This window comes from Melopsittacus undulatus, chromosome 1 (genome assembly GCF_012275295.1).
Source record: "Melopsittacus undulatus isolate bMelUnd1 chromosome 1, bMelUnd1.mat.Z, whole genome shotgun sequence".
Classification (NCBI taxonomy): Eukaryota; Metazoa; Chordata; class Aves; order Psittaciformes; family Psittaculidae; genus Melopsittacus; species Melopsittacus undulatus.
In genome coordinates this window covers 6,111,891-6,400,248 of record NC_047527.1, presented here as the reverse complement: position 1 = coordinate 6,400,248, position 288,358 = coordinate 6,111,891, and the positions used below count along the sequence as shown (strand labels likewise).

General features: G+C 38.6%; 1 protein-coding gene across 1 annotated transcript; it reads right to left on the bottom strand.

Moving 5' to 3' along the window:
- Positions 1 to 132,991: 132,991 nt before the first annotated feature.
- FAM135B (family with sequence similarity 135 member B) lies at positions 132,992 to 264,289 on the bottom strand. The gene is made up of 19 exons (XM_005145497.4): positions 264,199 to 264,289; positions 238,201 to 238,280; positions 206,202 to 206,341; positions 198,522 to 198,592; positions 197,723 to 197,896; positions 186,422 to 186,548; positions 161,765 to 161,918; positions 159,075 to 159,124; positions 155,370 to 155,525; positions 153,235 to 153,308; positions 148,947 to 149,101; positions 145,829 to 147,896; positions 143,955 to 144,121; positions 142,364 to 142,455; positions 140,173 to 140,270; positions 139,721 to 139,872; positions 138,285 to 138,395; positions 135,705 to 135,818; positions 132,992 to 134,371 (listed from the first exon to the last, which is right to left on the bottom strand). Exons 1-19 carry the CDS (start codon positions 264,273 to 264,275, stop codon positions 134,166 to 134,168), a joined length of 4,266 nt encoding a protein of 1,421 aa, XP_005145554.2. The 5' UTR covers positions 264,276 to 264,289; the 3' UTR covers positions 132,992 to 134,165.
- Positions 264,290 to 288,358: the final 24,069 nt, after the last annotated feature.

Genomic DNA, 288,358 nt, shown 5'->3' with positions numbered 1-288,358 from the left:
ATATTAAATGTTGCAGTCTTGTAACTTCTACAAGTATTACTACTTTTGGTTAGAGGAATACGGGAACCATTAGACTCTACCAAGAGGATTTTGATCCACCTAGCAGTCCATAGGTTTCAAGGAGGAAATGCAAGTTGTGCAGATTTATTTCAATGTACATGTTAATTGTTTTCAAAAGTGTGTAAAATCTGTTGGTTTATTGGTAAAGACTTGTAAAAAATACTCTGTATCTGATCCTAAATAAAGTTCTAAGATGAAGACATTGATTTGTTCAGAAGTGATCTTTTTTCTTTGCAGGTCTTTTCAGCAGGACAAGAAAACACATATTCATTGCTATACAAAAGTGTATCACACCCAAATTCTGCCTCTTCTTGACCTTCCAAGCCAGTGGAAAAGAAATGCCTCATTCAGCCTGACATCTCTGGGGTACGAGTGTTGCTGCTCTGCTGTAGTCAGCTACATTTTTATCACAGGCTTATCAAGTAGGTCATTCTAATTTTGCACGTGAAATGCTTTCACCTTCATGAATAGTTATGAGTCAAACAGGCTTAAAAAGACTCTGAATAGTTTGACTGGGAATGCTTCAACCTATGGATCAAAGATAAATTTGACCAGCAACTGAAACTGCCATTCTCAAGTCTGCTTGGTGTTAGAACTCGCTCAGTTGTAACTCTTGCTATTGTCACAGTGGTTTCTCCTGTTAAAAAATGATGGAAAAAAAAATACAACAAATTCATTTCAATCTACCCATTTTTCCTGGTAAGGTTTTACTTCGCTAACCTACCGAAAGGCTAGAGAGAGATAATCTATGGCTTATACAGCATCTTGCAATATGGAATCATTCCCTTGATTGAAGTCTTCGAATACAGCCATATGTTGAATATTCATAACATGTTTATTAAATGTATAATTCAAGTGGTCTACTGATAACAATAGATTGCTTGATAATAGGAAACACAACAACAAAAGAGTGGATTGCATCAGTAATGCACAAATCATTTTAGAAAAGATTGCATGTATTAAAAAACCCAGAAGGTTGATTTTCCACTTTAAAAGGTGGAAAATTAGAGACCTGGAGAAATGAAATAACACTTCCAAAGTTATGATGAGACTATGGCTTATCCCAAAAAGCAAATAGGGGCATGGAGTTTTGGCATATCTACACTGCTTCTTGGTTACAACATTGCACTGCTCTGCCAAAGGCATCTCTATAGCAGCACACCCCAAACCAACCCGAAGTAATGACACCCGTATGGAGTTACTACCTTCTGCTTCCTGATTCCCAGACTTACACAGTGAATTAATGAGCACTCTTTAAGGAACAGTTAGCTACAGGGGTTAGAGAGCACTGTGTTTCATGCCCCCAGTCCTTGTACATTCCCTTCTAAGCTATTGGAAAATAGACATTAGGAAGTATTTGATTAAGCTTTTTGTTCTCCTTACTGTCAAACCCTGATACAAAACAAAATGCCCTTGGCAGGGGTTGGAACTAGATGATCTTTCAGGTCCTTTCCAACCCAAACAGTTCTGTGATTCTATGATTTTTCATGTAGGGCCTGATTTTAAAAAATACATATAAACAGTTGTTAACTTTGATCAACTTCAAATGTAACTGGGCAATTAAAAATGCCTTTGACAATATTTCCTGCTTCAAACCCATGAAAGTTAATTTTGTCTGAGGCTCAAGACTAACTAGTCCCTGTACTTCATAGAAGAGAAGGCTCAAGGGAGACCTTAAAACAGTCTCCCAGTACCTAGAAGGGGGCTACAAGAAATCTGGGGAGGGACTTTTTGTAATGGCATGTAGTGACAGGACAAGGCAGAATGGCTTTAAACTGACAGAGGGGAGATTTAGATTAGACATTAGGAAGAAGTTCTTCCCTGTGAGGGTGCTGAGGCGCTGGCACAGGTTGCCAAGAGAAGCTGTGGCTGCCCCATTCCTGGCAGTTTTCAAGGCCAGGTTTGATGGAGTTTGGAGCAACCTGGTCTAGTGGAAGGTGTCCCTGCCTGTGGCAGGGGGTCTAAGCAGATGATCTTTAAGGTCCCTACCAATTCAAACCATTCTGTGATTCTGTGACACTTTAACTTGCAAATAACCACTGTTTGATAACATTTTTTTTCTGCTTTCTGCAACTGGACATGTGACTCCAGCTCTGTTTTCAAGCTATGTCTTTCCTGTTGAAATAAATAGTGCCAAGTGATGTCCCTGAGAATAGTGATACTCTCTAGCATAGCCTGTGCACAGGCCATCTTGTATATTCCCATGCAATTCCTATTCATGGCACAAGAGGTAACACCATCTCAGACCCATTCCCAACCTGGTCTGTGTGTGGTCACCTTTCCATAGGGGAAATGAACATAATGCTATTGATTGAGGCCATCCTCTATCATTTAGGCCTTATGGCTGTGAAACAATCCTAGGCATATATGCCTTACCGAAGTTGCTGTGTATGTCAGCCTCGAGAAATGCTAGTCCTGTGCAATGCAGAATGAGCTCTACCCTGCTACAGATAAACCAGGTCAGCATTAACTCAAAAGGAACTTTCAAAGTTGCATTCCCTGTCTGCTTTGCATCTAAAATAGCTATTTCTTCACATGGTGCTTGCTTGTCATGAATTCTGCCCGTTAATTTTAAGTATAATGAGCTACAGCAACAAAACCCTACAGAAACAAGACCTAAGAGTGCCTGCACTTCTCTGTGTGTGTTCTGTGACAGCAAAATCTCTGTCCTGGAAGCATGTTATTCATAGGACAATCCCAGCAGCACCGGAAGCCATCTGCTTGCTGCTTTTTACAGAGACCATGATCCAGTCGTGCCTTACTGCTGCGAGGCACTTCTGCCCTGCTTGATGCTTTCTTTAGAGCCGACCTCACCTCTCAGTGATACCTTCTGTCGTGGTTAACGTGAACACAAACTACTTTCATTTCAAACCCCACTGCAAGGAAGTAACAATCTGCTGAAGACCTCAAAATTTCTGCTGGCAGTTGATCCCCAGGTAACATGCAGGTTGGTTTAATAAGTGACTGGTGATTTAGGAGGATAACAAGAATATCCCAAATTTTCATGGTGACAGTAACAAAGAAGTAATTAAATGAGATCTCAGCCAGGGCTCAGTGAATATTGAGTGAATATTCATATCTTCCCCAGCAATTTAAAGCATCATTTTCCTTTTTCTTCATCAAGAAAGTCTGTATCCATGTCGATGGCAGAGGGGTTGGAATTAGATGATCTTAAGGTCCTTTCCAACCCTAACTATTCTATGATTCTATGATTTGTGCCATCTTCCAAGAAAAGCCCAACCATTTTGGTGTAGGTCATTGCACACAGGTTGAAGGCACCACCCCTACCCATCCCTTAGCAGATCTGCACTGTATACAAAACCATTCAAGATTTGTACCATGGTCCAGTGCCCTGGGAGTCAAAGTCTGGTACTTTATACTGCTCATGTACTTTAGAGAACTCCTTTCCCATCACAAAATAAGAGAGAAAAAATAAAAGCACCCACCCAGTCCCAAGCCTACAGAGCTCTATATTGTCCTAACTTCTCTCTCCCTGCCCTGCCCCTAGGAATAAGTCATCTTCATCTGGCATAATTTCAAAGGAGGAAACAGAGAGCAACCTTCCTTTCTCTGCAGCCCTGTTCCTAAGAAAGAGTTTGACATGAGTTTTGTGCTCCTTTGAGGATAGTAATGACCATGGGCAGAATTCCTGCTTCTTGGAAGACAGCATGGTAAGCAGCCTATTATACACAATATTCATTAGTCTGCAGTATGTTCCTGAGAGTTTGAGGGTACTCACTAGAACATGAGACTGTCTGGTTTATGAAATCTGATGAGGCTTCATATGACCTGAATTCCATCAGTTAATTTATTTTCCAAACAATAGAATCATAGAATAGTTAAGGTTGGAAAGGACCTTAAGATCATTTAGTTCCAACCCCCCTGCCATGGGCAGGGACACCTCACACTAAACCATATCACCCAAGGCTTCATCCAACCTGGCCTTGAACACTGCCAGGGATAAATTGCCTTAAGTCCAAGTAAAAGAATTTTCTCTATTACTCCTATTGGATTCAGGTGCTGTAATTCTACTCAGGTCCCATCTTTAAAGTCTATATCCACTCTTAGAGCTGGGTCCAAATCAGGAATGAGCAGGATGAAGCAAAGTCTCTGAATTCTGGTTTGCTGAGCCAGTGCTTATTCCTCATTCACTGGGCAGTGAGGAATTTTATTGAAGCATTTTGTCTTTGTGAAGCAAGTGATACATGCTCTGTGGTGATATATCCTTTCCAGACTGTGAAATGCTAATTAATACTGATTCTCCCCCAAAATATTTTGTCTCTTCATATTTAATTATTAATTTAGATATATTATTGAGAGGGAAATGAAAGCTGTTTTATTTCTTCTACTTTTTCTATAACAACATTCACATTTATACAAATGAAGGCACAATTAAGCAGCCTGAAATTTAATTACAATCTGCATTTCATGTAAGCAAACATATTAAAGCTGAGAATGCTAATCCTGAATGCATAATTTGCCATAAGGTAGCATAAAAAGTATACAATTGCAAGCAGCATAAAGTATGCTTTTCCCACTCCTTGTTTGCACATGGTGTTGCTCACAAGGCTCTGCAGAACTGCGAAATGGGAGACACTGTTTGTCATGATGCTTCTTAGCAAGAGGATATTGATAGAATATGGGCCATATTGTTAGCTGGTTTAAATCATCACAAATCTGTTGAATTCTATGAGATTAGTAATTTTGCACACAAACAAAACGTGTTTCGTATGGGTTAACCAGTGCTCTTCAATGAAACTATGCTTATTTACACTGGCTTTAAATCAGATTTTATAGAATAAGAATGCAGTGGAGTTTCTTTGCCAAATTAAAAGAAAATAGTCAGTATATTCCTTTAAATTCTAAATTTCCTACTAAAGTTTACTGCAGCAGCTCCAAATCCATTTTTGCAATTAATATCTACAGTGCAAACAGTCTTCATACTGATCTGCTACAGAACAAGCAAATGAGATGGACAAGGGGGTGTTTAGTTCTTATAATTTGTATTATTGTGATTTTTATAAGTTATTCCACCATCATCACTGTAATATTTAGATGCCTGCCAGCAGTGCATTAAATCATGTGCAATTCATTCTCTCACCTTCTTTGCAGAGAGAAAAGTGGGTTTGTTTGCCTGTGTTTCATGTGCACACAGCTTTGTGTTACTATTAAAGACAAAAGTTTCAAAAATAACTGAAAAGCCCACACTGAAGGTGGGGAATCAGCTGCAAAGGTTTGCAATGATCTTTTGCTCTATGAGGTTTCATTCTGGAGACCCTTGAGTTAAAGAATCTCACTTTTCTGAGGAGAAAAAATGTCAGCTGAAGTATTCAGGCCAGTGATATTGGTGACCTTCTTAATGTTGATGCAACACTAGTGCTGCATTGTCCCAGGAATACAGGGCAGTCCTCACTGTATTTTTATTTTTGATTAAAGAATCATAGAATGGTTTGGGTTGGAAAAGATCTTAAAATAATCCAGTTCCAACCCCTTGCTATGGGCAGAGACTCCTCACACTAAACTGTGTCACCTAAGGCTCTGTCCAATCTGGCTTTGAACTCTTCCAGTGGTGAAGCATTTACCACTTCTTTGGGCAACCTGTTCCTGTGCCTCACCACCCTCACAGTAAAGAACTTCTTCCTTCTATGATTCTTAAGGCAAACCTTCAGGTCCATGCAAAACAGAGGAGACTCCCTGTCTGTCTCTTCACTGAAAGTATCTTCCAAGCCAAAATGTCAACTCAGCGTATTCCATGATACTTAGAGATCTTTGAAATGACCTCAAGAAGCATTTCCAGAAGAGGAACCCTCGGATAAAGCCTTGTCTTAGAAGCACCTTCAGAACACATTCAGCTGCCAGACAGATATGATGCACTGTATGGCAGCTCCAGCTATGTTACTTTAGGTGATGGCATAGTGCAAAAATATTGGAAGAACTCAGAAAGGCTGGAATCAAGTTTTGTGCAGGCCACTCTCAGCCTGAGCTGATTTTAGCCTACTTTAGCTGAAATAGCTGTTCCCTAGGTGTCAGGTGACTATTGCCTAAAACATTGTAGCTTAGCTCTGTCAATGCCATGTATGGAAATGTCTTGTCAACCTGGGTAGCCATTGCGTACAAAACCATTAGGCCTTTGTGTTAATTGAAGAGCTTCTGACTTCAGCTGAAGAGCTTCTGACTTTAGCTGTGAAACGATGATAAAGCACAGGAAGCTCCCCAAACTGTGGACTAGGAAGTTCCTCATTATGAGCAGCATGTGAAGATGAGTGAAGAACCTGAGTCGTTGGCAACTCATCATAATCCCTTCTTCCTTGGGAAATAACAGGCAACATTGACCTTAGCAGTCAGGAGACACTGGAAGGCTTAGCATAATAGGAAAGGGGACAAATAATAGAGTTTGTCTAAATCATTCTTAAGTGCATTATTAACAATAATTGTATTGCAGTATGCCTGACCTAACAAGAACAGTAGCATTTCTCTTTACAAAGTCAATGCATTAATTATACTAAAAAGAAATTCATAGTTCTGCTAATTGGATGCCCATAACAAGATTTTTCTTGTAAAAACAGACAGGATTTGTAAACTGCTTGATCTCAGACAGAATGAAGACCACATACTATAGACTTGTAGAGATAAAGGGAAGGATTCAGTCACCTAAACACAGTCACTTAATGCCCTTTGAGACATCCTGTTTTGTTTCCAGCTGCTGTAATTTATGGCTTTCCCATAAATTCTGTGTCATATCTGCCAGCTTATATGCAAATGAACCCCTGACTACACAGACCATAGGTTTGATTACTGAAAAGACCCAAGCATCCAGAGTGACCAAAGACAGCGTTGAACATCTTAGGATGAAGCCTTGCACTGTTCTATATGCTGATTGCTTAGGAAATCTATCACAACCATCCTTTTGTCAAATAATATTGCCTTTCTTGGTTTGACTGGAAATCGTGGTTTTTTTTGTACATCTCCTTTATGTCTGACAGAATTAAAAACATCCGGGGACGTAATGTGCAGAAGGTGTCAGTTTATTGAAAGGCTTTTATCTTTGTATTTTGGAGTTGGTAATTACCTCTTATGAGTGAAACAAAAGGCTAGTCTCTGCTCTGGCTGCCTTTCATTTCCCTTCAAACTAAATGTGACTCCAAACTGCTGTGTTTTCTTGGCAATGATTTAACCAATATAGCAGGTTGTTACAAACCAAGTTATTTGCATGATACAAAATTAGTTAGACAAGTCTGTTGCAATTTATAAATATGCAATTATGGTTAAACAAATAAGAAGTTCAGACTTTGCAAGGTTTCCAGTGGGTTGTTATTTGCACAGTTATAGTGTATCCAGAAGAAAGATCTGACCTTTGATATAAAAATGCAGTTTACCTTATTCAATTGGGAATTGCAAATGTATTAAAACATATTCCTGGAGTTTATTCAAATTAATGATTATAAAAACAAATGAATATGTGAAACAGTTATTACAAAAAAACACAACTACCAAAATACCCTAACTACTTCCAAAGACCAAGTAAGCTTTTTCCAAATAAGCAAAAGGAGGATATAAACTTCATATTCCTTTATATGATAGCCCAGGTATTAATTTCAACCTATTTATCTTCAGAGAAAGTTAATAGGGCCTCTTGCTTTATGTCCTAATCTGCTCATCATGGAAAGCTTATGTTTCCTCTCTTTTACAGGCTCTTCCGTGACTCTCTGATCTATCAGCCTGACTTCTTATGTACTAAAAGCCACAGAACTTCCCTCCATGTCTCTGATATTGAATATAATTCATCCTGCCTATGTTCTCCAAGCTGCCTATCCTTGACCCTTTATATGTGATATATATCTTTCTATAAATGAAAACTCATTATCCCAAATTTATAATTGCCCTTATCCAGGTCCTTTTTTTATTCTGACTGATGACAACAAGCTGTCATAGGACTCAAAATAAAGCAGTTTTCTCCTGTATAAAAGTCAGCCAGGTTATTATATGGCCATTGTCTTTAACTGTTGGTTTTCATCTACAATGAACGTTCCTTCACAGAAGAATAGTGCTGCTCAAGTTTGTTAGATTAGCTCATAGGGGACAGAAACCCAGGCCACACATTTTAACAACTCCTACCAGGAGCATCCTATAGACTAAATACAGGAAAGAATCATCAGTCCTCAACTTCCTTCTTACAGCTTCTTAGAGATGCCCAGACAAGAAGTTCTTCTATCAGATTTCATAAAACAGCTTGTACTGAAAACTGAGGCAGAGTTAAGAATACGCTTCAGTAAATGGAACAATAGGAAGGGTAAAAGAACATCACAGTGGCCCTCCTCACTCATGTCAGACTGACTTGAATACAGATATTTTCAGTTGATACGTCATTAAAGACATGCCTATTAAATCTATGAATGACAACTGATCCACTAAATTAGATGATAATTTCCCATTGATTTCAGTGGGTCTAAAATTTCATTCTGCATGTGTCCTGGTTTGAGCAGTAGCAGTCATTTTTTCTCCTCCTTGGTAGCTGGTGCAGTGCTGTGTTTTGACTTTTGGGCTGAGAACAGTTGCTGATAGCAAGTATGTTTTGAGTTACTGCTCAAATGTTTGGTTTGTCCAAGGACTTTCTGAGCATCATGCTCTGCCAGGGAGGAGGGGAGGCCGGGAGGAAGGAGAGACAGGACACCTGACCCAGGCTAGCCAAAGAGGTATTCCATACCATAGCACATCATGCCCAGGATGTAACCGAGAGTTACCCAGAAGGGCTGGGACTCTGGGGGTTGGAGGAGGTATCGGTCGGTGCTCGGTTGGGCAGGGTGGGGTGAGTTATGGGTTAGTGGCTGGTGAGGTGTTGTATTCTCTTCACTTATTTCCTTTATCATTATTAGTAGTAGTAGCAGTAGCAGTAGTGATTTGTGTTATACCTTAGCTATTAAACTGTTCTTATCCCAACCCGTGGTAGCTACATTCTTTGGATTCTCCTCCCCAGCTCTCCAGGATTTGAGGGAGTAAGGTGGGGGAGTGAATCAATGAGCTGTGCGATTTGGGTTTAAACCATGACAGCATGTCTGTAGGTTTAATTAGTCCTATTCATCTCAGTTCACTGGTGTAAGCTTGGAGTAGTTCCAGAGACCTGAAAAGAGCTGAAGAGCCCTGGAACCATCATTTGATTTGAAGGATCAGAGGAATGAATTCAAAGAAGAGCAGATTTGTAGCTGCCTGACTGATTGTAAGGTGCTGTAAGCTCACACTCTTCTGTTCTTTGAGGTGTTTGCATTAAAATAAATAGTCTCTAAAGGATTCCGGATGCACAGATACATAATAGAGAAGCATAGTCATTCCAGCATCCCAGAACTAACATATCTAGACTGTGTCTGCAGAAGGTGAAACAGCCTGACAAAGTTCTGAATTACTCTGGATGTTTGTCAGTTGAATAGGAATGTGCACTGATTCAATTCTGATAACCACTTCTCATTTGGGCATCTGAAATTAGGTGAAATTAACCTGGCTCTTACAGTCTACTAATCATATAAATTCCTTATTGGATCTAATTTTCCTACACCCTTTCTTGCCTTAGCCTTAAGGGAAAGAAAAGATCAAGACCAGGTTGGATGAAGCCTTGGGTGATATGGTTTAGTGTGAGGTGTCCCTGCCCATGGCAGGGGGATTGGAAATAGATGATCTTGAGGTCCTTTCCAATCCTAACTATTCTATGATTCTATGAAAAGCAAAACATGAAACTGTGGATGAATGGATCCCTACAGGACTGATAACAAGCTCTGATTCTGAACACATTAAGGAGAGTTTGCTTCTCACTCAAGAGGTGGTGGAGTTCATTGTAAGCAGCAACAAATTCAGAGCCCTAACATAGTCCAAATTATGCGTCTGATGTACATAACCACCTTTGGCAGCTGGGAGTGATCAGGTTCAGCAACTTAACTCACATTCCTGCCTCCCCTTCACTCAAGACTCTCTAGGGGGAAAAACAACCAACTAACCAACCAAACAAAAGGAAACAACAAAAAATTGCATCTTAGAAAGAAGGAGGAAATTCTGAATCCTTTCAGATGCATGTTGCCAAGGAAACCCCACCTCGCTATCCTTTTCATCCTGCTTGACTGCCTCTCTCTTTGGAAACAAGGGACATTGGGAATCTGTTATTATATGGAATGATTTGAGCCAGTTATTGATAGATATATTTTATTCAATTCCAAATGTCACTCTTGCTTTTTTTTGTAGATTGTGGCAAGGTTTAAGGGAAAGAGTTTAAAAGTGAAATTAATGCAACTATTGACAAGTTATGTGGAAAGGAAGTGTGTGAATTTGTTGTTTAGAACACCACAAACTCCAGTACTTGAAACAAATGAGAGGTGTCCTTGATATTATGACTTTTGTTATTCTGTGCTGTTGTGGCAGCTCCACACAGTACATGTATAATGTGATAAACAATAGGGAAAATGTACTATTTGGTTCTAGTCTGTGTCTTAAACATACTGTGCAGCACATTCCCTCCTAGTGGTCGGTAACCATGCAGCAAAGGTTGGTGACTTAAAAGCACCATAAGGTAAAAATGTTGTTTCCCTATTTTAAGTTCAGAGAAATGACAAAGAGAGGTGAAGGCTGAACAATTCATTTGCTTTCATAAAATCAATATTCTTATTTCTGCTTCACATGACTATGGCATGCACACTCTAGCTCATAGATCCCTGTAGAGGGATGGAATAAAGTCCAGACCAATCAGAAAAGGGAAGACATGATGAACAACATCAAGTTAATAAAAATAAAGGAGAAAGAGTAAGAAAGGGAAAGAAAGAAATATTGCAAAATCAAGTGATGTGTTTATTATTTGTCTCTAGAATACAAAAGTAATTCTAGGCTAGTCAAAAGCAACATGAAGCCAACCAAATGCAAGTTGAACAGAAGTGGTGTAATGTTAGAAAGAAAAGAATGAGTCATGTGCATTCCATGTGCATTTCACACCAGGACCTCAGTCAATAAATCAACACATGGGTTTAATTGCTGTGACAAATTAATATAGTGAAGGGAGTTAGATTCTGCTGGGTAATGCAGTCATCCAGCAAAACCCTGGGCAGCAGAGATATGTAGGTCAGTCATTATGGACCAGTGAGCAGAGGGAGTCCCTAGTGTGAAAGCGTAGATGGAAATCTCACAATGTTATCTCTGTCTAATAAAGTAGCAGCTTGAAAGTGTGTCTGGCTTCAACATCCTTCTTAATAACCTTTAGCAGAAGAGGAAGGTATTAAATAAAGTGGCAATTAACAAGACTGACAGAGCAAGAGAGTGGGATTTATTGCTGGATTTGTCAATTTGCTTAATTATTTGGGTTTTTTTTGCTGTAACTGCTCCTGTTTTTAAAGCCAGCTTCAAAAAGGAAAGCACTGAGCAGCTCAGATTTTAAAGTCAGAAAAAAAGATTTAAGGGCTTGATAAAACTAATATCCCAAATAAAGGATGTAGGATACGGTTGCAGCCCACTTTCCCCATTACCTCTTTCATAACCCATCATGTGCAGAGGTGAGCACTCAAAGGGAGTGGTAAGGCAACCAGGATCTGGGGCATGCAGGACTATTGATGTATGATGCCCACTCCTATGCAAAGGTCTCGGCAGAGCTGTAATATTCAGTACAGTGCTATATGGTCAAAATGATACTTATGAGGACAAATTTCTGCACAATGGATTACAGATAGGAAAAACAAACTCTGCATCCTCATAATATTGGCTTGCTAGAGCAAAACTGATGCCAGTTTCTGCTCTGAGGCAGGAAGAGCTGCAGGTATTTCACCACATTGATTGGTTACCCACTCTGTGCTCAGTGCAAGCAGCGAGGATGGTGTTGGACCAGCTTTCCATATCACACTGATTCAGTTCCTCTGGTAGAAACAACACTTTCATCCAGCTACAAGTAAGTCCTCCGTCAGGATGTGCTGGTGGAAGAACACAACTGGACAAGAAGATAAGGTGTATTTTCTACTGTTGAAGTCAGTTAAGTACATTGTAACTGATAAACTTTATAAATAAATAGAAAATTTCACTTATAAGAGCTGTGAATTTCATAGCAATGCAACGGCCTTTGGATTGCTTTTGGGTTTTGGATTGCTTTTCTCTGGTTTTATCATAGTTTCAGGAATGGTACCACCAAAAAAAAATGCAGCACATAACAAACTTGTATAAAGCATGTTTAAATAACACAAAAAAGTAGAAAGATTACTGGGCATCTTCCTTGCTGCATTGTCAGGAATTTCTCTGTCTCATCCTGCAATTGTATCACAGCATTTCCCCAAGAAAACCCCACACATTTTATAGGAAACTCTGTAGGAGTTCCATAGGAACTTCTTTATAGGAAGCTCAAATATCAATACACAATTCTCACTGACTGAAATTAAGGCACCTTAGTTTATTATCCTCTAATATTTTTTTCTCTGATTCTGTAATGATCATCTGCAGGATGATCGTTAGAGCAGATAAGATTACAAAACAGCAGCGTAGTCAGCTCTGTTCTCTGCATATTCATCTTTAGGTGCCTCTGTAGTTAACTTAATGAATCCTTTCTATTAGCCTTCAGGGATGGAATATTGAATGAACATATTTTGTTTCATGAAATATATCTAGGTCAAATTCATCTTTGCAAGCAACTTATTAGTTTTATGGATTTGCCCATGGTATTGTTTTTCTTTAACCTTGTGACTTACACACTTACCCACAAAAGGGCTTTTGCTTTTCCCATCCTTCCCAAGTCTTTCTTTTTCTTCTCCAACAGCACTTTTTGTGGTAAAAGTCATTCAGCAAAACCAAACGTATATTCATTGTACGTTCCTATTTCAACTGCGCTTTCAGTCAGGAATCCTACTGTTTATGGTTTGGCAGCTATTAGTCGCAAAAGACAGAGGTAAAATGGTTAAAGATATGAGAAGGGACTTAGGCTAACTGTAAAGTGCAAAAAAATCAAACCTGCTCCTCCAAAACATAAGAGATGCAATTTGAAATATGTATTATAACCACAGAAAAAGGGCAATTTGTTGTTTTTTCTTAATGGATATACCTGAATTAATTATAGTGGTAAAGTCTCAGCTTTCTAGATTCAGGTGGCTCACACCTGAATTTGGTTACTTTCAGCTTAAATACTAGGAAGTGTTATCAAAACAGTATATGTGGTGTGTTGTTAACAGGAAGATATCCTCTTGCCACTTCAAGTATCTCAGAGATATTTTATAACTATGCAATCATAGATGGCAAATGACAGCCTACTCCCCACTGGATTTGGGGCAGCCTCCAGGCAGAGAGAAATAATCCACCAAATGGACCCAGTAGATAGGCTGCTGCTATTTACTACCTTCCAGCAAGTGCTCCATTGCCAGCAATGGCTTTCTTTTTTTTATTTATTGAGTTAGTTATGTTACAAAGCTTAATTCTGATGATTCATTCAGGCCTCACAAGGCTTATAGTAAGCTGAATCATTTAGTCAGGAAGGGAACACAAGAAGACACTAAAATAAACCTGAGTCCAGGACACAAGAGGTACATAAATATTCTGTCTCAAAATATGTGAGATACAGAGCCACCATCTTTTGCAAATGAGAACACTAATCTGTAGCCTTGAGTCTGAGATGAATTTCCAAGTCACATTAGGTAAACTATCATTTATATTCTGAGGCTGTTATATGTTTGAAGTTGGATTGAAAGTGGTACTGGGAAATCTTGTATGAGACAAGCTTATTAAAATCTTCACTGAAAATACACTCTCTGAGGGAAATAAATTATGTTGTATTGTCTGGTAAATTAATTTATTTTCCTGTCCTTGTAGTATATTCCCCTTTGGGGCTAACATCTGCATCTTCTGTTTATAGTCATCTTGGAAGACTCAGGTCATATAACCCAACAGACCAGTGTTATGTAGAACAAAACATGGTACAGTGACTCAAGCATTCTGTAAGAACAGAATTAATGCTTTTATGCTGCATTTTTATTTCATGTTCAAGGATAAAAATAAATTCCTTTTACAATATTATCTTCACAGAAACTAGACTCATAACATTAGAAAAAGAGTGTGATGTGAAAAAAATACTAATGCCTGGAAAAGCTATTAGACATACATGCTCAAAGTCAATGGGTGACCTTGGAAGAACATTGAGATTAATCTCTTCTTTTTCTATCCAAGTAAGTCAGAGCTTACTCAGAGGAAAACAGAACATAATCAGACCCATTTTTCAGTGTAGTACCATACAGAGGCACATATATAATAATCAGTGTTCACCCTATCACATCTCAGATCTATATGTGTCTACATTTCTTAGACAGCTAGTTGGGCCTTTTGTTTTGTTGAGGTTTTTTCCCTGAAAAGTGGCCAACCACAAGGGCTTCTGGACATCTCACAGCCTTTGGTATGTTTACCCTGGTAACTTTATTAAGAATTACTATTAGCTTGTTTTTACAAAGTTCTGAGATATCGATGCTGTTTTCAGATAAAGGCAGAGCTAAACCCCAAGGTTTTTCAACACTGAAGTAGATTTCCCAATACGTGTTTTCAAAGTCACATTTCCCTCAGTCAACCCTATTCCTTTCATTCTTCAATCCGAACTTCTGATCCAATTGACTCATGCAAAGCGTAACTGTAGCAGTAGGGATTGAGTGAGGCTTACACAGAATATCCTAGTTTGGTGATTATAGTATCCACATAGGAGATCTGCTTTCAAATCCACTCAAGAAAAGAAGAGGAAAGAAAGAAAAGGAGAAAAGAAGAAAATAAGAAGGAAAAATCCATCAGGTAGATATTAAACATAACAAAAATAATAAAAATGGTGGGGAATTACTTTGTGTTTTCTCAGCTATAAGAGATGCAGAAATTATAGCTGCAGGTGCATCTCATGATGCCTGACTATGGGCTCTGCTGAGAAGTTGCTTGGCATAATATCCAGGTCCTCAAAACTCTCAGACCCTACCTGTCCCTCTAAAATGCCAGGACCATAGGCAATTCTGAGAATACCTGGTAGTGATTTGCTTTTAGGCTACATTGAAGAAACCTAAAGCCAGAAATCTTTCTGTAGTAACTAAGGGTCTCTGAGAATCTAAATGCTGGCTTTAGGAACATCCAGATGGATTTAGCAGCCTAAACTTATCTTCTAAAAATCAAGTTTCTTTGAGGATCAGTGTCAAGATCTTTGAGGATCAGAATATTAGATATTAAGGGAAAAGTTTCCTAAACTCCAGTTCAGCCTCCTAATCAAAAAAATTAGCATATGCTAACTGAGGAGTTTTTCAAGCATAATTAGCTGCTCAATTACCTACTCTCTTCTTTTTGGTTTTCCTATTTTCTAGTTTATGTAATGTTTGATTTACAAAGGTGACACACTGTTATTGTGTGGGCTACATTTATGTGCAAGTTATTTCAGATGTTAGTAGAAACACAGGTGGGGAAAACCACCTATCTCTGATACAAACATCAATAGCTTTATCATGTTTACAAGGATGCTGAGTTCCCATTAAATCTAGGATAGAAGCCTTTCTACCACACAAATTGCAGTAAGCTTCCTTTACTGTTCCCTATTTCAGGCTTTTTTACAAATTAGCCTTTATCTGCACTGTCCCCTGGGAAACCTGTGCACAGACATACAACACTGAAAAAACCCTTAAAACCAAACTGCCTTGTTCTCAACACACACACATTTGCCTAATGGATGAATGCTGTTTACTTCATTGTATGAGTACAGGCATGAAGTATTCAAGATAGGGGGAGGAGAGGAAATATATTGTTGACACTAATGCCTACAGGTGTGGAAACCGAGGTGGCTATAAATTTCCATTGGATTTGGTACCTAATGGGGTGGTATTTTTTCAATAATTCTTGTGTACTTGTCACAGAAATTTTGCTAAATAACCCATATATTTTATATATATATGGGTTATTTTATTATAAATAACCCACAGAAATTTTGCTAAATAACCCATATTGCATGTCATAAATACAGTAATTTATGGTGCATTGCTGTCTTGCAATCTACTGCGTGGTACTAAACTTGGAAACTTTGTCAGTTCGGAAGCATAATCAGTGGTAACATATCTGTATATTTAAAGATCCTTTTCTCTTCTTCTCCCAGTACCCAAATGACTAATGACTCTATTAATGGACAGAAAGAACAAAATAGTAAGTCAGATGATGAAAAGCAAAAGACAAAGAGGGTGGTGAGGCACTGGAATGGGTTGCCCAAGGAAGTTGTGAATGCTCCATCCCTGGCAGTGTTCAAGGCCAGGTTAGACAGTCTTGGGTTGCATGGTTTAGTATGAGGTGTCTCTGCCCATGGCAGGGGGGTTGGAACTAAATGATCTTAAGGTCCTTTCCAACCCTAACTATTTTATAATTCTATGATTTTATGATTCTATTTTCACCAAGAGGCACGACTTACATGAAGGAGACTTAGGTGACTTGAATGGTTGGATGGTCACATCCAGAGTGTATTGGTCATCAATGGATGAATGTCCAAATGGAGACCAGTGAGGTCTGTATCTTCATCAGTGACATAGTGGGATTGAGTACACTCTCAGCAAGTTTGCAGATGACACCAAACTGAGTGGGGTAATTTTCACACCTGAGGGACAGGATGACGTTCAGAGGGACCTGGGCAAGCTTGAGAAGTGGGTCCATATGAACCCCATGAGGTTCAATAAGTCAAAGAGCAAGGTCCTGCACTTGGGTTGGAGCAATCCCCAGTATCAAAGCAGGCTGGGAAATGAATTAGATGTAAGAAAGACATTTTTTACAGTGAGGGTGGTGAAACACTGGGACAATTTGCCAAAGAGGTTGTAGTCGCCTCATCACTGGAAACATTCAAGGCCAGGTTGGATGGGACTGAGCAACCTCATGTAGTGGAAGGTGTCTCTGTTTATTGCAGGGGAATTGGACTTAAAGTCTCTTCTAACTCAAAATATTCTACAATTCTATGACTTAAGGGAGTGGCAATGCACTCTAGAGCTTCTCTTTCAGAGAATGTGTCTAGTTGAAAGCTAGCTCATATCGTTGATATGGTCACCACTTAGTAGTCTAAAGGCTAAATTATTTCAAAGAGCACTTTCCCTTGTAAGAACAGATATATCTGGATCACAGAAACCATTGAGATTATAATCTCCTAGGTAAATTTAGGAGTGAAAGCTCAAGCACCAAAGGACTTCAGACATGTTTATCTTTTTTTTTAACTGAGCATTTGTAAAGGTCTCTGCAGAGATACTCTACCCAGTCTGGGAACTCAAGATTAGCATAGCTCACTTAATGAAAGATAATCAATAATAATGATACTCCACGAATAGCTGAACAGGATCTGTCACCCTGCCTGACTGCTTAGCCTTTTCCTTAAATAAAACTGAATCTTCATAAAATGCAGGGATAAAGAGAAACAGTTCAACAATGTGTCAATTTTTGATATTTAATTTTTAGCTAACAACCTTATTCTCTAGGCAGGAAATAATTCCTGCAGGAGTGTTGTTGGGGGGAGGGGAATGATTGTGGATTCATTTACTAAAGAAAAAGAAGGGAAGAAGTTCTTCTCCTAGTTATTAAATAATGAAAGTAGGTCATCTCTGCTTGGATCCCAAGTTCTTCAAAATAACTCATCATTTTCTTTTCCTTCTTCCCTTACCCTAGTTTCTGATTTTTGAGATTTTTTCTTTTTTCCCTTTTTTGTTTTTGCTTTTCCTTTTAAGAAATTCAAATAAAAATCATGCTTCTAAAAAGCTCTTAGGACTCCGGTAAATTCCACATCAGGGCTTCCAAGTTTGTTGCTAAGCCGCAACAAAAGGATAGTAGAGTATCAGTGTTCTCATGTTCAGCTAAACAGTTATAGGTCTTTCATAACAGAAGGAAGAATTTAGTCTTTTACTTGAGTAAACATAGTAAAACATTCTTTTCCACTGCAGGCTATAGCATAACTAGATTTGTCCCAAATGTTGTAAAAAGTCATTGGTGATATATTTATGGTATGCAAAGACTTAGGTACTGAACAGGTGGCCAAACAAGTGAGAATCTGAAATTCCATGGTTGCTAACAATTTGGTTTTATTAGAGATCAGGGGTGAGATTCATCTCATCCAGCTTTAGAGATCTTCAATGTAGATGCCTCCAGCTGTGCTAGTCACCCTTGATTTCTTTGTAGTCAGCTGAGAGAATAAGCATGAATGAGTAAGTACAATTTCCATGACCTACTTTGGAAGCCTAAATTCAGACCCTACAAGGATTATTATATCTCTTCAGAGACTAGAAAAAGGTCCTAGATAGAAACGTCAAAATTTGTTCAGATGAACTACACTGTAGTTGACATGAGAAAGTGATATGAAAACAGGTATTGTGAGATGCAGTGTAGTACCATTTGTAACATCCTACTCAGGAAATAAATTTCTACTAATCTTACTGAGAGTCTGGTTCTAAAGAAGTTTCCCACACTAGTGTAGGAGAAATGTATTATTACAGGAAAATAAAAAGAAGAGCTTAATACACAGAAAAAAACACACCCAAAGTGTTTCTAATTATATATAGTGCTAGGTATCCAATTGGCCTGAAAGAGTGAAGTGTTAAATGAATTTCAGTTAATGTATCCTTGAGTCTTGAGTAACCTCTGCATAAGACAATTAAAAAAATCCACAAATTCAAAGTGAATCTCTTCCAAACTTAAACTATTTTATTTCTACTTTCAGTAAAGCCCCATGCAAACACATCTGTTTTCAAATATTTGCATAGGAAATTGAAATGTGCCACTTTTAATGCTTCTGACTATGTCTTTGTACAGTGACAACAATGAGGGTCACCTTTGAAGAGTCAGCTCCAGGTTAGTGGCTGAAGACTTGTACTAGGTATATTTATTGTGGGTTCGGTATCAGTAATTTCAAAGGGATACATGATTCTTCCTTCAACAGTGTTATCTGCAGGGCTTAAGCCAAAAATTGCAATGAAAATTGGGCTAAAAGTGATACTGAGCCTCTATAGTATGTATGGTCATGCACTGTTCCCTCTTGTTATTGCTAATGTTGAATAAAATCCTATCCTGGCTCAAAGCTTCCCCTTCCAGGCAATGACCCTTACTGTGCCTTGAGTGATGCTGCTTGGGGACTCCAAACCCTCAGTCCTTGACATCTCTTTACTTTCAAAGCAGCATATTGCATTTGCTGACAGCACTTTCTGGCATTGCCCTGTTCACATCTCAGCTGTCTCTTGTGTCCTTCAGACCCTTGTAAGGAAAAGTATTGCTTTCAGCATACCTCACTATGGCTCTGTCTACTATAAAATGTGATAAAGCAGTTCTGAGTCAAAAAATGGGGTCAAATTCTGGTCTCATGACGGAAGAGCTCTTTCTTTTCATGTGAGTGGGTCTTGTACTCATTCAGTTCATTTCATGGAGCCACAGAGTTTAATAGGGCTAATGGTATAAAAACTATGGAGTTTCCTAGAATATAGCTGCAAGAAAGGAGCTGAAAGACTAAAAATCCATTTCAGCAGGTATCTATGAAGGGTTGATGAGTTTTGTTGTCTATATAATTATTAATGATATGCAATTGTTTCCATTTTCATTATTTACTAATGCATTGCATGGATCTTGGGTGCCACAAAGAAATGGATTACACAATAAAAATGGTCATCAGATTCTGGTCGTGTCTAAAAGTATATAATGATGGTTTTTGAAATTGTCACTGATCCATAAACCCATTCATATGTTATTTCCAGAACGAAATTACCAAGTACACTAATGTTTGATTAAACTGCAAAATCAGCAAGGTAGTTATTCTGAAAGTTGCTGGAACAGGAAGCTAGGAAAGTACCTTATTTTGCCATGTGGACTGTGACAAGTGGGACCTCAGCAGAGACAGTGACAAAGCTTCTAGAGCCTGGAAATAGGAGAACATCAACAGTTTGTCAGAGCCACATTTCACAGACATATCTGATGTTTTTTCATATATTCTCACCTGCAACAACAGCAGCAAAGACCTGACAAGCAGGAGATGACAAATGCTCTCTAATAACATGCACTGTTGTACTAGCTGATCGCCACTTCTCAATGGACAAAGCATCTTTTCTGCTGTCACCATTAATTCATTGAACTATGTAACAGATGGTTACTTGTCTAGTGTCCAAGCCAATCCTATCTTGACACTTGGAACAAAACATGAAGCAAGACACTCTAAGTAATTTTTATGTCTATGTTGACTTATAAGATATAAGAAGTTGAAGTATAAGATATAAAAAAGATATAATATAAAAACGAATAATTATAGAACTAAGTTTGATCCTTTCAGATGTACTTGGGAAAGAGCAGTTTGAAAACCTCTTTCTTAGGCTTACTTTAGCGACACTATCTTAACATAAGACCACAAGAGAAAGCTGAGATGGAGCTGTCCAGGTATGGGAAATATAGGAATGATTTATGTGTAAACTGCCACTGACTGCAGAAGTTGGGTGCCCACATGCATGCAAGAATCCAGCTCTTACTGAAATGTTCAGACCAAAATGCAATCTGCAGAAATGAGGCAAAATATCTCAGAGAAACACTTTCATTCTGATTTATGATTCTTTTCTGCTTCTGAGGAACCTTCACAGTTTTTTTTCCGCAATGTTTCTGATGATGTTTCACATTTTTTACTTCATTATCAGGGATTATCTAAAAAAAGAACCACTGAATCTCATCTAATGGGTAATTCTATGAAACTTTAAGAGAGATAGTCTTTGTTTCTATGTAAAATGAAGGAAAGATTGAACTTACTTCTCTCAAATCTCTAAAACAAATCTATTAAATTTGCTTACTAGATGACTGTATTCACTTAACAATAGTCCCTTAGCTCTGTAACTCTGGGCAATAACCGGTGCATTATCATAGCAGAAGAGAAAGATGTACCAAACAGGCATAACTATTTTAAAGAGTAAAATCTCAGAGGAATGCTGTTATACAAACAAATCTGATATAGCCATACAAGCTGGCACAAACCGTATCCTAGCATAAATCATCCTAGTGTTATTATGAATCTAGAAGCTGGTTTTAGACCCACAGAGGATACGACCTCTTGCTCTTGCAGTGGACAGCTAGGAAAGCCTGTTACATTAATTGCATCTTCAACCATGCATGTGTTGGGCTAAAGCACGTTTCTCTGATCAGCTCGTGGGAGCTGAGCCACATAGTTCACACAGAAGTGGAAAGACATAAGTTATATACACTGTGAAGGAGCTGCCAAGGTCACTGAACCAGTGGGCTTTGTATCATTACAGAAAATGAAATTCTGTGGGAAAGACAAATTTTTACAAGGAAGGAAACAGACAGAGTGAGTGTTTTGCAAATGACTCTGGGAAAAAGCAGTGCAGAAATATTGTTCCCATTATGAGTACTAGCACATGAGATAATTGTGTTTGACGTTGGTAATTACCATATTTGCATGTTTAGGTTGTATCTGTTCCTTCCGTGTTATTAAGCGACTGAAGCATTATTTCATCAGGATGGCACACTGTCATCACAGGGGCTGAAATATCTTCTGTGTGTCAAAGCACACAGCTGTATAGCCCTTCATTTTTAAACTTCCTCAAATTTGCAAATACATTCCAAGAAAAGAACAGCAAAGCTAATGGAGCTGTGGCAGAGGGAGGTGGCTTTGGAAGGCTGAGGCTCTGTAATTTATAGTAGCTGTGCTAAGCTGCTCTGCTGATGCTCCCACACACAGTGAGATACAGGATTAATAATTACTGTGTTTTGTTCTGTGCACTTACAGACCTTTAGTCTGACTAGTGCAAAATGCTTTATTGATATTAATTAATCAAACTTTAAAAGCCACACTCAGGGCACTTAATTCACTGCTACTTATGCCAGGCTTCAATTTATCCGTAAACCTTATAAAAGTCCGGAGAACTATGTAGCTCTGTACAAACCCAAAGATACACCCTGATCATTTGCTTAGGACATTTATGAGTTGCCTGCTGAGACATTTCTGGAATTTTCTGGGCAATCAATATCAAACATATGAAAACATCTCCTACTTAAAGAGAGATCTAAGAAGAAATAAAGGAAACAACTGAAGACTAATAGAAAACTTTGCAACAAATAGGATAATAGACATAGACAAATTGCCCATCTGTGGAGAGTCCATTCCGCAGCACCCATCTCTCTCTTCATATGCATTCTAACATCTCTATTCCATTCAGCAACAGAGGGTCACTGCCAAAACTGAGCAATTAACCAGTGAAAGTCAGGAAAATGAGAAAATGTTGCATTGTTTGGAACCAGATTTTTAATATTGGCCTTCAGTCCTTGGGTATTATTGTTGATAAAAAATAAGCAAAAAAAGCAGAAGTACATGGTTGTAGTTAGACATGTACATCAAAGGAAGAAATATTATGCCAAAATTAGATCAGTAATTTCCTAAAGTCCTGACATTTTCAGTCCTATCCTCCCGTTAAGCCACGTACTGAATATTTCGATCAAGCAAATGACCAACTGGTCATCTTCAAAAACCCTTACCTGGTTTCAGATGTTATTGCTTCCCTTTCAGTTCCATTTACAGAGGTCTGAAACTGAGAAGTTAATGCAGAGGTAAAGAAAATTATAAACCATTTTGAGAAATCAGAATTAGTATTCTATTTGTCTTGGGAGCAACGATACATACAAATGATTTATTTTGCTGAAAGTTAAGCTCCTATGCACACCCAGTATGATTCTTTGACAAAGAGACCTTGAGGGTTTTTTTGTCTTTTCTCTGAGAAATGATAGGTGAAGCACATGGTAGAAAATAAAGACCATTATTAAAGCAGAAGACAAGACAAAGTTCAAAGGAAAGTGAAGAGTTCTTGAAATGAAATGGGGAGCTGAAAGTGAAAGGTACAGGAAGACTCAGTGGAACAATAAAGATTAAAGTTCATGTTAGAAGGATAAAAATAGCTGAAAGTGAATAGGAAGTGGGCATAACACTTTGTTGTGTTACAGCCCAATCAGTTGCTGATTGCATATTCAGGACAAAATTTAGAAAAGACAAGTGGAAAAACTAAAACCAGAAGATGCCTCTGGAGGCAGAACAAATCACTGCTCATATATAATTTTGTATAATGTTATATGAAGTGTTTTAAGTAGAAGTAAAGGCATTATAGGACAGTACCTTTAACAAGAGTAGTAAGTAGTAATTTATTGATGTCCTCTTTTGATTGTCACACAGCCACCTGTTTTAACTATTTTTTGTGAAACTTTTAAATATGACTTGTAGCTGTTCTTGCTTAGTCCATGGGCCCACAGAGGCCTTCACCACACATTCCAGGTTATTCTAGTAGAGATGTAGTCACTGTGCATTTCAGCTGAACTGAAGACTAATCTATTCTGAAGGCATCTTTTGTCCATCGAGTTTAAGCATTTTCTCTCCTTTGAAAATAGCTCACTTAAGCAAAATAAAAGTGGTGCTATCAACAGCCATCATTGATATCACAATTGTAACTTTGTAGGGTTTTTTTTTCCAGAGTTTGAGCAAATTTATGAAATATTTTAATGCATTTTTGTTAGTTTGTTTTTACAATGTTGTCTGTCTTATCCTCTAATCAACTCAAATATTGAAATGTATAATTGCCACATACACAGCAATTGAGTACTTAATTAAGGTTCCTTAAAAACCCTTTTCCAAGATGAACTCCTGAGGTCAAGATAGTTTATATTAAAGTTGTTTTATGCCATGCTTCATGAAAGACTTCTCTGTCAGTCTAAGAATGTCAGTAAACTGCTGTATGAGGAACCATGCTTGCATGAGAAGGATGTTAACTTATAGAGATAAATGACTGTAACAGAAGATTAACATTACTCTTGGGCAGATAAATCTGTGTGTTCTCCTTGTTCCAAACATTCAAGCCCAGAATGTTCTAGCAGAGTTTTCATGTATAAAAACCAAGAGAATGTGCTGGGCTCTAGGTTTTCCAGGGGCGCAACCACCTACTTGAGGCACGTTTGTCAACATATGCTTTTCAGTCCATTAACAGCTATGTTGCTACTTTAAAGTTCTACTCAGCATCCCAGTCTGAAGGACCAAGAGGAAAGACTGAAGCTTTCACTATAGTGAAAGATGTGAGAGCAACATTTTTATTTTTAGAGTCAAAAGAGCAAGTGGCTTATGTCATCTTTATATTACTCAGTAATCTAGACAGAGAGGGACCTCTCCTTAGGTTTAGTAACACAGAATCATCCATAAGAGTTTTTATCTGACAGTTTGGTTTTGCCTCTGTGTTGCCATATTTCCACCTCAATAGCTGCTTTCATTTTCTTCTGCCCTGGAGGCACAATGACATCCCTCACTGCCATCAGAGCAGTTCAAGGCAGATGTTTACAAGGACCATGATTCTTCATGTCAGGAGCAGCATGGTGACAGTGATTCCCAAGGCATCTTACAGCCTCCTGGAGGGATGTCTTTCTCAAAGTAGAGGAGAGATGTTTGTTAGGCCCTACGTTTGGACATAAAATGGAGATGGCAATATCATGACTTCTTGTGGTCCATGGTATAGGAAAACTATTGCTGCTTGAATTCACCTCTCTAACCTCTCTACATTTTGGAGGTGAAACAGAAATACCTTGGCCTGAGAAATTCAGAGACAAGCTGGCCCAACAAAGAGTGTATGTAGAAATATTTTGTCATTTATCCATGATTCTGTGCAGCTCACCCAGCAGTTTCTATCTCCACTCTGTATTTGTCTGGTCTTTTGATCATTAGTGAATCAGAACTGTTTGCCAAAGGCATTTCTTTTGTAACTAATGTTGCATTTTTCACACTACATTTCTATTTTCCAAGTATCTAAGAAAATATTCTACCAAAGATATTAAGTAAAGAATACTCTCTCAAGAGTCACCCTGGGCATTTCCCCTGCTGGTAGGGCATTAGGCTGCTTGTCTCTAAAGGAGGCATAAGGACTTCAGTTAGCAATGGGTCACTTTTTGATTTCCTGTTTCATGCTTTCTGTGAGATAAAGAAAGCTGACTTGCACACATGCTCTTTATGTCACATTTGACCAGTGAGGTTTTGTGAGAGAGCAGACTTTGGTTCAATGAAAAAGATTTCCATAGATTCCACAAATATGGTTCAGACATTCTTGTAGTGAAGATGGTGTGACACCTCCTCAGCAAGTGATTCTTTAGAGCATATCTAGTTTTAGCACTGATGTGTATTATGCCATTGACAAGGAAAAATGTGTTCATATTTAATCACTTGGGGCTTACACAGGGTCATGGCTTTTTGAACAAATATGTTTCTAATTTATTTTAAGACTTACTGGTTTGGGTTTTTTTTTTTATTTTCAAAAATGCTTTTAATAAACTTAACTTTATTAAAGGAATAGAAAGGATATGTTTGTTTCTTGAAAAAAAAAAAACCAAATGTTTTCTGAAATTCCTGGCACCTTCTTAATTTTTAATTAGACACTTTCCACTGCAAATATATGAGATACTTTTGGAAAGACCTGTGCAGGCTTTTCCAGAAATTGCAGAGATGTATGTGTTTTATTCTAGTATTCAGTATTTGCCTGGGTCAGGAGTCTTCCAACACTTATTTGTATTCTCCAGGCTCTGTCGGTGCAACTTAAATAGCTAAAAAATTGCAACGTACTGTAACTAATCTGCAGCAGTACAAGTCAGCATGATTCATACTTCCATTAAAATTCCTCAGCTTCGTAAATCTTCCTATTTTCAAATTTCTGTGGAAAGAAAACATATCTAGGAGACTATGAATGAGGCCATTCAGAGCCACCTTCAGTAGAAAACACTGAGATATTTCATAATTGCCAATTACACTAGAAGACTCAGTTTAGTGCCCAACCTGATACACTTTCCTGCTTGCTAGGACACCCAGAGTGTGAATATGATGGAAAAGCAACCAAAATCATTGACTACCTTTCCAGGTTCTTTTAGGGGGGCCAGGATGCTTCACTGTTATAGAGCCATGTTATAAGCTACTGACCTGTTAGGAGATGTATATATGTAAACCCCAGATGCTCAGCCATCAAAGACAGGCAGACTGAATGATACTCTGCATTAATACTCTGGATATATGTTCCTTGTTGCATTCACACAGGCATTCCTCTGTGTGCTTTCTTGTTTTCCTATCATTTTGGGTTATCTAATTAACATGTCAACTCATATTTTTCCTATGCTTCAAGAATCTTGCTTTTACTCCCTTTATTTCACCCAGTTTTGCTTTTTGTAATGGCTTTTTTCATAATTTATCATTCATTTACATTTCAATTAACACTAGCTGTTTGTAAAAGCTACCCTCATGGGAAGTATGAAATAAATTATTGAAGTTGGTATAATCTGCACTTTCCATTAGCGCCTCATTTACCTTAATGGCACTAAAAAGACTGTCACTTTCCATGCAGTTCATGCTTCTAATACGAATTCCTCTGGGAGCCAACCTCATGCGAATTACATATTTGCATATGGTATAGTTTGGGTTAGGTGATTATAGACTGAGCTTTAGAGTGCTATTCTTTATGGATGACAGCTACCTAGAAAGCTACTAGAGTCAAAAGATGACACTGCTTGATTCAAATAGCTAACATCTCTAGGAGGAGTCCCCATGAGCATTGTCAACTTATGGGCACTGAAAATCTATCTGCCAATTTTCAAAACAAATGAAGAACTGAATCATTTATTATTAAAACTGGGCAGAGATAGATTCCTCATTTTGCACAGAAGCCTTTGTTTTGTGGGAAGAAATGTGAATAAAAAAATTCCCGGAACTGAATTCCTTGTGAACAAAGGAATTCTTTTGTTTTGTTTGTGTAAACCGAAACTTGTGGGTTTGGGGTTTTCTGTTTTCTTTTTCTTTTTCATTTCTTTAGCTTCCTATTGTTTAAATCTAAAATGTTTTAAAACTTTTTAAAATCTATATTTAAAAATATTTTTTACTTTAAATCAACACCTTCCAGGCAAATCAGGTACCTTTTAGTTAGAGTTTTGTCATGAGCATTTCCATCAGGAGGCTGTCAACCAACGATCTTTATTTCTATTTTCGATACGATAACACCCAGGCACTCACCAGGACTCAGATGTAGATGCCACACAGGTGTGTAGTAAGAAACAGGTCCATTCCCAAAGGATTTTTATAATGTAAACAGATAAGACGGTAAAAATATCAATATGTGAGAGACAGAAGAGAGATGTGTATGGTGATTTGTTCACTAGATATACAAATTAATCAGGGTAATCTAATTATTAAACGATCCACGTCTTCTTGTTTTGAATTTCAATAAAAGGTATGCAGTTACATAGTAATTTGAAACGTGCTATATCAGTTTCAAGAAACCAAAAGATCAAGATGTCCATCAAAATAACTAGCTACAAAACTCAGCAAACTGAGTCCTGGAGAGCAGATTTTGCTTGTTTGCTGCTCAGATATCAGGAAAGATGTGGCTTGACTTAGTGCCTGCCAGGAGATTGCCTGTATGGCTACATCTATACTTTGAAACAGCAGCATCCAATTTTCATGAACTAAGTGTCAGTATCACATAAAAGTTGGCCTTGCCCTCCCCCAACTCTCTTACATCTTTCAACTGTGACTGCATTGAGTTTAATCTTCATTTTGTGGCTCTGTTTCAGTCAAGAGACTTTCAGCCAACAGAACAAAATGCAGTCTTTGAACAGTTCACTGCCTTTTAAAGTTGCTTCAACCATTTCCAAGCCAAATCTAGCACATACAGTCACATTCCCAGGTTCTTTGAAAGCATTGTTCCCATTACCTCAGTTTAATCCTAGTAATTTCAGCTGTAGTGTTAGGATATTTTTTTTCTACATCTAAACTGTAATAGAAATACGCAATATAATAAACTCTATAAATAAGATAAAAAAGGAAGAAAATATTCACTTTCACAATTAAAAATTTAAGGGCCGCTGCAGGAGTTTATTAGACAACAGGATTAAAGCAGATAAGATGGAAGTATTTCACATAATATATCCTTACATTGGGCAGCTCACTGCTGCAAAATGTTAGTGGGGCCAAACACAGAAACAAGCTGTAAAAGAATTAACAAAATCATGGAGACAATCCACCTGCAGCTCTTAAATAAAGTTATCTAGATGGAACCATCTTCTCAGGGATACCTGATTCGATTATGACTCAGAGGGTGTACTGAGGATCACACAATATTTACTATGTCTTTGATTACATAAGCATTCACTAGAAACCAGGTGACAACAGGATACTGGACTAAAAAGACTCTTTTATCTAAGTAGTCACATTAGGAGAAAAAATGCAGTAGCAAGGAACTTCCCAATAAACTTCATCTGCTCAATTTCACATCTGTCTACCTAGCCTTTTATTAAAGTTTCTTCTTCTTCAGGTTTTACAACTGTCTATTGTTTTCACACTGAATTTCTTTTGACCTAGTAAAGGACACAGTGTCCCTTTGTTTGAATGAATATAAAGGAAAAAGATACGGAAGAAATATCTACATTTTTTCTCCCCTTAGGAAAGAAAACAATATCATTTCATAAATAACTAAGTCCCTATGGGCAGGTACCTGCTCCACACCATCCAAGTCTATCATGTCAAGTTAGAACAGCTCTAAATTTAGTACAGGGTGAAAACTTTACAGTTATAATTTTGTCATTTACTGTAACAGGAATCTCCGTGAAAAGCTATTTCACTTCCTGGAGTCAATCCAAGTAAACAAGGTTGTAAGGGACAAAAGAAATCCTAACCCTTTTTGTAAGAAATAGAGGGGGAAAAAAAACAACAAAACCCAAACCAAAACAAACAACAGGAAAATAATGTTGGAAATTTCAGACTAAGGTCATAAGCCCTTACAAAGTACAGGAAGTCAAAAGTTAATGATCTAGCAGAGCTGACAAACTGTTAACCTGATCTATCTTCTACAAACCAGAAATGTGTCAGTATAGTCAACAGTGATTTTCCCTTCATTCAGCTTTCAACTGCAAACCCTTTTTCTTAATGGTAGCAAATGTCACCTTACACAATGACAATCCACACTGTGAGGGTGCTGAGGCGCTGGCACAGGTTGCCCAGAGAAGCTGTGGCTTCCCCACCCCTGGCAGTGTTCAAGGTCAGGTTGGACAGGGCTTGGAGCAACCTTGTCTAGTGGAAGCTGTCCCTGACCATGGCAGGGGTTTGGAACTGGATGAATTTTAAGGTCCCTTCTAACCTAAACCATTCCAGGATTCTATGGGTATCGTTCCCAGTTTTTCACAGCCTTAGTCAGGTGGAAGGTGAGCACTAGTTATTGTTCAGTCTCTTTCTTAATGCTTCTGAAACAGAGCACAGCAACTCAGTGACAAGAGCTTTCTGCAAGGGGAGTTTGTTTCTACTTTTCAGAGACTCTTCCTTCCACAATAGGCATGTATTATCTCCCATCGAAGCTGGAACCAACACATCAGTCAAAACAATTCAGTGATTAATTTTAAACAAAAAGCCTGTTTACATGAATAATCATTACTCAGTATGCCTAAATAAGAAAAGACTGCTCACAATAGCCACCTATTGTTAGAAGTCAATGCATTATGCATTGTTTGAATTAAATCAGGATCTATATTGCTGTGGATTAATCTGGCTGGTGTCCTGTGGATTTATTTTTTCCTTCATTTTTTTTGCAACCCATCTGCCAACTACAATAGGTTGTAATTTTGTTGAGCTTTTTATGCTGAAAAGTTATTAAAACCAGATGTTCATTTCTTGGAGTACCCTAAGCACAAAACATTTCATAATGAAGAACAAAATGTTAACAATTACATGTCCTAACTTGGTGGATTAAAGATGCTATTAAAATTCCAGGGTATGTCCTATGTTTAATGCATTAACTCCTTTTTCCATTAAGGGAGGCCTGAGGCAGACTAAGTTTCGTTTTGCTTGAGGGAAAAAGGAAATGTATTCACATCTCTAGCATTGTTCTTCCACTGTGTTTTGTCAAAAATACCATGAATATAATTGAGTTTTGGGGAGGACAATGAAAATACACAGGTCAGGGGTTTTTAGCTGGGATTCTGGAGATAAGGATTGATGTGCAGGGCTTTCTATGACTTTTCAGCTGAGGTCAACTCTGCGTTCCAGTGAACAAATAACCCATTGATGGAAAAATAGAAATGATAATGAAAAAGAGACAACTTTATCAGAAAGGAAGATAAGTAAAAGACTGGATCTTCAGCTGCTCTAAATTGGTGCAGCTGCATTATTAATTCTAGAGACACAACTCTTCGTAGAATATCTCCTACCATAAGTTTTGCTGAAAGCCACTGTTAATTTTCTGCAGCCTGTTTCGGAGGGAGTATAGCCTGGTTTGTTAACATCAGGTGAACTCCTTCCGTCCACACTATTTAAGACATTGTAGATATTCCCAATGGATTTCTAAGGCCAAGAAAAAGGAGGGAAGTAATCACTGCAGACTGGGCAGGCCAGAAAAGCTATTGGGTATTTTTTCATGTTCCCTTTTCTATGTTATACAAGTCCCTGTGTTACAGCCTGCCTCCTTGAACTGCTCTCAATATGTATCTCTGCTCCACAAGTCAAGAAGCAAGAGGACAGAGCAGGAAGTAACGGAGCTTCGAATCAAAAGAAAGGGCTGTGTTTGCTCTTGTTTGGTGCCTTGAAGGGTTACAAGGCAAGCCAGTGGTAGAACATCCAGACAATTTTCCTAGCAGGACTGTTTAAAACATACCAGTTTTCATGTAATTTTCTAAACATATGCTGGTGGGTAATCCATGTTGGTTTTGTATGAACAAGAAATGAAACAATTTAATGCTATATAGTCTGGAAAACACTGCTGGGATAGACAGTGTTATTGTGGCTTGCTAAGACTGAATTGAAATCAAGAGGAAAAATAGTTTTAACTGCTGCACTTCAGAGAAGTATATAAAACATGCAAAATTTGCTTTTAGTGATTAAAATTTCTTTCTGTCTTTTGGATCTTACAACACATGTACATGGAAGCATCTTGGAAGCCGAACTCTATACTGAAAGCAAAAGCTTACTTTCAGGTCGTAATTTGATCAATTTAGTTTTATATGGTAATTTTGTTATTTTAAAAAGCAAATTACCTGGCATGCCACAAGAACAAATTTTCTGGCACTGTTGAGTCTTTCAATTCATACACCGTTAAGTTTTCTTTTGTGTGGATATCAGTTGGATAATCTCCTCTCATTCAGTGCACAGAGCTCCCATTAACATCAGTGAAAATTTCTGCTTGGAACAACTGCAGAATTAAGTGATATGTGCACTTCAATGGCTTCCCTTCACTTTGGATAAGCTTTGCAAAGGTCAGATGTTTATCTGGAGCTTATCTGACTCACACAAGCCTCTGGAGGTTACTAAATATCATAAATTGAACTTTTCTTTAAAAACTGATGGAACTTCCTAATCTGAACCTGACCAGAAATACCACAGGTAAAGGTTTTCCAGCAGGATTTTTCTCTTTTTGCCAGGTTCAAAAGCACATAATAATGAAGCAGCCACTTATTTCATACCCACAGAAAATTCTTTATGAAGTTTAGTTGTAAGCATGGGTAAAGAAATCGGAGTCGTAAAGGAAGATATGAGATGTTTTCTTTCTACCTGAACTAATTTAGCTGTCCTTACATAGGGTCTGAATTGAAATATGTAATGACACTTCAGAGTTCTCCCCAGAGTAATATCAGTTAGGTCTCTGTCTTTCTAATTGATATAAATCCTCTTCCTTAAATCAGATATTTCTGTTCTTTATCATCTGCTTCCTGCCATCTATGCATGTGTAACTGTACACACACACATATATATATTTACATACATATGTATGTACGACCATTGTTCTCAATAAAATATAAAAGGTATATAGGCAGCAGTTCACTAGGTCTTCCAAACTTAAAGACAGGCTGTGGGAAAGTGTTTGCCTCTAGCAAGATTGTTTCTTACAGTTCACAACTTTCTCTCCTACCAAAATAGAATTCTTTCTTTTCCAACAAATGAAAAAGAATAAAACAAAGATTAAGATTAAAAGGATGCAACTTGCAAAATTTGATAAGCAGGTGTGGTAATTCAGTGTGTACTTGTAGAGCTGCTTTTCTAAGGTGGGAGGCAAAAAGAAATAAGAAAAATCCTTTCCCTGAATTCTTTTTCACCCACAAGTCTATCAAACTGCTGCTTTCTCTGTATGTAATCCACTAAATGACTCTGTAAGTGCACCTACTTACACATGCTTGCCCTCCCATGTTCTTCTTCCACGTTAAATTCATCAGTCTTGTATCAGAATGCTATGCAATGCAGAACTGTATTCAGATTCCTTTCAGTAGACATTTTTATTGGTTTTTGTTTTGTTCATTTTTTAACAACTGTTTGACTTCTTGTTGCATATAAATTTTGAGTATACAAAACTGTATACCCAAAATATTTGGGTATATTTTAGATATACAAACACTCTCACACTGCACCCACATGGCGAGAGGAACAAAGGCCACTTGGCTTACAAGGTCCATCCACTGTTAACCCAGATTTTCTATATCCTTTAATCCTGAAGGTGATTTTGCACTAATATCTCAAATTCCAGAGATTTCTAAGAGCACTCAACACGAACACTAAATTCATGCTGGAATTTGTTTTGTTAAAATTTGGAGACACCTTAGAAGTGCAGTCACAAAGTATGGATGGAAAGGAAAACAAAGCTAGGTAATGCTTTAATGTTCATATACACATAGAGCCTGCAATGCTTTGGAAGCTGAAAGAAATGGTGATCCGTCCTGTTATAAAAGGCTACTTGTCTTGTTTCTGCCTAATTCACACAAGATGAGTGCTTGGTCCCACATCTCATCTCTAGGGAAGTAGGATCTGCAGCACTGCCTCTAAGGCTTCTTGTCTTCATTTCAAAGTATTTCAGTTTAGTCTTTGCTCTGAGGTCAGCTGAAAGCCTTCAAGGCCTGGGGATGATCTGGCAGAGCTGTCTCTCTAAGACCCACATATGAATGCTTTGGACCCTATTTTAGCAGGAAGATGTACCTGTGATATACAGTTTGCCACTGGACATACGTAGCCTATTGGCCTACTGAGTACTTACTGGAAGACAAAGATGATATTTCATACATTTGAAGATAAAATATAAAGGTAATTGATTAGAATTTTTTTATCCCAGTGTTTAGAGATCTTAAATACCCATTTGTAATTTAAAAGTATCTGAAATTGTTTAATGCATCCCATTTTCTCTTGAGATTTTAATGTCTATTTTTAAAGTATTCTAAAAAAGAAATCTTGCAAAACAGACACAGAAGTCACATCTGAGAATGATGATCCATAGCAGGAATCTTATTAGGAAGAAATTATTGGAAAGCCATATTCATTACCAATACTATTTAACAACTTATTGACCAGTTTGTCAGAGATGGAAGGATAATGTTATACTTCATTTTTACAGGACTATAGTTACTGCTCCCAAGATATTAAGATGTAGCCATGTAAGTAAGTAAATATTTTGGATTTATTTTAATTCCCAATACAATATTATAAAATGCATCTGAGAAATGGATTTCTGACAAGTGTTCACAGAACCCAGAATTCTTAGAGAAGCACATTGTTTTGTAATTATACCCATTTACGAAATGTTATGGCAAACATCTGGTATTTTACAGAAGGTTCCTTTTTGTTCTGTTTGTGGGTTTTTTTCCTATGACATTCCTGCAACATACTCCAGATAACTTTAGTAAAAAATCTTTACTCACATTTCTTGCCTGTAGCACTGCTATGCAGACATCAGAAGGAAAATTTCTGCATCTTATATTAAGACTATTACTTTCCAGACCAAGATACTTACCCCGAGTGGCTGTGCCAAATGTATATTTACCATGTAGGACTGACATTTTTTTTGGGATTAGCTAAATATGTTTTGCTTCAGTTAGGGCTCTTTTTACTGAGCAATCTTTGCTTTTTAGTAGAAGAAATGTAGCAGTAGAAGAAATGATGCACTCAGAGAGCAAGGCCCTCTAAGGTAAGTTATTGCCTTGTATTAAACCAAACTATATTTAGTTGACTAAACTCAAACAAATAAAGACAGTTCACAATAGGTGGAAGTCCAGTCAGGTGATCCAGGAGGGATACAGATGTAATCCAAATCTCTTTGTCACGTAAGAAAACCCCATCCTTACTGTGAAAGTGGTCAAATAGGTTGTCCAGAGTATTTGTGTAGTCTCCATCCTTGGGGATACTAAAAATCCAACTGGATATGAACCTGAGAAACATGCTCTAGCTAACACTTCTTTGAATAAGGAGTTAGACAAGACAATCTGCAAAAGTGGACATTGAACTCATCAGTATTGTAATTCTTTATCCTTAACAAAGCAAATGTATGGGCTCAGACATTTGAAAGAACTCAAAAAGATCTCATGTGCTTGAAAACCTGTCCTTTTTTTTCCAAGAAGATGTTCTAATAAAAAGCAGTTCTTTGCCCAGGTTTGCAGCTCAGAGCTGAATATTTCTACTTCAGCAAGTCACTTTCTTACTTATTATTGGTGTACATGGGCTTTCTTATTCAGACTAACACAGCAAAAGCACCAGTTCCTAGTAGCTTGCTTTAAGCATGCCACTGAAAAGGCTATACAGAAGCTACTTGAGTGTGATGTGATGGATTGTGTCTAGAATTCCCCTCCTTAGCACAGCTAGCTCTGAAGAGAACAGTTTAGTCCCTTCAGTATACAAAGGACATTGATAAGCTATTGAAAAAGTCAGTGAAGCACAACTGAAATGATACAGGTATTACACAACACCGTGTGTGAGGAGCTATTACAGCGCCTAAAAATGAAGAGTTTTAAGAAGAGAAAGAAGAATTCAGAGAGAGCACTTTGTGGTCTCTGCATTAATACATAATAAATAAAAGCAGTGCACGGTGACATCATATCATCAGTATTTTTCCTTGTTCCTGCAGAAGAAGGCAGTGAGGAATCTAATTCATGTTAATTGCTCATACTTTGGTGGGAAAGTACTTTAGCACTTAATTGTGACTTAATCAATGAGGTTGTCCAGAAATTACTCTAAAAATCTAAGTCACTTAATAGAGAAAAAGTTTATTTTCTGTAGAATGTTTGAGTCATCCTGTGGAATTCAATAGTAGGGATCTAATTCTTTATTCAATGCTGTATAATTGTTGCAAGCAAACAACAAACTACTGATTGCTTGAAATTTTCTGTCAAGTTCTACACAATTTTACTTAAAGCAAATGCCTTAAAGCATGAAACAGGAAGGCAGGATGGTCTACATTTTTTAAAAGACATTATCAATGTATTTTAGCCAATATTTTCTAAAACTAGAATACAGACAAGACTGGTTAAATTGGAGTTTACATTCACCTCAGTAAAATTCTGATGATCTAGATATAATTGCTATTTATTTGCCTAATTAAAAAAAAATAAAAAGGACTGGAAGTTTAATTTTTCCTATTCCATTTTTTATTTCTGGTGCTTTTGAGGAGTGTTTGATTATTGCTTTTCTATTTTGGCTTTTTGCTTGGTTTGAGGGTTTTTTAAGCAATACCAAGCTCTGAATTTTTGTCTTATTCTATGATTCTAATTGTAAAAATATTTTTTAAATGTTATTCTAATGTTTATTTTCTATAATCTATTTTTTCTTATTTTAATTTTAATTCTTTCTACAGTTTCATTTCCATATTTCTTTGCAAATTTGCTAGCCACAGGAATGGTAACCAATCCAAGCATAAGAACATGTGGATGTGATTACTTAGCACAAATCTTCCTCTGAAATGGCCTGCTGCTTACAGAAAAATGGATTCTACCCTTCTACAACCAAAAATGTTTAGAGCTGTGACTTCAGTCTTTCATACTGCATGCTGTTGTTCAGAGCAGCATCTGGATGTTGTCTGTTTGGATGAGGGACAAGGCTCTATCCCACAATAAATACCAATAAATTAATTGTTAGCATGTTACCAGCCCAGTTTTGTCCTGCATTAAACATCACTCTCCAAATAATTTCTAGACATTTCCAGGCACTGAGGCTTCCACGGGACAGGAATTGTTCACAAAAGCAGTTTGGATGAAGCCAACCTGTCCTGAAAGGCAAGAGATACTAACATGTAAATGCAAGTGGCTGTTTAAAGGATCAGTTAACAGGACCTAGCACTTGATTTATTTTTTTTATTTTTCCTCACTTTTTTTGATTTATTGCTTTTTTTTTAATTAGAAAAAAAATAAGAAAGGGAAAGTAGCATGATTTAAAGGTGGGTGGTTTTTATATGACAAAGCCACCAGCACTAGCCAGGATCAAACCAGATGTTTGCCTAGAAGTTCATCTACAGATCTGCTCTTCCTACAAGCCTAGAGCTTGTGTGCTCAAAGTGGAAAGGCAGCACCTTTTGGTCAAACCAAATGAAGGAATGAAAAAAATTAACCAGATCATTTATTTCTTACTGCTTTTTCATTCCTGAGTTCCAGGAAGGCTGTTTTTTTGCATTTTCTAACATTGTAACAGACAGATGAGACAAACTGGAGACTTGATATACATACAGGATCAGTCTGAATCATTAGTAAGGACACAGTAAAATACGTGGGTTTCAGCTTGGCATTTGAGATAAAGGATGCCGTATTTCAGAAGGAGAAAGGGGAAGGAGTTCTAGAGAGGTAGGTATCAGGTTATCACAGTGCTGTGGGATCCCCCAGGGCTGCATTGCAAAGCCCCTGAGCAATTCCACCTCTCCCATGCTGAGCATGCACAAGACAATCCTATGGAGTGATGTTCGGAAGGAACCAGTACCACCCTTGGCAAAATTAAGTAATCCTTTGAGAAGATTGCGGGGGTCAAAATAAAGGAAGAAAGAAAGCACAATTCAATTCCCTTCATAGTTCCTAAATTCCTCCCAACCACTGATTTTCATCAACAGAACAAAAACAGGATGATCCATTGCACTACTGAGTTACTGTCACACACTGAGCATTGCTGTATAAACTGATGGAAAGCCCAGCGCCAACGTCAAGAACAACTGGATTGAATCTAGTCCATGCAGTTTGTGCCAAAAAACAGTCCTTCATATTAATTAGTGTTGCACATGTAGAAACAGATGCTTCCTCTCAGTGTCTTTCTCATGACAGGCAGGATGAGTAGCTATTGAATAACACTAAAATCCTATGATAACAGTTCGTTTCAGGATCTTCTCTAGCGACCCTGTTTCTTTTCTTTCTTATGTAGTGAGATGCTTTTGCAGTCAATGTTTGACTTCCAGACGGGTGCTTAATTCTGTAATAGTGAAAGTCAAACATTCCCTGCCTGCTTATTTGTTATGTTTTAACAATTTAAATTTGTAGACTAAATTGCATTACAGAGTCATTGTGAATGGTTCAGAGTGCAAAATTTTTGTTGCTTTTCTTGGTCTCACACACTTCTCTCTCCACAATATATGTCCTATTGAGTAGAGGCTTGCAACCATGTAGTGAGATGTATACACTAACTTAATTTACTGTACTGAACACCTCAGAGCCATGGATGCAGTAAAATAAACAACATCAATTAAATTATTCCCTCTTATGTCACACTGTAAACTTCATAAACATGTAAATTCAAAAATCTCTATAAACACTTCAGTATTATGAATCACTGCAGGGTATCACAGCTGGTTACCTGCAGAAATTGTGTCTGGAACCTAGTTCATCATTTACAGGCAGGCAGCAGATGTTAAAGGGAAAGTGTTTCATATAATCATCCCAAACACAAAATAAAGCAAAAGAAGCAGAAACACACATAGCCAACACTAGACTTCTTCTGCACCTGTTTGATATAATATCAGGGATCTGAATTTTGTTAGCAAATGTATATAGATGGTTGGTTGAGACCATTCTGAAATGCTTTTGTTCTGAGCAGCATTGCACTTAGGTTGGGTTCTCTCTGTGATGCAGAAATGAGACTTTCACATGTGCCACGATGGTAAAAAAGCTGCTACCTACAATTTTGCCTAGAACTAACACTGGGTTGAATTAATATTCTATGGTCATTATGATCATATGTGTCTATTTTTATCTTGGTTTGTCAAAGGACCTTATGACAGCTGGGTGCCTAAATCCTTCTGTGAAGCAGTTGTGTTTTCCTGTTTCCCAGGCTCTATTTAGTATCCACCTCCTCTGCCTAAAAGAACTACCCCATAAGGTGATTTAGAGTGTTATTTGATAAACACCTGACTCTTTGACCCAGCAATGGCAAGACTTGTGCCTGTCTATGATGGATTGCAATCCATCTGTTTGCCTGCTCTTAGACCAGGTTAGAGTATTTTATACAACAGCCCTGTTAGCCAGGCTCAGGCTGTGGGAGTTGTGACCTGCCAAACAGTGCCTCACATGCTATTTATATTTACTCAGGAGGTGGTGGAAGGGCTTTAACTCTGCAGCTCAAGGGCTTCTTTTAGTGCTCCCTAAAAGAAACCCCCCTGGAGACTATATAAAGCCCTCATGGACTGTAGCACTGGTGTACCTCTGGCTCCAGGGAAACAAGGGAATTCATTTTCTTGGCTTTGGGACCTGCTTTTATTATTCCATCTGTATTTCCCTTCTTCCCAGTATTTCCCACTAGGCAACTCATTCATTTGTTAAGTACTTTTTGACCACTAAAATGATGATTTTCCTTCAGTAAGAAGAATCCTGAGGAATGAAAATATCGATAAAGATGGGCCATAGAACAGTTGTAAAACTATACATAAGACAATAGATAATAGTATATTTTATGTAGTAAAATCTTATTCTGTGGATTAGTTTTGTAGCACAATACTCAGGCATTCTGTGACAGGACAACCCCTCCTCCCTCCAAAAACAACGTTGAATAAAATGAAAATATAACCAATAGAAATCCAATCATTTAAAAGAGAGATTTTAGGAAAAAATATATCTAGTAGGAGCAAGTAGATACCAAGGGCAACAAGAGACCCAGAAACGTGAAAGCTTCATGTAACTGCTCTATATCAGTAAAAATGTCAGCCAGAGCAATTGCATTTTAACCTGACCTACTTTTTACCACTATAAGCCAGAGGGGAATACAAAAAACCCAAAAATAGGTCAGGTATTTGTGACTTGAAACAATAAACTGTGTGAGGGGGGAGAAATATCCACTCATTCTATAATAAGAAGCTCCGATTATATTCTTCATTAAAAAACATTATATACTGTGATAAATAAACCATGCTCAACGAGTATGATGGATAGCAGGTATTTATTGATTCGCATATTTTCTGATTTTGGATGGTGAAATCCCAGGCCCAATGTTTATGGAGTAAAATAGTGAATTTTTCCATTTATCAGCTAGTAGTTTACTTTGGCATTTCTCCAACGTGCCAGCAGTAACATTTTCTTTCACTCTGTTAAGGTTTGTCTGCAGGAGAGATGATTCCCATTTGCTGATTCCCAGAACAAGGAGATTTGCAATTTGAAGACAAAATAGAAGCATCACCATGTAAACTATACTAAGGCTTGCAGCTTCAGCTCTGGCACAATGGGAAGTCTCAGTTAAGGACCACTGTGTACAATGCTGAAATGAGTCAATGCTGAAATGAGTCTTTGGAGACTAATTCATAGAACCAGAGGCCAATCCCTACCTCCCCTATAGGTAGGAAAGGCTGAAGAAATCTGAGTGCAACCCTGAAAACATTACCCACAAACTATGGGCCAGGCCTTCAGCATCTGTAAATCAAACTGTTCCACTGAGAGTGGACTAGGTTGATTACACTTGCTTGTAGCACCTTTCCCTGACCTTAACCAGCCCATTCACTCCTCATATTTCTGCCTAATATATCTCTGTATATATAAAATAGGCATCAAATGAAGATTGTTTTAGGCCATTGATATTTACTGTGTTGTTCTAGGCTGCTCTTTTCCCTCCCCCTCCTACTACTGTTTACAGAAGGAAAGGGAAAGGGAAAGGGAAAGGGAAAGGGAAAAAAAGGAAGGGAAAAGGAAGGGGGGGGGGAGGGGAGGGGAGAGGTAAGGAGAGAGGAAGGGAAAGGAAATAGAAAGATAAACATCTCACAGACAGTATAAGCATGTGAAGCCTGCTCTGGTACCTTTTCACTTCTGCTTTTCTATTAGAGAGAAACAGCATTATGTGTCTTTTATTCCTAATCTCCTAACAATTTCTGCTTTTATGGAAGTTAACCTAATAGAAGAAATTCATTTTCGTTCACTAGTCATGCCTTGTTTACAGAATTCCTGACAGTGCTTGAGCTGCTGCTTTCTGTCAGTATGTGCTATCATGTGGATTTCACCTAAACATTTTGTATCATTTGTTACACTTCCTGATTTTTGGATCTGTGACCCACCTCTGTCTATTGACATGTAATTGCACAGATCTCATTCTGCTCAATGTATAAAGCCTTACTTAGGTCATGCTTCATAAATGTGTATTATATGTGTTTTAGGTGGAATAATAATAATAATAATAAATAACAATAATAATAATAATAATTGTAATAATGGAGTGCACTCATTTTCCCTTTCATCACTTATTAAATAGCAAGTTTTGTGAACTAGGACTTGTTCTTCCCTCCTGAAGAAAAATCATAATCATTCATTCTCCTTAGGACCTTTGTTGTTCTCAAAAAGTAATGAAAACACTTAAGTCTTTTTCTGTAAATGGATAAATAAAACTTCCTGCCATGTTATAAAGTACCAAAAATGGACCTGAAAACACGGGCCACAGGATTTGTTCCTAGAAAGGCAGGGACCTCAAACCTGCTTGTGTCTTTTATTCTAATTTTGATCTTTGGCTTGTCATGTTATGTCCCCATTATTCACCCTTCATTCTCTTACTCATCCATTAGAATTCCCATTTTCTTCCTGATGTTTTCTGGGGTCCATTACACTTCTCCACAGAGCTCCCTTACACATGACTATCTCACACACAGAGCTGACAACTTAAAAAAAAACAGCTTTTCATTTGTGATATCTCCCTTTTCCCTGGATATTTTCTTTTCCTTCTGTTCTGCAGAAAGATCACCTTTTTGTTGATATTTTATGTGTAACCTTTCGTTTTTTTTCCACATCATTACCTTACTGGCTTGCTGTACTATCTAATGCAGTCCACACAGTGGCAAAGCACCAAGCCTCTTCCTACTGTAACTGCCTTTGCCATCTGGTGTGCTCACTGCATATCATCTTGCCTTTCTGGCCACAGGTACTGGACAGCAGAATGATCCTAGCCTAGAAATGCTTCCCAGAAATTTGTTTTCTGAATAGTTTGCCAACTCCAGTGTAAGGACTGAGATATGAGTTCTGCACATTGGCTTTAAAAACAGAATTTAATTTGGTGAAAGAAACCCCAAACAACCCAAACTCAACAGATTTTAAAGTAAATTTATATTTGGTTGTAAAATATATACATATATACTGTATATATGTGTGTCTATGTAATATATAGATACAAATGAATAGATAGTCAGTTAGGTGGGTGGCCCCAGTGCTGGCATGATGGGCAGTGAAAAGCTCCAGTGTGGTGTACAGGGGGAGGTTCTAAAAGGGGGAAACATCTGGAGGAACCGAGGGAGGTGCCAGGAGCCTGCAGCTTGTGCCATAGAGGCTGATTATTCTTTGCCCATATCTCAGAAGTAGCCAGAGACTGGCTAAACCAGTCTAAGAAGTCAAGGATATCTTGAGTAATCCCATCTATTCTTCACTGTAGTCTTGTTAAGGTTGTATCTTCTGCAAGCACATAATTTAATAGCTGGGTCATTTTTCTTTTAGTTATGAATAACCTATAAACTGTTGGTCATGCAGATACCTTAAACTTGGGTATGCAAATAATTATACAATGGAGGTTTACATTTAGAACCATAGAATGCTAGAATCATAGAATCAGCTAGGTTGGAAAATCAAGTCCAGCCTTTATTCCAGGATGGCCAAGTCCATCACTAAACTGTGTCACTAAAGGCCTCATCTACATGTTCTTTAACACTTCCAAGGACAGTGATTCCACCACTTTCATGGCAAGATTTTTCCAATGCTTGATAACACTTTTGGTGAAGAAATAGTTCCTAATATCCAATCAAAACCTCCCCAGCACAGCTTGAGGATGTCTCCTCTTGTCCTATAGCTTGTTACTTAGCCCAGCCACCTCCTCACTCTGTCCTCTGCTGAGGCAGGTGTAGAGAGCAATAAGGTCTCCCTGAGCCTTCTCTTCTCCAGATTAACCCCCCAGGTCCCTCAGCCATTCCCCATCACACTGTGCTCCAGGCCCTGCTCCAGCTCTGCTGCCATTCTCTGGTCCTGCTCCAGCACCTCTTTGTCTCTCTTGTAGTGAGGAGCCCAGAACTGAACACATGATTCGAGGTGCAGCCTCATCAGTGCCCAGTAAAGGGGGATGATCATTGTCCTGGCTCTGCTGCCACACTTCTCCTGATACATAATTTTATGATACTTGCTTGACATTTCTTTCGAACATATATGTGCCAATTAGCTGATATTTGTTTTCTTTTCTGTTTTTTTTTTTTTTGCATTTTCTCTCCTTAACAGCAGATTAATGGATGCTAGATCTCCCAACTATCTCCAGTCACAGAGGATATGATTGCTTGGCACTAGGTCAGTGCTTGCATAATATGAGTGGAAAGGGACCTTTAATGAAGTCAGTATTCCCCTCTCTCTGCACAGTTCAGGAGGAAAGTGAGCTACTCTGCCAGCCCAAGCACTCTGTGATCAAGGCCAGTAGCATCATAATGCCTCCATCCTCACAATTCAGCTAAACTTCTGGGCTGACCTAGTGGTCCCTTGGAGGTTTGCTCTATCCCAGAGATGGAATAAATTGAGAACTGTACGTTTAAAATGTCTACTGCAGCAGCTTGTGCCAGAGCTAAGATACTGTGACAGTGTTTACCCAGAAAATATGGGAGAAAGAAGTTAGAAATCAAAGAAAAGATAAAGCAGAACTGTACTGTACTCTGGTTCTGAAGATCAAAACATAACCAACAAGATTTCTTTTCCTATATAGAATTGCATTCAGTTCCTGTAATTGTTTCTAAACCTGAAGAGTCTGGAACAGGATATAGGGACTGTAGTGATAGGACAAGGGGTAAAGGGTTGAAACTTAAACAGCAGAGGTTTAGACTGGATATAAGGAAGAAATTCTTTACTGTTAGGGTGGTGAGGCACTGGAATGGGTTGCCCAGAGAGGTTGTGAATGCTCCATCCCCAGCAGTGTCCATACCCAGCAGTGTTTAAGGCCAGGTTGGATGAAGCCTTGGGTGATATGGTTTAGTGTGAGGTGTCCCTGCCCATGGCAGGGGGGTTAGAACTGGATGATCATAAGGTCCTTTCCAACCCTAACTATTCTATGATTCTATGATATGAGGGTTCAAAAGGTGTACTTTCAGCTGATAGTTTTTCCCACTGAATCTAAATGAAAAATGAAAATACCCAAGGATACTCCCTTATTCCTTTTACTTTTGCTTTCCTCAGCCTTTTGAATTTCAAGAAGTTCTGTAGATTGGCAGTCCTGTAGTGAGGTGTGCACATCCTTCCCTGTTCTCTCTGCTCTTCAAAATGATGTAATTCTCTAAATCACTGTCTCCTATTGCCACCAAAGAGGTGGCTGCATCAGCAGTTTTTTGCACATATAGTTCCCTCTATGAACATAGAAGTCCTCACATTGTCACTGTGAGGTAATCTTCAGTTTGCATTCCAAGACCTGATAGAAGAAACCATGCATCATGTCTTGCTGAGGCCATGCTAGGGCATTCTGGAGTGTGAGTAGTGCTCATAAGGGATTTGTGCAAGATCTGGTGAAAAAATAAAGCTGCTGTTAAAGTGAGTTAGGCTCACTGAACAGCATCTGTGCTGTGCATACTTGTGTGCAGCCATGTCTCATTGCTTATTACACTGCTTTCTACAGCTTCGGGCTATTTTATGTCGTCCACTCTGAGACTGAAATTGCTCCTCACCATAGCCCTCATTCTCTAGTCAGCATGTTTTGTCTATTTCCACAGCTTTCATGAGATTCAGAAACTCCTTTTCAGAGCTACAACACATTTTATGCCATATTTTAGGGTCTGTGGCCTGACTTGCAGGGATCCCCCCTGGGTTGCTGTCTGACTAATGTAATTTCTGCAGCCTAAAGACAGTTTTTACAACAGCCATCCAGGCTTTCTTTGTGTTGACGTTAGTTATCCTGCTGGTGTTGCATGCAGTAAATAGGAGCCTTTCAAAGTTTATATTCTTTATTTTTACACAATTTGTTGTTACATCAGTACATCTGAGAGACATGATTTATCTTACCAACAAAGCTAGATACCTTCTCAAAGCTACCTTACCTGTGTATTCATCTCAATAGGGTTGGTACCATCTCTGTTAAAGGAAATTTGTTGTCCATGCTAATACTTTACCTTTGTTTAAGGGTGCTCAAGACTGGTTTTAGAACTACCAAGTAGCATGAAACTTCCTGTGTGCCCAGCACTCCCAAACTTAGTATATATGCCAACAGGAGGCAGGTGATAAAAATAACTCCTGGGTTATGGCCAGCCTGGTTAGCTTTGCAACTGAAAAATACATATCTCATTTGTATGATGTTACTGTTCTCTGAAATACTGAATGAATTATTCCAAACACAAGAAGAAGTTAGGATTTTAGAATGATCTAAATTTCAGCAGAATCTTTGTGTACAATGACAGTAACATCCATAGGTTATAAATTGCTTAAATTGTTGGTTTCAAAAATACATTTCAGCAGAAGGTCCAAAATGGGTTTATTGTGTAAAACAATAAAGTTATTGATTTTAGATACTTCCTGCTCTACCAAGTAAGCATATAAGAAATCTGTCATGCAGAAGGCAGGATCTTCTTGTTTTCACCTTCAGAAGGGCAAGGAAACTTTTTGTGCTGGTTTGTCGTTCAGTCTGATGCCTGAATAGTTATTGACAACAGCAGTGAGATTAGATACACAGATGGAGCAGTGTCAAGAAAATAGATCATTAGGAGAGCTGTCATAGGCTAACCTTGTCCAAAGACCAAATGCCCACCCAGCTGCTATCTCACTTCCCCTCCCCAAAAGGACAGGGTGGAAAATCTGATGGTTGAAATAAAGACAAAAGAGATCATTTACCAATTATGGGCAAAACAGACTTGACATGTTTGGTGCTAGCTTTGCACCAATAAGTGTGTCATGAAGCAATTGCCTTTGTGGGAGGAGACTGAAAAATCTTACAATGCTACTGGAGGTATGTCACAGGTAAATCATTACAACAGGGATAGTCAATTTGATTACAATAAGGTTAAATGATTTCAGGTAAAATATGATTTTTGTAGATTTCCCCTCCTTCTAAAAATGTACGTATAACTGAAAAGTTAAACTTGCTGCTGTTCAGCCTATACTGTATAGGTAGTGTTAGCCAAGTGTTATTTCTTTCAGCACCTAATGAATCTGCATGTTTGTTTGGTTGGACAGCACGTGTTCCATCATGAACCATGGTCATAAATTGATGCAGAAGGAGAATAAACTGAAGTCTATTGAGAGAATTTGATGGAAAGCAATACAGCAAATGATTTACAAACAAATGAGGAACTTTTCAGCTGTCTCCAACTAAATTGTTTGACTCTGATTAAATAACTTTAATGCAGTAATTTTTCACTTAGAGTTACCAATCACAAAAATCGGAATTTCTTATCTGTTCAACAATATATGGTCATGTATCTTGATAAGCTAATATTGTCAAAGACCCTGTGCCTCCATATTAATATATATTATCATGCACTCAGCTATTTCTTGTTTGTAGAATGACATTTATTCTGTCACAAGTTGACAATAAGCAGTGTGCTAAAAATGAGCTGAATTTATTTTTTTGCTTGTGATGGAACGAGGATATTTATTTATTCAAAGATTTGGTCTGTAAAAGCTTAATCTCATTTTTGGATGTTATTACATAATTTTCTCTGTTAACCAGTTTGCTTGTAAACCACTTCATGTTTATTTAATTTTATTAACCCTTATTTGGAATTTACAGCCATTCAGTTTGATTTCTAACTTCTTTTAAAAATCTGTAACCAAAACCACTAATAACTGATTCATGTGAACAGGAGTGAAAACATGGAAGGGAAAATCAGTGGGTAGGTTAATTTAGTAGGTAGTAAAAATTCGAATAGACAGATTCCTGAATTTAGTTTAAACTTACTGAATAATTCTGGATAAATGAAAAAGACAATATTTGTGGAAATGCTGAAAACCATTGAATTAGAAATTTTTAAGGCTATTGACAGTCCTGAAATAGACACTTGCAAAAAAAAAACCCAAAAAATTCAACTAGATTCCCAAAATGGTGGCTACCAAAGTATCTTCATTTATGCCTAGTGGTTAGCATGCTTAGCAAGCATATGAAACAGAAAGGCAGCAAGTCAGTAATAGAAGGAATGACTGTGTATCCTGGCCAAAAGCACACCCAAAGGGCATATTTATGTTGCAGTACTTGATCTAGTGAATATTTAATAGAGTTGAATATGGAATAAAGTCAGAAGGAGACACTGAGAATACCACATAAGATTATAGCGCACTCTAGGGAACTGGTTAATGTGTGTTCAAAGTCTTCCAGAAATAAGCAAGTTTTTAACATGGATCTCTCAATTTTGTGGGTTTTGGTTTTGTTTTTCTGAAATACCTCTTCTGGGCAGTTCTGAAAATTGTCTTTTTCTAGACATAAAATATTTTGAGAAATATCAGAACAACTTAAGAAAATTCTTTCCAAAATATTTTTGTGCTTGGGATAAGAACACGTTATTTACTTTTGCCTGCTATGAAAAGTGATAGAAAGGACAAGTGATATATGGGGATAAGGTGGTGCTTAGCAGCAATAATATTTTGGTGCATATTAAGGAGTTTGTGAAGGACCTTGGTTGTTGTCTCTTGAGAAACGTGTTCTGATTTTAATCCTACATAGCAAAAAAGGATTTTTGTCTTCTACTAATTAAGAGTATCTTTCTTCAATAGAATCCAGTCCCTGGCATTTGTTACATCTTAATTGTAATATAAACAATCTGCTTTGTGATGAAGAAAAATATATGAAATTTTAAGGTTATCAGAAATAGAAAAAATTATTTTAAAAACTAGAGAAACAAAATATTAAGTAAAGTAAAAAAGATACACAACCTTACATGTGAGAAGTAATTAACAATTTCAGATCAGTTATATTCAGTTTAGTGGAAAACTAGCTTGGACTACAAGGGTAGAAATACAAATTACATTTATATATATAGAAATATGAATATAGGGAGAAATAAATTGGTAGAAAAATGTATTTTTTATAAGTGTTTTGGATTTTGCTTTATAATCTCAGTCTTTTGTACTGTAAGTCAGAAATCCATTTCCCACAAAATAACCATTCCTTATTAAGAAACAGTTGCTTCCAAAGTTAAATGGATGTTGGGATTCCCAGCATTATGACAGATACTTTTTTCTTTTTCTGTTTCTTGAGTGCTGTTGGTCTGAAGACTATGGGTTGCATTGATCCATTTTTCAAAGCTTATACTTCTTAGCTTTGAAATAAGGCATGAATAAGATAATAAAATAAAGTAAAGCAAAAATAAATAAACCAAACCAAAACAAATTTGTTGAAGTGTGACATATTCAAAACGTGGTGTCTTTCTTTGAGTGCTTGTCTATACCATGGTATGAAACAGCATGGTATGAAAAAGCAGGTGACTGAGACCACTCAGTAGTTCAATTCAAATGCATTTGAATTTCTTGCTAGTTTCATTTATTTAAAATAGCTACACAACAAAGAAGTTGCAAACTCATTCTGTAATAATCAACCGAGTTTCATTTACACTTCAAAAACATGGAAGATAGGCGAACAGGTATCTGCTGTAACCATAAGAAAAGCTAACAAAGGTATCTTTCTCAAAGTTAATTCAAGGAAACTTTAAAATAAGTGATATACAGTCACTGAAATTTGGCACAGATCTTACATTTTAGAAAAGCCTGTCACTGTTTGCCCATCACTGTTCCTATTTCCACGTGGGTGTCAGGAAGAAACCAGCCAGGTGGAATAATGACCTCCACAGTGGTTTGAAATCAGTAATTTCTGTGGATACTTTTAAAGTTGAGTCATTGGTGAGACGGTTCTCAGAGCTGAGATGAGAGATGTTAAATGATTTCTTTGCTGGCTTCTACAGAAGTCAACAAAAATGTGCAGTAAAGATGTAGCCAGAGCAGTCACCTTTTTGCCTCCCTTTAAGTGTGAGTGTTAAAAAGGGCTTCTTTAATTTATGAAGTAAAAATGTTAGCATTGTATAGGTTTAAAAATAGTATTAATTTTGGAGGCAATTTTTCTGGCCTAGGGATCCCAGACCTGGTGGGACAATGTTTCTTCAAGTCCAAGTTACTTCAAAAACATGTTTCCATATTCAGGCTATTTAAAAAAGAGATCACAGCTATTTCACATTCAGTACAAATCCTTCCCTGGAGGTCTGCGGTGAGCTCACAATTATAATTGTAAATTTCCAAATGGAAAGTTTGATGTGCTAAGTTATACTTTGCATTTAGGGAGAGAGATCCAGAAATCAAGATTTAATTGTTTTATACCTAAAGAGGAATGGGATGAAAATACCAAACCACAACCACAACAAAATACCCTTTACTAAGAAAGCTCAAGACTAGAGAAAGCAAACAATCCGACATAAATGTAGGCTCCTAAAAACCTACTTTGTTTTAAAATGTAAATGAAATGTGCTTCCTTTCACTGTTCAATACTGCTGTGTAAATTTGCATATTATCTCCTTCTCCCTTTTCAGTATCCTCGACCAACAGCTGTGACTTGTCAAAACTTGCCAGCACAAGGGAAAAAGAAAATGAAGGGGCATATTGGAAGCTGTGTCAGCTTATCTATTGCTTTCAGTAAAATGTAATTGCTGAAGATGCCATTAAGAGGTGTCTGAGAAAATGTGTTAAGGCTGCTTAAATTGTTTTGTTTTTTTTTTCTTCTCTCCCTTTAATAGCAGTGGTGTGATACCTGGGAAGAGCAGAAGCAAGAGAAAGAGCATCTTGTGAGCTCTTCTCACAAGTTCCCTCCCTGTGATAAAGGGCCTCTGAAGCTGATACTTCTGCAGTGGTTTTGACAGTCCTTCATCACAGGTGTTTTGCAGTGTCCTTTATATTCCTTCTTGTGCTCTGAAGACCTTCATCAGCCCTGCTCCTTTCTGAAGCTCAGTTTCACTCTTGTGGCATGATATATTTACAATAAAGAGCTCTAAGTTTCTGTGTTACCATGCAGTGAGTGGAAGGGAGCCTCTATGTGCAAGAAAACACCTATAAAGTGGACCACCAAGCATTGTCCTTTGTACTGGAGAGAGAGATCAAGCTTGTGTCATTGATACTGAGAGCATACTATAAAAAGAGGTAACATCTAGCTGGAGAAGTGACCTGTCTAAGAAGATGGGCTGAATTCTAAACTTCAGCTTGATAATAACACTTTGACATTGCTCTGGCTGCTAGGCAGGAAATTAAGGTGGCCATAGAGCAGTGCAACATCTGCTGTCCCCAGTGCTTCATCCATTGCTTTGTAAGATTCATACTAAGATTCAGAGATTGCAGTATGATGTGAGCCATGTAGGACCTCAGTCTCTCTCAGATGCCTTGTCTGGCCCCAGAGATCAGTCTCTGCTCGTAAGCATACACTGTAACACTGGTCTTCTGGTGCATTACTATTATGTGGTGTTGCAGTGAGGGTAAGTAGGTGAGGCACTCTAAGAGCTCAGATTGTTCACTGAGCTTACTACACAGAGGTGAGAGCATGTGCTTTTATCACTGTGGTTTTGTGTTTAAAATGCAAGGGTCCTTAACATCTGGCAAGACTCAGATACAAGTGGGAATGCTCTTGTGTCAGAAACTTAGTTTGTTGCTTTCAAAGGAAAGAAAGAGGGAAGGAAAGGGAAAATGGGATGGGAAAGGGAAGAAGGAAAAGGAATGGGAAGGGAAAGGGAAGGAGGGAAAGGGAAAGGGAAGGGGAAGGGAAAGATGATAGAAAAAATATGGAGGGAATGATGGAAGTCGCTTTCACCCTGCAGGTGACAACTCTGAAGCTGACATCAGGATGTCAGCAGTTACAAATGAGATCTCTGGGCTGCCATAGGGTGATTTATGGAATGTGGGGTTATCAGGTTTCAGTCCAGGGAAGGACTGAGCTGCACTGAATTATCTGTGCTTTCCTGACCAGTGGATCAGGATTCTTTGTGTTTCCTGGCTGGCCTCATTAAATTTCTATAATTATCTTTTTATTGATAAAGTGCCTGCCCTTGGTGAGACTCAAGGGATGCTGCACAATTAAAGTAACAGATTATGTGAATGTAAGATAATATACTAACTGTTGGAACAAAACTTGTCTTACAGAAAAGAAGGGTTAGTAGTTGGGATTCTTCCCTAATATTAGAACTAAGAAGGGAGTGCTTTCTTGGCAGTGAAAAACTCATCAATTCAATTGGGATATTTTCTAAAAACTAGCCTATTTCTCATTGGAACTGCTGACATTTAGTTTTCAACCAACTTATTCATGTCTCTCCTGTATGTCTCCATGGTTTTGTGACAAGTGATTTTCTAAATTCTAACTAACTTCTAGCTGGCTTCTAGCTCTGGAGTTTGATCCCTAAAAATATGGAAAATTAGTCTAGGTCATCAAGATACGATATTCAGTTAAAAAATCTGAAATTCCAAGCTGGGTTCTAGCTCAAATAGGAATGTGGGAATATAGGGCAAAGACAGAGAACCATAGAGTAATTTAGGCACACAGCTGCCAAAGACAATCAGGAGATTGAAGAGGATTGAAGAGGCTTGAAGGGACTCGTTGTGACTGTGGCACTCAGTGATGCAAAGTATGAGATGGAAGTGCTTAATTTGACAGGAATACATGAAAATGGTGTAAGGGTGTGTGCTACCTTTGCCATTTTCCAAATTAATCCTGTACTATTTATGCATTTATTATCTAACTAAATAATATCTAGTTCTTTTCCCTCTTAGCTGTATACCCTAAGCAAGATTCTGTAAACTCAGGATTCATTCTTTTTGCCTTCCTTTTCAGCACCCAGATCTTGCCTTTTTGGCTATCTAGGCAACCACTCTACCAAGACAGTAAGAAAATAATTTCAAGCCAACTGACTAGCTACCAGGAAAAGATAGTGATGGTCTCAGGAAGGACCTATAGATGAGGTTTTGTGTGTGTCTTTACAATGTTATGCAAAGGATATACCTTTCCTTTACAGCAGGCTAAGCAAAGTAGGTATAGTAATAATTAATCTATCAAATGGAGCATCTTTAGGGCAGGGGTCAGGGAGTCTGTTTTTGTTTTCCTGTTTCTAGGCAGTCTGAAGTAGAAAATAAATGCTAAACCAGGATCTTGGCAAGATAAAGACACCTGGTAGCATCATTTACATGACTGCACCTTGAAGGTGATGCAGACTCCTGAATGCTTTGTGCTTAGGATCCCAGTACCCTCCACAAAGTGAATATAGGGTCAATAACTAGAAGTTTAAAGTAGAAAAAGGCCTTTAAGTAGCCCAGACTTGAAGGCAGAAGGAGATTCTCATTAATTTTGATGTTGTTTGTGTCCATATAATTATGCTAAATCTTTCTGCTTCTGTGAGATTAAGTGCACTGTGCAAAATAAATATTTAGTTAGACTTTCACCTTGTGGGCAATGCTATCATTCTTCTTTTAATTACCATACGGTTTTTTAATAATGATGGGTAGCACTTGCCTTACTGCTTCCATATGCAAAGCACTTTGCAAATATGAAAGGTGATTATGTCACCAGCTTTCTATAATGAAATGATACTAGAGGAAATACTGGGAACTGTTTGTTCTCTGCAATTTCTGATGATTAAAATAATATTTATATAAATAATTTAACTCCCTCAACTTCTTATATATATATGGCTGAAAGCAGGTTTCTGAATCCTTTATTTATACAGGAAGCCAAAATGAGTTCCATAGGCAACAAACTTTAATTTCAGGGTATACAGATGTTCAAAATTTCAATCAGTGTCTAAGCAACCATTACAGCCTGTACAAATCTAGCCAATTCAGACAGCAGGATTTCAATTCAACAAGCCATATGCAAATGCTTGTTTTGGACTAAGTTGCATTTCTGCTCAGCCACTTCAGCCCCCTGACTCCCAGCATTGCTACACACTCTGCCAACAGCAAAGGTAACCGGGGGTAAGAAGCTCAGGGAAGGATAGCTGTGAGCATGGCAAAATGAAATATTGATTCACTTGCATACCCTTTATAAAACTTCTGTGTGTAGGGTCCAAGTCTGATGGATGACAAAGGCATTGCAAATCAATGCCATTAAACATGGCAATCCAAAAAAGCAATACGCGCAAATTTTGTGGCCCCATTGTAGAAGGCCACCAGATTTGTCTGTGGGTATTGTTGCATTTATACTTCTCTAAGATGATGAAAATCTGATTCATAAAATTATAAAATCATAGAATGGTTTGGGTTGGAAGGGACCTTAGGGTTCATTCAGTTCCAGCCCCCTGCCATGGGCAGGGACAACTTCCACTAGGGTAGTTTTCTTCAAGTCCTGTCCAACCTGGCCTTGAACACTGCCAGGGATGTTTCACGGGTGACTCCTCTTCCACAAGTCCACAGGTCACAGGTTCACAATGTCAAAATCTGGTCTGACAAAACATCCCCAGTTCTTACAGTAGCTAATTAACAGAGTGAATGCAACTCCATCCGATCTGTGTGTGCTCACATAAATGTAGACTGAATCATGCCACAGATTTCACTGACAGTATTGAGCAAACTTTCATGGACTACTAAGCAGGAAAAAAACCTATGCCTACCATAAGTGTAGACATCTACACTGCAGACCTCTATGTTTAGTCAGGAAGCTCTTAGCCTTTATGATTGAAGTTGTATGCAGAGATTATGCTTTATGCACTCTATTATGGGTTACATACATATAATATAACCATTTTCATTACTATAAATCATCTTAAAATAGTTGCAACATCAACTTAGTATACTGTTGTGAAGTAACTGCTGCTTTCTAGCCTCTACTACCCTTTCAACAAAATAACAACTGTTCATTGACTTTGACAAAGTTCAGTGGATTGACGTTTACACAGGAAGCCTTCATTAGAGGAAGGGGTGGCAAAAAGTAAAAATCTTACACAGATATTATCAGCTATCATTAAGTTTTTAAGCATGGGACTGGTTCATTATAGTTATTTTTCTGTTGGTCAGTAAGTGAAGACCATGTAAAGACTTCAGTTAAGTGATTGTTTAGTGTATCTGTTGTTGCTTGGCAGTCCACGAAGAAATAAGTGACTATTAGTATTTGAAAACAAGACTATTGGAAAAAGGACAGTGTGGGTTTAACCTATTGGAATTATATATATAATATTGCTAATATTATACATATAATCACACTAATATATTGCTAAGCCTAGCAGGGGAAAGGAACTTTTCAAATCAAACCTCAAAAATCAAAAGACTGACTTCAGTACTTTATCTAAAAATGTCTCAGAGACTAAAATTTAAGTTCAAATTATGTGTTTGGTATTTAAACATCTTTGATCCACATGCACGTGGGGAACCACAATATTTGTACTAGTACAAGGAAGGAAAATGTCACCAGAACATTGCAGCAGCAGGATGGATCCAAGTTTCTTTTCATATTTCTTTAATTTATTTGTGAGTTTCAAATGTAAATGTGCATTCTCTTATGTTTTGGTTTTTTCCTTCTGCTATATTCATACAGTGTTTGGAAAGGTCTTCATTAATGTTCCTCTGCATTTTGTAGGTATCTTATTATAATATCAAATTATCACATTCTGGTTGGTGTTAAGGCAAAATAGAACAGAACAATCTGATTTCAACATTTTGTTCGCCATCATTCAGCACCTGTTGAGAAAGATAAGAAGCTCTCATGAGTAACTGGAAAAACTCCCTGTGTCTTTACACTCAGAAGCCAGTCCTATCTATCCCTCATGGTCCTCCAGAGGTACAGCTTGCTCTGGGCAACTGCTAAATGCATTAGCAGCATTGCTTTCCTTTTAGGGATAATGCCTTGAAAGCAGAATTGTCATTATTGTGAAATTGCTTCAGCCAGCACTTAATAGGACAATATTTAAAACATTAACTACAGACTTCCAGATGAGCTCTTCAGCTCTTCTTTTCTGTCACATTACACAATACAACTGCTTTATGCTGACTATTTGCCCTTTCTTACTCTTTTGTAGGCTTATCTCAATAAGGCCTGTCTCAGAGTCACTGGAAGGAAGAAAAGAGAAGCTGAATATATCTGACAGCACTTTCTATCTGATAAACTAAAGTTCAAACGAGTGGAACTCTTTTGCCTTTCAAAGACCTTCAGTCCCCTGACGTTTTCTCATGCAATATAGCCCTTTCTGAAAAGCAGGGACTGCTGTCACTTTCTTTGTGCAATGAGGTGGGACCGATCCACCTTTGATTTGTTAACTTTGCTGAAGGGTAAATATTTCTGCTGTGGGAAAGGGGAACATGGCATCACTCAAAGGAAAGTATAATGTTATTGGCTTTTTTCTAACTGACCATCAAAGTAAGTTTTAGGGTTATTTAGAGAGATCACACTCCAGTCCTTTCTAGGCCAGGTTGTTCTCTGTTCTTATAGTGCCAAATAAATGACCACACGCAAGGTGTTCTATTTGACAGCATTCACTTCAATGATCTCTCAGATCAAGGTGAGTATATTGATTAGAGCTGGGTGGGATAAAAGTTACCCTTCAATAGAAATATTTTCTAGGCTATTCAGCCAACAAGAAAGCAACAGAACAAGGCAATGTGATATTTTCATCAATAATTGGCTTGGCTGTTGCAAACAGAGAAGGTCTTTGAACTGACCTTCAGGAGGTCCATGGTGTCACAGACCAAGGGATGCACCCTGGATATGTTCAAACCTCTCCCTTTCCCTGGAGATGAAGTTTTCTGTGAGCATCTAAATTGAATGGCAGGATCAGACCTAGCTGCACTGTTTTTGTTGTTTGAGAATGGGTGGCCCTGAGTCTTTTTCTGTTAAATTCCATTAAAGCAAAGCTAGTCCCCATTAAAGAGTAAGTGTTCTTTGAGTCTGATGCAACCTCAAGAACAAAAGTTAAATGACTCTAGCTACTACAGTGAATAGTTATAAACTTTACTACTGTGATTCTGACTTTATTAAAGTCACATTAACTTTTTAATGTGCCGGGGGTTGCCACTGCAATGTCTGATAGATTAAGCTGAAGGCTCATTCACTGCTCTTTATAATTCACCAATAGACTTTTACAAAACAATTTATATCTGCTCTGTAATTAGTGAACTCCAGAATGGAAGCATCATCAATACTGACAATAGGCAATATTCCTATTTTACTAGCTTCTCTACTTGTCTTAAAATGTATTGTCTCACTTTTGTCTTTTGATTTGTAATTCAAGATGTAGGGTGTCAGTTTGGGGTAGAATGAAGGCTTCTGAGCAAGCTGATTTACAGAGTGAAGAGGCAAACCTTTCAAGAGGTGAAAGCTTAAGTCCTGGTATAGTATGGGCTCAGAATCAGAAGACTCCATAAAGTATTCATACATTTACTCCATGGTCCAGTGACAATATTTGATATAGGAGAAAACAGGCACATTGCTGGTGAGAATCTGAAAAACTTGTGCTTATTACAAAAAAAAACCCCACTCTGCTCTAGTTACAATAGCATCTCATCTGCTGTGATTAGGTATAGGAAATCCCTTCTACAACCTACAGATTACCACAATGACCTTCTCTTTCCTCCATGACAAAATCACAATGCATCACTGATTTTTCATGAGATTTTGAACTGGCTATTCTGAAAGGAGTCTCAAAGTGGTCTTCAGGCCAGAGAGTTATCAGCTCTTCTTAGGAGACATCTGACCATTGTACAAGTATTAGTCTTATTGTAAATTTTAACAGCAAATTATAAAATGTTTTTGAACATTAGGAAATGATATGAAGAGACCTGTTCAAAAACTTCAGTGTTTAAGTACCAGATCCAGTTGAGTCATGGCCATCAGTAGAAGCATTCATTCATTTTTCATCAGGTGCAAATTGCCAGTGTGATAAGCAAAACAGTTCACAAAAAAATGGTAATTTTAAATGTTTGCCATATTAAGGACAATTTTAGAACGACTGAAATGTAATTTTGCAAACAAACATTCCTGGGTTTCAGCCTTTTTTGGAACTTCGAATTTTATTTTGCTAGTAGAAAAAGTTACACATGAAATGAAACTATAAAGTAAGAAGTGCTAAATTATAAGATTACATCAATTCATATTCATATTTTATACAGAAATATGTGGGTTTGCCCTGTTATGTGTAGGATCCTTTTATTTGTACTTTAGCCAAGCATTTTTCGTAGGTCACAAATCTATTTCCGCAGTCTTTTCAATGCATGTTCAATGGGGAGAAAATACTGTTCTCTTCTTTTTACAAGCATGGATTTGAGAGATTTTGTCAGTAGAGGCAAAGTTAATGTCTTCTGAAAGTAAGAAAGAAATGAAAGATGACTTGTTCTTTTTCAGGAAACTATATTATTCTTTGTAGACTTCTGCAATTTCATGAAATACTTATATTTTAAAATTTATCTACTATCTATATATTAACTCTTTTGTTGTTGTTGTTGTTGTTTCTTTTTTTCCTGAGGGTGTTAGCAGGGAATGGATTAATTTTTAATGAGGTCAAGTTTATCAATGCACAGAGGCAGTATTCTGAGAAAAAAAGTTTGGCTCTACAGCTGGAAAATGGAGATTACAAGAAAAGGTCTTGGTCAAGACCAAAAAGATATAAGTTTTAGGCCTGCATTACCCCATTTGATTAAAATCAAAGCAAAGCAAATTTTGTGTTTCTCTAAAAACAGATTGAATCATGGAATACAGTTCTTAAAAAAAATGTATCATAAAAAATATAATTTTTGTGAGAGCATTTCTTAATTTGGATCTTGTTATTTTTATACTGAAGTAGAACAAGGTGGCTGAAACCAAAATAAAAACCCTGATTTCCAGTCCCCATCAGATTTATCCACAGCATCTGAAGCGGTCACCTTCCAAGTTGTCTGCCAAGCCATTCCTACTGTGCTTGAAACCCCAGAATAGTAAATATGTAGAGACCAGGTGTAGGGATTAAAATATGCAAATTGGGAAAACCCAGAAATGTTCTGACTCTTGTTTGTTTTATTCTTTGGTGGAAAGGACAATCACAAGTGCAAGAGATCTTATTTCCTTTAATTTCAGTCTTCTTCATCTTCATTCTTCTTTCCTTCTTCTTATTCATCTTATTCCTTTCCTACTTTTAAAGGGAAATCTCAGAACCCATTAAAAACCAGATTTAGCTATGTAGAAATGTAGAATGTTCATTCTGGCAAATTGCTCCATTTCTCTGCTGTTCAGCTATGTTAGCTGCTGTTAGATATAATTGTCCGACATCAGATCCTACTCCAGAATTACAGAAATATGTTAAATATATCAAAAGAACCAATTAGCATTTCAATTTTTGCTTAGATTCTTTTATTGATTTTTCTTGGGTTTAACACTATAGGCTTGAAAATCAACTTTTTCCTGATTCAACTGAATGAGTTTTGGAATTGCCAGGCAATCAGATCGTAAGTTTATTGGGAAAAAGACCAATTCTACTTCTGCACATATATTGGAATCAGGAAGCCAGTTACAAAGCTGTTAGCCTGAATCAGGGTAGTCCTTAGAATTTTCTTCTGAGTTAGAGTTTCAAACACATATAGAAAAAAGATGGGAAAAAAATAAATATAAGTGCTAACGTGTAAGCAGGTTATTAAAAATCGAAGGGCTAAATATTTTTAATAATAAATGAAAGAAATCCTGAGTAATACCAATTTGAGGTAAAAAAAAAATTCAATAAATAGTTTTTCAATTAGAAATGTTCTTCCATTTTATATTTTAAAGAGGAAAAAATATCCCCCATAATCTATTTCCTTCTTTACCTCCTAGAACCCCAACCAAATATTTATTGGAAGAAATGATGCATTTTAAAAACTGAACAAACAAAAAACTACACCAAACAAATCAAACAAAGAAAAAATAAAATCTCTGAAGCACCCAGGGCATGAACATACTTATGTCTTTACATGTACCTGCAGTTCTTACCTTGACACTACCTATGAAGTTTTAATTCCCGTCATATTTTCTCCCACAGTTATGACTTCAGGTCATGCATTAAGGATGATCTGAATAATGTCATATTCAGCAGGAAAGATGAGCCTTGCACTGCACATTTCTAGGTGCCATCACACCTCCTAGAACATCTGAGGGATGCAGGTATCAAGCAATTGTATCTGAAGATATCCACCCTGATTCTGTTATGCTCCATCCCAATTGCCTGATCCAGCAAAAAAAACATTATGTTGCCCAATGCTTCTTTCTAAACCATCCTTAGACTCAACAGGCCAGCAAGTAAATCGTAACTTTTTCACAGGAGCTTTGTCCATAACAAAGAAGCACTATGTTTTCATAAGGAGAAGGATTAAAGGAAGAAAAGGAAATGTATACTTTATGTATACTAACAGCAATAGAAAATCCTCATCAGAGAACTCAAAAAAACAAGCCAACCAACTCTTTTTACTTAGCATATCTTGCATCTTATTATTAAGTATGTGGCAAGCAGAAACAGTAGGAAAATATGCTGTAAACAGGTCATCTGCTTCAACAGTTGCAGCAGCAGATTCTTATGCAAAGTCTGAGTGTATATGCTGGGTTATCATTTAAACCCTTATTGGGTGTGCAGGTTTGTTTTTTTTCTATCTTATATTGAAGATAATGTGGTTTGCTTCTCTTAGGATTCACACCTTATTAAAAGGATTTGTTCCAATCTCTGTTTTTAATCAGAATTATTGTAATTATTATACAGTATGCTTGGAAAATAAATGAATAAAAAGTAAAGCTCATGTGCTCTTAAATAATCTTTTTTTCTCTTTCTTTTCTCCTTATTAGCTCTTACAGATTGGCACAGGGAACTTTTAAATCTTAAGTGCTTAGATATGGTTCAGTAGTTCAATAAATCCCAGCATTTGTTATGCTGAGATTTAAAAAGAATCATTCTAATTGTTTTCTTCTTTGTTTCAGTTCCTCTTCAGTATTCTGAAGGTGTGAGGTAGACACTGTTGGGTTGGGGCTTTTCTTTTTTTGAACTCCTGCATCTCTCCTCCAAAATTTATTTCTGTTGCTGCCTTGAATATCTAAGAGGTTGGTGTTTTCCATTTGTAAAACATATGTCTGGTTGGTTCAGAAACAGATCTCTGGTGGGGAATAGGCTGCATAGTGTATATGGCCATTTTGAGCAGACTGGACTTGTGGAACCTAGCATGAGAGGGCAAGGAGATCACAACAGGAAAGAGTAGAGGTTTTAGTAGAGACATGTTGAAATTAGATTGTGAAGAGCCAGCCTAATGCAATACCATGGGCCTTCTTGATAACACACTGAAGGGTGTTATACTAATCTTTCTCTGTGGTTTGACACTTAGTAACTAAGGCCTTGTGACTTAGTGAGTTAAACAGGCTAAAGCAATGGTGGAGTCCTGCCATGTACAGTTTGCTCCATGCATTGCTTTGCTAGAAGCAATCAGAAAACAACATTGAGCACCCCATGAGGATCCCCTAAAAATCTCTGTTGCTGAGTGTCACATGAACAGAAGAAAAAAATAGTGGGAAAAAATAAATATGGAAATGTTTATAAACTCGACCATGTCTTGCTGCCAGTTTAACCTGTAACTGCAGTGCAGTGAGTGCTGCCAGATTCTGATTTCCCTGAACAAGTAAGATACAGTGTAAATCTGGATAAAAAAAGAAAGTATGAACAAACTACAAAGTCTCATCCCACTTGTGGTAATAACGGTAAAAAAAGGGAATTGCAATCAGGTATTTAGACTGTAATCTATTCAATTTTGTACACATTAGTAAAATTAAGGATGAGACCCAAGCCGTATAACCTGAGGTATGAAAAACTGAAGTTGATGAGCAGTGAGTTGAGGATAGGGCAGCATGGGACTGGTGGGTAACAGAAGAAAAGGAACAATGGAGGTTAATTATGCTGCCTGACTTTAGACTTCTAGTTTAACTCCTAAGAACCTCATGGGTGCTTCAAAGCTTACTTTCTACACTTGCTGTATTAAAAGCTTAGCATACAAACTTGGATAAAAAACCTATCTACATAAAACAAACATACCCAATTCCATCATGCTATTCTGTCTCCATGATCAGAATAACTAGCAATTGAAATAACCATAAAGCTTTTTCTTCTATCATATTTGTGTCTATAGCACAATTACCACCTACTTCTTTTTTTTAACTGATGGACTCTATGGGCAAATGATATTTGCATTTCTGCAGAGCAGATTTCTTTGAGGTATTACATATGCACAGATAAAAGATACACTTTGCATCTCTATGCATAAATCTAGATGTTTATGCTGAATAGCACTGTCTAGCCACAAAACTCTTAAGAGTCATTAGCATGGAGATAATGTGTATTGAAACATAATTTTAAAACACCTGTCATTTTTTGTAAAGCTAACATTGCTTTGGTTAAAGAATATATGAAATGATAAGCAATAGCTGATGACTGTGATCTGTGCAGTGAAAAAGAGCTACAAAATCTAGGAAATTCTTTGTAAGCACCTAGGAAATAGCAATGAGCGACTGTTAGCCATGAAGAAAGCATGTCAAATCAACCTTTTTTTCCTTCTTCTATAAAATGGTTTGTTACTTGAGCAGAAGCTGGCAGCATATTTTGAATTTGGTAAGACTTCTGACACACACTTAGGGGTTATTTCCCCGAATAAACCAGAGCAATCTGGACTAGATTAAACTATCACACAGTAGGTGCAAAAACAATTAGAAAGCTGCACTCGGGGATTATTTTTCAACAGTTCATAGTCAAAACAGAGGAAAGTGCTGGGCAGGTTCCAACAGGCGTCTGCCTTTGTTTTGGAGCTATTCAATACTTTAGTTAATGATCCAGATGATGGAATGGTAAGTGTACTTATTAAATCTGCAGGTGACAACAAGCCTCAAGAAGCTGAAGTACAAGACTGGAATTCAAAATGATGCTGAGATACAGGAGGTATGGTTGGAAAAATATGATGAAATTCATTAGGGACTAAGGCAAAGTATAACACTTCACAAGCATAATCAGCTGTAAAAAATCAGAATGGGGACCAGCTGCTTGAGCCGCAGCTATACAGAAAAGTATTTAGAAGTTGTAGTGGGTCAGAAGTGAACACTGCTATCTTCCTCCAACCTCTCCCTCCATCATGACTGTAAAACCAGTAGAATAACCTTCAAAACTGTATGCTGTTATCATTCCAATTCATTCAGTACTGGGGAGGCCTATTCTTGAACATCATATTCAAAAGAACTATGGACAGGACAGGAATGAGAGTGATCACATACCTGAAAAGCTCCTTGTAAAAATGGAGTCTCCATCTTCTTTATTGTCACCCTTCAAATATTAAAACATGATGATAAGGTCATTTCTGAGTCCTTGGATCATCTTTGTGGCCATTCTGTGGACGCTCTTCTGCCTGTCCACAACTTTTTTGTATAGCAGGGACTGAAACTGTAAGTAATATTCCAGGTGTGGCCTGAAAAGCCCTGAGTAGAATGGGATGATGACTTCTTTATCTCTCTTGTGATGCCCTCATTAATGTAACCTAGCATCCTGTTGGTTTTCTTTACTGCAGCTGCACACTTTTCACTCATTGAGCTTGTTGTCCCCTAGGACCCCTGGATCCCTTTCCATACAGTTAATGTGATGCTGAAAACAAGAAAGAAATATCCATGGAGGACAGGACTTTTTGTCATTTTCTGCGCCCCCTTCTGTACCAACTGCTGCATCCGAGAGCTGTACTCTAAGGCTGGCAGCTATACAGGCCTCTTTCTAGCACTTTTTAAAAGGTGTTTGACATACCTTATGAGAAATTAGTTGTAGAAAAAATGTCCAAAGCTCTCTCAGGCCAAGAATAATTGGCAGAGACCATTAGGAGTTACTAGAGCTTATTGAAAACCACAGCCTCCTACAGCCATCCTTTCCTGGGAACCTGTTTAATACTCAGTCATTTTTAGGTGTTTGGTAATATCAATCAGAGACTTGTGGTTTGAGTAAAGTCCAGAACCAGCTCTTTCACCACTGGAAACCAAAGAAATTTGTGTGAGCAGACGTTATTTAACTACCAGAATCTAGTGCTACAAAATGTTATGGTACACACTATTATTGTTAAATCAGGACTATACATGTTCATTGTGTGCTCAGAGTATTGACAGGAGATCACACTTGGACAATACGCATCAGAGTGAAAAAGAATCAAATATTCTGTTTTATCCTGTAACAGATTTTACATGCAATAGTATTGTTGGAGGAGTAAATTAGGTCTCCAGGGGGTCCTAATCACTAGGCTATAGATTTATGCTCCCACTTGTCCTCTGCTGGCTTTTATGAATCTCAAATTATTTTGCTATCCAGTAGATTACTTTCCTCAGGAGGGAGTGAAGAATGACAAATATGCACAGATTCCCTCATTCTCCTACTCTGTTCTGCATCTCGACAGTGAAAGCAGCTTACTCACAAAATTAAAGTAGCCCTGAATCTCTACAGGTAGAGGTAGATATCAGCCTGCACTCTCCAGCTCATGGGAGAGTCATTACAGAAGAAAAACTTAAGGCAGAGAGAAGAAATCAAAGGTTTTCCAAACTTTTGATTTGTGTGAGGCTTTCTGTGGGAATCTTTAATGGACCACAGTCCTCCAGGCAGAATCCTGATGAAGCAGAATGAGCTGGATATTAAATATTACAGCCCTACCACGACAGAAATACACTGTGGTGTTGAAGACACTACCAAAAAAGACAAACAACCAACTCTTGTTTGCTTTAAACCTGACAGATGTTACTTTTGGTGATTTGGTTTTCTGCTGAGAAGATAGAGATAACCATTCCCTGCTCATCTTCCCCAGATCACCCATGACTTTGTAGACCTACAGCATCCCCATAGTACCTATCTGCTGATCACCAAAGCCAGGCGTGAACACTGGAGGTTTTAGACATAGAGGACCAGGTTAAATTCACTGAAATCTTGTTACCTGACAAGATTAAATTAGTGCTGTAATTACTATAGATTTTCCCTGTAGTCAATGCAGTGAACAAGTTTTCATGCATGAGTTTGGTTCTCCTGCAGTCTAAATGCATTTCTGAGATGCTGTCACCCTATTTCCTCTGATGACAGAGGAATCTGGGCCAGATAAGCAGAGGACTTTGACCTTGTGTGCTCTGCATGTGCATGGTGAGGTCCTTCACTCAGTACCTACCACACTGTCAATCACACAGCATTCAAAGGCTCAGGAAGTTTTAGATTGTTAAAGTGCTTGTTTTTCCATTTAGTGTTGACAATAGTTCATTCTACACTCAAATGCATGTGAAACTGATTAATTTGAAGAGGCAACAAATTTGTGTACTAATCGAACCTAATATCCTCCTATTTTTGCATATGTAGTTTAAGCTTGCTCAAAAGAAAATAAACCCTGTTGATTTCATCCCTTTCTTCATGTCTAGAAACTTTCCTCCCAGTGTTTCTGCACCTTTTTTAACACTTCATGTTTCCAAAATACACCTCAGGGACTGTAAGCCAAACATAAAGTCATACAATACGTGTGATAATGCAGGGGACTCTAGCTAAATAAATAACTTTTTGATTTTGAATCCTGGCATGATGAACTGGTGACATTGCTACTTTAGGGCCTAAATTCAAAAGCCTTCATCATTCAAGTCTTCTTTATGAGATATTTTTTCTACAGCATTCACATCCTCTAATGAACACATGAGCTTAGACTTTCTAAGGATTACTGAGAGAAGAAGTGGGCACTTTCTGCAAAACGGCAATGGATTTTCTTTGGAGGATAAGAGAGAAACATGTAAGTAAGGCTGAGCACTGCTTTGAGGAATTGACCCCCAAGGCAAATCAAACACAGGGAAAAAATGGCATCACAAGATGAACATCATTAATTTGAATAAGCAACACTAAGGAAATCTAAGATAAAATTTTCACAGAGTTTGTGCAATGTTACCCATTGTGACAACACAGAAATTGAAGTATTTTTGACAAACTAAAATAAATATGTCCATATATTTTTTGTTGATTTTGTAGATTAAAATTAAAGCTTTTCAATTTTCTCATATGGATGAATTTGATTGAAGAATCCTAATGTTAAATTAGCATTAAGAAGAAGGAAGGAATCTCCTCTTCTGTGCAGACATAGCAACTACAGTAGTGGGGATGTGGTCTGCAATGCAAACTCTGAGCTGCTAATGAAGCATATAAAGTGAAAGATAAATGCCAACCCATTCCTTCAGGATTCACCGACTAAACTCTTCGAACACATACTAATCAATTTCCATGTAATGGACATTCACTGCCCACTCTAACACTGAATTCTCATACTTTTAGGAGCAAATATTTTTGAAAGGATTTGAAGCAGAAGATGCAGTTTGTCAGTCACTATAGATAGCAGTTGATTCCTTCAGGAGGTGCATGTGTATGGCTGAAACTGAAGTCTCAACAACAGCTACATCACGGGCATTTTAGAAGTACTGTATTATAACCTCAGCTGGCATAAAATGCTATGCCCAGTGCAGCTACAGTGATTTACACCTGCAGAAAATCTGGATAGCTTTAAAGGTTTGTTTATGAAGATAAAAAAACAAATAAAATCCCAAAATCACTTTTCTGTCTGTTTTCCTTTCTTTCTTCTTTGCTACTTTTTTATGATATCTCAAAAGCCAAGGAAGAAAAGTGAGAGCAAGCTGCTGTGACTGAAACAAAGCCTGGGATAGCAAATAATTACTAGCGAAGAGCATAAGCAAATTAAAATGGAAAGGAAATGCTACAGACTACTACTGTGCTATATTCTTTGGAGAATCAACCTCCGATGGATTAGCAAAAATGTGCCTTGATCCATTATCATGTTCTCCAGTTCAGCAGGCGAGAACTGATCCTTTGAATGGAGGTAGCGTGAAGTAAATGCTGTAATTTGTGACTGTGTGACAGCAAATGAAACTCGGCAAGTGGGCCAAGCTATCTGAAGCAAAACAATAATAGCTTGGTGGGCATATTAGGCAACCCTGGAGGAGAAGAGATGAAAGATGCAGGCAATAAGGAGAATGTATGTATTTTAGGTGTTAGACAGCCCTATTCTCAAGGCATTACAAGCAATAAGAACATCTGAAAAGTGCATGTGGGTTAGGCAGAAACATATTTGCCCCTGGTAAACACATTTCCCAATAATACCTTGGTGAGAAGAAGAACTAAAAAAATATATTATCACTCTAGCTAGTAGATTCTGTTCAGATGGCATCTGGCTAGAGGTAAATTGTATTATGAGACCTTTGTCTAGTTTTTATGATTTGTGGGTTCAGTTTCATCAGATATAGGATATAGTGTTCATTGGGTACTACACACTCTGAGGATTTATGTTGCATAGCTAAACATCATGTCTGTATATCTTTTCTCAGTAATCTCTGATAATACTCAAATGGACTTTTTATTTTAAACATCTGGACAGCCGTATGGTTTGTAAGAATTAAGGTGCTAAGTGAAGAAAACAGCACAACCATAAAACCTTTCGAATAAACAAAGCTTTCTTTGGAACATTAACTCCTTTACAGAGAAATCTTCTCTCTTCCTAAAAATGCACTTAGTACTTTATGTCTTAATCTCAAGGTAACACTTTTCTCTTACAAATAATCTCAAGGCGTTTAATGGTACCATTACTGTAGAAAACGATGAGATATTTGCATAAAAAGCACATCACCAGAAAGATATACAAAAAAACCTCATTTTTTTCTCCTTCAGCTTTTGTCTTTGTTTCATACTAAAAGCAGCAAAATACTGTTCAGCGGGGTGTTATCTTCTACTCAGTAATAACGCTGTCAGCATTGTCATAAAAATGGCTAAAGGTGTAATTCAGGGAAATTTGTCTGCATACTAATAATTGAGTTTCTATTTGTTGACATTGAAATCCAGAAGAGAGGGAGAGATAATGCAATGAATTCAGTTCTTTGGTGGAGTCTGTTTTTATGTGTGTGCATGTCTGTGTCAGTGCATGTCTGCATCTGTATAGCTCAAAATCATATGTAAAATTATTCTTCCATGTGTAAATAATAGAAAAATGCTGAGAATCACTACTCTCAAGTCATATAAAGAAACAAAAGCATTGCACATTGCTTTCCTTCCAAACTATTTTAGAGATGCCAATATACTTCTGTTTTATATCTTAGAAATATAAAAATACATTTTTATATATATGTATGTACACACATGTATGAGACAACAGCCTTCAGTAATATGAGAAAACAAAATATGAAGAACTGGATATATTGCTAGCCTGCCTTTTTTTTTTCAATGCACTTTTTTCATGAATGATTTTATTTCTATTATAAAATATAAAATTGTAAAATAATATTGTTTGATTTTACTGAGGAATTCCAGTCTTAACTGAAGCTTGAGTATCACAACCTGTATTCCTGCATTGACTTATTCACATGCATTTTAAGTCTGTTAAATGCAGTGGAACAGGATGGATAAGTAAAGCTGATTTGGATAACCATGATTTTCAAAATTGGAACCTGGATTTTAAGGAGTTAGCTAGGTCACACCTGACCTATATCGCATCATCTGTTGTATGGAGGTTTTCTCTGAATTCCTTTAGAGGAAATTAGAAAATTCTTGTGCAGATGTAGGGATTTTTTCTGGTTGTTTATCTTTTACATTCTTAATACTGAGAGTTTGGTTGTACTGATATACCTACAGTGAAAAATTAGATTAGATATGCATAAGGGTTTTATGCAAAAGGCATTGTTTAGAGTTCTCCAGCTTTGTTTTGTTTTGAAGACCTTCTTAAAGCAACTTATCTAGTTTTTAGTTGGATTTTATTTTATTTTTGGCAAGAATGATTTTGGAAATTTTAAGGTATTATTTTGCTGGAGAATAAAATAAATGGTCTTGGTAAGACTGAACTGGTGTTGTTCTGAAAAACAGTAATTTCCACAGAATATGATCAGTACTGAGGCATAGCTTAGCAATGTAAGAATCCTAGTTTCCCTGTGTATAACTGAACTTGCCTGAATATATGATAGTCGCTGAATAGTGCTGATACCTTTGGAGTGATCCCATGCTACTAATTGTCATTACTTTTGTGAACAAGCCAGTGACAATGCAGTGAAGGCCCACTAAGATGATCAGGATCTATAGTACATGCCATATAAAGACAGGCTGAAGGAAACAGATTTACTCAGCCTAGAGACAAAATGGGTAAAAGTAGCTGTAAGGGCACCCATAAAGGAGTTTCCAAAGAAGGAAGATCCAAGCTTTTCTTAGAGGTATTAAGGAGGATGGGTAAAAAACTTCAAGAAAGGAAATTTGGTTTGGACATGAGGAAAAGTTTTCCCCCAAGAAGCATAATGAAGTATGGCAAGGCTGTGGTATCTCCATCTTTGGAGATTTTTGGAACCAGAGTGGACAACATAGTCTGCAACCTGAATTAACTTTGGCATTAGACTTACTTTGATGTAGGATTTGGGCTAGAGACCTCCAGAGGTTCTTTCCAATCTACTTTCTATTGTTTTTTTACTTAACTGAAGAACATAAATACAGAGTCTAATCATTCCAGGTTCTTTTTACAGTCAAAGGAAAGAATACCCTTCTGGAGGAATTAGTCCTCCACTGGTTATAGAAGGAGCCAAGCTTAGCTCATCTTCTAACTTAGGTTCTACTATTAGATATTCAAAGCTTTGTGTCCTGGGTTCAGCCACTTAAACCACGACACTGTCAAAACCAGATGCTAGTCTGCTGGTCTGAAGAAATACAGGCTTGGAGGGAACCATGAGTAATTACTTAACCCTAATTGAGCACAGCAAGTTCTGCCCCTTTGTTCATCTTCTGAGGAAGAGTTGTGACTGGGTGGAGAAGAAGAAAAGAAAGCAGCCAGGCACACAGTGCCAGCAGTGCACTGTACTGACATGCAGTCTATGACCCAATCTGAGCCCTGCTGGTGATGAAGAAAATGTAAAGTAGCATTAGCAATCAACCCAAACCCAATCCTCAATGCAAAGGCTCTTTTTTTTCCTCAGGTTAACACTCTACGTTTGCTTCTACAAAAGCAAGAAAAGTATTTGTCCAGAGATTAGAAACTGCTCTAGTGTATAGGGATTTACAGAAAATAAGGTCTTTGTGTTGAAGGTTTTGAACCTTGCCAAGTATTTATTAATGAAAAAGGGAGCAAAATGAACCATCTGGATTACCAATTTTATATATATAATATACATTTTTATGAGAGAGAATGGCTCTTCAAACATAAATATTACTTTGCTTCCTACAGCAAACCAAATCTCTATTGTAGAGACAGTTCATCATTGTATGGAAAGCTGGGGCTGAAAGCCTCCTTCTAGGTTGTAAGGTCTAAGTCTTTGCTGACTGGTGCAAAGGAAGGCAAGAGACTACACATCTGTGTACACATTTTCAGGCCTGACCTTTAAATCCTGAATACAGCCTTTTGTGTTTTCCCCGAGGAGGTAGTTAAGGCCATAACAAGCAAAAGAAATCTGGATGCATTTTCCTGTATTTTCTGCCATGCATTAAAGGCTTGTGCTGCCCTCCGTATGTGCTTGTAAGAAATGGGCTCTTTGAGCACAGTGCTTCTCTCATTTCAAGTAGCCCCACAATAAACTAAATTGGTTGACTTTGCTGAGGTTTACCTCAACGGCTGACCCACAGCTTGAGGTGCAGTATCAGTATTGCTTCTTTGGAAAGCTAAGTGGAAAATAAAGGAGGCTGTACAGTATAAACTGCAAAAGTCCTTGTAAAACCAGATGAACAATGTGGACATGTTATAAGTGTAGACACACTCTGAGGAGCTTTTTGAAGGCAAAGGCAGATGACTTGTGTGTAGTGACAGAGAAAGCAGCAGCCAGAGGAAGGGGTACATGGTCATTAGACACATCCAGGGCAAGAGGCACTAGTTTACAGTGCAACTGGAGGGAGTGTCCATGCCCAGGCGCTGGCCATGCCGGGGGGAACACAGGTTCCAGGTGCTGCCAAAGGTGGCACAGGCAGAGGAGGAGGAAGCCAAGGAGGGAGCAGCAGCAGTAGCAGCAGGACCCTGAGGGAGGGCAGAGGAGGAGGTGGGAACCAGGGCTGTTTCTCTGACTCCCAGCACAAATGAACTACCTCTTTTAACATGACCCTACTGCTGACTACTTGTTGGCTGTTGCTTGCAACGACTGTCAGACCTTGACTATTGCACACAGGAACACTGGGAAAACATGGTGCCAAAAATGCACCCAGAAAATGGACATACACTGTTAACGAGGATTACTAGCACTGACCTTGTCAGACTTTCTCTTTGCTTTTCTTCTCCTGTCTGTTGCAAATGAAAAATGCAAACAAAATCTGGAGGGGTTGAAATCTGAGAGGTGGAAATCTCCTGTTTACTTTGGGGGCATTTTATTTTGTTTAGTTTTTGCTTGAGTTTTTTGTTTGATTTTGCTTTTTTATTCTCCTGAGGGGGCATTTTGATAAGGTTTCAGTTTGGAAGTTGTAATGTTTGTTGAAGTCTAGCACAGAACTGCCTCTGTTTATCACAGTAGTGTCTTCTATGGCACAAATCTAATATGACAGGAAGGACACACCTTTTCCCTTTTGGGGTTTGGATTTTACGTATAATAGCATGGTAACAGCAGTGTTCTATCAAAAACCTTTGGTCTCAGAAACATAAAGTGTTGTTGAGTAAGGACTGGAGAGAAGAAAACAGTGCAGTGTTCTCTCTATTCCACCTCAAGTGTTTTCAGAGATGAGACAACTCCAACCTTATTGTCACTTTTATAACAAAGAAAGGAGAGAAGGTGAATCATCCCTCTGTTCTCCTCTTTGATAGTTCTTGTATCCTAATAAATTGGCTGCTTCTCGTTTTGAATGGCTCCAGTCCTCACTGTTGTTTATTATTGGTAGGGTGATAGCTCTAGGAAATATTTCAGTAATGAGATAAGCATGTAGTAGCTTTTCACTTTCTTTTTGGTGTGGGTCTTTTAGATCACATACACTCTGGAGATTCCTGTCAATGTCTGAAGCATATTTTCTGAATGATTTTTAATGTTTTTGGAACAATATGTTTTTATAAGGAACATTAACACTACAAAATCCCTAACATTCAACCTGGTGTCTACCACAACCCCAAGGTCCTTTTCTGACAAGGTTTTTTCCAGCTCGGTGGGGCCTGGCACATAGTGGTGAGTGGAGCTGCCCTTCCTCAGGTGCAGGACAGTGCACTTCTTGTTGAACCATATAACATTCCTGTCAGATCATTTCTCAAGCCTGCTGAGGTTCTTCTGGATGGCAGCACGACCTCCTGGTGTATCAGCCACTCCACCCAGCTCGGTGTCATCAGAAAACATACCAACAGCACACTCTGCCCCCTTATCTGTATCTTTATGAGATGTACTCAAACACAGTATAGATAGACCATCAAAAGAGGTGATTATCCCACTGTATTCATCATTTGTGTGTCCTCACCTTGAGTACTGGGTGCAGTTCTGAGCTCCAAAATTTAAGAAGGATGTGAAGGTCCTCGAATGTGTCCCACAGAAGGCAATAAAACTGGTGAAAGGGCTTAAAGGAATGTCCTATGAGGAGCAGCTAAGGACTTTGCACTTGTCTAATTTGAGGAAAAGGCAGCTGAGGGGTGTTCTCCACAAGTTTTCCCACCTGAATGTGTTTGTGGTTTGTTTATTATAATTAACATTATCTAATGTTATCATTATCTAATATTATCATTATCTAATATATAACTATTGTTATTATTATTTATTAATCAAAACATATTATGTTGAGGTCTAGATATTACAAGCTTAAGATTTAAAATATTTTGGCTACATATATAATTGATTGGCTCTTCTTATTCTAAGATGCTGTTGAAAGTGAACTAGTCCCTGTGGGAAGTGGTTAGGAAAGGAAAATGCTCTATTTATTCCAGGCTGTTTTGAAGAGATCTGTCCTGGTGTCCTTGTCCCAGAGCTACCTCTCCAGCTGCCGTGCTGTTGCTGCCTGTTGTCTGTTGCTCTTCATCCCAGAAGTGGTTGCATTAAATGGATGAGCAATGCCACAGGAATCCTCAGAAGGAAAACTGCTATATTTGAGGACAATATTTTGGTTAGAGATATTTAAAGAAAAGACAAAATCACCACTGTTTTCAAGGAATATTTGGTTCAGCTCCTTCACATGACACAAAACATCATGCTTTGTCTCTCCTGCTGCAATACGGTGAGTGACATCCCTAATAAAAAGTGACTGTACTAAAGCAAACCAATGGGATGCTGCCAGCACAGTTGTGTTGATGGCTTCAAAGTTGCTCCTGGGACTGTCAAGCAGTTAAGCTGCAAATGGGCTATTTGCTATGCTGTGCTCCTTGACATAAAATGTTCTTTACATTGCTAGACAAAGAAGGAGAGTGGGATAACATTATTTGCCTTTTTACTAAGATTTCTTTCCTGCACAAAAGCATATGATTTAGGCTCTGTTTTTGTTTTGGTTTAAATTATTTTCCAAATAACTCCATGACTCAGGAAACACAATAAATGGTGGGAATAATGTACACCTCCAGAATGCTGTGTATGAGAACACATTATTTTGCATCCAGCACATTAGCTCTACACTGGCCTTTGTTTCCACCACATCATTCACGGTACAAGTTAATTACATAGTTTCAGTGTGCTGCTTTCTTTCTTACCACACAAGATAATGCAATTCTGAACTTATTGAAGCAAAGTACGTGCTTTTCTCCCTATTATGCATTGTGCCAAACAGCAAATAATAGTAATTAATAAAACCAGAGCAGAGTTTGGCAAAGTCACTTCTTGTTTTTATTAATAAAGAAAAACAAGGTTTTGTTCAGCACAGTGCAGGGTGTTCTTTTGCAGTTCTCAAAATTGGTCATAGCCAATCTCTTCTTGAGGCAGGCAGACAGTGGCCCTGAAGACCTTAATTTTCTTTCCTCAGTGTACCCCAGAATTAGTTTTTCTACAGCAGAACAGGAAAACTGCAAGCACATTGCTGGAACTTAGTGAAGCAGAGCAGCTATTGCCAGGTTTATCCTGTGTATGGATTTGCCAACAGAATTGCTGCTCTGATCTTCCTCTTCTTCTGTCAATTTAGTTTGATTAACCAAACTGTAGTAGTTGTCAGGGTTTCCCCCTTTTACCACAGTACTTATTTAAACATTCATCCATCAGTGCCAGACTACGCACACCAAAGTCCTTTTGCCTACATACTTAATTATGTTTATCTGCATTCCAGAGTTGGCATCTTAGCACCTGGCAATTCCCAGGCTGGGGTTTTGCTGCCTTCAGGAACACACAATTGCCAGTGGGGTTGTTAACATTCAAAGGAAAATAACAACCAGAAAATTTCTGTATTTCATTTCTCCTACACTAAAGACTGGCTTGGTCAGCAATGTCTGTTTCCTCTCAGTAGACTGTGCCATGAAGGAGAATGGGCTTCTTTTGCTTACCTTTGTCAAGAAGGTTGTAGGTAGTAGCACAGGTACATAAAGAGGCTGGTAACTGCCAAATGCCACCTCAGAAAAGAGAGAGAGCTGCAATTCCAAAATCCCATTAGAAACGGGGTGCTCCTAAGGCTTATGAACTGAGAGAGGCCAAGAAGAAAGGAAGTAGAAGGAGCTGTAAGTGGAGAAACTTGTCACACAGGCATGCTGGAAGAAGAGAGATTACTCTATCTTGCTATATAATTACCCCTCCGTAAGATGTACATACTGCAGAGCTGTGGAACACTGTTGTAATGAAGTTCTTCATCACCAGTGCCAAATAACTCATTTCACTAACTTGAAGCTATTTCAAGTTATTTCAACTTCTATGAGATACAGAAGACATCATACAAAACTTCTAAAATTAGGTCATACAATAATTCTAAAATTAGAACAAAAGCTGAAACATCCGATGATAGTGAGTCCCAATGTAAAACTCTCCTAACACTTTGTGCTGGTAGCAATTAATTACTTAGTCATTAGTGCTAATGCACTATACTTTAGATTTTGTTTATAAATAAGTGGGGTTTAGTCCAGGAGAGTAATTGTATCATCATTCATTTTCAGTCACAAAAGCCAAAGTTGCCTTTTAAATGAATAACTTGACTTCAGTCTGCTAGCATTTAAACAGTCAAGCTAGGCTTTAAAATTAGAAACATTTAGATAAATGACCAGGAATTTTCTCTTTGACTCACATTAATTCTTTTTTTCTTTGGTCTGACTTCCACTAAAGAAATGAAACAAGTTAATAAATAGCCGGGAGGTGTGTTTTGTTTCTTGATGCAAGTTCTGTTTCAGAAAAAAAAAAAAGAAAAAGAAGAAACTAAAAAACCCCAAATCCCACCACTTAATCTTTAAAAGTGTGCAAAATCCACAGGTTTTACCCGCTCAGAGATTTCTATTGCCCATTAGCAAAAAAACCCCTCTGCTGTATAAGGCTGATTTTATATAATATATACATAATATGTAATATTATGCTTAGAATTGCATAATATATGAGTCTATATTCCATATCTATAATCTATGATTCCATGATTCTATATATATAATGTATGATTCTATATTCTATACCTATAATCTATGATTCTATATAGATTCTATATAGATTCATATATCGATTCTATATAAATTCTATAATCTGATTCTATATTCTATACCTATAATCTATGATTCTATGATTCTATATAGATTCTATACATAATAATATATAGATTCTATATAGACTAATAGATTATAGATATAGAATTTTTTCTTGTTGTGGAGTGGAAGCAGGGAGAAAATAATTAACTCCCTTCTAACTATATCTCAGGGAAATTGCAAAGAAAAATTGCATATACACGTTGAGAGTTATTAGTTGCTTAGCTCAATGCATGACTCTTGTTTTGCATGCATTAGCTTACTCCTTATCCTACCTAGACTACACGGGACCTACTCTAAGTTCGTATAAAGAACTCTTGAACTTTTTTTCTGTATGACAAATGCCATGTATCACTGAAAGAACAATTATAAAACATATTGATCTCTTAGGAAGAAAAGAGCAGTTCAGGAAATCCCAGATGTAGAGAATTAAGACACCATCTTTAAGTCTGAGTGATTTGAACACCACTTTGGTTTCCTGAGAAGGCATACCTCAGGTTTGAGAACAGATCATGTTCTCACAGAACATGTCAGGTCAGAGAACACAGAGTTTCAGTATTACTTCTCCTCTTAATAAGGAGTAGTAGCACCTTTCAGGTGAGAGAAAAATTTAAAAAGCTAAATCTCAAGTCTTGGCATTCAAATTTGGCATCTTGATAGCAAAGAAAGGTTTCTCTTCCTCACTTGGTGTGATATTGTCTACTCTCATGGAAAGCACACCAGATCCCTGCTTTATGGATACTCTTAGTTTTAAGCTACATATTCTAGATGTATTGTTTATTACTTATATTATGCTGAAGTGGAAGCATTTTATGCCTGAAGAAGTCTCTCCTGGATGTAGTTAGGAGACTCCCAGTGACTTCAGTGATCTCTGAAAGAAGTTTGTGTTGGAAGAGCTACAGCTTATGCTTTTTTCTTGTTTCTATCACCTTATGCCATTTATGTGACAGAGGCAAACTGCTTTAATACAAAACTAGTTAGACTTCCACACAGAGATACACAACACCCTATCCAATTTTGCATTCAGCACTTCATGCACTCATATTTGTATTATTGTAATTCAATTCTTTCTTCTTTTTCCTTTTAGGAACTTAGTAGGGTTAACTGTGATTGCAGCACTTTCATACTGGTTTTCAATTTGCAATTGAAAAAACCCCACAGAAAATGGATATTGAGTTGTATGAAGAAGCATTAATACCTGCTGAATAATTCCTCTAAGTAGAACATTGATTTTTGCAGTGCAGGTGCCAGACAAACAAGGACAAAACTATTAATATTCATATTTCAGTAAACAGGGAGGACTGAAGTGTACAGAATTTAAAAGAAACTTAAAAAGAAAAAGTTATGCCTGCAAACTCACACTGCAGAACGCTTGTCCCTGTCTTGATCTGATTGACTTTATATCCATGTAGGCAAGTGATCTTGAACAAGCTCTCTTGGAGCCTTAAAGAAACACAAGGAATTCACCTTCCAACCCATTTGCAGTCCAATACCTTGTTCATCTAGGAAGAACACACAGCACAGCATGACTTCTAGACACTGGGTGTAAGTGGTCTATTTCATTTGTTCTCAGATGGTTTGGTAGAGTGAATACTACACAACAGACTATATTAAAAAGGGAGTGTCTGGAAGGAGGACAAAATGCTGCCTGGGTATCTCTTCTGCTGCAGTAGAAACTGCTGGAAAGAGAGAGAGGGGAAAGGTCTGTCGTAGTATAGTAGTTCAGTTACTTTCTGGACAGTAGTTAAACACTCCATAATGGAAATCACAGGAAAAAAGATTTCTGAGGTTTTATTGCTTGTTTGTTTGTGGACTTTTGTTTCTTTGCTGTACATTCTCCAGTTCTGTTTTGTGGTCTCTCAATCGTAAGCCCACCTGACCAAGACAGCATTAAGTGCTCTATGCTTTGTGGGGAAAGAAGGGAGGAAGTAATTATTAAATTGTTCTCCCAGTTGCTGCAACCAACCTCACTCCACACTGTGCTGTCACAAAAAGGTAGGAGCCTTTTACCATCACTCAGTGACAGAGTACTCCTAGGCCACTGAGAAGCCCATCCATCTTGGCCACAAAGATGACTGATAAGATCATCCTTGATGCAGAACCATCATTGACGCAGTAGAACTACTGAGAGACAGGTTAGAAGGAACATGTGGAGAAAATGATCTGCCTGAAAATGTTATGATTTGCTTAGAATTCCTTCTGAATAACACTCAAGCCAATACAGAAAGGCTAAGGTGCACAAACATATACTAGCATTGTCTGTCATTGCAATCCTTACTTTGATAACCAAAAAAGTCTGTATTTGTTTCATATTCTTAAAGATCTGGTTTGCCTCTAGAAATGCTAATAATGAATCTGCAAAGAAAGATACTGATATATAAATTTATATATGTTGTATGGATGTACTTGTGTACACATAGACATGTCATGTTTAATATAGATAGAAAAAGAATAAACACTTTTATTGTCAGGTTATCTGCATTTAGTGAAATTACTCATCCAAGTACCAATGGAATTTCTAACTTGAGTACAGTAGGTGGCTGGTTGCATTAATAAAATCCACTTCTGTTAATTACCTTGAAATATATCCAGGAAGCAATGTTGGATTGCAGGAAAATGTGAACTGGAAGGGTCCTGAAGGATATGATTTTCCCTTTACTATGGTTCTTTGGGGATGTCTTCATAGATATATAGATTTCAACTGGAATTCAATAAAAATCTAATAAAGAGAAAGTAGGTTTAGGTTGCTGCTTTTAGGTATCTACAAGGGAACTGTGTATCTAATAGACATTTAAGATACACATTTGCTTAAGCATAAGAGTTTGCTCTACTTACACTACTGCTAGGTGTTGTAGCAGCCAGCTTCCCCCCTGTTGCTATTTCAAAAGGGAGCAGTTCTCCTCTAGGTCTTATGCCATATCTGCTAATCCCATGCAGATGTCTGACATACCTGGCACAAGCACAAATTACCATTCGACAACACACAACAGAATTGTATATGATTTTCCTACAGAAACAGAGCTTTGATTTTTGATTCAGTTTCCCAAATGTATCCATCATGTATGTTAACACCATTTCCTAAATGATGTTAACACCATTGGAGATGCCCTCACGTTGCTATTCAGGAAGGTCCCTTGTTTCTTGTAAGTTTCTTTGTCATACCGATCTTCTGAAACAGCAACTGGAGGGCAGGATGTTTCCTTGAGGGAATCCCAAGTAGCAGTAGAAGTCCACCTTTAGCATGCTCTATGTTTGCCTCAGGTAGCACTGTACCAGTGTGATCTCATACAGATCATCTGAAAGCACAACAGAATTGCAGCAAGGATGACATGAAAAGGGATTTAAATGTTGAACTGGTATATACAGAATGATAGGTGATTTTTGAGGATACGCTAAGAAAATTTGGCTCTAGAAGAACAACAGAAAGCTTTTAGAGAGATTTCATTTGTTTTAGCTGATCACTATCTCTCTGTGCTATGAATTAGATAGACTGCCTTCCTTACTGTGCACAGAAGAATATTATTCAGGTTTCAGTCCGCAGATGCCCTAAAGTCTTCCCAGTTGAACTGGAAATTCTCTCTGTTGTCAGGCTTGTCTTTGAGTTTTTTGCATGAGTTGAAGTAGTATTTACCTTTGAAGTTATATCCCATCACCTCTTATTGAAAGATTTTTCTGAGGACCACTGAGAATAAGAATAGTAAAGTCTATCTCTAAGAAAGAATAGGCTTTACTAACACCTTAAACAAAAATTTACTCAGATTTTAAACTGGAATTCTGTCTCAGTGTGCTTTTATTGTATGAAAGAGTGTGAGGAGAGTGTGCAACTCCCTCTCAAACATTATCTGTGTATCCACTAACGGAAGCAACGCATGCCATTTCAAGCAATCACAGAATCACAGAATCCCAAGGGTTCAAAGGGACCTCGAAAGATCATCTAGTCCAACCTCCCTGCAAGAGCAGGGTAACCTAGAGTACATCACACAGGAACTTGTCCAGGAGGGCCTAGAATATCTCCAACGTAGGAGACTTCACAACCACCCTGGGCAACCTGTTCCAGTGCTCTGTCACTCTCACAATAAAGAAGTTCTTCCTGATGTTAATGTGGAACCTCCTATGCTCCAGTTTACACCCATTTCCCCTTGTCCTATCACTGGATATCACTGAAAAATGCCTAGCTCCATCATCCTGACACCCACCCTTTACATATTTGTAAACACTGATGAGGTCACCCCTCAGTCTCCTCTTCTCCAAGCTAAAGAGACCCAGCTCCCTCAGCCTCTCCTCATAAGGGAGGTGTTCCACTCCTTTAATCATCTTTGTGGCTCTGTGCTGGACTCTTTCAAGCAATTCCCTGTCCTTCTTGAACTGAGGGGCCCAGAACTGGATGCAATATTCCAAATGAGGCCTCACCAAGGCAGAGTAGAGGGGGAGGAGAACCTCTCTTGCCCTGCTAACCACATCCTTTCTAATGCACCCTAGGATGCCATTTGCCTTCTTGGCCACAAGGGCACATTGCTGGCTCATGGTCATCCTCCTATCCATCAGGACCCCCAGGTCCCTTTCCCCTTCACTCCTTTCCAGCAGGTCAACCCCCAACCTGTACTGGTACATGGGGTTGTTCTTCCCCAGGTGCAAGACTCTACACTTGCTCTTGTTGAATTTCATCAAGTTTCTCCCTGCCCAACTCTCCAGCCTGTCCAGGTCTCGCTGAATGGCAACACAGCCTTCTGGTGTGTCAGCCACTCCTCCCAGTTCAGTGTCATCAGCGAACTTGCTGAGGGTACACTCAGTTCCCTCATCCAGGTCGTTGATGAAAATATTAAACAGCACTGGTCCCAGCACCGACCCCTGAGGGACTCCACTAGTCACAGACCTCCAGCTAGATTCTGCCCCATTGACCACAACTCTCTGCCTTCTTCCTTTCAACCAGTTCTTGATCCACCTCACTAACCTGTTTCCCAGCTGGACATAAATAAAGTGGAAGAATGGATTAACTGTTGTTCATACAACATATCAATTACTAGCAGCTTCCCACTCAAAATCAAAAAATTTAGACTAGCCCAACTATTCCTCAGGAAAGACAGAGAGAGGAAAGACAGGGAGAGGAAAGACAGAGAGACAGGAACCACAGCATTCTAAAAATATAGAGCTTTCTGCAATAGAGAAAGCAACAATGCAGAAAGAGAGCTCACTTGTAGAAATATCTAACGTAAGCAAATGGAGGAGGTGATTCAAGAAGCAGAGTCAACTGAAAATGAGTATCAGGTTCTGCTAAATGATTCAGAGATGGATTTAGGGATCAATAACTAAATACTGTAGTACAATAATCAGTTTTGTGGCTTGGGTTTTGTTAGGGTTGTTGTGGTTTTTTATCACCATTTACAATATGTACAATTGTGCAAATAATAACTCTGCAGTTTAATATTCCAGATTGTGGCTCTGCCAGAATTACCACTAAAGCACCTTTGTAGTTCAAACCATTCTTGTGAGAGGCTAGAAATATTTAACAAGCTGAATCTCCTCAAATTAATATGTGATTACATGCATATTTCTTTCCTTTAATCTATATATTTCTCAGCATTTCGAATCACTTGCTGACATGCTTTTCTTCCTTCTTCTTTTTACCCCCAAGAACGTGTGTTTGCCAGCTTGAATACACAAATATTCTCTTGTCGTTGCTCCAAACACACCCCTTCAGTTGTTAATAGATGTAAATGCTTGTGCTCCTGATGGTTTCTGTTTGCTCTTGATTCAGTCACAGAAATCCATCTGTAACAAGGAGTCTGAAAAGGGCATGCAGCTGTTTGCTAAGGAGATAAACTGACACATCATAATTTTGAGCTTTTGGCATCCTCCTTTGATTTAGTAGTCATGTGGATACCATGACTTTATAGGCCAATACTTTAAGAGCTTGAAGTCCATTTCACTATTGATTTCTCTTTCTTTCCCCCCCCTCCCTTTTCTGTTATCTCTAGACATATTTGTGGACTTTGGAACAACCTAATGATGTAGCAATCACTTTCAATTTGTGCAGGGTTCTTTAAGGCTTGGTAGTGGCTCCTCTTTATACCCTATCTGAAATGTGTTAGAAGCTTTACAAGCAAATAAATAAAATCTAGCCTTGGCTGTTAAACTGGAATCAGTCCCATACGTAATCACTCTGAGCACATTATAATAGTCCATAATTGCACTTTCTTGTTGATAGGGTTTAAGTGACAGCAGAGTGAGTACTGGATTGGTTACTCTGGACAGAGGGTGTAACTAAAAGCTGAATTCTGCTCTAGGATGTAAATGTTTAAAAATATGCCAAACCCCTGGCATTTTTCAGTAATTCCTATGGATTTATTTATGTTATCAGAAAATACAGTTTACAAACTGATTTTGTTGCAGATGCATGGCAAACATTTTATATACAAGAAAATAGTCTAAATTCTAGCTGACAATGAAAACAGAAGTTACAAAGCTGTATTTGGAAGTGTCAAAATGCTCCTCGATAAAAACCCTTTTGTACCTAGGGCTTGGGAGAAAGACAGAAGCCCTGTACAAATCAGTCTTCACACTGTTCATGAGTACTAAGCAGAAGAATAGGCTCTATATGAAATCATAGGCACATCAACATTGCTTGGTCTTTGCAACCAAAACTGTATTCTTCCATTTGGTGATCAAAGGGCTATCAGTAAAGACTGGGTTATATCCTTGGCCTCCCTCATTTTGCAATGCCTCTTTCACTTTGTAAGTAATATCTGCCATACATACGATTCCATGAGATTCTCAAGGTATTACTGAATTCCAGCATATAGGAGGTCTGAATTTAGTAGTCCGAGGACCTCCTGATTTCTTGAGCAGGATGACCTTGTATCATCCTGGCATACCATCATTCAACTCAAGAGGATGCAAATTTGAGCAAAAGCCTAAAGACATTCACCACTTCCATGGTTAAACTTATAACTTGTAGAAACTCACTCCAGTGTGTGTTATTTCTAGAAACATTGGCAATGATATGATTAAAAACAATAAGGAGTAACATGTACTGGCTTGGTTGAATTTTGCTCTGTGTTTTTTTTTTATTTGTCCAAAGTTGAAACCAGACTGAAATAATTCCTAACCAAATTAACCAAATTCTTTTCTTGAAAGACTCCGTTGGCTGATCCATCTCTAACTGTAATCATATTCTCTAATGGCAAGCACAAGAGATGGCAATTTGCTTTCTCAGCTTCTTTTCATGCAATATTTCAGTACCAACAGGGGAGTAAATATTGCCTGTTAGTGTATAGTGTTATCAGTCCTTCCATGTCCACTCAAGCACAATCAGAATAAATAATTACTGATGCAGTATGGTAACAGAGCTGTGCTGTGCCTCACACAAAGTAGTTGTTTAAGTATCTCCAAACAGTAAGAACTCTCTTCAGAAGGCATCAGCAAATTGTAGTCTCACTGTGACAAGTGGGCACAGAATTTTCTGTAATCTTTTCTGATTGTCAGTCTTGACAGTAAATGAACATTGGCACCAAATTGTTCCCAGTCCTTTAGGGTCATGTTCTGTCTCTAGATGTTTCAGCTCTCCATTCCTTCTCACTAAGAGTTGCACACCTGAATACTACAGAAATAACAGTGGCTGGTAGTAAGGCATCTGTTCTTCATGTCTAGTGATGGAAAATGAAGGTAGGGCTTTGAGGGTATATATCTTTGCTTATGTGGAAGGAGTGTATGATTGTTATTAGTTAGAAGGTGCAAGGATGGTGTCTTTCTTCTGTTTGAAGTGGCTGCCTGACTTTTCAGGGAAATACAGGATTTCAAAGAAATGCAGAAAAATAAATTCAAACTGTTGTAGATTAATGCTTCAGAAATGTTGGGGCATAGATTCCTTATATAGTTGGTGGAAAGAATTGGACAACTCCACTGTATGACTCAGAGCATCCAACTGAGGAAAAGCCACACATACATTCAGGGCTCTGGGGCTCTGACAACTTTAAGGCTAAGACAACTGTGTCAGTTCCTAGAAGATGAGAAGACTGAATATCCCAATCCTCATCTTCCTTCCGAGCTCAAAACCTCCTTACCTCAGCCAAGCAACCACAGAACCTTACTCTCTGAAATCAGGATTTTCCTGACCTCTTCTAAAGCATAGATATCCAGGTATTCTGATCATGGTTATCTAACAATTTTGCACATGACTGATAAGGTATAAGCACAATCCCAAAAGCTGGACTTCCTTGAAAGACTAGTAAGCACCCAAAAGATGATTATTTATTCAGGGTTGGATCTGCCTTAGTCAAGCAAACAATTAAAACGCATTTAATGTCACTAAAATGCTGTTGCAGTGAAAGGAACTGTGGAGACTCCAGTTAAAATGTTTTAACTTATGGGTCCAGTTTAAAGCTCAGCATGTCAACTAGCACTGGTTTCCTAGATTAAAACCTGCATCAGTTCGTGCCACTGAAATACCAGTTAGGCTTGGAGAGAGCCTTGTGTAAACTGTCTCTTGCAAAGCACCACAGGGCCACTGAGGAGTGCTCTAGCCACTGGATTGGTTCCCTCATGAATGCACATTTACACATTTGGGAAAGAAGGAGATATCAAATGATTCTAGGATAAAATTCAGTTGATAAGCAGGATTTAAACTTTAAAAATCCATCTCAGTCTTCATGGAAGTGGGAGAAAAATGGGAGAAAGATGCTTAGAGATCATACATATGTCTGAGGAGTTGGACATGCTGGCTGGGATGCCCCTGCCATGATTCAAATTATATTGGGAAGTGATTGTTACCATTAGGAACAGGAGAAGGTACAAATCTAAGGGAGAAGCTCCACCGTCATTGAGCTACAGGTGTCCAATCTTTCCAGGGAGTGTACAGGACATGGAACACAGCACTGCCCCGGCTCTGCACACTGCATAGACTAACAAAACCTCGAGCCTAATGCTGCTCATTTCATTTGTATAACTTTATACCATTAGTTTATTTTTCTGTGTTCCTCTCAAGTATCTACGCCAGTTCATCAATATCTATAGAATCATAGAATCATGGAATAGTTATGGCTGGAAAGGACCTTAAGATCATCCAGTTCCAACCCCCCTGCCATGGGCAGGGACACCTCACACTAAACCATATCACCCAAGGCTTCATCCAATCTTTTCTTGAACACTGCCAGGGATGGAGCATTCACTACCTCCCTGGGCAACCCATTCCAGTACTTCACCACCCTAACAGTAAAGAATCTCTTCCAGCAATAGCCATAAATAACCAAACTGCACAACAATGAATAGCTTATGGAGTTAATTTAAGTCCATGTGAACTATTCACATACGCCAGGAAAGGAGAAAATGAGCTAGCAGGGTTTAAGCCTATCATATTAAGGATAGCAGCAGATGTTTAACTTCAGACATGCAATTTCCTGAATTAAGGTTCACTCTGTTTGGTATCAGAATGTCATTAAAAGTGGTATTTGAAAGCTCCACCACCAGATCAACTTAGATTACTTACTGTAGTAGAAGAAGTGTGAGAATTTCTGAGATGGCCACACATTCTGCGTGCCATGTATGCATCTGTCCTCATGACATCAAGTTTGAATCAGCAGCCACACAACTTACATTTTCACCACCAGAGTAAGGAACAGTGAAACATCCTGTTTCTTGCTTATTCTAAGCACTACAGGTAATGGATATTTACTTGGTTTTTAAAGAGAGTATGGTTTTTAATTTCCTCTGGAGCAGTGCCATGTATCTATTAAACATAGAGTCTACATGCTTATGCTACAGAAAATGAAAAATGATTCTTCTGGGAGGTTTTACTGGTTTTGCCATATCCACAAAATAAATAAATACATGAAAGACAGAAAGGGCAGTGATGAGACAGCCACTTGTGTTACAGAATTAGCTCTTTACTCCCAGTGAATAGCCTCTTTACAAGAGCAGTTTATTTCAATCTCCTCATCTTCCTGAAATGAATCTGTAGTGAAATGCAATTATAGTGAATATTTCCCTATTCCCAGTGCCTCTAAATGTACTTATATTAATTTGACAGTTATATTAGTTAATATATTGTTTTCTTCTCATATATTTTCTTGCATATATGTTTTTGAGCCTGTGAGTATGTGTGTTTGTGTGTGAAACTCCCCAGACAGGGCCAGATTTGTCTACTAGGATGATTGACACTGACAGCAATTGAGAAAGCAGTTGCAAAGATGTCTAGTCCCATTTCTGGGGCTGCTATGGCTGCTCTCCACGGAACTAGACTGGGAATACTGACATTTCCATCCTGGCCATCACAGAGTTACCCAGGAGATCAAAACACATCATTTAAACCAGCCTCACGATTCTGAGGATGCTGTTGTCTCAAGGTGTCCCTGCAGAGGGTCCATTACTGCAGCAGCTGCTGAAGGAAGAGGTTTTACACAGTGGATGCAGATTGAGTTAAATTTAAGAACTCTCTAAGGATTTACCAAAAGCAGCTTGATTGAAATACATGGAGGGAGAATTATGCATAAGTACTTAAATTCTGATTCTTATTGGGAGGACCACAGAGTAAGATGTGACATTAAGAAAGGAAGGATTTCAGTTAGAAGTGCTAAATGAGTATGAAGGTAGTGAAAATTTCCCCCACTTTCTGAACATTTCATTTCAAATCAATGTATGGTTTAAGTGGTGGCTTTAAGGTGTACTACTAAAACATTCAGGCTCATACAGCCCTGAAGTAAAGTGTATATATGACTCCAATCTCATGTCAGCAATAACATTAAAATTAGTGGCAGAAGGCCTCTAAATTAACCAAAGGAGTAAGGATTTATATATGACTGTAGTCCTTATAGGCAGCTCAGTATAAAATATAAATATTTCTAAATACCCCTATGGAAAGCAAAGGTATGATTAGAGTTGATACCTTGTTGGTCACCAGGACATGCAAGTAAAATGTGTAGGAGAAGCAATAGTTTAGATTATACTGTGTGAGGCAACATCACTTCTGCATGAGCAAGGCTGTTGAGTGAAAAGGCTGAAGAGAAAACAGGGGAAAGATGAGACCTCTTGTATCATTTACCTCATCAACATTTACAAAACATACTAGAAAGAGATTTTCTAAGCCCTGTGAGAGGTCTAGAAATGTAAAAAGCAAGATTACACTAGAAACCACACTGAGAAGGATTTGTTTAGATTAGGAAATGCTGCCAGGGTTCATTCACTTGAGCAGCCCATATCCTTGTTCTAGCCTTCAAAGCTTTTTTCCCCCCCAGTAATGTGAGAGTATCTCACTCCTACTCTCTGTTCTTTCACCAGATATGGGAAGTTCCTTCTCTGGAGGTAGATTGGCTTATTCTTAGTCATCCTCACCTCACTGTGTTCTGCAGATCAAGCGGCCAGGCAAAAGTAACAAAGAAGCAGAGATCACAAAGATAATTACTTTCCTACGGGTTTCACCAAAACAGCAAGCTGAATAGAGAAGGCAGCTCAATTATTCATAAATTTGCTTCTAAACACTATCATGTGCCAGCTCTATAATCAACCATGGCAGCCTGCATTTCACTATCAACATTAAGAGGCCGAGATATATAAGAAGAAACTCTATAGATAAAGGGTTGATCACTGAGAAACTCAAGTCCATAGAAACCAGGCTTCCTTAACTCTGTATCTCACAAATTACTGAAGTTCAGTTTACTTGACTGGTTTTGGCTTTTTTCTAAAGAGGCATTTCTATGGCACGCTTCTTCACTCTGCTGCAAGAAAAGCTGAGATCTGATGGCCATTTATTTCTGATCATTTTGCTGTTTGTTGTTAAATATAGTGCATTTAAAATCAGCTGTCACGGAGCCCACTTTACCTCCACGCATCTGCCAAAAATATTCCTTTTTGATCTGCGTTTGCATATTTTGGATGTTTGCTCTAACCCACCGATTTTCCTTCACAGAGCTGTGCATTGGCAGCATCCTGAAAAGCCTCTGAAGGAAAATAGGGGCATTTGGGACTGGCTTTTTGTTGTTTATTTGCTTGGGGGAGGGGATTTCAGGGGCAAAGAAAGGAGCTGCTCAATTCTTCTTAAACACACTCTCTAATATCTGAGCTTTTCATATAAGGCAGCCACACATAAGAGGAAGTGATCGAAAGTGCAGAATTAATCCCACTTGAGTGCAGCCAAGAGCTGGCTGCAGAGTAGATTCTGTACCTGGGAAATGCCAGATGTCTATACATTCAGAAGTGCAGAAATTACCATGGAAATTACCTGTTTGTCCAGCTAAACAGCTCAGAGGCAGAAGTGACTGTCGCAGGGGGTCATATTAGATGCATGGAGTTGTCCCAGCTCCAGCCAGAGAACCCAAAGCATCTGTGCAGATCAGCTCTGTACAGAGTGGTCCCTTTGTTCCTGACTCCAAAGGACTTGCACACTGCCCAAATCTGTTGCGGTTTAATTCTCCCTTTTTTTTGACCCACTTTGTAAAAACTCAGCAGGTGTGATGGAAGGAAAAGTCGAAACTAACAGCACCATCTACTGGGTATACGGCACTATTGCCTTGTAGAGCTAATACAAGAAATGACGAATGGAATAAACAAGAGCAACAGGTCTTCAGCGGTATATGATGTTCAAAGTTTCCTTCCCGTAGGCTGTGATTTGTTTTCGAGGGAATGGGAAATACAAAAATAAACTGATTTATCTCTGTTGTTTCTCTAAGAACAGCCTGGACTGCTCATCATGGCTGCACTTTGCACAATTATTCTAGTTTGGGCTACTAATAGGGATCATAGAATCGTAGAATCATAGAATACTTAGGGTTGGAAAGGATCTTAAGATCATCTATTTCCAACCCCCCTGACATGGGCAGGGACACCTCACACTAAACCATGTCACCCAAGGCTTCATCCGACCTGGTCTTGAACACTGCCAGGGATGGAGCATTCACAACCTCCCTGGGCAACCCATTCCAGTGCCTCACCACCCTTACAGTAAAGAATTTCTTCCTTATATCCAATCAAAATTTACCCTGTTTAAGTTTGAACCCGTTACCCCTTGTCCTATCACTAAAGACCCTAATTAATAGTCCCTCCTCAGCATCCTTATAGGCCACCACCAGCTACTGGAAGGCTGCTATGAGGTCTCCACGCAGGATTCTCTTCTCCAGGCTGAACAGCCCCAACTTTCTCAGTCTCTTCAAACGGGAAGTGCTCCAGTCCCCTGGATCGAAATTACTTATGAAAATGGTGAATGAACAGCTGGGTCAGCTTCGTTCAAAGATTTGCTTTCACATCCAGGTTGCTCAAAAACTTGAAGAAATGAACAAACTAAACCCAAGCAAAACTAATCAGAAGTTGTCTCTGTCATATGGTGTTGATCTATATTCATTAGAAAAATTAGGAATCTGACAAAAAAAATAAAAGCAATTTACAGTGTAAAAACCCTTGAAACAATGAACTCCATGCTTCTCTTACCTGGATTTGCAACATAAGCTTGGGAGTTTTCTTGAAGGAGAAACACAGACATCTATTTTCAAAAGAGGCTTTTTGTCTGCATATTTTAGCTTTAGAAGCTAAGTATCTCTTAGCTGGAAGGTCATGGACAGGCATAAATTGATGCAGTGGAGAAGGAGAGTGAATGGCTTTTAAATACTCATTACCAGTCTGTTGACTGTCTCAAAAATGCAGTTTTGGGAACCTCTTCACTAAAAGCTTTGCAGGTATCAGAATATTTTTCTCAGTGTGGATTCATACATGCAAAAGTTGTCTCACTACTAGGATTCTTTTTTGCAGCAGCAGCAGCCTATTTGTGTTGTAAAAGCCTGTTGTCCTCAAAATAAGACACTGAGTGTTTTATTCCCTGTTGGTGCCACCTGAGAGGCAGACCTGGAAATGCAGACTGACTTTTGCCATCTCAAATCATTTCACTGAAAGGCATGATCCTTCCCATCACACCCACCAAACTCACTATACCAGCAATTTGATACAATTGCACCACTACCACAATGAGATGAAACAACATTTATTGTATAAGCCATTTCTAAATGTTAATGGTATTATGATACTTAAGATATAGTAATGTAGCTGCAGAAAACAGCAAAAGAATGGAGTGTGCATAACATGAAATTGCACAATCCAAATGAAACTCACATCTGCCTTTGGCTAGAGGCAAAGCACCACAGCAGAAAAATGAGATCTGAGGAAGCTATGATGCTCCACCAGCAGACAAGAGCTTCCTTTGGAAGAGATGAGACATCTTCTGAACACATATAGACAAGCAGCACTTTTCTGACAAAGAAAGTGAGAATGCAGATCAGTTTGTTCTTGCTCAGGCTTCTGGAAAAATATGTGTTACATGGGCTTATTTAGTTCTCCTTGCCTCTAAAATGAAATTGTCTGTTAAGTCCTTATATTAGTACCAAAACATCTCTCACCACCACTTCCTTTTTAGTAGGTTCTCCATAAGAGTACACGATTCACCCTATCTTCTGCCTTAGAGAATTTATGATTTAAAGAACAGTCAGGCTGCCTTGCTCTTGCCTAATTCAAACCCACAGCTGTCCATTTACAGCAACATGTACAGTAGTTTAGAGAGGTTTCTTTGCCTTTGCACACCTGCTTGGGGGATTCAGTCCTCCACAGTATGAATGGTTGCAGCATTGTAAACTGATTTGTTTCAGGAGTATCTGATCTCCCACCTGCACAGGGCTGATCTGGGGCAAGTATAGAGGGTACTGGACATTGGCTATAGGACTCTTGTAATGAGACACTGGGCTCAGTCAATCATATCCTAAGACAGCATTGACTTCCAAAGAAGTGTGATAGAGGAGGTGATCACTGATGTAGCATCATACTTGTTTTTTACTGGTTTGTTTTTGTTTTTCTGTTTCCACGGAAGTTACTGACATTTGCTGTAATCAGTTTTACTTCCCTTTTCCCTGGATTTCAAGGCAGGAAATTATACTGACACCCTTTGGAGAGTGTGATGTGATTTTCACTCTACAGTCCTCAGTCTTTCTCCCACATTCAGCTTTCTTCACAGGGCAGATTGATGCTGAAGTGATGTTTTAGTGATTTAAATAGTATCAGATGGGTTTTGCTGAAGAAAAAAAGTATCACAAGTAGCAATTTACCCTCTACAGGAACAAATCTGTTCTGTGTAAACAAGAGCTTATTTCAGGATTTTATATAAACTGATGCCTGGTTAACAGGATTTCCCAGGTGGCCATAATGAATGTAGCTCCTTCTATTAGCACTCCTGGTGCAATAGGAGAGTTTTTTGTAACATGGGAAGATCATGTATTTTGCTGGATCACCTCTTTTCCACCCATACCTGTGCATGTCACCTTACCCTGACACTAACAAGTGTTAAAAGGAATTCACTTATTTGAATATCAGTTGGAGTAGGTGTCTATAGCAGAATCTGTCACTGCACACAGGCATGGAGCTTTCCTTAACAAACACCAAAAAATCAGTGTTAAGATAAAATCAAGCTTCTACTTCAAAAAAGCTCTAAAAAAACCTTTCGAGAAATGCTCTCATTCACAAAGCTTTAAGAGCTTCTCCTGGAAAGGCTATAAGGGCAATGTGAGGAGTCATAGAATCATAGAATAGTTAGGATTGGAAAGGACCTCAAGATCATCTAGTTCCAACCCCCCTGCCATGGGCAGGGACACCTCACACTAAACCAGTCATGCACGTTACTGTCATATATGCTGGTTTCTATCTCCTGAAGAATGATCCTATGTTTCTCCCAGTCTTCTAGCAATACCTGTTGATTTTGTCTTTATCAAGGAGCTGCTTGCTATCAGTCCATGCATGAATTCAACAGTGAATGCTCGGCTTGGAATTACAAAGCCAGAGTGACATTTCAGGTCTTTTGTGATGGATTTGATCCTACTTAAAAATATTGCTATTCATTGGAAAGAACCAAATAATTATAATGGCCCAAAACTGTGATCCTGGAAAGCCCAGATGAACTATTGAGCAGAGCACTCATCAGGAAACGACTCAATAGGAACATTATCTTGCGTAGAATTGCCTAAGTTATATCCTTAACTCCTGAATTCTGAGGGGGAGGAATTGGGTTCTGAAAGAGATCTGTAGTTATGGTGAATGAGTCTTAATGCTCAGCTACAGCTGATTATCCCATGTGACCTTGAAGTCTCAATGACACCCTGGAGCTTATACACAGGTAACATCTCTGTTACAGCAATAGAAGGGGGAATGATTTTTAGTGTGTGAGAAAACTGTCCTTGTGTAGGTCTGCCAGCAGCACAGCCCATACCAGAGGCCAGAAATGAAAAATGAAGAAAATTCACCTTTTCCTTTCCTTTTCGCAGCTCCAGCATCAATCCTTATTCAGAGATGACCCTGGAACAAGGCAATGGGGAGAAGGACAAGCAGGAAGACTGAAGCCAAGACAGGGTCTTGTCCCTGCTTCCAAAAAACTCTAAACAATGCTGGGTAAAAAGAGCATACAGCTTAACTGGGGCCCCAGGGATTCAAGCCAGACATTAAAATCATCTGTGAACATTACACTAATGCGAATGCTCCACTGAGCACCTTACAACTCCTTTTGATGATTACATGACTCTGTAAGTCAGGTTATAGTTAATGCCATTGCCTTAATTCATCTATCAGATACACTGGATTTCAAGACATCTGCCATCCATGTGATTGTCTTCTGTGCCTATGATATGGGCACCATCCTTCAAAATTATGCCTTTAACAAAGCTATTCTGCAATTTTTAACACTATCTTTAACCTAATTGGACTAATGGCCTACTTGGTCTAGTCCTCTTCTGGCTTTTGATGTCTCTTTGCCTTTCATGGTGCTATTGGTATTATTTGAATGTATGATTTGGAAGCATTACTTGAAAGGCTGCTGCTACCTACCCTCAAAGATCCTACCGCACTCTCTCTTATTAAATCTGCCACCAGTTTTACTCTGCTGGTTTCAGGTGTTCATTTTCTTTCATCTTTGTCCAAGTATTATGTTCCCCTTGACACAGAATTAGCCCACAGGATGCACACTAGCCCATAGGATGCACACTAACCCATAGGATGCACATCTAGATATGTCAGTCCTGATCTAGATGGTGGCTGAGAGGTGTCCCCAAGTGAAGGGAAATCTGTACACATTCAGTAATGTCCTTCAGCTCCATTTCCAAAATCCTGCATGTTGCATTCATTGTTCTGGGGCACAGGTGAAAAATAACCACCAATGACCCTGGTTCCCCATTAATAGTTTTGATGGGGAACCATAAACAGTATTATCTGAGAGACATTACATACATCTGAGTCACAGATGATATACTGTTTTGTGACCTCTGTCTCAAGCTAATCAATACAGTGTTCATAAACCCATAAGGAGCTCACTGTTTTTCCCAGTATGCATCGAAGACAAAGTATGTGGAAACCTGTTCCCTTTCCAAACACCACTGACATCTTAATAAGGTGTTGAAGCAGGAGATCAGAAAAGAAGAGTGAAGAGTGATGGACTGGATTTATAAGTATGTTAGAGAAGTGGGGACATCATAATGACATTTGCCCAGTTAACTAGTGGAATTCTGGACATTTCTGGCAAGGGCAGTGATGGAATCACATTCCTTTCCCAGATGAATCACAGCAATCCAGGACTGAGGTCATTGAAAGGCAATCTGGGGCATGCCTGGTGGGTGAATAAAACCTGTACATCTGTTCCCTGCAACAATAATCCCCTAATCGCGCATTAGATATTTTATGCTATTGAAAAAATCCACCAAACAAAGCCCCCACAAAACTCTCAAAGTATAAGCAGTCATTTCATTTGGAAATAGAAAAAAAAATCTATTCAGTCATTTGTGTTCTTAAATACCCCCTAGCCAGCTGAGCAAACCCCATCTGATACACTTTACATGCAAAGGTTTTTCAGGGTAATTCTGGATGTTGCCTATCCTGAAGGCAAAACTTAAATCGCAATGTGGTTTTATGACACCTTCCTCCTCTCTCCCTATCCTGTCTTTTTCCCCTGCTTATCTTCTCTCCACCATGCTACTAAATCAGGCTCTGATGTGTCTTGTCAGAAGAGTCGCTGAAATGTGAGCACAGTGTTGGGCTTTCTTTTCCTGTTAATAAAATAACATAAGATAATGTGGAAATATGACTAAAAGCAGATTAGCTTGGTTTTTAGTCCTCTTTCTTTCATGCAGATCAGGGTTCAGCTAGGACATATCAAAAACTGGATCTGAAGGAGATATCCAAAACTGGTCTACAGTGCTGGTACTATCCTGTTGTTCCTTCTAGGAAATGTTGGAGTGATAGTGCACTGTGATGGCGGAGTTTTATGTGTGTCTATGCATTTCACATAACACACCAGCTCTTTGCACTAACAAACTGGTCTAACAAATAGCCATAACATCCTCAGAAAGCTTCACATCATCCATGTAGTATGCCTGCTCCAAAGGAGTGTTTGATGCCAGATATACACCTGGAGTGGGAGTCCAGGCCTCAGTTCACGACTGATCTCATCCCAGTCCCTTTATGCCTGACCCTGCTTTGTCAGACTTGTCCCAGAACTGCCACTATCTTGGCTGGGCATCCCTGGGCTGTTCCCAGCACTGGAACTGGGATTAGTAAACCAGGCATCCCTGACAAGATTCTTCCACAGGGAATTTCCTGTTAGTTTTAAGTCAAAGATACCCTATATACACAAAGGATGCTTTTCATGCATGCTCTCACCAGCGCTTCCTTAATAGGAAGCTGACTTAGTTCTTCCCTCACTGTAGAGCAATTTTAGGCCTCTGGTGCTTAGTTCATGCGCTCCTCTACATGGCAAGAAACATAAAAGTTAAGCATTTACATGGCTCAGTGAACCTCACTCCTAGAACATTAAGCTTACTGACTCTGAAAAGGTGGCTTTGATGCCTTCTTTTAACATAAAAATCAGAGCACACTGAAGTCTTACTTATTGCTCCAGCAGATTCTAGTGTTGTGGGTGGAAATAAAAGCTTTGATACTACCTTAAGCGTGGTGAGAAACCTCCACTATTGCTGCACTGTATCCTCTGGGCACACTTTCTTTAGGGTTATTCCCTTCTCTATTCCACACAGTCTATGCCAGCCCCATCACCATAGCATCTGGATGCTTTCTAGTACAGGATTAACAGCTGTCATATGGCTGCTTGCTAGCTTGTTCTCATGTCTGAGGAAAACCAGGCTGTCACCCTTGTGCAAGTATCACATCTGACTTAAATCATCATTTCCCAGAAGCAAGATCTTCAATGTATTTTGTATTTATATTAGTGTACAGAAAATTATACTCTACCAAAGAAATCTTTCTTCCTGTCCCTCTCTCCTTCATGTCTTCCTCCTTCCCTCCTTCCTTCTCTTCCTCTTTACCTCTCTTTTTCCATCATCCCCTCCCTCCCTTCACTCCCTCCATCCCAGATGTAAAGGTATGAACTGCATTGTCTTTCACCTGCAAGGACTGTGTAAGCTACCATCTGAGTGTCTGTAGAAAGAAACAGACACAAAGTTATTGTGTGTTTAGTGATATCTGTGGCACAGTAGTTACACACAACCTCAGAGTTCTGCTAAGTTCTGCTAAAGGATGCTGCAGGACTAGCATGGGAATCTGGACATGTAACTGTTTTTTTAACCCTCTTTCTTTTCTTTTTCCCCAAAGACTTTCTGTGAAGACTGTGAGAAAACAAACTGGTCTATTCACAGATGGAGCTGCTTTATTAAATCAATCTTCAATCAACCACAAAAGTTAAATGTAATTTACCCTCCTAAGATAGAATTGACAGCTCAAGAAAACATTCGGGATTGACAACCGACTGAGGGCATCATTGCATCCCACCTTCTGCAGTGAGCATTTTCTGGTTGAAAGTCAACACCCTGGCCTGACCCAATTTGAAGAAGAATAAGCCCAAAATTCATCCTAATCTTGAAAGCAGGTATTGTGGCTCTGATGAAGGTGACAACTCCTTAGGAAGGAAAGTAAAACAGTTTGATTCGTCCTGCCACATGAGCAGCAGCTGCACGCTCCTAAAGCAACAACCGACATTAGATGTGTGGAAGGGAAAAGCAGGATTTGTTCTCTGCCACAGGGATGTCACAGCAACACAGAAGTGTCAGAAGACTTTGGATGCAACAACAGCAGGAAAAGAAATGGGCAAAATCTGTCAAGAAATTAGAAATGGAAAGATAAGGGGCATTTTTCTTTTCACTATGGCTTTGTATAGGCGTCTCTGTGTGTACAAGGAATAGATAAAAGGAAAACAAAGAAAAGAAACCCATTCTTTCTTCTGTTTAAAGCTTTTCTTAAACCTGCCTCTTGAAAACCCACTACCCCCTCCTCTAGCCTGGTTTGTTGTAAGGAAAGTGTTTCTCCCTCACAGTGAGATCTCAGAATTAGTGCTTACCAACATAGCGCTCATCATCAGTCATGCATTGTCCATTCTTTATTGAGCTACTGCCTTTGCCACGCCAATATTTTCACATTTTATTAAAGCCTCTCAGTTTTTTATTATTCATTTCCTCACACAGTCACTTCCTCACAGTTTGCTCCCGTTGTGGTCTGCAGCATTCAACAGAAATAGCACAAAACCTCCAGCATGTCAGAATCAAAGAACCTTTTTTTGATGGGGGAAAGAAAAAGGCCCTTCATAGAATACCTTTTATATTTATAAGAAATTCACCGTCACAGTGTTCTTCACTCAGATGTTATTGTAGTTTGGATGGAGAAGGACCAAGTATACTTCAAGATATATCCCATCTTTAATCCTCAAAGATTAAGCCTTAATCATCAGGCAACAAAGTATCCTGAAGGGAAGGGATGGGGAGAGAGAACATGGGAAACTCAGTTCTTTCATTGAAACTCTTGCATTTTGTATGAAAGTATTTACATAGTAATTGAATTTCCATTCTGTCTTTCACAAAGTGAGTCATTGCCACATCATAAAGGTCTTTCTCTCTAAGACATATCAGGGCTCTGGCATTACTGGTGTCCTTTATGTGTTAGCATGGAATTGAGCCTTGCAGGTTTTTAGTGCGTTTTGGACACTGAGTTGCCAAAATACGCAAATCCTGAGAAAAGATGGGAGTGTCTGGGAAACCTGGAGCTAAATTCCCAAATCTTTGAAAGAATTGTATTTTCTGCTGCCTTCTCAGCACTTGACTTTTGCTGCACTCTGTTCAGGATAACGTCTTTTGCTCCCCATTTCTGTGTTACTACCTCTTCATCTTCACTGTGTAAGGAGTCCAAGTGTCCCATTTGGGGCTATAAGTAAATTCAGGAGCTGGAGAGACTGAATCTCTTAGGTGTCCAATGTTCATTTCCTCTTGCTGAATCCTGGAGGAATGATTTCACCTTTGCTGTGCCCTCACTGGGAGTGCACACCAATTTAATACTAAAACTTCAGAGGATAACAGAAGCATTTAGAGCAATAGAATATATTAGCTCATCCATAATTTCTGGCAGAACTGTCCTGGTTTGTGGCAGTGACAGAAAGAGGGAAGACATCTGACACTGGTGACTGTTTAGAAGAGAGTAGTGAGCATTAACCCAAAGCTTCTCAGAAATATTGGTCAAACCTGTATCACCACCACCACCACTATCCTAAAGAGGTACCAGCATCCAGCCTGACTTCTCTGGGCTCCCAATGGAAAACAATGCTCTTTGCTGCTCCCAGCAGCCTGTTGCTGAACTGATATGTGCCTGGAGCAGCTCATATTGGCGCAGCACTCCTCAATGCTGAGAATCTGCCACCACAGTGACTAGGAGAGGACTGTCACACTCATTTCACCACTAAACTGACCCCAGCACTGGTCCAGCACTACAGAGTGGCCATGGATTGACAGAATGTGCACACAGATTTGGCTTATGAAGGCAGAGGGAGAGCACAGTCAACCAGAGGGAGAGCAGCAGCACACATAATTACATGAACAAATTGATGCTGTTTGACCCAAACTGGCAAGGATCCTGCAACAACCAACACCCTAATTTCTCCCACTAACCGACCATGGAAGGCAGATAATATCAGCTCACTAAAGACAGGAAACTGCTGCTTCCTTTGGATCATAATTTAATTAACTGTGATTTTCCCAACAAGCACTCTTTTTTTTCCTCATTACCACAAAAATAAAGACAGACCCAGGGCTGATCCCATAGGCTTCCAGGCTTTAAAGACAACAACAGCTTAATGACACAACTTATGCTGTATTTATCCTCCTGCCCCAGGCACAAACACTCGATGAGCTCGTGGGCACGGGCTGGCAATGGAGTCAGCCCACCTAGGACTCAAGATGCAATTCGGATCTTTTCTGTCAACAGTATCCAAACTGGAGCCAGATTAGCCAGGGGGCTTTTCTGTTGTGGTTTTAACAGTCCTGGACCCTTTTCAGACCTGTAACTGTATAAGAACCTGGCAAAATTAAAGATGTAGATTATTTTGCCAATGGCCTTCACTCTGTCCCCCTTTCTTCTCCCCAGAGAGACCCTCTGCTATTTATTATCTGTATTTGATGCTTAGAGGGAGGCTCTTAGGAGAGCATGCCGTGATTTTAAGTTAATAGTGCCATCTAGTGATGTAAGGAAACATGTGCCCTGAGTCACCAGGCAGAGCTGCAATGCTAAGGGTCTTCCCTAGGGATTAACCATTTTGCATCATATTTAATAGTCTCTGTAGCATCATGGTGACCTGTCCCAGGGGCAGGCAGAGTCTGCACACACTCCTGAAAAGAGTGGAGGTTGGAGCAAGGAATCCAGAGCCTGGGAAAAAGGAAACTCATTGAGATCTATATGTGAGGTTTTAGGATACTCTGCTTAGCAGTTATGAGTGGGAAAAAGTAAGGAATCTGGTCCTCTGATGCCCTTGAGTATTCCTCGTACATATATACACCTATATGCCACATATATATGGATGTTTGTGGACATATGCATTTGTATCTCCCCAGCAGCACATATGTGTATCTGTTGAATCTTCAAAATGCAACAACCTGATTCTCAGAGGCTGAATTTCATTAATCTATTTCCAAATAAGGGGAAAAGGCACATGGACACACACACAAACAGTAACTAATCCCAAATGACAGCTATATATATATATATATGCATGATCATTTGAATTATTTCATTTGGAAATATAACCAAATGTATGTAAAATTTCAGGGACTCTTTAATAACCCCTAGAAAGTGAATTTTCAAGAGCAGGTACAATGAAAGTTTTTTCTCACTCCTATTGTGAAGCTTTTTCCTATATTCTCTTCATGTGCTCTTCAGAGTTTGCCTTTGTGCCTGTCCCTGAAGATAAGAATGACTACCTGAGGACTTGTTTTTAAGCCTGGAGCATGCAATGACAACACTTTCTGTGATTTATTTTAATGAGAAGGCAATGCACTATTATGAAGCCAGATTCCAAGCAAATCATTCATTCCAGCTGCTCAAGGAGTATGATGGGTGACACATTTCTGTGGTTTTCTATATGTGAGGGAATGAAATGGAATACAAAGGTGCTCTCATTTCCTGAATAAAAGTAGGTCTTGAAAGAAGGTCTGCAGGGATTTGTACCAGCAAGTTTGTGGCAAAGGTCTCAGAGGAGACCTGGCTGCTCTTTTCTTGGCTTGTATTTATTCTGTATTTCATGTTTTGCAGTTTCCCCTAATGTCTTGTAATATCTGAGTTTTAAAAGTGCCTGTTTTTGTTTCCCTGCTCATAATGCTTTCTGGTTTTAACTACTGGTGGGGTTGGTTTGTTTCCTTCTGACAGTTCAGAGTTTACCAAGGGGTGCATGCTGATGACGGGAGTGATACATAATTCCTCCAGAATCTGGATGGCATTTCTTCAACACACAGTCAGGGCTGAAATGCTGATTTTCAGGCATGCAGAAGCGAATATGCAGGACAAAGCTCTGCAGACCTGAGAAGTATAGTGTGCTCCTGGAATTACGCATGAATTTTTCCTATTCATCACTGGCTTTTGCAGGTGGTGAGTACACTGCAGTGCTCAACATCTCTTGCATTTCTTTTATCCTGTGACACATGATATTTTGAGATTTTGGTCTTTCACTGTAAAATTTAAGTTTCATGTAGACTGCTTGAAAGTATTTTCTGCCCCAGGGTTTGAAGTCTATGTTCTGTGGACTGAACATTAATTGCATTGTTTCCTGTGAGTTTGCAGACTGTAGGAGCACAAGTCGTTTTCCTTTCCTATTATTTTTTGCAGCATTGTTTTCTTTAGACCTTAAAATAGCCACAGCAGCTAGCTTGGAATCAAACTGAAAAACTAGGATGTGATCAAAGAAAGCCTGGAGATACATATCCAGGGACTTGCCTTCTGTCTCTCCCTCACTATTTGTTGCCCAAGATTGTAGAAAGTAAATGCACTCCTGGAAGACTTTGTTTGAAAGGCTCATCTAAGGAATAGCACAAGGCTACAGTGAGGAGCTGCAGGGTCTAACTGTTCTTCGCATGATTCAGGCAGGGAAATTATGTATATATGTGACACACAAAGGCTTACCACAGTCCTGCAGCCTCTAAAGATCCTGTGAAAAAACCTTTGTGCACCCTGATGTGTATAATTTATTACACAGTGGGTTGGGTTTTAATGGCTATGTGTATCTAAAAAAAGATGCCTCTCAATTATGCTGATCAATGGGTCTGTTGGATGTAAAGATCAGTTTGAAAGCTGTTTTTTTTCAGTAGAACAGAGAGAAGTTCACACCATTCTGAGTGCCATGCGTCTGCAGGTAAAGTACGTCACTGTACTAATTAGAGCAGATTATGAACTGACTGGCTTGCTATGACATAGAGATATAAGGTGGGATTTAATTTGCCTTTGCAGAACAGCAAAGGTAGAACCCACACTAGTGGTCAGGTACCTGGGGTTTGTATATCTGGATTTTCCACAGGTTGCCTGACTTTGTCTTTACATGGTCCTTATTTGGGCCAGGTGAAAATGTACTTGAAGAGGATCATATCTGTATGGGGTGTTGTAGTTCTCTATGTTATGATCAAGGCCATGCAGCAATACACTGATTGCTTTCTCTTTCCTATCTTAATATGGATCAGCATTTCAACTGTCCCCCGTGAACATACATCTAAAGATAAACGTCTGGCAGTACTTCCTGCAGGTTTTTATAGTTGATTTTCTATTTGAAGTCTAAATTGAGAGTTGCACCATGCCACTTGCCGCATACAACCTCTATTCCCACATTTTCATCTATTTTGTCAAGACAATGGCAAATCCATTATGTGAGGATTGGAAGGGATGAGTTATCTAGGCTATCTAGGTTATGAGGTCTTAGGATTTGGGGTTACTGGGAGGTTTTGGTGGGATGCCACCTTCTGTTTGCTCTTCAGAAAGAAAGGAGACTAATAGGTTAGTAGGCAGGTAAATACCTGTATGCATGTCAGCCCTGTGGCTGTGACACATATCCTTCTTATGTTCCTTGACTGCATGCTCAGCAACTGTTGTTCCCTGCCTTTCTCAAAGCATTCATGTTAGGTTTCAAAAGAGGAATGTGCTGTCATGGAGCTGAGCAAAGTAACACTTGCGTCTGGAGCAGTGGGTGTGAAACACGTCTGCAGAGATGAAGTCATTTCCCTAAAATATAGAGCACTCGGTTCCCCTATGTCCATGCTTTGGCTTGCTGCTTCCTGGTTAATCAAAAGATAAGGGACTGAATGTGGTCTCTGCTCATTCCTGTACATACAGCCATTTCCCATAAGTGACAGGGGACTAAAACTGTACTGTCAGAGCAAGCAAGTGGTGGAGCAGCTCAAAGGTCAAAACTCAGACCCAGACATTCCCACTCCTGTCTTAACCTGGAGTTTGCTGTCACTCCTCTGCATCCTACAGGTCTGTCTAAGTGTAAAGCAGGCAATGCCATGTCACAGGTTACCTTATTCTCTTTCAGGACAGTCACAGTAATTACCATTCACAGGTCTGGCAAGGACTCTTACTCATCCTCACAGTTAACTAGGAGTCACTGTAGTTTGCAAGTCATGCTCTCATGCCTGGATAAGAAAGAAAAATGCCTTTTTCACAGCAGGTCTGTTGGGTTCAGAAGGGTGGCATTTTACCTGCTGCCTCCAACAGATTGGCTTAAAGAGTTAGTAATTTAAGATAGTGATTTAAGAGAGTGATTCACCTGACCTGTTTTCAATATCAGTTTTAGGATGAGATGACTCACCCTCTGGAGGGGCATCTCTGTCTCTCACAGGCTGCTGAAGAATCTTAGACACCTAACTGGTATCTGTTGAATGGATGTGTGTATCCACCATGCTGTTATCTCTGTACAACCAGGTCACACTGTGCTCCCTGTACAGTCAAAAGAGTCAGATTAGGGACCCCCTAAACTTCACCAATTTTATTAATTTATTTTGTTAACTACCAACAATGCAGTTTCCTCATGCAGATGGGGATGCCTGCACTATAACATACTGTGTTGGATGTGATGAACCCTGCACTAGTTAATACTAAACCATCTTCCAATGGATAATGTTAGGTGAGAAGAATCCCACTCTTTGTGGTCATCCAGCAGCCATTTCTAAAAGCTCAAATGTTTAAAGCATAAGGTTATAGACAGGATAAAGGTCTTTATTTCACAGATCTACTAGTCTGTGCAGCTGCCTCATATGCTTTATGGAGAAGGTGAGGTATATATAGCATGTGTGCAGAGATGTCAGAGTACTGTGGCTCATATCCTTTCCCACTGACTTCAGTGGTAGTATGAATTACAAAACAAAGAAAAAGTGGAAGTGGAACTGTAAATAAGTAAAAACCTGGTTAAACACAGAATCTGTTTCTATGACAGGAGCAACGATGATGCTTTCAATAATGCAGAATCCTTGGATTGTCAAACCCATTTTTGAAAGGAAACTCTCTTTGGAGCCATTTTAGATGATGTTGTTAGTCTAATTAGCAACGGGTTTATCACATTTCCAGCTTATTCACAGGAGGATACGTTCTAAAAGGCTGCTGCTTTGTTTAAGCTCATTAAGATTGTATGGGCCATTACAGTTACAAAACTTATACTTTTGCTTATTCTTTGGGGGAAAAAAAAAAGAGAGAGATCTACTTGGAACAATCTCTGATGCACTCAGACTGCATAAATAAGTTTTTATATATTCACGCCACCAATACCTTGTCTCATTTGTTCTACTTGTACCTATATTTATAGAAAATGCTTTCAGCCCAAAAGTAACAACTACTACGAATATTACAATTTCTTTACACTTTAATAGCTCATGAAAGAAAACATTTACTAGTATAAGTAAGTCTTGCTTTTGATTAAACTCTTATCCTCAATTTCAGCTAAGATGCCACACTGAATTGCAGCTGAGCAGGGGTACAGCTCTCCCGAATTCAGGCTGTTTCCTAGCACCTTAGAAGCAGTTATACAGAACTTAATGGGAGGCAGTGGCATGAACTGATACAGATTAAGAATGCAGCAAATGACCTTAGTCTTTGGTCTCAGTGTTTTTTTACCCTGTTTCAAACTAGTAATGTTTTTAGACACAAATATCTTCAAGATATCTGTGTAAAACCAAATCAGCTCTTTATGTTTGTCATTTAGGGCTGTTCAGCCTGGAGAAGAGAAGGCTGCATGGAGACCTCATAGCAGCCTTCCAGTATCTGAAGGGTAGCTATAGGGATGCTGGGGATGGATTGTTCATTAGGGACTATACTGACAGGACGAGGGGTAATGGGTTAAAACTTTAACAGGAGAAGTTTATGTTGGATATAAGGAAGAAATTCTTTACTGTGAGAGTAGCGAGGCACTAGAATGGGTTGCCCAGGGAACTTGTGAATGCTCCATCCCTGGTGGTGTTCAAGGCCAGGTTGGACAGAGCCTTGAGTGACATGGTTTAGTGTGAGGTGGCAAGGGGGGTTGGAACTGGATGATCTTAAGGTCTTTTCCGACCTAACTATTCTACGATTCTATGATTCTTATGATTCTATGATTTTCCTATTTTTTCCTATTTTCATTTTTTCCAATGTTTCCTTAGGGAATGACATATGTAAGTGTACACACATACATGCGTTTACAGTGACACCATATAATTCAGACCTATGTATCTCTCCTAGAATGCTGTGCTAGGATGGTAAAGAATGCTTTTTATTCCCTGAGTCCTATGATAATGCAAAAAGAAAGAGGGAAAGGAAAATGTGAGAAAAAGAGCAAATGACTTCCATAAAGAAATCTATTGATAAAGAGAAACTGAAAACAAAGCATGTGTAATAGTGGAAAACAAAAATACAACGCAAACATGGCATGCTGCAGGTATTAAATCCCAGGTGGAATTTACTTGCCATTTGTTTGAGTGGAATTGGCATTTCAGAGCAGTCTTCTGCCACTCAAGAAGAAGAAATTTTATAGCAAATGAGAGTATGGTTAAATAAGTTGAGGCATCATGGGTTAACTATACTAGAGCTCTATACATGAATGGACTTGCAAGTTACTTTTAGATGGAAAAGATAGTAAGGTCATCATGATGGACAGATATGACAGTACAGTGAGAGTAGAGACCTGCATCTACAAAAAGGTGTGAACAGCACTGAGATGATGCTAATACCCTTCAACACATCCCTTGCTGAGATAAAATGTTGTAGGAGGACTGGAAGCTTCTCAGAATTAGTAAACCAATGACAGAGAAGGGAAGAATTACAATTATTTAGCCAAGTGTGAAAATGAGAGGGGGAGAGAGTAATGAACACATCAAGAAGAAAGGTATTCCAGAGAGCATTTCTTATTTAAAACTAAGGAAAGAGCATATTGTGAACAAAGAGAAGGACACCATTAATGCAATTACAGATACAGATTCACGTTGCAGACAGAATTGGGTCAGTTGCTACCAGAAGACCCAGCATTCATTATAATTCATTTAGAAAGGAAAATCAAGCTGCTGAAAACTCAGCAAAGAAATTAGGACCCAGCAAAAAATAGGACAGGAGAGATAATCAAACACCCTGACAGGGCTTCATGTGTCTCTTCCTACCTCCCATCTCTTCAGACCCAGATCCCCGGGAAGACACCTTCTATGAGTAGTATCAACTTGTACCCTGGAAAATACCCCTAGGTAAAAAATGGTTTGCCAGTGGGAGAGGGAAAAGAAGCATGATCTCTGTCAGTTCAAAAGGAAAAGAACTCAAGATATTCATGATAAGCAATTGCTTTATCAACATTAAAACAGCTGCTTCTGCCTTTTTTAACAGTCATACAAGGATACACTCCTGTCCATGACAAACATAATGATGGTTTTAAAGACAAGAGCATTGGTTCAGTGGGAACTGGATAAAACTTGTCATGTTTCGTGTAGTGTATGGAATAACAGGTCCCTACTATCGTTTTCTGATCTATTCTTGGTGTGAAATGGGATGAGCAATGAATGAGTCATGAAAGGGAAAGGTTGGACAGATAAGGAAAAACTTCTTGACTTTTGCTTTTGTTTGTCTAAAACATGATTTTTTTTTAGTAGTTTACATTATCCACGTATTTGCTACTCATTCATGCTACTACACTGATATCAGATCAAATAGGTATTTCTCTGTATATAACCTTTTTGCCAGGTGCTAATGGCAGCAAAGACAGCAAATATCAGGCTCTTGGGGTGGGTATTTTATTTCTTAGATAAGTAAGATGGTAAACCAGATCATTATACAGCCAGATTTTCTTTTCTGTCACAGGAAAACTGAAATTCCACTTTGTTGATAATGTTTGTGAGTCTTTCCTTCACAATCACCCACAACCTTTGAAAACATGAAAAATAGTGGAGTTTTTAATCTTCTTGATTTTTTTAGGGGAAAAGAAAGGAAACAGGAAAAGAAATAGGGAACCCATGGAGATGGATTTGGGGATGGTTTCAGGCATGAACTCTTCTGGTTTGCATTGGTCAAAAGGCTTACTTCCAGGAACAGAAGACAGGCAGCAACTCTGCTGACCTGAATTTGTATTGCATAACTAGTAATACAATCATCAGAAATTATCAGAATTTAACATGTTTCAACCATCTATAGTCATTTGAGCATTATATTTATTTCTCTTTTCACAGATAAATGTTAATTAAGGTGAATAAATTATATTCCTTAAATTCTCCAGCCTATGTGTTTTCTAAAGTCTTTGCTTGCTTTCAGACTTCCGCGTGCTATGGGATCCTATTTTGCTAGACAGCAATTGCTGTCATCCGAAAAACAACTTAAAATCTTCCAGGAAAAAAAGAATGAACTCAACTATGTTGGAGCCTGGTTGGTTGTGACTACAGTCATAGCCCCTTCTAAAACTGATGAGAGGCTCCATGCAGCATGACAGGTTTTGCATGAAGCAGCAATTTTCTCTTAACCTTTCCCATTCTTGCATGTGCTTTGTGTTCCACCTTACTCACATTAGTGTCTATGTGCATATGCATATGAGCATGTGTTTGTAAGAATGGTTTGGTTAAATTTGAGCTTCAACAGAGTGGTGGGAGTACTTCCACTTGCATCTCCTCAAAGCCCTTCAGGAGGGTTTAATTTCTCTTCATTGCTTGCAAAGTGTGCAATTTCATGCTAGTATTGTCATTTATGGTCCTGGTGTGGTGTAAATGCTAAACTCTATATACCTGGAGAAATCATAGCTTAATTTAACCTAACTTAGTTTAACCTGAAGCAATGTGAGAAAGAACTACAACTTTTTCATCCATATTTATCTGATGTGTTGATCCTTGTGTAGTAGATACCGTATGGCTCATGCAGTTATCCAAATCAGTGTTCTCAGAGAGCTGGAGCCTTCTTTTGTCTCTTTAAATATATTTGTGTTGCTATGGGAACACATGAACTGTGTTGGTAAAAAAACCCAAAACATGCATTTCTTTAAAGTTCCTCAGGGTTGACCATTCCCTTAGGGAGGATCTGCTGTAACAACAATTCTCATTTATTTATGTCACTGAAATCCCTACAGGAATCACAGGATGTGCTCCCCCTGAGCCTTCTTCCCCCCTCCTACTGTTTATCCTTCTCCTGTTTTAGACTCACAGCTGGTTCTGAGAACTGGATCTTCTCACTAGACTTTCAGGACATTGAAGTCATTGACTACAACCACTCTACCCTAAGGCATATTTCTTATTGTAAACTTAACAAGTCCAGGGCAATGTTTCTTTTCAAATAAAATTGAGGCAGAGGCTTCCAAATGATTTGTTTTTCACAGTTATCACACACAGTGTGGATGGAGTCAAAACACAGAAGAGCTTGCAGGCACCACTCCTGCATTATCATCTCTGAACACCCCCTAGGTTTGTTCCAGCAGCAGAAAAATTACCATACCTCCAGTCACCCATGAAGCACACAAAACATGCATTATCAGACAGCACTTATTAAATCTGAACAGAATTTGGCATCAAATTCTGGAGAAACAGTAAGTGATTTCTTTCAGTGCAACCCAGAAACAGGACAGGCTGCACAATGAAAGACTTGCACCAGAAACCGGCTGAGATATTAATGTAGAGGCAATGGTAATGAAGTCTTCAAAACATTAGAAATTAACCTTAATACTTATGGTTGCACATTAGTAATGGATTAGAAACTGAACTATTTCCTTCTTTATTATGACAACTACATAAGCTTGTATTCATCATGTTTTATCAGCTGAGAGCAGACATTGAAATAACTTAAGATGTTTAAGAGTATGCAGTAAACCACTGGCATAGCCAGGAGTGCAATTTGGTCACAATATTATGCTACAAAAGACTCAAGCCTGGGACAGCAGCTGTGTAGAAACATAAAGTGTACTTTCTATGAAGAGTTTGCACTGATACTGTTATCTGACTAAAGGTTAAGCAAACCAAATATAAGAACCTGGAAAGGATCAGGGGTACAATGATATGCAAAGGAACATGAGTAATATAGTGAAAACCTATTCAGTGAAAGCCAGAGCTTCATTTGGTGAACCAGCTTCCAATTAAGGCTATCAAAGGAGAAGGACTAGACTATTGTCCTGCTGTGGAACCTAAAATAACAAGCCAACCAAAGACCATCCCTCCCCAGAAAAACTGTGTAGACTAATGGGGTTATTGCCTATAGGGGGGATCGCCTTGGTAAAATGCTGTTTTATCTGAGGTTTACCTAAGTTCCTGAGTCTTATTCTTGTTTTCTGAATATACCATATTTTGTTGGTGTACATGTACTCTCAAAAACAGAAGGAAAAACATTGACTTCAAGCAAGATTTTCAGATATTAAACTCAGGACCATGTCCTCAAATAGTTCCTCGACAACTTCTTCTACAAAAGTTTATTCTTAAGCATTTAATTTCAGATTCTATGAATACCACAGTCATAATCACAATTTAATTGATGTTTTAATCCTTCTATTTGTCTAAGCAACAGTAAAGGGAATGTCAATTAAACAGCAGTTTTGCTGTGATAATATTTAAAAGTGTTGTAAAAGAAAACAAAACAAATCTTTGACATTTCACAGCACTGACACCTACCTGAAAATATATTTTATATTTCAGTGAAATATGCAGTGAAAATGCATTTCTATGCACTACACAGTTCTGAGCTGAATTGCAGATTTTTTCTTGTCTTGAAAAGAAGATGCCAGGACCTATTTGAATAGACCAAGGGTTAGGTCATAGGCTTAGTGCATGCTGTTTGTCAGTGCATGATTCTATTTTCTTGTCTAACTAAGAGAAAACTTTATTGCCTTTTCCCACATACTTTCCACATACAAAATGGAGCAGATGTTGACCTGATGATGTAATCTAATGATACATACTGCAGAAAAGATAAATAATTTTTGGAGCAGAGCCTGGAGAGCTGCTCTGCAGAAAGAGATCTGGGGGTTTGGGTTGGTGGCAAGTTCAGCAGTGTGCCTTGGCAGCCAAAAGGGACAACTGTGTCCTGACGTGCATCAAGCACAACACAGTTAGTTAGCCAGTCAAGGCTGACTGTCCCACCCTACACAGCCCTGGTGTGGCTGCACCTCAAGGTACCATTGGGCATCTCAGTATCAGAACATCAAAACATTCAAGTGTGTCCAGGGGAGGGCGACCAAGAGGTACAAGGATTGGTGTGAGGGAGAAATTAAGAATGTATTGATAGGGCATTATCAACAACAGAAATTAATAGGGGCATTGGGGAATGCTACTGATTTGATATTTGCAGTATCATACACCTGTAAAGAAACTGGACTACAGTTTCCTGATATCAATAAAAATTAACATGGGAAGCTGTTAAAATGTTACTGCTTCACTTCATTTTCTTCTGTTTGGTGTCTCAGTGACTTTGTTGGATACACAGTAATTTGAAATATGTTGCTTCCTGATTGATGAAAGAAATCTTGATCCAAGACCCTTGCAAATTATAAATTAAAAACAAGCAGATAATAGTGTTCTTTAAAAATAAATAATTTGCCAAAATGTGAAAATGCAGGATGTCCTTATTTATGGCTTACATTTCAACCTTCTATTTTGTTTCTAAATGTAGACTTCTCTGATGCAGGTAGAATGGCATTTATGTAATTTGTTCATTTTCAATCTGTATTTTAAATTTTTGATAGATATTACTAAGGTGGTATTAATTAACCAATACAAACTTATTTTTAATTAGTCATCTTTAAGATCTTTCTAGAATGAATAATATGAATCTAATGCCATCAACAAGACTGCAAATTTACAAGTGGACTGATCATGGGATGCATCTAATCTAGTGGCTTTTCCTTTCCCATTTGTTGCAAGCTATTCTTTACTGTATCTAAACCTCCAGTGTCGAGATGGATCAGTAAAAGCTTCCTCATTTAAAAGATCAATTATTGTAAATGGTGTTTATGCAGAACTTTAATTGTTTTAGAGCTATCTATCGTTTAGCTTTTGTTCATTGTGCTAGACCTTGAAATGCACTGGCATGGTGCTTTTAGGATGCTCTGTGTGCTCAGCAGCTGTGCAGAGGATAAGTAAGTGGGCTTTTTTAGCAGGATGGGATGTATGGAATTAAGACCACATCATTCATATTGGACAGAATGAGAACAACAGACTTTTTCTTTTTCTTCTGAAAGAAATGTTCATGTGATGGGAAGTGAAAACTTGTATCTGTTGAATGGACTTTCAAGATGTCTTGCAAAAATGGGCAAAACACTTTTCATTCCACTTCTTTCTTTTCTATCCCCCATATCCCAAATCATTAACAAATAGTAGCAACACTAATAATGAAATAAAAATAGGTGGCTGCCTACAATGATCATCCAGAATTCTCCCACACACTGCTCCTTCCCTAGCCCCACTAAACAATGTTGATCTCTTTATATAAGCAAAGCCTTGCATTGCAGGAAATAGCCTGGCTTCTAAAAATCAGCTGAGCTACTTACAGCAAAGTGGATTTGACTTTATCACTGAATCGTATAAAAGTCGGATTAAGGATTGTTTCCTTTTCAATTTCTCAGGCTTGTGCTTCAAAGCATGTAGAAGCCTACCATAAAGCTGGGCTTCAGCACTGAAAGCTAATCCCTTTCTTTCTTGCAGTGGTAGGGGATGTTTTTTGCTCCACTCTGAGATGCTGCCCTGTATTTACCCATCTCCACAGGCGTCACTGAACAAGTTTTCTTCTTCTCTTTATCCCTCACAGTGTTGAGAGGAATCTTGTCCTCTGCTTGCTTCATTAGGCATCAGGCAGCCTCCACCAGGGTGGTTTCTTTCAAGAGAAAAAGAGAGACCATCCTAGTGAAAGAAGTAAGGAAACTGTAATTCTTCAGTTCTGTTCCTGAGCAGGGGTTTCAGGGATGCAAGGGCAATCGGGGGAAAGCAGCCATTAGGGCCACTCAGAGCATGCAGACATCAAAGTCTCCCCACACACTTTGGAGCTCTCCAAGCCAGAGCATGCTGTTAGCTATCTCAGCTTCATGTATTATGCAGACTGTGGAGACTGCTCTTTGATCACAGGGAAACTGAGAAGAAAAAGCACAGGAAACAGCCCAAGAGGGTTGCTTTGCAAACGAATAGCTGCTTGCTCTTCTGCAGTTACCATTGCTTTCAAGACCTTCCCTTTTGTCTTACCAAGTTTCAAAGGGTAGAGAAGAGTAGCTTTATGTTTGATTCCCAGGTAAGGCCTCTCCAAAAGAAAAACAAAGCTAAGAATAAGCAGGAGGCTGAGGGTCTACTTCTGTGAGAGGGTTTGAGTTAACTTCTTTGTTTATGTATAATGTCTGAGCAGAGGGGAGCAAAGCAAGCTTTTTCCCAAGAATGGAGAAGTTATATGTTGTTGCCCTTCCTTGTTGCCTTCCTTGGGCAAACAACAAAGTGCACATGGGAAGGGAATAAGATACTTTTGAAAGATTAACCTTTCCTTGTCCTCCTGCTATTCCAGCTTTTCATTTTCTTCAGTGTGGCTATTGCAAAGGGAGGACACCGTCTGCAAAGCAAGATTCCTGTACTTTCTTGCTCAGCTTTGGTCTGATAAGCCATTTGAAGTCTAAGGACTGTTGAAGTTGGGGCTGTTTACGAGCCATCTCCCCTGAGGTGGGTCCATTTTGGGCAGGGTAACTTCAGTTTGCCCCCGATATTTGGTAATGCTAAAGAACTACATTTAGGTTTACCTAAATAATTGGGCCACAATTGGGCAAATATACATGTGGTTGTTGAGCCATTTGACTATGTTTGTATTCTACTTAGGCAGTGGCAGAAACTTGCTGTATTGTATTGTTGATCTATTAGAATAGTGTATGGCACAGCTTTGGTCAGGACCAACCAGCAGTCTCCAGACAATTCCCAGGCACTTAATCAGCAAGTGCTGGCTATGGACCATTTCCAAGAAGTGTATTAGATGCAGCCATCCTGTTTTGGAAGGTAAGAGAGTTTAATAGTATAGATACTGACCACTCCATGCCAGTACTATCAGTGCCAGAGGAAAGTCCCAGTACACTTAGTTTAACAGTGTACATTGAGCCTTGACTCATTCTACTGAACAAGCATTGGCTACCAATCTCAAATAATACAAGAGCAGGGATAAAAACTGCATGTTCCCATCCCAGCTGATTATCCTCACTATGAGTTTGTGCTCTTTCATGACTGTTTTTCTCCTGCACTTTGCATTCCCATGTCTGCAGTAGCACAGATTCCTCCACAGGAAGAATGGTAGCATCTCTACCCAGGATGTGCCAAATCTTTGAGATTCTCCCTTGGGATATGGGAAATCTTCAGTGAAAGAGAGCCTAAGACTCAGGTCTTGGCCCTCTAAGCGCTCCTTTATAAATATTTTTGTACAGGGACTGTTTGGGATGGAGTTTATTTTGTTCATAGCAGCTCATACAGTGCTGTGTTTTACACTTGTGACCAAAACAATGCAGGTACCACACTCGTATTTTGTTTCATCTGTTGCTGAACAGTGTTTTCATGGCATCAAATCCTTCCGTGTTTCACCCTCTTTGTTCATTGTGAATATATTGGAGGTACACAAAAGGTTTGGAGGGACACAACCAGGCAGATAACCCAAACTAACCAACTAGATATTTTATGCTCAGCAGTAAAACAGGGCATTCAGGGATGTTAGCCATCTCTTGCTCTGGGACCTCCTGGGCATCAGTCTACCCATGGGAGGTGGTGAATGGATTTTCATCATTTGTTTCATTTTTGATTTTTCTTTTCTATTTTTACTTCACTCATGAAACAATTTTTATCTTGACCTACAATTTTCTTGCTTTAACTCTTCCTTTCCTCTTTCCTTGTCCCACCGCAGGCTGGAGGGAGAATGCGAGTGAGCACTTGTATAGTGTTTAGCTGCCCACCAGGGATAATCCTCAATTTTACGGCACGCAGGTGAAAGCAGTACCTGAAACCATATCATAGGCTCAGTACTGTGAACACCACACCTGGATCTGGGCATCTAATTCCTAACTGTTGCAATAGAGAATTATTTTTTCTTTAAATCAATCCATTCCTGTCTGGATTCAATCACTTTTCTATTTCCCCTCATTTTAAATGAGTAACCCTGAAGAACTGTGGCAGAAGTGAATATGAAAACAAGAACTCTGTGTATTCAACTTTTATCAACTTGTACTTTCTTGAATTTCTTAAAAAAATTAACCTTAATCAGATATTCAGCTATAATAAGTTTTAAAATGAGTAGAATAAATACTATCCAACTCACCTGGAAAGTTCTCAGTACAGCAAATGAAATATGCCAACTTACTCCAATAATAATAATACTTAAGTTTACAGAAACAAACCAAAAAAGCATCTCCATAATGGTATTTTTGAGGCACATCTACAGGAAAAAAAAACCACAATGTGTCCTCCCCACTTATTTATAGTTTGTTAAGGACTTGGCAGCTTCCTTGCTTGCTGAGAATAGTCCCACAGCAGATGTCTAATGGCACTTACCGAGGTCCTGGAGACCAAGTTGATAATAACTAAAAAGTGCAATTACAATAATTCTCTCAGAGTGCCACTGGGTAAAATCCTCCCAGTTACTGTGCACAGGCTTTTAAGCAATTTTCAATCTGTGCCTCATTACACAGTTAGCAACATGTTCTTTTTCACCCCCAGCATTTGGAAGGATAAGCAGGAGCGGAAGGGCTTTTACCTCAGCACTGTATTCAGGGTTATTTTCCCATTTCATTGTGCTGATGAGGCTTTTCTCTCAATGACTACAAATTGCATCCTGTTTTGGACCCAGTGAACTGAAATCAAACTCAAGAAGGTAATTCAATTGCATGTTGAGCTCATGAAAGCTAGCAGTTTTCTCCTGCATAGATTGTTCCATTTCTGAAAGTTCCCAGTTACCTTTTGGTCTTACCTCAAAACTGCAGGGACTCAAGGCAGAAACTGCCAGTTATTCCTTGTAATTTTGTTAAGTTCCAGTGTTTAATACAGTGTGGCCCAAGGGTGGATGAAAACAGGACATAATGCATTTCAGCATCAGGTGAAGTTCTGTTGATGAAATATTCACTGTAGAGTCTCTGTAGGGACTCAGTGGGTCCTACTGAGCATAATATTTGCCAATGAGTTCAAAACTCAGCTCTTTAAGACTGAATTCAATGGTATTGCATGCATAACTGTGCATTAAAATATATATCCTCACTGATGGATGATTCAAAAGGAAAATTAGAGTTTCAGATTCTGAGATAAAGATTGAAACTTGAAAGTTTAGGGTGTCCACGCTAAGTGACAGATCAATAACAACAGTACCACATGGATATGTACATGTTTTTAACAAGCATAGTAATTTTCTTCTTTGCATACTGTACTGCACTAGTATGTATTAAAATTACTGTAATTAGACATTTTTCTTTGTGGCAAAGGCTTAGGAATATTTCAAGTCACCATCTCATATTCACAGTTTTTCTGCCCTGTGCAAGATACTCTGAAAGACAACAGCATAAATGAGAAATTCTTTCTTTTTGAGGTGTTTAAATAATGTAGGTTTCTGGATCTTTTTGAAGGCAAATGGAACTTTGATTTTCAAATAATTACCTGAAGACAGAACTTGAGCTAAATTATTAATCTCTTTTGCAAATTTAAGCCATTAACATATTTCCATAAAAAAAATCTTACTTTCTTTTTGAAGCAAATCTCACTTCTAAACTTACATGTGAATTTTCTGTTCTTTCTTCTTCATTTGTAGCTGACCATGATCATTTTTGTAAGTAGCCAGTATTAGCTTCCACTCTCTCTATTTTTGACCTTTCTTTTAACTCCTGAGAAGGATTTGTTGACTGGAGGAATGTTCACTGCTCTGAGATACAGTGAGAATCAAATCATGATTTGGAGACACAGGTTTACGTAGAAGTATGATACTTGACTGAAAGGCATGTCTTACCTTGCAGAGCTCAGCTCAATATTATTGCATAAGATAGTGCCCCGTAGCCTCAGTTATAAAATCATTGACCAACACCTTGAGGCAAGCTGAGCTTCCATTCCCTTTCATTCTTGCCAGAAGGCTGTTTCAGACCGTAGTGCTTGGTAGTTGGAAGCCTTTTATATATTCACCCAAATTACACTCATAGTTTATCAGAATCTCTCTTTTGTGTTCTATCATTTTTCCTTCGGCAAAAAGAGCTTTTTTCCTAAGTGTTACCTCCTTAATGTTTACAGGTACATTCCTGCCCCTTTTACCATGATTAATTTTTAGATTAAAGACAAGTTCTTTAGGTCATGAAAAGTTTTCTTTCTCCTCTGTTTTCATATTTGGTTATTTATACATTCCTTATTTAAATTAATCATTTTTGAACATTAACTGAACATTCAATTTCAGATGAGATTTCACTAATACCTAGTATGACAGAGAAGATCTGTGACTGTTTCTCTGTCTTTTAAATTAATTGTGTTATTTTATCTTGTCTTTTTGTTGACTTCTATTGAATTTTACTTTGGCTTTGCAAGCTCCTGTATCTTTATTCTTAATCCTTCAAACATTGCATGTTAATCAGATGCAACAAATGGATCTAAATCTATTCAGTCACTTCTTTGCCTCCAGACTCATTTCCGTCCTATGAAGACATGCATCAAGGATATACAGTACAGCACACTCTGAGCAGCTCTTATATGCTGCTCTGGAGCATGCCAGAGAATGCCTTTCTTTTCCCACAGGAGGAGAACATAATGCTGCTACAAAACCTGCTCTTCTTTCTTCAGCATGAGTATTCCAAAAAGGAGTAATTTATACATCCATCCTCATAGACTTTTTTTATATGATAATCTCCACATAATAAAACCTATCTATCTTCCTTGATTATCTGCTATCATCCTTTATCTGCTCACTTCTTCTCCTTCACCTCTTCCTCTTCCTCCCTTTCATCTTTCCTTCCCTCCTTGATCCCTTTTTCTTCTGTCAGAATCATCACAGTTGTTCTTTTAAACATGTATGAACCAACTGCCTGTAATATATGAATCCTCACAATGAGAGGAACTGAAGAATCAGCCAGTTGTTTGGGGCCTGATTGATTTCCAAGTCACATTTTATGTGTCCTCAGACACTGACTGACTTATGAACTTTCCACTCTATTCAAAGCTAAGCCTGCAGGAAGCCTGACAGCATGAGGACCTGGGCCAGCTGGGAGTGTTGAACAGACTAGATGTTGTAATTATTACATGGTCCTTGTAACAGCAGGGATGGGACAAAATAATTCTGCTTCCTAGCCAGAGGAACAGGAGCAGACAGGTACAGTCATATTCTGCTCGGCTGAAGCAAGAATGCTATATAATTTAGATCTAGCACTGAACAACTTACGATCCTCCCCTAAATAGCATTTTATTTGAGAGGAGGCCCAGCCAGCTCTGACAGCAAGCATAGCTACTGCTAAGCATAAAAAAAACACAGAGGAGAAAACATGGACAATTTGCTATTCATCACACCACAGTACTGTAAAAAGTAACAGCCAGGAAAGCTGAACTAACTGCCCATTATACAAACACCATGGTGCCCATGCTATGAGCTTATTGGGTCTTCTGCATCTAAGAGAGTTTTAACAGACAAAGGTATCTTGTCAGAAGTCATCATTCATAGTCTGATGGCAACCAAATAACAAAGCAATAGTGGGTTTTGTCACTTAGCTGTGGTTTGGCTTCAGGACAAATCCTCTTCAATCTGGTGGGAAGGGACAATAGGTCAGGCTAAGAAACACAGATGTATAACTGACAGTACTGATCTGCCTGTGGTGACCGCAGGAGATGTGAGATGAGGCTTTGGTTTCCATCAGCCTTTCCAACACAAAGTCAATTTGTTTGTTTGAAAACACATAGCTACTGCAGTGGATAGAGTGTGTTGCCTGAAGGGACAGGTACCTTGGGACTCCTTTTTCTGCTATTTGCATTTGGTGTACTTGTTTATAACCCCATAAAGTTCATGTCACACAAGGATCAGTGAGGACATTATCCGCCTGTGCCACTGGTGAAGATGAACAAGTTCTTTAGTGAATTCTGTAGCCTTTTTATTTACTGCGGAGTGAAAAACAGTCACCTGTGAGCCCACACTGACTGCAGCAACATAGGACATCAGTCTGAGAGAAATTTTGGAGCTTGTCTTTTGCCTATACCTGTTACCTCTTCTACCTTTCCTCATAATGTATACATCTTTGTAGCATCACAAGATTTTAATCCTCTTCATATATATAGTGTAGCCTAAGGTTGATTTAGTGTTCAGATGAGCACAATGGCAGCTGAGTTATTAACTCAGTTATTAATGGTATCTTTTACTGACAGTTAAAACAACATGAAAATTAAGCTTCATAACAACAAACTAAATGATCTTAAAGTCCTTTCCAAACCAAACCGTTCTATGATTTTATGATTATAAACTTAAGTCTGTACTAATGCTGAGTTACTTTGCTGTTAGAAGGGAATGGGCAGATTAACATATCTAATAAAGACCAAGCTTGCACTTCACCATGTTGGGATTTTTTTTCCAATGGATTCTCCAGCTTACAGCAGTGAGAACTTAATACCTTGGTGAATCCTATCCTCAAATAACATTTAGGTGAAATTAGACTACAGCTGAAATGCCTAGCAAGACTCATTTCCTCAATAAAATAGTCTATGAAATAGCTGAGGGAATATTGAAACACTTTTACTCTGAGAGAACAAGTGGAGCATTGACACTTCACCACACTACTCCTTTAGGATTGATTGCAAAACTCTCCTGTGTACGTTGGCAATAAGAGGATGTGTCTAATTGATTCCACTTCTCAATTTTGTCTTGTTTAAAGGAGAGGTCTATATTTGCACTGACTGGGGAACCATCAAAGAATTTCTGTTAAAAGCTTTTAAACTACAAAGCCTATAAGTACTCTTGTCTAATAAAAATATTGCTTGAGAAATTCCCTCAGTGAAGAGTGATCAGGTGGTTAAAACATTGTGACTGGTATGAGTATTTTCAGGGTCTCCCCATTGTTGGGGGGGGGGGGGGGGGGGGGGGGGAGGGTTTATTCCTACTTTACTTTTAGCACTTCAGCCTAACAGTGTATTTCTTTCTTTTGTAAAGAGTCATCCTTGAAGATAGTGCACTGATTGGAGCTACAATAATATCCTATCAAATATAAGTTAAAGGAAGCAGAGCTTGCTTGGTGCAGATCTGAAGCTGTACCACTAACTTTTATAAGAGCCATGGATCACCATGTGGACTTTGTACTCCTGGATTGACTTCTTCCAATAAACCTGAGGTAAAGGGTAGGAATAAAACTGATAAACTCTTTGACAGTAAAAACTATTCTGCTTGACATACTCAGTTCCCCTCCAGAGTATTAATATCAATGAGTACTTTCCACTCCTATGGGCTCTATACTGGACAGGAGGGGCACTCAGCACATGCTGCTGGTGAGTCCAGTCTTATAGAGACAGACAGAGTTGGAGGTATATTTTGGTGTACAGGTCTGTATAATGGGACCTTTATTATGTGGTGGAAACTTTCTTTGCAGACAAACTGAAGGGGATTGCAGTATGGCTCAAGGGCAGGTAGAAGAATTGTGTACTTGGGAGTATTGATCATGGCTTGAACTTCCCTTTTCCTTTTTTTGTTTAGGAAAAAAACCCATATGAAAGCCATTCATAGAGAGGCTATGCACTCACTATTTTAGGCTCCTTAAAAGGAAGATCAGATGAAAAAAATGCTTTCACTCGTTCCTCATAGAAGTAACTCCATGCTTGCAGTTAGAGCCCTGAGTAATGCAGAAAGTAGTGTCTGTTACCTGAATTCTCCTTTCAAGTAAGAGGGAATAGAAGAGGAAAAAAGTATGATATATTATGGTATAGTATGATCCTGCCATTTGCTGAGGAAGCCAGAAAGGCTGAAGTACTTCCACTTTAGATCTGACACATTTTCACTTCTAAGTTTATTTCTGGATCACAGCTGTTTACTGTAACATTTCAATCTGACCTGAACTAAGGAAATTAGGCAAGTGGACTTCTTCCATGTTAAACAGAAAAGTCAGTAATATTGAGGCTTTTCTAGAACTCTACCCTAGAAAGACCTCAGTGTTTCTAACAGCCATTAATTTCCATGTATTTTAACAAAAAGAAAAGGAGAGACATAGCTGTTGTGATACCCTTAGGCAAGGTGGTGGCTGATGGCAGCAGATGAATAGTGGAGAGGTGGCTCAATTGCTGCATCTGTTTTTCTAGAGAGGACCACACTGGAAGACTCTTAAGCGAATACCATGCTAAATAAAATCTAACATTAAGCTAAAATAGAAACTTGCTGCTTAACTATAACAACTCCAACATCTGGCTGCCTACAAAAGAGGTTTAGGAGGATTTCAGTATTTAAGTATGATTTGTTTTTTTTGCTGTTGTGTTCATTCTATCGAAAAACATGGGAACAGAAAAAAAAACATGAATTTATATAACATTAACAGCAGAGTTGTTCTAATGCAGTGTTGATCTCTTTTCTGGGTATGAATCATCTTGTAGAAAAGGAAATACAGAACACCAGAAACCTGGGGTGGTTTATAGAACGCATCTAGCATATGCTTTCAGCTGAGCTTTGACATGTTACCAGTAGAATGGATTAAACTTTTCAATACAAGCTCTCCAGCATCGTTCCTTAAAACAGTTAAAGATGTTCAGCCTTGACAGAGAAATCCAGTAAAGGAGTAGCCAAGTGACAGATCTGTTCCACTTCCAATTCAGTATTTGCATGCTCTCCAAGGGAAAAATACATCCAAGCTTTGTCTGACAACCTTCATGTCAGACAAGTGTTCCCTTCTGCTGGAGGACATGTCCATATAAAATATTCACTGGACATTTCAATGAAATCCTGTAAGAAGCACAAAGATGGTATTTGACTAATGCCCTGTGGCAATCTTCCTGTTAAATTCCAGCAGGCTCTGTGTCCTCGTGATTTTTGGCAGTAGAAGAGCCTCATCTGAGCTCACAGTTTCATTAATAAGTAGCAGTGAGTCTTGGACAGCCAGTAAAGAAATCAGATTTGTAAGAACTCAATGGACAGCTTCTAAGAAAGTTGTGAGGTAAAACACAAAGCAAACCTATTGGCATTAAGGCATGTATTGGGTCTGAATCTCCAATTTACGTCATCTGCAACTGAAAAAACATAAGGAAACAGTGATTCATATACCCTCAGGATACATGATGGTAGCCATGTATCAGATGGAAGTTATTTACCAGAGGCAAAATTGCACATCAGAAGAGCACACAGCTTTGTCTTTTTGGCCATTCTGTTGTATGCCTGGTTCTGTGCCTGAGTATGGTGCGGCACCAGCCTGGAGTTGATTCTAACATCGTAACCTTGGCTTGACACAGTCCTTCCAGGTACACAGTGACAATCATAGAAATGCACAACTCGTTATAATCGTATGAACCAATACTGACATTGTGTGGCTGCCTGGCAAAGGGAGACCTCTTCTTCAGGCTTCTACTGTGACTGTCCACTAACTGTAGGACTAACAACCCCTTAGTGATTTCCAGCTTTGGAAGCTGATATAATAGTAAAATCTGAGTCTTCTCTCCTGTTTTCCTTCTGAAAATTCCCAATGGCAAGAGTCGTCCTTCCCGTTATGTACAAAATGATTGTGCGAGTTATTTGTGGTTGGTCATGACCCTACTGATTCACTTTATGTAGCCAGTGGCATTACAGCCATGGAGGAAATGATGCAATCATGCAAGTCCTAGGTTGGACCCAAAGGTTGAAGCTGAGAACAGAGGCAAAGATTTGCTGCCTCTTTAGCCCTGCCAAAGACATTGCTTGTCAAAGACATTCCCAAGGAGACAAGGCAGAATGCCAGTTTCACAATTCCAGCTCTATGTAGCACAAAATGCTCTTGGGAAAGTTTGTATCGAACCCAGACTGAGCCAGACATGGAAAGTCTCCAGTTACTATTACTGGTGATTTAGAATAGCTTTCATTTTGATTGGATGTGTCTCCCTGCCATGTAGAGATTGCTTTTATGATTTATCAAAGCTTCTTAGGGATGTTCTTTCTGAGTTGCCTGCTGCTTCTTTACAGTTAGCACAGTAGTGTGCAGCACTAAAGAGATATTGTTGTATATGTTCCACATTTAAGATGAGACAGGGTAATCCATAAATAACTCTTCAGCTAAAAACCTTGTGACAGTTTTGGATTATACAAGCATGCAAGACACATGCTTGTGGCAAGAGGCTGTACAATCTAAAGTGAGATGATTCTATGACTTTGATGTCCAAGTCTACCAAAAGAAGTTGAAATTTTGCTGAAAAATCACCAGATCTAACAAATTGATGGAGCACTGTCAGTGTTTCCTGAGCTAATCTATCCCTACTACATGATGCAAGGCACACTACAACAGAGTAACACCATCACTCTCTGTACTCCCTGCAGTGAACATTGTTTTGAAACCCTACCTCATGCTGCTTATAGGATGAACTCATTCTAGATGCAGGAGCAAAAAATGCTATTAATGATTAATTAATGGCTGAGTTTGAATACAAAATGCAGCAGACATAATAATGAGAAGGAGCAAAGACAACATTTACAATTTGGGTGTTGATTCCTATTTGCGCTTTCATGGCTCAAGAAAAAAAAGCACAGCCCAGGTTTCATCCATCTCTCCAATTGTGTGCAATTTTGCATGGCTATGAAGCTATTAGTTGCCTATTTGAGTGAAGGCCCACAGTAGAATCAACTGTAAATAAAGTAGATGAATGCTAATGTTATCACTGTTCATGAGTGCATGTGTGTGAGCGGGTGTATGAATATATGATTTACTCTTTCTCTGACTCAAATTAGAGAGGAATCATCCCTGGGGCATGATAATGAAAACTTGATCAGGCCACTGTGAGCTCTCAGGAACCATCCAAGTTGAAGAATAGGTTGCTAATACCACCACTCTGTACATATCAGTGCCTGGCCAATGATACTTAGAAAGAGGAAATGAAGAAAGCCCACACTTACACTTTTCTTGACTAATTAGGCCTCTGTTCTGGCACAGTAATGAACTTAAAGTCCAGAAGACTAGTTTTGACTTATTTGTTTGTTAATTACATTCTTAATTGTGTCAACAGGTTTTGGGTCTGCACTAATTCAGTCCCTTTAGTTTTAAATTTGCCTCCTGACTTTTACAGTCAGTTGTCCACCAGCTATGTGCAAACTTTGGTAACAGGCAGTTACAGTGTTTGTGTTGGCAGCACAAGTTGGAACAAAAGGAAAAAAAATTGGGATACAAAGATTATGGGAAGTAACTGAGGTTGCAGCTATAGGTACGAGTTAAGTGTAGGAGAACAGGACCAAACTCCAGCCTTAGGAGTGCGGAATACACTGTGCTTCCAGGTGTTTAAAAGTCACCAGATTCAAAGTGACCAGATTCACTCTGGGCTATACAGAGAATCATTTTACCTACCTGCCTGCTTGATTTTAGCTCTCTAACCATACAGGCAAAAAGCACTGTCCCAGGTCTTGAAAAGAGATGAAAACCTCATGTGCCCTGTTCTCTGCTTCACATCACTTGTGACTGCCATGCAGTTATTTGTGATTCACCCTATGTTTAAAGGACATCTATGCCCCTTGCTCTTATACTCCCCTAAGAAGGTATCCAAAAGGCCAAACAAACAGGGCCTTTACACCCTTATAGGCATCCGTGCATTGCCTTTTAGAACACAGAGATAGATCTGTTTTCCCAAGTGTTGCTCTCATCTTACTTCATTGGTCTAGGAAACCTGTGCATCTCTGAAATGTGGACTAAAATCTAACCAGGCTGTGGATTGTACAATAGATCTTTTGGAAAATAACTGCTTCACTGTGGACAGTCATAACAACAACACCACTCCTTATTGAGAGTCCACAGAACAACACTAGAATCTGACAAGGATATAGTTTACCATCTGGTACCACAATTTGACCTGCAAGAATAATAATATATATTTAGTATTTTTTTAAAATACAAGACTGAAAATACTAATTTGGACTAGCCAGGGTAACATTGGCATTGTTGTGGTTTTCCAGCATAGTTGTGCCAATGAGTTTCTCCTGACATTGACCAGAGTATCTGCTTATCTGCTTGTCCTGATTGCTTTGACATGCATTCTGCCAAACCCCAGAAAATAATGCCAACTCCTGTAACATTTAGGGGACAAATGACTGTTTGGATCAAGGTAAAGCCAATTCATTTTCTGCCTGTGAGAGTGGAATATAATTATAATCAAAAGTAAAAGGGAAATGCATCAATTATCCCTTCCCTGCTGTTGGTCCTCTTGCCATTTGATATGATTAGGGAGTGAGTCAGAAAAAACTGTCTTTACAGACATAGGCACAATACCACAGTCTTTTGTTGTCTACTAATCAGTTTGCAACATGAAGCAAAAAATCCCCTACATTTTACACTCCCTCCCTGTTTGTGATGGATCACATCAGTTTCTCCGTGTATTTTCTGGTTTTTGGAGCCCCTATGGAAGAGACCTTTGAACACTTCTTTTTCCACAAGAATTGTCTGAAATAGCATAAGGGTGCACTAGTTAAAGCCAGAAAATTTATTTTGGGACTTTGCTCCACTTCCATCCTTTTCATTTCCCATATTTACTAATTTGTTACCTTCAAGGTTTTGCTGCTTCAAGATCTCATTCAACTGGTCAAAAACAGCTCCATGGCTTTAGGCCACAATTAGTTTGTTTAATAATTACTTATTCAGTAAGTGAGAGCTGTTTTGCATTCTTCAAACAGAAAGACTATGTCTGAATCATAGAATCATAGAATGGTTTGGGTTGAAGGGACCTTAAATCTCACCTAGTTTCAACCCCTGAACACCGTCCATTAGACCAGGTTGCTCCAAGCCCCATCTAATCTGGCCTTGAACACTGCCAGGGATGGCACATCAGACACAGTCCTTCACATAGTTCATCTATTTACTTGCTTCACACTTAAGAATACTTTATTCTACTTCTCTTTATCACTGTCATCATGTTTGCCCCATGCTACTGGGGCAAAAGGAGTTGGAGAACTTCCTGTTTAAGTATTAAGAACCACACAAAGTACAGACAAAAGGAAGCAAAGATTTTATTGACATTTCTTTACACAGAACACAAGCGACACAAAATGCCACAATAAAGCATATGTAGAAAAATAGTAGAATCATATTGGCACTGATGACTATTCATTATTATTATTAATATTATTATTATTATTATCTTCATCTTATTATACAGGTTTCATCATAACCATAATAAATAAGCATTAAAATTTCACAGTGGCATTATAAGCTTTACATTCATGATCTTGTTTATACAAGGGACCATGTCAGATTTCTTCAGCTTGTTTGTATGATCATGATTCAAAGTAGTAGTTTTAAAAATTAAAAGCCCTTTCCCTTAACCTATAAGGATCTGTCCACATTAAACCATTGACTTGATCCCTTGGAGAGGTCTGCATTTGTCTAAAAAGACGTTACTTTTAAAACACATTTGACCAACTGGAAAATTGGCCTTAAAAAGAACCCAGGACATTTGCTATCTTCTGGTGGTCCAGCTGTGAGATGCCATGAATGCTACTGGCTGCCATTCAGCAAGATCTGTAGGCTATATAAACTGTTCTACCAGGTTAATCCATTTGGGGATTTGGCCCATTATATAAAGACTGCATTTGAACAGCATTTGTCAGGTTCAGACCTTTAGTCAAGACCTTGTGAATACCATTGAGTCAGAACCTACATTTCAAGAAAATTGATTTGCACCTCCATTTTCCCTAAAATGTCATGGAATTGACTCAACTTCTTTTGTTTCTATTTCGTGAGATCATTTTACGCTTTTTTATATATCTAGCTTAAATCTTGACAAACATAGTTAAAGAAATTGAAGTGTATGGCACTTGACAAATGTTCATTATGAAAAAGGAAGTAAATTAGAGAGAGGCAGACAGAGCTTGTGTTACAAATCATGGTGTCTTAAAAATAAATAAATAAATAGTACAGACTTCCCAAGCTCTCAGCCTCTAATTATTGCCTCTTCTGTCTGATTTGGAATGTAATTTGTGAAAAACATAACTGCCTCAATCAAGTGTAATAATGTCTCATTTAAAAATGCAACCTCTAGTGCCACATGAGAGGATTAGTTGTATTCATATTCAGACCACAGAAATGGTTATAATTAAAAATGCCACTGACTACTCATCTCCAAAGTTCAGCCTCAGCATCAAGTTACTGTCTTTAAATCCAGATTTGCAGAAGGTTGCACTTACTGTCACATGCACCAGTTATATCATGCATATTGCTTGCCCTGAACAATCAGCCTTGAAGGAAGGAAGTACTTGAAGAACGATACATCTCTGATGCATTGCTTTGCAGCCTCTGTGCGTAAATGTGGGCATGTACACCAATGCTAGTATTTTACACTTACTATGTGTGAGTACAAATGGTTAGTAACTCCAGGGGTCAGCCTCTTGATTTTTTTACATGTTTTTATGAAAAGAGAAAAACCAAAAAATAAACCCAACTCCTTAAAGTTGAAATTAATCACTTAAAACTAAGCCAAATAGTATTTGTCAGTTGCTTATGTGAAAAAAATATGCCTTATTTCTTTTTACATATTTTCTAGCCTTTCCCTTCCTAACAGAAAACTGTTGAAGTGTGCTTAATAAAACCACTTTCAGAGCTCATTACTTACAGGAAATAGTAAGTTTTAATTCCAAGAGGTATTTTCTTATAGTTTCATAAAATAAGTAAAACATAATTAACTCTTTAAAGAATACAATAAGGAACTTCACAGAAGTATGCTTCTGTCCACTGAATTCTATTCTACGTCAGTTGAAAACAGTGAAGGTCTAATTTTAGGTGTTACCACTGAGATGAGAATTAATCTGGCACTGTAAGGTGTTATATTTGAATAGATAATGGACAACTGAGAAGTTACTCCTGATGGCATTGCCAGCTTTAACTGTTAAAAAGTTAGAACCTGATTTTCAGAGTTACAATTTTAATACACTTTAAAGAGGAATTCTTCAAGGTTTCCTAGACTCTCAATCCAAGACAATTGTTCAAGCGTCAAAACCAGACTAATTGTGCTTGTGTGTTGCATACAGGGAAAGATAAGACACCTGTTAAGACCTTCCTCACAGATGCATTTTGTTTGGAATCTAAACCAGAATTTTCATGGAACAGAGGGAAGAGGGCAGGGTTCACCTACTTTCTTGATTAAATTAGACCATTACCATAACCTTCCCCTAAACAAGAAGAAAGGTCCTGCAGCAGGCAAGTCTTCCCAGTTAATGCTTAAAGATGATATTGTCCACAGACAAAGTTCAATTTTCTGATACCTCAGATGCTGTCACTAAGCATAAGTGGAAAGATGACGACTTAAAGTCAGATAATTTATTTTTTTTAAAGAACTTTAGTATATATTAAGGGATTTATGAAGATGATTGAGGCTTTAGTCTAAGACTGTGGTTAAAAAAACCCCAACTCGGTAATAAAAGGGATTAAATTTTCAAGTCCAGGAAATCCAGTGCTGTGTTAAACTCTTCAGCATTTAAGAAATCTCACTATTAGAAACAAATCTAAGAAACAAAATATAGGCATAAAATTCTATTTATTACTGAACTTTTTGTTTTGAAATATAATGATCTGTGTTTTGATTTTGAACTGATACTTTTTCCAAACATGCAATAACATTCTGGAATTATTCTTTTTATGAAATGGATAGGGTTTGGGAAAATGTTCTTTTTGCTTTCTCCATCATTACTGCCATCTTGGTGGGAGTATGTTGTCACATCATAAACAGAAGAAGGGCTTACCCTGCATCTTTTTTTTTTCTCCCATCTTTAGTTTATCAGGGCTATATCTGAACTCTTAATCACCTGGAGACTGTAAATGACATGGGACAAAACACTTCTTACTTCATAAGAAGATTTAATGGCAAAAAAAGAAATAACTAATTTCCCAAGTTGGATGCATAGTCAAACATATACAAGACTCAAATTAGTAAGAAGAGTGGCAAAGCTGATAAACTATTGATCTATCAGGTTAAAAGAGAATGGTTGGTTGAAGAGGATGGATGTCAAGGAAAACTAAAAAATGGTGACAAGCTTCCTGTCTCCGGAGATAGGGCAGTTTGGTTTGATGTGCTGTATTGACCATGGAAATCATGGAGGTGGTAGATAGTACACATCAAATTCAAGACCATTTAGATAAGGTCAGCTAATGGTGTGCCAAAAGGTTGACAGATCACTGTACAAAGCAATCTGTCTCCTCCAATGAGGAGGATGAAGCCAGCAAACAGGCTCCTTCACAGGAGATCTGGAGGATAACCAAAGTAAACTCCCCCCAAAACTAGAAATCTATTAGACTCAACAAACACCACTAGCTTCTAAGTGTGGTATGGCATATGTACGCTGCATATGGGAACATACATTCAATACATATGGGAACATAACATACATTACATAAAGTAAAAGACAACTTTGTACATATAACTATTCTATGATTCTATGTATGTAGGGTATACCACACATATATACCGCACATATGGTATATATGGCAAACAAGAAAAATATCTTGTATTATCATTTTTACTGAAAGTGATAACATGCCTTAGATCAAAAAGGTTCCCACAGTCTCTTCTGCAACTTTTCTTGCGCATATAGCTGCATATATGATAGTGTATCAGAAATGTCCTGACATTTTTCCACATTTGGAAATGATGCAAGTAGTCTTATCTGTACAAAATAGCAAAATGAAAGTGAGTATTTCTCCTGTATTGGTACAGGTAGATTTCTACTTCTGCTTTCTTACTTATTCAGGAAGGAATTAAAAACTTCTTTAATTAGTTGCTAGAAACTGCCATTAAAATTGAAATATTGGCTCTTTCAGCACCAGAAACTGTTATTATCATAAATCCATTTATGGGAAGTATAAAGTGAGGCTGTTGCAGTACTTATATCACCTACTCCTAAAAAAGAGTTGCTTGAGACTGGACTCATTGTGGAGAAGTTTTTTGTTCCTTTGGATAGGCTATGTTTGCAGCTGATAACTTTCAAAGACAGAAAGACATGCTGGGTTGCAGTAGAAGTAGTTCTGTTCACTATTTTGTATTTTCAGAAGTAAAAGCTACTTTCATATGTGCAGGTCAGTGCAGGTAGTCAATGGACTTCTGGTGCATCCATGTATGAGTGCAAATCATCTTCAAATAGATGTGGTTTGTTTGCTACATGGATAATATGATCTTGCAGGAGTTTGAGTGAAAGTAGAAAGCTGAATTTTCAAAAGCAGAGAAATCTGGTTTCAGGGTTATAACAGAAGTTAATTTAATCTGACCTTTTGCATAAGAAGAGTTTATACGTATTTGTTCTTTATGCTTTTATCCTATGTGGGGAAGGCCTGGCTCATCTGCATTTAAAGCAGGCCTACATTGATTAAGCTGTTTTCATAAGCATTTCTATTCAGTGCATGGATTTCTCTTAGGGAAGTGCATATGTATTACATAGTCTCATTAAAATAGTGAAGAAACAGCAACAGCAGCTCTTTCAGATCAGCAACTGCCAGGAAGCAGCATGCTGTGGATCTGATGATCGCAAGGTGAGTGTTCTTCCCTGTCTGTTATACTATCTGTACATAAAGATTACCAGTGACTGAGATCACCTAAAAAAGATGTGCAAAAGCAGGAGGGAAACTATTAGCATGGCAGCGAGCATGCCAAAGGTGCAACGGGGGCCAGACGTATTGTGTGTTGAAAAAGAGGCCCACAAATGGTGGTGATATGCCATGGATCACAACTCATTGCCCCTGCTAATGCTGCTACCTTAACCAAGACAAAACAGGAGCAAGAAGTAAAGATGAGCTCATAGTGGGATGTAATCTGGAAGCTTGCAAATTCTGGAAATGGGTTAATAGATCCAGCTCTTCAGATTAGAAGAGGATGAATTAGGGAGAGGATGCAATGAGAGCAAACAGCCAGTGAGTCTCTCCAGCACAGGAAAAAGGCACTGGTCTGCAGCAGAGCAATCATCCAAGGAATTTTGCCAGGACCTGTAGCCTCCTAAATCAAGTTCAAGGTTGAGAAACCATAATGGGCTCAGAAAAGGGCTTCCAAGATGGTGAGTGGCCCAAATACATGGGTTCTGAGGAGAGGGTGAAAGTTCATTTGCAAAGAAGAGACCAAGTGACAGTCCAAGAGCTGTCTGCAAGTATTGAAAAGGGAGTTACAAATACATCAGAAACAACAACTCCCCCATGGAATAAAAAGGTGGTATAATAAAATTTAACAGCAAGAAATTGCAGCTTGGAAAGTTCAAATTGGAGTTTTTTTCTTTAGAAAATGTTACAGCAGTCAAAAAAGTAATTCGGAATAATTGTAGTATCTATGTCCATCACTAGATAATTTCAATAGGCAGCAAGACAAAGACACAGCTGACCTTAACATGATGCTAGTGATAATCCTGCTTTGAACAGGAATTAGACTGGGACACTTCCAATTGTCCCTTCTGTCACCTCTAACATGTTTGGATAGATGGACAGTTGTCATAAAAGGATGAGGAAATTGCTTGGAATGAATGCATGAACATCGTGTTCCACTCCTGGATAAATGCAATAATAGTGCTTAATATATTTATGAATGCACATCTGCACTGACTGCACAGTCTCAAATGCTATCAACTGAATATTCACTGTGGCAAGAAGTTCAATGTGTGGCTATGTGTATCACTCTTAAAGATATTGAGAGCTTTTAGTTTATTTCAGAATGATCTGAATCAGGCCTATAAAACATTTGAAGTACAAATAATTGATAATAATAATTTTAAGTACAAATAATAACAACATTAGTTATTATTTTTCTTTCAAAGGTCATATCCCTCACTTCTGTCATTTTAAAGAGATGCTGATCACCTGCACAAAATTTCTTTCATTTCCAGTTCTGTTCTGAGCAACAAGGAAGGATAGAAGAATGGAAGGACAAAAGGATGGAAGGATGGAAGGACAGGAAGAACAGAAAGGACAGAAGGAAGGAAAGAAGTTACAAATGGCAGCATATGTTGATGATGTAGAGATAGCATGCTGAAACACTGTGCACAACAGACTGGAGTAAACCATTGTCCTGGGTTTAGCAGTAGAAGTCAGTTTTTCTCCTTCTTAGTAGCTGGTGCAGCGCTGTGTTTTGACTTTCAGCCTGGGAACAGAGCTGATAACACTGATGTTTTTAGTTGTTGCTCAGTAATGTTTACTCTGACCAAGGCCTTTGTGAGTCTCATGCTCTGCCAGGGAGGAGGAGAGGCCAGGAGGAATCAGAGAAAGGACACCTGACCCAAGCTAGCCAAAGAGGTATTCCATAACACAGCATGTCATGCCCGGGGAGGTAACTGGGATTTACCTGGAAGGGCACACTCTCTTCAGGGTAGGGCTCATTTCAGCAGGTGGTATCTTATTCTCTTCCCTTGTTATTTCCCTTCTCTTTATTATTATTGGTGGTAGCAGCAGTGATTTGTGTTATACCTTAGTTACTGGACTGTTCTTATCTCAACCCATGAGAGTTACATTCTTTTGATTCTCCTCCCCACCCCTCCAGGAGTGGGGAGGAAGAGGGGGAAGGAAAGAAAGAGGGGAGGGGGGGGAGTGTGAAAGAGAGACTGTGTGGCTGACTGTGTTTAAACCACAACAACCGTGACTTGAGTACAACATCTACCCAGAATCAGCAAAATATCTCCTGTCCATCACAAAGCCCTAATTAGCTGGGGGATCTGTATTTGAGCTTTGCACTGAGGATTCATAAAGGATAAGCTTCAACTTTCAAAAAAGTTGTGTTGAGTCACTTAATCAAAACTTCACACTTAACACATAAAATGCATCTTGAGGGAGTGGATTTCTGCAAATCAGTCATGGTTTAGCCACAGTAGGCAGCTAAGCAACACACAGGTGCTCACTCACCCCCCCCCCATCAGTGGGATAGGGGAGAGAATAGGGAAGGTGTAAGTGTGAAAACTTGTGTGTTGGGATAAAGACAGTTTAATAAATAAAAAATAACCAGAAGGGAAAAAGCAGTAAAGAGAGAAAAAGAAACAAACAAAAAGCCCACCAAAACACAAGGGATGCAAAAAACCCCAATTGCTATTCAGCAGATGACTGATGCCCAGCCATTGCCTGAGCAGCAGCAGCCCTGGCCAACCTCCACCCCACACACATAACTTATTGCTGAGCATGATACTATGAGGCACTGGAATATCCCTTAGGTCAGCTGGGGTCAGCTTTTCCGACTCTGTCCCCTGCCAGCTCCTTGTGCACCCTCAGCCTACTAGCTGAGGTAGGAGCAGAAAATGTCTTGTGGCTGTATAATCACTGCTCAGCAATAAAAGAACCCATCCCTGTGTTATCAACACTGTTCTCATCATAAAACAAAAATGTAGCCCCATACAAGCTACTATCATGGAATTTAGATTTATCCCAGTCAAAATCAGTACAAAAATTTAAAACCACAGACAGTACATCAGAAGATGGTGGAAAGTAACTGCCTTGTTTGAATAGTCAGAAAGTTTTGTAGCTTTGCATGATGTCAAGGACAGGATAGAGAATAAGTACAGGAGGGAGAGAAATTCATGGAAGACACAGGCAAAAGGAAAGCAGGAGGCAAAGTCAAATCATGGGAAGCAGACCAGGCAAATTTGGGAATGTCTGGGCAAAGCAGAATAGTAACTTAGGGCAATTTGGGCTACTCAAAGTACAGCGTATTAGGGGAACCACAAACCAATAAAGCAAAAGGCACAATCTTACTGTGGTCACATTCCATCCTAAAGGCAAAATCAAACCAGAGAAAAACAAGCTGTTTTTTTTTTACTTCAGTGATATCTGTGCACACAGTTGTGCTATATTTAATATATCTCCTGAATCTATGGTACTATAGCTTGCCATAAAGCAACTGCATTGAAGAGCTGAACTCTGTCTCCAACACACCTGAATTTATACTGACTTATATGTGAAAACAGTTCAATAATTAAATACACACTACAAGGATGGGGAAGGGGATAAATAAATATTAAAGTGTGAGCTAGAAATGGTCAATAATTTAACAACATTCAAGATCAAAATTGCTGAGCATATGTACTGAAATAAAGCAAAATAGTCTGTAAGAGTTCTCCATGGACATGACCTTTAGCATCTAAATGACCAGCTGGAGTGAAATACGTTAGGCTGTTCTGATAATAATTTTTAAATGGAAATTTAAGTCCACAAAGAAACTAATTATTCAGCAAGCCTGACACATATTGGCATGCTGAGACTGCTGAAGAAGTGCCCCATGAGTATTCATTATATATTAAATTTCATGGGATACTTAAATAAACCTTCACAAGGGTCTAACCTTCTTATTAGAAGTTCTCACCTTTTCCCTACACCACCACTTAGCTATTTCAAATTCAGAGGTAGAAGAGGTTTTTTTTAACATGCAGAAAGCACCAGAAGAATTTACAAATTCTAATGAAAGCTTTGGCTTGAATTCCTAGTTTCTACATCAGCTTGTGATAACTTTCTCAAGCACAGTTCTTCTCAGGCAAGGGAATAGTGAAGAGGAGCAGTGGATATTTATGAAGTGCTTTGAAGTGAAATAGCATGCAGTATTCCTGTTAATAATTTCCAAAGCTCTGTGCTAAGGTTTCAAGACTTTAGAACACATCCCTTTAAAGCTGAACTTTTCCAACTTCCTGTATTGTCAGTGGACAGACCTGATTTTGAAAACAAATGAGCAATTTAATTGAAGACAAAATGGGCATAGATTGGAGGCTGGGAAAAGACACAGATTTTAAAGGACCCTGATTAGTCTCTTCAGTGTTTGCTTTTGATCAAGGTCAAAAGTAAGTATGAATAAAAGAAGAGCTGATAATTAAGGATGTCATCCAGTCCATGGATACTGGGCCTCACCTACTTGTCTACATCTTAGACACCTAAAAAGTGAGACTTAAATTAAGTTCTCTGGTCGGGGAAGAGAGGTAAGTAACCACCAAAGCAGAAAATGGGATCACTCCTTCATACTTTCAGTAGTAGCTACCTCTTTTTGTTAACTGCACAGAGAAATGAACACTTTTGTTTTAATAGAACAGATTCGTTTTGCAACTATATTTTAAGGACAAATTAGATGATGACCTTAGACCTCTCCTCAAAGTAGAAACTTCTCCAGTGGTTTCTCTAGGTTTTATTTAGGTCAACATGCAAATATTATTTGGAGATTTAAAACCACCCCCTTGAAAACCCCTCCTTTGTCCAAGTTCTTGAAAAACTGCCTTATTTTCTGTGAATGTGCTCCCATAGATATATCATGCCAAGAGGAGCTTGTGCAGTTTGAAGGGAAATCCTTGTAGCAACACTGCTAGAGTACTTAAACGTATTTTAAAATGCTTTATGTGAAAGGTCAGTATATTAAAATCCCAAAAGTTGAGACAGAAACAAAGATGTTAACTATGCAGTTATTTTGCTATTTGTTGTGAAAGTAATTCTTGACAAATACTTTTCCATATACAAATAAAAAATTCTGAAAATAAGTCCATGTTGATTGCTACAATTTGATGAAATCCAACCACTTTGATGTTATTTATATTGTAATGAAGATTTCTTTGCAACATAATCTACACAATTAGAGTGGAATTACAGTATTGAGAGTCGTTATCCAGGCAACATCCCATTAAAAAGAATAAGAGAAGAAAGAGAGGGGGAAGCTATTCTGAGAACCTTAGAATGAATGCTCAGCTAGGCTGTTACTGCCAATATTTTCCACAATGTTCTGCCAGCATAAGGAAGATAAAATATGTGTCTTGTCATTTCACAGGAGTGACACCTCCCAGATATTTCTGAGGCTCTGCCATACCCCACAAGGAGAAAGTTGTGTGGACCTAATCCAACTCCATGTACAATCCAACTCCAATTCTGAACTCAGACTCTGAGCTATGGAAGAATATTATACATAAAGAAACATAGAAACCTTTAGATGCATTTATCCATTGGTCAGAGTGCTGGTGTCACAATAGAATGTGAAAGTGAACATACCAAAAGGCCTGCCAACTTCTGCAGCAACATAAAAGAGACCTTTTCATATTCTCCTTCTCTCACAATTGTGTAAACAGAAGGCTTGGAATGCTGTTTAACAGACAAGGCAAGGCAAGAAACCACCAATCTGAACAGCTACATGGGTATGTTGTCAGGCTCAGTGTACTCAAGATTTAAAAAGTTGGAGTGACACAAGTAAGACACTTTGTATAGACCACATAGGCAAATACATGCACGTACATTAGACATCTATATAGGTGTAAACTAACTTTTCTCTTAAATTTTGTCAAATTTTCTGTTAGCAAACTCCTGAATACTTTCTGAAAGAGGAGCAGGCTCTCATACAGCACCCTGAAGCTTGCTGATGGAGGTTGAATTCTTTCTTTTTTTTCACATACTCCTTAGAAAACTATGTCTGTGACTCAAAACCATTGCACTGTACAACACCTTAACTGACATGTTCCATTACATTTAAAATTCTGTAAACAATTTATCAAGGAAGAAGAAAGTTGTGATATATAAGTGGTATATAAACACTAATATGTTGTGGCTGAAAAGTGATAAAGGCTTCTCAAGTGAGAAGTGGGATCCAGAAGTTCTTGATTCTTGACAGGTTTGTTAACCGGGTAAATCTGGCATTTAGCTTTAAAGTGTCAACGTATAAAAGGGAAAAAAGGATAAAATACTATCTACTATTTAATCCAAATACTGAGGTAATATTTAATGTTTTAAAAAGTTGTCAATATTTAAATACACCAGGTAATTGTCTCTATATATTTTCTGCCTCTCAAAGGGACAGATGTCTTTTAGGTGCAGTATAACTTCCTGTAAGGGTGATCTTAATCTCACCCTTTTGGACACTTTCTTTCCCCTTCTTGTATTACAGGATCGCAGAATCACAGAATCCCAAGGGTTGGAAGGGACCTCGAAAGATCATCTAGTCCAACCCCCCCACAAGAGCAGGGTAACCTACAGTTAAAAACATGTATAATATCAAACCAACCTTGTTCTTTAGCAAGCTTTACCAGTCTGCTAGCACCTCTTTTCTTGAACTAATTTATGTAAGTTTTCCACTTTTCTTCTTTTGAAAAAGAAAAAAAAAGGTTTACCTTTTGCATGTACTAATATTTCCCTGTGGTTGTGAGTTTTTTCATTTTTCAAATCTCTTTATTCAGAAATCTCCACTATCTTCATCTTAATTTACTGATAAGAGCCCTGACAATCACCTTTGTCATTTTTTAATAGTTCTTGTCAAAAGATATAGAGGGATGTTTGCTTGTAGTTTTAAACAAATTATCAAAAAATTGCTTTCCTTCCAAACATAAATAATTGTGATGAATAATTAATTTTTTCTTTTTTTTTTTGGAAAAACTTCTGTGACATTGAATATCTATCAAAATGTTATGAAAAGGCATAGAAAGTTATTGAAATAGCTCACTTTGATAAGATTTTAATTAAAAAATTAATGAAAAATTGGAAAAAAAACTAAAAATGTGAAAAATGGGTTCTTTTCCAAGCTCTTAAAGACAAATTTAGATATCTTTGTATGAATAGATGCTTCAACCAGCTGTAACCATATAATAATCAGGACTGTATACAGCACTGCAAATGGGCATTAATAAAACATTAATACAGTATTGCAGAGGAGCCTAAGAAGAGATCCTTATATCTTTTACCCTTTCCACATTCCTTAGCACTTTATTACCACAGCCTACATTCCTCTGATTGTTTATTTTAAAGGTATTACTGGCTACATTTTGAGTTTCATATCAGAGTTTTGAATCTTAAAAACATTAAAATTTCTTGGGGTAAATATACTTACATACAAATGGAAAAGTAAAATTTGTACCTCTAAGATTATAACGAGCACAGTAATGATCCTCTATAAATGTAAATGGAAGAAATGTTAACAGATGCCACTGATTCTTTACATGTAATTCAGTAAACTCTTGTTTTGGCAGCTTCTAACTGGAACAAAATTCTTCCCAACTTAAAGCTGGGGGTTTTAAAGTCAGATACCAAGATTTCTTCATTCTGTGTTAAATATCTCACTTCTTTGCATTATTTGAATGTACACATCTTGAAAATTATTAGCAGAAATGGAATCATCCAAATACTTTCTTTCAACAAAGGGAAACACTGAAACTTTCATAAATGTTTTTCAGACTTCTCAGTTCATCACAAAGGAGGTTTTAACCTGAGTTCATATATGCTCGCTTCGTCTTCTGGTAATTACCCCAAAATTGCTACAAGTGTATAGCTTTGTTAACATGTAAATAAGCATTAAAACAAGGACAGCCAATTTCCTGGGTTAATATTCAGAAGAAATGGGAAACACATTGATCCAATCAGTTTTAGAGAATTAACCTTCTTATTCTGATCCTGTACTTCAGAAGTAGCTCACGTCATGTGGACAAAGGACATACAAACTGGAGTATTTGCTTCTTCCAAAAGCACCAATATTTGGAAGCTTGAATGCCTTAAAGCCATAGCACTTTATTCTCTGAAACAGAAATGGAAATGGAGAGTTTGAAAGTCCCACCTGATCTCATTTCTAACACTGCACTGTTGGCTAAGGGATTCTCCTCCACTCAGTGAAAAGGTTTGCCTCCGTTACCCAGTACTTCAGGCACTATTTGAAGTAGTTGAGTCCTGCCACAAGGAAAAACTTCTCCAGGAAAAGTTCAGAGTCCAGCACAGCAATGTGGGCAGCCCGGCCTATCAATGTATTGGCGGTATTTGGCAGAGCATGGAACACATTGTGTCTGATCAAAGTGCAGTCCTTCGCACCAATCAAAGGCTGGAGCAGGTTGTTAATCATTTCTGCATAAACAGGACCTGCAAAAGAGTTTAGATGTCACATCTACATGCAAAAGCTGCCATATCCCCTTTTTCCTCCCAATATTGTTTGATTACAGTCACAATGAGAAGGAAAATGGAAGCAAGGCCAAAGTGCAAGAAGTAAAAGTCCACTTCAGAGATTTGCCAAGTGTCAGACATTAAGCTAATGGAGGCCATCTGAAGAGTCTGCTGAAGTTGCTAGCATGAAGAGTGGGACACTCCTCAGCATTTAGGTACCTTTCCTCAGTGGTAGAAGGGAATACTATTGGTTCCTTCAGGAAAGAGTGTTGGAGTCATGCTGCCTGTGAATTCAGATGCAAAAGGCCCTGGCAGGACATTAGGGTTTCTCTGGGAATCTAATGCAGGGTGAACATCACACAGATAGTTAAGGAGTTTACAGGGCAGAAACAATGGCTCAGGAAACTTGTACTCATAAATGGTCTACACTGAATGTAGATCTAGCTAGGTCAAACATCTCCCTGAGAAACTATCACTGAAAGAGAGAGAGAATTATCTTTTAATACATATTTGAGGTAGGATAGAAAAAGCTGCAATTTAGGTAAGATATGTGAAGGCTATGTTATAATAAACTATGTTATAATAAACTATGTTTATTATTAGGCCTGGATGTGTCTTGCTGCTTCCAAAGAGTACCCCCATTTCTAGGTAGTTGCACGTGTGAAATAGGTATGAAATTACACTGAGTGTGATTTCTGGAAGTGATATCAAACTGAAGCCGTGAAATCTTTTATAAATGAGGGAGACTGCTAATACCAAAGGCAATACCTGGGACAATACACAGCCTGAGTTCACAAGAGGGTTAGGCCTCTGATGGCAGAAGTCCTGATGCATTTTACAGGTATTACAGAGCAAAATGATTTAAAATCTGTCCCTTAATTTGCCTCACCATCATCCAAACACTATTGAAAACAAAGAGAAAACCCCCTGACTTTGGATGTGCTGAGAGTGATTTCATTATGTGGAACAAAGCTGAGGCAATACTAGTAAATCAGTAGACTACAGAAAAGCATTGTCAAGAGGTAGTTCTATTATCATCACTTTAAAAAATTAAGTAAGAGGGAAGGGGAAGAAGCAGGAAGAAACCTTCGATTACAACCTGAATGAAATTTGTTTTCATCAAAAAGCTTCTTAAAAAGCTTCTTTTATTGATATCGGTAATTTCCTGTGGGAAGAGAACACTTTCTTCCTTATCAAATCAACATTTGAGTTTTCATCATGCTGATGAACAACCCTTCTCATGCAATAACTTCAGTTACACAGAAACAATTCCTCAAGAGTTTTTTAAATAGAAAAAGGATCTTAAACATACCTGCATGTCTGTCCTTAAGTGCATTTTTGCACATTTCTATTCTTGCTGAATGAAAGGGTACATATCTGTCTTGGGGTGAGGCCACTAGCACGACATTTTTAAAATACTGAAGACCTGTGTCAAATGCATTAAACACATTTATCATAAAGATGTACAGCAATAAAAATGCATACAGTGTCAGCAAGGCAACTTCATGTTCAAACATCTTTGAAACTCTACAGTGCAAAATAGATGAAAATTAAAACATGCAACACAAGATTAAAAATATTCATAATAGCTTAATCCCATTTCTGCTGCTTCTGCAAATTGTTTGTGACTTATAAACACCAATACAGGTTAATTATATGAAATTAAAAACCTTAAGAACCGTCTCTATTCTACATAAGTGTTTGATTAAAACCTTAATCCTGCAAGTACTTATGGCTCTGAACACTGGAAACACATCTACAGCCCACTGTGATCAATGAAGGGTTTTGGATAAATAAATGTCCACAAGAATGGGGATGAAATCCGAAACCAACACAATAAAATAGTACAACTTTCAAACAAAATGGAGAGAGGGAGAAGTAACAACGTCACTATGATGTCATGCTATTATACCATTGTTGAGAGAGCCTTGGGATCCAGCCCCTGCATTCAACAGCACATTGATAAACACACACTACTGGCACATGGATTGGAAACCAGAAATCCTCCCTGTTCTCTGAGGGCAATGGGGCAAATGATGGATCATGGAAACAGACTCCCTGTTTGCCCTGTGTGTGGTCACTTGACCCTTCACCACCCACATTCAACAGCAAAGTAGGAAAATTGACACAGATGATCTAGTCTACTGGCCCAGAGAGTATCCTGAACACAAAAAGCTGTGGGTTTGATCTTCATCTTTTCCTCTCTCTTATGGGGAAGGGTTTCAGAACCAAGCCCTTTGATTTCTAGATTTTTTGAGGAGAGTTGACCATCACCACCACAAAGGAGTCCCAAAGAGTCGTGATGGCTCCCTTTACTAAGCCTGGCTGAAGCTGTTTATCATTTTCTTGTGCAATCATACCAACTGAGTTTGTGACTCCAGACTGAGGTAAAAGTCAGGAAATAAGACAATGAGTGTTACCATAGCTAAAATCTAACGTGAAGAGGTTCAATAGGTATTAACGTTGATTTATTTCAAGACAACCACAAGGAACAATTAAAAAGGTTGAAAAGCACCAGGGACTTCTAGTTTAAGAAACTCAGAAATTGGTGGAGACTTAAAGAGTTATCCAGGAAAGTTGGCACAATGCTGCTACTGATATTTCTCCCTCTTTAGGGAGAAACTTTCAACTGAGCTACTTAATTAATTCTGGGAGCAGGGTGCTAGATTAGGGACACCTCTATTTGGACTCAGCATGTAAGGTCATATGTTCCCATCTGGACCTTCCAACTTCATATTTTTTTTGCCTAAACATCTACATGGAGAATTCAGACTTTACAGACAACCTTTTTCACATTCAAATTTCTGCTTCTGAAGGAACACCTTCTTTCATAGCCTGTTAGATCTCCAGTCTACCAAGCTAACAAACAATAAATTCATTTAACTCACAACACATGCTTGGGGGTTCTTTGCTTGGGAATTGTGTAGACCTAATTTTATTTGAACTTGACAGTAGTAAAGCAGATGTCAACTGTGCTCAACAGAAATCAGAGCCAAGAAAAGAAAGGGAAAATTAAGTTAAGGAAATTTAGATAATGTCAAGATACAGCAGCTACCCATCATTTTTTTTGTCATGTAGTGTGTTCATAAAAATATGAAACAGCTCTATGTTTGTCCAGCTAAGAATTACCAAGTCATATTCATCTTAAGATAGTCTTTGTTTCCTATTAGCAATGTACCAAAGTATGAAAAAAAATTAAGTATCGAATATTGACCTCGTGATTACCTACTTAGTACCAGTTTGCTGACACCCCATATTAAAAATAACTCATAAAAGAAAACATTTATTTGAACAGAAGGATCATGCTTGCTTTCTTTTCTTTAGAAAAGCCTGTTTTATTTCATTTATTCATGGCAGACCAAGGAAATGGTAAAAATATCTCTATTAAGACAACATTTTTCCAGTGTGAGGCTATTCATCTCTGTCTGTAGTACAAAAGTGTCACAATAGACATGAATAAAATTTGCTTTTCATCTCACAGAGTCATATTTCCTAGAGACAAGCAATGTTCAACTTACAAAAATAATAAAAAAGGAAAAAATGGTTCTCATCTGGTAACATAAATTAAGCAATAGTGGCCTGTCAAGAATAATATTTCTCACGTGCAGAATATAAAGTCAGGTGCATGTTTGCTACAGCATAGAGGTCTTATTTGGTGCTAACAGTCTGGCAAATATACCAACGGATAACTGGCATGGAAAAAAAAGCACAAATAAAGTAGATAATAGATGCTAGATTTTAGAGCAGCCCTTCTCAAAAGCACGAGTGCTTACAGAAAAATCATTAATAAAATGCAGATTTATTTTACTCCCTGGAGGACATGGCAATCCAGCAAAATCCTTTGGAATAAATAGCCTTTGGTATTCACAGAGCCTCACCAAACCGTACTCACCCGTTTTTTGGCTGAGCTGATAGAGGAAACACTTGCGCAGATCCGCATTGTCCCTGAAGGTCAGTTGCAAAAGCGACCCTGACTTTTTCAATTTCTGCATGAGCCAAAGACCTGGAATGAAAATCATTCCATATTTTTATCCTGTTTGTTAATTATCCACCAAGGGGATTAAAGACATGTGCCTACAGTAAGGGTATCATGGTAATTCTATTTAAGTCTGGCTTCCTCTTGTATTTCTAATCAACAGGAGAAAAGTCTAAGGGCCTCTCTGAATACAGGTAATGGTTTTAAACTGTAAAAATGTAGATTTAAACTAGATATAAGGAAGAATTTTTTTACTATAAGGGCGGTGAAATGCTGGAAGAGGTTGTCCAGAGAGGTGGTAGATGCTTGTCCTGGTTTCAGCTGGGATGGAGTTAATTTTCTACCTAGCAGCTGGTGCAGTGATGTGTTTTGGCTTTAGACTGGTAGTAATGCTGATAACACAACAATGTTTTAGTAATGCTTACCCCAATCAAGGACTTTTTCAGTCTCATGCTCTGCCAGTGACAAGGGGCATGGAAAGCCAGGAGGAAGCAGAGACCAGACACCTGACCCAAACTAGCCAAAAGGGTATTCCATATCACAGCACATCATGCCCAGAATAGAAACTGGGGGAAGCTAGCTGGAAGCCACTGACTGCTTCTTGGGAACTGTCTGGACATCAGGTTGGCAGGTGGTGAGAAATTTTATTGCACATCACTTGGGTTTCTTGGGTTTTATTCCTCTCTCTCTTCTTCTTGTTGTTATTATTATTATTTTTTATTATTGTAATTATATTTTTGTTTCATTAGTAAACTAGTAAACTGTTCTTATCTATCTCAGCCTGTGAGTTTTACCATTTTCCAGTTCTCCTCGCCATCCCACCTTAGGGGAGAGTGAACCAGCGGCTGTGTGGTTAAACGATGACAATGCCCCATCTTCTAGTTGAAGATGTCCCTGTTGATTGCAGGTTGAACTACATGACTTTTATACGTCCTTTCCACCCCAAACTATCCTATGATTCTGTGATTATACACATTGTGGTAGCATAGACATTCAGGAAGGCTGAAGGGATATTCCATTCCCATAGCACTGTCAGTGCCTTCTTCAGCCTTGGAGATGCCTCTGCTTATTGGCAGTGTACAGGGAAGTGGAAGAATATAGTGGAAGCAAGGTCATCTCTCTGCTGTACACCCTTGGGTTTTCCAGGGAGCACTGTGCTGGACCTAGTAGTAGATACTGAAAACTCTTCTCATTGCATTTTTTCTGTGTGGGTTTGAAGTCTTCAGTAAATATTTCCCACAACTTCAGTGTACAGGTTCTGTTGTTACTGTTTATCGCTACCTCCATGTGTTGCTCTTTCATGCACACTGCCATGGCCTGCAGCCCATCATAGCTTTCCCATCAACTCTTACCTGTACTAACCAAAGTACTGTTGTTGTAAAGGGTTCCCAGATGCGGCCCAGAAAGGGACAGGAAGGTGTGTAACTTGTTGAGGTAATAGCGAAACCTGGGGCGAGTTAGTACAGATCGAATGATGACGTTACCAAGGGAATGTCCAATGAAACTGTTGGGAAAGACAGTATTACATTAACACAAAACCCACCCATATTTTATTTATATAAAACATAAGGATGGCATAAATTGCTCTTGAGGGGACTCTTATCAGGCCTTGCAATAACATCCTTTTGGTATCACTTCACCTTTTTTTCAGCCTAGTAGATATTCTTTCATATATAGCAATATAAAAATTCATCCCACTGATTTAATAGCTTTTGACACAGGGCACTTTTGGAAAGGCTAATTTCACTGAATGTTGCTCATGTAACTCAAACTTTTACAGACTATTAACTGTCAGAACACTTACCTTATTCGGGATATGGAGAGGTTGTACAACTGGATGTGCTGAATAATTTCATCCAATAATCGGTCAGTCATGGTATCGAAATCAGCAAAAGTATCAGTCTGGTGAAAAACACAATAAGAGAGTGGATTAAAATACATTGCACTTATTGCAGACTGATGTTGTTTTCAAAGTATAATGGACGCAGAAGCATAATAACCAGCCCAAACATTCTTTACATGAGCTCAAGGTCTCCAGGTCCTCTAAAATTTTAAGTTCCTCTTTGAGAGAAATTGCTGAGTGATTCAAAAGTCACAAATATGTTCTTAAAGCAGCCTGACTTGACAATGGGGAGAATGCTCAGCCACTGAATATACCAAATTCTGCGCATCGTAGTAAAGCTTTTGGCATTTAGAGTTTAATGGATTATTATGCTAGTATAGTTTACAACAATATATACTGACATGCGAGTTATGCTGATGCTAAGGATGCAATCAAGATTATTTGGCCATCTTAATGAAATGCTGTGTGTTAGTTCTTCAGCAGTTATCAGTAAGAGAATGAGTGTTTGAGAGGAACAATTTCTTGCTTGCAACAGTACTTCATTTCTAATGCAATAAAACAAATAATTCATTGTCCAGTCTATAAGACTGCAGACAGATCTTATTCAGAACTGTGTCATGTGGCAATTCAACAGGACTCTAAATCAAATTCATAACTAATGAGATGCCACAAAAACAATCATCAAATGTTGGAACAGCTATTCAGAGCAAAGATACCAGTAATTAATGTCTTTGTGGCACAACTCATCTTGTTAATTGCAGCTTTTGCAAAGGAAAACATGAGCATATTCACTTTGCAATACAGCCTTAAAATAAATGTTCTCATAAACCACAAACAGTCCACTAACCTTCTGCGCATTTGTTTTGCCTGCATTGATAATTAATCATTTCCTCTTAGGCTCATTAACCCAAATCTTTCAAGCTGTTTAAAAGTGGAAGAATATCAGCCTGAACATTAATCATAAACAGAGCACATCAAGTGACATATTTCACCTGCTTATATTTCCATCATTTAGTATCGTCTCAGCCTGATTGAGCTTGTCAAATGTATCACAAATGAGGGACTGAAAAAAGTGATTTGCACTCTCCTTTGTAAGGCAAGCTTCAGCTGAAGGATTGATTTCATGGGTAACTTTGAGTGTGGTTCTCAAAGAAGGGAAAAAAATGCGAGAGGATGCTTTGCAGCACCCAAATAGAATCACACAGGTTCTATTTCCGGTGTCATGGGAACTTCCTCACCTTCGCAGACTAAAAGTTCCCATAATGGGCCCTGGAAAATGTTAAATAGAGATTTTGTAAGATGTTGCATTCTCTGAAAACATGAAAAGGAGCTTTGATGCAAGTCTGAAGTAGTCTCCTCGTTATTTTCATCTTTCCCTGTGCAGGTCTGCTGTTGACAGATCTGCCCTGGGAAGCAGCAAGTTGACAGGCTATCACCAACTAGCCACTTCATAATATAAAAGCTGTTGAGAAAAGAAGGTTTGGAAGTTTTGAATCAAGTTTCTCAGCTGCTCATAAATCAGAATAATTTCTGACTGGGCACTGGAAAACCTTATCTTGTGCATAAAGTTAGGCCTCTGTGTCATAAATATAGGTTCATTGCAGAGCAAAGCACAGATTCATTTCTGTTTCTCTGCCTAGGCTAGCAATGAATATTTCTGGAAGACGTTTCTTTATCCTCCAAGGAAATAAATCTTGCAAAGGTTTCAACCTGAGAAACAATGGCTGATGCAGCCAAGCAAGCTGAGAACACCTGCTGGATAATCCACATCCTCTGGAGAATTTAACATCACTTATCTTCCTGCTTTCTGTCGGTGCTGTGTTGTCTGGCATCCAACAAGCAGAATCACCAGTTTGCAAAGTTTGCAAACTGAGAGGATAAATGAATTTTCTTCTTCTAAGGTCTAGTCCTATAAGTGCTAACGTCATTGCCTTTGACTTTAATGCTAGGAATATTGTCTGATGGATTTGAACACCCCATCACGTTAGACAGGACCAGGACCAGGCTTTTGCACTAAGTACTAAATAGAATTCCCTGAATTCTCCAGTGCTTTTGTTTCATTCAGCTGGTGAAAAGGCTTTGCTGAAGGTCCTATTTCAGCAGTGTCAGTGGCTTGTAGCAGGTATAAAGATGGAAATTAGCTCTGCAATACCTGATTTCTTTCTGACATTAGGAAATCCAGTTTTCCACCAGGGAGTCCCAGTTCTATAAAAGTCTTTACCAGCCGCAGATCTGCACTGTTACCTAAAAATAAATGGTGCTTTATAAGACGTAATTCAACAGAAAAATAACTAATATAGAGTCAATTTAACACATTCATTTTCCTATATAACCTGACACCAGGGAGCTCTTGCTAAGTGCTGCTAAAACACCTCAATACATGATAAGATCATGCATTGTAGCAGCTGGAGAGCAAGAATACCCACAGCCTGCACAGGTGGGGCTAGACCTCACCTCCCTGCTACTGGGGACTGCATAAATCATAGAATCATAGAATGATTTGGGATGGAAAGGACCTTAAGATCATCTAATTTCAACCCCCCTGCTATGGGCAGGGATGTCTCACCTTAGAACACGTCTCCTAAGGTTCCGTCTAACCTGGCCTTGAACACTTCCAGGGATGGAGCATTTACCACTTCTTTGGGCAACCTGTTCTAGTGCCTCACCACCCTCACAGTAAAGAACTTCTTCCTTATGGCTAACCTGAACTTACCCTGTTTAAGTTTAAACTCATTGCTCCTTGTCCTATCACTACAGTCTGTGATGAATGTTGAGCAAATAGTGGGGAAGAAAGGGAGAACATCAGGCCCAGAATAAAATGACTCTGTCCTCTATTTGCTGAACAGCAGAGGTAAGACAATGTGCTGAGGTCTGCCTTTCCACCTTCACAGCTCGTGTGGCTTCCAGGGGACACTTCAGCCCTACCAGGGGCCTTGGCACACGTGCTTGGGTATGGAGCTGTACTTTCAGAGGCAGAGCAGCCTGTCCCTCAGTATTCGCAATTGAAATCAATGATAAAATACTGTAAGGCTCCTAATATTTTGGGAGGTGCCCCATTTCATACTAGGAAATTCCGAAGTCTTCTGAAATGTTTTATTGGAAAAGGGGTACCTCCACCTTGTGAGAAGGATGTTACTGTCACAGAGATATCGAATGGCAAATTGTCCTTGCTCAAGTCAGCCAATGTTTGTTTCCCACTTTCCCGAGAATGCCTGACATTTTTCACCCCTCCTTCTCTGTAGTTTCAAGGTTAGTATCTACACTTTTCCCATTGATACCAGTAATTTGTCAAGAGAAGATTCATATAACATATCTGTTTTCTGCTTAGAAAGCATAGATATAAAAAATTCCAGGTCATGCTTCCTCTGCAGTGAATAATGATTTTTATTCTCTCACTTTGGAAAGCTGGCCACTATTTACCCTGTAACAGTGTTAAAATAGCATTTTTATCCGGTGACATACTGCAAAACAAGCAACTGTGGAAAGAAAAGAGTTACTGTAATGCACTTTTCCTGTGAACTGATGTGCTTTGGTGAGGAATTCTGCTTAAATAGCAACAAAAAAAGTTTCAGCACCCATTCCTCAGAGTAAATATTTTATATTCCCCTAGATCCTTTATTACAATAGACTGAATGACACAATAAGGACTAAATACTTAGCTAGGATACATAATTTCCTTAGACTCTCCATTCTTTCACGCTTGCTGAACATTTGTCCTTTGCACCAGCTCCTCTTGGCCTTACCATCCAATCCATGGACACACACAACCAGATGAATTCCATCTTCCAAATTTTCTTCTTCTTCCTCTGGTGGGAAATATGGGATATCAGAAGCTAGTACAGATACGTCACTGTACAGAAATCCTTCAATCTTCATCTCTTTTTTAAACTTTTCTTTGGCCTGATAGAAACTGGAGAATACATTAATTAATCACAGCAGAACTGGGTGTTTAACAACAAACCTTCCAATTAGAAACAAGGAGGCTGCTATTAGAAAGAAGTTATGTTTTCAGCCTTCAAGTAGAAACCTGGATACTATTTCTTATCTATTCTGATTGAGAGAAATCAGCATGCAGTGAAAAAAAATCTATTTCTGAATGATTGGGCTACATGCATATTGGGAATAGCTAAAGCAGATTAACACCTCACACCTTCCAGAGGAATGAGGGATTTGCAACAGATAATTTACTGGTGGCCCATAACGCTGAGACTAAGATATAGAATTAGCATCTTAACAATATCATCAGTCTTATAGATGTTGAAATGCAGTATGCATGATTTTGCTAACATCAGATGCATTTATAAGCAGGTAGAAGGTGTTCTTCCCATTCTGCAGGCTGTGCAGTTAAAGGATGCACCTTGTATGGCATATATTTTGGTTTGGTTTTGGGTTCTTTTGAAACATTTTGTAGCTAAGAAGAAGAGCAGTTCAAGTGCTGAGAGAATGAAACTACCTCCTTTCCCCACTAAAAGCCTGAAATTCAACACATTAATTCACCCTAAAGCATTCTGTTGGCTGAAGGTGCCAACCTCTTCAGTGGCATTTTGACTTAGCAAAACTTATCCAGAGCTTTTAGGAATTAATAATGACAACATAAGTGTAGAATTAGGAAGAAAACCGGGATGGACCAGGTTAGGAGATATAGACCTTTAAAGTCTTGGGACAGCTGAAGGCCACTTGATGTAATGGGAAGCAATTACTTACAGCAACCTAATGGACTTTAAAGGGATGAAAGAATGAAAAAAATGGGCAGTGGACCTGGAGGCCCTGGATTCATGTGCATGAATACATGCTTAAATATTTTGCTTCACAAAGAAGGACCAAATTTTATGCTTAGATTAAGAAGGACGTACAGCAGGGTCTATAAAGCAAGCTTCAAGATGCTTTAAAGCAAAGAAAATAAAGCCTTGGGTCACAACTGAATGCACATGCAGAGAGACAACATTTTGGGCAGCCTGAGAAATACCCATGCTACTGTTTTCCCTCAGCACAGCAAAGACACCAAAATATAACCAAAGCATACATATGCTAGTATGTCAATCTGTGGAATGGGTCACAGTGAGCCACAATGTGGCATATTTGGCACAGGCAATGAAGCAAGAAAAAACACTCCAAAGAGCTTCTTCTCCAGCTACCCAGGATGCAAATTCTTCCATTTTCTGGAACCTGCAGCTGAGACCCTACTTGCTGCTGCTCCTGTTTCATAGTTTAGTTAATGACTGCAATTATTTAAGCAAAATAGGAGAGCTATAGCACTGCCATAGTGAACTAACTATCTGGGGCCAATACTCCAGGCTGGGTAACCTTGACTTCATGAAGGAGGGCCAGATCTTAAGGACTATTTAGACACCTAAATCCCACTCTTTTTCATGAAGATTAAGGACCTAATAACTTTTGCAATCTTGATCTCTCTGTGTTTTCATCTTTCCTGTCTATTTAGATTATTTATTCTGTATGAAACGTTTGTCTATTTGGATTACGTATAAGTATTCCTCAGGCAGCAACTGTCTTTGAATGCAAGTTTACAGTATGCTTACAGCATTAGAGCCCTGAACTTTTGTCAGGTTTTCTTGACATTACAGTAACATTAATGAAGAAAGTGATTAGACATTCTTACTTCAACATCCTTTCATTCGTCTCTTCATCCATCTCATCTGAATTTGAAGAGACAACTCCAAAAGAGCCCAGAGGCTGGCGTGTGATGGGGATCACAGCCTGCTTTGCAGAGAAGCCAACCACAGCAGGGGTCTCTTTAAGCACAGAAGAAAAGGGAAGACATGTGGCTGTGCAAGAGACAGACAAGTTAACCACATCAACAGTCTTCCTACTTTCCAGGGCTACTCCTTCCGTCGTTGCTGAATGAAACCCAGTGCCATTAGCAACAGGTTTATGCTCTTGGCTGTTGGGCTCCTGGGGATACTCAGCCTGGTAGGATCCTGCAGCAGGGTTTGCTGAGGGGGGTGAGTCGTTGAGCTCAATATCTTGTAACCCTTGCATTTCTGCATACACTGCTGAACTCTCATCAGCTAGAGAGCTACCACACTCTCCTTGCATTGAGCCGAATTCAGTTGAAGTCTCTGAAGGAGCTGGAACACGATAGCAAAAATCTGGTACCAGCTTTATGCTTTGGGAAAGACTCTCCTCTCCTGAAGTTCTGCTACTGGAGTAAAAGTCTTCTTGCATTTCTAAACTGTCCAGCTTAATTTTGTCCTTTGGATCCTCAGTGCATGCATCAAACTTATCTATATTTTTGTCCAAGTAATTGCAAGCCCTTGGTGTTTTTAAGCTGCCCTCACCATTGCTCTCCAGCGACTGGCACTCAGAGATATTATCTTGGAGCTGCTTTGGACAAATGGGTGGTCCTACATTTTCCAAACTACAGAGAGTCTCTGGAAAACCTTCCTTCTCCTCCTCCCCTTGTAACTCATTGTTACTGCTACTGTGTTTGATAAGGGGTTTTTGGGAACCTCTTGGTTGCTTGTTTCCAGTGGTGATTTTACACTCAGAAAAGTCCACAATTAATTTTCCATCCCCACCCTCTGTTTTTATGCAACTTTTTGAGTTTCCTCCTGACTCTCCCGAGGCTGCTTTGCTGTGTTTGGATATATCTACCTCTTCCGCAGGCTCTTCTGGGCTACTGATCTGAGGAGCTGAGACAGATTTTGTCAGTTTGGTAAGCTCCACTTCCCTCTCCTCTTCCTCAAAGGGCAAAGAGCTGATGGATGTGAGTGATGCTTGGATCCCACTGGGCAAGCTGGTATTGCTTTCCGTGTGGCCACCCTCCAGGGAGTTTCTGTGGATGACGTGTCTCCGTACCAAGTGGTGCAGGATCTCTCTATCACTGGGCAGCTCCAGTGCCCGGCTACGAGCATCAGACCATGCCACTGAACTCGGTTCACTTTCAATGCCTGAATCTGATATTATAGAGGAGGATCTTTTTATGACCCCTGACATAAGGGTGAATTCTTCACACTCCTCACCTCGTTGCTCCTTTGTGAACAATTTCACTTCAAAGCTGTGTGTGGGCAAAGCTTTTAAAACAGGGAGCAGAGCCTTGGGATCTGGATCTCCTGTTTTTTCAAGACTGGTTAACTCATTCAGTGCAAGCTCAGATGAAGTGAAATCATTCTCAGGATGCCTAGGTTCATCTGGTTTATGTATTTCAGTCTTGTCTTCCAAGCCATCAGTTCCACATGCTCCGCACTCATGCTGAGCACTGACAATTAACACTGGATCACTTTTGTGGGGATCCTTATTGCTAGGGTTTGTATCTCCAGAGGTAACGTCCACTGCAAGTCTGTTGTGTTTCAGTAAAGCTTCCTCTGGTGATTTAAAGTCATCTGCTGTGCATTCTGTATTGCCTGGCTCTGAGTCAGAAGTAGTTTCCTGACTTGAAGCAAAAATATTTTCAGGTTTCCTTTGGCCTTCTTTGTTCACTGTACATACCTGAGATGTGGAGTGCTGGTTTAAACTCTTAGTTGTATGTGCAGTACCTTCAGTACCACTGTATAGGCAGGAGAGATTCCCAATTATCCTATCTGTGTGTATTAGCAGAGGACCTTTCCCAAAGTCTCCTTTCATTACTGCAGTGGCATCATTTGATGCAAAATCCTCATTGTCATTTCTTACGTCTATTTGAGTGTTTGCAGGAACCTCAAAATCTGGGAAAACTTCAAGATTCTGATCTGAAAGAAAGAAAGAAAAAATAAAGTAATACCTGCAAGAACACAACAAATTACCCTAAGGTGCTGTGGGACTTTGAAAAGCTATTGTAAGGTCTAAAAAAGTATGTATACTTATATTATATGTTATACATACATTAGGGGCATATTACAAGTGCATAAAGAGTTCACTTAACCAGAATTATCCTCACTAAACTATTATAGTTAAGCAAAAGAAAACAACATGAATAAAATATACTTTCCTTAGTATAACTGTGCTTAACTTGTTAGTTTTTACAGTGTACACAAGTGAAACAAAGCTGGTATTTCTTTGTATTCCTGCTGTCATACGACATTGGTCATTCACTTTGGTCATAGTACATCTCATGCTTATGATGAGATTAATACTCAGTTTAATAGTTTAAATAGCTGTAATGAGCATTGCCAAAATTTAGGCAGTCGGGGAACTCTAGAAGTGTGGAAATTTTGGACAGCAGTTCATATTTCCTAGAATATGGTACCTATAATATTATACATGTTGCTTCCTTGCTCATCTTAATAGTGGACTAAAAAGAAAAGGAAATCAAGGTCTATGAGGTTTTACTACAAATCTGAAGAACTAAATAATTTGTTAATTAAGAATCTGATTTGGGTGCTAAAGAGGAAAGTATTTTTGAAAGCAATGCTGCCTTTCAGAGGCAGCATGGGCTTTCTGCCCAGATTTGGGGCGTTTATTCTGAGTTTTCTTACCACTAGATGTCACACTGGGGATGAAATTCACAGCGCTGATTTTCCTTTAAAGTTGCACTGTAACAAAACTCCGAAAGATTTTGTTTTCTTTCTACATTTTGCCTCCAGCTCTTGTAACTAAGCAGCTTATTTTGAAGGTGAAAAATATTAAGCTATAAGAAATATTCTGATTCTAGGTGAAATAGAAGAATTCAGCCACATTACATAGCAGATCATAGTCTCATCCAAGCCAGATTCAGCCCAAAGGGTGTAAAATAGCTTATCTTGACCTAGGGGAGTGAACGTCCCTCAGCTCAAGCTGTCTCTCTGTGGTGTTTCACTCACCTTTGCAAGGCATATCCATGTACCTATCTTCAAAGATAACTGGGAGCGTGTTCCAGTCCCCATCTATGTCAAGGCATTCTGCTGGAAGCGGGGGCATGCTGGTGAAGTACTCTGAATTACGGATTTCTGTAGAAATCTGGCCGTGACTTTGAATCCTGAGAACAAAGTAGGGAAGAAATTGAGTGTTTGAGTAGTTACTGTGCTGTATCCCTATCACTCCTGAAAGCCTGGCAGCAAAGCTGGGTGTGTGGTTAGAGAACAGAGGCAGTGTGTTTAACAGGAGAGGAGGCAGTACAGCATGACGAAGGGTACCTGGTGCTCCTAGGAGGTTTCCCATGAGTTAATTTCAGTTCAGATCTCTGAGACAGAAATACCTACAACTTGCACACTGCAAAACCTGTGTTCCAGCTGCTGCTGCCACAGGCTCTTGTTAACTACCATAACTCATTGCTGTCCTCCTGGAGGTCACTGCAGATGAGACCAGATCCCTCAGCTGGCTTTCCAGTGCATCTCCTCCAGCTATGGCAAGAGTTTTAAAAGCCAGATGCAGGAAGCCATAATCAAAGATTTGTTTGAGCAGTACAGGGAGGACTCACTGTGCATTCAGAAGAGCTAGGATAAATCAGAAGGTTACGTGGAGACCTCATAGCAGCCTTCCAACATCTGAAGTGGGCCTACAAGGACACCGGAGACGGACTCTTTATCAGGGACTGTAGTGATAGGACAAGGAGTAATGGCTTTCAACTTGAACAGGGGAAGTTTAGATTGGATATAAAGAAGAAGTTCTTTACTATAAGGGTGGTGAGGCACTGGCAAAAGCTAACCAGAGAAGTGGTGAATGCTCCATCCTTGATGGTGTTCAAGGCCAGGTTGGACAGAACCTTGAGCAGAAGGTCTAGGACAGAACCTAGACAGAACACGGTCTAATGTGAGGTGTCCCTGCCCATGGCAGGGGAGTTGGAACTGGATGACCTTAAGGTCCTTTCCTACCAAAACCATTCTGTGATTCTAAATCAGCCACTGTCTGTGGGCAGAATTATAATAACTCTCTCCATCTTTCAGGCCATGTGAAATGCTACCTGGCTTTCATCAGTGAATGTGACATTCAACTGGCACATGAACGTGGGTTCAGCTATAATAAATACAATAATTTTACTTATGAGATTTTCTATGTAAGCATCGTCCTCAAACAATGGGGAAAACATAAAATGCAAAGTTTGTTTATTTGTGTTGACTCTTTGATGAATTAGTCTGTTGATATTAAGAAATAGAGGAAGCAGCATGATGATCAGCTGAAAGCAATTCTGCACAGATCCCATAGGACAGCACAGTGGCAATATTTCAAATTATCATTAACAAAAAGGAGGTAATCATCATATGGCAGTGAACTGGAAAAAACACACCTTACATTATGAAGCAAAACTCAAACAAGCAGGTTTCTAATTCATGCCAACGTGGAATATTCCTATGTCCAGACACAAATAGCTTATTCAGACCAGCACATCAGCTTCAACTTCAGAACGTAATTGTTGATGTTTATCATTTGCTCATACCTGTAGGCTAGTTATTTTATCCTCAAAGAAAAACAAGTCACTGGTTGTTAACACTTGACTCAGAGAGGAGTCACAGACAGCTAACTGCTCATTCTTGCCTGCAGCAACACCTAGGTGTTTAGAGTTAACTCTTGGCAGCATAAATTCTCTCTGACACATTCATTAACAGCATCAGCATTTTATTAAAGACCACATCTAAAAATAATAAACTAAACTTGTTTTGAGACCAAGCTCTGGCACAAAAGATGAATACTTGGCATTAAGATGTGTGAGAATCTATTTTTTTTCCCTGCAAAATATTGGAAGGATAAGTCACCCATTAGAGGCTCCCACCCTGTGTGATACCCAGCCTATTGAAAATGGTGTGTCCTCATCTGTTTAAGCAGTCAAATGCTGCCAGGCATGGCCTCATACAAAACTCACAAGAACAGCACAGGAAACAAACCCAAGATTCTTGACTGGTAAGAAGGAAGAAAGAACCAGGGTAATAAAACCAGTTACTGTTTCAGGTGGTTGTACTGTACTTGCACACTCAGACCTGATCTCACTTAGCTGTGTGAACCCGATTAAGGCTCCCTGTTGCAACCCCCAACATTGATAAAGCTCCATCAGCCAAGACTCTGCGTTTCCAATACATAGAGTCATAGAATCATAGAATAGCTTGGGTTGGAAAGGAGCTTAAGATCATCGAGTCCCACTCCCCTCCCATGTGTGGGGATGCCTACATTAAACCATGTCACCCAAGTCCAACCTGGCCTTGAAAACTGCCAGGGATTGAGCATTCACAGCTTCCTTGGGCAGCCCATTTCATCATCTAGCAAAGTCAAAAAGAGAACATGGCTCTGCCATGAGGCCTGTATAGGCCGAGTTTGCTACATCTACTTTTAAAGTCTAACTACTTTATTCTTTTTTACTCAGTCTCCTTGATAATCACTGAGGAAAAAATATGTTTATCTGCAGGAATGGTTAGCTCTGTGGCTGCCTGCAGAAATAAAAGCACTTCATGCAATTAGGCTTCCTCCTGTGCAGGGCTATGTTTGCTTGAATGGAGAGATGAGTATCTGTGCCCTCACACCAGGATCCTGACATGGGTTTTCCCTTGTACATCGCTCACTTAAAACCTGACATGGGAGGACTAAGTGAGCACAGCTGGGCACCTGCAGCCATGTTGCTGCTCTAATTTGGCAGAACAAGGTAGCCGTGTACAGCCCTTTCACTAATGAAGTCATGGCCCTTTCCATCAACGTTGATTCAGACCTTAAGTCCCTAGTGATAGATTTGAGAAAGTAGTTTCCTTCTTTACACTACATCAGAAGCAGATGTCTCACTTAAGCCTCATCACTGCAACAGGACCTGATGTCATGGCCTTAAACCCCCCTCTGAAAGATGTGTTTCCACACTGGCAATGCTATGCTCTCCCCATGGTGACAGGCTGTTTCAACGGACAAACAGTCTGGACATCCCTCATTACTCAGGAATTCCAATCTGAGCATTTTTGAGCTCTGCCTTCAGGGGTCAGGTGCTGAATATTATCCATGTTCTCCACTTGAAAACACTGGATGAAACTGGAGGCAGGATCTGCCCTGGTGTAGCTTTAAAACTGGCTCCTCATACTGCCCATGTTGGTTCCAAGCAAGAAGTGTCAAGCAGAAGGAAATATTTACCTTGCTGTTGTTTTAGAGCATGTTTTTCTGGATGGAGCCCAGTGCAGTATTTGTTTTCCAGGACTCCTTTGCATTGCTGATTCTCAGTCAATTAATTATCAGCCCTGAACTCCCATCATTCTCAAGGTTCCTTCAGCTAATGTGGTAGCATTCCCCATTCCTGTCCTTTACTGTTGCATCTAGTGAACATCCACAGCTTTGCACCGGCTGTTTATTGCTTCTGTCTGCATTTAAAAGCCTTTTCTGCTATAGAAAGTAACACTGGACTAAATACCAAAAGAAATCCATGGCTACCTGCCTCCTAAAATGTTTATTATGATGGTAAAAAGCCTTAAGTGTTAAGGTTTTGTTGCCTGCCAGCAGCTATTTCTTATTAAAAGTGTCCGTAATGGATCTAGTGTAAGGAGTTTAAGAAGTTAAGGGAAGAAAGATATAAAAAAATACATCTGCCTGCCCTGAGGCTGGTGGTATTCATGGAGATACACTTTGAAGAGAGATGCATCCAGCTGTGACTGAGAAAAGAGGTGGGGAGAGAGGGACTCTTTGTCAGAGACTGTAGCAATAGGACAAGGGGTTTAAACTGAAACAGGGGAAGTTCAGGTTAGATATAAGGAGGAAGTTTTTTACTGTGAGGGTGGTGAGGCACTGGAATGGGTTGCCCAAGTAAACTGTGAATGCTCCATCCCTGGTGGTGTTCAAGGCCAGGTTGGACAGAGCCTTGAGCAGCATGGTCTAATGTGAGGTGTCCCTACCCATGGCAGGTGGGTTGGAACTGGATCATCTTAAGGTCTTTTCCAATTCAAACCATTCTATGATTCTATGATCTCCTGAATCATATTTCTAGAGTACAGGAATCTTGAAAATAATAATTTCTGGGGTCTGATCGCAGTCACTTACTTTTTACACTGGTTTCAATGGTTTTACAATATGGATCTAGAGCAGAACCTGTGACTTCTCTCAAACCAAACTCCTCCATGTCCAGCAGAAAAAGAGCTCAGTCTTGACCATAAAATATTTTAAACTACATTTTCAGATGTTGCAGTGACAGGGGAAGGTTAGTGTGTTACTTACAGGCCTTCCTGAAATGTGAGCACAGCGCGTTTCTGGTGCTCAGTGTAGAAGAAGGCTTCTGAGAATCTCCTCACCTGAGGAAGAAGCACACAAGTTAAACTTAAGATCTGCTGAAAGGTGAGGAGTACAATCAGGCTAATAACAAAGCAGTGACTGTCAGGACGTGATTCTTTAGTATCCTCTGTGTTATATCACTCTGGTGACAGAAAAATAAAGCTCAGTTCTGCTTCCCTTTCCCAGTCTAGCACAAAGCTGTTAGTGTCGTTGCATATTTTGCTGGGAGGGAACAAGTGCCCCTTGACAGTATATCTAGATTTGCTTACATTCATCTTCTGCTTTTCTAAAAGCTGTTAAATTTACCATATTCCCTTGTACTCTTAAAGTAGAGAAGGAAGATTTCTCTTTCCCACTGTGCAAACCATATAACAGTAGCAGAATGAATTATTAAATTAGAACAATTTGTCATCTCTTCTATGGATACATCCACAGTGACACCCAAAGTAAAGCAAGTCTTATATATCAGCCAGAGGAGTATAAGCCTTACCATGGTAGAAACTCACCTGCCTATGTCACGATACATTGAGAGCTCTTTAAATCTCTTCATGGACATTAGGTCTGTTCAGTGTTGGATAATCAATTATAAAAAAGCCACAGCTTTGAAGTAGCTGGCAGAGCACAGAGTGTGAAATAAGCTATAAAAAATCAGTGCTGCTATCTGCCCTGGCATAAGCTTTGAGTTTAAACGAATCAAGCATAATATGCCATCAAATGTACTAAGATACTGAAATGCAGCCCATACGTTACTAATAATAGTTGTAAAAGTGACCTCAGTTACAGCATCAGAAAATGGCGGTGAAAAGCTTAAGTCAGAGAATCTCAGCATCTCCCTAAATCCCATTTGTGCTTTAACAAACAGCCTTTCCAATAAAAGGGCCAACATCCATTCGAAAAGACTGGGTATTACTGTATGACTTTTCATCTGGGGCTCTCAAACTGTTTGCCAGACCTGGAAAAATGTAATTACATGGAGCTTGTATGGGGAGGAAGTGAAGCACACAAGGGTGTGTAATTTGCTAAAGGTTGAGCAGGCAATTGGCATCAACCACAGGCAAGATTCACACTGCTGGAATACAGAGTTGAGTCCTTTGGCTGAAAGCTGCCCAGGTCCTCTCAGAGTTGAGGATGACCTGGTCAAACTAAACAGTGGAGCATCAGTCACTTGGTCACCTCCTCCTGAATTTTATGCCTCCTTTTTGCAAGCTAAGCCATGCTCCAGGGGAGAACAACTAGAGAGTTGTTCTGGTCACTCTGGAGGGCAAATGGACCTCCACTGACTTTGACAGGAACCAGATCATGAGCTGAGATATCAGTACTTACACTTTGGACTCCTAAATTTAAACAAGGTGAGTCCTACCCTTTTCTGTCTGTCCCAACTCTAATGCACAGATCAGATTATGAGTTCAGCTTGGGTGATGTCCTGAACTGATGTCTGGTCAATAACCAAGAATGTCCTAATAGAAGACACTATACTTGCTGAACTAATTAGATAAGCTGATCTGACAAAGCCAGCTTGAAAGATGAGTGGTTTTGTGCCTTTATTATCAAGTACAAGAAGCAGTTTCCACATGAACAATATTAATATTTTGTTGTGTGCACATTACTAAGAGAAAGGGAAGAACTAGTTATATATATATTACAGATACACATAGTGAAGAGAGCAAATTTATATATCTCATGGTAGTTTTGTGAAAGAAGTTGAGATAAAATAATATTTTTGGTTATTTGTCTTTGTGATGCTTGTGTTTTTTAAAGCAAATGTTTATGATTTATGTATATCTAGCAAGTACAGGCAATACTTACCTCTTCCCACACAACTCTTGTTCCATGTTTGATTCTGATGTTCCAAATGCAATCATTTTACACAGAATCATGAGTACCATAAAATCAACAGTCTTTATTCCAGAAATTGAAATCTGTAATTTCAAATCCTGGGCTTCATTTCTTGTCCTGCTCACCCCATTTCAAGAAAATACCCATTTGGGAAGAACTGTATTGGAAATTTATATCCAGATAAATCAGTCATGTTTATTAGGCAGTTACCATTATTGAATTTGCTTTAAACTTCTTAACATTACCCTTAGCATGTGGTGTTCCTGAGTCAGATAAGCTGTGACTTCTGGATGGAGTGTTGCCACCTCCAGGAACTGAGTCCACAGGGCCAGGAGGTGGGAGCAAAGCCAGGCGAGGTCCTTGCTTATTTGTTCTGCTATCTTCTCTGGATTGCTCAGCAACTGGAGGAGAGAAAGGACATTTTGAGATCAAGACAGTGACATGAAGGAAAATAAGTTTGCTTATTTTCCTTTGAGGAAAACAACAAAAAATCCCTCTTGATTTAGAATTATTATTAAAGTGACCATTTTAAGTTATTTTACACCAAATAAAACCGGTGAGACTTTTGCTTTTACTCTTTAAAAGCCATATATTTAAGTGCAAAGGGTCTCATCTGCAGAACTGAAGAGCAAGAAGTAGGAACAGCCTCAATGTTTGTGGAGACTTTACTGCAGATGTAGTAATCTGGGAAAAGAAATCCAAATAAAGTGGGTTCCAAATTATCCACCAGATGGTGCTGGATACTCTGAAATAAACCGTGGCCATCATCTTTCTGCTAGCAAAAGCTTTCTCACCCATGTCAGACTAGGATACCAGATTGGTGATTTGGGGGCAATGAACAAACCCAAAACCAAAACACTGTGTCCTCAACACATGATGGAAACAGACATCCCAGAGTCTGCTGCTGCTTCACTCCCACACCAGGACATGCTGGAGCTCTCTGTGCCATCAAGATCTAGGCTGCAATTCTCTGCTACAGATCCGCAGCTCAGGAAGTTCGTATCAGAAAGCAAAGTCTCTGTGCATCCATCTCCCTGGTTTCACAATTTCTTACCATGAGGCAGACGTTTTACCTCCGTGTTTTGGCACAAAAAAGTACAGAACTGAGCTTCATCTGTTCCTATGGTTCACCTGCTTCTAGGAACCTGGTAGTACTACAAGAAATACTCCCTAAATAGCACCAGAATAATCACTTATCGGTTCTTGGACACATCTTTTTTTTTGTTACAACTGCAGTCTAGCTGAAAGCCTACTTATTTTTCACATTTTATTATGCAGGTAGATCAGTGACCCTGCTAACTAAGCCATGGCTAAAAGCAAATCATGTGTGAGAGAGACAAACAGAGAAAATGTGTGTGGATAATGCAGATATTGTCACTGAGTTTACCTTGTTTGGGTGCTATTCTGCTTTAATGACTTCTCCAAAAATGGCACAATCCCCAGTACCCATTCAAGTACTGGAAAAATCAGATACTATTGGGAAACAAAAGATCCTGCCCAAACACTTGTCTTTGCAGAGTCAGGGCACTACTTTATTCACTGCACCCAATTTTATATTATATATGCCAATTTTTTGAAATTATTATTATTTTTCACTTAGTCAGTAAGCCACCTCTTACATCATAAACTGGAAGCACAGGCTTCAAAGAAGGTGCAGTATTCATGCAAGCAACAGTAGGAATAGGTATATATGGCTATTTTCCCAGATTTGAGAAAAGGGAAGGAAGGGGAAGGGAGGGGAAGGAAGGGGAAGAAATGGGAAGGCAAGGCAAGGCAGGTGAAGGGAAAGGAAGGGAAGGGAAGAGAGGAAAGGGAAGTTGTGGAGTCTCCTACGTTGGAAATATTCAAGGCCCGACTGGACAAGTTCCTGTGTGATGTACTCTATGTTACCCTGCTCTTGCAGGGGGGTTGGACTAGATGATCTTTTGAGGTCCTTTCCAACCCTTGGGATTCTGTGGGATTCTGTGGGAAGGGAAGGGAAAGGAGGAAGGAAAATGCCTTCTTCTAAGTGTGTGACTCTTGCTGCACCGCCACACACATGACAAGAGCTTAGCAACACTATTGATTTAAATCAAATCCCAGTGACTCGGTTCCTCAAAGGAAAAGCTAGCAGTTAAAAAGATCACCAAATGTGATTCCGGCTACTCCATTCACATACCTGCTGCTGGGCTGTTACCTGTGACTGCACTTTTAAAGCCTCTCTCAGGGCAGTCTGGCTTTAACAATGCTGTCAGGCAAACCAGATCAACAGGGTTTCTTTTGAGGAGATATTTTTCTTCTTTATTTACATATCAATCACAATTAAAAAAAATAGTTCCCTTCCACTTTCTCCTGGATTGAATATCTGCTGTGTTCATGAGTTGAATACAAAGCTATGGCTGGTTAAACTCAGGATTTTTCCTTCTTCTGTTTGTATTTGATTTTTGAAATGGACCTGCCTTTGGTAGCACAGTAGAGACTAACCCCACAGGCTTCTGTCTCTGTGGTTTTTAATAACATTTTCTTTATAAATGACTGTTTTTCATATGTTCTGTTGAAAAGAAGTGGTTTCAGTTCGCATACTCCTAGAGGCAAAATACTGGGAGAGCATTGCCAATACTAATCTCTACACCATATGGAGGTACATACGACTTCTGTGCCTTTACAACAGCGATGGTCAACGCTGCAGCTATGTCCCACCAACATTGTAGAAGATCTCAACACTTATGTCTCCTTGAAATCACTGTCTTTATAATCAAATTATGCATAGATGAATAGAAATCTGTCATTCCAGGATGCTAAGGGAAAACGTTTTCTCAGCGTAGAGGAAAACAAAAGGCTTTAGAGCACCCCAGAGAATCAGCTGTTCTAGCTGTTGTGCTCACCTATCTGTTGCTACGCTGTTCCCATCAGCTTGCAAACAACAAAGTAATCTGGCTTTACTAATATTGCCATGAGAAAAAAGTCAATAAGCTTTTGGGAAGAGCAAGAATGGGACAGGAGTTAGAAAACACAGTGAAATTAGTGCTGGCATTTTCTGATATATGCCAAACCAATTTGGACCTTCTCAGACTCACTGAAAATAAGTCCAAAGGAGACTTTAGATTGTATTGTCTGACCTATAGCATTTGAGTTTCAAAATCTAGTAAACCTGAGCCAAATAACCTGTTTCTCTAAATTAAATTTATATAAAATCAGATTTCTTCCAAAAGTATCTAAGTCATGACTTAAAATTAAGAAATTAAACATTTCAAATATTTTTCACCCATGGCTGATAAACATCAGCTCACTGTTCATAACTGGAGTGTGAATGTACGTCCAGTTTGTTTGACTTCATCTTCCCTCTGTTAATTGACTATAATTTTGTCATTCTTCCCTGTGCTGTCTCTCCTGCTAACAGACCAAGTAAATCAAATCTATTAAATCTCTGATTATAAAGCATTTTCCCCAATGATCATCTAATGCTTGCATTTCTTTCTGGCAGCCTTGATGACATGTCAGTGTCTCAATTGAAATAAGCATAGCAGAAGCAAGTTTAAGAAAGTAGTTCTGACACTTCTGTGCTCAAATCACTTTTTTTTTCCTCCCATGAGGCCTTTGACACATTTAGGAACTTTTATTTGAAGTGATATTGCTGTACAACCTGGCAAAGTATCTTTTCTCTTGTCAGCAGAAAAGCTGCAATTGCAACCTACCCCCAAATATATTTTTTTCTGCATATCTGAATCTCAGGGCTAGACTCACTGAAGGATGTTAAAGCAATCCAGCTGGTGACTTGTTAAAAGTGACAGAAACATCTTGTGAGTAATACAAATTATGTGAAATTGTTGGTAGAAGAGAAACATTCAACAAACTTGAACAAATGGAACCAAATTCCTTTTCTCCTCGCTCTGATACATGACTGGGCTGTCTCAGTGCACTTGAAAAATGAAGCTGAAAAATGTATGGGCAGATTCTGCTGAAGAAAATACCTGCAACTCCGTACAAAGCTGAGATAATGTCTCTTCCACAGATAACTCCTCTAGGGAAAAAACACAAAGAAAAAAAATCAGGTTAAGAACAGTAGATGTGAAATAGTAATACTCTGCCATTTATTTCATGTGAGAAATAGGTCATTCCATATTCTTCCCCAACAGAAAAATTTGGATGGGGGCACTCCATAACCCACTTTATCCTGGTGCAGGTGAAGGCACAACTCTTGTTCATGTGTCCTGGACCACTAAACTTACAGAAGCTCTGGAATGCTGTTATCAGAATTCAGCTTTTCGCTGTCTATCCTCTCATTTACTAGAAGTTTGTTTGTTAGCTTTTGGTGTTTATGGAAAACTCCAGTACTGAATGTGAAGTCTCACCATTGCAAGTGACATGCAAGAAAGTTCTCCCTATTCTGCTACACAAGATTGTGTAAGTGATAGCAGATGTCCAGCTAGTAAAAGATTGGGTATCTGTGTACTGACTTGCAGAGTGCAAAACACCTCTCCACCCCTACAGCAAACAGCAGTGGTTTGATGTAGTCCAGAGAGAATCCATCACAGGGACACTTCACTTTAAATGCACCACAGACTTTGAGGCAGAGGACATAAATCAACTCTCCAACTTCGGCATCTTGATTTTGCAATGTGGAACTTTCTAATGTAAAGAAGCAAAGCAGAGCAACCAACTGGCCAGTCCCCAAATGACTCTTCTTAATAATAGTAATGAATGGAAAAGGACAGACTGAGGTGGATAAAGCCTAGAAAAGACCCATCATTAGCTGGTAAAACCTGGGAAACAGTAATTCCACTTTTCATGTCTAAGCTAGGCTGTTATCTTTTTTAAGATGCTACTCAAGGAGCTAAAAAAAAAAAAAAGAATTAAGAAACTCTGCAGAGATTTATAATCCTGGATTTACTTTATCTTTAGAAACCTATGATGAGATTAATACGGCCAATATAGATGTTTACAACCAAATGAGTAATTTACATTGGTCCCCTGGTCAGTGGACAAAAATGAGCAAGTACAAAGTGCAGTTCACACCATCCCAAGGCAGAAACCACTACTTGTCCAAAAAGATATTTTAGTGTTCTAAATGGGTCTGTTTCTCTACAGTGACTGTAAGGAGAAAGATATAAAAATCTGCTTCATATTCATCAAATTGGGTGAATCTTAAACCCCATGATTTTGCTAAGTTTTACAACAGGCCTCAAAAAAATTAGCCTCAAATGCAAATCTCCAGTAAATTTTCAGACTGTGAGTAAAACGATGCAGAAGTACCCTGCTCAAGAGACTTTTAGGAAATTTGCATGTGTTACAACAAGTACCTTTGCAAATTAAGTGCCTGCTTCAGTACCGGTAGTCATTTGAAAATCAAGCTAATTGTATTTAGAAAGCCAATATGTGTTCTGGTGTGGTTCTTGAATTGTCGTCTAGCAACCATATAAATTCTGCCATCTCTCAACCTCAAAGCCTGTCCAGGTGAGACACAAATCATCTATTTTATGTGTCTGATAACCAAGATGCCTGAAGCATGAGTTCCGTTGCATGTTGGGTTCTGTCTTGTAGCTCATAAATTGCAAATAAAAACTGTACTTTTTCTTATCCTCTCATAGCTGGATTGAAGAACACAGTATGTGTTCTTCCCACCCTATAAATTTTAAGCTATCTTGAAGAGAAATATATGTTGGGGAACAAGATGTGAAGTGGAAAAGGGGAGCTATCAAGCTTATAAGTCTGTAAAGCATAATGTATTATCCTTGTTAGTTCTTGTATACAAGCACTATACAATGAAACTGGAGAATGCTTTTTGCTGTTTCTAAATCTGCTGGCCAATGCACTGGGCTCTCTTAACATAATTACCTCTGCAATATAACAAACTGGTAACTTCAAAACCTGTACACAGAAATACAAAGACAGAAACCCACAGATGTGAAACCATGAGCCACATTCGTTGAATTCAAAGAAACAGGTGGGAGAGCAGGAATTAGTCAGGGATGCATCTCATTTACACAAGCGCTCATGCTGTCATTGCAAACACAACTAAACACAAATTACAGTGCTTCATCCTGCAAATCCAGCCAGCCAGCACTTGCACATTGGACTTAACAAGCCTGACCAGCCAGAAAAAAAGCTTCTGCAAAACCCAGAAAAATCTATTAAACAATTGAATTGGGAAGAATAGCAGAATCATTTTAAAGAGCAAGTTGCAATTATGCAATTGGCAAGGAAAAAATACATTGCAAATTGTAAACGAGGGAGTATGTTTCAGAAACACTCATATCACCTTTCAGATTTCTCTTCTCAGTTTTTGAAAAATGTTTGCTCAAAAGAAATAAATACGCTAAAGTCTTCCCCAGATTTCATGGCAATTCATAATGGAAGCAACTGAGTCCAGAAATCACTGAAAGGCAAGTGTTTTGAGAAATGTATCAAAACAATTCACCTCTCATCAAATGTATCAACAATTCACCCTCTACACATCAGGCTACATCCTATAAAAGGATTTGCGTAAGCTGAGAAGGCAGTCATCTTTAACAGTGTGGCAAAATAAACATGAATCAGAAAATGGGGATAAAAGTCCTCTAAAAACTCTGAACAGCCCCAGAATTTTGCTGTATTAAATTAAATTGGGTATTGAAAATGCAGCACTAAAATATTTAGTGATTTTAAGTGTCTGTTCACTTACCCAACTTCAGCTGTGGTAAATCAGGAATCTCCTTCATTATGAGGGTGTAATACATATGAAGTCCTCTTTGAGCATTCAAGAGCAGAAGACAGAGGTCTTTATGCCATTTGTATGCATGCTGCATACAGTTTTCAGATGGGACATAAAAGCTGCCCTGTGTAACAAAAGTATCAAGTAAATAAAATACAGATATTAAAATTTATCTTCTCCATTTATCCTAGAGGCTTCCACAAAATTCTAGTTGTGGGTAAGCCTTTCATTTCTAATCAAACAGTTGGGACCAAAGAGAGGTTTTAACCATCCCCCTACCTCCTAGACCCCTAACCGTCTAGATGTGTAATCGTAGTAATATCTCATTCAACAGATACATTTGTCCAAGCCATACCAAAACTATTAGCTCACAGCAATGCTGTCACATTTACAAGGATCCTCATCCCAAACAGTATAACACAGAAGTCCATCTCTGTCCTTCACACATGTCCCACTGTGGAGCCTATGGCTCGCAACAATGTAGAGAGTGCTGGGAAAAGCAGATCCTCTCTGCTACAGCAGATGGTGTGGAAAGAACTGTAAAAATGGCTAGGTTAGCTTTCTTTTTTCCTCATATCCTCTTATCCCCTTTTGCACAGGTTGTAGCTTGATGGTATTGTCATATGCTTTGTAATGTGTATTAGTGAAAAAACGGTAGATGCATACCCTGTCAACAAATATGAGCCACTTTGTGTTCCAGAATCAGTCTCTGGATTAGTGTATCTCTTGTGGGAGGAGATGTAATTGGACAGATCACAGCATGTTTAATACAGAAATTCCCAAACAACACATTTACATTTAGAACATAAGCCGAGATTGTATTAGAGCACCATAAATCAAATGTTTCAACTTCTGACATAAACCACTTCTCGTATAAATTACTTGTATTTGAAATTTGCACTGCTCAGATCTAAAATAGAATTATTTATTAAGTCGTCGTTTCTTCCCAGGATTTCATGGAGAGTCTCAAGTTCATTGAATGTGGACATTTAAAATCAAGGAACCGAACTGTGACCACTTCTTCCAATTAATTGTGAAGGAAACAGAACAACTGGCTACCAGTTCTACACTGTAGATTCATTGAATTAGGACCAAGTACAATCACAGAAGACAAGTCAAATTTCTCTTCCTGTCCCATATCTTTGGGAGGAATATCTGTGCAAAAGAAAGGTGCTTTGAGTGCATTGTATGAGAGAAGCAGCACTGCAAAGCCACCATTCAAGGCTGTACCAAACAGGCACAGTCCAAGCTGTGCCACTCATTGAGTAAAAGGTTGTATCATTAAGCTGAAGCATTCTGATGAAACTCTATTAAATGGCAACTGACTTTGAAACCTTGTTGTTTAAAGGAACATCCATCCTAATCTGAAAAATCATCTTGTCAAGGTGGAAAGTGAGAGTGACAGAAAAAAGATGCCAAGCTCCAAATCTGTGGTCCTTCAGTGATTTAAAGGCATTACTGTTGTTACAGGACTGTTTCTTCTCAAACTTGTCACACACATGCAGGATGCAGAGTAGGACATAACACCAATTATTAAACCCACTTCAGGGACAGTTTAAGCTAATGTGAACTAAGGTCTGTGCATCCTCATCTGCAAGGATCCCAGCAGGGCAGGCGTCTGTCAGATGATTTTATTATAAACTGCTGCAGCTAAATTAACTTATCCGTCACTGTTCAGTAAGCTCAGAAATGTCAAGAAGTATCTTCCTTTGAGATGGCCTCAAGATTGCAAACCTTCCACATTCACTATTTTAATTGCATCTTCTTCTGTGCAGTTATTTAAGCGGTCACCTATTTCCTAGGTTATAGCCTGAAACAAGGATTTAGACTACAATACTAACAAATTCAGTTCAGCAACACAGTATATGATATTCTAAGGAAAAACACTGCCTTAAAGCTAGCAGTCCCAGCCACTACAGCAGTGTCTGTGACCTGTTAAACAGCTACAAATTGCTCACCTTTCCTGAATAAGGAGGACAGATACTGTTTAACTTCTGGTTAAGACAAACCTCTTATTAAAAGAAAAGTTCATATTGAAGCTGACAGCTTGCACAAAACATGATGGCTGCCCTGGCTTTGTGATATCCATTGTAAAAGTACACATTAGTTTCTTTTGAAAGGATTCTGATGACCTTTTTGAGTTCATTCTTTTGGTCTACTGTTATTTTAAGCTCATTATTTTGTAGATTGACAGATTTTCCTATGAGAGCTGTAAAACATATCTGCACTGATTTCCTTCTCCAAGACCATCTGTAACGGTAGGCTGTATCTCTGGCTTTTGCCCTTTTCTACTTCTGAAAATTTTGGAAGCAGAGGAATACCTGACAAATCCTCACTTCAAGACTTATCATCTGAAGGTATTCTGATAGCAAAGATGGATGACAACACAGAAGCTAACAGTACTGACATGAGAGAAAAGTATGACTTCCAAAGCGTCAGCATCATTAGAGGCAAATAATTCAAGAAAGCCAGGACACAATGGAAAAAGAGATGGCCAGGAAAACAATGCAAACAACTGCAAACAATGTTGAGAACGGCAATGATTTGCATTAAGTATTTTTTCCTGTAATAATTGAAAGAATATCAGCTGTATATATCCCAAGTAAAAAAAGAAATAATAAAGTTGTCCCATGTCGTGGTTTAAACCCAGCCACACAGCTCATTCACTCACTCCCCCTCTTGCTCCCCCAACTCCCGGAGAGGTGGGAAGGAGAATCAAAAGAATGTAGCTCCCACGGGTTGAGATAAGAACAGTTTAATAACTAAGGCATAACACAAATCACTACTGCTACCACCAATAATAATAATAATGATAAAGGAAATAACAAGTGAAGAGAATACGACACCTCACCACCCACTGACCAATAACTCACCCCACTCTGCCCAACCGAGCATCGATCGATACCTCCTCCAACCCCCAGAGCACTAACCCTTCCGGGTAACTCTTGGTTACATCCTGGGCATGATGTGCTGTGGTATGGAATACCTCTTTGGCTAGCCTGGGTCAGGTGTCCTGTCTCTCCTTCCTCCTGGCCTCCCCTCCTCCCTGGCAGAGCATGAGGCTTACAAAGTCCTTGACCAGAGTAAACATTTGAGCAATAACTACAAACATAGGTGCTATCAGCACCGTTCACAGGCTGAAAGTCAAAACATACTGCTGCACCAGCTACCAAGAAGGAAAAAACATGACTGCTACTGCTGAACCCAGGACATCCCACCAAATGAGATTGTTCTCCAGGACCCATCTGATGAACTGATCAATGAGATTCCTTTTTATGTTGAGCAAGTTACCAGTAGAGATATAGGCTTATTACCAAAACCTACAACTGGTGACCTCAAGAGAAGAAAAAGTTTTACCAACTTTGGAAACTGAGCTAGTTCTGTGAGTGCAAGATTTAAAAAGCTGGAGATAGGGAGGATGATAAGATTGTACCTTGCCTAATCTCCTATAGATAATATTGTTTTGCTGTGGTCCACAAACCAGGAGAAAGTCACTAAACTGAATGTATTATACTGAAAGTAGAATCATAGAATCATTTAGGTTGCAAGAGACCTTTAAGTTCATCTTATTTCTAGTGAGCCTGATTTACCCCTTTCGCCCTTCAAACCTCATTTAAATATCTTTGCATGATCCCTGCTCATGCTCTCCTACACAAAGATCCTTTTTTTGCCTTTGATGCAGGTTTACCCCATCTGTCACCATAGGTCTGGTGTCATGTAGACCTACCCATGATCAGAAGCCCCAAATTCTGCCAGTGAGACAAGGCTCAGAGCCAGGAACTGATCTACTGCAGCACAAGAGCAGGGCTCACCCTGCAGCCTGGCACCAGGTGGGAGAGTGTTCCCACAGGGGTTCTGTTTGGGCACTGCATCAGTCATAGGGGGTGCAGAGCTTAGAGGGGACTTGGCCTCCTGCTGAGTAGATAGCTTTGCTCTCTGGTTGAGTTACAACACTCTTCTGTGTAAAGTAGAGCTGCTTGCCTTAGTGACAGGTCTCAGCCACTGTCGTGCAAGCTGCTGGCTCCTGGCAGGTGTCTTGGTTCTCCTTGAGGTTTCCTTATTCCAGGAAACCTCCTGTGCACCACGCTCTTTTCTGCTGATCATTTTGGCACCAGAGCTGCTCACCCCAGAAACTGAGTAAATGGAGAATACTTCATCATTCCTTGTTTTTTTGATGTTGAAACAGAGAAACTAATTTTCCGAAGTGTCAGGTGAGCACCTAAGTGTACACATTATGTCTGTATGAAACATCACTTAACATATGTTTGTAGTAGTCATGAAGAATTATGTATATATAGCCTTAATTTCTCCTTTTCTCAGTTTACTGAGGAGAGGTGACATAAAGGAAAACCTACTCAAATGCCAGATAAAAACAACTACCTAGAGCTTTGGAAATGTAAAGGCTTCAGTTCAATTAGATCATATTCTGAAAACCTAAATAACAACATCGGACCATCACTGTCTCTTTGTCCATCTGACATTTAAGATGTTCTACTGCTATATTTACCCATCCAAGTAAAATAGCCTACAAAATCAACAACCTCAAATAAAATAAACATTCTTGACGAATGCTGAATAAATTTAAATGAATCAGCCTTTTAAATGAATAGGTTTCCTGTGTAATGCTCTTTTCAGTCAATAGATTTCTCCTATAATTAGAGTGTATTGCTTTATAAATGTACTTTTCCTTTATAACAAGAAAAAAGAAAATTACTTGAGAAAAGCAAACATGCATTAAAGAAGGTTCATGACAATTCATTATACAAATTCTGAGAACAATTTGTGAATATCTTTTCCAGTGTACTAAATCCATCTAATATCAAAAGGCACCAAATGGATTTTACGCTTTGTAATATACAGTAAGTGGCTTGCATTTGTTTTGTATTAAAGTAATTTCCCAAGCTATCTTAACTATGTGCAATGCTCAACAATGGCACTAACAGTTGGTAAATTAGATCCTTTATCTTAAATCTAACTCAAAACAGCATTTCACAATTCAGATTGAGATTCAAATTGCTTGTCAAGAATTTTAAAATGCCAAAAATCTATTCCAGACTAAATACACAATTTTGCAGTCTCTAGCAATATTTCATTAGCAGATAGAACTAGCCTACCTTTCCTACTTCTGGCAAAGATCTAGACATCTGCTTCAAACAGGAATAAATCTCAGCATCCCAAGATGAATGCAGTTTCTGAGAGCACAGCATCTACTCATTTGTCTGCATGCCTGTATTGGTCACCTAATATATAAATTTTATTATACCTTCATACCCACTGACAAGGAGATTCTTTATCCCTACTTTGCAGACTGTTTTCTAAGATAAGAGAATCCCTGTTATTTGGTGGTTGGAAATGAAATTAGCTTGAGTTAACACATTATTGTTAACACTTCATTATCATATTTCAAAAAATGAAAGGGGATTAAAAGATAACATTTTTTGGTAGTTAGGGACATGACTAAAGGATACAAGCAGAATACTCTTTCACATGTGTAGGAACAAATGACAAAGAGAGGTATTTCTATTTCATGATTAAAGGAACAAAAAGCAAATGTGGAAGTGATGTCACAGGAGTGATGTCACACAGCTCATATTATGCCAGTTATCCTATGCTTGTTAATTATTTCACAAACATTTATATTAACAAAGTGTTTGTTTAAAAAAAACAATCAACCAACCAACCATCCAATGTTTCTCTCCCTCCTTTAATTTTGTTTTTTATTTCTTGCTAAGAAACCAATAGTAGACCCATAGATATCCCCTTTCTATATGAAGGGACACACATGGCTATAAATGTTGAGGGAGATATGATATATCCTCATTAATAAAATCAATGTTGTGAAGATAAAAAGTACGATCTACAGCTTGAACAGGGGGTGTCACTGACTGGAGAAGAGGAAATTCTTACCCCATTTCTTTTTCTGAAAATGGTTGCATGCCAGAAATTCTCTTTGTCTTAAAGAGCTTATGATGTAACTATGCCCCAAAGCAGTCCTTATGGCAGAAATGACATGAAATCCAAAGGGATAAAAGAACCTTGAGGATTCAAAATTAAGTATTTTCAATAAGAATGTCTAGTGAGAAAAAAAATACCACCAAACCAAAAAACAATATATAAACCTATATATATGCCTACATGTATCTATATATGTATATGTATATTTACATTTTCATTCAGCTTTAGAAAAAAAAAAAACAAAACAAACCAATTCTCCCTCATTAATTCACTCATCAATAGAAAATAACTTCCATATCCCTGTGCCAGACAGTTCAAAGGTACTGAAGTCCACAGTGGCCAACTTGTGGATGCCATTCTGTGGTGACCTGCTGTTTCTTCTTAGCCTTGTTTCCTCAGTAAACAATGCGTACTCAATCATGCTACCTGTGTGTGTGTCACTCTGCGAGTGCTCCCAGAGACTTTTCTAAATGGTGGCTGAATTTAGCCTTCTTTGAAAGACAAGCAAAAGTCCCCAAGACGTTTAATGAGTAAAGGTGTGGTGAAAATGGGCAGTCAAGAAAGAACAGGGATTTAAAATATTTACCTAACAGAAAGATTGTACTCTACGTGTAATAGGCAAGCCTTGATTCTGTCTGGCAGAAGACCAGTACATCTCTCTGCTGTCTATCTGACAGCAGCAGATGTATGAACACAGGACTTTCTTGAGGGATTGTTGACAACCACATAAGCCAGCTCATATATTCTCATTCTTCTAATATCCACTAACCTAATGGGAAGACAACATGCTTATGGGAGAAACAATTGGGAAAAAATGGGAAAATGAAGTACCTTCCATCAAACAAAGTGAATCATAGAACCAAACTTGCAAGACAAACAGATATATTGGATTAGGATGCGCTTGAATATGCGTATTCTATCAACTGCAGTAATTGCCTTGCTTGTATTGATTTAGTAGTCTTGTATATGACATGATGGTTCATGAAGCTCAAAAATAAAAGAAAAATAAAATCATTATATTATATTTTTCTTTTATTTTTACGGCATTAGAATCATAGAATCACAGAATGAGGTTGGAAAAAACCATCATGTCCAACCATTAACCTAGAACTGCAAGTCCACAACTAAACCATATCTCTAAATGCCACATCTTTTAAATACTTCCAGGGATGATGACACGGCAGTCTGTCAGTGCTGTGTGGCTGTGGCAGCCTGTTCCAGTGCTACACAACCCTTTCAGTGAAGAACTGTTCCCTAATATACAATCTAAACCTCCTCTGGCATAACCTGAGGGCATTTCCTTTTGCAGTATCACTTGTTATTTAGGAGAAAAGACAGACATCCACTGTCAGGTACTTCCATGGCTTCTAACATCTAGAACCCTTGAGTCTTTGATGCCATGTATACCTCTATCCCTTATCTCCCCTGAGACTGCAGACCCAAGGACCTTGCTAGCACACTGTCCCTCAAATTTTGGTGTGCTGCCCTCGGGCTAATCTCTAGCAATCCTTTCCCCTTCAAATATAGTTTAAAGCTCTTTCAATTAAGCCACTAACTCCCACTCAAAGATCCTTTTCCCCTTTGAGACAAACATATTCTGTCTGTCACCAGCAGACCTGGTGTCATGTAGACCAACCTGAGATCAAAAACCCCAAAACTCTGCTGGTGACAACAGGCTCAGAGGCAGGTATTGGTCTGCTGTCTCCTCTTATTATTTCCCTCATCATTCCCTGCAAGTGGAGGGGAGGAGAGCACTACTAGTGCTTCTATCACTACACTAAAGAAAAGTGTCAATAAAGGACAACATTTTCAAAGAGATTGACAATATATGGAAACATTTGTGCTTTGCTTTCACTAAATCTGTTATGTAAGAAAATGTAGGTTGGCATTTCATAAATATAGGATACAATTTTCCATTTATATTGGCATTTAAATTTAGTTGCTTTGTCAGAACCACGGGGATGATAGTAAAGAAATATTTGAGTTTGGAGTCAGATTTAGTGATAATTTTCAGTTTTAAAAAATTAACAGGAAGAACGTTTTTGAGACCCTTGTAAAACAGAAACCATCAGGCTTGAAAAAGAGCCATCCTTTGAACAAGCAGAAGAAAACTGTCCTGGTAGCTCTAATGGTTGTGTCTAATGGTTTCAACAATGTAAGTTACTGTTGAAAAGACAAACTTTAGGTTTTTTAGTTTCAAGTGGCTGAGAAAAGAAGAGTGGCCAAGAAAGTATTTGACAGGAAAATTTCCATCTAAAAATACCATTCTAGTGAAATGAAAATGCGTCACAGGTCACACAAATTTCCATAAAAATTCTTCTAGCAGAAAAATCGGGGACGTTTCACAGTTTTATTATTTCTATTCAACACAAATAAAGCTAAATTCTGAAATCCCCTCAGCTTGTCTGAAATCTATTTTGCATATCACATCGAAAACTGAGCCTAGAATCTGCAGGTCAAGTTACATCCTATGCGTCATCACAAGTGTCTACAATCATGGTGGCTCCTCATGTAAAAGCACACACAGGGTATTCTATAGAAATCTTCAATTATGATGACGATAGATAAGAAGGAGAAAACTACCATTTCCTTCACTTAATCTATAGGGTAATGCATCACCATAGAGAAAATTAAAGCCTTAAAAACATTTCTTTAGCAGTAAATTAATCACTGGGGAAGATGTCTTATGAAAGTTTGAGCAGGTGTCTGACAGGAGGCATACTTTTTCCAAGATGAGCACTGAAACCATCTGGCACAAGAAAAGTCATGTGCTTCCATTTCCCTCTGTTGGATGTATGTATGAAAACAACACATATTAGTTCGTATCTTCATCTTGTTATTATTAAGGGTCTGTGTAGGTAATAGTCACAAATCACACTGAGGTATCCTTTGGTTAAGAGGTGATACACTAATATTGAATAAATATTTTACACTGAAAAAAACAGTGTTTGATTTTCAAACTGCTTGAACATAATTGTTTATGCAAAAAAGGGGCCAGCTTAGACACACAGATAAACAGATGCATACATATATATGGTCTTTATGAGTAATTTATGTTTAATATTTGTAAATACAGATACACGCAGATGGTGTAAATTCTGACCTCCTAAGCAATATAACACAGTGAAGACATCAAAAAGGGTCTTAGTACATTGTTCCTTCTGATTAAAGAGAGTCCATGCTGCTTACAGATAAGGAAAGCAAATCCCCTCCTGTTGTTGTGATCAAGCAAGGACCCCTGAGCTGAACAGCTGACTTGTATTACACATCACTGCAGGCAGCAGGCATAAAAACAGTCAGGTCTTAAAAGGACACTTGTTAACATTTTTTGTCTCTCCCACCTCTTTGTATACAGTACATAGAAGGAGATCTTATTCATTCTGTCATTAGAATTGGTATTCAGGGCAACAGAAAATACCAAAAATATTTGATTCAACTTTTATATACATAGCAACAGGGAAGGATATGTTCAGGTCCTGCTCTGGGTGGGGTGTAGATGGCTTTATGCTATGTAATCACACAGGTCAGCAGCTGGTGGGGCAATTTTTCTCTTTCCACTAATGCTGTGTACTGCTTGACACTAAATACATGAATGAATGAATGAGTAAATAAATAAACTTATGCTTCCCGGGATCTTAAAGCATCCTAATAATTTTGGTTTATAAAAATTTGTAATTAATGACATAGGTGGCAATGATCAAAGCTCTAACACATGTCCCAGTTTGCTCACATAGGAATAGTGAGATTAGTACCTAGGAAAACTTTAGCATTTGGACTGTAAACATGTCCAGCTCAGCTTGTCACCCTGGCACATCATAGCACATAGAGAGAAAGAAACAGGCATTTTTGAAGCACAGTTCATACATTCTGCTTCAAACATTGATGTTACAGTCTGCTATTCCATTGAAATGCTTCTTGCTTTCCACAGACTGTACATGAAAGAAAATTAAACTAGAAGACTGGATGCAGACAATTCAGAGATGGGCAGAGAAATTTCACCCCAGCCCTTACTAAAAAACACCAGAAAGTAAGTCATACAGTTTTTAACTGTCCTTTCCTAATGAATTGTGATATTTTAGGACTTAGAGGTAACAGCTTCTAATTTAATTTACTTCTGTAAAACTCCAGCTTTTAGAGAAAGAATCAGTATTTTAACTGGGGGGGTTGTATCTGTGTTAGCCTGGAATTATTGAAATACGAATGACAATAAAAACCACACAAAGATTAACAGGTTCTGCTTTTATACAGTGGTTGCCATATACAAAAGCTAAAGTGCACTGTAAATAAGTCAGCACCATTTCCTGTGGTTTATATTTGGGAAAGCTAATGCTCAGAAAGGTCACCTGAGCAACTCTTTTCATGTGCAGGAAGAGGGAGAGAATTGTGGAATTAGAATAGATATCTCGTTCTCTCAAACTGTGCAAATGCTTCAGAGATAATGATTCAGATAATTCATCCAGAGGTAACTGCTGGATCCAAGATGATTACAAGCAGTCCCAGAGTGAGTACTTGTCTGTATCTAGAATGAGCTTGGAAATCCCCTAACTTAGAGAGAAAGGGGGAACTGGAAGGACCTGAGATGGAAGAAGTGGTGCGTAGGGAAGATCCCATCTTGTATTGTCCTCATAGTGTTCCCTGCAGGCCATGGCTGATACAAGAGCTAACTGAAGAGACTTTACAGCATGTGGCCTGATTTGGACCTGACAAACAAATTAGTTAAAACCAGTTTTCTTGCAGATGCAATTTCTCTCATAGTGTTTGGTGCTATGTTATAAACACAGTGAACTTCCATCATACTGCATGCATCAAACTACTTGGTTCAGTGTTATTTTCTGGGTCTGTTGCACAGACCCAGTGCAAATGGTCACTCTAAAATGCTCTTTATTTAATAAAAACAGTAACAAGGATCACAGCTTCCTATTTAGAAATGCCAGGCTCTATTAAACACTGCCAGTCACATAGAGAACATGACTTCAGGCTTGGGTCTTCGTTCACATATGACTAGAGCTACAGGAATAATTGATTTTACAGTTCAGTGTCTAAACTGGGGAAAAAAGAGTTAGGACAGCTTAGAAAGATATTATTTCCTTGTTCAGAGTGAATTGAAAACCCTTTTCTTAAAGAAAAAGACATTGGCAATAATGATTGCAAGTTATCTCATTGTGGTTTCACATTTCAAAGATTAGTCAGTAAAGCACATAACAGACCCTGTACAGCCTCTTAATAGGTTAAAGACAGAAATTAAAACATACTTTAAACTCATCTGTACATTTGGAAGCTAGAGAAATTACCGTGTGCCAAATCATGTAACATAGCACAGGATGCCACAGCAGTTTTTTAAGCTGAGGAACAGTAAACAGTAGGATGGGCAGAGGATGTTTGTATAGAAAATATATTCCAACCTACTCTAATACATGGGTGACATGGTTCAGTGTGAGGTATCCTTGCACACAGCAGGGGAGTTGGAACTTGATGATCTTAAGGTCTTTTCCAACCCTAATTATTCTATGATTCTATGCCTATTTCACAGTTTCCACAAAGGTGGTGGACTGAACTCAGGGACTGAACTGAGGACTGAACATCACCCCATCCTGTCTCTGACACAGTATTTGGGCTTTCCTGCTTGTTAGGCGTATGCATTACCAATGGGCGTATAAGAGGAGAACGAGACTGACATTGCATTCTCTGCACGTCATTCCATGGCAGGGGAGTTGGAACTAGATGATCTTAAGGTCCTTTCCAACCCTAACTGCTCTATGATTCTATGATTCAGTTTTGAGAAATAATACAAGTCACGCTTCTCTTGTCTCAGTGCTACTCCATTTGGGCTTCTGAAATTTGGTTCTTTTCTTGCCCTTCCAAAATGTTCACAAAAAAATGCCTTAAAATTCATTATCACAGTGGTATGACATTTGACAAGTCTTATTTTTAAGGTGGAATATTACCACTGGAATCAGAGGAAGAGGGTCCCGACTAATAACCTGCCACAGGCTCAACTCAGCAGTCTCATTAAAGAAACCTACCTATAGCAACCAAGCTTGCTTTGTTAACACAACAGATGATGACAATGAAGACTTAACTTTGGCTTAGTGCAATTTCCCAACAAACTGTGCTCAAGTTGTGTGAAGACCCTGAGATAGCAGCACAGGAAGCTGCTATTTTAAGTCTAAAAAGCCCAACCACTTTGCAACCTGGTACTGTCTTAAAATAAAACTATACTCAGCTATGAATACGTCCATATATGGAGGAAGAATGACAACCAACACGAGAGAACCAAGTTGTCATAAGACAAAGAATGGGTTTTTAGTGTTACTAAAGCTTGAAAATATTGTTTATTTTGAAGACTATATTCCAAATCTGAAGGTTGAGTAAAATGCATCAATATGATTTGCTGGTACTTTTGACAGTGATTGTACACAAATCAAGGCCAAGTTATACACAGCAGCAACCTGAGAAATGTATTTGAATTGAAAGGTGAGTTCATTGGAGTAGCCTGTTGACTGTGTATAAGCATTACCCATATGCTGAGCAGAGGCAAGGAGCCTTCTGCTAGCAAGTGGGGAATTTGGTGACAAAGTGAACATGGATCCTGATCTATGGGGAAGGAGAAGGAGAAATTTATTGAAGGCATAAGACTGGAGTCTTAATTTAGAAAATTTGTAATAAGAAATAGGAAGGAGATGGGTTGCTGGTTACTCCGTGTAGTATTCTGTTTCTTTCACGACTGATGTAAGACTTGTAAGTAAAAATAGAATTTGCTTCTCAGATACCATTGAGATGGATGCGTTTGATATTTGTGCAAAAGAAAAGATTCAAAGGTAATGACAGGAATCTTCCTGTATGAACAAAGGAATGTATAAAGAACCAGGCAGGAAAAAAGAGCAAAAAGGAAACTAAAGAGATTAGCAAAAAGCAAGTCCCACTTAAATGAGGTGATGAATTTCCTCATTTCCAGTTCACATTTTGGAGAAAAGACCTTCAAGAGTTTGATGCTGCCATAAGAAAATCTAAGGACCATCGCTCAAACATCATGTGATATAAAATATGAGATTTTGCCTTTTCTTGGGGAACTTAGAATAAAAAGTGTCTGGACAAAACCTAACAAACGAAAAAGACAAAACAGGATCTCTTTGCATTGCAGTATTTATCTTTCCTATCAATCTAACAGCCTCAGCCTTTGCTCTAGGCAAAACCCATTGGTATTAGCTGTAGGGAACACATATCTACTGTCTTGCAACATGACAAAGAGGCATCAAGAAACCAAGATGACTTGCAAATTACATTAATAGAACAGGTACAGGACATGAGCCTCTTGCGATTTCTGGCATGTTGTTATTCCTGGCCATGAACAGGACATTTAGGAACTGCAACTTTTACTTTTCAGACTACTTCTGCTTGAGGCCAAGATCGCTTTAAATCCTGTCATTCTACTCCCACTGGCTTGGCTTCTGAAATGACTTTAAAAATAGGTATTATCTGAATATAGCTTTCTAGTGGGTCATTTTAGTTCTTGATCACACAGAGTCTCATAGGAAAGAAGAGATATGGCATGAACATGCCCACCCAAATCTATTTATTTGAGAGCTTGGCCCAGAATTCAGTGTGGAGATCTCTATCATCAGAGCAGTTATTGCATGCTGGTTTATTAGTTTTGCCTTTAAAAATTAAGATAAAAATTAGAACAATCATAACATTATTTCTGATGTCTTCCTCAGCTTGCTCAATTTAAACATTAGTAACATTTCTAAACAATGGCTAAAGAGGAAATATTTAGCTGTCTTTTGGCAATGACAAATTGCTTCAACCTTTACAGGTTCATTTTTTAAGCAGTTTGACATTTCGTTACTAAGGCAGGTTTTTTATTTTATTGTTCCTTTCAGTCTGTTATACAGCCACAGTGTTACCAAGTAGGTTCCTATGAGTCATAAACAGGTGGGAAGAAATCATGTCTCTATTGTTAGCACTATTATTTTTTATTATTATTTCCAAATGTTCTTGCATATCACCCTCTTTTCACTTGGTTCACGATTGACTTCTCGCTTTTCCCCCAAAACATGAGCAAAATACACTGATTTGTATAGGCTCTGCCAAACTGAATCAAAGCTGAAGTCCAACAAGTCTTGTTTTGCAACCAATCATAGTTAAGTAGCAAATACTCACTGAGGAGGCACAGATAAACAAAGAAAAGAAAAGCTAGACCTAAACCCTGATAACTTCAGAAATTGCATGCCTTAAGGAAAGATTTACTAAATATTGGTTTATACGACAGCCCTCACAGTTCCCATCCTTTCTGAATAAGGACTGCAGGAATCATCGATGCTGTCGTTTTGCACAGCTCTGGCAAATCCAACAACGTTCACAGTAGCACCTTCCTGCAATGTGTTACATCAGCTACCTTATGGTGTATAGAAATGGAGAAAAAACAACCCTTTTATTGGTTCTAAGTATGTTATTTTTCAGGTTGCATGAAATTTGTCTGTTACTGTATTGTAAAAAATAATCACGTGAAGATCTCTTGCGAGACTCTACTTTGAAGGTTTGTTGTAAAATCAAATACAACAAATAAATATCCATTCTCTTAGAAATGTTTCAAAACTTGGTGGTTTTTTTTTTTTCTGGAGCATTATTTTATTTCAACCAATCACACCCCAAAACAATCATTTCTAGCCCTGGTTACAGGCACATTCCTTCTTGCCAACAATTGATCCGCACAAGAAATACTCTGCTTTGGCCTAGGTGTGATAATGCTGGTCTTTCTTTGATGTGGGTAGATGTGATTTCTATGCCTTCTTCTGGCAGGAAACAGCTCAATGTTTAATGCTGTCATTACGTTGCCTTCCTGAAGTCTTCACTTATGACACTCTCAGGCAATGAATCATTTATAGCTCTTTGACATGCATGCAAACATACATCAAAATGCAAAGCCAATTATAAACCAATGTACAATCTTTTTCATCACTTCAGAAATCCACAATTCCTTTTTTTAACACTGAAACAGAAGTAATGGCTAATCAGAAACTTTCCTGGGTATGTTACTTTAAGACACCTATATTAATTTGCTGTAATTTACTGCAACAAAATGAGGAACTTTTCAATAGCTGAAGCTGTATAAATTTGCATAAGTATTACATTTTCAAGGTTCATTTTCCCAGCCCAGTTGACACCTCCTGTACTATGCATAATGCATAGTAAATATACCAGCCCTCAAGTAATTTACACCCAAAGACAATCAAATTCCATAAGCCATGAGAAATTTACCATTTATTCTGCAGGCCATTATTTTACAGTTTTAAATAAAATACTTCTAATGAGTTCAGTAGAAGAGAAAGAGGGTTTGACTGACAGCTCTGGTATTTGTTTACAAAAGAAACACAATACATAGAGCAGAAACAGCACTTTACCACCTCATGGAACATAACTTCACCATGCCCTGGAGGTACCACTCTGCCATGCTCAGGCTTTTGCCCTTGCTTCTCATCAGCCAACTCTATTAACCAGTGTCAGGTAGGTATAATTCCAACAGAGACGTTACAGTTGTTTCAAGACCTAATAAAAAACTGTGAGATGACAATGACATTTGGGTTGGGTCATCAAAGAGCAGACTTTAATTGACTTTATGGCTTTATGGAGAGAGTTATAGTACTTAAAGGGGGCATATAAGAAAGACGGGGACAGACTCTTTAATAGGGCCTGTAGAGATAGGAGAAAGAGTAATGGCTTTAAACTGAAAGAGGGATGATTTAGACTAGATATAATGAATAAATGCTTCACTGGGAGGGTGCAGAAACACTGGAACAGAGGCTGTATTTGCCCCATCCCCAGAAGCATTCAAGGTTGTGTTGGATGGGGCTTTGAGAAACCTGATCTAGTTGAAGATGTCCCTGCTCATTGTAGGTGGGTTTGGCTAGATGACTTTTAAAGGTCCCTTCCAACACAAACCATTCTATGAATCTACAAACATGACAAGCAGGAAAACAATGAGAAAAGGGCTGTTGGCCTTAACTGACTTATCAGAAACCAGAGGCTACAGATGGATGATACTGCAGCTACTTCACACTTTATGACACCCTCATCTGTCCTGGGATAACATAGTGACTGAGTGCACAGACAGCATTAATACACAGGACAATATTCAAACACCATACTAAAGCTGGGAACAGCAGAGGTAAATACTGCTATAAAACCAGACTGATTGGAAGCTTGATTTCTCAAGGTTCACAACAGTCAAAGAAGTAACAGAAGTAAGTTTATACGTGTCTGATTGTGTCTAGCTTACGCTAAATAAATCTTTAGAACCAGATTCTCACCTGAATACTCATGTGTAACTGCCTGTGTACTTGCACACTTTCTGGGTTATGCAAAGATCTTCCTTGAAGCATTACTTAATTCTGCCTCCAATTATTTTTTTTTTTGCCAATCATCAAAACACTCCACTACAGACTCTGAACATGTGATTAAATAAAATAAACTTCAGGAGAAATTATTATTCTACAGAAGATCTTCTAAAATTATTCCTATCTTGCCATGAAGCTTCAAAAACTGCTTTGTGTATGTCAGCTAAGCTTTAATGTTATTCTTCTCTGGCAATACTTTTGAGAATCATAACACACTTACCCATCTCTATTATCTTAGTCCAATCTTTTCTGTTTGTCAGACTACTGAAACTTGTCTGATCCTCAGAGAAGCCATGAGATCATTGGAACAGTGGCTTATGTACAAGCTGATGTCAGAGGGAATATGCTTCCATGAAAGGAAGTGTTCCTCCTAAGCACTGCCCAAAAAAAATCATACTAGCTGAGAAACTGATTCTTGGGTTATTATTACCAGTGTGATGATTTTGAACAGAAATACAGGCTTTGCTATCACTTGAACATGTGTTTCCACAAAACAAGACAAACTGGTTGGAAAAATAGGGAATCTCTTTTCTCATTCCCCAGTCCCTGTGCTGTTGTCTGGGACACCTGCCAATAGCAAAAGGGTAACTTCCAGATGCTGGATCTCGACTGTGCTGTTGTTGGCATCTGTGCTCCTGTTGGAAAGCCTGTCAGCTTGGAAGCTATGAGAGTTGATTAGGTCTCCTTTAAAGAACTCTCTCATCATCAGTCAGTGGGAATTATTGCCTAGTGTTCCTTAGGGCATATGAAAATAATTTTTCAACAAGGCACCACTGGAAAAAAAACACTGAGAAGAATGAAAAACTGAAACACAGAGCACTCTATCAAAAGGTAGAGAGCAGCCAAATTCACTTCCTAAAGCGCAGAGTATAAAGGCTGTTCCTGCTGCTCGTGCACTCTATTTCAGAGAAGGAAAGAAACATCTGTCCCATTCCCCCTCCTATAAGCTTCCTCAAAAATCTATGCTGAAATCTGTAGAAAGGAAAACTTTAAATGAAAAGATGTTGGTCAAATAAATGACTGTACAACAGTGGATTTCAGTCCCAAAGTGAGAAATTATGGTGACGGGGGCTCAATTAATTTTGTCAGTATATAACTGTAATAGTAGCTGTGAAAATGAAATAAGTTCTCCATGCTCATTCTTCCTTTTACCACTCCTTTCACAACTACTTTAAGTTAGCTATGAAAAAAAAAACTTCTTTTCAGTTAAAAAAGTCCAGGCTTAATTGACTTTTTTACAGTCGGGTGCAGAGAAACAGGAATATTGTAGAGTATGCAGCAGTCTGATTCTTTGTAATAGATAAGTATTGCAGGAAAACAGCAAAAAAAGTAGTAGGAAAAGTGAAACTGCAAATTCTGTTGATTTTCAAAAGGAGACAATTATCAATTGAATATTAGCAATTCCTGAGGAATTCCTCCTGAAAGACTCCATCAACATCCTGCATGGAGCATCACAAGAATTTCCAGATTATTCCATGACATTTTCATTGAACACCCATAGTGAAAAGATTGTAAAGCTTTTTCAACACCATGATGTTGAATTTAGACCTAATCCCAAATTCATCTCTGTTTTGAACTCTACCATAATGCAGAGCATTGCCTTGCTGTACTCAGCATATGACAGATCAAAAAGAGCCTCAGGAAAGAAGAATGACAGTGATTAAAGAAACTAGTTATTGTCCCATTATTAGTTACCATGTTTTCTACTACAGCTAGGAAATCATTTAGTTCTTTCTGAAGATCAGCCATTTATCTTCAGGCAACTGAAGATTAAAGACTTCATCAGTAATTATCACAAATGGTGCCCTGAACACTGATTAAAGATACTTGTCATTACACCTTATAAGGAACAATATATCAGCTCTCTTACTATTTCACCATAATTATGTGTTGGACATCTGCTAAAGTCCAATCACAACTAATCATCATTTGCTAAAGCAAGACACTGAAAGAGTCCTGTTCCTAAACAATACATAACAGCTATATGCATATTGTACTTCTAAATTGGTAACATCAGAATCTTTATTATACCTTAAGTTTGTAAAACTCAGATGCTATTAGCGAAACATCTCTCTTGGTACACAGTTAAGAAGAAAAAACATAAAAAACACTTAACAACTTCATAGCCCTGTAGACACATCAGGTCCTAGTAGGAGATAGAGACCTTCTGCTAGTTTCAAAGGAAAAAAGAAATAGGAAAATACACATTTCCCTTCCTTTAAAAGGAAATAGTGGTGTTTTAGTATTTTACAAAGTTTTATTTCTTTTGCAGAATTAACAACGGATTTAAGTCAGAAAGATGGCTGCTTTGTCTGTAAATAAAAGAAGAAAAAGATACTATTAAACTCTGCATTAAGGTTCCTATGTCTTAAAAGAAAGAAAAAGATACTATTAAACTCTGCATTAAGGTTCCTATGTCTTAAAAGAAATTAAGTTTACAGCTATGTATTCATCTTCTCCCAGCTAAACTGGGATTTCAGGCTAAAATTCCCACAATGGATCCTATATAGGCTATTCTCTGATGCAAAATCTCCTATTTTCAAGATCTGAAAATGTGAACTATTGTGGCCAAAGAGCCATTAACTATACAGCAGAAAAGAAGAATAAACCACAAATTACTCCTATGTGCCATAAAAATGTGGGTTTGAATAACATTTTGTTGTTAGGCTGAAACAGCCTTGTTTTTAATATGTTGTTGAAAAGATAAAAATATTAACAAACTAATAAACTGTGGTAAAGAACTCTCAGCATCAATGCAATTTCATTTGAATGACATTCCTAGCTCTTGTATGAAGCCAGACACACACTTCATGTCTTTTGGTGTAGCTATATCAATGCTTCATGGAAGAACTCTTCTTATCAAGCACCAACATCTTAATAATGGGAAGTCATACGATTAATCAATCTCATTACTTAGAAGTGAATTTATCTGCAGGGCCACTGCTATCCAAATGAAAATAAGATTACTGTGTGTATAGTTTGTTAATAAACCCCAGTATGCCATTGACTCAACTTGATTATAACACAGCAGGCATGTGATGCATAATATTACAAAGACATTAAACCAGCCTGACAACAGTGGATATAGAAGAGGTGTAGGTACAGGGTTAAGGCATAAATCTCTTGAAATATAAGCGACCATTCAATTTTTAGTTCTGCAAGGAACATTTTATTTTTATTTTATTGCAGATGTAGGATCTGTACGTACTTTTTAGTGTCCAGCTCTTACTGCTGCTGAGATAACCTGAAAGCATGAGTCAGTGTGATGCTCAGATCCAGACCCTGTAACCTCCAAAACAACCCCTTGAACTTTCTCGCAGGGAAAAACAACGTAGCAGGGAAAAACAGCTAATGGGAATTCAGATGCCCCTGAAGGAAGCCAGTCATACACAGCTCATGAGTCTGCAGTAGATACAATCCTATTTTGGACACATTGTTAATCTAGTGTGATGCATATTTTCTGTGAGTATAGGTTATGGGCTGAAGAGAGCTTGAGAAAGTATTAGCACATTTTCTTATTCTGTAGATTGTTCTCTAACAGGTTTTCAGCCACCAAAACCTCTTCCTTCATATTTATCTGATAACAAAAAATTCTTATTTCAGTAAGAAATAACTGTTGTTTCAACTGTACTTGAAAGGAAAAGTGTAGTATAGATAGAAATTAGTATAAAAGGAGGGGAGGAGGAATTCAGAATAGGAAGATCCCTGTTTGCTGAGTACATGTCAGGGAAGAGAGTAGAAGACTTAACAAAAAAAAATCACCAAGATTTAAATAGGATTAATTATTATAACTACTCTGTTAAGCCAAGGGATAAAGAAACTGTCAGAGGTGTTCAGAAGTCACTTGGAAAATGCACATGTGCAGTCCAAAGCTCCTGGCATTTAGTTAGTTTGTGCACTAAGAAGTGCAAAGTGCAGAACAAGGAGACTTCAGGATCTATCATTAAGCAGTTGTACCTCAGTAGCCCAAACACACAGCAGATTGGCTCATAAGCTAGTGGCAAGGGGAACTGATGACTGATACAGGCTTTCTTTAGAAATGAAGGCAGTCACCACCATTTTCAGTAAGGAAACAGCAAACAAATTACACAAACTAGATGAGAACTGGTGAAGTCAATCTATGGGCTGAAAAAGAAAATTCACTCTCTGATGGACCATGTTTATGAGAAAGAAAGATGTAAAATGAGATGCATGACCTAGAGATGATATGTCAAGAATCTTCTACTTTGTGTCCAACAGATGGCTGGAAAACATGACTTACTATTATGAACATCAGATTTCAGTGCAGTTCTGGCATTGCTGAGGGCTTGGTGCTACTGTAAATCCAGCCACCACTGTACTGAAGCTATATATTCAGATCTTGTCTGAACCATGTGTGGCGGGTTGACCTTGTCTGGCTGCCAATTTCCCACTGAGCCACTCTATCACTTCCCTTTCTCTACAGGAGAAAGGGAGAAAAATGCAACAAAAACCTCATGAGTCAAGATAAGGACAGGGAGATCACTTACCAATTACTGTAATGGCCAAAACAGATTCTACATGGGGAAATTAGTTTAATTTGTTACTAATTAAACTGAGTAGAATGAGAAATAAGAACAAATCTAAAACCTCTTCTTTCAGGGCACAGCCATCTGTTTTGGCATAGGGTCCTACATGGACTGCATTGGGACAACCTGTGTCACCATGGTCTTCACCACAGGCTGCAGGGAAATCTCTGCTCTAGCAACTGAAACACCTTCTCCCCTTCCTTCTGCACTGACCTTGGTGTCTGCAGAGTTTTTCTTCTTATATTTTCTCACTTTTCTTTCTCTCAGCTACTTCACAGTGCTTTTTACTCTTTCTTAAATATGTTATCAAAGACGTATTTTCAGCATTGCTGGTGGGCTCAGCCTTGTCCAGTAATAGGTCCATTATGGAGCCAGCTGGAACTGGCTCTGTCTAATGTGGAGGCACAGAAAACACCACTGTTCCAATCTCCATCAGCTACCAAAACCATGCCACATGAAACAAACACACCATGACACTAGTCCATCTACTGAGTATGATGACACTAGAAAGGGCAAAGTTTACTTTTGTAAGCCAGTCTGCTTCCTGGCTTTGTAGGATTTATGCCACTTCCATGAAATTGATGAAACCGGATCAAATGTAGTTAGTAAAAGCCTCAGAAAAAAATAAAGCACTAATTCACTGGTGTTGTAACATGAAACTCCTAGATTTGAAGAAGAAGATGCAATAAGAATGATTTAGAATTCTTATGAGTCAGAGGCTTCTACTCAAATGGAAATATTCTGGAAAAATAATCTGGCAGCAAAAATGGGGGGAAAAAAAAGGTCTTTTTATTTTATTCTCAAAAGGTAAACCTCAAACAAAGAAAATCTCAACTGTTTGCAGCATTATAGAAAACTGAATAATCAGATTCAGTTCCCTAGAAAAGACATCAGACAGAAGATACTTGCCCAGGAGATGTATCTGAAGAGCTTAAGCCTGGAGATTTCTCAGATCAAGGAAAATACAGAAATGTACATGAAAAGTAGAAAGACCCAAACCCAGCTTTGCAGAGATGAAAAAAAACACAATAGGATGGACTAACGTTAACCATTTCACACCATTTAAGGACATAAAAAGGAACTAACCAAAGTCTCTTTAAAAACAGTTTTCCTGTCTTGCTGCCCAGTGAAGCTTTGTCTGCCTTGAAGGACAAGATATATTAATTGTTCTTGCCTAGATTTAGCCAATTGCATCAAATTAGAGTAGCTTATAAATAAACAAACAAAAAAGAAAATGTAGTATATCTTCAGGTGAGTGATTAAACAGTTATTAATTTGGAAACACTGTAGGCAAGGTCCAATGCAATATTTATACAAAGTGAGCAGAGTCTTCTACAGTTTTTATCTAATGAAATGTGTAGGACCCATTCTCATGTCCACTGACAGTGACTGCAAAATTCCCCAAATCTGAGCATATCCATAGTCCAATTGAAGTTATATTTTACAAACACATTCAAACAACTTGGAACAGAATATATACATTTGTAAAGAGAAGTGGAGTTGACCCAGGGCAAAGCATTGCAGCACTGTAAAAAATCTTCTTCCTTCAATCCCTTATGGCTTGATAAAAACTTCACATAAACCTCTGTTCACTTGGACTCACTTGGAACTGGGTTCACTCCAAGAGCATTTCCTTTTCTAGTTCTGCATTGTTTTTTGTGTTAAACCAAGAGCAACAATGTTTGCTCATTGTCATACATCAGGGGTAGCATATGCAAAAAAAGCCATCACACTCTATTAAATTAAAAGTCTCAGATCAAAACTAGATGTCATGACTTATAGAGATCCCTGAAGCTAAGCAAATGTACATCTCACCATGTGGAGGTGGTGTATAGCATTCTGTGTATAATTGTTTGGGGTGTGATGTTCTGATGACCTGTAGGGTAGCAGAGTGTTAAAGCCAGCTTATGATAGAGTGCTTTTGTCTGGGTATTTAGTAGGTCACCTGCTGGGATCATTGAACCATAGAATGGTTTGGGTTTGAAAGGACCTTATCATTACTCAGTTACAAACCCCTGCCATGGGCAGGGATGCCTCACACTAAACCATATCATCATAGGCTCTGTCCAACTTAGCCTTGAACACTGCCAGGGATGGAGCATTCACCACTTCTTTGGGCAGCTTGTTCCAGTGTCTCACCATTCTCACAGTAACAACCTTCTTCCTAATATCCAACCTAAATCTCCCCTATTTAATTTTAAACCCATTGTCCCTTGTCCTATCACAACAGTCCCTGATAAGGAGTCCCTCTCTGGCATCCTCGTAGGCTGCTATGAGGTCTCCACACAGCTTCTCTAATACTGGCTGAGTTGGAGTTGATTTCCCCCACACCAGCCCTCACAGTGCTGTGCTTTGTATTAGTAGCTAGGAAGATGTTGATAGCACACCAGTGTTTTGGCTACTGCTGAGCAATGCTTACACATCATCAAGCCTGGCTTTCCAATATTCCCCCCTCACCAGCAAAAGACCCCCAAACCTTATGATCAAGCCTCTATTGAATAATAATCAGAAGAGATAGGTAGAAAATAGAGTTTCCTCTATTTTTCAGCTAATTAAAATGTTTGAGAAGGAAATAATTTTTCCTAATCACATCAGACCAAGATTTTTCCATGGAGGGTAAAAGGAAAAATGGGAGTGGAGAATTAGCTATTGTATTTATCTTCTTACAATAGAGATTTGTGCAGAGGATAATGAAAGTTAAGAACCACTCTCCAAAGATGCCTCTCTCTTGTGTGATGTAGAGATTACTTTATGAACACTTGAATCAGTTATTTCAATTTATATAATGTGACTGTCTACCAGAGATGCAGAGGCTGAGGTCAGTTTGTTTGCCAAAAGCATACAATGACCTAATGGTTCAGATAGCAGCTTCAGGCCAAACATTCTCTCAGCCTGAGTTAATTCCCTGGTAGTTCTACACCAGCCCCTCTAGGCTAGGATATTTTTAACATTCGTATGGAACAGAACAGCATTGACAGGAAAGGTTGAGGGAAGCTGAGGGCAGCATGTTAATCAGAACCCTCGAATCAGGATTTCCTAACAAGTTAATGATTCCAGTTTTCTGGGTTGAATTTGTAGACCTGAGGAAACATTTCTGACAAAAGAAACACTTCAAAGCAGGACTTAACCCCCACGTCCCCCCAGCCCACCAAACAGAACACTCTCCAAACCCGCCAAAAACCTACAAACCCCCAGTTAATCATTGTTTTCCAAACAACTTTGTACTAAACATTGCACAAGTTCTCTGTTTCACCTGCAGTAAGTAATAAGACCTGCCTTGAGTAAGGCAATGTATGTAACACCCCATCATCAACACACAGAGTACTCTATACTCCAAACATAAACCTTCACAACATCACTAAGAATGATTTAAGTCCTGTGGCCACTGAACGTAAGACCTGAAAGCAAGGATCTATTACTGAATAAGGAATTTCACCTTACAGAAGATATCTGGCCAGGTGAATCCTGCTGTAAAATCTCATTGGCAATCAGGGTTATATCCATACATCTTGCCTTTTCTGAAATGGTTCATAAAAGTGAAGGCTGAAGCCAGGAACTGTATATCCGATTGCCAAGTGGTTCATGCAGAAATGTTTGGAGGGTTCATCTTCCAACAAAATTGCTCTATTAGTAATATGAACCAGGGCCTGTTCTTCACAGATAATGTGGACAATGTGAATACAGAAATAGAAGACATTGTGAAATAGAAGTAAGACAGTAATCCTCCTTACCTCTGAAGAAGTGGGTTTGCAGTAGCCAGCTCCAAACACTAGATTTTCTAATGACATACTGGACTGGTCTGGTCCTGCCTCCAGGTTGCCTTTACCAAGCCATGAGCCTTTTCCTGGACGAGCAAAACTAAAAGAATAAAAATTAAGAAGAAAAGTAATCAGAGCAGTATTATTAAAGAAGAGTAACTGTAGCCCCTTTCTTAGCATTCGGTCCAGTGGTTTGAGTATTATCATTCACTCAGTCCTTTCTCTGCTGCCTTACAGATCCTTTTTCAGCATAACATCTCAACATTACAACTTTTCCATGTATGCACATAGATAATACTCTTAAACCAGCTTCTCATCAGCTTACATCTTGGCTGATGCGACATCTTTCTCTCTGGTTTTAACCATATCACACTTCATTTTGTACTGTGCAATTGTGAATCTCCCTACACTACCAACATCTTTTATAGCTCATCCCAATCTTTTATTACAGATAGGAAGTTTAGTTCTCACTTCCCACTGTTCCACGACATAAAGCTTCCAGCACCAAAATTACAAGACTTCAGACACAAATTGCATTTCTCTTTCCTGGGTACAGTCCATTCATTTGGGATGTGTTCTCCCATACCCATTCACAACACAATTTTGCTGTTATCCAAATTCTTTCTCAAAAGCCTGGCAGAATTTTAGTTGGTTTAGGCTGAGATCATCGCCTCTCACTGCTGACTATTATAGTGCTCCCTTCTGACTGTATCTGTATGTCTCCTGTCTTATAGCATGCAGCCATTAAAAGTGAAACTTCTTGTTTGGAGTTTGCTCAGCATTGAGACTTCCAGAGTCCTCATGAGCAGCTAGGGCTCTGATTCTGAATTAATCTGAGCAAATGTCCACATTCTAGTAAATGATGTAGGCTGCCTTTATATTCACTGGAGAGGAACTGGCATTTCCAATGTGTGACTCATCTCTTTCTGAAGTAGTGGTATCAAATAGGTCAGATGCGTTTCACCCTCAAAGTGCTTCTTATTGTGGACTATAAAGAGAGGCTAGGATGACTGCTTTGTAAACAGCTGAAGTTTGGTGAGATAAATCCCCCTGTTAGACCCTGTAATAACACATGTTGTGCATAAACTACATCAAGATTTCAAGAGAGAAATCAGGCTACTTATGGTGAATACAATAAACCAAATTACTTAGTCTAAAAGGTGATGCAAGCAACCATAGTTGTTCTTAAAAAGCATGCACTTGGGCCACAACAACTTCATGCAATGCACCATGCTTGGGGAAGAGTGGCTCGTAAGCTGCTGGCAGAGAAGGAAGCGGTGCTGGGGGTATTGAAAATGAGTCAGTTTGTACCCAGGCAGCCAAGAAGGACAACAGAGAAGGCTCAGGGGTGATCTTATCACTCCCTACAACTACCTGAAAGGAGATTGCAGTGAGGTGAGGGTCAGTCTCTTCTCCCAGGTAACAAGAAATAGGACAAGAGGAGACAGCCTCAAGCTGCACCAGGAGAGGTTTAGATTGGGTATTAGGAACAATTTCTTCACCAAAAGAAGGTGGTCAGGCATTGGAACAGACTGCCCAGGGCAGTGGTGGAATCACCATTCCTGGAAGTGTTCACAAACCGTGCAGATGATGCCCTTAGTGATATGGTTTAGTGGTGGCCTTGGCAATCCTTGGGTGAAGGTTTGGACTTGATGATCTTAAAGATCATTTCCAACCTAGCTGATTCGATGATACTGTGTAGGTGAAGGTGGAATTGAACTAATGAACTATAGAGAAAAAAGAAGACATTTACTCAGTAATGCCACCAAGTTTGTGCTACAGCTTTCAGACTGGGATCACCATCCACAGGCACCTGACACCCATCCTGGCATCCCAAATTACATCATATGCAGGAGACCTGGTCTTGAAAGAACAAAAGTTTCTAAGACGGAGAGCACAAAAAGCCATTTAAAAACCATATTGTGCCAGAACCAGAAGGCACAGGGCAGTGCCATTCGTTCTGCCAAAACTTTCAATCTGAGGTTATTTCTCTATGTAGATATGTATCATGTGGCTACATCAGGTCAGATCAGACATTATTCATGGGTATCTACACCTAATTCAGTTTTTAAGGGCAGGTAAGAGTTCTGGCTGCTATACAGAAGCCCACAACAAAAGAAAGGATGATTACGCTAAGGATGGATACAAAATGAATGGAAGTGCATCAATACTTGTTATCACTCAAATAACAGGGGAGGTTCTGATATGCAGGGAAACTGAGTGATGTGTGCAACACCAGAAAGAGAAATCTCAAACAAAATTAGGAATTGGACTAGTGTCAGAAAGTTAACCATAAATCCCTGCCTTGCCTCAAGTCAAACTGCTCTCTCTTATATATTAGCTAGCATTTATACACTGACAAAAAGAACATTCCATAAGCAGGTGGGGGGTAGAAGACTGTAGCATATATTTGTATGCATTAATTTTTTTGTGATCCAAGAAATTTCCAGCTGGCTGCTTCTAAACAGCATGAAGTCCTTCCATGTATTTCATACATTTAATACTGAAATAAATAAATAAACTAAAGCAATTTCAAAGAGCCAAGAGATAAAAACTGCTCTGAGTAATTTCAGATGTTATTGGGTGATATTGTCTGCCCTTTTCTGCTGAAAAGCCTCAGGAAGCAGAAATAAAAACTTATTGCTATGGTATCAGAGAGAGAAGCTCAAACAAATGTCTGCACACAAAACCTCCTCATTTAAATATTAGCAAAGCTTTCAAAAGCTTTAAGGGAGAGAAAAGCATTTTTTAATGTCTTTTTAATTTATTTATATTTTGCTTTTACAGCTGAGAAGGGATTTTAATCACTTGGTTTTACGGAAATTGATTTTGCATAGCACTGTAAAACAAAAACCTTTTTTTTTGGGAAACCTGCCATGTCATCACTGTTGAGGGAAAGTTTAACTGCAAGGCTTATAAACTGTTAAAGTTCCCCTAATGCTTTCTGAACTACATAATACTTGAAGACAATATTACTAGCAATAATACATTAATTTCTGTTTTTATTTTATTTGTTCCTGTAATCACATTCATCTGTATGAATCTTAACTCTTGGTTATTTACATGACTATCTATTTAATAATACTGATTTAATATAAACATTTATATCCTCATCCTGTATGTTAACCTTAGCTTTTATTTGGAGTCAGGATAAAAAAGTCAAAAGATGAAAAGTGTGCGTGTCTGAGAGAATGAATATAAGTATATGAGTGCAGAATTAATATTTTCATTGAAATAAACATTTTTTCTTTTTTTTTAGCTGTTCTTTTGATGGCCTTATCCATGAGATATCTTTATAGAATCATAGAATCATACAATAGTTAGGGTTGGAAAGGACCTTAAGATCATCCAGTTCCAACCACTTGCCATGGGCAGGGGCACCTCATACTATACCATGTCTCCCAAAAACATATGTTGCCTTGAAATGTCTATTTTGTCCTGTGGTATAGCCTGCAAGATACCAGCAATCAAAATGTAAGAACTTCCTGACTCTCAGGTTATATTCAGGCAATTATTTCCAGTAGTCATGATTATTTTCTATGAATCTACCTTTTTGATTTATACTTTTGGCCTCTGTAACATCATTTGAAATGAATTGCACTTTGCAACATGTGCTGGACTTTGTTTTGAACCTGCTGTTGAAAAGCTGAATGTGGCGCCTCTTAGTTCTTATATTGTGCAAAATATTAAATAATCATTCCCTATTTTTTATCTTCTGTTGGCAATTCTCTAATATATAAACAAGATGGCAGTTCCCTAGCATAAGAAACATATTCGCCTGAATAAATGTTAATTCAGATGTGTTACTGAAGTAATTCAGAATAGATGCTGTAGGCCAGTTTAATAAAACATAATATTCCCTTTGAGATTAAACTCCTCCAAAAAGAAATAATCTCTTTTATTTTTTCATTCATTTTTTTTTCAAAATGAAGAGCTTTTGTTTTGTTTTGTTTTATTTTCTGGTGAGCAAAACTTAGTTTCTTCATTAATTGTAGCTTTCAGCAGAATAGGAAAAGAAAAATTTTAAGATTGGGATCTGAATCTTGTTTGGAAAAAAACCCTAGCTTGCACTACATGAAATGATCAAACTGTAAAAAGAAACAAACAAAAACCCCACACAATCGTCATATTCTAATGACTAGAAATTATAATATTTTGATTTTCCCTGCCTATGGCAGGGGGTTGGAACTGGATGATCTTAAGGTCCTTTCCAACCATAACTATTCTATGATTTTATGAACCAGGAGTGGAAGTTGAAGAAATGAACTTGCTTCCTATTTAGGACAGATCATATGAAGAAATAACTTATTTTCCCTTCAGTCCCTTATGCATAAAATATTACTGATTTTTAAAAGTATGGAAAATATAAATAAGTCACATTGAAATAATTCAGAATCAAATCCTCACACCCTCCACTGGCAACACAATCTGCATTTCGCCAGGGACTTCCTTCAAGCTCCCCCAGATCAGGTAAAATGTAATGCACAACATTGATTTGCCTCAGTGTTCTAAGTCAAAACTTTAGTATGGTGTTGTGGTTTAAGCCCAGCTGTCAAACCAGAACCACACAGCCATATGATCATTCCCTCCCCTTTCTCTCCCTGCTCCCAGGGGGATGGGAAGGAGAATCAAAAGAATATAACTCCCACAGGTTGAGGTAGGAAGAGTCCAGTAACTAAGGTATAACACAAAACCACTACTGCTACCACCAATAATAATGATAAGGGAAATAACAAGGGAAGAGAATATAACCACCCGCCACCTGCTGACCAATACCCAGCCCGACTCAAGCAGTGATCTAGCCCTTCTGGGTAACTGCCCCAGTTTATATAGTGGGCATGACATGCTGTGGTATGGAATACCCCTTTGGCTAGTTTGGGTCAGGTGTCCTGTCTCTGCTTCCTCATAGCTTCCCTTCCTCCCTGGCAGAGCATGAGACTCAGAAAGTCCTTGGTCAGAGTAATCATTACTGAGCAACACCTAAAAGCATTGGTGTTATCAGCGGTGTTCCCAGGCTGAAAATCAAAAACACACAGCAATGCATCAGCTACTAAAATGAGGAAAATGACTGCTACTGCTGAACCCAGGACATATGGCTTTTGGCAGACAAGTACCAGCACATGAACATAGGTTACATGGATGACCCATTGCTCATTTTTGAGAATAATGTGTAGATACTGACAGATTGTGCTTCTCTACAAGCTTCCCCCTTACATAAGGAGTTTTGTTAAGGTTACAATCAGTGATTGTAAAATGTTCTGAGCTCCTTGAATAAAACTGATAAGATTTATTAATATAAAATTTGTAATGGAACGGATATATCTCTTCCTAGATCCCAAACAGAATAGGGGGGATCTGGTTTGAAATCTCTTAGTGATTTTGATTGCTGCAAAATATTGGTACATTTGTCCTGAACTTAATATTGGTTGCTATAAACTTCAAAGCAGGTAAAAAAATGTAGTTACATTTATTTAGTTTGAGGTTGGGTATCTTCTTTTTTGATTTGGGGGTGGGAGATGTTGAAAGTTTGATTCAAAAACAGTCAGGTTTCTCTTATGTGACTTCTTGGCTGGTCGCTTAAGAGAATGGCATATCAAAGTGGAGTTTTATCTTTGCAGATATATAGCAAACAGTAGTGAATAAAGAAAATTCAAAGGAAAAAACATCTAGTTCTTATGCAAGAGTTCTTGGAAGAAAAAACTATAAACCAATATTATTTTAATAAACGTATTATGGAAGCAATATCTCTTTACTACATAAATATTGCATTTCTTTCTATGGATTAATTTATTTGTAAATAGGATGCAGAGAGAAGATAATTCATTAACTTCACTATCCAGAATTACATCTTTGGCTGTTTTGAATATAAACTGCCCGTAAGTGGGAGCCAGCTACACTTACAATCATAAACAAAATTGACTTGCATGTTCTGCATCAGATTCCAGGGTTGTACAGAGTGTGTGTCACAATAGATACATCAGTTGTGCTTTTGAGGAACAGGAGGATGCCTGGGAATAAAAGAATTTAGGTGAGAGAAAATTGCTCAAGGATGGCCAGTGTTGGCCTGATTCCTCAGTGCAGTGGAGCAGAGCAGAACTAGGTCAGGGCTGAAACCTTCAAAGAGTCTGTATCCCTTTGTGTTCCCTCTTCCTTGAGCAGAACAAGTTCAAGTCACTGAAAAATTCAATATTTGTGTCTTGGTTTCTCTAACAGAAAAATTTCTATTACATTTTTTACCTATCTCAGATGTCATCAAGATTTCTTGTTTCTCATGCAGTGATTTGGATGTGGGCAATTAAGAATTCAATGTTAACAAATAAAATCCAGAAAACCTACTTTGCTTTTCACATAGATGTATGTCTGAAAGAGGGGAAGAGAACAGAAAATTTAGAAACATCCAGAAGGCTGTGGCCATCAAATGAGGTGGATTATGCACAGTTCTAAGGCAAAGCAGAGCTTTGGGGAGACCAGCCTGTACAGCGAGTAGCAGTTTGGTGCTGAAAACCAGTTCTTCCATTTCCAGAAAGCTTTCAGGGGAAGAAAGTATAAATCATCTGAAGTCACTGGATAAATTTCCAGTATAAGACATGCCAACCAGATCCTATTGTCCATGCTGCTTAACATTATTTTCAGTGTGGGAAACTATGTGTGTGGCAGAAAGTATGTATTAGGGTACTTGTTTCAGAGATTATTTACAAGTTGTATTTTTAGCTATAAACCATGGCATATGCTAACTCCTCTTGGGAAAGAGTGGTGCAGAGGTCTATGGAATTAATGAAGCAGGTAAGCATGCTTCTTGCTGCTTGATTCCTAAATAAGTCCACCATAAGAAAGGCACTGAGCTTGCAGCATACCTGAGACTAAGTAGTACCCTATGGACAAATCTCTTTGGGAAAAGTAGAAACATTTCTTGAAGTCTGAACTGTACTGAGCTAAGAACTGCTGGTTGTAGTTATAGACTGGACCAGCTGTGAAGCTGGTGACAGGGAGCTAAGGGAAAAGTCAGTGCCTCAGGCCAGAAACCAATTCTAAACAGAAAACTGGAGCCCAAAAGCCCTAACTCAACCTTCCTCCTACAAATGCTTATGCCTCTGGAGCTTAGGTAAGAGAGTAAAAAAGGTATTTAAGCAGTTTATGAAAGCCAGTGCATTCAGCAGGGGAGTAGTCTCAAGCCTGAACACTGTTCCCTTTTTCTCTTTTGACAGACATTCTGGGATAATCTGTCACCCTGGGTAAAATGAGGTTGCCAGAGTCAAGCCCTTTACTTCCCAAAGAGAGCTCTCATTTCTGTAATATTAGGAGAGATGTCCCCCAGCTGCTGCTCTAGGTTCTCCTCTATTCCTCCCACATCCCAAAAGTTTGAAGATACTGCTCCATAACCTGCAGCAGCTAAAAGCACTCAGTGCAGACATAACAGCCCTGCATAGCAACTATCACTGCAGGGAGCATGCATGTGGTTGGCATGCAGTGGTGTCACAGATGTGCTGCTATACCTGGTGGAAGGGGTTGGGTGTAGGGCAAGGCAAGGGTGAGGGAAGCAGTGTTTTGGGTAGAGACAACAGCTATTGCAACCACTGCATCCTACACCCCTATTCTCCCCTATTACTGCACTTCTGCCTGGAAAACTAAAGTTTTGGGGTTGGCCTCAAGAGGTCCAGCTTCCACAGCCACTTCAGGGGTGCTTTTTAGAGAAGTCAAAGAACTCTAAAGGTTGAAGTGAGAATTTTCATCCAAGTTATAGCTCAGTGCTCTGGAAGGACATCCAGTCCCTTCCCTGCTGCTCAAAGTCCCATCTGCAGCAACATTTCAGGGGGATGCAGCTGCTGAAGGAGCCAAGAGAGATGATCTGAGTCCCAAAGCATCACAGTGCTCCTGGTCATCCCACATCTATACCAAATACAATTGTTGTAGAGATGCCACAGCTGGAGGTAAGTTGACTGCAAGACTGCCTCATTACCATCCTACTCAGCCTCTCACCTCCTTAGTAAATACATAAAGCCCTTAGCAGCTGCCAAAAATTGAGACTCTCTTAAAAAGCTGAGGGTTATACTCTTTAGAAAAGCTGAATCACAAAATTTCCATCCAGAATCATAGAATAGAATAATGGATTATAGAATCATAGATCAGCTTGGATTAGAAGGGACCTTCAAAGAACATCTAGTTCCAACACCCTGCAATGAGGAGAGACATCTTCAACTAGATCAGGTTGCTCAGAACTACATCCAGCCTGGCCTTGACTGTCTCCAGGGATGGGGCATCCACCTCCTCTCTGGGCAACTTGTGCCAGTATTTTGCCACCCTCATTGTAAAGAATTTCTTTGTCACATCCAACCCGAATCTCCCTTTTTAGTTTAAAACAATTACCCCTCATTGTATTGCAACAGACCTTGCTAAAAAGTCTTTTCCCATCTTTCTTATAAGCCCCTCTTAAGTACTGAAAGACTGCAGTGAGGTCTCCCCAGAGTTTTCTCTTCTCCAGGCTGAACAACCCCAACTCTCTCAGCTGCTCCTCAAGGGGAGGTGCTTCATCCCTCTGATCATTTCTGTGGCCCTTCTCTGGTCCCTCTCCAACAGGTTCATGTCTTTCTTGTACTGAGGACTCCAGAACTGCACTCAGTACTCCAAGTGGGATCTCATCAGGGCAGTACAGAGGGGCAGAACCACCTCTCTTAACCTGCTGGTCAGGTTTCTTTTGATGCAACCCAAGATACAATTGGCTTTCTGGGCTGCAAGATCACACTGCCAGCTAAGATCCAAAATTTCATCCACCAATACCCCTGTGTCCATCTCCTCAGAGCTGCTCTTAATCCCTTTAACTCCCGGTCTATACTGATGCGGGGGTTGCCCTCTCCCAGGTGCGGAATCCTGCAAAGAATCCCAGAAACATGTATTCCACTCATTCTCAGTTTGGTCAGAGGTGAGGGCTTCAAAGTCTCAAACCTAATGTAATATTTATTATGTAAGAATTATCAACCAGAACAAGCATCAAATCAAAATGTTCTCTTGTCAAAAAACAGGAGTCAATGGAAGCACCCTGGCAAGGTTTGCCCAGCAAGAGCTATTTGTGGGTGTACATTAACCTGCAGGGAAAGGCTTCACTTGGTCTTGATTATTTCCCTACTGTTTTCACAGCTTAAATACACGCGACAGGGAAGAACTTTGTGGAAGAGTATTGGATATGCCCACAAAGCTAACAAGGTATGAAAAGCTGAGTCCACAGGGCATATATGAGCAAAAAGCTCTGCTTCAGGCAAAGTTGTTTTCCAGTATAACTTCAGGGCAGCAGTGAATTTCAATTGTACATAATGTGTGATCCTTATTTTTCAGGGTAGGTCTAGAACTATTTCCATTTTACATTTAAGTATATACGTATGTGTGGAAACAGTATGTATATACTATGATGGCACAGTTCAAGGTAGCAAACTAAACACAGTGAAATACTGCATGGATATTTTTCCCAGACAATGTTGTTCTCTGGTGTTTATTATTTCCATAATGTGACAGAAAAGACTTTACAGTTATTTGGGTTCTATTGTGTCACAAAAATAAAGATCTGATTGTACAATTAAACCCTTTTGTCTGTAATCCTAGTAGACTTCAAGCAGGAAGGCTTTGAGTTGTGAGAAAACCAGATTTTAGTTGGCTGGTTTTGTTTCAGAATGCTTGGAATTGGCATTCGTTTGGTACTAATGTCTTCACCCTCATTTATATTTAGAGAATGCTCAATATAAAAAGAAGCAGCTAAATCCTCAGGATCGCACTTTAAAATGATTTTACTGCCTTAAGCAATTGAGACTTTATATTGCATTGTCAAAAATCTTCATTCCACTGCATTAAGTAAAAATATTGTATAGTTCATAAATGTCCACAATATTATATTTTAAAAGCTATAATAATCTGACTATAGAACAGTTGCTCATCAGTTAGACAAAAATATTAGGCGATTTATGCCTAACGACAGTAACAAGTCCATTCATTAGAGGATAACAAAGCACTGAAAACAGTCATTAGGCATGATAACTTGTTCTTTCCTCCTTTTATATAGTAGAACAATGGGCAAATTATCTGAAGAAAATTATCTGGTTAGAAGGAGTCTGTTACAATCTAATTCACTATTTTAAAAGTCAACACATAGCAGGGAGAGATACAGCAGTTACACCTGTACCTCAGCTGCTGAAGAAAAAGGTATGTCAGTCTGATCAATAAATATGAGTCACATCACTGTCACAATTTAACCTCTTACAGTTTCAATTCATTCTACAGCATTGAGTAAAAGCAATGCCTTTACACAAACAGAGAACTGAAGCAAAGATGAGTTAAGTCAAGACACAAGACCTGAGCTAAAAAGGGTCTACAGGTCCATCTTTCTGATATAGTGTTCTCTGCACCTTATTTGGCAAACTTGAGTCTCCTGGTCATCTGGTAAACAGCAAGGCCTTACTGGAGTAAAAGAAGCTGAACAATGCTGAGCACTGCTTTTTGTTTCAGGACCAAAGGAGTTCCCTCCCTTGCAGCACTCTTTATCTCATGCAATGACAAGATTGACCACAAAGTAAATTGCCAGAAAGACCTTTGATTCCCCTCGCCTGCTCTAAATATTAGAGGATATTGACCTCCAGCCCTGTTTTGTTTGAAGGAATTCTGAATTAGTTTCTTGTCATTATGAATCAGATAACATAAATCACACCTAGACCCCACGGCAGCTAGAATTATACTGCTACACGGTTAATCAGATGATGCTGCAAGGCACAAACCAACAGAGCCTTATCCAGTCCTGACTCATGCATGCCTCATTCTAGCCATGTTATGAATTATGCTAATGCACAGAGGCCGCAGATGAGATTAGACTCCAACTGTCCTAAATGCTTTACAAAACCAACCCGGGGGGGGGGGGGGGGGGGGGGGGGGGGGGGGGGGGGGGGAAATGTAAATGCTTTTAGTAGTTTTAAGACTAAAGAGGAAAAATTGCCAAAGAGAAGAAAATTTCCACTTTCCTCATGTTACAGATGGGAAACAGAGAGTTCAAGACCAATTAAGATCTCTGAGCCTCTTCCCAAAGCTTTTGCTAGGTTTTAATCAGACCCTTATTGTCTTAGCAAGGGAAGTAGCTTGTGTCAGAGGCTGACCCTAAACACCAAACTCCAGAATTCTAGCCCAGGACCAAAAATCCTTGAAATTTAATTATCCTCTTTCCTCTATCTTCTCCTATGCAATAATCTAAAGAACTCACAAGAAGAGTCTCTGCCTTTCAAGAGACATTTCTGCATCCTTTACCTGATCAGAGGCTGGTGTAATGCTACCAGTGATGCATGCACTGTGACGGATATCACTGACAGGTGGAAATAGTCAAACATGACAGGAACATGGTGGTGCAGACCTCTCCGGGGGTGGAAGTGGAGACACAGTGTACGGCTGCTGATCATGGGGATCGCTGGAACATCTCTCAGCCTGGAACACAAAGAGCACAATCTCATAGCCTGAATGTCTCAGTCCTTTTTAATCTTGGCTGAGAACAAGCTTTCACTTTTTGTATCTTGAAGATAAAGGAAACTTGCTCTTGAAATCTGTTTAGGGCCCTATGGATATGAGTAAAATCACAGGGGGACAGTCTTGGTGTGAAACGGAGTTTAGATGATTTCTTTGTACCTCCTTCTGTCCTGTCTTCCTGTACATGTTGCTGAAGTCATTGGAAGCCTTTTCTGTGATTCAATGACTGAATAATACCTGGGATCACACTTTCTGCTATGTCTCAGGAAGGGATGCTGCTCCCACTTCACCTAAGATTAGGGAATCAAATGCAGATGGAAGAAATAAAACTCAGTGGGAAGATTTCTTCCTCCTAAACTATAGACAGCTTTACTTCTTAATACAATAAAAGTGCATAATATGTTCTTCAGCCATCTTCATCCAGAGAACACTGTTGTCTCCTGAGATAAATGTGCTCATGAACCGCAGCCCCTGCTCACACAGAGGTCATATTCCATTTGACTTTAACAGCAGGAGAGACAGAACAACACAACAACTTTGAAAATCTCACACTACATTACCAATTAAGCTTTAAAACAGCACTTACTGTTGTTCACTATCGGTAAAATGCAGGTCCAACTTGAGCTGAAAATCTGCCTCACTTAATGCATCTTCCACCTACAAAAAGAGAAAGGGAAGGTTAACTTTAAGAGTTGTCTACAACAGCACTGAAGGCAAAAGTGGATGGGTTTATCTGATAAGAGCAAAAGCAGAAATATGCAGCGACAGAAACACCCAACCACAGTAGCAGAAAGGAGCCAATGTGACAGCAAGTCGAGATAATGGCTGAAGGAGTCAGAGGGAACCAGAGAAGTCAGAGGTGTTACCTGCTCCAGGTGTCCTGTCAGATCAAAGAAATCACTCAAGACATGAGTAATCAGCATGCACAAAGTACTGCATGTGTTGGATCCTTGCCCTTTGCACACTGAGTCAGCAGAGTATTTCTGAAGCTGTGTTCCCTCACTGAACGAGTATTTGTTTGGGTTTCCTTGTTGCCTGAATGAGGAATACGTTTTCTTGGTGGAGAAACAGTCATGAATCTTTCTGGTTACCTCATTGTAACTAGTGCAAGATTCAAAGTTTGCAGCTTAGAATAATCAGAAATGGCTAAAATAATTCTGATAATATTTCATCTCTATCATTAACCTTTTGATGTGTTTTTCAGCAAACTGAGGTTTTCCTGCCTCCCAGTTGCCCTTTCTAGCTCTTGACAGATTCATGGATGTACTTTGTCACTGATTCTCATCTAGCCCATTTTCTTTGCAAATTCAATTCTTTTTGCTGTTTTAAAGCATTAATTAACAGATGTTTAATTATTCACTTTGGTTTAGAATGCTCAACATGTTTAAACAGAGTCAGTTTGGCTCATCAAAAACACTGAATGTATCATGTGTGATGATAAGCCATTTCATTGATGTCTTCATCTTATAGGTCCCACCAGCAAGATTACCCTTCTTTTATTGTCAATAAAATACTTTAATTGGATTTTCTGACACAGTACATGAAGGGAGCTGTCAGTCGCTTCACCTGGAAAGGACTACATAGGATAACACATCCCATTTTGGCACAGTTAAAGCAACCATAATCAATGAAAAGAAATAAATTAGAATAGAAAAAGGATTAAGCCAACCATCACTTCTTTCACTCCTTAGAAATGTCTTTTTTTTTTCCCCACAAAAGTAGGTTTGGTAGAATAAATAAAAGGTTTTATTTCTATCAACCTAAATGAAAATGTGAACAAAAAAATCACTCATTTTGTTAGAAAATTAGTTTTGGGTCTGTGGTTTGGTTTGGTTTTTGTTTTGAATGAGAGCATAAGAATACTTAATTTTATACCAGAGTATAACCAGGGCTGGAAGGAATGCAGCTGGAAAAGCGGAGTTGTTCACTGGGAAGAGGATATTGTAAATACAACTTTTTTTACTCATTTTTTGCCACAGAAAGGTGAGGTGAGACATCTGGGTTCTGTCTTCTGCCATTTGAAAACAGCAAGCAGATGCACAAGGTGAGCTGACCCATCCTGAGGTACACACTGGAAAAGGACAATTGATTTCTGCTTGTGCTTGCCTCTTTCCAGTAATAACAGATAGAGCCTAGAGAAATATCTTGGTCTAAACACACTTGAATTTTAGATGGCTTAAATTAAGCAAGAGGAATTCTACTTCTTAATGACAGAATGTACAAGTAATGCACTGAAGGCAATGTCAAAGGCATCTGGCCTGCTTTGACAGGTACAATTCTTAAAATATGTAATATAAACCATATTTAGCTAGGTTCTCCAAAGGTGAAACTCCATCTACAGAGTACCATTTTTCTGCTGAAGCAAGAAAATTGAGTCCAGGATCAGTTGCACCTTGACAAAATTATCAAAGATGCAAAATTTAAACCCTTCTGGAGTAATATGGTGTCCCTGCCGATGGTGGGGGGGTTGGAACTAGGTAGCCTTAAGGTCCTTTCCAACCCTAACTATTCTATGATTCTTCTAGCATGACCACAGGAAGGGGTGTGATGAGAAAATTACAGCTTCTGTTTACTGAAAACGTGCTTTCTCTTTTGCATTTGTCTCAAAACACCTGGAAGTATGTCTTTTGGAATAAAAGACTTTTTCCTTTTTAATGAGCTGTTGTCACTAAAAATCACAGTTGCTGGCAATTGCAAAGGAAATAATCATTATTGAAGCTGTGGTCTGAATTTAAATTAGGAATTCAGCTCAAGTAGAATGCTTCAGACAAAGAAAACCTCATCCTCCAACAGAGGGGATGAAATCTTGGATCTGTGCCTAGTACTGCTGAACACCTGCAACTGTCACTGAAATCTGAGTCTGTGTTTAAAACAAAGCCTATAGCAAGTGACACTAGCTCAAAATACCTTGAGGCAATGAGCAGATGCCTGAGACACTTAGAGATATTCAGCACTGCATGGGGTCATGTGTTAAGGTGCAAGTATAGGATTTTTTTAAATCCAATAACTGTATCATAACCAGACTGCTCAGAATAGTGCAAAAACCTACATAAAATCAAATCACAGTTCTCATTACACAGATAACGTGTTTTCCTTTGTATATTGGAGGCAATATTAAATCAAGTGAAAAGTGAGCCATTCAAAAATCACTGGACTCTTAATGAGAAATCATAATTAAATGGCTTGTGTGCAGGTTGAGACACAACAGAATGCCATGCTTTAGACCCAATTGGTAACTCAGCACCATGCAGCCGTTCGCTCACCCCTCTTCCTCCAGGTAAGATAGGGAGGAGAATCGAAAGAGTGTAAACCTCACAGGTTGAGATAAGAAAAACTGAATAACTAAAACAACATAAAATATAGGGATAATAGAATGAATATGAATAATAATAATAGGAAACAATAAGAGAAGAAATAAAAGTTCAGAAAACCCAAGTGATGCACAATACAGTTGCTCACCACCTGCTGACCGATACCCAGACCAACCTGAGCAATGATTGTGCCCTTTCAGATGACTCCCTCCAGTTTCTATACTGGACATGATGTGCTGTGGTGTAGAATACCCCTTTGGGTAGTTTGGATCAGGTGTCCTGTCTCTGCTTCCTCCTGGCTTCCCGTGTCCCTCCTCACTGGCAGAGCATGAGACTGAAAAGTCCTTGATCAGAGTAAGTGCTACTGAGCAACAACTAAACCATTGGTGTGTTATCAGCATTGTTCTGAGGCTGAAGCCAAAACACAGCACCTCACCAGCTACCAGTGAGAAAAGTAATTGCTAAAGCTGAAATCAACACAGAATTAGGTACACTAATTACAAGACAATAGTTACTATACAGCTTTGATACCTGCTAATAAAATAGCCTTGCCGTAGCTCACACAGAAGAGGCACTCAAATTTTATCATTCCTTAAGCTCCTATATGAAATAATATTGTCCTTAAGTATCGTTTGTTTATTTTAGCCCTAGTGGGACTATTACGGTGTTTTCCACAGTTATAATTTACAGACTGTGTAATTGCCCAGAATTCTGATAGAGTATCAGATTTACCTATTTATTTATTTTTCTCCTGAAGAAAAGTTTTAAATTTTAACACCAGCCAACTTAAGAAATTAGCTTGAAAATTTTCTCTGGAATATAATCAGTGTTTGGTTAAGCTGAGCAGTGTCCTCCTGGATATTTTGTGACAAGTTCTTCCTATTTTTCTACAAAGTTCTTGGACCTCTCAGCTGTGTTAGTGATTAAAATAGCAACTTGTGGAAAAGAAAATAAAGATCTGTGTTTGTGGAAATATATTCATACTGAACAAGGAATATTATTCTGTTCTGTAATATTCCATACACCCAAATAGCTATAAGGGAAATTTAGTACATCTGCCCTCTGGGAAATACTGCATTTCACATGCTAATCTTGTCTCCAATCAAAAATAGACTAAGTGAAGACAGCTCTGAACAGAAATTTTGAAAGCTTTCTTTCTAAATAATACATGATTTTAATCATTTTTCCTGCTTTAAAATCAAATGATTAAATTAATTTTGACATTTCTCATTTGATTAATTCCTCATTGTTTGCATCTCTACCTTTTTCTTATGGTATCATCTTGTGGAAAATAAGTCTTCAGATTCACTGTTGTGTCCTCCACTGCTGGGGGATGCCTACATTTCCCCCAGTGCTCCCACCTTGGGCCTCATGCCTCATGCAGAAGGACTCCATACTCATCTGTGAGTACTCACAGTTTTCAAGAAGATGCTGTCAGGAGTTCTGGATGTTTTTTAAGGAGCCTGCCTCTTTCTTTTCTAAACTGCCTCTCTTGCTAAAAGACTGCACTGAGAGGGAAACTCATTCCATTAAATGCTGTTTGGAATCTGTGCAGTAGAAAATATTAGTATAGGAAAAGTAAAAGTATTTTATACAATAAAAAGTGTATACAAAGTACTTCAATTTCTGTTGAACTGGCCTGGAATCGATCAATTGCATCATTTCAGTTCTGAATTCTACTTTTTCAGGATTACCTTTATATCTTTGGTTTAGCTTTTAACAGCTGTGACTATACTGAAGATTCCAGCATTCTTGTGATGTATGTCCATAATATTTAACCATTTAGCCAGAATGTCAGGCAGAATTATCTGGATGTCCAATCCCACTTAGATTTCTCTGGAAAGTACAAAATCTAATATACTGTGATATCCTAGCTTGCCTCACTCTGTCCTCTCTCTGCTACTAAATTGTCCCTGAATGGAGCCAGCAAGCAAGGAGACAGACAAGTTACCTGGTTTATTGCCTGATGAAAGTGGAGGAGCTCCTTCTTTAATAAGAATGAAAGCAAAAGCTTATGTAAATAAATTAGACTTCTTTGTAACAGTAAAGGGTGTCTCAGCCCTGCAATACTGTTCCCTATGAATTCAAAATAATGCTGTATTTTTGGGTAGCATAGGAAAAGGCATCTAATAAATCAGAAAGTTTTAAAGCACCATTTATATTCTGAAAGGTCTGCTCAGTGCCACTTCTAGGAAGACAATAAAGATTTTTTTCCATTTAATGCCAGACAAAAAGAGATGTATTCCCATATTTAAGCTTACTGAGGATAATGCAAGAGGAGAGAAAAAGGGGGAAAAAAAAAAACAAACCAAAACAACCAGTAACAAATAATCTAATCTGGGCATTCACATTGAGTTTTTTTTGTTTGGTGTTTTTTTGTGTACTGAGCCTATGTCAGCAACGTGTCTCAGAAGCAAAACTACTGTAGCACCATAAGCATACTGCTTCCTTGTTACAATAATTGATAATTCCAGCTCTGACAGCAAAAAATACATAGAATCACAGAATCAAGTGTATGAAGCATATGAAGGTAATATTTCCATTACTCAGTGTGACTTCCTTATTTATTATAACTTCTATTTGCAGAAAAAGCAGCAAACAGATCCTTCACCCTCAACCAAATAAACCCTATCACCATAGCACACAGTTGGCACAAAAGGGACTTAAATCTGTCGTGTATCAAATAAATTAAAAAGTTATGAACAGAGATAATATTTAAAACACTAAGAAGCTGCAAGCATTCTGCCAATGCCACATTGCAAGGATTGCATAGATTAGGTGTCAGAGATGTAAAACCATCTCTGAACAATAGTTGTGGATGTAAAAGGTTTCTTCTGACCATGGTGCCTGATGGACTGGCACACTTCAGTCTCTCCTATATTTATGTAACCTCTTTAAAACTGTGGAGGACAAGACATCAAAGCAGATAAAACAAGCCTGGGAGCATCAAGCAGAAGTGGATTGTGGTAGTCTGCTCAACATGCAAGTGTTTGATTTTTTAGTGTCTTCAGCACTCACGTAGGACCAACAGACCTGTTTATCCTTTTACTCTACATCCCTGAAAACCCATAGCAGATTCATCATACAGAGATGATGGAGTTCTGTCTGTGTAAAACCATTCTGTAAATAAGAAATTAGGGAGCTATCCTTTTCCAAGGGACCTCCTATAAGACAAATGTGATGTACATAGCACATCAGGAGTCAGAATGAGTTTTGATAAGAAGAGTCTTGTGGGATTTTTGGTTTTCTTTTTCTCATTTTGTGAGGTGCACAACTTTCCTGAATATTAATGCAAAAGTCATCAGAAATCATCCTTGCTCAACACAGCAGAAACTGCTGTAATTTGAGGGGAGGGACATTTAATCAAAGATGTTCCACTGAGAAAGGACAAAATTAATATTCAGTTAAGCATGTTGGAACAGTTTCCTAACAAATAATGAGAAACTTGCATTTAGTAATTTTTCATTTAAACACTAAGCACAAAGAAAATTATTCTGGAGAGGAATAAATTGATGACAAACAAACAAAACTCAAAACAAAAACTGAAACTAAAATACCAAGAGAAAAGTGGGTGGAAAAGGTAAGCATGTGAAATAAGCCTGATATAATTTCTCTAGCTCTTTTAATTTAGATCTATATATAACCTAATTATGTGTATATATATATATATATTGGTTGAAATAGGACAAACCAGAAATTCAAATCCCTTCATGCTCAAATAGAAAGTTACAAAAGGAAGGACAAGTGAGCATCTCTGGCCCTCAGTTCTACACACATCTTCTGATTCACACTGGCTGCATAACTTATAGGACCTATTTTTGGTGGATTGATGATTTTACAAATGCAACTCATGTCAAGTGTTTCTCACTATCACCAAGTCCCCATTACATCTATTTTGTACCAGTTGTGCTGGCAAAGCACAGCAATGACACCTTGGACCAGGCCTGAGTGCCATTCTAGTATGACACATTTTGCCTTTTCTAAGAGTCCAGTAAAATAATACTCTCCATACCTTAGATTACTCCTCTCTTGTAGCTCCTGGGAACAGAAGTTATCACTGGAAGATGTTAGCTTCACATCAGTAAGAGGAAGCCGATGGTACCCAACAAGATGGTTGGTTCAAATCATGTACCCACCCTTATGTGTGTGCTCATGTTGGCTGAAGGAATGGATGCCCAATGAGGAGAAGTATCTCCGTATGAACCCATTCTAGCTGAGACAGGATGGAAAGCAAAGGGGTTGTGCATGGACTATAGGGAAGGTAAGCTCCAATAACTCTGTCTTTCACTTCTGCCATCAGGAGCACTAAGGAGAAGGATGAGACCTCTGGTGGAAAGGGACTCTGGAGCCTGGTCACAGTATTGTCATTGCTGTAACAAAAAACAGTCACAAGAAGAGAGGAGAAGATAACAGTAATGGAAGGAATCTTAGGAAGATGCAGAAGCTTCCTGGTTTTCTCAGGTGACGTTGATCTACAGATATGTAGAAAGAGTGATCTAGTGCATACAAAAGACAAACTATGGTTGATACACTTGGGTGTCTGTCACACTGATTTGCCAGTGTATGTCAACAACTTATTCCACTGGAAAGCTCAGATATAGGCAACACTTCATAACATACACATTGCAGAGGGTCTATCTGACCTAATGAAGATGTTTATAGCATTAACATTTACAAACAACCAGATCACCCCAGACACCCTTGTCAGCATAGGCAATGATGGGTACCAGACAGTAGATCTTCTAATGCAGATGCTGGCATTTGGTCAGATAAATCACCCCTTTACCTCCACCAGCCATATTGATGAGACCTGTGTCAACACAGGGACCCCATAACAGCTTCTCAAATAGAAGCTGTCATATCTCAAATGAAGATATGTGTGCAATGGACATCTAAAGTTACACAAAAGAAATCCCAGCCCTCCTGGTTTTTATGTGTATCCCAAGACAACTCACCCTTTCTCCATCCAGAAGCAAGTGCACTCTGAAGTTCATCGATTCATTAAGAACAATCTCTTCATTTCTGTACAAAATCTGAAATATTCTGCTGTAAACGGTGTTTTCATGAACGCAGGCTGAGCAAAGGCTGGAATCACCTGCACAAAACACAGACAGACTCCTGGTGAGTTCTCTGCAGGGAGTTTATTTTTATTCCTATGTTTTCACTTCAGGATTATCTAGGCCAGTTGTGTTGGCACTTGTAATTAAACACTTGTGTTCTCAATAATTAATAGTAATGGAACAGATTGTAATTGTGGGTTGCAGGTTCCCAAACATGGTACTTAAATAAAATAAATGTTAAACTGTAGGCAGGTGGATTTCACAATGAGAATAGCTGACCCTGTGACAGCACTTACCCTATTCATTTCTAATGAAAGCTAAAGCATTAAATGTTTTCTACCGATGAGGACTGTGGGCGTTCATTTGCAAAATTTCATCTTTTATCTGTTTTGAAGGGGGTTTTCTTCACGTCTCTGGTGCTCCCAGAAGTTATTATGTAGGAGGGAAGACAATAGGCAATAGCAGCTATTGAATGTAGGGCCTGGAAGTGCAGAGGCATCTTCAGTTAAAATGGAAAAAGGAAACAGAAAAAGGAAAAAGTATCCATTTTTTCAAGACAACAAAATTCCTGTGTAATCCTTCATGCACTTGACCCGTGTGAGAGCTGTCATTTTGGTCCATACAATTGGGATTAATTTGAGGAACTCAAGAACCAAACTCCTAAGCTTTTCTACACCGAATTCAAACAGCAGATAGATTCATCTGTGTGATGCATCATGTATCGTCATATCACAAATAAACTTCATATAAGCTCAGGTGGGACTTGCCCTTCCTAACTTTCAGGTGCCTCCTATTTTATTTTGGTTACAATGAAGCCTATGGAACTTAAGACATCATTCATCTGACAAAATATTTTAGATAGAGGCAATTTTTTCTTGAAGTCCTCTGCTTCTTAAGTAATTCTCCTTTGTGTGACAGGAAAACAGTGTGACTTGCTTAGCTGTACAAGCCCACACTGGAGGCAACAACATTTACTACAGTGAATTCGTTTCAGAGGAACCTGGAAGGAATTTCACATTAGTCATGATGTCTGTGTGACTGTTTAATGAACTACTGGACACCAGAGGTAGGTGCTTTCAAGTTGTGTCTTGGCTGTTGTTCAGAATCCCCTGCTAATTCTACTTCCATAGCCCCTGAGCAACAACTTCTGGCAAAATATACTCAGCTGGTTTTGTCCCTTTCCAGCATTCAGTGCTGTAGGAACCTGAGCTTTCGAAATATGGTCCTTTAGCAAATGGTGTTCTGGAACATTCCTGACAAGGTGTGCTTAAAAATGGTGTACCAGTATCAATCCTTCAAAAGGAGACACGTTTGTGATAACCATCAGGAAGCCTGAAGGCACTTTTACAAAGAACAGTTTTTCAGAAGGTACTTCTGGGAATTTGAGCCTGTGAATTGTTTTGAGTCCGTGAGCTTTGGTAAGATAAATGTTCAGATCAGAAAGTCTTAGAGACTGACAGTTTGCCAAAGAATTTCAAATCAGGACAGGTCTATTCTGCTGCCACAAGGCTACTGCTTTGCTTTTTCGTGCAAAAATCACAGACCCATAGAATCAACTAGGTAGGAAAAGAGCTTAAATATCACCAAGTCCAACTGTTACCGCAGCACTGCCAAGTCCTCCACTAAACCATGTCACTAGGGGCCTCATCTACACGGTTTGTGAACACTTACAGGGACAGTATTCCATCACTGCCCTGGGCAGCCTGTTCCAATGCCTGAGCACCTTCTCAGTGAAGAGATCTTTCCTAATATACAATCTAAACTTCCCTTGGCACAGCTTGAGGCCATTTCCTCTTGTCCTACCACTCAGAAGTCAGTGAGTCAAGACTGACAGAAGACTAAAGATTTCCCAAGGTAAAGTTTGGTTAGGGGAAAGAAATTACATATATAAGAGAAGAGAAAGGACTTAAGAAAAGAGAGCTGAAGGCCCTTTTAGACAAGTAAATGGATTTTGTCTTTACAATGATTAGTTTTTGTGGCACCAGTTTGCTGGAACAGGAATGGTACAGACAAAGAGTATCTTCTCCAAAAAAAAAGAAAATATCATATGGAGCAGGAGGAAAGGTTGATTAAATACCAATAAACCCACAAAGACCTGAGCTAATTAATTCGCAGGACCATGGTACTGTCATTCAGATTACACTCAAGTCATTTTGTTATTACTGACTTTTACCAAGGACACCCAGGAAAAGCCTAGAGTGTTTCACCCTGCTTTTGTCTTCCCATCACATACCTTGCACAATGGTTATGCATAAGTCCAGGCAGCCTAGATAAATACACACTTATTACCTTGTGCTACACCAGCTAGGCTCGAATGTTTCAGCCTGATTAGCTCTTCAAAAGCATGCAGTTGTATTTATTTTAATTTAAACCTCATCATATTAGAGACACTGCAAAAATCATATTAGAAGCATAACATATTCTTATGCCTAGCTGGCAGACAAAGGAAGCTTTGTGTTATTTGATTTAGATATTGATATACTGGTATTCTTCTAGGATGGAAAGTTTAATGTCATTTCGTTTCAAACACACTCCTGCACAGACCACTCCTGGTGGGTAATTGCCTTAGGAGTTAGATTTACAAGGTGACATAGAGCCCTCTTTCTTGTGCGGAAAGTCAAAGTCAAAGACATGCTACAATGACCAGGGTTGTCTCAAAACAGTGCGAGTGAATATGACACTACATGGCAAAAAAATGCTGTTTCAAGCAGAGATCTAGCTTTGCAGAAATCTGGCAGAGAGCTAGCTACAGCTTCTCCTTAAACACAATGCATTCCTGCCTATTTCAATGACACAGCCTGCTTTTTTCTCTATTAAATATGACATAAGACTGTGACAGGACTTAGCTCACAGGCAGCATGAAGATGTCCTAGTAATGTTAATAGCAATGCAGGAATCCTGCCTCTCAAAGCAAAGGGCAAGGATGGCAATTCCATAGCTATTGCCCTTCAGGAAGTAGCTCTCACTGATGTCTTATGCGCTTTAAGATACAGACAGGGACCAGGCTGTTTGACTGTACTCAAGTTTCTTGCACTAATAAGAAGTGGTACCTGCACCAAACATACTCTTCTTAGTCTACTCCATGAAAACATCTCTGCAGTAACTTACAAACTTCCCCTTGTTCCTGCTTTTTGATCCTCATGCCTCCCTAAACCCTCAGACTTGTCTGCTAAGGGACAGTGGCAATAAGGTTGGGATTTGCCATGGCTGACATTGTTCAGAGAGGGTTGCCAGCAGGAAACACAACGTATGTACCCCCATGTTCACTCAAGCACCTCTGTCCTCTAGCACAAAGCACAGGATGGTGTGAGAGAGAAGCCTGAAGCTATCGGCTTCCCCAAATCTCTCTCCAGCATAACCTCAGTAACAGAAACAGCTCTGAGCTGTGCACTGCTCAGCAACCACATGCAGTTCAAGGGAGAGAGACATAAATTGTGGAAACTGCTGGAAGCCTCACTACCTGGTGACGGCTGGAGTTAAGACTATTGACCTGCTTGTAGTTCTTTATTCCACACTTTCAAAGGCTTGTGCTTTGGTGAACCCATCAAGGAAAGTCTAATTTTGTGGTAATGAGTTTTTGCTCACTCTATTTCTTTCTTAAGAGATTTACTTGTGACACTTTCAGTGTTCCTTAAGCTAGAAGGAATCTTATTTTCCTGTCTCCTCTTCCTAAGTGGCTATTCCTAAGGCCATTTACTCCTTATCTTCTTTTGGTTGAATAGGTCTTCAAATTATCTGAAAAGTGAAAGAGCTTTCAGGGCTGTAAGAATCATCATAAGCATGAACAGGACAATCCTGCCTCACAGCCATTCATTTAAGAGAATGACAAAAGCCTCTTGATGAGTCTCTCTCTTTCTATTCTTTCCACAAGAAATATACTGCCATCCCAGAACCACCCCTATAGATCCTTTCACAGACTGTGGGGTAATGGCATTTTACAAAAAGGAAGAGAAAAAAAGGCTCTTTGCAGTTGTGTCCACTTTCATACAAACAGTATAGGCTACCTGTACAGATCAGTCAGTATAGCATGTCCTGCTTCCCCACTATCTCTAGATCCAATAGACCAAGCTCACCCAGATACACTCTATGCTACCTAATTTTCCAACCTGGAGGGTTTTATAAGATGGAGATTTCTAAATGTTATTTTCAGACATGATATAGAAATTATTCATCCCTTTAAAATTCAGAAAGAGGGTGTACAATGAGAGTTGGGGTAGGAAAATAGAAAGTAACAGCCAATGGGCAAGAAAATCTTTTTAACATCTTCAAGAAAAAGCCCTGGAACCTGAAGAACACCACCTGAAACTATATGTCTTACAGAGACATGCGACATCTGGTCAAACTCACATAGCCATAACTTTGTTGTTGGTAGTAGATACAATTAGAAAAAGTTGCTAATGTAATCAACTTTAATTGACAAATGAGCTACTCTATTTGTGCTTTGAGTGGGTGTGATATGCCATAATAGCTTGCTATCCTACTTAAAGGACCCACTGGTACATCAATTAAAGCTATTGCTTGGCCAGACTTGCAGCATTCCTCAGCTATTGCAAAGCTTTGGCAGGCACCTGATCTTCATTCAATTGAAAATGAATGAATTTGTGTGATTCCTCCCAGCAGCACACTCGCACAACTTCTGTTCATGTGAGGAGAGGAAGACAAATGTAGGGAAAAGTAAAATAAGATGTTGATAATATTCTGCAGGTCAGAATTGTTTCATCAACCACCAGATAGATCAGCACTCCTTCTCCCAAACTCCACTGGCCAGTTATCCCAATTGTCCTCTCTAGATGTTCCACTTTCTTAATTTTTTGACTGTAAACTTTTATAGCATCCTTCCTCTGCTTTCACTGTGCCTAAATTATCTCCCTTCTTCCCTTTACATTTCCTTTACTTGAGCCATCCCTCACTAACTTTTCTTAACCTCTATGAAAACTTTCTGAGAAGCTTCATAGTTGTTTCATGTTAACAACATTTCTACAGAGCAAACAAACAGCAAATTCCTTTTGGCAGAATCAACTGACATTAATACACACATATCTCAGCCTCTGATTCCTGTCAAGGAGAGACCTTGACATAGCAACATCTTGGTATAGCTGAGACTTGATGATGAATGATTTCCCCAGGGCCACCTAAGTCATATGAACCCTTGCAAAGCAATAGGATTGGTTGGTTTTTATGGCCTCTGCAATCTGATTGACACACAAGTGATTAGCATATCCCATCTCAACAGCTAGATTCTTTCCATGACTGCATTTTAGATTTTCTTCCTCCTGATGTCTATAGCTGCTAAAGGAAACTGGAATAAATGTTAACTAGCAAACCTTTTCAAGGATGGTGGGAGTCCCATTCTGAGACCCAGATTTTCCCAAGAATATTGGTATATTATGACCTTTGAAAAATTCTGGGGGTTTGTTTCTAATTTTTTTTCTAGGGCTTTAAAAAGCATAAATGCCTAATCACACAGCCCCAGAACTCTTGCATGAGGTAATGTTCCTATGATAGGAGGGTGCTTTCAAGGCTATGAGTGAAAGGCAGAGGGTGCTTTCAAAGCAGCAAAATGGTTTAGAGTTTCTGAAGAAAAAACAAGTTAGGAAGAGATGCTCAGATGTATTGCCACTGAAGCCACACAAAACGAGCATGAACATTATGATTTTACTATGCACTACTTTTTAACTCTGCTTCCAACAGATACCAGAAGCATAAAGTAGTCTGGGAATTAGGTGCTTGGTTAGTTTAAAAAACTGAGTACCTTGTAAGAATAACTTTAAATAATGTTATTTTTCCTTACACAACAAAAGGCCTAAACGAAACATGAAAAACTGTGTTCTCTAGCTGGTTAAAACCAGCAAGTTTTCTATTCAAATTTTCTCTCAAACTTGTAAGACTTAAACTTTGCTGATAATTACAGTGGAAAACTTCACACCTATACCTCTTTGTTACCTCTGCTTTTAGTATATTTCAACTTCTGGGCCTGACAGATAGGATTTACCCTTACTCTGTCCTCCATTCAATAACCGAGAGAAGTAAGATTTATAATTACTACTTTTTCATATAAGAAAGGAAGAAGTATGACAACTCAGTCCTGACACTTTGCTGCTGAAGAGATGACATCGTTTTCTATCCCCCATGCAAGGCAGAGAACAAAGAAAGTAATATTTTTTTTTATTCTAAATACGAAATTTCAACTCCAGGGAATATGCCCTTTTAGAAAGATGACTTCAGGTTTACATCCCGCTTTCCCCAAAATTATCTCTCTACAGTTAATTGAGCATTGTCTGAGAGGTCTAAAATGAATAGGGAGTGATTACTCAGGGAAAAAATCATATGGAAAACAGGTCTAACTTCAGATCTAGTCACTTTAATGCCTTTACGACTATAGCACTGGAAACAAGATAATTACTCAATTGCTGGCAAGTTCTTGACTCTCTCCTGCTGTCTGAGAAAAGCAGCACTGTTATGCCATTGTTCGGATAAATGGAAAAGCAAGTTTCTGTTAAATTTGCTTTAATGAAAGTGATGCTCTTCAATAATGCGGGGAAATCAAGATACTGCAGTTGTAAGCAAAGCTTCACTGTAAATATTTCTTTGTGAATAACAGTGCACACTTAAACATTTGTGTTTCAGATTAATTCAGAGCCACAAGAAGCATAACATTGACTCAGAACTTGGGTTCCCACACATGAGAATCTCAGACATGAGACACCTTTAAACGTAGATGGGTTCATTATCCCAGGTCAGTCGTTCACAGACACATGAAGGGCATTTCAATGCACTCAGTTGAGAAGGAGCTGTGAGCATTTTAAAACCTCCCTACCCACAAACCTTATGTTACTACCCACTCAGACATGTTGTGTCAGTGGTTCATGTGATCCTTCCTAAGCTGCTTCAGTGGAAAGTCAACTGTTGGTAAATGACAGCAGAAGGCAATTTAAACTGAGCTAGATGTCCCTGCCCTGAAGTGAATTGGAAACAATTGCACAGTCTGTTAATAGAGGTGAACACTGAGAGTGATAATAAATAGGTATAAACAGTATTGCCTTTGAAATCTCAGTCAGGACTAGCCGTAGCCCACCTGCCTGTAATGTGAGTGATATCTACAACACACATCATCCTGGTTGGTACTGTCAGAAGCATAACCCAAATCTATCTAATGGATGACTACCTGTCTCACCCATTCAGACACACACTTTGGGCTGCTATGTCTTGGCCTTCAGCATCTAAAATCCCCACTAGCTCTCAAGTTGGTTGTTGGTTCACAGACCCTACAAAACAGGTATGAATTTTCTAATTTTAAAGTTTTCTTGTCATCTAATTTCTTCTACTACCACCAAAATTCTTAAATAGTTGCAGGCTATGCTTATTTTGCTATTTGTAAGAGAACATTAAGACATGTGGGCATTCCTTGAATGAATAGTGTGCTATCTTGCTAGAACCTAAGAACCATACCACAAAATATAACCAAAGGAGACCAGAAATTCTTTTGCAAATAGCTGTGTTTATCCAACTTGCTTTTTTTCCTTTACCATCTGTTGAAGCAATATGCCTTCTAAATAAGAGTTAATTATAGGCCTCTACCGCAACGAATCACATAGTGGTAACTGTTGCAAAGTTCAGCTGGAAATTTCATTTCTTCTTTATAAAAATTCCCCCAACCCAAACACTGAGGTGGTGGTCACCTCTTCCTGGTTTTCTGGACTTAGGTACGCAGTAGTTGCATTTGTTGCATGTGTCTGCATAGGAGTAAATCATAACAAGCTGGAGAAATACTAAGAGCCAAAGTACAGTTCCCAGCAAGTATACTAGAAGGGGTGACTTCAGAACAGACAGTGATTGGGTCTAATAGATATCCACTGACATGGTGTTTTTGGTTTTCCTTCAATGCCCCTGTGCTGTTGTACTGAGGGAAAGAGAGAAAAGAAACAGTGCTGTCACAACATTATTTGGCTTTTAGCACTGAAGAACTGGAGCAAAGACTCATTCAATACTATAATTAAATCCTGGAAAAGAGATTCCAGACTATTTAGAGAACAATAAATCTCATAATGAGCTCAAAAAATGCAAGACTGCACTTTCACGTACAATGGGCATTTGTATAAATGTCCATTTATATAAATGTCAATTTACACCATTCAGGCAAATGTTTTATAAGTGCCTCCAGTGTCAATGTCACTTTGCATTGCTGTGCAATGAGAAAGGACTGAAGGATAAAAATTATTCCAGTCCTAAATATGGCAAATCAAGAGTTGAAGTGCCTTTTAAAAGCCCTAAACCCTAAATAGCAATTTCAAGATCACAAGACTGGCAATTCCAGACTGTCATGCTGACCTTCCAGGAAGTTTAGAACAGTTCTGGTAGAAATTAGGATTAAAGATAAAAAAAATAAAAATAAAAATATAAAAGGAAAATGAAGATTATTTCAATTAATTCATTCCAGCTATCAGACAGACAGTTGTTTCGCATTATAACCACCACAAACTCTTTGTATAAATGAGTGATGCACATAGAAGAAAAAGAACACTCTGGGATTTAATTTCAGCTACTCTTTTCCTCTGGGTACCAAAAGGAAGGTTTCCTTTTACTTTTCTCACAATTTGTCACATGATTTGACAGCTGGAATCACAAATATTTATAGATTCAGCTATGTAAGAGTTGAAATACATATCTATATGTAAATATATGTACTTTACAGACACTTCGAGCATGGATATAACATTAGGACACACCCATTATTCCCCTGGTGCCATACAGCATCATCTCATAGAATCATAGAATAGTTAGGATTGGAAAGGACCTCAAGATCATCTAGTTCCAACCCCCCTCATCAACACAACAGCAACTGAATCAGAAAAGTCCTGAGCTAAAATCACAGACTTTAAGTCAAACAGGAACTTAAAGGTTTCCCAGACAGAGCTGTAACACATTCAAGTCCTCTGATCAATGGTATGGATTAGGAACTAAATGCTCTCCTAACATACTGTTGCAATGCCTGCTGAATTCAAGAAGTTGATAGATGAAAGTCGTACATTTACCAAACTTCTATCTTCAACAGTGTGGCCAGTTGCACTTTACTCAGAGGGTAAAATATGGTGAATTAAATATGTAAAACATTTTGTGACAGTCTAATAAAAAAATCTGACAATAAATCTATCTTTTCAGATGTATGAGGCAGTCCCAATGATCCAGATGTAAAATAAAAAACCTGAGGATTCAGAGTGAAGGACCTCAGACTTCCACTGGAAGAAGCCTCCATTGATGATTAGTGTTTCTGATAAGCCAGCAAGTTACTTAGATTTTTAAATACAAGTTTCTGAGCCCTGGTCTGGATCACAAAAGTAAATACACAAAAAAGGCTTCAAGATCCTATAGTTTTTTTCCTCTTTGTGTAGAATACCAGTCAGGTCTTTAATATCCTTTCTATGATTGGTGCTCAGAATTAAGTTACATACAAAAGAACTAATTCCTGCAGCTGCTGCAGTTGAGAATCTTTCATTCTACAAGCTTCAGGTTCAATTTATAGTGTGATGTTCAAGGCAGGTTTGTCACATCCACATACGCAAGGTGATCCCTCCACATTATGTTCTTTATTCACATTCAAGTGGATCAAATGCCTTGCTCACTCAGGAGAGACCTGATCCTAGTGTCCAGGTGGTCTGTGATTCTGACCACTATATGTGGTATTTGTATATATGGGACAAGGGGTAGAAACATATATACCTCCTTAACTGCCCATAAAATAGATGGAATAGGTGGAAACTCCATGAGTTTCTAGGACAAGATAACCAGCTATAAATCAGATGCTCTTCTGACTTCAATTCTTTCCACAAATTATCATGTAATCTTTTTTTCTGGAGACATTTTACATGTACAGCACTAGTTTCTCAAAACAAACAAATACAAGCCTGCCTCCAGAAAGGCAGTCAACATGATGAAGACTGGCAGAATAAGAACACAGGTAAGTTATGTCAAGGCCTCATATTTTCAACATAATGTCATCACAACCCTTGAAGCAAGAGGTAGTACTTAGGTATTCAAGTGAATTAAAGAGGCTAAAGGAATAAATAAAAATCACCTAATTACTAACATACATGCACACAAAAATAAATTGCAGTTTCATTTGCTGAAATAGTCTTTGTTAAAAATAAAAACAATATCATTATAAAGTAGCTTCCAAATAAGCAAACCACATTGTTATTCTATAAGAGGAACTGTTTCCATATAAGCCATAAGCTGAATTGAAATTCAATATATTCTGTATCATCTGTATCTTTAAAACATTCATTTGAGCAGATAATTTAAAACTTCCCATCCAGCTGAGAAGCGAGATTGTTCCTTTCCTAGGTCAGGCATCTCTTGTCTGATTAGTGATTTAGTTGCTGAACTGTCTGCAGAGCTCAGCACAAAATGGGATAGAATTACTTTTTCTTATTCAGTTGCTTTTCTGATTAGATTCCATCAACTTCTGCCACTGCATTGGATTTTTTGAGTTGGTTTGAATGTTTTTTTGTTTTGTTTTTTAATTATACACATTATCGCAGTTGAAATCCTGTAGCTTCATCTGGATCACACATGCACATAAACCAGCAAGAGACTGATCATGCTTTGTCAATGCATGTCAGGCACACAAGCCATTTGGCTTTCTGTCTGGGATTTCATTAAACTGCATTAATGTTCTCTCTGTCTGTGATGTGCCAAGAGTATCATTAGCTGTTCTCTTTCTTCAGGCTGTTTTCTGGTAAGGCTATTCATTGCCTTCAGTCTGAGGTGAGGGTCATTTGAGAAAAGGTTTTGTTATCACTTTCTGGACAGTCTGTCTTTTCATTAGGCATAAACTTTGCATACATTTCATGGTCTTGAATTAAGCTCTTAAATGGACTAAACAATATAAGACAGAGTCCTGAATCTAATCCTACCAACCTTACTCAACAAAACCCATCTAAGGCTTTGAAACTTAAATTGGCTGAATTCCATCTATCAAAAAAAATCTCATACAAACTCCCTTATATTCAAGATTTTAAATACCTTTGCCTCTCCAATACACATAAAGGTGCCAAAAAAGTTTTACTATCAACACAAACTAGAAAGTAAATGTACAAAAGTCATCGTAGATAATGTTGAAAATCAGTAACAACGTTGGGAATGAGCTCACATACAGTGTGAAGAAAATCATGTATTTAGTGCCAGGCAGACGTACATACTACTGTTGCATTAGACACCACATTGTAGGGGTAAGTGGCTACATGTTCTGGCTTTGGCTGGGATAGTTAATTTTCTTCCTAGTAGCTGGTTTTAGCTTTAGTCTGAGAACAATGCTGATAACACACCAATGTTTTAGTTGTTGCTCAGGAGCATTTACCCCAGTCAGACAGACCCTCCTCCTGCTCTGTCAGTGAGGAAGGACTCAAGAATGTAGAAGGGCTAATTTCAATTATTAAACTGTTATTATCTCAACCCACAAGTTTTACTTTGTTTTGGGGTTTTATTTTGTTTTTAAGATAAATTGTGCAGATATTTCACTAGATATTTTTCGTTTAGTGACAATCATACTCACAAGTTTTTCCAAAGATTTAACAAAAACTTGCATCTTTTTCTTCATTCTCTAAAATTATCCATCAGTATCACTCATAATTTTGGAAATAAGAACCCCAAGTACAGTCCATGATGACAAGTAAACCTCCCTGACAAGCTGACAATATTCAGGACACATCATTTGCAGTTTGAATTGTAATCCATGGGGTTGTTTCCTGGAGGTATTATAACTTATTATAGGCCAGTGTTGCAGCCTCTTTTATCTCCCTTCCTAGCTTTTAAACTCTTTCCCAAAGAATAATAAAAGGAATAATATATATTCAAGTGACATAACCTTGGAAACAAGCTATCATTTCCACTGCTACATTCCAGGGATGGGCTGCCCCATCCTTGGGAGTATTCAAGACCAGGTCAAGTGGGGCTTTGAGCGACCTGGTCTAGTAGAAGGTGTTCATGTCCATGCCAGGAGGTTTGGAACTGGATGATCTTTAAGGTCCTTTCCAACCCAAACCATTCTGTGATTCTATGATTTGAATTAAAAGAAGAAACATGCAAACACACTCTTCCTCTAGACTTTGGTGTTAACAAAGTCTGAGAGAATATGTGTTAGAGATCCCAACTAGCAAACATTGCACTAATCAGAAAAGTGCCTATAAGGAATGGCAGGAAGACTCATAACTAGTAGATACAAAGTCTCTTCCCTTTTCAATACTTTTACAAATGCTGAAAACTAAGGAGATGTCATTTTCCATTATAGAGGAAATAGTGATTTAAGTTAAGATTGTTCTACAGATATTAAGAAGGAGAAAGAAATTATAGCGCATTTTGCATTAGGCTTTTTCACAGCCCATGTCCTTGTAAGGATGACTATCCTTGAAAATGAGAGCTATAGGAAATCATGTAAAAGCCTGTGGATATGAATCATGGGGAAAAGACCAAGTATTAGCTTGTTCTTATTTAAAATTAATAGAGGGAATTTAAAGACTTGATGGGAACTTTTCATACAGGCAGAAAGAATGAAAAACTATGGGGAAATTGGAAAGCATCCAAAATAGGCTTGGCAAGAACTTTTAGCATAAATGGTAGAAAGCAATCATAAATTATAAGGAGAATAAAAAAAAAAAAAAGAAGAAAAGGAAAGGAAGGAAGGAAGATTATAGGTTTTATCATGACTAAATCATCACTATAAATCACATCAACATGATCATCATCACACTGATGACACCAAGCTGTGTGGTGCACTCCACATGCTGGAGGGAAGTGATGTCATCCAGAGGGACCTTGACAGGCTTGAGAGGAGGCCATATGAACCTCATGAAGTTCAACAAAGCAAAGTGCAAGGTCCTGAACATGGGTTGGGCAATCCTAAGCACAAATGCAGACTGACCAGAGACTGGATTGAAAGCAGCCCTGAGGAGAAGGATTTGGGAATGTTGGTTGATGAGAAGCTCTACATGATCCAGCAGTGAGCACCTAAGCCCAGAAATTAACTGTGTCCTGACCTGCATCAAAAGGAGTGTGACCAGCAAGTTGAGTGAGGTGATTCTGCCTCTTTACTCTACTCTTGTGAGACCTCACCTGAAGTGCTGTGTCCAGGTCTTGGAGCCCAAACATAAGAAGGACATGGACCTGTTGGAACGAGTCCATAGGAAGCCATGAGGATGATCGGGGGTTGAAGCACCCTCCGTATGAAGACAGGCTGAGTTGGGATTGTTCAGCCTAGAGAACAGAAGGTTCTGAAGAGACCTTAGAGCAGCTTCCAATGCCTAAAGGGGCCGACAACAAATCTGGAGAAAGACTTTCCGTGGGTCTGCAGGGAGACAACAAGGGGGAATGGCTTTAAACTGACAGAGGGGAAATACTGATTAGATATTAGGAAGAAGTTTGTGAGAGTGATGAGGCCCTAGCAGAGGGTGCCCAGGAAAGCTGTGAATGCTCCAATCCTGGCAGTGTTCAAGGCCAGACTGGACAGGGCTTGTAGCAACCTGGTCTAGTGGAAGATGTCCCTTCCTATGGCAGGGAGTTGGAAGTGGATGATTGTAAAGGTCCCTTCCAACTGAAATCATTCTAAGATTCTATGATTATTGCATGGCAAAAACCTTAACAGCGTGAGCTGCTCAAACTTCCCTGGTTTATGGGGCAAGATGTGGAATGTTGTACCAGACATCTAGTTGATTTCTTAACGTTCCACAGAATATTATTTTCTTGAGGGATCTATACGCAACCCATCAGTTCATTTTGCTTGTGTAAGTGCTTTTATTTTCTGCTATGCACTGAAGCCAAATACTTTCCCCTTGCACAGTCTACTACATGTCTAGTTTATATTTTAATCCACACTTCTATATGGACAGCTAGCCTTGAATAGATAAAGAGCAGCTGAAGATTACCATGCCAGCTAAGAACCATAGATATAAATTTTTGCAGATAGCTCTTCAAAACCTTCCATCACATTGTCTGTCTGCCCATTTGTGAACCATCTTGTAATAATGGTCAGAGATGGAATAATCTTAGTTTTGGAAAGTGACACTAGGAGTTATTGTGAAACCTCTTAACAAAATAAGTTTGAAGTAGAAGAAATGCACAGCCAGACAGATGTTTAGCCAATGTTTTGTAAAGAGTTTGTGTTCCTCCTTTATTTATTACAAAAACAAAACAATAAAAACTGAAAACACCCCAAAAACCTAAACAAACCAAAGCTGAGAAGGACAAAATAAATCCATGGCACAAATATTAAATATTGTGGCACAAATATTCCAACAACCTCGGCACAGAACTTGAAAATAGATGCTCCTGGTCCCACTTTATCAGATACCTGGTTTATGGTACTAAGTAAATTACATGCGACTGGATTAAAATCCTGGCTTCATTATTCCTAAAACTGAACCATTAATACACCTCTTCGCTCAATACTCTTCTAGCAGACATGGTTGCTAGAAGCTCTGGACAACCAAGTGGTCAGTTCACTAAACTGGCACCAAAATAATAATAAATAATAATAATAAAAGCAACAATAACAATAGACTCTGGTTTTCTTTGCAAAAGAAAGGCATTATCTCTGTGGTTTTACCAGTTGCAGCCAAGGTTCTGCAGAGAATAAAGGCAAGAAGGCTCTTTGCTGGACTGAATCCTGCAGAAGCTGTCTGCATCAGCCAGAATTAGGGCTGAGTAGCTGACTGAATCTTAATTTCTACAACAAAATGAATAATTTACATCACACTAACATGAACTCATGCTAAAAGTTCATTTAATATCTTGTTGCTATTTTCATAATTTCTACATTTGTCTGGCTTTAATTACTCAAAATCAACTAGTTTTCCTTCATAATTTGAAGACAACTTCGATGTCTTTTTTAGAATGTACTCTGCCAGGTAAAGAAATATAAATATCAGTTTCAAACAAATTTAGTCTAAAGCTGTGTCAGCATCTCTGAAGAGAGCTCATGTTGGAAGAGCAGATCTTTCTTCAGTGCAGCTGTTCTTTTCCTCCTTGAAAATGTTGTTGAATCAATTACAATTGGGTCATTTAGAATCATAGAATCATAGGGTAGGGTTGGAAAGGACCTTAAGATCATCCAGTTCTAACCCCCCTGCCATGGGCAAGGACACCTCACACTAAACCATGTCACCCAAGGCTCTAACCTGGCCTTGAACACTGCGAGGGATGGAGCATTCACAACTTCCCTGGGCAAATCATTCCAGTGCCTCACCACACTTACAGTAAAGAATTTCTTCCTTATATCCAATCTAAACTCCCCCTGTTTAAGTTCTTGGAACTCTCTCAAAATATATGAAAAAATAATGGTTTTCAACTCAAGCCTGCAGGCTTTAAGGAGTAATACCTGCTGGAGTGGTTTTGTTTCTTTTCTGCTACAAACTATTAAGGTGTTGTGTAAGACTGACCTCTTCCAAGCTGAGGATTGCTTTTACCTTCAAGCTGCTCCCTTTCAGTGCTGTTTTGTATACTAATGTCTACCTTGCACTCTGATTGTCACAAAACCTGCAACAGGAGGTCCCTGATCATTTGGTGAAAAAAAAGACACTTTGATCAAGTCATCCAGTCACATCTTTAATTCATTCATCAGCTTTTCACTTGTTTAACTCAACCTTTGCTGTTTTACATGAAGAATACTGCTGCTGTCCCTTTGGTCTATGTTCAACTGTATTTATAGAGTGATATCAAAATCAGGCTCCTACAATGTGAGGTTTGGGTCAGAGGAGAATAAGGTTTTCAGTGAACTATAAAGTATGTGAGCCCTATGACTAATCCCAATGGAAACATTGCTCCTTCTTGAATTCCTTTAGGGAAATAGGATGGAATTTGATAATTGTACAAAAGCACCACCAACATATTGTTTATCCTTTCCCTAGTGATGGACCAGCCACTTGAATCAAGAGGTTAAGTGAATGCAAACTTCTTTGCAGGAATAGGTTGACTACCTCAGGTGTCTGCATTCACCTTTTTCTCCAGGCTGCTAATAGACATAAAGGCTTTAAGAATAAGGAAGGGGTTTTATCCTATTTATCCATGATTATATTCTACATCACGGCTCACATTATGGAGCACATATTTAGTCTACGGTGATCACACTGTATGAAACAGTAGTATCTCTTCCTATACTTCCCTGAGTTTGTACTCACCATTTTGTTTCACTGTATGAGCACAGTCATCAGGCTTTTGTTTGCAATCACTCTGCAAACAACCTCACAGACACAGGCAAATGCTACATTCAGTTCAATTCACTTGTGTTTTCATTAATTGGCTGGCTAATGTGAAATGTATCCCATAAGACCACCCACATCGTGCAACTGAACGCTTTGTCAGGGAGCACACTTTGTTGAAGATGCTCATCACTAATGAGCCTCAGATTCCTTCCTTGCATAAGCCGATTTCCCATTCCACATAGCAATTATGTAAATGAAGGTAAAGTTCCTGATAACTCAAAGTTCCTCTCAGCTCATGATTAAAAAGATAAAAAACATTAAATAACTTTCAGTCTGGGAAAAGAGCTGGCTACCCAAACTAAAAAATACGGCTTTTGAAAGACATTTTTACATGGGCTTTCCTCTTTACCCAAAAAAGACAACAGTAAATGGATGAAAACCCACCCCCAGATGATATTGTTCAAAGCTTACTTCGTTGTGTTGTCACTCAGTTTGCTGTTGCAGTTAACTACTGCCAAAACCAGGCACTGTGCAATATAAGCAGTGAGCAACGTTCTAGATTAAATCTATTTGATATGACATGAAAGCCTTCCAGTTGTTTGAATAGCTTAGAGGCAGTCCATCATGTGAACTTTTTTATGGGCTTCACCACATCCTCACAGTGAGTTCTTCACCTGCTTTATCCCTCACAGTGCTGTGTAGATACTGTTCACCCATTTAAAGGTGAGAATCTGAGGCAGAGCATGACTTGGGCTCTTCTCCTCAGGAGTATTCAGTGTAAGCCAATGTAAATTGGGTCTTTGAGGGACTTTGAAGATCTGAATCTGTCTTGTCTAACAGTGGAGAGAAAGCCTGTTGGAGAGTAGGAAACTGCAGCCAGATCTCACAGTTCAGTGGCAGTCTAGATTCCCTGCTCTTTCCTGATATTGTAGAAAATTTTGTTACTGGAAATCAAAAGATGCAAAAAATTGCAATTTAATTTGGTTTTATTAAAACCTGAAATGAAATTCAGAAAAATAAAACAAAAAAAAAATCCCCAGCTTCCTCTTATGATCCACAAACAAATGAAATTCATTATAGAAACATAAATCTCTGCTTTGTTTCCTGTGCCTAGCAGTAGTATGAAAGCACATGGTAATTGCTTGGATCCTGTCAGAGGTCCTTTGTAGGCTTTTATAATCTAAATCTTGGGACTCTGAGCTAAGATTAGTGTAATTTCAATCAAATATTATTGTTTCTTGTAGCACAGAGATCCTTATTGTGTTACTTCTTCAAGAGATTTTTTAATCTCCCACAAATATAACAGGTACTTTATTAGTGGTCATAGAATCATAGAATGGTTTGGGTTGGAAAGGATCATCTTAAAGTCATCCAATTCCAACCCCCTATCATGGGCAGGGACACCTCACACTAGACCATTCTTTTCAACTCTCCGTCTAAGCTCGCCTTGAACACCTCCAGGGATGGAGCATTTACCACTTCTCCAGGCAACCTGTTTCAGTGCCTCACCACCCTCACAGTAAGAAATTTCCTCATGTATAACTTGAACTTCCCCTGTTGAAGTTTGAACCTGTTACGCCTTGTCCTATCACTCCAGTCCCTGATAAAGAGTCCCTTTGCTGCATCCTTATAGGCGACCTTCAGATACTGGAAGGCTGCTATGAGATCTCCACGCAGCCTTCTCTTCTCCAGGCTGAACAGCCCCAACTTTCTCAGCCTATCTTCCCACGGGAGGTGCTCCAGCCCCTGGTCATCCTCGTGGCTTCCTCTGGACTTGTTCCAACAGTTCCATGTCCTTCTTATGTTGAGGATACCAGAACTGCACACAATACTCCAAGTGAGGTCTCTTGAGAGCAGAGCAGAATAGAGGGACAGCATCACGTCCTTCAACCTGCTGGTCACACTTCTTCTGATGCAACCCAGGATATGGTAGATGTTATAACTCTATTTCCTACTACTTAAAAGGAAGGGAATTAAACCTTGATATTTCTGAATAGGTCACATGATGAAAACTCAAATTCCAACTTCCACATACTACTTAGAATAGGGCTTACTGTTGAGGATTCCTAGATCCATCTCATTCCAGTACTACCACACAGCTGCAGCCACTAGCCCTGAATAAAACTTTCAGGACAGGATCTGTCACACCTCATTTTAGTCACAGAAAAGGCAAAGAACTAATTTAAGTTGCTTTTTTTCTTATGACCAGTTAAGAGAAATCAAGACCTAATAGCAGAAGAAAAGTTTATGACATAAAATTCATGCTTCAGATATGTGGAATTAAGTTCCTCTAGTTTTACGTATAAAGGAAACTTGCACTATGATATTACACTACTCAGTGTGACTCTGAGACTACTCAAGTCTATAATTAATATTAAGACCATGTGAGAAACTCCCTTTTCTCTTCCTGAGATTGTGAGTTGAAGCCCAATGCCAAGACCAGAACAGATGGAAGAGATGATTCAACCATATCAGGGGTAAGGTAGAAACTATACACATATGCAAAACTCAAATCCAAAGCAAAGTGATATGTGATATATATTTATCTAAGTAGTTCTTAAAGATGAGAGATATAGATGGATAGACATAAACAGACAATTCCAGAAAATCATAGATGGTATTAGTCACCATGTGTGGAAGTACTCTCAGCACAACATTAGGCTACACTTGTGTAAGGCCTTCACCTTCAAAACAGTGGCATTACTGTACGGAAACATCATACTAATCAGTGGAAAGAGAGGAGGTTTAGGGAGAGTTGCATTGAAATACGTCACTTAGCACTTCCAATTATTTCCGTGCATAAAATCTGACCTCCAGTTATACTTTTTTCCAGCTTCTGAATTGCAGAAAGAATACAGGATTTTTGGCCTATATTTGTGCAGAATTTGGGTAGCTTTTTTTGGTGAAAATTTGAAGAAACCTGACGTTTTAGAATCATAGAAACACAGACTGTTTAGAGAAGCTACCTTAAAATACCCTAGTTCCAACCCCCCTGTAATGGGCAGGAACACCTCCCACTAGACCAGGTTGCTCAAAGCTCCATCCAACTTGGCTTTGAACACTGACACTATACCAACAACTGCACAACAGAGCATGCTGCACATACACCTGATATAACAGCCAGCAAGCATCTATCAGAGCAAGAGCCAGGATGAATAAAGTACAATGTGCTGACGAGGAAACTTTCATCATGAATATTCTGCTCTCAGGAGGCAAGTTATTTTAGGGAAGGTGTTGTATTAGGTCACAGAATGTACCAGGTCACAGCTATGCTAAAGATATTCAATATGTTTTGTGCTTCACAGTACAGACACAAACTCTTATTTTGCCTCACAAGAACTTGGCCTTAAAGCTGAGTTAACTCACAGTCATAAGGCATGCTGAGATGTGCAGATGAAAAGTGCTTTTCGGAAGTGATAAGACCTAGTAGCTGTTGCTGAATAAACACCAAAACTCATTAACCAATGTATCTGAGGTACTTATAATAAAATAGTTCTTTTTCCCCACATTTTTCATCAGTTTCCTCTGCTGCTTCTGAAGACATAGATATGCGTCTTCCTCCATATACATTGCAGGTATTAATCTCGATTAGTATATAAAACAAGTAGTTGTGGGGAGTGAAGGTGATAAGATTTGCATGAAAAAGAGTTTGGGAATGAACTCTGAGGCCTTGGTGCTTGACAAGCCCTGGGGCAATGAGTTGGAACCTTGAAGAATAGGGAAGGTAAACCAGCAAGCCTTGGGAGGATGGGCCAGGATGTAGTTGTGTGGGGAATCTCAGTTGGAGGCCAGAGGATGTCGGAGTTGTGAAAGGGTCTGCAACACTGTGATTGGACTATTTACCTGGAGAGCGGCCAATGAGATTGAACTTTATATGTATGTGCAGGTTGGGAAAGCACTGAAAAAGGGGATAAAAAGGTCTTGGTGGTAATAAACGAGGATTTGAGTCTCTGTATCGAGACCGTGTCTTGAAATGCTGCAAGTAGGTTTCTATTTTCCTTTATACATAATTAAAACCCCAGATCTAGACACTCCTCCACTTCCTTACTGCACCACCTACACTGGAGTGGTGAGGGCCAACACCTTCCACCAAACTAACCTTTGTTTCTTGCCATGAAGGACTATGGAACTGATGACACTACAGAGCCACTGTATTCAGATGATGAAAAACAGAAGCTGGTCCATTCTGCAGATTTTCTAAATACATGTTAGTTATTTCTGGCAGGTTAATGTGTAGAGATGTGGGACAAATGTTTTAATGAGCAAAATTATGCTCCTAATTTTGGATGTGGTACAGAAGCTATGATGATGTTGCAGCATACTTCCATTTAGGACACAAGACATATTCAAAAACCTCCCACCTAGAAGAAAAGTCAGTGGTTTTAATTACATTAACAGACTCCCAGATTACTGTTATTACAGCTCATTATGCAGTGTGTGGTAGAAATAGTAGGTCAAACATTTCCCTCTTTGGATCCACTATATTACTCTCAAAAATGTGAACCACCCAAAGTTTCAAGACCATAAATATTTCTGTCCTCTCCTACATTGTCACATACCCAAAAATATCAAAGTTCCTTTTATTAAGTAATTAAGTTTCACAATAACCTTATGATACAGATACAATTAACCCCATTACACATGTGGGGAAATTAAAACAGAAGGAGGCTGACTGCTAAAGATCAGAATCAGAAAAATGAAACCAGACATCATAGGAAGTAAGGACCAGTAAATCTTCCTGGATCCTCACAAATAATCGAACTATCATATACCATATAGGGACATTTATAACTTCAGCACAGCTCAATGCTACAGACAAGCAGGGGTGTTTGTATCTGTTAAACTCTGTCCTGAAGTTTTGTTTCTTGTATTGACTGGCTTGACTATCTACATTGGATGTGGGGTACTGGACATATCCATTGGTTACCATCCATATGTGCCATAATTTAATTTCTGCGTCATTTCTTTGTTTAACCAATTGAAATGTCAGTACCACAAGGTTCTTCTCTACACTATACTTCCATCCAAGTTCTTCTTGTAAAAGCACCAAATGCTGAAAGAAGTTTCTTTGAACTAAATATGAGTAACACAATTTCATGACTCCTCCTCAGCCTTTTGTCAAAGAGAGAATAAGAACAGGCTTTGTAGGCAGCAAATGGTTCAAGGATGCTGTTCAAAGCAGATTCACTCTCCATGCAAATGGATGCTGGCAAGCAAAGTCTAAAGCAAACCCAGCATTTTCACACTGGGACATATGGTCCAGTGCCAAAACTGATCAGTGCATCATGGACACTGCTGTAGTAGACTGCTAGGTACTGCTGGACAAGCTCTCTACAGCATGTTTCAAAGGTCCTGCTGCAGATGGGAGACTGAAAGATATGAGAGGACCTACTCAGTGAGAATTTCCTTTAAGGGCAGTACACACATAATCAGTGAGAAAGCGATTTGACACTAGGCATGGATTTATACCATCATACAAATCCCATCTGTGCCACACACCATCACACACATACCATCCCATCCCAGCTTAAAATCAAAATTTTCATTTTGTAAATGAATGTAAACATTTAAAGGGCAATCTCAGTCCAGCAAAAGAGCTTATACCTAAATGGACCGATTTATTCTCTCATTTCTTCTCACTCTTAATGGGTATATAAGGCAACTGTAAAAACAAAATTGATATTGTGGCATTCAAATCCATGCTCTTTGTTCATGCTGGTCATGATAATTCATACTAAAAATCATAGAGGATGGTTTGGGATGGAAGGGATCGTTGAAGTTCACTTAGTTCCAAACCCCCCTGCTATGGGCAAGGACATCTTTCACTAGATTATGTTGACCAAAGCCCTATTCAATAGATTGAATCTGATTTTCTATAGTTTCTTTCAGCAATAAAGATAACACAAGGAAGATGTAGGCTAACTAAAACTACAAGAGAAGGAGACATCAGATGTCTCTGATTACAGCTGCTAGAAAGGCAATGGCTGTTCTGCTTGTTTCTACTATAAAAAGTTATCAACAGAAAGAAAGCTAATCCTTTCTCTCCAGTGGAAATGAAAACAACAACAAAAAAACCAAACCAAACCCCAGAACAGTGCCCCCGAAACACTCTTTTCTCTTAAAAATAAACATTGAAACCCTTCTACAAAGTTATGCCACAGTTCAAACACCAGAGCTGTACTTTGTGCACAAAACACTAGCTAAATTTCTATGGCTTAGGTTCAGAGGGTATCAGACTAGCTATAAAAATGATCCTTTCTGAACAGAAAAGAATTATGAAAAAATCCCCAGAACTTTTCCCTCTCATTGTGACATCATTATTCTACTTGGGACATAAGTTTTCTGTTGGTGGGAGATTTTCAATCACCAGATAGAGGGTATATCTCTATAGTTATTTCGATTCTTGTTGTTTATATTACATATTTGAAGGTTATGATGTTATGCATGTATTTTCATCTTTGAAGCAACACCATCATTTTACAGATAAGACAGACACAAGGACACACAGTTTGTCCTGCTCTCTATGTTCCCCGTTTTAATCTGTAGGCCACAGGATTTTTCAGAACAGCCCCTGTCAGTGTTATTGATGGGAAATTAAACCAATCAACACTCCTTGGCTAGGATAGTAATTTAAGCAAACTCTTCTGAAAGGTGTACATGTACACTTGAATGCACAGAAAATTCTCTCATTTTTTCTAAGTTATGGTCATGTCTAATGCATAATAATATGCTTCAGAGCTACTGACCACAGAGTAATGTCCTAGAGATCAGTTAATAGCTGAACCAAAAGTTCAGTTCCTGGTCCACCAAAATTAAAGCCTGGCTTTTATTTCCCAGTATATACTTTGCCCATCAATCTCCATCTATGGTCCGTCTAGTGTTCGTTCATCTATGGTGAAAATGTAATCATAGTTTTAGCCTTATAAAATATAAACAAACAAACTACATTACTTACACATTTCCTTTTCAATTAGTAAACCCCTGTGCCATTCCAAAAGGAAAGTCTTTTTTTCGTGTTAATAAAGAAAAGAATAAGAAAATTGTTCTCTCACTGAAGTTGTCTCCTAGCTCTTTTATTTTTACCCTGAGAAACCATTTGAAAGCGTTATGCAAACTCCGGAATCAAGCTGTCATCTTTGATTATTTGGTGGGAAAAACAAGGGTACCATTTGCTCTCTCTGTTGACCTTGTCACCTTTCCTACTTTTCACTATTATGTGCCTAATTTACACACACACATGAAGGCACAAAGTGAAATCACTGCCTTTTTGTGCCAGCTCATTTACAATCACAATAGGAATGTCTTTCTCTGCAAAAGTTCCTGCAACTTCTTTTATAGTAAATGGACAGAAATAGGTGTGATTCAACTCATCTTAAAATAGACATGTTAAATTACTCCCTCAAATTACTTTTTTCTCTCCTTTGACTATAAAGAGAGACTGATTAGCTTAGGTGGAGACACCCACAGAATAGACATCAGCAGTTAGACAAGATGATTTTTACCCTTAGTCACAGGTTTACAGGGCTTCTTCCATCTTACAGCTATAACTCAGGCTAGTTATGATTTATTGCCTGCCCTTAGAATACAGCCTAACACATCATTACAAGACAATTGTTTCCTGATAGTACAGAAAATCTGGAGAAATAAGTTTTGTTAGAAAGCTTATATATGAATCATGTAAGATACCTTTCCCAGGAAAGAACCACTTTACCTAGAGTTGTTAAGAGTATATGTATATGTTTCAACTAATGAATATCTGCTTCTTACACTGGAACTGTCATCTATAGATCTCAGAATATTTGAATCCTAATTTTTTTATGATCTTCTGTGTCCCATAGTTACTAGGACATCCTGATGACTTATACCCTCAAGAAGCCATCGCTTGCTGTGGCATATCTATAATGATTTGCCTAGCAGGACATTGGGAAATAATCCACCACCCATAAGTACTTTTAAAGACAGGCTTAGAAATACTTGTGGTCCCCATACAAAAATACAGTTTCACCTTCCTGAAACTCTAGCCATTTAGTTAATACTACTTAAGACCCCAGTGTCTTTCAGCTCAGATGACTGGTGAGACTTTGTATTCATCACCTCAGCTGGGTAGCAAAATCTTCAATCCAGAATGACATGCTAAATCTGAAGATAAAACTGTGAAGAGGCTGATGTGACCAAGAGTGTCATCTTGGTCAAACAAGCTTCTTACTTGAATCCCTCTAACACATGGCTACAGTCATGCTGCATGCTAAACATGGTTTAACGGTGGGCTTGACAATGGTAGGTTTAAGATAGGACTCAATGATTTTAAAGGTCTTTTCCAACCTAAAACAATCCTATGATTCTACGAAACACCCAGTTGTGATGTCTGCTTCTTTCTCAACTAACATAAATGCAGCACAGTAGCATCTTCTGCAGAGTTTTCTGGTATTTTTATAGACCTCTATTCTGTATGTTGTATTCCCTCTGCTACCCAGAGGGGATATGAGGTTATTACAGCTGTCAGTTACACATGTTACTCTCCCAAGTTCACAGTGAATTCGGGAGAAGCAGGACAAAGTTTCAGGTTTATCTGTTATATCTGTAGAAAGACAATATACCTGTTATTCAGTCTTAGCACTAAATCTGCTCTTCCATCCCTGCAAGTACTTGGAGCTCACAGGAATTTATAACTCCCATGAACTGCTAAGGTATACCTATTCTGGTTTGAGGACAGATTTGAAAGAGCTTTGCTGGTAAAACAGGGTTGTCTCATGCACAGAATTATGAGTACATTTTTTGGTTTTGTCTCCTATGTTCTATACAAAATTGATATATATTATTTCTAACAGCTGACTGCAAAGATTTTAATGATTTGTCACAAGCTATATGTTTTTTAATGCAACTGCATCTTTTTTAGCACTCAGTGAACAAGAAATATTGTAACTTGTTGCAGATTTGTAGCTTTGTTAGGTATTTAGTTAGCCCATTTTGACATCCCAGTTTCAGAAGTATCTTTCTGTGGAAACTAGTGTTTCAGGCTAAAGAAAAAAGAGGAAAAAAAAAGAAGACTGAAGCAATACAAATAATCAGTTTGAAATGTAGACTCTAAAGGCAATGAATCAGGGCTGAACCTGCCACATTTATCTACATGCACTGAGTTCTATATCTGCTTTTCAGAAGGCTTGAAAACGCGGTTGCTTAAGTCTGAAAAATACACATTCTTTAGCAAAGGAGTACTCATGCAGACACTCCATTTTTACAATTGAGCTAAAATCAGCCTGCTTTGAAAGTGCAAAGGCAACATTTTTTTAGGCACAAATTCTTTCAATGCATCATCATTTTCCTATTTAAATGTTTGAAGAGACTTGTTTTAGCCTTGAAATACTATGTTTAGCATAGACATATTTAGAATAAATGCAGATGTTATATTTAGTTTAAATAAATTCTAAAGAAGACAAAGGTCAGAAATGTTTTCTCAGTGTGACTTTTGATTAAAGCTGCAACTTTTTGAGATGGATCCTTTATCTTAACCTTGCCTTTTGACATTTTGAATTAGCCTCATGGAAAGAATTACATAAAACTACCTCTCCACCAACACATAGATTCAGTGATGATAGAAAGCAAGATGTCCTGTTAATTTCCTTGTATGAAAGACCCTAACATAAATGCAGTTGCTTACCACTGTATTGCTCTATAAGCTAATGACTATTTCTCAGACATACTGAAATATGAGATGATGGAATAGTTACCCCACTTCAGACCAGCAGGAAGTTTTGTCTTTGCTTTCCCATATGCACAATGTTTTGTCAAAATAAACATAATCTATGCTTTTTTTAATGTTTATTTCTGTTTCCAAATTCATTACTAGTTCCCTAAGAACCTTGTTCAGTTACAGAATTCATGTTTGAAAATAATCCTGTGCTTTGGAAACTTAAGTGAGCAAGTATCTATTTGTTTTGTTACCTAACTCTGTAAATGACACTATATATTTATTCCAAAGATTAATTCAGATGAGAGAATTGCCTGAGTAAAGTATGGAACGTCACAGTAGGACACCACATATTTTTTCATCACTGCAGAGCAGGAGGAAACAGTTGTCTGGATGCAATTTACCTACTGAATTCGTGTAAATTACAAGACTGAACTGTACTGAAGGCAGCAAGGATCACTGTGTGGGGAAATCAAAAACATGTAAGTAAACCTGTAAAAGAAGAGAGCTCTGTGAAGGCCAAACCATATTGGAATGATAGGTCTGAAAAAGCTGTATGGCCTATTTAACTACAGAGTTGAAAGTCATTCTTGGCCTCAAGCAGCAGAAATACTGCGTTGGCACACTGCTTCTGAACAACTGGACTCTGTTTCTGCCAGATCTTCAGGTGGCCACTGATGATAGTTTTGTGTTTCAGACTCACTGACTAGAGGAACAGACTTGTGGCATGGGTTGGTGCTTACAGGCCCTTCATAGTTCTTGCCTCCTCCACTGACAAGGTCTCAATTTTGAGCTGTGATGCTGCTCAGCCTCTCCAAAACCGTTGCTTACCCCACTGCCATCTGCATGGTCTGCCCAAGCTTTTGGAGGGGAGAAGCAAAGGTGTCCTGCATAGTTCAGGATCTGCAATGGAAAATCTCCCAGCTACAAATACGTATTTTCAGCTTCCATTCCTTCAGCCTATGAAAAAGCTTTGACTGGAAGGGGACTGGGACAATCACACAGAAGTAGCACATCAGTCAGAGATATCTTCGATTTACTACTTTTCATCTTTTTCTTTGGTTTCATTCTTCTTCTCTCTTGGAATACCATAGAATGGACATTCCAAGAAAGAATACTTACATTGTGGATTAACAATTCTTAAAATGCCTGACCATCTTGTATGATCTCACAGCTAATGAGGTTTCCTAAGACAACTCATCTCTAAAATAACTTCTCTCACAGTAAGGTCCTCTCTAGATATAATTTGTATTTGTCAGGTATGTTTTATTTTATACATAAATTGTGTAGATATTTTCAGGTTAATTTAATAACCTTTTAAAACAAACTCATGGGTTTCTTAAAGCATGAATCTCTCCCCTTCCCCCTTTTTCTCATACTTCAAAAGCAGTAAACTTGTCCTCACTTAATGGAGGCAGAAATTACCTTTCAAAAAGTTATTGAAACTAATGACTGCAATTTTGTTCTGTTCCACAAGTATGGGTCTGTTTCTTCTTGCTTTAATGAGCAACTAACTGCAAATACTTGTTTTGACTAAGTCAAGAATCCATTTACAACAAAAGGTTTTTCTTGAATAATTTTGGTAGAATTCCTTTACCGGGAACATCTTTGAGATATTGAAACCCTCCCTAGTAGAGACTAGAATCACTAATTGTTTCTTAAAAACAAGCACAAACCATTAAGGAACATATCAGAAATACAAACAGCCCCTTAAATTAGGTCTTAAGTGCAAGGCAGCCACAGATCAACATTTAATTTATAAGAGAAGGCAGACACAGGCTACTGCATTATTCTTTGTTTTCTCCTACTTTCCTGTGTCACAATTTAAATTATGCTATTTTTTTCTTGTCACCTAACGCCAAATAATTCCATTTTATGAAAAATCATTAAACTATGTGTACATGAAGCACCCCTACATCACCAATCAAAAGAGTTAATGTGTAATGGCATTTTCTGGAACACATATTGCATCTTATCACTCCGGACATACAAGAGATATATTAAGGAACATCCGCATTCCTCAGCTGTCATTGGCTTTCTGTACTTTTAGACAATAACCCAATTTAATTGACTAGAATGAGATGGAGCACTGCTACAATCTAAGAAGGAGTAAACTGGCAGGTAATATTTTTCTTAAATACTTTGTATTGCTTGTAATTAGATTTTCAGGCCAAGTTTTCAGAAATACATGTCTATTTGAAAAGTTTTGAAAACTGACAATGCGGTACATCTGGATGAGAGAAACAAAGGAAATCTGAACACAAATCAAAGTCCCAAGTAATTTCTTTAGTTAACGTTCATCACCAAAACAGTTTCTTTGGCCTGTAAGCTAAACAGCTAGGCAAGCAGATGGGCAAGCAGCTTTCCATGGTTGCACTACGTGAGAATGAGGCATAGTGGGTCTAAAACCAGAACGTTTAAAAAAAACCTGACTGCAACTTCCACTAATAAAGAATAACTCTCTCTCACCAGCAATGTTTCCAGGAGGTGTGTAGATTAGTGCGAAACACTGCAGAGGAAATGAAAATGTGTACTTTTCCAGAGATTTGATTTAGCTGGCATCTTCAGCAGTATAATCTACTCTCATATTCTTTATAGATACGCTGCTAAGATTTATGTCATGCATACCATCTTCCTTAAGTAATTCTCATTTATACTGCTCTCCTGGTCTCCACCATTTCCCATTCTTTCAGGTGGGGTAGGAAATCAAGATAAAACAGCTAATCGTAACTATTTCTGACCAGTGTTATTCTCGCAGTGTTTTAATCAGTGACTTTTAATCAATGGGTTAACTTAAAGTAAAAATATTTAAAGATATGTTTTTAAGCCCCTGAATTCTTTTATCTAGTCTCTATAACCTGGAAATCAATGAATCATAACTTCTATGAATTCTAAAAATAGTTCCAAAATATAGGACAGCTGAAACCTGAAAACTTGCTTAAGGCACTTAGTGGATAATAAAACAACTCAGCCAATCAGATAATCATACAAATGCGCAACTGGGAGGTGGCATATTCTCTTTCCCTGTTCCTTTAGCTCTTTGTGCTTAAGTCATGTAGATTCAGCCTACCGTATGCTGTAGGTGGACACCATCACATGGTGGCATATGTAAAAGCCCCATAAATTCACTCAGGAAGGCCTTGCTGGCATTTAGCTTTAAGATATGTCTGCATATACTCAGCCCTGCAGAACCGATGCTGAGGCCAATGAAGTATGTGCTGTTATGAGATGCAAAAGAACAAGTGGAGAGCACCATTTGTTCTTTAGGATCCAAAAGCAGGCTGCATCACTCATGGTATCTATTCAAAGACAGGAAGCTAAATTTCATGAGGGGTTTAAAATCTGAATGTGAGCAATTAAAGACTTTGCAGGACAAGCCTTGTTCTTTCTCTTATTTTCTTTTCATTGTTGAGAAAGTCTTTAGGAAAACTACCTTGCTAAAAATGTATAGTAGCATGAATGAAATGTATATATTTTTATGAATATATATATATGCATACATATGTTCATGCAACCTGACTCAATATAAGCTAATATAGAGCCTTGATGAACTAAGTGACCAAATCAGAGGAGCTACCGGGCTCCAGAACATCTTCCATTTGCTTCAACTGTAGCACATAGCTCATTCTCTTCTCACAATGTAGATAGAATACGGCCAACATGTGGATCCTCTAGTAGGTTGTCAAGGCGTCCTGTATACCCTGTTGGTCCTGCATCATAGATTGAGTTTTTGCTGGAGAGATTTGGCTGGTAACCACAAATAGAATGATGGGGTTTGGTCTCTGCTGCTGAAAGCATCTAGTAGGAATGTTAATGCTGTCGGTTCCCATGGGTTTATCATAAATCCCGCAATATTTAATAAAAAGGCCACATGCACTAGAAGATAAATACTACCTCTTCTTTATTTATATATTTCCATATTTTATATATTTTATTACTGTCTGTATTCACAGATATTACTTTATAAAATTACAAAATTGTTTTCAAAATATCTTCCAGTTCTTATAGATGAACCCTATGAGCCTGATAAGGAAAAGATAAAAAAATACTTAATTTAAATCTAACTCATGAATCCCACCTATTTTGCATTCATTCTCATTGTTGAAGAAGGAGTTTATTCACTATAACACCCTTGTTTTGTTGCAACACAACTTTAATAAGCATGTCTTACTGAAACATGCACAACAATTCAATTAGTTCCATCCCAGCTATCTCCATACTGAGAGAGATCAGTGGCATGAGAACGAAAAGAACATTATGGCATATTTGCCTTCAAGTTCAGACCCATTAAATGACTCTTGCAGACCTATGAGATCAATTAGGAAGTACTTGTGAAAATAGCCAAGGAAAAACTGTTTAGACCCTTAACAGCTTAAATACCCACGTCTTGATGCCCTGTAAAGCTATTAGACTCGAGTCTGGATTGCATTAGCACTATGAAAGTCAGTTGCTAATTCTGTAACCACACAGCCTGTCTTGCCTCTCTCCTGCCCATACTTTTACGTGAATTGCTTCTAAAAGGGGTGAAAGAAGAAGAGACACCTAAGAAAATACTAATCTGAATGAAAAGTAAACACAGAAAGTCGCAAAGTTTCTTCCTTAAATAATGCAGCTATGCCTGGTTCAATGCAGAATATGAGTAGTTTGGGGAGTTTTACTATATGTTGTTGAGGGTTTTTTTACCCATGGAAAGTAGAATTGTAGCTATCTTCATACTGGGAATATTCCATTAGTTTGAGAGTAGTTATGCCAGAAACTACTGTAATTTGAGGACATTTCCAGAGAGCAAAGAAAATCCAGGGGATTATGCATATGCCAAGGGTGAATTATACTGGAAGATGATGAAAAATAATTTTCTTTCTTCTTTGGGGACTTTCATACTAAGAGGTTTTCCAAACCTGGATATGTTATGTATTTATTTTCTAGATATTTCTTTATCCGCATTCTGAGTCTGGGAAATCTTTTCAGGTGATTTCTTCATATTTTTGTACAAATTTTTGCATTTTATACAAATATAAATTGTCCAATTATTTTGCATTTAAGTGTTATCTTTGTATTAGAATGTATTTTCATTGAACCAGACTTCCAGACTGAAAAGTACATTTCATTTAAGAACCTATAATCCACAGAACAATATTAAACTGGAAGATTCTCAAATTTAAGAATTAAAATCTCCAAAGTTCAGGAACTCAGTAATCCTGCACTACATTTGTATTTCCTCTATGCATAATATTGAGTCAAAAGGACTCTTGAAGTTATTCTTTAAAGGTTGTTGTTAATATTGTGCATTGGATTTGTGTGGCAAGGTTTTAGTAGAAGGGAGGCTGCAGGGTTTTCTTCTGTGAGAAGCAGCCAGAAGCTTCCCCCATATCCAATGGATCCAACACCAGCTGCCTCCAAGAAAGACCCACCGATTGTCAAGTCTAAGCTCATCAGTGATGGTGGTAGCACCTCTGTGGTATCATTTAAGAAGTGGGGAAACTTCTGTGCAACAGCAGCCAGGAGAAAGGAGTGAGAATGTGTGAGAGGAACAGCCCTACAGACACTAAGGTCAGTGCAGAAGGAGGGCAGATTCCCCTGAAGCCTATGGTGGAGACCCTCCCATTATATTTATCCCTGTCCATCTGAAGGGGGGGAGTGACAAAGCAGCTTTGGTGGGCTGCTGGCATCCAGGAAGGGTCAACCCACAACACACTGAAACAATTTTCAACCATAAATCACTTAGAATAGTAAACCAACTCTTTCCATTGTCAGTGAGGAAAGCCACATACAAGATGGACTGCTTGCAGATAAAACAGAAAGAATTTGTTCTGTTTTTCTGATGGACACAAATGCTAAAACTTGAAGCCCAAACCCATATCAGAACAAAGAGCTGAACAGCTATTAGTTATTAGGGAAATCCAGTTTTGGATCCAAATCCATATCCAGGCTCATCTGTCCCATACACACACACACACTCTCCTCCTCCATGCTGCCCCACCTCCAGTCATGTCACATCTCCCTGGGACCTGCTTACCTGTCTGTCCTGCAATTGTAGCAAACACCCTGTGGGGAAGCCTGGATGGGATCTTCAGTCCAGCTCTTATCTGGTAATACCTGGGGGGAAGGAATTAAATATTACATGTCATAGGTGATCACTTGATTCAATCCAAAATTCTGTTAGGAACACGTCCTGGGCAACTGCACTCAAACAGGAGTGTTCAAGAGAACAGGCAGGCTCAGAAATACTGAGTCTTTTGCTTTTTAGTTTCAACTAAAGTGGGTTTACACTGATTTTAATCAGGCCCCTCCTATTTCACAGCAAGCAGAATGGACACAAGGACCTGATATGTGACTAATGAGGAAAGACTGTGAAAAGCTCTTGGCTTCATGTAGGGAAAAGAAACATATAGAAATATCTACAATAAAAGGCATTGAAATCAGACAAGTGGAAAAAAACAAAGAGGAAACTTCTGTGGGAAAACAAGATATGTGTTATCTCATATCTGGGAAAATTCAATTTGTACATAGTGATTATCATTCTGCTGTTCCCTCTTGAGGCTACTGTGTCATGAAAATGTTATCATTAATCATATCTAAACCAGCTGTATTCTAGTTATTTGCCATCCCATTGGTAATCACTATGTTAAGTGAAGGAAGGCAGAAAAAGAAACCAGTAATTTCCCCGGCCTGCTACATACAGTGCAGGTTACATTAGAACATTTGCAATTATGAGCTCAATCTAGAGTAATAAAACTCATCCCAGTCTTCCTTCATCACTACTTTCATGAATGAGGAATAGGAGGCAGTGCACAGTAAAGTACCTAACCCACTGTGCTGTAGCTCAGGACACCTCTCCCTGTTTACAGATCTCCCACTGACCTGCTGTAACACCACATTGGTGTTTCTCCTTTTGCTGCCTTTCCCCTCCTGCTCTTTGCTTGGTCTATTTGGTGATAAATTCTTCATATCTCACTAGTGTTTACAGATATTTTTGGCCTGATTTGTGTTTAAGACTCTAAATACAATAATAAAGGTTAAATTATAACTGTTAATATCTACTTAACATCTAAAGATGTTAAGACACTTTCGTAGCATTATTTCCTTAGAGGACCACAACTGTATTGTGAAAATTAACAGTCGGAATACCCAGTTTTCTGTGAGCTGCTGTATAAACAGCTCATACAGGTTACACTCACCAATAATACCTTTGCTAGGCGTGTAACAGTGGATAAACCAGACCTCTGTGCCTGCTAGGTTAAAAGCTGAAGCAAGGGGTTTGATGGGGAGAAAGAGAAAACACTTTAGAGCCAATTGCACCAAGGTCCTTCACAGCTGAAAGCTCAAATTACCCTACCTACTCCCACTGGTAGATCATTGCCAACTTGGATATAATTCCAGCATGGGCTCTGACATTTTTAGGTATTTTTTTAGGTGAGAACTTCGGCACGAAAACTCTCCACTTACGTATTAGTTTTCACAGAAGAAAATAAAGGAAGCGCAGTACCTAGTTAAAAATAACAGCAATTAAACCTGAACTGCTTGATCTTTCTCTGCCTTATGCCATCCTTGCACTATTGTAAGAACTTTTAATTAATGCAATTGCTCTTGATTTACTCCAGAGTAAGTACAACAATTATACCTTAAGACCCTTCGTATTCCCATTATAGTTAGATGAAATGCAATTTTTAACAGTAAAAAGTACCTATTCGGACTATGCATACAGTATAAACTTCCAAATAACAGTAATGAAGAATGAAATGATTGCCACAGTGGTGTAATGGGACACTTGTTATGCAGATATGTTTTACTACATGCCCATTCCACTAGACTTATAGCTGTTTGGTTACCTCTTTAAGATTTTCTGTATAAGACTGTGGTGGGTTTTCCTTGACTAAGGGCCAAATTCCCACCCATGTGGTCTCTCACTCCCCCTTATCAATAGGACAGCAGGAGAAAATATGATGAAAAATAGAGTGAGATAAAGCAGGGAGATCACTCACCAGTTACTATCACAGGCAAAAAAAAAGACTCAATTTGGGGAAAATTAATGTAATTTATTCACAACTGGGTAGAAAGAAACAAAATCCAACACTGAAACACCTCCCAACACACCACCCCCTTCTTTCCAGGCTCACCTTAACTCTTTCTAACTCATCTCTTCCCAAGCAGCACAGGGGAATGGGAATTAACAGTCATTCTATAACAGTCCCTCTGCCACTCCACGCTCCTTTCACATTCCCTGCTTCAATGTAGAACCTTTCACAGGCTGCAGTTCCTCCAGGAAACAGCCAAGTGACTATGTACTGCCACACTATGATAATGTCTGCCTTCTGTCATCATGTGTCTCATGTTCAGAAGCATCTCAAGAAGCCCTAAATACTTGCATTAGGAAACTGATTTCCAGTGGCTTGGCTGGTACTCCAGGTCAAGTCATCTAAAGCTGAGGAGACTACACATAGGTGCCTAAGGTGCCAGTTTCAATGACCATATATCAAAACTCTCAATAGACTTACAGACATTCAGGTCCTAAGAGAGGATGCTGAGCAGCCCTTGGCTTCACTCACTGTCCAGGCTAGAACTGTTGACTACAATACAGCCTTGGATATCAAAAACATGTGAAGATACCTCAATCCTAGTGGCTTCATAACAAGGTTATTTCCACTCTTCATTATTTCCTTTGCAAAATGTACTCACTGTAATAACATTAAGGAACTAGGTCTTCATCTTATTTTAACCTTTCTTTGTTCCTCCCCTTAATTTGAATGTCAGAGTTATCCTGTAAGTCAGAAATAGACATCTTCCTGTGTATCCCCTAAGTTTAACTGCCAAAAACAAAAACTACATAGAAAAGCCATAGAAACCTAAGGAACACTCAGATTACAGTTAAACTAACTAAGATTGAAGTTCCAAATGTAAAGAGAATCTGGAGACTAGTAAGATTTGCAGTACTAAGGAATATTGCCAGGAAATGTTACTCATATATCATAGGCAACCAAAGTTGTTTTCACTCTTAATTAAAAGCATGGCATTTATCAGCTACTAGTAAATTATTTATGGCATATTATTTGGCACCTGATGCCAAAAGTTTTGACCTTGATAAGACAATTTGCAATTAAAGCAATTTGGAATTAAATACATTATTCCTAAACAAAACATTTGGAGAACAGTCCTATGGCCAGAAGACATAATAGGCTTTTGAATATTCAAGATTTGTGCAACTGTGCATATGTACACATTGCAATTCCTTGCACATCAAGGTAGTGACACTTCTGATCAATTAGCTGAATGACAGAAAAGGACAGTAACTTAGAGGATCTCAGATCAAAGTCCCCAATGCCAGTGACTCTAATAGAATTAACACACATGGAATGAAAGTATTACAGGCTCAAATCCACACATTGCATTAAAAAATTAAATGGAAATGCTCACAATTTATCTGTTTATTCCTTTCTAAATTGAATATTTTCTCTGAAAATCTTTGAGAACATGCCATTTTCAATGCCAGTTTCAGTAACAACAGTAGCAACAGCTCCAAAGGAGCTAAAGATATCCTCATGTGAGTTTCACCAGACCTTTTGTTGTCCACTTAAAATAAATAACCTCCATACAGGAAACTGAACAAAACCCATTAACTGTTGGGCTTTTTTTATTTTCCTATTTTTACACCACATTTCAATATTAAATCATAAGATGGACAAATATCATTCATTTTTTCCCCAGAGCTTCCTCTGAGTCCCTGCAGAGAGGGAGGAACTTCTTAACAGTGGCTTTATGCCTAAGCAAAAACATAAAAATGAAGGCTCTTGCTTTCACACTGTGAAGCTGGATGTTACTTCACAATAGTTTGTACATTGTAAGGAGGCTTTTTCTGATCAAAATGCAGGCTGCTGCAAGACACTGAATCCCAGTGTTTTCTTCAGCAGCAAATGATGAATAGATAAAAAATAGATAAATAACTCTTATTCCCCAGCCTATTGCCCTACACACCTTTTGGTTATGCCAATACAAGTAATAGAGAGACCAACATGTAAGAGAGAACCAGGTTAATACGAGCAGAAACAACAAATAAAAGACTCTTTTTGTCAGTACCTTTAAAATAATCCATGTTGTTTTATAACTGAGTACTGTGCTCAGTCCCTGCTAACATGACAGTAGATAGAAAATAGTTCTGACATGCTAAAACCACTCATTTTATTACAGTTAGGTACTGTCTGCACTAGGAATGGCATATAACATGCTGAGAAACAACAGGTACAGTGCTTCTGGTTTTTCTCAGGATGAAGCAAATTACCTCCAGCTGGCTTTAAATACTCTCACTAGGAAGTAGCCTCATATGCTGATTATGCTCATCAGCCTATTCATATCCACCCAAACAAAAGAGGGATCAGTTTAATGGCTGGAGCTCTCTCGGAGTCTCCATGGCCTGCTCTTACCTGAGTGGAACATTTGATGTGTGGACATTACATTAGTAGAGCCTTGAGGTTGTCTGGGTAGAGGCAATGCACAGATATGGCTTCTCCCTCTTTGTATAAGTAGCTGCTGTTTGTGAAGAAATCTTACAGAAAGGGACTTTATATCTGCCCAGCTGATTGAACCTCTCCAAAATTATATGAGGCACAAAGAGAAAAATTACAGAGAATAGGAACAGCATATGGAGGTCAAAATCTATACTTAACACTAGAAAATAAGGCAGAGGTAAATGTAGCAAAAGCCATCAAAATAGTTACAGGAGGTTCTCCACCACATATGTGCAGGAAAGAACTACCTGGTATTTATATGGGACTGACATTAATAGTAGATGAGACATTGCCTTCAAAACAAACAAGCTATTTTGCCCTCCTACTCTTTTTTATGAAGAGCACAAATGAGAAGGCTAAAGAGAAGGAATACAAAGAGTCTAAGAAGAGCACAGCCAAGGTGCCAAGATCAAAGAGGTCAGCATGTTTTGTGAAGAGAAAGCTGGAGAACCTTGGCAGAAGTGAAATGTGAATTGGACACTGTGATACAGGTTTATCACAAATCCTATAAATCCATAAAGGTACAGAAGGGTTGGTGATGAACAGAAGCTAAGCACTCATTTTGCAAAGGTGCTGAAATAGACATCACTATGGGTCCCTGATTATGGACCCTGAAATACGTAAGGTTTTATGATAGATTTTAAAGGAACGAATAAATAGGAAAATAAATGAGAAATTCCAATGCAATTCCTGTTTTACTACTATTAGGCTAAATCTGACTCATTAAGCAGTGTGTCTCCTTGAATAAGCAGCTTGTTTGTGTTTCTTCTTTTTTCTTTTTAAAGATGAGTGCAGAAAAGCTTATTTAGACCTCAGCAAAGCAGGGAGACCAGAAAATTGCCAGCTAATGTGTAACAGGAGCTGTGAAGCAAAGATCAGGAAACAGCAAGCTGATTTTAAGGAAAGAACTAAAGGAACTTGGCACACTTAACTCAGCAAAACACAGCAGTCAGCTCCCTTCTCCATCTATAAATACATTGTGAGGAAAAACATCAGGAAGGAAGAAGAGTGAGGTACAAGAAAATACAACATTGGCACAAGAACAACTGCATATAAACTGTCCATGAATAAATGCAATTTAGACATAAGAAGTTGTAGCTTGCAAAGATCATGAAACAACTTCCAAACAGAAGCAGGAATGAAAAGCCAATTTTCTTTCAGGGAAAGCTGAGTACCTCGTTGAATGTTTTATAGGACACGGATCCTTCTTATTTGCAGGACCAATGTTATTTATGCAGGCAGTGCATAGCACTCCAAGTCTCTTCTCTTTTTCAAGACAGACTGCACAGGTCACCCATGTAGCAATGAATTTGCTATCACCACCTTCACTGGCTATTTGTGAATTGCTTATCTTTAAAATTAAGTAGGTAATTTGAATATCCATTTTGTTTTCCTGTGCCTGGACATATATTAATCCCTGATAGTCTGTACTGACTCATCTAGCATGTTGACATTAAAGCCATGCTTTAATGGCTTTAATGCCCTCAGGAACCTCATTCCACTAATGGATGTGTTGAATGACACTGCCTTCCCTTGCCTACCCCTTCAAGAAGTAGAGCTACTGACAACTTCCAGTGTCTTGGCACTGCAGTGGTCAGGCCTCTACTCAGGAGCACCAAGATCACTCCCAAATGTTAAGTGCTCCCTTACTGATCAGGCAGGGTGCAAAAGGATTCAGGGGTTTTGCTGTCTTTGGCAATTAGTACATTGTACTCAAATTCACAGAAGAGATATTTAGTCTTAGGAGAATAACATGTTTTATCACAGGGTAGTACCTAATCCCAAAGGATTTATATCAAAACCAACCCAGAGAGACACATCAAAGGATCAGGCTGGTACCAGCCCTGGTACGGACACTTTGGACTCCACTCTTCCTTTGCTTCACCCTTTCAGGTCAATGCCAGAGCTCTCATGTAGTCCTACAAGTTGCTGCCTACTTGTCTTCCTCTGCTATTGACTGATAACAGCATTGTAAAGCCCAGGTTAATAAGGGATTACTAGATTGAGACAAGCAATTTGTTGGATAATATTGATGCCTCATGCTACCAAACCAGATCACAAGGAGAGCTGACAGACTAGACTTCTCCCCCCTTGATCATTCCTGCAGCTCAGTAACACTGTCATAGCAGACAGAGAAGTTCAAAACTTCACAGCTTCCACCTGCTTTGGGTTACACTGAACAGCTCCAAGACTTAAAGTTTCATCCTAAATTACAGAATCACAGAATAGCGGGGGGTGGAAAGGACCTTAAAATCATACAGTTCCAATCCCCTTGTCAGGGGCATCGGTGCCTCACACTAGACCATGTTACTCAAGTCTCTGTCCAATCTGGCCTTGAACACTGCCAGGGATGGAGCATTCACAACTTTCTTGGGCAACCTGCACCAGTGTCTCTCTACTTTCACTGTAAAGAACTTCTTATATCTAACCTAAACATCCCCATTTCAGTTTGAACCTGTTATCCCTTCTCCTATTGGTACAGTCCCTAATGAAAAATTATGTTTCATTTTAATTAACAACCTTTATTATACAGTGCAAACTATATGCTGAGCCTGATCAGTCAGACTGGAGCTTCTGTAGCTCTTCAGACCAGTGCTGGAGTTGCCTTCCAGCAGCATCTGTCCACAGAACTGTGTTGAATTGCAGCACTCTGCTTTACAAGTAAGTGAGGAAAAACCTTCCAGGCAAGGAAAAAACATATTCCCTTACGAAAACAGCATGAGAAGAGACCTCAAATTCCTACGCAAGATGTAACTTCATTTGCCATACAGAAGTTTGAGCTCAGGGTTTTCAAATCAATGAAAACCATATTCTCTCTCTGGAAACATGAACAGACCTTTCTGTCCTGCATTGATGATCCTCAAAAAGGATTCCCAAGCGTTTTACCATCTCAGACCTGCCTGCTACATATTCCAAAAGTTTATGCAGGACAGAGGGGGCATCTATGATCATCCAGGCTGATTCCCAGAAAACACAGTAATCGATAATAAACTAATCACACTACTATTTCCTATGCAGACACTGTGAGCTGAAACTTAAAAAAAAAAAAAGCCTAATATGTACTTTGCTTCATGCTTGAAAAGTGAAAAGTAAAAATCAGCTACTGTCTTGAAGGTGCAGGGAGAAAGTCTGGGTTAAGAAGGCAGCCAAAACACAGTTTATTTCTCCTCTCCTTCAGTGAAAAAAATTAGAAGTGTAGCCATAAAAAATTCTGTAACATTTTATCAGACAACAGAGGATCCTTGTTTATGGTGATAGAATCATAGAATAGAAATCATAGAAAGGTTTGGGTTGGAAAGGACCATAAAGCTCATCCAGTTCCAACCCCCTGCCACAGGCAGGGACATCTTCCACTAGAGCAGGTTGCTCCAAGCCCCTGTGTCCAACCTGGCCTTGAACACTGCCAGGGATGGGGCAGCCACACCTCCTCTGGGTAACCTGTGCCAGTACCTCACTACTCTCATAGTGAAGAATTTTTTCCTAATGTCTAATCCAAACCTGCCATCTGTCAGTTTAAAGCCATTCCCCCTTGTCCTGTCACTACATACCTTTGTAAAATGTCCTCTCCAGATTTCTTGAAGGCCTCTGTAAGGTATTAAAGGCCACAGTAAGGTCTCCCTGAAGCCTTCTCTTCAAGCTGATCATCCTCAACTATCGTAGCCTGTCTTCACAGGAGAGGTGTTCCAACACTCTGATCAACTTCGTGGCCTTCCTGTGGACTCGCTCCAATGAAAGTAAGTGTAAAATTAATAATGTAAGAGGAGGGCAATCCGTACCCTCCTTGCAGTAGCATAAGTGATGTAGCCCTTGTCTCAAGCTAGAAAGCATAGTGGGTCTATTAAAGGCAAACTTCTCACCTACAGAGAGGCTGTATCATTCAGACCCAAGGAAGCATGACAAAGGGAGTTGTGCATTCGATGAGGGCAAATTGTTCAATTTCTTTAATTTTTTATTTTTTTACTCTGACAGAAAATTTTGTTTTAACAACAAATACTGCCCAGTTCTGCAATCCTGAGAGGTACTTGGTGTGATTCATTCTCACCCAAGCAAACAGTATGCATGGCTTCTCAATGTTTTCTGAAGATGCTCAGCATGTGAGAGGAGCAAATACAGATAGCTGTATCTTAAGTCCAGGACTTAAGGCTGGAAGCAATCAAGAGCCATGTGCTCTGCGTATAACATGAAAAAGATATTAACAGCTTTGGGCAAATGAGCACTAGTATTAAAAGTGATGCAGATCCGTACTGGAGCAATGGTAGGCATATTTCAGAGCAGTACTTAATCAGAGACTACACTTGGCACTTGATGTTTTTGAGGCTTTCATCTGGATCCCAGTAAGCCACAACCATGATAATTTTTATACTTCTAGGTTCTTATAGATTTCATCAGATCATCTGTCTTATGCAGAAACTTGGTGCCCTACAGGACACAAACACTCCACCCCTTGCATCTCTGCTCTCTGACAGTTACACAAACCATAGCTCTTTACATCTCCACTGTCACTCTTTACATCTCCTTTTATGCTTACCTTAGGGACTCTAGCATTTTTATGCTCATCAAGATACAAATGCTACTTTTTATTTGATCCATATCCACGCTCTTAAAGCAATTTACCCTTTATTTCCCTTTCAGACAGCATAATAAAGTAGAGGTGAAGAGGAGTAAGCACTAGAATGGTGAACAGCAGAGTAAAATGAAAAATTAAATGGAAAAGAGATGGGGAAAGCAAAGGGCAGAAATATTAGGACCCCAATAAAGATATGAACATTTATATCCTACTCTTAAAGGCAATAAAAAGCCTTGAAAACATAGCTTAATTTAGTTTCACAGTCAAGTATCCACCTTTTTCAATCTGCTCTTCCATTATATGAGCAGCTAGAGAAAGAGAGGGTTGTGCTCTTCTAACTGAAGCACCTGAAAAACCTGACATTGTGATAATCTCAGAGAGATAAGTAACCCTTAACTATTCAGGGTGCAAAGAAGAGGCACTCTATAGCAATCATTTAATAGATATTAAATGAGCTGAATATTCCTGAAAGTCATCCTTTTTCTTTCTTAATACAATCTTTTGTATTACATCTTTTTTACTGTAAGACAAATATGGTGTCTCATGAGAGTTCTAAAGTGTTTTTATACTGCTTGTAAACAGAAATGGATAAACAGAAGATGATAGCCAGGAAATAGCTTCTCAGAGCCCATTACTTTAAAACATATACATTTTTTTTTTTCCAATCTCAGAACTTCCCAGAAGATTGAAAGCCAACGTAACTTTTAAACAGAGATGCAAACTGACTGGGGACAGATGGGTATGTCTAACCCAGGAGGCCAAGGAGAGATTTTTCACTTAATTCATAGGCTGATAATTGTCTAATCACAAATCAATACAAAACCTGAGTATCTTCTAGGCGCTGACCTTGAACTAGTTTCCAAAGGAAGGGAGTTTGTGGACTTGAGCAAAGTGAACATGCAGTGCGATCTGGCACTCAGTGACTCATGATCCCAGGACAAGTTATGACAATTAGACCATCCAGTAGATCCTTAAATTCTGCTGTTACTGAATCTGTTGGTTCAAATATCTGAAGTGTCAAGTTGAACATTTCTTATGGAAGAAAGTCATGCAGAAGAGTCAATTGCATGGTCTCAGTGTAAAACTTGATTTCTACCATGATTATGCCTGTAGCTCTTGCCATTTCAGAATGCTGTCCTGGTCTATGATCCCAGCCAACCATTGCTTTGGCACTGATCTACCATCACTGGATTTGAGTTTGATCATGGATGGCTGACTGGTAGAACAAGGAAAAGAGAAGAGCCACATTACCATACTGAGACTACAAATTGCTTTCCACCAAGGCCTGACATTTACAGGAGCCCCAGTGGAATTCACACACACTGCTGCCTCTTCTCCCCATAGCAATCTGGTGTTACGGTCCCCATTTCACATCACTGACCCAGCACCTGAGATCTCTACTCTGCTCAGATACATCAGCACGTGAGAGGTAGAAGCATCTGGCAATAGCAGACAGTGCACAAAGTTGCATAAAACTGAGTTCAGTGATGACAGATCAGTACCAGAGCAAAGAGAAATTCAAAACAGCCACCCATCCTAAATTCAGAGAATTCAACATTTCTGAGTCCAGTGGAATTCTTAAGGTACCTGCCAGAAAACAGAAATTTACCTCAGAAGTACAAAGACACTGCTTCAGTGGCTCCTGCTGAAGTGAAGGTGTTTTGGGGGGATTGTATTTTTTGCATTCAAATCACAAAATCATAGAACCATAGAATACCTTGAGTTGAAAGGGACCCATAAGGATCATTGAGTCCAATTCCCTACTCCTCACAGGACTACCTAAATCTAAACCATATGACTGAAAACATCATCCAGACAATCCTTGAACTCTGATGGCTATTTCCTAAGATGTCTCAGGTGAGTTTCAAAGAGGGATTTCTTCCTGTTCTGCTTTGGAACTTGATTGCTAGAACTCTTTGCCACTCATTTTTATCATGTTAAATAGTATGGGGCTTGCAATGGTTTAGTTCTTTTTAAGATGAGGTTCTTAATTCAGAGAGTCAGCCTGATTTATATGGGTAACTTCTATGAGATGTAAACACAGGTTATGACTGTGTCCTACATGCAACAAATAAATAAACCAAAACAAACCAACAAACAAAAAGCAGCATTCCCTATTCTAAAAGACTAAAGATCTCAGTACAGAATCAGAAACAAACACTAACAGCTAGGAAATGTGGGCACTTTTCAGTGTTTCATGATTCAAACATGGAGCAAAAACTGTACAGTTTTTGTACAAATGGAGCATTAGTCTTTTTGATGTTGCACAACTCCATAAGGCAATAGAAAGAAAGCGATATGCCTGAAAACTGTAAAGGAAATAATACAACCCCTTGGCTCCTATTACTAACATTTTCTAGGACTAGAAGTGGATTTTTTAGCAAAAAAGAAATTAGAGTTTCAGTGTCAGGCAGGAAAGGAGAAAATATTTATGAGAAATATTTACGAAGATGTAGAACATGAAGAACGACTGCATAGAAATCAGGACTTATTGGAGCCTGTATATCTAAACCAGCAAATTCCAGTCCTTGCAAAACAGCTTGAAAACCACTGGCAATAGATAGATAAATAAAAAATTAAGGAACTGGCAGAATGATTAAAACTTACAGTAACATTAAAGCCTTCTGGGATGCTTAGAGAATACGAGGTAGAATTTCTGCAAGCAGAAGTAAAATAGAAAATGGATGAATACAGTAGGGTTTTATTAGAAAAGGAGAAACCCACCAAGAATTTACAGCTTGTGATAAAGAAACAGAGAAACTGGTAGCTCAGATACAAGACCTGTAGAATAGTGGTACTAAGGCTACAAGACTGACAGCTAGTTGGAACTACTACAGAAAATTTAGAAAGTGGAAACTGAGTTAAAACAAAATGAAGAAAGATTACAACGGCAACAGTACTATACCCTGATTCAGATGCCTCCTGTGCTGCTTAAATTCGATGATACAGGCCATGGCAGGGAATCGCTGCTCCGGGCCTGCAGCACCTCCTGCCCTTCTTCCTCCTCCGCCCTCCCTTGGTCCTGAGCTGGGGCCGCTGGAGCCGGCATGGAGCAGCCCCGGCCTCTCCTCACAGAGGCCTCCCTGTAGCAGCATGGCCAGCGCCCGGGCACGGACACCCCTTACACTGTGCTCCACAGTGATCCTTCAGCTTTCCTTTTCCCGGAAACACTGTTTTTAATGGTCAGTTTAAACGATTTAACCATTTAAATGATTAGATGAAGACCCTCCAGATATCAGACACAGGCGCATTTCTCCCACACCAGCTCTGGGGATGACCAAATCAGTGCACATCAAAGAAATCACCTTTCTCCTCCTCCCTCCTTTTCTTCGTTTTTAGTTTCTGCATTAGATTTTCTTTCCTACTCTTTGTCAGGGAATGGGACATCTCTATTTCCACCCAGTCAATCCACATTCATTAATTGTTGAATGTGGGAGCTTACAGAAATGTACCTGTTTTTCTCACTGCAGTGAGCACTGACTGGACTTTGCCCTTCCAAGAAGGGTGACTACTCTCGTCTAAAAGTATACTCAGTGCTCATTTTCTGTGGAATTAATTCAGCATCAACAACTGCATCATAACCTCTGTTTTTTGTCATTATGAGTCCTCTCTCCTTTACAGAAAATCAGTACAGAGAGGTGAAAAGTTTTCAGTCCCAACTGCGTCATGAATCTGCCCCCCCTCTGCTAAAACTCTGATCTAATTTTTGAGCTATTCCTAAAAATCTTTATATTAATCATGCAAGAGCTCACAAAAAATTGTGGCCTGGTAAGTAATTCCCTACCCATCTCACAGACCCCCTATCCAGTCTGCATCTGTCTTCCCAGTTTGTCTACAGGGGGAGGCTGTGAGGAAGAATGTTGAATGCTTTTCTGAAGTTCAGTTTTACATCTGTTCAGTCAAGGCCTATGCAAACTCCTTTCAGAGGAGACAGAGCTGCTACACTTTTCTGCAGTCTTTTCTGTAGTCTTTTCTGTAACGTAAGTCAAACCATACCTAAGTCCAGCTCCCTCCCATGTCTGAGATCATCTGCAACTTTAATCTTTTCTGCACTTATCCATATGGTATTGTTCTCACTCCTGCTGAGGCTGTTCCTGTTTTCATCAAATAAAAATATCATCTGGATCTCAGATCAGCATCGTATATTAGGCATTAGCAGAAGAAAGAATAAAAACTCAGGACTCAACTGACATAAGTAAATTCACTGTCGTGAAGATAAACATTGTTATTTTTCTAACTCTTTATCCTATTTCAGAACATAATGACTCACCTAACTTGTTCTGTACATTCATTATGTGCCAAATAAACTGGACTTTTGAATTTCAGGCTGCAAAGCAAAACACGCAAACATTTGGTCTGATATAACACTAAAGACAATCCAGACCCACTCTCTTTGGATCTGAATTGTCATGCCAGCATTTAAGATATTGATGACAGATATGTGAATTCTTCTATCAAACTTATGAGATCTTCCATAGGAGCCAGGACTCCTCAAGGCTATATCACAGGTGAATTTAAAAAAGATATCAGATGGTGCCTCAATCTGTAAACTTTATATTTCATTATTGTTGAATAAATGTAAATTTCATCTAGGCAATAATTCTGGCAGCAGCCTCGTCTTAAGAATATTCTCTCCTCATGAGGAGCATTGTAAGAGTATTGATGAAGTAAGATTAATCTGTGTATTCTTTCTCCAACCAAATTCATCATCTACCTTGAAGCACTGAAGTCTCACTGACTTCTATTAACTGTATTCCTCCTATCATTAACCTCTGACAGGAATTGCAGTCCCTGAAGTCAGTGTACTTTGTAAGTTTCTAATTTGGCTAACAGAGATTTTTGCAAAATATAGGATGCCATCTGACACTGGGTTAATCTTTGGATTGGAGCATCCTAATAGCACAGTGTCTTTCTGCAGGTGTCGAGTAGGTTTGACCATCAACTAGTTTTGCAGAGGTGAGAAGCAGAGCAACAGATCAGGAATAACCAAGCATTACTTTAAAGGGGGGAAGCATAAGGAAGTGAGAACGGGGACAAATTTTAATGGCTTCTACTGGCAAGAAGACACAATAGAAAGGTAAAATCTCAGTCATCAGCTGAAAGACCATGGAAGTAAACCAGGTGCTACAAAACTGTGAGTGAGATAATAGAATTTCTCTCAGGCTTTGTAAGAAAGAATGGCAGTGTTAACACAGGAAAGCAGAGTCAGCATGCAAGACATAAATCTTTTGATGTGATGATATATATAGGGCAGTAGGCAACAAACCTTGCAGGAGGAAACCATATTCACACTGAACTGTCACATTCGCTTGTGAAATAGAGAACAAAGACAGATGTCCAAAAGGCACGAATGTTAGATTCTTAGAGAGACCTCACCAACTCAACAAATAGACTGATGTGGGTTTTGATGGGTGCTATTTGCATCAGTTTGAATGTGTAACAATAAAACTGGTCACTGTCCCAGTGTGTGCTTACAGGTGGTGGTCAAGGCCAGGTTAGACAGGGCTTTGTGTGACATGGTCTGATGTAGGTGTTCCTGCCCATGGCAGGTGGATTGGACCCAGGTGATCTTAAGGTCCTTTCCAACCCAAGCTATTTTATCGTTCTATGAAAGCAAGATGTTAGATCCAAAGTGCTACAATGTCAATGAAAGACATTATTTTATTGTTATGAGAAGGCAAAGTACCATTAGTGAGGTCTGTTAGAAGATCGCACATATAGAATCATAGAACAGTTAGGGTTGGAAAGGACCTTAAGATCATCTAGTTCCAACCCCCTTGCCGTAGGCAGGGACACCTCCCTGTAAATCCATGTGTATATGTATATATAAAAATCCATATATAACTCCTACTATATCCATAAGTTTTACAAACATCAAGTCACAAACTAATGTGAAACCTGGTTGCTTTTTATGACTCGTAATGCAATTTTCATTCAATTTTGAACTGTAGCATGTATCAGAGACCAAAGATTTTCAGAGAATACCTATGTAGAAATTAATATGTCAGCTTTAAGTAAGGGAACAAAAATTGTCAGAAGCTCAGGTTTGACAAATATAAAAACCTTATTTTCAGTGCTTACAGATCTTCTATCCATTTCATTCTCTGAGACATTTACCACTGTTTTATTCTCTTAAAACTGCCATTGTATTTAGTCTTCCAATAACTCTGTAAAGGTGGGGAGCACAAATGTATTTTCTTTATCTGCACACAGTTAAGGCAAGCCCTAAATAGGTTTTTTATCCCAAACTGGTAATTTGACCTACTGTCTTAAATTATTAAATTATCAATTTATTAAAATCTGAATGCTTAAGTACTGTGCCCATTGTCAAAAGTAAGAACTTGAGTAAGGTATATTTTCTGTTAAGGGATTTAGCCTTCTTTCTCTATTCAGTGGCTGAACAAACCAGGGCTGCTTTTATCTGAGAATCTTCACACCAGTCATTTTCCTTACGCTTTAGTAGCTTCATAACATCAATTTAATTCTCTCCACTGTTTCACAAAGTTTATCTTGTAAGGAGGATGTGTGAGTCCTGGCAATATCTAAATCAATGAGAATATGTTAAACTGCAGAATATTACAAAATAAATTAAAAATCCACAGCTTCCTCAGCATTTTTGGTGTTGGCTGGCTGCAGACATCACTCCTGTCACATCATAAACTGACTTCCCATTTGTCAGAGGACGTCATTATAAAGATTCATCATGCATAGCAGAACGAGAACAAGAGATTACTGAAAAAGAGTTCATTTTTCAGCTGCATTTTATTTGTAGCACCTTTTCTTGGCAGATGTTATCCTCACAAATGAATGAATGTTCTGAAGTATCAAAGTGGACGCGGATTGACAGGAGAAATCGATCTGCATTTGTTAATGTACTTTTGCTGCAGCAAGCACATTAAGTAATTAAAGTGCTAAAAGAGATCTTCCCTTCCAGACACACAATATACTGAACTCCATTAATGCAAGGACAAAGGCCAACTGTTTTTTTTTCCATTGCAGCTCCAAGTGCACCTTGTCTGCAGTATACACACCATATAGTTTGATTGCATCCATAGAATTTAACTATCTGGTTACATGAACAGCTACTATCTTAAGGCAGCTCTACAAGATGAAGTGTCAAAAAAGAGCAATGATTTTGGGTTCCCAACATAAGCCAGCTGAAAAGTATCTGATCCAGAGATGGTGTACAGGTTTCCATTCTGAACATTAGACTTTGAGAAGTTTTAAGCTTAAAATAAAAGTCAGAGACACTCTGGAACAAACTTTTCCCATGTATAATGATGTTTTCTACTATCACAGCATCTGAGCATTTGTGATTGCATCCTGTTAAGAATAATCTTCTAACATATTACTACTACTCTCATGTTTGTAGGTATAAACCTATGAGCTAGAAGGCTGGTCAAGCCCACCTCAAGAAATCACTCATTCCAGCAAGTAGTAATAGTCATAGATCATCTGGGTGCGGAACAGTTACATTGATATGCACCTTACAAAACTGTGCTGGAATACATGGACGTTATTGCCAAAAGGCAAGATTTCATCCAATGCAGGGCAGGGCAACAGAGCTCAACCACATCTCTTAGCCACTAGGCAATGCTTCCTCTCTGAAAATGATGGGGATAGGGTATTAAGTTAGGGACATAATAATGAAAGAAATTGCTGGTGTGTTTTCTTCAACCCTAGTTTGCATGGAGATTTGATTTTTTTTTCACATGCAATCACTAATACAAAGCTGAAATCAGGCACATGTAAAATCAGAGGGAAAATTCTGGATAACATGGTTATTTAAAACAAACACATGTTAGAGAGCCCAGAAATGTTATATTAATTTGAGAGCTTATGAGTACTCCAAATGTCGCTTTATCACTTCTCAACACATATGGACCAGATTCACCACTTGTTCTACTCCCATTTGGTGCCCATGTAGCACAACAAGAACTGGCTGAGTCATATGTCGAGAAAGAGTGTGCTCACTTTACTTCAGTTACCCTTCACACATCGGAAGACAGCTGATTTTTCTTGGTCATGAACACCAGAATGATAACTAGTCATTAAAACAACTTATTTAAAAGCACACATGGCACAGCACTCAGCAAATTGGCATCTGTTTAGTCATCGGTATAAGGGAAAAAAGGTTTAAGTATAATCTAGTGAATCAATACATTCACTTCCTGGCTTTCTGATCTAGTCTTGTTAAAGTTGTCTCAACTTTTTCCCATCTGTAGAATATAAACAACTAGACTTAAAAAAGACATTTTTAAGGATCGGTAAAGGTTGTAAAGTGATTTCTGATCCAAAGCTAAATGATGATAAAACTTATGCAGAACAAAATGTGGTATAGACACTCTGAGTACCCAGGTGGACAGCTTTGTACACACCAGGAAAGTTCAGAAGTCAGGAGGTAAGGGTACAGACAGGGAAAGCTTTGTTCTTGCTCCTGGAAGACGAACATTAAAATATAACAAACAGACAGTGCTAGCTAGGAGGAATGTTATGCAAACAGATGGGATCCACTCTCCCAGGAAATAGAATGCAAGGTGTGATGTTAGATAAAATTCTTGGGTAAAAAATATAGTTAAAAAAAAAGAAACTAAAATGAAACTTCTGGGATTTAGCCAGCTTTTAATACTCATTAGTCACTAACCTGGAAGACAGCTCATTCTATCATTTATAACATTAAAAACTGACCATCATAAGATTTTCTTCAAAGCTTTTGGGTAACTGGGCAGTGCTTTGCCCATTTTTATGACTCCATTTCATAAAACAGAAATATTTCTACAAGCAGAGATCCTTAATTTAAAGTATTATTCACTGGAATATCACAGAGTAGCTTTGATCACCCTTAAGAGAGTTAATTAAGCTTTCAGTTCAGCAGAGCAAAGGTTTTCATTCAATGGGCTAAAATCATGTCTTTGGGGTGAATTTCTGCTTCAACCAGTAGAGTTTGTACAAAAAGTGGTTACTTTTCTTTTGTGGGTCTTGAAGAGACATCTGTGATCTTCGTTAATGCACTCAGGTCTAACTTTTAGCCTCTGAATATTTGTGCTTAATGATGACACAAAGCCCATAATCTCTTAGAAGCTGTTGGCACTAAGTGCAGCATTGAAAACTGGGGTTCTTCAAGGTTGTGATAAATTTGTTGAGGAATTGAACCCAGCAACATCAAGACCCTAAGTGTGGAGCATTGCATATAGATGCAAAGCAAAACTTTATTTTAAAACTGCATTTCTCAGCTAAAATAACTTTTTAATCTTAATCAAATAAACCTATTTCATGCTCTATGCTAAATAGCTAGATGGATTACTGGAGACCATGGTGCTGACAGTAAATCACTAAAACATAGTGTCTACTGCATGGACTATAACTAAGTGATGCAGAAGGAAGCTGCACAGGGTTGTTTCTGTGCCAAGGTAGGCTATGATCGTGCTCATCCTAGAGAATCATCCAGGCTGGAAGGGAACTTGGGTGGTCTCCAGCCCAATGCCTGCTCAAAGCAGAACCAATCATTGAATTTAGACCAAATTAATCAGGATTATGGCCATTCAGGTCTCTGAAACTTCCAAGGATGGAGATGCCCCAACCTCTCTGGACAGCAAATTCCAGAGCTTAACTATTCTCACTGAATTTATTCTTCTTCCTTTGCAATCAGGAACTGTAGGAAGGGACCAGGTCTAGCTGTTTTTTCAACAGCTTGTCCTATATTTAAACACAAGATTTGCTGCTGGTGATTATGCCATGCTTCCTCTAGGGATACGCACAATGTGTAACAATGTGATAACACATTCTGAACAGAGATAACTTCATCTGCCTCAATTAGTTGCTGTTTGCAAAGTGCTTCAGAGAGGAAAAGTGCCAGAAAAGCTGCAAAGCACCACAATCACCCTCACATGAAAACTTGGAGACTAACTTCCCACTCCCTAAAAATTGCTTGCAAGGAACACAATGTTTTTTGAAGCATCTCATAGTTACTTTATTAGCAGAGCTGCTCATTCAGCAATTTCTGGCACCCTCTTTCATTTAAAATAATTTCAATCACTCAGTCTATGCTGTTGTCATTTCTGGCTTGTTCAAGTTCCCTGTTTTAAAAATGTGTCACTTCATTTGTTCTTAAGTAATAAAATGCTGCAATGCATAAACATACATCCTTTTGCAAGCCTGAGGACTTAGACTCCCTTCCCCTACACATAAACACACACACACAGAGCTGATTGATTCCTAGTGAATAGACACAGGTCCATCTAGAAACTCCTTGAATTAGGATCTGCAGTCAACATTTGAATTGCAGGTCTGTATAAATCATGTTAGGTGAAAATGAAGCACCTTTCTGACATAATTCACTCAGAAACTCATCAAAGCAGCAATGTAAATGTCACTTGGATGAGGGTGGCATTTGCTTTCCTTAGAGAGGATGGTATCCCAGTGTTAAGGGGCAAAGGTTTATTTTTTGGTCAACCAAAAAAACAGGTAAGTTTGGGTTTTTCTTCTTTTCTCTTCTTTCCACTCTTCCAGCACTGATTACCAACAAAGGATTGTTTAACAAGGGATCAGAACCTGGAGTTGATATTTTCAAAATACTTTTTAAAACTAATAAATATGAAATTATATTTTGAAGCTTTGGGATACAACCTTCCATGGTTTTCATAGCAACCAGGAGAGTTAAAAGGTTAATTTTAAATAGTACAGGAGTTTCTTCACTAATTGGCTGACTTCAGGAAATGGGGCTTTATGGGAAAGGGGTAGGACCAGCATCAGAAACACAGACATTGCCAAAGGCTCAGCTACAAATTCTGGCACAGAGATCTGACTAAAAATATTATTGTTTAAGGTTAGGTATTACAATGAAGCTTCTTTGGAGGCATGAGTTACTGAGACGCATTGCTTGCCAGCCTCTAAATCAGAGAAGACACAATCCAACAAGCTGGTGGAGAGACTCCCATTGTTGAAGTGGTTTTGAAAAAGGCTATAGAAGCTCGATTAACATAAAATACCACATGGGTTTAACTGATTTACTGAGTATTTAACAGTCTTAAAATCCGAGGCTGGAAGAGCAGTGAAAACCCTGTATTTTCTGAGATGTGGATCACTGTATTTACTTATTTGGCTATCACAACCCAGTACTGACAAGATCACCACAAAGCATCCATTCTGCTATGGTACTGGCTTTGTCTAAACATCCAAAATTATATAACTTTCCGTACTTACAAACATGTTCATAAACACTCCAGCTGACAAGCTTTTTCTTTTATTTTTAACCTCATTCTGTATGTGATTCTTATATGATACTTATCACTAATATCTGAGCAACCCTCAATATTACTTCCACAAAGACCAGTGTCTGTCATATGATTTTCCTTTTATTCACTCCTCTTTGATAGAAAGAGTATTATTCTCTGCTTTCTACACCAGTTTTCTATATGATGTGGTGTCCAGCATGCTCACGGCAGCCTGTGGGGCTCAGGAGATAATGCGCAGTATTTTGTATCAATTCCCTCATTATGACATTTCTGCAGCTCAGGACAACTGACATCAAGGCATCAGAGGGTATCTCCTAGGCAAACAGAAGTAATAGGCATATCAGTCATACCTGTTATGGTTATTAACAGCAAGCAGCCTAAGGACAGTCACAAGCTGAGGGCTTGACAGACTAGTTATGCATACATGTGTATATGTTTATAAATACATCTACTTTTTATCTAAGGATAGTGAGCCATACTCTACAAGAAGCTGTCATCTAACTGTTAACTTGTGCCTTGCTTAGATTCACCTTTCTTTTCTCTGCTATGCACTGAACCATCGTAGTGTGATACACTTATATGCAACAGATGGATATGAATATTCCCTGCATAAAGTTATCACTAAATAAGTAAAATATACACCATCTGGTTAAAGTACAGCCATCAAAATGGCAGAAAACACAGAAAGGGAACTGACCACAGTAGGTCACAGAAGAGAGAGCTCCAGAAGGCAAGGCACAGTTTTCATCACTGTACACTAGCTGTATTTCAGAAAGGACACACTAAAGTTCCCTGCCACATCTAATATGTGAAACATCTCAGGGTCCAGAGTGCTAGTTGTCCAGGGACCTTATCTATAAATCTAGATTGTATTAACTCTGTGATATTGCCTTAGTTAGTCAACCTATTAAATGACTTGGAGTTGGCCTTTAGCTCAGTTCCATGTACATATAAAAGCGACACAGAAACTTACCTGATGTGCTTAGGTTAAGATGAGTCAGAGTATTGCTTATTTGAAGGAGAAACATTATTTCCAGATACAAGAGAATCCTGCTTTTGACTGATTATTTTGATCATCAGTCAACAGATTTTACTGAGATGCTGATCTTCATCTGCAGAACAGCCTCAGATTTTAGGCTCCACTCTATTTAGTTTCAGTCTTTTTCCCTGGCACTGGAGATCCCACATCTCTTCAGTAGATATGGGGTGCCTGAAAATTAAAGATGGCTACACTAACTAACCAAATGAGAGAATTGTCTTCATCAGATCTTATGAAAATAACTTATCATACATGATTCTCCTGAAGTTGAACATTTGCTACACTTGGGGAGATTGTTGTTTGGCTTACTGACCACCAGCACCACAACTGCATTCATAAGTATGGGTTTGTGCTTCACTATTTTCAATCCTGTCAATTCAATGCAGCAAGTTCTCAGTCTGAAAAAAGGCATATTGTTATGAAAAAGTAACAAGATTTGCCTCTGTTCTAGACTTTCAGATCATAGAATCAGCTAGGTTGGAAAAGACATTTAAGATCATGAACACCAACCCCAGGACTGACAAGTCCACCACTAACCCATGTCACTAAGGGCTTGACACTGTACCTCAAAGACTCCCTGTCCTAACGGACAACAGATGGAAGTAACAGCTGAACCCCTGGATGCATTTTCAAGGTATCCATCCTGACAAGAAATGCATTGGTTCATTGCTGAACTCCAGTTTTCTGAGGAAAGGAGCTGCTTCATTTTGTCTCTGAAGGCAAGACTTCATGACAAGTACAGAAACACCATTGTCCATGTAAGCAACAGGGATGTTTTACCACATAAAGAGAAGACCCTGTTGAGAAGACCCTGTTTTCAGCAGCTCTGAATGTTACTGATACTTCATCTGATACTTGCATGGTTTTGTAAACTCTGAGAGCACCAATCTTTTCCCCAGTGCAAAGTTGCATTCATTTAGAAGAAGCTGGATATCATTTTTTGACTCATTTATATTCACCACCACACCTTACACACATAAACCACCAGCGTGTCAGACACCTACAAATTGCAGCCTGGAATCTGAAGAATGATAAGACTGATAAGTAGTTGATCCATTCATGTGATTGGTAACTAATGACTTATCATGGTTTATAATACATCCTTCACAAAATCCTAGTGCTATTAAGTCAATGTTTTACCTTCTTTGTGCCTTCTATTCCCTCACTGACTCCAAAAGTTGCTTGCTTTGTGAACACAGTAGTTGTGGGTTGCTGGTCTTTTTTTCTCTTTCTAATAGGTTTTGAAAAGCTTTAAGAAAAAAAGGGTGCAGAAGAATTGCTTCTAACTGAAGTGGACAGATCAATTAATTGGTCTCTGGCAGTCAGGGATAATTTTATTTCCTACTTTATTAAGGAAAATCAGAATCAGATAATTTCACTAGAGAAAATATGTCACCAGTTATTAAGCAGCACACAATGGAGAGAATTAAGGAGAGAAAACTTGAAAATGTTTTCCAGAAATTGCATTACTTATGAGTCAATCTTTAGAACTCTGGCATCAAACAGCGTTGCAAACCCTTTGGTTTGACCAAAGAAAAGCTTCTTTTCCCCCCTGTAGTAGCACCTACAACATTTAACCTTTGATGTCTATAAATACTGACACTTGCAGTTGAGCTTCAGAGCATAAATTTAACACTAATTGACTGAAGTAAACTACCTGCAACACAAAATGTGCTGATGACTGTTCCTGTTACATATGCCAGAAACATATAACCATAACATATATTTTTTAAAAATCATTACTTTTGTATCACAGTCTCTTTTCAGTATTAACCATTCATGCAGGTTAAGAGATTCAAATATCACAAGGTACTATTCAGATAGATTAAGAAGCTTCCATTTCTTGTGCAGAGGGAAAGGTGCAACTGGCTGTGTGTGCATACAGAATTCAAAATAGCTTCCAGTGCAATCAAAACTAGAACAAGACCATTACTGAAGGCCTTGCATTTTAAAGCACTTTTACTCTGTGGCTTACAGCCAGTGGATCGTGTTCTTAATCAAGTTTTACTATTAACCATCACCTAATGGCTTCAGAAAGGCTGATTCTCCCAGGATTCTTTTGCTAAATGTGTTGATTTATTCATTCCTTTATTCACATGGAGTGCTCTTCTCCAGAGGGCTCACTGCTGGCACAGACACACTCTCCCTAAAGGCACTGTCTTTAGGACAGTTAGCCAAGACTGAGTGTTTTGGAAAATACCGTCCTTATTTATGCATAGGTTCACAGTTCCAACCCAGGAATTTCAGCCTTCTGTCAGTAAGGCAGGCAGTAGCAGGACTGTTATGTATTTGTGGAGATACATAATCAGGTTTTTTATTATGATTATTTTTATTTTGGTTTTGTACCAAAGTATCAAAAAGAAGAGTAAGTTACATAAATTATTATTAATACTGCTAGCAATTAATAATGTTAATTATTAATACTGTTAATCATTATTAATACTGTTAAATCAACATGTTAATAATACTGGTTTTATTGTTAAAAACCCTAACATGTTGTGTTCTCATAGAAATTAAGATTCACTTGATCTCTGCTTCTGTGCTGATGGACAACCTTTTATAAATCACCTTTCTGGCCTTCAGCAAGACAGAGTGATATTGACTCAGTTTACAAGGCACTAAAAGAAGAAAAACACTAGTTAAATAGAAAATACCATCATTATTACTTCTACCACCTTCTCTTCTGGGGAGATCATAAATCAATCCAAGATATCCCAGATGTCTATAGTGAATACCAACAATGGCAATAGGGGAAAACAATAAAAGTGTGCTCAAGTTAAAATGATATTTGGCAAGCTCATCTACTCCTTTTCTTCACACTTCCATACTACAGTGATAGTGGCTGCCGAGTAGATGAAACCAACCAAAGAACCCTGATTGTAAAATCTGAGACACAATAAAAGATTTAGTTGGAAATGCAAACATTAAAACTATATGTGTACACTATATAAATGTAATAGTGTGCAGGATACATAGAAAAATAACTGTAAACAAATTAATGCAGTATAGCATGTAGTACTGTGTGTTTGGAATATTAATCAGTAAAGCAAGGTAAGCACCAGTGGGGAAAAAAGCAAGGGTAATTACGAACTCATTATTATGACAGCAGAATATATTAACTGTGTTAGTGGTAGGTTTACCCCACACCAGAGATTTGATGTGACTGTCAAAGCCAACAAAAGCACTTTATGGAAATTATAGAATTCAAAAGCAGACTAATATGACAAAAACCAGGCAGCCCATCACAAGTGACATCTAAAGTGGGAGGATTCCTGGCTAACCTCTATACATCCTTCCATCTAAGTCCACGGCAATCACTGAACCCACAGATGAGTGTTAATTTTCAAATGTGAGGAAGATCAAAGACATTTACATGCATCACCAGAAACCAAGAAAAAAAAGCTATACCTAGAATTGTCTTCTAAGTTGATAAAGACCAGAAGACACAGGAGGGCTCTTTTATAACTCAGATAAACCAAACAACTCAAGCAAAGAGCACTTTATGCATGTGTGTATATATATATATATAAAGATACATAAAGATATATATACATATATGACAAGTACTTGGTATAGTCAGAATGCTTTCTAACATAAAGTTGGTGTTTATTCACTTGAAGACGTGAACAGAATGACAGATGCCAGCTGTTAAAACAAAATAGAGCTATGTTTCCTTCATTCAAGTTCACAGCATCTTTCCCACATAACTCATGACAGTAAAAACACATAACAAGAAGCCTGTATACAGACAGAAAAGAACTCTACCTAATCTATTCCAATATTTGAAACAATTCCATGGTTTCCTTGCAGGAAATTGTGTTTTTGATGAGCAAATCTGCTGTGAACTACCCCTGTACCAAGCTAAGGCTTAAAAGAAAGTGTTTAGGGCTCTGTATTCATCAGTCCTCATAAAGTAAAGAAAATATGACTTCACTAGACCCACTCTTGTCCATGAAGTACCTTCTTTTGACCTATCTGAGTCTTCTGGTCTCCTCAAAAAGTGTTTCTTTATCTTTTCTTTTCCTCACTGAATAACACACGGAAAATACAATATGCAAGAAGAGTAACAACTTACACTTGCTCAGGCTTCTCCACAGCCACCAGGTTGTTAAAAAAACTATCAGGAACAGTGGTGCGAAAGAGTAGGGCAAATTAAGTAAAGCAGAAATTGCACATGTTCTTCTTACTTAGGGGGATGTGAAAAAACAACATATCCACCAGAAACAGAGCTTTAGGAAAACATTATTTATTTTCCCTTGTGAAATAGTGGGATTTAGCTAATTTCATTAAAAGAACATAGCCATTAGGTTTATGACCCTAAAATGAACATGTTTTCTTTATAGTACAATACAGCTATAATTTCACACAGGCTCAAAACCAGGCCAGAAGCATTTAAAGCAGCTATTGTACTTATATCTGAACAGATGCTTAAAGTAATTTGGAGCATTACAGCATTGTATTACAAAAACAAGTCAGTCAGTCTGACTTTATAGTGAAAGTAATGTACATTGATCTTCCTTGACAGCAATGAAAGCCCAATGACATCCTTCCCTGCCCTGGAGATTGCATGAAATAAAACTGCATTTGGCAGAAAAGAACCTGTTTTGCAGTTTAACTCTTTTCTGTGAACTACTCATGTGTTATCAGCTGTAAATTAATGGAAACATCAACTCACCCTCTCTGGAAGAGGTCCACATTATGAAATTTGTGTAGCTCCACAGAAAACTCGACCGTTCCCTGGACCTCAGACATGATTTTTTTCAGGTCATCACCTAAACAACACATATATAGAGGCATTATGAGCATTTGAATTATTTTGCTTAACAAACCCATGAATGGATCACTACTTTTTGTTCAGCATCTTTGGGTTCATGCAAAGCTTGAAATTGACTGAAATCAACTGGAACCTTTCCAGTAACATCGTTGGGCTCCATCTTCAGGAAGACTTGCTAAAAGCCAGATCAAAGCAGTAATTAAGAGAGGTAAAAAGTCTAATTAAGCCTGAGGACAGAATGATAATATTATGCAAAGTATAAGAAGCAAAAAGTAAATAACATATTATGTGCAAGAATCTCAGAGCAAATTTTAATTAACTCTCTTGCTACTCTCATATGGGAAATTGATTTTTTCCTTCCTATTTTATCAAATGGCAGATATCCAGGATCAGCACAGCTCATTTCTATAAAAGCACAGGCCCAAAAGACAAAAGCCTTAGACAGATGAGAGCAAGAATTCAGCTGTCACTTTTTTTTGCCTCTTTCCATGGCTTAACAAAAGTCCCAGAAGGGAAGCTTCTGAAGAAATATGAATAATTTAAACATTAATGAAGGAAAGAGATTATTCTAAGGAAAATGATGGCAATCAAAGCACCTAATAGGCCACAACAGTCAGACCACAATTTGAAGTGTTACAGCCACTTACAGATAATATCTCATAAGTTCATCAAATCAGAATAATACAGGTTGGAAGGGACCTCAAGGAATCTTTGCAAAAGTACATTTCCAAACAAGTCCTATTTAATACACCACTGTAAACCCTCAAAATCCCCTTAATTGCAGCAGAGGAAAGCCAAAGGCTTTTACAGATTTTGGACAGGTTTTGAATTTTCTGTTTACTTTTTCCTCCTTTCCTCCCCTCAAGTTTACTTCTGGCAATCTGCAAGCTGTCTGGAAACCGCCCGTAGCATCATAGATCTCTACAGATAGAGATCAGATTTCTTTAACACTTTCAAAAGCATCATTTCTGTAGCTGTTTGATAGCAGCCAAGAACAAACTCTGAGGATGACCCATGTCAGGGCTTCTAATAATTGCCCTGAGACATAGGTGCTTTAAGTGTACATACAGCTCAGACTGCCAAGCGAAGAATTTCTCCATATGTACTAATCAGTAATTTCCATGGCACTCAAAGATTTGACTGCTTTTTCCAATGAACCAGGAATGAAGAGGACATTGATATATGAAGTCCTCAGATAAGCATTAGGCTGTAGCTTTCTGATAAGTCTCAGTGCTCACTCTTGATTAGTAATTTTCCAACTGACTGGCTTATTACACTGATTATTTTAAACTATGTTTTAATTCTGGCTGTCCTCTCAAGTACTGCTATTTTTCAAAAAGAACTCATGCCAGAGTTAAAAGGTTGTTGATTTTTCATTCAAAACCAGTGCAGATGTTGACTTTGGAATGACAAGAGTGGGATATAAGATGAACGCAATATATGTAATACACATCTATAACTATGAGAAAGAAAAGTATAATGCTCTATTCCTGGCAGTGTTCAAGGCCAGGTTGGACAGGGCCTTGAGCAACATGATCTAGTGTGAGGTTTCCCCATCTGTGGCAGGGGGTTGGAACCAGATGATCTTAAGGTCCTTTCCAATCCAAACCATTCCATGATTCTATGATAATTGCTAAGCTATCCATCTGGTTCTCTAATACACCTCCAAGGTAAGGAACTCTGCATTAGCCCATGTTAGGCATGATTTAGGAGCAGTGAAGGAAACTTGAAACTTGACAAAGTGCTATTCTTTTTTTCTTTCCTTATTTCAACAGGAATAAGACTAATTCTTTCTCCTTTCACCTTTCTGCAATCGTTTCTAAGGAGCTGTATATTGTTTATAAGGAATGTGTATGACACATCCACCTGGTTATGTGCGTTACAGTCTCGTCTCAGTGTGCAGTATCAAAGCAAAGCAGACTGCGTTTAGGAAGCCAAGAGAAAACCACACAATGTTACAAAGCAATACTCTGACAAGTTATTAGCCTCAAGGAGAGTGCTAACTGGAAGAATTGCCTCTGGATAAGTCTGCATGTTGTGCTGAGGCATTTTTCCCTAGACCAAAAGCTCAGGATCAAAGGAAAATACATGCTTTTGAAGACACTAGTTTGAAGAGGAGAGGTGTGAGTGAATGACCACCCAGCTCAGACCAGCACCAATATTGTCAAAGACAGAAAGTATAACATGAAAATAGGGTTAGCTAGGGTAAAAGAAAAAGTAAATGCATAGGAATACATGCAAAGATATTCTCTGTATTTACATTTTATTGTGCATGCTTTATACCTTTTCAGAACAAATGTGGAAGAATTGTCCTAAAAAAAGCCCCAGCTGTTTCTGTAACTTATTTACCTCATTGATAACCAGAACAAAGGAGTAAATAAGTACTACACCAGGCTGGAATTCCATCCACCCCACCAGCATACCAGAGGATCAAAACACACAAATACTACGTCAGATGGCTATATGGACCAAGGCCCCAGGAGAAGGGCACTGTAGGGAACATATGACAAGTACTAGAAGGAGGCTCTGGAGCACCTTATCACCATGGCACTTAGCTAGGTTCAAAGAAAGCATGCTCAGAGATGTGGACATCATTCTTCATTGAAAGAAGCTCTGAAATTTGGTAAAACAGCTGCAGGCACCACTGGATCAAGAAAATACAAGTGCTTAAAGTGATGCACCAAGGTACGAGGTGCCTGCTTAAAGGAACCTGATAATAGCCCTTCAAAATCTAAGGTTAGTGAAAGACATCTGACCACCCCTTACTCACTGATCACTATGCAGGACAACCTTGGTTTATAAGTAGAGGTATAGTCTGTATAAATAATACTTAAATGAAGAATGCCATTATATTAGCATTGTAAACACAATAGGGGATGTTGTCAGCACTGAAATATCATTTATCTAGTGAGAAGTTTATTAAAGAAAAACACAGGTGATTCTTGGGAAGGCTTTAGTACACAGTTTGTTGGTTTTCTTTTTATGCCTGTTTATAAGTCAAAATCTTTACATTTTCTAAAAGAGAACTGAAGACAACAGTAGCATATCGATGTGAAGCTACTAAACTACTAAAGCAACATAGGAAGTGCTATTGTCAAATGCTTCTGTAAAAGCAGTCTCCATGATCCTTCTCATCACTCCAAAGCACTGGAATGTTCCATAACGTGCTGCTAGCGTCACCATTTGTGCTCTGCTGTTCTACATGCACCAATGTTACAAGTCAGGTCACCACTTTGACAGTCTGTCCTTCCAACTAGAGCCGGTGTCCTAGTGAGAAACAATTAATTTCAATTGTCATTTTACTTGCAGCAAGAAGACAATAACTGAAAATCAGAATCCTTTATACAAATAAAACTCTATGAAAATCTATATGTTTAAAGATTAGAGACTGTCTCACTTGCTTTTTTAAGGGAAGGCTTCGTTTTACTCCCCATATCTACATTGTTGTCAGTGGTGGTGCCTTCTGTATTCAAGATTGTACAACATGCAATACTGGCCATACTGCAAAAGCTTTATCCATCTTTATCCTCCATTGTTCTCTGCATTGTTTTTGATTCACAGTATTTGTGTGAATGACACTTTAGAGATACAGTCAACTGACTGAGCCCTCTGACAGCAGGCTAGTGGTTGATTATGTACCCCACACACACAACTGTTAAACGTCTCGAAGTTAAAAACAAGTCTGTCAATTTTCTGCTGCAATCAGCATCAACCCAACCAAGGGGAATAGAAGAAGGTGAGATAGGGACAGAGCAGGGTGGAAATAAGGACAGGACACTGCATGCTCTGAAAGTCCATGAACTTTCCGGCATTTGTTCAATCATATCTGAGAGAAAAATCAAGCAGACTTTTTTAGTGCTTTCACCATTCCTGTCCCTCTCTATCACAGGAGCCAGGAAAAAAAGAAAAAGAGAAAAGAGAAAAATGCCAATGACAAAAGAACAAAACACCATGTGATAAAGGGCAGTGACTCATAAATCTAGAGACATTCATCTAAGAGAATACAGCTGGAAAATGAAGCTCCTGGAAAAACAGCACATATTATCTACAATATTGCACTACAGTCCTTACAGCTTTTAAAGCTTTTATTTCATTGTTAATTTCTTCAGAAACTGGCATTTGTTGTGAGCTGGCCTTAATTTATTTATTTATTTATTAAGAATTCCTTGATTAAGTGTGTAGAAGTCACATTCTCCTCTCTACAAATGCCTTCGCCCGCTGAAAATTCTAAGTAAGGAACTGTAGGAGAATGATAAACACACAGGAATATGCTCTGAGAATAAAGAATTAGAAGAAGCAGTCATTAAACCAAGTCTCTTTTTCTGCTTGCTTTTCTTTATTAATTACATTGTTCCAGTGTTAACCTTCATGCAGCTGAACTGGATCCCAATTCTTACAGCAGTGATTGCATCTCAATAGCCATGTCTGAGCATACATTAATTGTTTGAGTCAAAGTAGCCACAATGTCAGTAAGTCCTTCCAGTACAACATTGTCATTAACCCTTCTCTGGCATACAGAACCTCTCATTTTTTTTTCTCCATGCCCCAGGAAAATGTGAAACATGAGGTCTTCAACAAAACAATGATTTCAAAAGGTAAGACCTCATTTTGTTAAAACCACTACAGCCAGTAATTCTTGTCTAAGGTTTTGGGTGATGGCAAGGTATCTTCTTTACATTTTTAAAAGGAGACAGTCTAAATAGAATACTAAAGACATGAAGAAATGACAAGGCTTGTTTAGCAAAACTAAGTAGTTACAATATTTTACATTTTATCCTTTCTTGATCCAAATCACCAACAAAACAAGGCCTAGAACCTGGATATCTCATAAATACTATATTTTTAGACTGTTCTAGGATAGAGTTGGCATTTAACTTTATTCAGAATACCTCTTATTTTCCTAAAATGATTTTATTTGTTTTCCCAGCATTGCTGAGGCATTTACATCATGTTCATGTCCCACACTGTCCAATACATTCTTATTACCCACCACCGTTCCTTTGACATAATACACAAATATTATTCCTTTAGTCTATGGACTACCCTTGTGAAATGTCTGTAAAATGTCCATAAACATCCACAAATGTCAACCAAATGTATGTTGAGTTCATTTAGTTTGTGACTTTGGGCTTCATATGTTATGGCGGTGAATGGACAGAAGAGGTGATGTGATTGCACAGAGTTATAAGGCACCAAAGCCAGCTCAGGCTGAGTCACTGCTGCACTTGCACTGCCTGCAAGGCTTGTCCTCCATTGTTTCAAGTGGTTCCTGCTGTAGTAATTCCTATACCATGCAATTCAAATAATGGGTTACAGCAATTTAAAGTTACATCCATTACAAATTCTATCCGTGATTTCCTTGGGCCATCTGTCCTGGGTTCAGCAGCAGCAGTCATTTTTCTCCTTCCTAGTAGTTGGAGCAGTGCTGTGTTTTTGACTTTTAGCCTGGGAGCAGTGCTGATAACACCAATGGTTTTAGTTGTTGCTCAGTAATGTTTACTCCGACCAAGAACTTTCTGAGCCTCATGCTCTGCCAGGGAAGAAGGGAAGCCAGGAGGAAGCAGAGACAGGACACATGACCCAAACTAACCAAAGAGGTATTTCATACCACAGCATGTCATGCCCAGGATATATAAACTGAGGGCAGTTCCCAGAAAGGCTAGATCACTGCTTGGGTCGGGCTGGATATCGGTCGGCGGGTGGCAAGCAGTTGTATTCTCTTCCCTTGTTATTTCCCTTATTGTTATTATTGGTGGTAGCAGTAGTGGTTTTGTATTATACCTTAGTTACTGGACTGTTCCTATCTCAGCCAGTGGGAGTTACATTCTTTTGATTCTCCCCATCCCTCCGGGAGCAGGGAGAGGAAAGAGGGAGGGGGTGGGAATGAGCGAGTGGCTGCGTGGTTCTGGGTTGCTGGTTGGGCTTAAACTACAAAAACAAGATTATAGGGTTTAACATTGCAATGAACTCCTCTTCTTGTTCTTAGCCTGGCTAGCAACAAGGGATTCCTCATACAGTAATTCTCATAATGTGCAACTGAAATCATGGATCATCTTTATCCAGTTTGGCAGCATTCGGCAGCAGTGTGACTTTGTTCGGGCCTTGATATTCCATTGTTAGCCTCCACTCACCATTAGACTTTTGCCCTGGCCATATGAACGAGTCTTACTGATCACTCCTTGGGTCTCTGGTAGCCTTTCCTTTGATCAGAAAAAGGCTAATTCTTAATTGCTGAGGCCTTGGTTGGAGCACCTGAGGAAGACCCCTTCTTGGCTTACTCAAACATTTACTGGGTCAGTCTGTCCACAGCTGAGACACAGGCACACATGGAGGGAGTGAGAGTATCTTCATATTCTTGGAGCTGTCTGGACAGTTCATCTGTAATTGGTGCCCCCACATCTCTCCAGTGTGACATCAGTGCATTTCATACAAACTTCTACAACATGGACCACATGCACCAGATTTCATCTGGGTCTTTCAGTGCCAGGTCATTATAGATCACCTCCAACAGAGCTAATTTCCTCAGATACTGAGCATGTCCCTCAGTGCTAGCCCATCTGCTTTGGGAATTTTCAAATTCTTCCTTGAAGGGATACTTGTCCTTCACACTTGACAGGAGTCATTGACAAAGACTGAAGACTCCTGCTTGTTTTCCAGTTCAGTTGTCAATGGTCTTATCCTCAGCAAGGGATCCCAGCTGTCAGGCTTCCTTACCCTCTAATTCTTGGAAATGCTCAAGGCCAGGCTGAACAGGCTTTTGAGCAACCTGGTCTAATGGAAGGTGTCCTTGCCTGTGGGAGGGGGGTTGAAACTGGATGAGCTTGAAGGTCCCTTCTGACACAAACCTTTCTATGATTCTATGATGGTATGGCTTGATGATCTTAAAGGTGTTTTCCAGCCTAAACGATTCTATGATTCCATGATTTAGAACTCCACCAAAAGTCTTGCTAGCTTGTTTCCTAAACACACTTACAAAATCCACTTTCAAGTCTTTCAGTGAACTTTTAGGTCACTGCTTCTGTGATTTATCTGTTTGTTTTAATATGTATTACCATTTCAAGCTTCAGTATTAAGTTTTCTTCAGATATCATGTTATCCTTAGCCATGAGAAAACTTCTAATGCTCCTTTTAGTCATGGAAGTATCAGGGATTATTTTCTAAGATATCCAATCTTTACAACCACCTAACATTGCCCAGTATAGTTTACAGAATGATAGTATCGCAGCACAAGATAGCAATAATCCCTTGCAGCTCTTTAGCTAAGGTTTTTAGGTTTCCAGTCTGCTGTAATCCTTTGCATTTTTTTCTTCAATATGCAAGCCAAAGCAAAGGCTTGTGACACAGGTAAAACCAAATGCAAGGCATGTAGCTTCATTCAATCGTATCTATTTAACTGGTTTTCCACTGCATAAGCATTCAGCCTAGTTCAAAATGTTAAAGGCTAATTTATTATTTTCTACTCTAAAGAGCTAACTCAGTTTGGATACAAGCCCTGAAAATAATCTTCTAACATTAAAAAAAAAGAGAAATTTTGCCATTCAGTTTTCTAAGGAAAATCGGTACTCTCACGTATGTCAGATGCATTAAGCATATGTTCATTAAAGTGCAACACCATGAATCACTTTTCTCAAGGTTTGCTGATTGTTACCACCAAACCTGATGAGTTAGAGATGTAGTAGACAAATAAAAAATGATCCTTTAAAGAATTACTCATAATCCAAAGAGTATTCAGAGTGGAGCAAATAAAGAAGCAGGTTTGTTTTATGTGACATTTTTTGCACTTATGTACTCTGCTGTTCTTTTTCTTTTTCAAACACAACTGGAATTCACAGAGTACTGGTGAAACACTACAGGTAGGTACACATTTAACCTCCAGCAGCAGAATTAGTCTTATAAGTAAGATCACTTGCACCTCACAGTTGAAACCTTCACTCTAGATCTATAGCGTCAAATATACAGTCATAGAATCATAGAATAGTTAGGGTTGGAAAGGACCTTAAGATCATCTAATTCCAACCCCCCCCCCCATGGGCAGGAACACCTCACACTAAACCATATCACCCAAGGCACATAGTCATGGGTGAAAACAGAGTGTACCAAATGAATCCAAAGAAAGTAGCTTGGGAAAACCAGTCAACAAGTTATCTAAATCTGTCTCACATTCTGTTTGTAGAACCAATTCATGATGGAGAATTTACACAGGTCACCAGATCCAAGAAAGCTGTGAAACAATGGTCTAGGTCATACCCTTCATAAATTGGTCTTTTCAAGGGTATTTAGATAGAAGAATAAATCTACTAGGGAAAAAACAAAACAGAGCCAAAACCAAGCAGGTTGTGCCAGGGGATATGTAGGGCAGAACTGAATGAAGGCTAGAATAATTTCAGGTGCCAGTTGGCTGCTCTTAAGAGAGATAAAGCTTTTGAGCTATTAGGCAGGATTAAATGTGAACACAGCTGTGCAAATTTAGGTCAGGTCACTCAGAAAAAAAGAATGAAGAGCAACCTCATTTTGTCCTCTGTTTGCATGTGCCTGTCAGGACACCAGTTCTGAGTTCAGCTCAGCACAAATCACTATCTGCTTACACCAGTTAATACTAACCTGCTGCTGGTATTGTGCACAAAACGAAGCAGCAGGTAAAATTCAGACAGAAGAGGAGGGAGTGAATAACAGAAGGAAAAATGAGATAATACAGACTTTCACCTGGACTAATTTCCCACTGCTATATAATCCTCTCTTCTTCACACTTTCTCTACCTTTTCCTTGCCCAACTTGTATTTCTTCTTTACAGCCTTCAATAGAGAATGAGGTCTTAAAATTTCATGCACAACTGAGAGCTAAAACTCCAGATTCCTAAGAACATCATCATCTTCAATCTTCAGCAGTGTCTTATTCCCACTGTTCATCTGAAACTTTTCTTCTGATATTCCCATTGTCAGTCTTAGAAACACAAAGTGCATCAAAAAGCAGCAAGTTATTTGAAACCTATTTAGGACACTCAGACAGAATTAGCCATTGTTATCACATTTGACTGTTCTCCCCTCACGAATAAGAGCTATATTCTTCTCAGTCTGGTTTTTTCTTTGTTGGTTTCATACAGGAAATTAGAGCTCTTTGGACACTGACTATAACTTTTTTTTTTCCTGTACTTACAAAAGAGCCTTTTGTAAGTCAGGTATGAACTTCAGTTTTACTTGACTTCATACCCGACTGATTTCCAAATTGCGTGGACATAGGTCTATACTAAGTCCCTGGAAGTATATCAGGATGTTTGACTTCATTCAAATATTTAGCAGCAGCTAAAGGTCAATTCTGTCTGTCTTCTGAATAGGTCACATCTGGACGTGACAGCAAGTTGATCAAGAACCTCCTTGGAAATATTCCAGCATCAGGTGCTATAGGGCTGGAAAAGAGTTTAAGGAGGATGAGATGTATCCTCTTGTAAAAGATATGTGGCTGCCTGATGCATAAGCAAAAGAGCTCTTTGGTTTTGAGCACAAATGGTCATGTCAATAGAGACATCACAAAAGATTCCAAGCAGATAACAGAGGGACTTGAGCATCACCATGGTGCTATCAACTAGTGACAGATAATGAACTAGTAACAGTTAAGACAGTGAAAGGTGAATGGCTTATGGCTTTAGGCACTGTTCCGACTGTATTTCCATTTCTGGTCATGAAAAATTTCATGGCACTCTGTTATAAAATCAGCCGTCCTTGTCAGATTTTAAATGCTTATATTGCATTTTGCCTGATCAAAATCACTACAGAGTTTCACTTGGACAAGGTATATTCTCCTTTAGATGTTCTGAGAACATCCTAAGTAAACACATACTTTACATTAATCCCACTGATTATCCTTATTTGTGAAACATTTGAAGCATAGTCATTTGCCCGTGAGATTAATCTCACTACATAGAAATATGTTCATATGGATGAGGTGTTTAGCCATGCTATAGTCAATAGAAATCTAGTAAATACACTCAGAAAGGTTCATGTGACTATTGATATGTACTGTGCTCACTACCAAGGGAGCTAAAGGTAACTTGCTCAGGTGTAGACATGTAAGCTAAGTCCATATACAGTTAGATTAATGTAACTGATAGCAAAATGGCACATATAATCAGGATTTTGAATGTGTCTATAGAATCACACGTGTAAGAGGTGAGAGATACAGAATATGTGTGTCTCTATAGATCCTATTGCCTTTTATGTGCTTTTAAAAGATAAAGAAAAAAACCCAGCAATTCCTCAAAACTTAATGATACAACATTTTGCCTTTATTTCCCTAAACTATTTTGCCTTGCATGACACATATGAAGATATCCAGCTGGAATCAGCAGTGGGAGTATCACTGGACTGCAAGGTGTTCAGCTCTTAAAGGACAGAAAATGCCAAAGATAATGTTGGCCATGGAATATCCATTATCTCCTTACCTAATGCACATCCATCGTGTTATTATCAGACAAAGATCTACAAAAACACTGCTTCTTTTTTCAATATTCAAGACAGAAAAAATCTGGGAATGAAAAATACCTCTTTAGAAGAGTCTCTTTCCTTTTTTTGGATTTCAGATGTGTTCTAAGGAAGATAAGGGATCCCAGGAAACAAAAGCGGACTGCTAGTTCAAGAAGATATGTGTATATTTAGCAAGTCAGGTTCTCTGATGTCTTGATCACCTGATGTTGTTAAAGACTCTTAACACAGCCATTTTCATTTAATAAAATTCTCTGAAATTGATAATAAAACAACCACTGTCAGCAGTTGTGCTAAAGTTTCATGTGGAATCAGTGAAGCAACTTGATGATCATAAGGAGCTGTTGAATTGTACGTTTGCAGTGCTTGACCAAATGAGACTCACACACTGAGCGAGAAAAGAGCTAAGAACACCGAAAGCTTGACAAGCAGTTGTGGGTTTGATTATTATCACCAAAAACACTCACAGGCAGGGACAGTGCAGGAAGAAGATAAGGATGTTGGGGAGAAAACTTGACAAAGACAGAGCACCAACAGCAGAACTAGGGTCTCAATACTACTGGATGAGGGAATATTTGCAATACTGAAATGATGTTTTACTTTCAGGCTCACAAAAAAATAAAACAACCTAATAATTAATTTCTTTTTTAATAGCCATCCTCAGCTGTAAAATATTTAACAAATTTCACACAAATGTTGAAGCAAATGTTTTTTCCAAAGGGCATTGACTACTATAGAAAGTAAAAAAACCTGCAGACCATTTTCCGTTACAATGGGTCTTTGGACAGGCAGTAACTATTAAACTGGAATGCAGTAACAGAGGAACAGATGCTGGCTTAGAGCAGTAGGATTTAAATAATGGCAATAAAATATGCAGAGCCATAACCAGAACGCTGACGTATTTTAAGTGCTTGGGGCCATGCTGATATAAATAACTGCATCATGTTTTGTCATAGAGCAAGGACTAAATTAGGTAGTTTACAAACAGTGGAAAAGGCTGACTTATTTTTCGTTGCATTGCTTGATCCGTGATAAAAAAAGAAAGGGTCAAGTGAGCCATTGTTGGACATGAAGCCAACACAACAAGGCTTGAGGTACAGCTACTGAGTAAAAAGAGGCTTGTAGAGTCTATCAAAACCACAAGAAAAACATGTCATTCTCAAATTCAGGCCAATGTCCTGATGAACTTCACCAGAAGGATGGCTTTGCATGCTAGTAAGTTTTCCTCACAAAAGGACAGCAATTTTTCCTAGAGGCCTTGGTTCCTATTCCAGTCTCAGGTCACCTGTCCATCAAGCTTTGCCTGACAAACCTGTCATGCTGGTCTTGGTCATTTCATGGACCCAGTGATTCTTCTCAAATGAGTAATGGCTTGCTGGATGGATGATGAGCTCTTGAGGGGCACTGGCAATAACATGTGACAAATAACTTATTTTCCAAAGCATCTAAGTGTTTGCATTGGTGTTGTCCTTAAACTTATTGAGTTGCAAAGCAAATTGTGCCTGAAGAGTAAGTATATATGCTAACAAGATAAAGATATCCAACCTGGAACTATTTTCCTAAAGTCATCTTTTCTTGTGCCTAAATAACTCCAGCCACACAAGCTTGGGCAATGCAGACAGATTTCTAGTAAGGCTGAGGCAATCATTGTGCCACAGCATCTCCATGTCCCTTCAAGTTCTGCTTTCCTAGTAATGATTAAGTGTAAGCAAACTCAATGTCCATGGAATACTGGAGATGTACAAGCAGTAAACTGCACGTTTCTGGTGCAGATAACACTCTGGCAGCTGCAGTACTGAATGCACAGCAGGAAAACTCTCTTTTTCTGCAGTTGTTTTGCAGCCTGTAATGAACTGCATACAGCGACAAGTTACACTGGCACCAGGGCCCAAACAGGCTGGTTTAAGACAAGCAGGGTACCTATACCCTGAAGTTATAGAAACCACTATTTAGACACAGCTCTTAGTTTGCAAGGTCTAAGCAGATGGCAGGAGAAATTGTTTCTTGCCAAAATCAGGCAGAACTGTGTTGCTATCAGCTGTACACCCTGGAGAGAATCGCCTGCTGAGGCGTGGGCAACTGAGAAACTTTCCCCTTTCAAATGGGGCTTCTGAGGCCATGCTGCTTTCCAGTGGAATTAAACTGCATTCATTGCTGAGCTGTTATTCTGCCATTTTTAGCACAGACCAAGCCCTGAAATCTTCTGAGCAGTACTGCCCTTCACCTTCTTCAGTGGGGTTGATATGAAGTAACAGAAGGAATTCAGTTTTGGATCTAAATGGTCATGGGAGCCTCCTGTGGGAATTTATTATCTTCACAATCAGTGGAAAGACCTGTTATATACAAACTCACTTCTTCCATGAGTCACTGAGTGCCTTATAAGCAAAGGGTTGAAGGCTTCTTCAGTATTTTCTTGGTCTAGGTAAGTGTCTAAGCTCTCTCCTAACTCCTCTTTCACAGACAAGTCTGTGCACAGGACAATCCTGTCAGCAGATGACAGTAACAAAACTGGAAGCTGGAAGCAGCAGAGTTTTAACCTTGTGATCATTGCAAAAGCCGAGGCAGAGAGGAACGACATCAAAGGATTTATAATCTTTTCATTACACCATCAACACTATTTCAAACTATAAAAATGATGGGCAGCAGTTCCAATAACAGTAACTGGAGAATAAAGGCAACGCAGAAACATACATAACAAACCCATACTTGGTTCCTCTTTGCTCAGTTTCCCATCTCTAGCAAGTCACAGAAGAAAGTTAGGGAAAAAATGTAGCTGGTCCCTCATGTAAGAAATCACATTTGATACTGAAATCTGGTGATTTTATGAGGGCAAAGATTTTAGGAGACATGGGAACTCCTCCCAAGACAAAATATTGCAGATTTGGAAACCATGGAAGAATTTTCCCAGCTAATGGCTTTCCCACCTAAAATCCTGCTTTGTCATTTCAGTAAGGACAGAAAGTTCACTACCACTCTTTTTAATGTCTTTAGAATATTAGAAATTCATCCAATAACAATACACTGTATAAAGATGCTACTTGTTATCCACTAGTCCAGTTAGATATTTTTATAAAGTGTCATTAAAAAAACACAAATTAGATTAAAAGGTGTAATGAAAATGAAATTAAAATGTTTCCTGCTGCACCTTTTCATACTGTTTGGGATAATCTCAGCAAAATGAAGTGATGTATACAACACCGTGTACTCCCTGTGACCAATTTGCAGTCAGCAAAGGTGTCATTTTGATCATGTTACTCCCTTTTCACTCATATAATGCAATTCCAGGAAGAATATCTTGATGAAAATATATATCACACCCATATCTCGTACAACACTCCAACTGCACAATCACACACCAGGCTGCTGAGATAAAAAACAGACCAAAACAGCTTTGGGTACTCCAGGCCAAGAATTCAGTAAGAAAAAAATCTGGTCATAAGCAGAGAAGTTATCTATAAGCAGAGGAAATTTCCTCACCCAAGTAGAAACTAGGACAGCATTTTGGATTAAACACTTCTTACTCAAAACAGGAATCTTTAGCAAACAAGAATGAGATGCAGATGTATTTCTTAGAGTCACTAAATTTTCTATAGAGAACCAGCCTCCAGATCATGACCCTGCTAAATTTTTGAGCTCCTTGTACTTGCATACCTCACAGGGAACATTCAAGATCTCTTAAGAATGAAGATTCCACTTAGGAGAAGCTTCTAGAACAAGATCTGACATGGCTGTCAGGCATGGATCAAGCACCTATGTTAAAACAAGCAGAGGGCTGTTCCTCAGTCTCTAAACACGAAAGTGAGCTGTGTGTGAAATTGAAGTCAAGAGAATGCAGTTAAATATAAAGCTATAAGCAAAAATAGGTACATCAACATCTAAGCAAAAGATCCCATCGTGTGAACACCCTGTTCAGGGCAGACATATTTAATACAAATGTGCTTTGTTCCTGGGGGCTTTCATAACCTAGTTCTAGGTAACAGATTAATCATTCCTGGTGTCCCACAGTCAAATGCTTAACCCCCACTGGTTTTCATTTTTGTATTATAAATCCAATCAATATGTAGAACATCAGGAAAACTTCACTCAGTGCTATATGCAACTGAACAAAACTCAGCAAATTGCTTGTATTTCTTATTACCTCATTTTACCTCTGTTGTAGAGGATCTAACAGATTTAAAAATTATAAATAACTCTTGTCAGAAGCATGATTTTATTTCCAGAACTTATAATAGAAGTGATGATGGGCCTACAAGGCTGAAACTAGCTTCATGTTTGCATCTCATGCTGAATTTTAGACACTAGCTTGTTGTGCAAGCCAACATTTCAAATTTGATCTGAAAAACAAGATGCAACGAATAGAGGGTCTCCAGGGTCTTTTTATTGCCTTCTTGGAAGCAATGGCATCATTGCTTCTCATTTTTACCCCTCTGAATGTTTGTATCTACATAAGATACTTTGGGGAATGTGTAATTTTGGACATCTTGCAGAGTTAAATACATAACCAGAATGTCAAACAGCTACTATTTTCACCCATGACACTAAGCACAAAATCACTGAAACTCTATTTTCAGTAGTAATTAGACACCTAGGGAGAAACTCCAATGCCTAAACACAGAGATTTAGTGTCATTTTATACCCCCTACAGTATAAAAAAAGTCATCTATTCACAACTGTCAGTTTACTCATGATGTAGGGGAGTTCTCTTTCCTTTTGAAGCATCAGCTAAATACCAGATGAGGCATCCCAAAGCCTCTCAAATAGCACTGCACACTTATGGTTAGGCAACTGAATCTTTCCTCTAAAGCCTACAAACAAATAAAGCTTGGAAAGTGATTGAATTTAGCCTGAAACGGTCACCCAGCTGAACTAACTCAACCTCTTGTGATTGCATCTCTTTTGGCTGGAAGGGAATCTTTAACACTTGCATCTCTACATACTACATGTGCATTAACAACCAAATGTGGACGTCTCAATGTGGGAATGAATCCAGTTCTCAAACTGAAATTCATCTCACCTACTTTAGGTATATACATTGTCTGTCTCTACATATGGGCTGTTTGTCTAGCAAAGAGAAAAATAGGCACCTTTAGAAAGAGGTCCTTCTGACCCATTTTTCTATATTCATTTTACACTGAAATGAGTCACACCCTTTCTCTCCAACTAGAGGTGCTTGTCTTTGAGGCATATTTCTTAAAGACAAATGAGAAATCCCACTTCTGGAAAAGCAGGTATTGATCAAGAACCAGATACCTGCCTCTAAGATATACCACTCTACATCCATACATATCTTTAGACACCTAAGATGCATTTGAATCTCTAAATTTTAAATTGCTAGATTTCGCTGCTCTCCAAAATACAACTCAAAACAATCCTCTTAAAGGAAATAGAATTTTTTATTATATAGTTATCTGCTAAAAAACTGTTGTTAGGCACCTAATGAAACTTTGGCCTACAAACTGCACACCGCTAACAGAAACCTGAATCACAAGATTTAAAAATGGATACAAAATTTTGATGTAGGGACTTTGTGTACAAATATCCAAATAATCATTCTCAGCAATTTTAAATGCTCCATGGAATGAAATGGTAAGATTAAATAATAACAAAAAAGTTTCTAAATATAACAGAAAACTAAGTTCTTTCCACTCACAAGCAGAAGTTCCATTTCCCTTCATTTAACTCCCAATATGTGGAATTACATTTTCCAGCTAATAAATTTTCACTGCTGTATTGTCTGTTTCGAACCAATTTCCAGTTTTGATGCTATGAAATAGCTACTTTCTTCAGCTCACAGAAAGAAATTAAATATATGTATGCTGGAGAGCATTTTGGTGCTCCTCTGGGTTAAAGAAACATGAATTACTGTTAGAAGAAAGTAACCAAGCAGCAAAGCAGCAAGCCACTGCTTTCCCAGGAGTGACAGCCTGACATTCTGAGCAAGAAAATATAAAGGCTTATTTTCTCCAACTCATGTTCTCATCAGAAGCATCAGTTATCAGTGCCTCACAAGATCCCTCTCTTAAAAAGAGCTTAAAATCTGAGAAAAGAAGAATGTGTGATATCAAGGGGCAAAGCCTCAACAAGTCTTCAGAGTTTTAATCACAATCTTGAACTTGTTGTATTGCATAAACAGTCCTCTTGGATTTCTGATTTCATCCTCCTGCTAGCAGCCAGACATCCATGAAATGTAGTTCTCACACACTGCTGAAAATTAGGCAAACAGACAGAACAAACCACTATGGCAGGCACATGATTTCATCAGGCCATAAATAGCAAGTTGTGAAATATTCTGTTCTTCTGCATTTGAATAAATATCACTATGAAGCAGATGAAGACAGATAACCCAAGCTATTTACAGCTTCTGTCATAATGAAAATGCAGTTGTGTTTCCATAATGTCCTCATAGCAGACAGAAGATGGCAGAGCATTTTCCAAGTGTGCATTTCATGCTTTATAGCAGCTGAGCTACTAGGTAGTAAAATCAAATGTGGGCCAGGATATACATTTCATGGTCTAGAAGCTCACCTTGTGCTGCAAAGGCGAGTCAGTGTGGCTGAGTTGGAGTCCTGTTTGCAGGACATAACTCTTGCAGGATGAACATGCTTTAGCCTGCTCCAGCACTTTTACTTTGTATTTATATGCAGAAACACGCCATCTGTGTGTCTTCTGAGATAAAATCTTGGCAGCAAAGACAACATCACACACTGAGTAATAGCCCAGTGATTCCTGGAATATACTGATTGCAATAAGAGTAATGATGTTGGGTAAAATTCTGGTCATGCTGCTGTCAACAGAGTAGCTTTGTACTTTGTCTATGAGTATTAAGCACCTTTTTGGAGATAACAGAAAAATGAGAAGATACAAAACACTATCTCTTGTTACTCCAAAGTTACATTTGAGATCACTGTTAAGACTTTATCAATAAACACCATGTGCACTAGAGAGCACAAAAGGCTATTATTTTACTGATATAGATTCCTACACAAATTTCACGATGAGCATCTGATACATCAGGTGAACTTTGTCACCACATCTGTTAAATTCTAATGCAGCTTCAGTATTGTAGAAGAAACATCTTTGCAGGCTAAATAACATATTTGACATTGTACACCTTTCTGGTACAGTGTAGAAGCTGATATTTACCCCTCTTTCCAGATGTCTCTCCTTTAGGTAAAACAACTTGCAATAACTTGTGTGGGAATTGCTCTCTTCCTTGTTTATTTTTCAGAGTAGTGAAAGAAGCTTGTTTCTACTTGCATGGTTAAAATAAGGATATACTAAGTACGTACTAAGACATAAGATGTGATTCTACTGAAATGTGCTCATTGTACACAATCTTATTTGATGTACATACTGAACCAGCCGAAAATGTCTGTCTGTAGAAGTAAAAGATAACTTAAATTCTGCATCTCATCTATGAAACATTCCAAATGTGGCCATCAATGAAACTTATTTCCAGAGGAGGTCCCACTCCCATCCAAAGCACTAAAATAGCTATTTTCAAAGTTTCTGCACATGACTGTGTGTCACTGTTAAGATTGGGAGATACAAACGAATCTGAATGTTACAAAAAGCGCTCTCACGAATCTGTCAAGCTGAATGAGTTTGTGGGCTGATGCTTCACAAAGAACATTAATTATCAAACAACATGGAATCTGAACAACTTGATATCTGGAATATTTCTCACCATAGCCAGGTGTTCAACCAGTGGATACCAATACAGTTTGACAGAGATCAAGGGGGTCTTTTGCCTACTTACGCTATGGGACGATGTTTCACACTGTTTAAAATATCTTGTCCTTTTCTGTTCTTGTATAATAAGCCATTATTTCTGCAGCTAAAGCTTCCGAAAAACATGATTTCTGTGTCAGAGGGATAAAAATATCCCTGACACAACACTGGATTTCATTTAGAAAAGCATCAGAAGATACACAGTTTAAGCTGGAATTTATTGATTCTTGCAGCTCAATGCAAATTTGAAATTGTGCTCTGAAACAAGCCATACACTTTTCTTAGCTAAATCTTTACAGCAACATTAAGAAAAAGATCAGCACAGTTCTAAAATTAACTGCTGACATTTACAGTATTTTATGGATCTGTCACTAGACCTAGAGGTGAAAATAAGGGCATGAATCTATTTTGGGTAAGAACTTGTGAAACTTGCATTTTCTTCCTTTTGGCTTGTATTCCTCTGATATGATTGCAGTTTGCGTCCTGAGAGCAGCAGGCTGAGACCAGAGACTCATTTTAATAAAACAAATAGAGAGAACTCTGGGAACTTGCCAAAACACACCTTTAAATCTGAAGCAACCCCTTCTGAAGAAAAATCTTCCATCCAGATTGTTGTGTTTGTAGAATCTGCTTCACAGATTCTGCCCTAAACTCCAATTTGGTTTTTAGCCGTTATTTTAGGCATAACAAAATGCACACATTTCTCAAACGTTTAAAATCTAGAAGCACAAAACTGCTCAGGTATTTGTAGCCATATTATGTCAAAATTAAGGTTGGGAGCCCTTCTTCTCAATGCCATTCTTCCACCTCTTCCAGTGCCTTACCTGAGTTTTCACTAGCAAAGTTCTCTTGGTACCTGTATTTCTGTATAAGGCCCACCTGACATAATTCTGAATGGGCTGAGAAGCTTTCTTTCCATTTGTTAGCTGAGTGGGACCAGGCAGCTTCAAAACATGCATCTTTTTGATAAGGTCCCTTGAGTAACCCTGTCCAGAAAGTATCTTCTGTGCATGATTAAAGCATATGGCAAAGAGTAAACTGCACCTCAAATATTGTGTTTAGGAATGCTTTTATCCCAAACCAGAATCCTGGTTTCAAAAGCTGTAAAGGGAGAGGGTTTGAGGACTGGAGGATGTACTTTAAGGGTCAGAGTGGAGATACATGGCTTAAACAGTCAACTCTGATTTACTACTATATGCATCCACTTCATGCCTTGCTTGGCAACTACTACATGTAAATTTTGCCTCTGACTTTTGCAGTTTTAGTCTTGATATTCTAAGCAATCGTTGTCTGTAACTCTTAGTCTTCCATCAGATGATTTCCTACTGTAGAATAAGCTCCAAAAGGTATGTGTACTTGAGTTTCGAACACACTCCATTAGCAAAAGACCCCTTCCATCAATATTTCATCTTATAAGCTAAACTCTGAAGGAGACCTGAGATATCTCCCACCCTTACTGCCCTTGGTCTGTGGGGCAAAAACTTCCCATAGAGAGACAGAGGAGACATGAGTATGACAGAGTCCTTATCCTTCAGATATCTAAGTATAATAATTCATCTGTCAGGGATCTCATCATGTTAAACTCCATTACTTTATAAGTCAGCAAAAATCCTTACTGGTGCCTTTTATTTTTAAGCTTTCTGAAATTTGGGTATTTTAAAAGAACAAACTATAAATGTGCAGAGAGTCAGACTTTCCTGGGGAGTCTCGTTTTTGACAGCAGGTACAGTTAGCAAGCTGCAGCTGGAACTTTCAGTCTTTTGAACACCTCATTTACAACACGGTCTTTCTCCAGAATAAGCCTTTTAGTGATGCTGCAGCTGTTCAGGTTGTAATTCTACAGATCCAGCATATCACAGCCTCCCTCCGAAATCACTCTCTATTTCAGAGGTATAAAAGAACACATTGGATTTCAGGGGGGAATTCAGTATGCTGGAAAGCTTGTGAGGAAGCCTGCTTTTTAACAAGCAGGTTTTCAAAGAGACCGCTTTTACAAAGCTGGTTTGTGAAGTGCTGGCTAAGCAGGCAGGTGCTGGAGCTGGTTCCAGATATAGCTGGTCTTAAAAATTACAGCAGTGTTGTATAAAAATAAGATGGGGAGAGTATAAACTCTAAACAGGAGGAAAAATTGTTTCCATACTCAAGAACATTTAGGGGATTGGCTAAAAGGGTTCTGGGATGTGTCAGTAGGAACTGACCATGTGTGGCCTGTTCTGAGCAGATTTATGAACATCTACATATAAACACTGGTATAAAACACCATATTTCATTACTGTTCCTAAGAGTAGGGATAATATATCAGTGGCAAATGTTAGTGGTTCTACAAAACCCACCATATGGGAACTTCAGCAGTGCTTCATCTCCATATTCCCCTGGGAAGTGAACTTATATTATCATCCTTATTCAATAATTGTGTGAAATGTTTGCTAAAAGCAGATCAGGAGAAAAGTGCTGAACAGAGAATGCCATAAGCACATTCATAAATGAGCAAACTAAAGGTTCCTTTAGGCCTGTGACATGTTTTCAGAGACCAAGAATGTCAGAAGAAGCATGGAGCCATCTTCCTTACAGATGCTTCCATACCTCTGCAGTAACACCCTGGCTCCCAGGCCAAGCTGGACACACCAGTCTATTTAGCTCTCTCAGAACTGAAACTATTCTGTTTGTGATTACTTGTGCCCTACTCTCTACATTTTCAGTATCAAAGGCAGAAACATAACCTACTTAAACAGATAGAAATATAAACTATTTTAAGTGTATACTCACTGTTGACGCCATACAATACAACAGCATAACAAATTCCTGAGCTTGTTCACTACTTATTTTCTATTACTTCCTATTTGTGATTTACTTATTTTGTTTGCTCAGTAGAAAGCTGCTTGCAAGAATTTTTCAGTCCTTACAATATCATTTTGTGCTTTAAGCAACTACATTAGAACCTTAGTTTTGTTTGACTACTAAGGATTTGAGGAAATTCTCTCCTTGGCATTTTTCCTCATTAACCAGCACAGAAATCATACAGACAATTTCATCTGGGCTTGACTTCATTTTCGTGGAGATCAAGGACAGGTTGAAAGTTAAACACAGCTTGTGTTTTGATGGTTAGCATGTGAAAACAAGTGCCAGCAGAAGGGAAAATCCTTCTCTCTTATAGCACAAGGAAGATGACAGAGAAACCAATATACAGCTGGTGAGTCCGTATCAGGCAAAGGATGATATTACAGTGATAACAATAACCAAGTATAATCATCTTTCCAAATCTAAAGGTAAGTACATTTCTAAGACCCTTTTAGCAGATTACCCTAAAATTCTCAATATCAGTATATAGGTCAGTTAATCCAGGACTGGGGAAAGTCCTCAGGCAAGAAAAGAAAAGGAAAAAGTGTATCAGAGAACTGCAGAGACACAGCTGTGAGTACATAGCACACACAGGGGCACGGATCTCTTTTCTGATCACAAAGCCAAACGACTTCACCTCTCACCTTAGCTGAACCAACAATAGCAAATCTGATCTGAGGAGCATTCTGCAGCAAGAGTATAAAAATGATAATTGGAAGTTTATTACTTAACGCTTGGCAAAGCTATTTCCCTAGGCAATTTGATAAATACCTTGACTTTTCTGCCCATCATAACCTCAGACATTTATTGCCTCATTTGCTATAACAAACGTTGCTACTTCCAACTACCAAGCTTATATTTAACAGACTATACAGCAGGAATGTTACCACAATAGATAAAAGCCAAGAGATGAGTCTGGAAGTTCAGGTGGAGAGACAACGGTTTTCCAGGGAACTGCACCCATCTTATGCAAGAAAAGCTGCTTAATTTAAGCAGAAATAAAGCTTCAACAGACTTGGGGAAGCAGAGGGTCCTTTCTGCTGATGGAGTCTCTCCTCATTCTTTTCCAGCTACAGGGAGAGCAGAGACCAACATCTCCACAAAATACCATAGGGCAGGCAGAAAAAATCATGATGGGTCAAGTCCCTTGGGCTGAGTTTCCTATAGTATTTATTGCTTTATTTACTGCAAGGCAGTTCTTACTAAGAAAAGGTGATCTCAGATAGCAGGATTTTGCAGTCAAAGAACTGGGGACGGGGCAGAAATTCAGTGTCGGAGTAGACCATAATCCTCAACAGCAATGCAATTTTTATGTCCAACGGGATAAACAGAACTCTGTAGCAACTCACTATGTGACTTCCCTTTGGCTAATGCAGGCTGGCACTGCTGCCAGCTTGAGCTGTCCCTGCAGCTATGAATTCATTATGTGACGGAACAGAGCAATGGGCAGTACTGCCATAGTGGAGCAGGAGAGGTTCTCCTCCTCTGTGCAGAGCACCAGGGCAAGCATGTTCCTTCCCAGACAGAAGTGCAAAATACATACTGCAACACTGAGCGTATTTTGAAGAGATGGAAAGTTATCCTGATGCTCACTTGAGAAAAATAGGCTAATATTGCCATCAGATTCAGTGGGGATCAATGCTTCTCAGTTCAACTCACTCCAAACACCAGATATTTGTGATCACCATGCACGTAAGGCATAACTTGTCCTCCTTGCAGAGTGTCTGTGCATGCAGGTGGTAATTATGAGGAGAACATGTCCCAGGTCATCTCCCAGCGACACTAAGAGACATCCCTGGCACCCATCCAGGCAGCCCCCACTGCATCCTCCACATCTGGAGAGGTTTTATCTACAAGAATAGAACAAATTCCCAAGCCAAGAAAAAATACAGTGAAATATCCAACAACAAGCAAATAGTACTCACGGAGGGGGCTGGAATACATGGAAGCTGATTACAGTGTAAAACATCAGTCCTGTGGTTTTCAGTGTATTCCTTTGCTGTTTGGATACCTCCAGCAGCTGAGTAAAGATCAAAGGATTCCAAAGAGACCAATTGGTTATAATGCCCTGTGGAGCCAGGATTAGAAGTTTATTCTTTGGTCTGCATTCCTCTGATATTGTTTTAATTAGCTGTATTGTGAAGGTGGTGTTGGGGGTCTCAATTATTTCATTTCACCAGGGATGGCTGCTCTATTAATATTTAAACAGCATGTTTTAACTATATACTATAGTTGTTAAGAACCTGCAATGAGGAGACAAGAGATGCCAAGACCCTTCTTACCCATAAGAAGAATTCAACTGTTCTTAGCAAAGTTCTGCTAGTTTTATCATTCAGCTGAACTCAAAAACATAAAGGGAAATATTAACCTGTCTTACTTTGTAATAACCTTCCAATGTGAGGGAGTTTGTGATGTGTTTTTTCCATCTATTTTATTTACACATTTAGCCTGGAGACATTTTCTGCAAAAGTCTGAATTCTTTCAGCAATAAATTCCATAGATGAATTATGAGAAGGGAGAAGAGAAAGAAAAAAAAAAGAAAAACAAAACAGAGGAAACTGTGAAAATATGATTCTTTTTCCAAATATTTGACTCTTTTCTGTAAATTCCAGATCTCAGATGCAACTGGATACAGAAACATTCATCTGCTGCTGCAGAAAGGTAAAACAGGAAAAAAAAAGTTTTGAAATTTTAAAGAAAAATTATGAAAAATTGAGTTATTTTGATTCTAAATGTATTCTTGAAATTCAGAATTATTTAATTCTGAATTATGAAGTTCAAAACCAAATTGTCAAAAATCAGAAATATCTGAATACACTCTTCAGAGATAAAGGGTGGGTTTTGAATCAGAACCGGTGCTGAATTTTGAAGTTTCCTATGGCAGATTTTTAGCGGAAAAATCATGGAAGAGGTTTGCTCTTTCTTCTTCTTGTTCTTTTTTTGAGAGGTGCACAATATTTGTTGTTGTTTTGGAGTGAAAAGAAACATTTAATACATTTCTTCACAATTTTTTCTTC

Excerpts from the sequence above, each read along its gene's own strand:
- FAM135B (XM_005145497.4), bottom strand. The coding sequence starts at position 264,275 with ATGTCTGAGGTCCAGGGAACGGTCGAGTTTTCTGTGGAGCTACACAAA. Across the intron at positions 147,897-148,946 it reads CATGGATATGCCTTGCAAAG|ATCAGAATCTTGAAGTTTTC; the intron begins GTGAGTGAAACA and ends TCTTTCTTTCAG. Across the intron at positions 135,819-138,284 it reads TCAGCTCAGCCAAAAAACGG|GTCTTCAGTATTTTAAAAAT; the intron begins GTGAGTACGGTT and ends CATTTGACACAG.